The 288,358-nt window shown below is 42.1% G+C and overlaps 1 protein-coding gene across 2 annotated transcripts; it reads left to right on the top strand.

Annotated features, from left to right (window-relative positions):
• Positions 1-85,977: 85,977 nt before the first annotated feature.
• Positions 85,978-243,250, top strand: LOC126298887 (homeobox protein engrailed-like ceh-16). 2 transcript variants are annotated; one of them, XM_049990421.1, is made up of 5 exons: positions 85,978-86,039; positions 123,171-123,316; positions 191,719-191,918; positions 194,319-194,455; positions 243,015-243,250. In XM_049990421.1, exons 2-5 carry the CDS (start codon positions 123,184-123,186, stop codon positions 243,184-243,186), a joined length of 642 nt encoding a protein of 213 aa, XP_049846378.1. In that variant the 5' UTR covers positions 85,978-86,039; positions 123,171-123,183; the 3' UTR covers positions 243,187-243,250. The 2 variants fall into 2 exon arrangements, with proteins under 2 accessions (XP_049846378.1, XP_049846377.1); XM_049990420.1 differs by having other exon boundaries at positions 191,716-191,918.
• The last annotated feature ends 45,108 nt before the right edge of the window (positions 243,251-288,358 follow it).

Genomic DNA, 288,358 nt, shown 5'->3' with positions numbered 1-288,358 from the left:
ATTCGTTTAAAGATTGGCTCACCATTCATATTGGTAACTTTGATTTGAAGCTCTATATCATTCACAATGGAATATTGGAGTAACAGCATAATTCTTCATAAATAATTAAGAATCAAAATGTGCTTATAAAATATAAATAATGAAGCAGGAATTTGTATTTGTTGAACATGAATTGTACTTAAAATACTGTGGCATAAACCCAGAAAACTAATTAGGCCTCTGTTGATGCAAAACACACGCTAATATTAAATATTCCAGCATTTAAATTGTTCTCAAGCAACATTTTAGGAAGGACAAAGATAATGCATTGTCATACTCACTAGAAAGAATATGAACGATGCTACTGGTTGCCAGTTATTGCTATTATTGTAAAAAGCATGCCTACTGGAGGTTATGTACAATAACAGCAGTTTGCATCCAGACCTGTGGTGGTAAAGCACAACATATGATCGATGACAGTGAACCCATGATTCGGATTGTTGAAGGTGTTGCAGCCATCGTGGGTGGTACGGGTTGTCGTGCTGTAGGAGAAGGTGCTCCATGTGGAGGAATTCTGCGAATTCTGAATTCGATTACAGAAGGCTGTTCCTCGTGCACCGACGTACGTAACGCCACAATTCGGAGGCCTCTAGCTGCAGAAGACTGAAAATATGTCGACATTAAGTATACTTGTACGATGAAAAATGTATATAAGGTTTATTTTTATATAAAAAGCTCGAAGATTTAAAAAATTGGAGGCACTCCCTCGTATTTAAAAGCCACAGCTAAGAAAACAGTAGTTTGAATACCACAGTTTCTTATTAGACATTGTTCTACTAGAGGCTGGTGAGTCATTTTTGTCTCTATAACTACAAACCAGCTAACATAACTTTGTTTTGATTTTTAGTTTATTTATGTATGAATTTACATCAACTTCTTATCCGGTAATGTAAAAGTGCTACTGAAGTATTACTGTTACTACCACCAATACTACCATTACTAATACTGATGTTGATGATAAAATAATGCTATCCTCTTAGATTTATTACTAAGTTGAATGTGTAGTGATGACATTTTTGACATTCATTCAATAGTGAGGCACTGGACTATTCAGGACAGTGGTGAAATAACTGTTCGTCCATCCATATTTTGATTGCCAGTGGGTTCCTTAACTGGCTATCGGCATGCAGTGCCGATACCTTTCCCTATTTTTACCCATACCGAGCTAGTGTTCCGTATCTAATGACCTCGTTGTGGACAGTAGGTCAAAAATAATCTTCCTTCTTTCCTTCCTCGGATTCGACGAGGAGGTAAACGTATCATGGCAACGGCAAAGAACTAGCTTCAGTTTGGTGACAGTCAAGGAAAAACTAAGGGGTTATTCCTTCTGTGTTGAGTGATCAGAAAAGTGTGCAGTCTTAGAGAAAGAGCTGCAGCGGTGTTTGAAATGTTGTGCTTACGAGTAAAAGTACAGCGGTGTGCCTTTACTCCACGTCTCCCGATTATTGAAAGAGTACTACTTAAATAGATAGTTAGTTAGATAGCTAGGGCAATATCCGATAGTTCATTCCTTCTATACACGTTATGATGTCGAATGTGTCGACTGAAAAATAGATTCCAGGGATAATTTTAAAATAAGTCTGTTTGTCTGGTTCCGTGATTTTCTTTTACAGGTTTGTTACCGATTTTCCATTTCTATATAAGAATTCCTCTAATGTATAGGAGGAGAAGTTAAGTAGAAACAGCGTTAATCTCCATTTTGAAACGTTTCTGCTGTATATGAAAAATTTTATTTACATGGGCAGATTATCGAATAATTTTGTAGCTGTGTGTTTCACTCCTTTCTGTGCCAAAGTGAGATTCACTACAGGAAAAGTGCATGTCCTTTTCCCTTCCAGTACTTCATTTCTAAATCTCTCTAATACTCCCAAACTGTGGTGGGTTGACGACAAACAATTTCCTCGATGTATAAATGTACCGAAATATATTAATACCTGTTTAAACACATACATGCAACAAGTGCGTGTATTAACCTCGCACGTAATTCAAATTACTTTGTTTTCTAAAATGAATACTTTCTGCTTAAGTGAGGAGTTATCTCGGAATGTTATTCAGTAGTACATTAGTGAATAAAAACATGGAAAACATGTTGACTTATTGGTTTTTATGTGTCTAAAGTTGGCAATTACTTTATGATAAAGGTAACTTTATGATAAAGGTAAGTAAGCCTAATTTGATGCAACTCTCTAGGCTAGTCTATTGTGTGCAACTCTTTTCATCTTTACGTTATCATCACCTCATTATCATTCGAGACGTGGTGAGATTGGAAATGGAAAGATTGGGTACTTGTACAGGCGCTGATAACTTCGATGTCGAGCGTCCCAGAAACCAAAATCATCATCCTCATCTTTACGTTATTGCTCCAAACTTCACTTCAAACTGATTACTGTAGTGAAGCTAACGCTTCTCTCAAACAGTGATCATGTGCAGTGCCAACAGTGAAGTACGCAGCTTCAAAATGGCTCTGGGCACTATGGGACTTACAGCTGAGGTCATCAGTCCCCTAGAACTTAGAACTACTGAAACCTAACTAACCTAAGGACATCACAAACATCCATGCCAGAGGCAGGATTCGAATCTGCGACCGTAGCGGAAGTACGGAGGATGTGGGGTTAACGTATGAGGGTGTTTTTCGTGGTTACTATATGATGCCTATGTTGCGCTTTAGAAAACGCTAACTACGGAAGGATATGAACACATTTTACGAGGTTGTGTACTGCGTACATTAGAGGAACCCATCGGAGACTATGATTGTATCATCTTGATCGGGTTGGAAGATCCAGTTGATGTTCTTTTCCGTGTTTTTTTTTTTTTTTAACTCCACCTAATGCAAAATATAATGAACTTTTTTATTTAACCAAATATCTTTCGATAACTGTGTTTCATCTGCTGTGGCTCTCGATTTATTTCTGTAAAGTATCTTAAAAAGTTCATGGCTGTTTTTCTACACTCCTGGAAATGGAAAAAAGAACACATTGACACCGGTGAGTCAGACCCACCATACTTGCTCCGGACACTGCGAGAGGGCTGTACAAGCAATGATCACACGAACGGCACAGCGGACACACCAGGAACCGCGGTGTTGGCCGTCGAATGGCGCTAGCTGCGCAGCATTTGTGCACCTCCGCCGTCAGTGTCAGCCAGTTTGCCGTGGCATACGGAGCTCCATCGCAGTCTTTAACACTGGTAGCATGCCGCGACAGCGTGGACGTGAACCGTATGTGCAGTTGACGGACTTTGAGCGAGGGCGTATAGTGGGCATGCGGGAGGCCGGGTGGACGTACCGCCGAATTGCTCAACACGTGGGGCGTGAGGTCTCCACAGTACATCGATGTTGTCGCCAGTGGTCGGCGGAAGGTGCACGTGCCCGTCGACCTGGGACCGGGCCGCAGCGACGCACGGATGCACGCCAAGACCGTAGAATCCTACACAGTGCCGTAGGGGACCACACCGCCACTTCCCAGCAAATTAGGGACACTGTTGCTCCTGGGGTATCGGCGAGGACCATTCGCAACCGTCTACATGAAGCTGGGTTACGGTCCCGCACACCGTTAGGCCGTCTTCCGCTCACGCCCCAACATCGTGCAGCCCGCCTCCAGTGGTGTCGCGACAGGCGTGAATGGAGGGACGAATGGAGACGTGTCGTCTTCAGCGATGAGAGTCGCTTCTGCCTTGGTGCCAATGATGGTCGTATGCGTGTTTGTCGCCGTGCAGGTGAGCGCCACAATCAGGACTGCATACGACCGAGGCACACAGGGCCAACACCCGGCATCATGGTGTGGGGAGCGATCTCCTACACTGGCCGTACACCTCTGGTGATCGTCGAGGGGACACTGAATAGTGCACGGTACATCCAAACCGTCATCGAACCCATCGTTCTATCATTCCTAGACCGGCAAGGGAACTTGCTGTTCCAACAGGACAATGCACGTCCGCATGTATCCCGTGCCACCCAACGTGCTCTAGAAGGTGTAAGTCAACTAGCCTGGCCAGCAAGATCTCCGGATCTGTCCCCCATTGAGCATGTTTGGGACTGGATGAAGCGTCGTCTCAAGCGGTCTGCACGTCCAGCACGAACGCTGGTCCAACTGAGGCGCCAGGTGGAAATGGCATGGCAAGCCGTTCCACAGGACTACATCCAGCATCTCTACGATCGTCTCCATGGGAGAATAGCAGCCTGCATTGCTGCGAAAGGTGGATATACACTGTACTAGTGCCGACATTGTGCATGCTCTGTTGCCTGTGTCTATGTGCCTGTGGTTCTGTCAGTGTGATCATGTGATGTATCTGACCCCAGAAATGTGTCAATAAAGTTTCCCCTTCCTGGGACAATGAATTCACGGTGTTCTTATTTCAGTTTCCAGGAGTGTATTTTAGGCATCAGAACTACAGCGTGTGCATTTTGTTTAGATTTTTGCGATTGCCCACCATGAATTCCATTGATTGTGAAAATGTATTTCTACAGCTCGGCTTGATTTATGCCTTTTGGCAGCACGTCATCTACAAAGTAGTCATAAAGAAATTTGGTATTTTTGAAACACTTTTTCTTGAGTAGTGGTTATGCAGGTCACTGTAATTACAATTCCCGTCCAGTTGCGCATCTCTTCTTCCTACTTCTATCGTATACGCTGTTTTCCACCCTGTTCTTATATTTCAGTCTTACCTTTTTTTTCACACGTATTTTACACATAACTGGATTTGAGCAAACACTTACGTAGGCATAGTCATAGAAAGAGACTATGTTATTGTGACCGCTCGTTTTGTTTTTGTTCAGTGTGGCGCTAATTTTAAATGTCTGATGAACACTATTGGTGCGTGTCTGCGGGGGTTGAACTTGTGTGTGTGTGTGTGTGTGTGTGTGTGGAGAGAGAGAGAGAGAGAGAGAGAGAGAGAGAGAGAGCGTTTTTATCTAACACCAGTTAATATTTCAACAAAACACCGTATCCCACTTTCTCTGTTGGTGCTTCTTTGCTCGGCTTGACAGTAATGCTTGCCCCGTGTAGCAGTCATCATTCGTTTGACAATTCACGCTCGAGGAGAAGAGCAGACAAAGCTGTGAACAATTGTAAAAGAGTGCGAGTTGCACGGGGGCTGGTCGTTTGGCACGTCACACGTGAGGCGCGGCGAGGCGAGACACCGGAGAAAGAAGCGGCGGGCCGTGGTTTTTGTGGCCGCATGATTTACGGCGGGGGGCTCGCTCTGCACTTCCGGCGGCGCCTCGTTAGCGCCATCCGGCACCTCGCGCCTTATTAAACCAAAATTACGGCTAAGCGCCGGGCCCTGTCAGCGTCCCTCACAACTCCTTTATTTGCCGGCTCCCGTTTCAGCCCGGTTAGCGTCCCATCAGGTGCTTGTTAAACTGTGTCTCCGGCCTCTTTCAGTATTCGTATTGCTGGATATTGTTCACAGCCATTAAGAAGGCCGAGTGACGTGTGGGAGGTCTCACGTAACAAGGAGGCGCCAGACCTTGCGTCCCACCGATTTCGACGAGCTTCCGTATACTGGTACGGACTCACTCAAATGTGACTCCTACGAAATGTTTCTTTTTTATTTATTTATTTATTTAGCCTTGACTTCACCAGGCAAGAAGAGGGCTTTAGACCCTCTGTTATATCTAAGTGAGTTATCTCACAACATGCATAGTGCGTTAGCACTACATAATAATAATGGTTCGGGCGCCTCACACCGTCGGAGGTTAGGGTGTGCGTGCGTGGGCGTCTTGTCCTTAAGTTAATTGAAGTTACATTACGTAGTGCGTAAGCTTAGGAACCGATGATCTCAGCAGTTTGGTCCCATAAGATCTTACCACAAATTTGTAAATAATAATAATAATAATAATAATAATAATAATAATAATAATCACATCTATATACATATTCTGGAAGACACCGTACGGTGCAGTGTGGAGGGTACAAAGTACCACTGATAGTCACTTCCTTTCCTACACAAGTCGCAAATGGAGCAAGGCGAAAACGACTATCTATATACCTCTGCAGATGCTCACAATTCTCTTGTCTTCGCGGTCCATATCCGAAATGTACGATGGCATCAGTAGAATCATTCTGCAGTTAGCCGCAAATGCTGGTTGCCTAAATCGTCTCAGTAGCGTTTCGCGAAAAGAACATCGTCTTCCCTCAAGGAATTTCAATTCGAGTTCAAAAAGCATCTCCATAACACAGGCGTATTGATCGAACCCACCGGCAACATATATAGTAGCACGACTCTGAATTGCTTTGACGTCTTCCTTAAACCCGATCTAGTGGGGATCCCGAACACTCGATCAGCACTAAAGATAGTGCGAACCTATCTTTCTATTCGCCGTCTCCTTTACAGACGACCTCTAGTTTCCTATAATTCTTCCAATATACCGAAGTCAATTATCCTACTCCCCTGCCAATCTTACGTGCTCCTTCAATTTCACATAGCTTTACAACGTTACGCCTAAATGTTTAATCGACGTGGCAAATGTGTTACAGCACATCACTAATATTGTTTTCGAACATTAGACGATTCTCTTTCGTACTCATCAGCATTAACTTACATTTATCTACATTTAGAGCAAGCTGTCATTCATCAGACCAAATAGAAATGATGACTTAGTCATCCTATAGCCTTACACAGTCACTCAACGACGGCACTTTCCCGTATACTGCAGCGGCATCAGCAGACTGTCGCAGAATGCTGCTCGCGCTATCCGCCAGCTCATTTATTTACTGGGTTTGGAACCGTAATAGTGGCATCTATTTTCATTACAATGTACAAAAAAGATACATGATTCAGAGTTTTACTGTCCTTCAGAGCAGTCACCAGCATTGTGTATAGCCCGTTGTCAGCTGGTTTCAGGCTGTGTTTAACAAATTAACAACTTTAAGAATCAAACAGCGATACTTTGTACAGGACCCGCTCATAAGTTTGGAGGACAAAGCTCGGGCGCATGTGACATCTTGATTCCTAACCCGAAGGAAGCACTTCATGGTATTCGCTTCAGAACTGTTTCAGAGATTCCTCGGGCAATAGACAAGTCCACTGGAACTATCAACACAAACGGCGCTGATATGAGTAGGCTACGACTTCCATGTCGCTGGCAACGGGATATACACAATGCCGGTGACTATTACGAAAGACAGTAAACCATTGAAAACATGTATCAAATCAAAACACTGTCCAATCACATGAGTGTGACCAACTGTTAGAAGCCTGAATAACCACCTTCTGTAGCGCGGACTGCTGCGAGACACGCAGGAAGTGAGCCAGTGAGGTTCAGGAGCCAGTGCCGTGACCGGCTGCGCTAAGTTTCTCGGCTGAGGACCCACGGCGCGAACAGCTTGATCACGGTGGTCCCACAGTTCCTCGATTGGGTTTTAATTTGGGGAGTTTGGTGGCCAGCCGAGTACGGCGAACTCTTCCTGATACTCTTCGAGCCGCGCACGTACACTGTGAGCTGTGTGACACGTTGCATGGCCCTGCTGGTAGATGCCATCGTGCCAAGTAATAACGAACTGCACGTAAGGATGGACATGGTCCCCGTGGGTAGGTGAGCTTTCCAAAATGACGAGATCACGCAGGGAATACCACAAAAACGTTCCCCAGACCACAACGCTCCCTCCTCCAGCCTGGACCCTTCTGACAATTGTTACAGTGCGTGTGCTTTCAGACGTTTCACGCCTACGCACCATCTTCACGACGAGGCATATGGCGTGATTCATCTGGAAAAAGCTACCTGTCGCAACGCGGTGGACGTCCAGTTGCGGCAGTCGCCTGAAAATTTCAGCCTTCTCCGCCGATGGACAGCAGTTAGCATGCGTGCACGAAACAGGCACCTGTTGCGGAGGCCCATACGCAGCAACGTTCGCTGAACGGTCGTTGAGAAGACACTGTTGGTAGCCCCTCGGTTCATCTGGACGACCAGTTTCTCAATAGTTGCACGTCTATTCGTCCGTACATATCGCCGCAGCCGTTGTTCAGCCCTAGCATCTGTGACACTTGGCGCACCACAGCTGGCTGGCTCCGCGACGTTTTTGGATAGCGTCATTTAGCCAAGCACGGTATTCTTTAACCACAGCGATACGTAGCCATTTCAGAAATATTTCCACCCTTGGCCCGAAAGCCAATGCTGAAGCTGTTCTGAGCATCAGATCAATAGCTCCGTTTACGCATTACGACGACCGCACTGTTTTCTGCGTCCGTCAAACACGCTTCTTATACCCTCCACTACTAGTGCTGTCACCTGCAGTCTGTGAGTGATAATTGCACGTTGATTTCGAATGTAGGCGGTGGTCACGTTAATGTGACTGGACTGTGTATTTACCACTATACGACAGAGAACATGGCCTTTTCTACAACACTTCATGGGGCACTCCTGACAGCACACTTGCGTCTGATGAACACTAGCCGTCTAGGACAACGCAGTGGGTTCTATTACTTGAGAACTCATCTTGAGGCACTGAAGTGGTTTCTATGTACCAGTCGGTTATATGGAATCAGTATAGTAAGATGGGTCGACTTGCATATGGCCAGAATGGCAGAAATGAACTATCGTGTTAGGACGTGCCCGTGACTACACCCGTAATGAAGTTGCCTGATTTGTTGGCGTATAAACGCGGACTATCCAGTTTGCCTACGAAGTGTGGCGGACCACTCACAACGGCGTAGCACATCGTACGAACAGTGGACGCAAAAATATCCTAACCGAGAGGGATCAGAGACGACTGTCATGCCCTGTCAGTGTAATACAGCCTCAAACGCGACAGGAGTTGCACATGACAGTGAATGCTGACCATTCTCTGAGTGAACATTGTGAAAGGAACTGTAAGTAGTGGACATTTGGTATGTCACAAAAGGTCGTTGCACATAGCGGCACACGAAGCTGCACGTCTTCAGTGCCCCAAACAGAAAAACTGGATAGTATTAGACTGGAGGCAGGTACTGCGATCAGACAAGTCGCCATTTTGCCACTTTCCAAATTAAACAAAACGTCGAAGGCTCCTACGGAATATGGAGCTTTTAACCCGCAGTGTGTGGAGAGTGCAGTGGAGGCTAGCGATGGTTCTGTGATGTTTCTCATACCATGGCTGGGGCCAACACATTCCGAGTACTGTGAACGTGAAGAATGTTTATTTTATCATTCTTGGTAACGAAGTGTTGCTCTCTATTCTACATCTTCATAATGAGTATGCTGTGGATACCACGTCTTCCATGACATAAGCCGTGTTCACAGGCTGCAGGCATATGTTACTCGGGGGCCTTGATTGGCACATCAATCACATTATCTAATCGAACAGAAAATGTCTGAGACTGTATGGAACAACAGGTGAAATTTAGTAGTCAACATCTACGCAGTTTGGCAGCTTTATGGGATATGATCATCAGTGATCGGCTTCAGCTAGGTAAGGCATGCCTAAAGACTCTCTTCCTACCGAGTTAGCACAGTTATGCAAGCTAGAGGCGGTGTTACATGGTGTTAGCGTGATGCCTCCTGGGGGTGATATAGTTTTCGTCTAGTGTGCTTACGCGGTACTAGCTGAGTACCTGGCGTTGCCCACACATTCATTGCAATCCTATTAGTCCATCCCCTCCTTCCCCCTCTCTCTGCCCATGTCCTCCTCCCCCTCTCTGTCCAACTCTTTTTTCCAAATAACATTAATGTAGAGGATAGATGAGCTGGAAGATGAGCTTACATATATTGTGCACAAGAAAATGTACAAACAAATGCGACATACTCCTTCACAATTTCTCCCAACGGAAGTACATCACATCACACATACACAAGAGGAACACAAACCAGAATCATCATCACATAGAAAACCCTACGATACACGTAAATGTGAACAGTACATCAAACCAGTCAAATTTGTCTCGGGAGGCACTCTTCACCCCAGGAACAAGGAATAAACAGGTACGTAGACCCTAAATCAATACACATAGAAACAATGAGGCCACAGACCAATACAAAACTTAGAACTACCGGACCCGTAGTAGACAAATTAGATGAGGACAAATCTGAGGGAGACACATGTGACATCTGCAACGATGTCAACGTGCGTCTAGAAACAACCTCCACTACAAACATCAACAAATACAACATAACACATACAGTCAGTCCCACACAGATCACCACCATCGCCGATACCATGCTAACAAGTACCACCAACAGCAGTGAAAAACGTGTGAAGGCAAAAAAGCATTGAAGAAGCGTGTGACAAAACGAAATGTAACCGTGTGACATCCCAAAGTGGTCTTGAAATGTCTCTCAATCAGCGGCCAACACCAAGCCACAATCAGTCTAGTACCACCTCAGAGACCGCAACAGAAACCAGCACCAACAGCAAGCCAGCTACACCTAATTATGATAATTTAGAATTTAACTTGTTTTAAGTAGGCTAGAGAAAGAAGATACTGCAGAGAGCGCAGCTAAGGACAGGAAATATTCCTACATCAGCAGAGCCGCTGCTGGACCTCCTGCTCCAGGTCTGCCTACGCAGGTCAGAATCATTTGATATGGACCAAATATATATAGATCATGTAAGAGCACACGGACGAGCATATTTCGGTCACCCACAGACTGGCAGTAAATGTTTTGTAAACATAGAACACCCAGAACACATAGACAAAAAAGGAATATCTTACAACATAATAAAATATAACGGTACTTCAGTCAGCGCGGAAATCCCTTAAATAGCACAAGACTTGCAGGCAGGCAGACATGTGCTTACAAGAACCTTATTATAGAAATGGGTAACTGATATGTCTAAGAAAACATACTACCACAATAACAGGCAGCAGTGACTGTAAGGGTGAAATAGTAATTCTAAATAGAACTTATAACATAATTAAGGTAACACAGTTATGCAATAAACACTTGGTTACCATAGAGATAACTAATAGGAACATCACATGGGTTATTGCATCCATGTACGCCCAATACAGCCATTGATTGGCGATCCTTTACAGATGCTCGAAATTTATCGCGGAGTTCAATGCGAGATGCCTATAGCAGTTTCCACAAAGAAACTTTGTCTCGAAACCTGGCTGAAAATCCAAAGAGATTCTGGTCGTACGTGAAGTATGTTAGCGGCAAGAAACAATCAATGCCTTCTCAGCGCGATAACGTTGGAGATACTATCGAAGACAGTGTTGCCAAAGCAGATTTACAAAACACAGCCTTCCGAAATGCCTTCACAAAAGAAGACGAAGTAAATATTCCAGAATTCGAATCGAGAATAGCTGCCAACATAAGTAACGTAGAAGTAAATATCCTCGGAGTAGTGAAGCGACTCAAATCACTTAATAAAAGCAAGTCTTCTAGTCCAGACTGTATACCAATTAGGTTCCTTTCGGAGTATGCTGATGCATTAGCTCCATACTTAACAATCATATACAACCGTTCGCTCGACGAAAGATCCGTACCCAAAAACTGGAAAGTTGCACAGGTCACACTAATATTCAGGAAAGGTACTAGGAGTAATCCACTAAATTACAGGCCCATATCGTTAACGTCCATATGCAGCAGGATTTTAGAACATACATTGAGTTAGAACATTATGAATTATTTCGAAGGAAACGGTCTATTACACACAATCAACATGGGTTTAGAAAACATCGTTCCTGTGAAACACAACTAGCTCTTCATTCACATGAAGTGCTGTGTGCTATTGATAAGGGATTTCAGATCGATTTCGTATTCATGGATTTCCGGAAGGATTTTGACACTGTATCATACAAGTGGTTAGTAATGAAGTTGCGTGCTTATGGAATATCGTCTCGGTTATGTGATTAGATTTGCGATTTCCTGTCAGAGACGTCACACTTCGTAGTAATTGACGGAAAGTCATTGAGTAAAACAGAAGTGATTTCAGGCGTTCCCCAAGGTAGTGTTATTATTATAGGCCCTTTGCTGTTCCTTATCTATATAAACGATTTGGGAGACAATCTGAGCAGCCGTCTTCGGTTGTTTGCAGATGACACTGTCGTTTATCGACTAATAAAGTCATCAGAAGATCAAAACAAACTGCAAAACGATTTAGAAAAAATATCTGAATGGTGCGAAAAGTAGCATTTGACCCAAAATACCGAAAAGTGTGAGGTCATGCAAATGAGTGCTAAAAGGAACTTGTTTATCTTCGGTTACACGATAAATCAGTCTAATCTAAAAGTCGTAAATTCAATTAAATACCTAGGTATTACAATTACGAACAACTTAAATTGTGAAGAACACATAGAAAACGTTGTGGGGAAGGGTAACCAAAGGCTGCGTTTTATTGGCAGGACACTTAGAAAACGTAACAGACCTACTAAAGGAGACTGACTACACTACGCTTGTCCGTATTGTTTTAGAATACTGCTGCGCGGTGTGGGATCCTTACCAGATAGGACTGACGGAGTACATCGAAGAAGTTCAAAGAAAGGCAGCACGTTTTGTACTATCGCGAAATATGGGAGAGAGCGTCACAGAAATGATACAGGAATTGGGCTGGAACTTATTAAAAGAAAGACGTTTCTCGTTGCGACGGAATCTTCTCATGAAATTGCAATCACCAGTTTTCTCCTCTGCTAGGCACTTAAATGTGAGTTGCAGAGTATCCATGTAGATGTAGATAGATCAGATATAGCCGTACGCAGACTACCTCAGAGACCTAGTAATGTATGCCAGAGGCAAAAATTTGTGATAAGTGCTGACATTAATTCCAGATCGATCCTCTGGAACTCAAACAGAACAGATGACAGAGGATGCATAATCACCGACCTAATACAAGAAACACAATTACATGTAATGAATACGGAAGGACCTATACCAACATATGTAGGGTTCGATGGTACGAGCAGTAATATCGACTTTACGCTAGCAAATAATGTAACAATGGCATGCGTAACAAACTGGACTGTACACGACAACATAACCAGTAGTGATCACAATGTCATAACATAACACTAACTCACACTCAGAACACAATGACCAAATCACACACCGAACACTTGCTGCACAAAGCAGACTGGAACAAATTAACTGAAATTATCCAACAACACGATCTACAAAACATCAGTGGAAGTATTGATTATAGGTTACACAAGTTAACACAGGTAATACAACATTCACAAAACACTTCAATACCGACAGGAAAGAACAGAAAATGCTCATCATGGACCAACGAACTCACGAGACTCAAATAAGATGCAAGACGCAAACGAAAATTATATCAAAAGGCGATAGCAGATAGGACAGACGAATAAGACTTGAAGCACATAGGCATGCACAAGACTTATATAGACAGACCCTATACAACACGCGTAGACAACAATGGGAGCTATTTGTAACAACACAAACAGAGCAAAATATGTGGGGGAACCATACAAAATACTGACAGGAGATAAAAACTCCACTAGTTCTGGGAACGCTAAGGCAGGATGAAGGCAAATGACGAGAGGATGGAGGAATACAGCGGAGTTTCTGCTGTATAAACTGCTCCCTGACGACGTTACCGATACAGACACACAATATCATGCAACACTGAGAGAAAACCTACACACACCATACAACACTACAACTGTCATCTGTCCTTTTGCGCAAGAAGAGGTTGCGCTAGCAATCTCAGAGCTCAAAAACAAGGAAGCACCTGGACCAGATGGTATTCACTCGGAAAAACTGAAAAAACTAAGCACCGCAGCTCACCCCGTTCCTAACAACGTTACTGAACGATGCCTTACGGCTGGGCAGGGTACCTACAGTATGGAAAATCTCCAGAGCAGTCATTATTAAGAAATCGGCGGACCGGAATCCTTCAGATACAAAGACTTACAGGCCAATATGCCTAATAAACACCATAGCAAAGATTCAGGAAAAGCTACTATGTAAGTGCCTGCAAACACAGAGAGCTCTCAGGGGTATGAGCAAACACCAATTCGGCTTCAGAACTGGCAGATCAATAGATGATGCCATCAACCAGGCCCTGCACATAGTTAACACCGCAAAACAGAAATACACCATGGCAATAGTGATTGACATGGCCGGAGCATTTGATAATCTCTGGTGGCCCGCGCTGTTTCAGAGGCTAAGACATCTGGAGGTACCGCAGTCATTGTACAACAGTTTTCTAGACTAATGTAAAGACTGAGTAGTCGAATGGCAGATGGACAGCCGGAAAGTAATTAAAAGAGTTACCAAAGGCTTTCCTCAAGGGTCGATCTGCTGCCCCATCTTCTGGGACATAACACTCGAACCCATCCTACAACTTCTGGATGTGGATGGCAGGTCAGACGGAATTGTCGCCTACGCAGATGACCTATTAGTTGTAGTCACTGTAAACAACAGAGCCCAATTAGAAGAGAACGCCAGTGGAATACTACGAACAATTACTCAGTGGTGTCACAACAACCAACTCAGGATAGCCGAAAACAAAACATCATACACTTTACTGAAGGGATCACTCCAAAGGAATCCTTCGGTTAAAATTGAGGACACAAACATAAAACGAGCACACGTTACGAGCTATGTTGGGGCACACATAGATGAAAAATTGAATTTCGACGAACACAAAAAGCTAGCAAAAACAAAAACAAAAAATCCTACACAAACTGGTGAGGCTAAATTCAAAACAGTACAGGCTACCTCTACCAGTCATACGGACATACTACTGTGCGCTCTTCGAATCAATACTCAGCTTCGCAGCTAGCACGTGGGCACATTGACTGATCGTGCTCACCAACAAAGCATCCGTCAGACGAGGCCAGAGAAGTGTCCTACTTAGGCTATTTGGAGCCTTCGGTGCCACCCCAGTGGATGCACTGTGTGTGGTGCTCGAAATATGTCCCATAGATATAACGATCAAATACAGAGCTGCACCGTGGTGGCCCAGCGGTTCTAGGCGCTTCGGTCCAGCACCGCGGTACGGTACATTTCTTAACGGGACACGGACCTGATCCCACGCACTTAAACTGCGTGAGTCTGAGGCAGACACCTACATGCACATGCGGGGAAGAAGGCTCCCCAGAACACACCGTCTTTTTCTGTGGGCAATACGAGAACAATAGACATACCCTACACTTAGACTACACAGACACAAATATAGATATATACACAGCAATAAGAGACGAAGAAAAATGGGCACAATTAAACGCTCTAACAAACAGTATTTAAAAAACAACGCATGAAGAGTACATGCGTTCACGACATTACCGACATTCCTATGTGCAACGTAACAACAATCTCCAGAGGGTGGACAGCGATACCCACAGTGACAGCGAAAATAGTGACAATGAGGAGGAACAGGAGGAGGAAGCTGAGGCGTGACAGTAAATAAACAGAAGTGCTGGCGATCTAGCCAAGAAATCACCAAATGCACGTGGTGTAGTTTAATACATAGGATTAGTAATAAATAGGATAAGCAATATTATTTCTCAACTAATAACCATTTGTGTGTGTGTGTGTGTGTGTGTGTGTGTGTGTGTGTGTGTGTGTGTGTGTGTGTGTATGTGTGTGCGTGTGTGTGTGTGTGTGCATGTGCGTGCGTGTGTCCATGTGCGAGCGCATGCGCGCGCGCTTCTCTCTCTCTCTCTCTCTCTCTGTGTGTGTGTGTGTGTGTGTGTGTGTGTGTGTGTGTGTGTGTGTGTGACTGGCGGTCAACAGCTCGAAGAAACCATTCCGAGATATTCATCGTCAGGCACATTCGGTAATGCTACTAACAAATCTGTCCTCTATCCTATCATTTCATCTTTTTATATTCTTACAAGACAACAAAATTTTATTTATACAGAGTGTTACAAAAAGCTACGGCCAAACTTTCAGGAACCATTCCTCACACACAAATAAAGAAAAGTTGTTATGTGGACATGTGTCCGGAAACGCTTAATTTCCATGTTAGAGCTAATTTTAGTTTCGTCAGTATGTACTGTACTTCCTCGATTCGCCGCCAGTTGGCCCAATTGAAGGAAGGTAATGTTTACTTCGGTGCTTGTGTTGACATGCGACTCATTGCTCTACACTACTAGTATCAAGCACATCAGTTCGTAGGATCAACAGGTTAGTGTTCATCACGAACGTGGTTTCGCAGTCAGTGCAGTGTTTACAAATGCGGAGTTGGCAGATGCCCATTTGATGTATGGATTGGCACGGGGCAATAGCCGTGGCGCGGTACGTTTGTATCGAGTCAGATTTCCAGAACGAAGGTGTCCCGACAGTAAGGCGTTCGAAGCAATTGATCGCCGTCTTAGGAAGCACGGAATATTCCAGCCTATGACTCGCGACTGGGGAGGACCTAGAACGACGAGGACACCTGCAATGGACGAGGCAATTCTTCGTGCAGTTGACGAAAACCCTAATGTCAGCGTCAGAGAAGTTACTGCTGTACGAGGTAACGTTGACCACGTCACTGTATGGAGAGTGCTACGGGAGAACCAGTTGTTTCCGTACCATGTACAGCGTGTGCAGGCACTATCAGCAGCTGATTGGACTCCACAGGTACACTTCTGCGAATGGTTCATCCAACAATGTGTCAATCCTCATTTAAGTGCAAATGTTCTGTTTACGGATGAGGCTTCATTCCAACGTGATCAAATTGTAAATTTTCACAATCAACATGTGTGGGCTGACGAGAATCCGCACGCAATTGTGCAGATTTTCTGTGAACGTTTAGGCAGGCATTGTTGGTGATGTCTTGATTGGGTCCCATGTTCTTCCACCTACGCTCAATGGAGCACGTTATCATGATTTCATACGAGATACTCTACCTGTGCTGCTAGAACATGTGCCTTTACAAGTACGACACAACATGTGGTTCATGCGCGATGGAGCTCCTGCACATTTCAGTCGAAGTGTTCGTACGCTTCTCAACAACGGATTCGGTGACCGATGGATTGGTAGAGCCGGACCAATTCCATGGCCTCCACGCTCTCCTGACCTCAACCCCCCTGACTTTCATTTATGGGGGCATTTGAAAGCTCTTGTCTATGCAACGCCGGTACCAAATGTATAGACTCTTTGTGCTCATATTGTGGACGGCTGTGATACAATACGCCATTGTCCAGGGCTGCATCAGCCCATCAGGGATTCCATGCGACGGGGGTGGATGCATGTATCCTCCCTAACGGAGGCCATTTTGAACATTTCCTGTAACAAAGTGTTTGAAGTCACGCTGGTACGTTTTGTTGCTGTGTGTTTCCATTCCATGGTTAATGTGATTTGAAGAGAAGTAAGAAAATGAACTCTAACATGGAAAGTAAGAGTTTCCGGACACATGTCCACATAACATATTTTCTTTCTTTGTGTGTGAGGAATGTTTCCTGAAAGTTTGGCCGTACCTTTTTGTAACACCCTGTATTTTAACCTTAAATTATTGTTATTTTGAAAAGTATCATTCTTTGTAAATGTTGCAGATAAAACAAAAGAAAAGAAAACTGTAAAAAGATGAAAAATGAAAATTGTAAGATGTACGACCTCTTTTAAACATCAGGTAACAGGTCTATAATTTGGCAATAGATAAAAATGTGCAACTCTTTCTCCACTATGTCCACTTCTTGCAGCCCGCCACCCTCTGTCCATCTCTTCCTGCTCACCTCTCTGTGTCTATCTGTTGCTCCCCATCTATCCACATCCTCGTCCCCCCTCTAAATCAATCTCTTCCTCCCTCCTCAGTCCATGTTCTCCTCTTCCCATTCTCTGTTCATTTGCCCCTCCACCTCTCTCTGCCTATCTCCTCTTCCCTATATCTGTATCCATCTTCTCTTTTCCCCTCTCTGTGTGCCCATCTCGTCCTCCCTTCTTCCTTCTCCACGTTATCACCGCCCACCCCAATAGGAGGTCATTGGTTCTTACCCCCACAGCATTTCTTTCCAAACAGTAAATGATGGGTGAACCAATTTTGGTTCTCCGTGGACAAATCCTCAAGGTCAGCTTTAAAACGCTCACTCTACCACCTACACGTGGCGGGCTTCTCCTCCTAGTGTGAAACATCGGTGTGTGCCGGTTCTTATCAACTGTATGCATAGACAGGGCTTTTGCCTTGTCCAGCGTTTAATTTAAATCTTGCGACCACAAAGTTAGAGTGCGCCGATCAACATTGGTGGCATCACAATGTCATACAGATATACCCGCCATTACCTTTTGGACTTCAGCTGCGTGCGCGCCAACCGAGGGGCCGAATGAACTCTTGATGGCAACTGCATGTCATCCCACTTTGTGCAAGGACCATGTGCTGAGCAGAGACACTATGGTGTAACATCCACAAACCCTCTTACTAAGGCACTTACACTCTCTAAGGTGTCTTCTCGTCAATGACATTATCTCGACGAATGACAAACTCCGTAAGATTCACCTCAATGCGATTGGAGCATGAGTTTTGTGAAAGAATTGAATCCCTGATACATAGTTACACCTGTGGTAGTTCGATGGGGATATGGACGCATCTTATGAAGAAGCTAACACTACTTGCCCCGTAGACAAGCAGTAATATAAACGCCTAACAAATTCTTCAACCAAACAAACTCCGATTTTCAACAGCAAAAAACAACACTGCCAAATGGATGTTTGGCGAGGACGTACGTCTCTTACACCTGGGGCATCTGTTTATGTTTTTACTTTGAATTAACCCATTAACTGCCAAATTTGTTTCTTCAATCTACTTCTATTTGTTTGTTGCGTGATTGACACAGAGACTAGGACAAGGTATGTAAAATAAGAAAATGAAGTAACCTTGAAATGAATGCTATATTTTAGTCGATCCTTACATGGCGATCATGGCACATGTCATTTTTATATATTATGTAGTTTTTTGTGCCAGAGAACAAAGCATTCAATACGGAGTCCCACTCTACACACAGAGTACTGCTTCCTTGCACTTTTATTGCAAATCTACATTTTCTTTCTTTCCGAAACGTCATGCCCCAGTCTGGTGTCCGATTTGAGAAGTTCCGAGACCTGGGATACGTGATGCGGAAGTCTTCAGGTATGACGGTCGTCCTTCCTTTTCGGACCACAAGCAGCGGATTATGGAGGACGATGTGTCATTGCCATCAAATGGTTCAAATGGCTCTGAGCAGTATGCGACTAAATTTCTAAGGTCATCAGTCGCCTAAAACTTAGAACTAATTAAACCGAACTAACATAAGGACATCACACACATCCATGCCCGAGGCAGGATTCGAACCTGCGACCGTAGCGGTCACTCGGTTCCAGGCTGTAGCACCTAGAACCTCACGGCAACTCCGGCCAGCTCATTGCCATCATCCTTCTGAATTCTAGCAGTGGAGTATTTTCATTCGAGAGGTAGTAGATGACGGGAACAGTACGTGACCCACTGTTTGAATCCGAGATCACTGGTTTCCCGCAAATGAATTGTTTCAGGTTGGTAATATCAAAACATTTGCTCATCAGTACTCAGGCTGTCATAAAAAAATTGAAATTTTATTAAATTCTTATTCCCAAAACCCATGGAGGGAAATTTTTTTATCCCTTTCGTCAGCTGAGATTCTGTTCAGATGCGTGTTATCATTGAAGTGAAGGTGGCACGTGATTTGCAGATATGAATTGGGCTTCACACACTGTTGTACGCACCTCTCGTCTTCATTCCAGTGTAACTGTTCCTGTGGGAGAGCACAGTATTCAGTGATGATCACTACACTTAAGAACATTTTTATGTACTCATTGGATCAAAGCTGTGATTATTGTTCTGTGTAGCACACTGGATACATTCACTCGCAGCCATGTTTAGTGCTTGTTCATTAAAAATTTCCTCAAAGCCAGCAACTGGTGACATTCGTTTTAGTGCTGCTATCAAATGGCGCTAGGGCTGTTTAATTTCTGCTAGATCAGAGTAGGTTTTACTGTGACTGTATCTTCAGTTGTTTAATTAGCAGTTATATTATCTTTCATTTTCTTCTTGCAAAGGCCTGAGTTTCCATCGTCCTTCCTTGCCTCATTAGAGTAAACTTCCAAGGTTTCTGGAACATCAGCTCTCGTGGATGCCATCAGTCAGACATGTCGTCTATGCAGTCTCAGTCACCTCACCCTCATCATCAGAGGAAGCCATCAAATTGGGGTCATTTACAGTGTCTTCAATTTCCCTTATAGAAAGTGCTTTATAGAGGCTCACTGTGCTAAGACAGGAAAGAAATATAAAATGTTGTTTTAGGCTGAACCTGCAATGGGCCCCAAATAGGGATCGAAATTCAGAGACCCTTAATGGGAAAATAAAATAAGCCTTGGAAATAAATAATCGATAAATATCTTCTGAAACCATTAAATAACACACCAGTACACAGGTGCTGGAAGTTATTTATAAAACATAACTTACGTTGTTTTCAAAATGTTCAGCTCTTGTAACTCTGAGAAAGTTTTTTTCTTCACACAAATAGTCCTGAACAGTTTACTCGTTTAATAACAACTGACTAACAAATAATTTACAAGCTTGAGAAAGGTCTAGACAACAATGCAAAATAATAATAACTGCAGCCAACATAATTACAATTATAAAATTTGTATTACAAAGACAAATCCTGAAACGGTACCGGCCGGTGCGGCCGAGCGGTTCTAGGCGCTACAGTCTGGAACCGAGCGACCGCTACGGTCGCAGGTTCGAATCCTGCCTCGGGTATGGATGTGTGTGATGTCCTTAGGTTAGTTCGGTTTAATTAGTTCTAAGTTCTAAGTGACTGATGACCTCAGAAGTTAAGTCCCATAGTGCTCAGAGCCATTCGAACCATTTTGAACCGGAAACGGTGGTCATGGCAGTTAATGGGTTATGAACATATCTTTGTGAATGAGGCTGTTGTCCAGCTTTCAACTGTAACTTGTTGTGGCTGTCATTCTCGACTGGGTGTAATTTTGCGTTTTTTAATTTGTTTAACGCAGTTATGTTTGTACTTCACTCTTATCATTGTTCTCTTGTGAAATTTACACTAATGCTAACTTGGCATTATTGTAACTACTAGTGGCTGTATGGCGTTCGTGTTTTATGTGTTTTTATTTTACATGAGAAATTACGTTTGTACATCGACTCTCACTATAGTTCTACTGTGGAAATTACATTAATGATAACAAGCTACTTTTGTAACTACTGTTGGCTGCCAAAAATAAAGAAAAATCTATTGAAAATGGTATGTCTCTTACCCACTCTTTGACGTTCTATTCTAGCCCAACCAAACTCGTTGCTTTCAATCTCTTTCCTCCGGAAGGCTGTCACTAAACTAGACCATTGAACAAGCAGTTACCTATGATGTGTTGTGAGGAACTAGTGCAAGGGACTGAGAGTGTCTCAGACAGAAAAATATCGGTTAACTTTGTTTGTACATGTGCCACACATCTACACTAAAGAAAAACATCCACATATGGTTATGTTTAAGGCTTCTGCTGCTGTTATCCATATTTTGATTTTCTATGGTATCTCTAAATCGCTTAAGGCAAGTTCTGGAACGGTTTTCTTGAAAAGGACACGAGCAATAACCTTCCCCATACTTGCTCGGTCTGAGCTTGTGCTCAGTCTCCAATCACCTCGTCGTCGACGAAGCGTGAACCCCTAATATCTTTCTTGTTTCATTAAACTGAGAGTGTCGGTACTCTGCTGTCGGAAGCCGAATTTGTCTCTTTCTGGTGTCGACATTACGCAAGATGTGTTGTAAGAAATAGTATATTTCGCGACTGATTTTAAAACATGATTCGGCTAATAATACTCAAGAATAGCCGAACAAGGTTTTTGTCAGCGATCGATTTCGTACGTGCGCTAACTTTCTCAGGATTCTAAGTCTGACGTCAGCCTTCCCCACGGATAAATTTACGTCATTCCATCTCATTAAAGTCGGAAGGAAACTCCTAAATCGCTTAGGGTTGTGACTGATTGATCGCCGATGACATAATCTTTCGTATATTTACGCCCATTGCATTACATTTATTTATGTTGAGGGCCAACCGCAACACTTTACACCAGGCACTGATCGTGGGCAACTCTCTCGGCATTTCGTAATAAGTTGGTAGTGATGTCACCTCTCTGTACTCAGTTGCGACGTTTGCGAACTGCCTCTTACGTATACAGACATTATCAGCTGACTGATTAATGGCAGCGAGCGAACAGCGGCGGTTCTGTCGCCATTATCTTGCGGTGGGCTAAACTCTTGTAAGAAGTCATCTCTCAGCCTGAAGCGGCGAGTGTTCGGATTTAAATGAGGTTTCTTTCGGGTATGACGTGAGAGACGGGCGCGCCTGTCCTGTCAGCGACACAAGGGACGGCGCCACTCTCAGCGTTCCTGGAGCGCAGTCAGCTACAGCCGCTCCGTTTGGGGCCCGGAGCTCATGCATTGCGTCTTCCTAAACAACTTTTTTATAGATGGTATGTAGCTCTTCCAATCTACTACTTGATAAGAGATGAAAACAAACATCATTCTTATACAGCTATGTATTTAATTGACGGAGTAAAAGGAACAGTTTGTCGTGAAGTAGCGTATATGTTCGAAGAATGTGAGAAGAAGAAGAAGAAGAAGAAGAAGAAGAAGAAGAAGAAGAAGTAGAAGAGATTCATCATATAATTCGGTTTTCAGAACATATAGAGAACCGAACAGAATAAATAAATTTCGTTTGTTAAAAACTTTAACACACAGTACCAGTTTTCCACAATATTTATTTTATATTTCTTTGTGAACAGACTTTCGTCTTTGTAGGCCATCTTAAGGGACAGCTTCTGCCTGTACAACGATTATTATAGCCAAAGACGTGTGATCATTTTAAGGCTATCTACACTGAAAACGCGAACTGCAATGCTTCAGTTATATCTGGATACAAAACAAGAAATATTCTGTAATGACGTACTGAATGTTTTAAAACCTAAGATAATAACCTTGTTTTAAATACTCGTAGTATATCTGTTCCTCATTCCCCCACAACGGGTTGACTCCTTTCTCCCATTTCACCTTCCTTGTTTTGTCTGTTCATCAATTCTAGCAGTAATTTTGTCCATATAACATACTCGTCTGTGCCACTACTCACTTGCTATACTGTTTTCGCCTTAGATTCTTATAGGCCTACTTTTAATGTTTGAATGGGGTATAAGTTATATTTGTTCATGCCTTCTTTGTGTTAACTTCAAAATACTTATCAATGTGCTTAATGACAGTTTCTGTAAAGCTGATAGACATTAGCCGATATCTATATACCTTGTTTAGTACGATATGTTTACGTCAGTCAGTAATGGGTTTAGGGATATATACTCACGTCTTTAGAGGTTAAAGCAGACAGTACATCATTGCAAAATAAAGGGTGGTTGTAATTAAGCTTTCGCGCCCATGAAAAACGAGTGATCGTAGAAAAATGAAACTTTGTGGAAAAATTTGTAAGGACATGCGGAGAGAAATAACAGACGGGCCATTGAAAGAAACATAATTTAATTTCCACGTAAGAGGGTGACATTTGTTAACTGCGCACCATGTTTCCGTTCCAGGTTACAAAAGTCGTTCAGTGTGACGACTGTTTGCGTCCACGACAACCTGGAAGTTCGTACAGCTACCATATCACAATTGTTCGTGGAACTTTTCAAACGGTGGACCACTCAATGTTCATCTCTCGTGACACAGCTCTTGCACTGCTTGTACATCGCAATCTGCGTCCACCATTCTCAACCATGACAATGTTAACTTCGACAATTTGCGGCGCAGTTGGACGTAAGTCTGCCTCAGGAGAAATTCCAAATCACCAGTTAATTCAAACTTCTGAATCACGTTCTTCAACGCCGGTGCAGAAAGAGGCTCTCTCTGTATTTCTCTAACGCGTCGATACTCCCGAACAGCAGCAGCACTATTGCTGTTATTTTGATAAAACAGCTTTGCGAGTGAAGCCCTGCACACTTCGGCGAGACTCACGTTGTTGGTCTGCAACTGCATTGCACACTGATGCTTCTATTTCAATCCTACGTCGCCGTACCAGCACCGGCGCGCAAGGCAAGTCATGACACTACACCACTAATAAACGCAAAGCCTGCAGCGCACAGACTGAACATGATTCCTATAAAGTTGGGTACTCGTACGGTAAATAGTTTTCCGTCTGCACTTTCTCAAATAGCGACAGTCTAATTGTAACCACAGCGAATTTCTTATTTTGTTCCCATAGGAAACTGAAGTACTTAAATTTCTGTTTTTCGTATATATAGTCGTAAATTGGTAAAAAAAACTTGGGGAATAACAGCTATTGTACTGATAGAAGCTGTCTCTGATGTCGTGGCGATAGTCTGTTCAGTCTTAATTTGAAGGGATTAATGGCCTGGAAAGCCGAAAGCCGGCTCTTGACAAAATATAAAATAAGTATTGTGGAGCACTAATACACTATATTTCAGGTGCCGACCGAGTATTCCACAAAAGTTTCATTTGTTTTATTACAGAGATACTATATGGATTTCAGTTGATTTTGTTGTGATATTCGTCGTTCAAAGTTGTAGCCACTTAGTTTCGAACATCTTCTCACGTTTCTGTGCAACGTATTGTCGGTGAATCGTTGTGTCTATTAAGTCTTTTCTTTGTAGTCAGGGAATACAAAATTCGTAGGTACTCCTGTACTTACATTTCGAATTACTAAAATATAATAGTTTTTACGCACATTTGAGTAATGCGAATGTTTTGTCAAAGGTTACAATAAGCAACCAACGGGAAGACATAATAGGCCCACATTCAACACATTTCACAAAAGTTTCATTTGTTTTATTACAGAGAGACTAAATGGATTTCAGTTTATTTTGTTGTGATATTCGCCTTTCAAAAGTTGTAGCCACTTAGTTTCGAAAATCTTCTCACGTTTCTGTGCAACGTATTGTCGGGCATTATGCCCATTGGAACACTGAGAAAGAACGTAACGTGATTTGATAAGACATTATTCATCAACTTAACATTAGTTATCCGTAAGCCAAAGCGTGTTATGCAGTAAATGAGAAAATATTTTTACGATGCGTGTACTGATAAGTTTGCTGTATGACATTAATATTGCCACAAAAATATGAAACATTTCGCAATACTATTAGTAACACTACAATCCTGACACGGTTTTGGCCAACAGATACTACATTGAGAAACTTCCTGGAAGATTAAAACTGTGTGCCGTACCGAGACTCGAATTCGTGACCTTTGCCTTTCGCGGGCAAGTGCTCTACCATCTGCGCTACCCAAGCACGACCCGTCCTCACAGCTTCACTTCCTCCAGTACCTCGTCTCCTACTTTCCAGACTTCACAGGAGCTCTCCTGCGAACCATGCAGAACTAGCACTCCTGTAAGAAAGGATATAGCGGAGACATGGCTTAGCGACAGCCTGGGGGATGTTTCCAGAATGAGATTTGCAGCGGAGTGTGCGCTGATATGAAACTTCCTAGCAGATTAAAACTGTGTACCGGACCGAGACTCGAACTCGGGACCTGGATGGACATTATTAATGCCACATCACAGGACGAAATACTTTCTCCGTTTGGAAAGAAATTAATTGCAAATTTCCACGTTGATGCATTACGATATATATCTTCCCAATTAACTCCCATCAACTGCTATCATTTGCTGTAAACACTAGCATCATGATACCTTCACTTCTATTTTTGCAGTCAACACTGGAAGAACATAGCATAGTTCAACGTTGTTCTTCGCAATTACGTAAGCCATGTTAGTTGTAACCAGTAAATAACCTTCAGTCAATATTTATCCTTAAAAAATCTAATTGGTAAACAGTCAGTACAACCAGACGTAGAGCATAAGCGTTTAGAGATGTTAAATTCCGTAAAATGAAATGACAACCAACATGTAGTAGTGCGACGAGACGTACCATATTTCCGTATACAAATAAGGTTAGGCTACGGACTCTGCATTAAAATCTTTAAAGCAATGTACACTGAAGAGCAAAAGAAAATGGTACACCTGCCTAATATCGTGTAGGGCAACCGCGAGCCCGCAAAGTGCCGCAGCGCTATGTGGCTAGGACTCGTCTAACGTCTGAAGTAGTGTTGGAGAGAACTGCCACCATGAATCCTGCAGGGCTGTCCATAAATCCGTAAGAGTACGAGGAAGTGAAGATCTCTTCTGAACAGCAAGTTACAAGGCATCCTAGACATGCTGAATAATGTTCATGTCTGGGGAGTCTGGTGGCCAGCGGAAGTGTTCGAACTCAGACGAGTGTTTCAGGAGCCACTCTGTAGCAGTTCTGGACGTGTAGGGTGTCGCATTGACCCACTGAAATTGCTCAAGTCCGTCGGAATACACAATGGACGTGAATGGATGCAGGTGATCAGACAGGATGTGTCTCCTGTCAGAGTCGTATCTAGACTATCAGGGGCCCCACATCACTCCAACTGCACACGCCCCATACACAATGGACGTGAATGGATGCAGGTGATCAGACAGGATGCATACGTAAGTGTCTCCTGTCAGAGTCGTATCTAGACTATCAGGGGCCCCACATCACTCCAACTGCACACGCCCCATACACAATGGACGTGAATGGATGCAGGTGATCAGACAGGATGAATACGTAAGTGTCTCCTGTCAGAGTCGTATCTAGACTATCAGGGGCCCCACATCACTCCAACTGCACACGCCCCATACCATTACAGAGCCTCCACCAGCTTGAACATTCCTCTGCTGACAGGCAGCGCCCATGGATTCAAGAGGTTGTCTCCATACCCGTACTCGTCCATCCGCTCGACACAATCTGAAACGAGACTCGTCTGACCAGGCAACTTGGTTCCAGTCATCAACAGTCCAATGTCGGTGTTGACAAACCCAGGCGAGGCGTAGAGCTTTGTGTCGTGCAGTCATCAAGCGTACACGAGTGAGCCTTCGGCTCCGAAAGCCATATCCATGATGTTTTGTTGAATGGTTCGCACGCTGACACGTGTTCATGGCCCAGCATTGAAATCTGCAGCAATTTGCGGAAGGATCGCGCTTCTGTCACGTTGAAAGATTCTCTTGTGTCGTCGTTGGGCCCGTTCTTGCAGAATCTTTTACCGACTGCAGCGATGTTGGCGATTTGATGTTTTACGGGATTCCTGGTATTCACGGTACACAACGAAATGATCGTACGGGAAAATCCCCCCTTCATCGCTACCTCGGAGAAGCTGTGTCCCATCGCTCGTACGCCGACTATAACACCACGTTCAAACTCACTTAAATCTTGATAGCCTGCCATTGTAGCAGCAGTAACCGATCTAACAACTGCGCCAGACACTTGTTGTCTTATATAGGCGTTGCCTACCGCAGCGCCGTATTCTATCTGTTTATATATCTCTGTATTTGAAAACGCATGCCTACACAAGTTTCTTTGGCACTTCAACGTACAGCGGTACCACATGCATTGGAATAACTGCAGTAAAGAAAATACTGATAAAACATATTGTCCTGGGTTTACTGCGGATCAGGAACAATATTATCACTGTTCACTTTTTGTATGTAGACTCACTAGGTCCCAATTCCACGTAAAGTGGGCTGAAGGGGAGATGTATTGTTAGCCATTAAAACGGCTGCACCAGAAAGAATAACCAAAATTGTACTTGTGCGTGTAAGCTATAGTATGATGAACACATGAGTATGTTTTTAGGTAGTTTTTTCTGTATACAGTGTGCGAAACGCAGTACACAGAGCTGCACAACGGCTCTGACAGGGCTTGGCATCGAGTAGAAGTACAGTTGGATGACACGGGCTATTACGTCGTCCCATGCTGTTTAAACTCTGTCTGACGTCATCAGTCTTAATGGTTGGATGCATTCAGTGAGTGAGGTTTCTGGGTAACATGCTGCCAGGACAAAAGTCGCACTTCTTCTGTGTCGAAACAGGTTAGGACAGCACGGGCAGCACTCAGTCTTGCGTTATCTCGTTAGGAGGAATCGTCGTGGACAGCTCGTAGGTTGGTCACAGCCAACGACCTTTTAACCAGTTAGTAATGTAATGGGCCTATATGACAATGACGAATGCCATCTGACTACGTTTGTTCTTCTCGGAGCGTCAAAACATGGACAAGTACATCGCGATTCTGTACGGAAAACCTCCAGTTGTCTGGATGAGGTGTGAAGCCACTGCTCTCCATTGCTTTTGTTGGATGCATCACAGTTAGCGCACTTCTCTCTACTGGTACGCCAAGGGAAGCTACAGCAATAGTCACCTTTATGTGACAATTGCCCACAGTTCTACATAGGCCAAACTGGAAGGAGTTTCACTATAAGATACCGTGAGCATATGGATGCCTTCCGGCTAAATAATTTTGATAAATCCACCTTTGCAATGCACCTAAAAGACCATGGTCACTCAGCCACAGCCATTACAGAAAACCTACAAATACTACACACTGCGAACAAAGGAAAGAAAATGAATCTGCTAGAAGAACTAGAAATTTATATCCACAGCTCTAACTCACCAAACCTTGTACTGAACGAACAAGTGGAACTTGCAAACAAATTCTATCTTCACATAGTTCATGAAATATACAAAAACAGAAAATAATTATCCTCTGGTATAATAAAAAAGTAATATTCTATGGAAATTCGATGTAGCAGTCATACAACAGTCCAAGGGTCATTATCATAATTTGTTATAGTCATATTGTAAACACAAGCTGTAACTGGCATTCTATAATGTGTAATAGCTTTCAAAAATTTCATATATCTAACATTATTGTACGTCGTAGATCTAAGTTCTCTGACAACAGTGTGGCTCAAAACAGTTCTATCTGTCATTTTTTTAATTTTTTTAATTTGTAGTACACTCCTGGAAATTGAAATAAGAACACCGTGAATTCATTGTCCCAGGAAGGGGAAACTTTATTGACACATTCCTGGTGTCAGATACATCACATGATCACACTGACAGAACCACAGGCACATAGCCACAGGCAACAGAGCATGCACAATGTCGGCACTAGTACAGTGTATATCCACCTTTCGCAGCAATGCAGGCTGCTATTCTCCCATGGAGACGATCGTAGAGATGCTGGATGTAGCCCTGTGGAACGGCTTGCCATGCCATTTCCACCTGGCGCCTCAGTTGGACCAGCGTTCGTGCTGGACGTGCAGACCGCCTGAGACGACGCTTCATCCAGTCCCAAACATGCTCAATGGGGGACAGATCCGGAGAACTTGCTGGCCAGGGTAGTTGACTTACACCTTCAAGAGCACGTTGGGTGGCACGGGATACATGCGGATGTGCATTGTCCTGTTGGAACAGCAAGTTCCCTTGCCGGTCTAGGAATGGTAGAACGATGGGTTCGATGACGGTTTGGATGTAGCGTGCACTATTCAGTGTCCCCTCGACGATCACCAGAGGTGTACGGCCAGTGTAGGAGATCGCTCCCCACACCATGATGCCGGGTGTTGGCCCTGTGTGCCTCGGTCGTATGCAGTCCTGATTATGGCGCTCACCTGCACGGCGACAAACACGCATACGACCATCATTGGCACCAAGGCAGAAGCGACTCTCATCGCTGAAGACGACACGTCTCCATTCGTCCCTCCATTCACGCCTGTCGCGACACCACCGGAGGTGGGCTGCACGATGTTGGGGCCTGAGCGGAAGACGGCCTAACGGTGTGCGGGACCGTAGCCCAGCTTCATGGAGACGGTTGCGAATGGTCCTCGCCGATACCCCAGGAGCAACAGTGTCCCTAATTTGCTGGGAAGTGGCGGTGCGGTCCCCTACGGCACTGCGCAGGATCCTACGGTCTTGGCGTGCATCCGTGCGTCGCTGCGGTCCGGTCCCAGGTCGACGGGCACGTGCACCTTCCGCCGACCAATGGCGACAACATCGATGTACTGTGGAGACCTCACGCCCCACGTGTTGAGCAATTCGGCGGTACGTCCACCCGACCTCCCGCATGCCCACTATACGCCCTCGCTCAAAGTCTGTCAACTGCACATACGGTTCACGTCCACGATGTCGAGGCATGCTACCAGTGTCAAATACGGCGATGGAGCTCCGTATGCCACGGCAAACTGGCTGACACTGACGGCGGCGGTGCACAAATGCTGCGCAGCTAGCGCCATTCGACGGCCAACACCGCGGTTCTTGGTGTGTCCGCTGTGCCGTGCGTGTGATCATTGCTTGTACAGCCCTCTCGCAGTGTCCGGAGTAAGTATGGTGGGTCTCACACACCGGTGTCAATGTGTTCTTTTTTCCATTTCCAGGAGTGTAGCTTTGAGTAATTTCATCTATAAACAACATTGTACTTCCTAGATCTAAGTTTTCCGTCAAAAATGTGAACCAAGAAATTTCATAATGTGTCTCAAGAAACGTCGCAGTCTATAATAGCTTTTTAAATTTCTATATATGCAACACCTTTGCACTTCCTGCAGCGAAGTTCTTTGACCAGAGCCTACTAGTTTCTGTGTGAGCAACATCTTTACATCTGCTACATCTAAGTTCTTTGACCACAGGCCACATGTTTGTATGTAAACATAGTGTATTTCACGAGTGCACATCATAGTAGTGTAATATGGAGCTATACCTGATATATGGACGTGAACATGACCATAAGTGTGTAACTAAGTGGCAAAACTATCATCACAGCGTAACTGTAATAATGGTGCTTCATCTTTTTGTAAGTACAGATATATTTTCGTCAAATGCTGCCTTACCACTTACAATTGTGCCACTTGTGTTTGTGTAGCCACCAGCAAATATTTTTTTTGTATTTATACAGTGATCTCCAACAGTACAAACATGTAAATGAATGTATAAACACATGAAGATGGGCGCAATCCCGAAACCGGTCGTGTGACGAATAAACAACCTTTTATTGTGACTGGTAGCGGATATTTTTCTACAACCCCATAAAGGAACAGTCACGGAGTTCGGCAGCATCCACTATGGATAAAATTCATTTTCAAAAAATGTTTGCATGATGTAGCCAGACAGCGTTTTATATCCGCTCTGTGTCGGTCATCACCAGCTTTTTGCTGCTCAAAAAGAGGAAAACTCATCTACTACTTTTCAATGTAAGTCATTTGGTATTGAAGCATGTAGTACAGTTTAAGGCATTTTGAGTTCGTTGAAGGCCGTCTTTATGATGTTTTCAGTTTTAATGGTCAGTAGTGCTGAACAGGGGAGGGAGTTGTACGTGCGGTATCGACAGCGTCTCCGTCGATCGTACCCGGCGCTAGGAGCGCCATCCACACCTGTGCGAGAGACGCGCAAGACGAGGGCGCCAGTCCGTCGCTCGCTAGCTCTGATGAGCGGCGCCACGCATACACGCTACCAGAGTATGTTAAACCCAAATGATCTCACTGTATTTAACAGTGTGTGTACTACATTACTACTCTGCTACACACCAATAATTACGAAGTGAAATCAGATTAAGAAGAAATATGGTCAAAAACTTGTTATGAATTAAAACCGTTTGAAATGGAAGCTACTGTCGATTAATACGTATTTCCGTTTTGAAGTCAGGGGAAATTGTTAAGACATTTGCAAATATGACGTATTCCACGGCAGAGCGTCTTCTGCAGTTTCCAGGTACTAAATAGGGAACGACTGATGAAGTTTGGCTTAACCGCCCATGTTTTATGTAACTAGTTGTAAAAATATTTACAATTTTAATCATGATAAAACACTGTATGAGAATCATTAACAAGATCTTCCAAATAGCTTTAAAGTGTTATACAACACCTAACTATGTAGGCGTCTTAATATTTACAAACGCTGCACGGAACACAACTTCATGTCTCCACACAACCAGCAGAAAATGTCGGAAACTTATTAAGGCTATTTCTGGTGCCCATTCCTTCATATGACTCTAGAATCGGTCATTAGATTGAAACACAGACCAGGAAGCGTCATGTCTTCCTAGGTGTCATATCGTCTAGGTGTAATACTTTCTCCTAGATACTGAAGTAGCCTAATTTTTTGTGTTAAAGAATTTCCTTTGATTGCAGGTATTCTCGCAACACCATTAACTAACACTTAGGACGTCCTAGCAGTAAGCAGCACTTACGAGGAGAGTGTACATGGTGGAAGTAAGAGAATGTCAGTAAGAAATACTGCATTTTTGTTCTGCGGATAATTGAGTGAAAAGCCTGAAAGTTTAAACAGTTTCTGGAAGTTAACAAAATCAAGAAATCATTCATTAGCCCTTCTGGGTGAAGGAGGAAAGTCGTGGTTAATCTAGGCTGGTGGGGTTGTTCAGTACTGTTGCTGATTTCTGGTGACCGAACTTTGTGACCCACGTTATTCTCCATCTTGTAAATCGTAACACTAAAGTGGTAAACTCTTTATCAGATACACATGGGTGAATTTCCACACAGCTCAAAATTGTAATCGCTACACTGTAAGTAATCAAATTGTTGCAAATTTAATAATGCTTTCATTAATTTAAAACACATACCATGGTTCATATATAATATATGAACTCAATATTACAGGATGATGTAAAAGTTAATCACGTGTAAATAATAACAAAAATCTCAAAAAGTAGCTGTTCACTTGCTGAAATGTAAATGCCAATCACAGTAATTTATGACCTGCTATTATTTTCGAAAATAACTTCCCTATAGTCAACAGAGATGAAATTCTTATAGACACTGCACTTCACTGTATACTGCCCGTCACTCTTTTTGCCGAGTTTCCGTTGTCCCGATCTTGGACCTGGTGCGGATGATTTATTGTCATTCTTCGATGAGTTAACCTGCAACGAAATACTTCGCTCCAGTACAGATTCTATCTTCACCCGCAGATCACTTGGAAGATTCCTGATGGTCAGCCTGTGTGGCATAAATTTTATTGCTGTATCAGGTCCAAGAGTCTGCAGAACATCTACATCTACATTTATACTCCGCAAGCCACCCAACGGTGTGTGGCGGACGGCACTTTACGTGCCACTGTCATTGCCTTCTTTTCCTGTTCCAGTCGTGTATGGTTCGCGGGAAGGTCGACTGCCGGAAAGCCTCCGTGCATGCTCGAATCTCTCTAATTTTACATTCGTGATCTCCTCGGGAGGTATAAGTAGGAGGAAGCAATATATTCGATACCTCATCAAGAAATGCACCCTCTCGAAACCTGGACAGCAAGCTACTCCGCGATGCAGAGCGCCTCTCCTGCAGAGTCTGCCACTTGAGTTTGCTTAACAACTTCCCAACGCTATCACGCTTACCAAATAACCCTGTGGCAAAACTCGCCGCTCTTCTTTGGATCTTCTCTATCTCCTCTGTCAACCCGACCTGGTACGGATCCCACACTGACGAGCAATACTCAAGTATAGGTCGAACGAGTGTTTTGTTAGCCACCTCCTTTGTTGATGTACTACATTTTCTAAGGACTCTCCCAATGAATCTCAACCTGGCACCCGCCTTACCAACAATTAATTTTATATGATCAGTCCACTTCAAATCGTTCCGTACGCATACTCCCAGATATTTTACAGAAGTAACTGCTACCAGTGTTTGTTCCGTTATCATATAATCATACAATAAAGGATCCTTCTTTCTATGTATTCGCAATACATTACATTTGTCTATGTTAAGGGTCAGTTTCCACTCCCGGCACCAAGTGCCTATCCGCTGCAGATCTTCCTGCATTTCGCTGCAATTTTCCAATGCTGCAACTTCTCTGTATACTACAGAATCCGCGAAAAGCCGCATGGAACTTCCGACACTATCTACTAGGTCATTTATATATATTGTGAAAGCAATGGTCCCATAACACTCCCCTGGGGCACGCCAGATGTCACTTTAAGGTCTGTAGACGTCTCTCCATTGAGAACAACATGCTGTGTTCTGTTTGCTAAAAACTCTTCAATCCAGACACACAGCTGGTCTGATATTCCGTAGGCTTTTACTTTGTTTATCAGGCGACAGTGCGCAACTGTATCGAAGGCCTTCCGGAAGTCAAGGAAGTTGCAGTCTTTTGGGTAATTTCATTCCTCGACATAGTGCCATATCACATATGTAGTAATTCCACTTGCATTCACTAACCCATAAAATACAGCCACAGGTCAGCAGCGTGTGCGTCTGCAGCACAAATAATTTGTGCACATTTTCAAAATGGCTTGTGGTTCTTTTGTAATTTTGGAAATAGTTGACATATAATGAATGCTTTCAGCTATTAAGATAATTTTTCTCTTTTTTGGTGAAAAGTATACCAGTTGTTTATTTGTATTAGAGTCAAAAAGTAACATTGGAAACATTGCTGTAGATACAGGTCGTAGTTTAGTCTAAAGAGATTCTTTGGAAATCTTTTATTTATTCCTTCGTAATGTTCCAACGATATTTATACTATGACCCAACATCTCCGACAGAAGAGGAAACTATGCAAACCAATTATATACGGCTATGTTTGACTTGGAGCGGTAAATTGGCCGCAGGTTCAGACCCACTGAATGTTTCTTTCACTACGTGCGGTATTCCTGTGATCAAAAATTGAGAGTAGTAGTCACATATGAAGACACGTTTTAGGTAGTACTTTTCTGGTTTATTGGGAATATGCATTCGGAATTTACATCGTCCTCTGAATCCTAAAAACTGCTCATCAATGGTGTATTCACTAAAGGTTGTGTAGCACTCTTTGCCTTGTGCGAAAAAACTATTGCATAAATCTCGGACATTTGTAAAACTATCCTTGCCTTTTCTGTCTGTCCTAGACTGCTTCTCATCGAACGTTAAAAAAAAAAGTGGTTCAAATGGCTCTGAGCACTATGGAACTTAATTTCTGAGGTCATCAGTCCCAGAGAACTTAGAACTACTTAAACCTAACTAACCTAAGGACATCACACACACACCCATGCCCGAGACAGGATTCGAACCTGCGACCGTAGCGGTCACGCAGTTCCAGACTGTAGCGCCTAGAACCGCTCGGCCACTCCGGCCGGTGAACCTCAAACAATTTGTAATAAATCTGAGTCCCATCAGTGACATAACTGATGTATAAACAGGACTTCCAAGGCATTACATAGAAAATCACCACTCATTTTCTAACATCAGTGACAAAAATAGGCCGATGTATGCTTCCAGCTCTGGTGGAGAGAAGTCATCCGTAAATATTAGTTCGGAAGAATACCTCTACTTTGTATAGCAATTTCTTTGTTGGTGTAACAAACAATATCACTCAGCATATTTTCGTTAAAGAAGAGACGCCAACGTTCTTCAGAACTTTGATCTTTGCGAGCATCAACCTTTGGATCTGACATAGCTGTTCTACTCATATTCTTTGAAGGAGTCTTTTTCCTCTCGGGATGATTTGATGATTAACCATTTTTTCTCTTTAAAATAGTCTTGTTCGGAATAGTGACGTTCTCTCCCTTGACTTCAACCAAGGAATTTTCAATTCTACGGTATTTTGGATTTTACGTTTCCTCAATTTCATTCTCACTCTCATCGCTGTTATTTTCAGGCGAAAATCGCTATCATTGTCATCTCCAGCAATAACATCAGCTTCAGCATCATTCTAATCACAGATGCTTTCCTGTGCAATACCCTCTTCATCCTACGACCCATCTTCTTTAATAACATCATAAATAAGTTTTCGTAACTCATCATCTATGATTACTGTTCATCAACGATAGTGTACTCCGTATTCACAAAACTAAAACTGAAATAATATCGCATTCACATGAAGAAGATACTCAGAAATAGAAATACAAATTCACACTAATGGTAAAATGACACAGAAATACTGAAGTAACTGATAGACATGTTTCAACAGTGGATAAACTTATACTACCAAAAACATACTATCAGGACTGTCAACACTATAAGCAAGGTTTGTCATTTCACAAGAAAGACACTGAATTTCCCTAGGGCGAACTTTCACCCACAGTAACATTCAAGAGTAGAATTCTTCAGTGCGTCTTCCTCAGTCGGGCGTTCTGTTTAATCATTTCGCGATTCCGTAAGAGCGGGTGTTTCAGCTTAATGCCTGAGCCTATGATGAGTAAGGGGATGTATTAAAATAATCTTGACGTCATTAACTAGTTGGAAGTGTAATGGAGATGAATTGCATTTGCTCCCTGGAAACTCGAAGTGTGGCGTTTTTGTGAGACTTTTGACGTTGAGTTGTTATTGGCTGGGCCAGCCGTGCTGTGTCGTGCAGCGTGCGCAAGCCGCCGTCAGCCCAACACTCGGCTTTACACGGTCCTTCTCGAAAGTACCCGGAATAGCGAGGCATTTCCTTTAGCACTGTGGTCCACACATCTCTCCGAGTTCAGCAAAATCGTGCTGTCAGCGCTGTTTAACCTTCGCTCTTTGTTCGTGGTATGAAAGACGTTCACAGGTCCAGTGGCTATTTCCACAAAAAAAGGCATATAGCGATATGTCGTCGCAATCCTTTAGAAGATGAATGGGAATGGCAAAAGAGAGCGACGAGAATTCAGGTACTACTTACTGGCTATGAATTGACATTAGAGTACCGAGGAATATAAAGATTTAGTTGACAAAGAAAGAGCGAAACGATCGACAGACGGGGTTCATTGTTCTGAACTTCAAGACATTACAGCACCAAGGAATATAAAGATTTAGTTGACAAAGAAAGAGCGAAAACGATCGACAGACGGGGTTCATTGTTCTGAACTTCAAGACATTACAGTAGCGAGGAATATAAAGATTTAGTTGACAAAGAAAGAACTAAAACGATCGACAGTCGGGGTTCATTGTTCTGAACTTCAAGACATTACAGTACCAAGGAATACAAAGATTTAGTTGACAATGAAAGGGCGAAAACGATCGACAGACGGGGTTCATTGTTCTGAACTTCAAGACATTACAGTAACGAGAAATATAAAGATTTAGTTGACAAAGAAAGAGCGAAAACGATCGACAGACGGGGTTCATTGTTCTGAACTTCAAGACATTACAGTAGCGAGGAATATAAAGATTTAGTTGACAAAGAAAGAGCGAAAACGATCGACAGACGGGGTTCATTGTTCTGAACTTCAAGACATTACAGCACCAAGGAATATAAAGATTTAGTTGACAAAGAAAGAGCGAAAACGATCGACAGACGGGGTTCATTGTTCTGAACTTCAAGACATTACAGTAGCGAGGAATATAAAGATTTAGTTGACAAAGAAAGAGCGAAAACGATCGACAGACGGGGTTCATTGTTCTGAACTTCAAGACATTACAGTACCAAGGAATATAAAGATTTAGTTGACAAAGAAAGAGCGAAAACGATCGACAGATGGGGTTCATTGTTCTGAACTTCAAGACATTACAGTACCGAGGAATATAAAGATTTAGTTGACAAAGAAAGAGCGAAAACGATCGACAGACGGGGTTCATTGTTCTGAACTTCAAGACATTACAGTACCAAGGAATATAAAGATTTAGTTGACAAAGAAAGAGCGAAAACGATCGACAGACGGGGTTCATTGTTCTGAACTTCAAGACATTACAGTACCGAGGAATATAAAGATTTAGTTGACAATAAAAGGGCGAAAACGATCGACAGACGGGGTTCATTGTTCTGAACTTCAAGACATTACAGTACCAAGGAATATAAAGATTTAGTTGACAATGAAAGGGCGAAAACGATCGACAGACAGGGTTCATTGTTCTGAACTTCAAGACATTACAGTACCAAGGAATATAAAGATTTAGTTGACAAAGAAAGAGCGAAAACGATCGACAGAGCGGGTTCATTGTTCTGAACTTCAAGACATTACAGTACCAAGGAATATAAAGATTTAGCTGACAATGAAAGGGCGAAAACGATCGACAGAGGGGGTTCATTGTTCTGAACTTCAAGACATTACAGTACCGAGGAATATAAAGATTTAGTTGACAATGAAAGGGCGAAAACGATCGACAGACGGGGTTCATTGTTCTGAACTTCAAGACATTACAGCACCAAGGAATATAAAGATTTAGTTGACAAAGAAAGAGCGAAAACGATCGACAGACGGGGTTCATTGTTCTGAACTTCAAGACATTACAGTAGCGAGGAATATAAAGATTTAGTTGACAAAGAAAGAACTAAAACGATCGACAGTCGGGGTTCATTGTTCTGAACTTCAAGACATTACAGTACCAAGGAATACAAAGATTTAGTTGACAATGAAAGGGCGAAAACGATCGACAGACGGGGTTCATTGTTCTGAACTTCAAGACATTACAGTACCAAGGAATATAAAGATTTAGTTGACAAAGAAAGAGCGAAAACGATCGACAGAGCGGGTTCATTGTTCTGAACTTCAAGACATTACAGTACCAAGGAATATAAAGATTTAGTTGACAATGAAAGGGCGTAAACGATCGACAGAGGGGGTTCATTGTTCTGAACTTCAAGACATTACAGTACCAAGGAATATAAAGATTTAGTTGACAATGAAAGGGCGAAAACGATCGACAGACGGCGTTCATTGTTCTGAACTTCAAGACATTACAGTACCGAGGAATATAAAGATTTAGTTGACAATGAAAGGGCGAAAACGATCGACAGACGGGGTTCATTGTTCTGAACTTCAAGACATTACAGTACCAAGGAATATAAAGATTTAGTTGACAAAGAAAGAGCGAAAACGATCGACAGAGGGGGTTCATTGTTCTGAACTTCAAGACATTACAGTACCGAGGAATATAAAGATTTAGTTGACAATGAAAGGGCGAAAACGATCGACAGACGGGGTTCATTGTTCTGAACTTCAAGACATTACAGTACTGAGGAATATAAAGATTTAGTTGACAAAGAAAGAGCGAAAACGATCGACAGACGGGGTTCATTGTTCTGAACTTCAAGACATTACAGTACCGAGGAATATAAAGATTTAGTTGACAATAAAAGGGCGAAAACGATCGACAGACGGGGTTCATTGTTCTGAACTTCAAGACATTACAGTACCAAGGAATATAAAGATTTAGTTCACAATGAAAGGGCGAAAACGATCGACAGACGGGGTTCATTGTTCTGAACTTCAAGACATTACAGTACCAAGGAATATAAAGATTTAGTTGACAAAGAAAGAGCGAAAACGATCGACAGAGCGGGTTCATTGTTCTGAACTTCAAGACATTACAGTACCAAGGAATATAAAGATTTAGTTGACAATGAAAGGGCGTAAACGATCGACAGAGGGGGTTCATTGTTCTGAACTTCAAGACATTACAGTACCAAGGAATATAAAGATTTAGTTGACAATGAAAGGGCGAAAACGATCGACAGACGGCGTTCATTGTTCTGAACTTCAAGACATTACAGTACCGAGGAATATAAAGATTTAGTTGACAATGAAAGGGCGAAAACGATCGACAGACGGGGTTCATTGTTCTGAACTTCAAGACATTACAGTACCGAGGAATATAAAGATTTAGTTGACAAAGAAAGAGCGAAAACGATCGACAGAGGGGGTTCATTGTTCTGAACTTCAAGACATTACAGTACCAAGGAATATAAAGATTTAGTTGACAATGAAAGGGCGAAAACGATCGACAGAGGGGGTTCATTGTTCTGAACTTCAAGACATTACAGTACCAAGGAATATAAAGATTTAGTTGACAATGAAAGGGCGAAAACGATCGACAGACGGCGTTCATTGTTCTGAACTTCAAGACATTACAGTACCGAGGAATATAAAGATTTAGTTGACAAAGAAAGTGCGAAAACGATCGACAGACGGGGTTCATTGTTCTGAACTTCAAGAAGCACTTAGCGCTGAATTTTCAGGCATGTGAAGAAACTGATGGCACGAATAGTGAAATTTCTGAAGTCGCGTGCATTTTTCCATTGTCAGTTGCAATAGTTTTCAGTGGAACTGGACGAAGAATATGAAGACTTCATATATAACTGCGAAGTACGTTGGCTAAGTCAATGGGTATGCCTGGAGCGATTTTCCGATTTATTGTTGTATTTATGAAGGAAAAAGTAATGCTGGAACGAAAATTGGAACATCTGGAATGGATTACAGCTTTCGCATTTTAACTAGATTTGAATGCACACTACTCACAGTAAGACACGGCTAGTTAGCTTCTCTATGAATTAATGGGGATGCATTTAAAAAGAAAATAACGTTGTAGAAGGGGCACATTCTGACAAAGACTATCCAGTTCCCTAAGCTCACTGGTGAGGTCTGAAGAATTTATTGTGGCTTCATAAGGATGGTTTTATAAAGATTTTGAGGACACTATCTTACATCTGTTTCTGAGACACATTGCCGTTTCAGCTCAAAGTATCCTGTGCATGTGCATATGTAATTGATGTACCTTCGAGGTAATTCCAGTTTCAATGACAAAAGTGTTGTGTTGGCAGAAGAGCCAACACCGTGTTACTAGTGGAGGCCGAAATGCACGCGTTTGAACTCACGCTGGCTGGCGTGATTAGGGAAGAACTATACTGACGTGAGGTCTGGAACATGACAAGGAATTAGAATTCAGAAAGCGGACGTTATTAGTTTGATACTTAACTTCAATCCATTAATGATGAACGACGCTCTTGACAGTACATGATTCACAATATTATCTGTTCAGAATACATTCATAGTAACTGAATATGGCGCCTTGCTAGGTCGTAGCAAGTGACGTAGCTGAAGGCTATGCTAAACTGTCGTAATGAGAGCGTATGTAGGCAGTGAACCATCGCTAGCAAAGTCGGCTGTCCAAGTGGGGCGAGTGCTAGGGAGCCTCTCTAGACTAGACCCGCCGTGTGGCGGCGCTCGGTCTGCAATCACTGATAGTGGCGACACGCGGGTCCGACGTATACTAACGGACCGCGGCCGATTTAAAGGCTACCACCTAGCAAGTGTGGTGTCCGGCGGTGACACCACAAAACGCTTTTACGTTAATACTGTCCAAGACGTCAACACTGCTTTCTTCAGGTAGAATTCCAAGTCTCCGTTATGAGGTTGCAAAAGTGCTAGGATATTTCGATCGACATGTTTTGTGCGAAAGACCTTATCTTCGATTATGGAACTAAATAAGCCACAATTACGTGGCAACTTGAGTGCGAAACGCTGTGAAATTGTCTGCATCTGTCCATAAGCCGGCAGTTGGTAACAAATAAAATTACATTACGTCTTCAGTGCGCAAAAAATAATCAAATAGTACTGAATTTTTTTTTTGTGAGCTATATTGTTGAGAAATACGTACTATAGAACCAAGTAGTATGCAGTGTGATTGTACTCCCACTTAAAGGCAGCGAGTCGGCAGTTTTCCCGTCTTCCTGTTCCTCGTGCTCAGACAGCGTGGCTCGGCGGTGGGGGACATGTGAAGCGAGGCTGAGCACTTTGGGAGCGGTGCCTAGGCGTGGTCTGCGAGCCCAAATCTTGGTCGCTCCTCGTTTTTGCCTTTCCGAGATTTCTGCAGAAGTTGCAAATAATTAGTTGAAAGAACTGTATGGAGTAAGTGTAGATTTTACTTTCCATCTCGGAACCTTTCTGAATTCGGTTAGATCGATAAAGGTTATTTACCTTTAGATTAGATTTACTTTCATTCCAATTGAACCGTAGTGAGGAGGTCCTCCAGGATGTGGAACATGTCAGGAAAACAACAATACATGACAAATATTTACAACAAAAACAAATAAGCTAATGTACCATTCCACAGGTCCCAAGTGGAATGATCGTCATTTTTAATGAACACTATATGAAAGTCATTTTACAAATACTAATGCACTGAATTTAAAATAAAAAAGTTTTTATTTATTTGTAAGGTAATAAACATGTAATACAACTACTATAATACTTATTTACAACGAACACATTGCTGCACTGAAATGGTGCAGAAGTTAGATTGTACTTACACACACACACACACACACACACACACACACACACACACACATTCACAATGAACACATTAGAAATAATTGCGCAGAAGTTATATATATATATATATATATATATATATATATATATATATATATATATATATATATATATATATATCAGTTGGTTTTACTGAGAAATTCATAAATTCATCAATGGAGTAGAAGGAGTTGGCCACCAATAAATCCTTTAGGCGTCTCTTAAACTGAATTTCATTGGTTGTTAAGCTTTTTATGGCTGCTGGCAAGTTAATCAAAATGTGTTCCTGAATAATGCACACCTTTTTGTACAAGACTAAGTGACTTTAAATCCTTGTGAAGATTATTCTTATTTCTAGTACTGATTCCATGAATTGAGCTGTTAGCTTGGCTTGATTAATTACCCCAAAAAATAATCCCAAATGACATTATGGAATGAAAGTAAGCATAGTATGCCAGCTTTTTCATTTTTATATCCCCTATGTCTGACAAAATTCGCATTGCAAACAGAGATTTGTTGAGACGCTTCAGCAGTTCTGTGGTGTGCTCCTCCCAGTTGAATTTATTATCAAGCTGTAGTCCCAAGAATTTAACACTGTCCACTTCTTCTAAGAAGAATTGGCTAGGAACCAGTGATTAATGTCTACAAATATTTTATTAGCTGATCTTTCTAAGACTACGCTTCATTTGTTATTTATTGCAATGTTTGTATCATCGGCAAACAAAACGAACTTGGCATCTGGTAATGTTACTGACGAAAGGTCATTGATATACACAAGAAAAAGTAAGGGCCCCAAAATGGAACCTTGTGGGACCCCACATGTAACTAGTTCCCAGTTGTATGATGCCTGACAGCTTGATACATGTCTCTTTCCTAATAACACCCTTTGTTTCCTGCCAGAGATATAAGATTTGAACCATTCTGCAGCATTTCCTGTTACACTATAATACTCTAATTTACTTAAAAGGATATTGTGATTTACTCAGTCAAGTGACTATTTCCTCTGAGCCTGGTGGTTCAAAGAGGAGGATGGCGACCCTTATTATAGCAGTTTCTTTTTTTAAATATAGCAGTGAGGGTTACTGCTCCGGGTCGACAGATGAAAGTTTCCTTATGAATAAAAGGTGCCACAAGTAGCGTAATTAGTAACGCGTGCCGCATTTGGTTGGGAGTGTGTTGCCGTAGCTGCGACCGCGGCAGCAAATGAGATTTCACGCAGTGGCACGGCATCTCTGAGTATGACAGGAAGGAAAGTACCACAGTTCCTCCACTTCTTACCATGACTTCGCGTTGAGAGAGACGTACATAGTTCTGTTCGCTGAGAAGTATTCCAGCCAATCTTATATCCGTTCGTATATTCTGCACGGATTTGTTTACTAGCTTGTGGTGCAAAATACTTTGTGCATATAATTTACACGACTGTACCGGTGGCAAGGTAGAGTCGGAAATAGGCTGGTTCGAATCTTAGGGGTGGATGAAACTTTCACAAATATAGCACTATGCTATACACACATCTATTACATTCACCGACACACTACAAAAATGCGACACAACTTACACATATCCGCAAGGAACGAGGCGAGCGTGCGCGGAGAAAGAACATCCTTTCCGACAGGTGTCTGAACCCATCACGTGGGATGTACCAACCAACAGAGCCGCACAACACTTACATTTTTATGTATTTACCTGCAGTTTATGTGACTATATAACCTTATAAATTCGTCCAGTTGTGAAATTTTAATTCTAGCACGCAACACGTTTGTTGGCTCGTATCAGGAGGTATGCACCGGGAATTTTCAGACGAAGGCTCTCTGTGATACACAAATTCTTTTGCAACGTCGTGTGAAGTTTGTTGACAATTTCTTTGACACTCTGGAGGTGAATAAATATCGAATCGGCTCTGCCCGCAGCTCGTGGTCGTGCGGTAGCGTTTTCGTTTGCTATGCCCGGCTTCCCGGGTTCGATTCCCGGCGGGGTCAGGGATTTTCTCTGCCTCGTGATGGCTGGGTGTTGTGTGATGTCCTTAGGTTAGTTAGGTTTAAGTAGTTCTAAGTTCCAGGGGACTAATGACCATAGATGTTAATCTACATACATACTAGGCAAGCCACTGTACAGTGCATGGCGCAGGATACCACATACCAATATTACTCATCTCATTTCCTATTCCTCAGAGCGAGGCAAAAACAACTATCTGCAAGCCTTCATACCAGCCCTAATTTCTCTCATCTTAGCTACGTAGTCCATACGCAAAATGTACGTTGGCGGCAGCAAAATGGATCTGCAGTCGCCCTGGCACACCGGTTCTCTAAATATCCGTAATAGTGCGTCGTCTTCCCTCCCACACTCGCGCGCTGAACGAACCTACCGGTAACAAATCTAGCAGCACGTCTGAATTTCTTCGATGTCTTCCTTTACTCCGACCTGGTGGGGGTCCCAAATACTCGATCAGTATTTAAAAAAGGGTGGCACTAGCATTCTATACGCCGTCTCCTTTATGGGTGTTCTCCTCCGTTGTTGAGTCGCCAGAGCGGCAGACCATTCAAGGGGCTCGGTTGAAACGCACCCATACAAAAGCTTAATTCCATTCTAAAATCTCATGCTTAATCAATCTATCACTCTCAGCGTGAAGTGACAGGTTTCAATTTACCCTCAATATGTCTTTCCCCATATTCCCTTCATTCAGGTCTCATATATTACAGTCTCCCTATCAAAATCCTAATATTGTTAAAATTGTACCCCATAATATAAACATAAAGTGTTTTTATTTCCACTGTCCCTACGATAAATGTCTGTGCCACCTTTTTCACATAAAATAAGGACCTCCTATCTACGAAGCGACGTTCTTGAAAAATAAAAATATACTACAGATTCCACTGCAAACTAGCAACAGTGTAAACAGTCAACCTACTCTCATACATTTGTATCCTATAAAAAATTGTATATTAGTAACAGGAAGTTATTTATTTGTTGAAATTAATCGTCAAACAAAACACATACACAGCGAGGAAGGAAGTCAACAAACCTAACTCGGAAACTTCACAAAAAACATAAAGCATTCCAAAGAAGGGCGTGAGTAAAAATATCCTAACACCAAAACCAAACCGAACTGTAGACACCGAAAAGACATTCAAATTAAATGCAATAAAAGATGAAAGTTTTAAAAGGAAAATCATCATTTCATCGTTATCGACGAGCAGGTTGTCGCCAAAGTGGCGTCAAATAAAAAGACTTGCACTAAGCGACTGAGCAACCGCAGATGGTGTCCCGCGGCCAATAATGCCACACGATAATTTCATTTTCCCTTATAGATTAGCTGCTCTTTCCCAAATTTCTCCCCATAAAACGAACTCGAGCACCCGCCTTACATTTAGAGTGAGCTGCGTTCATCACACCAACTATAAATTGCGTCTAAGTCATCTTGTACCCCCCTATAGTCACTCAAGGACGACAGGTTCCCGTACACCACAGCGTCGCCAGCAAACATCTATAAATTGCTGTTCACCCCGTCCTTCACATCATTTATGTACATAGAGAACAACAGCTGTGTTATTACAGTTCCCTTTGGCACTCCTGATGACTCACTAGTCCTGAAGAACGTTCGCCGTCGAGGACAACGTGCTGGTTTCTATTATTTAAAAAGTCTTCCCTCCCCCAGGAACCATGGACCTTGCCGTTGGTGGGGAGGCTTGCGTGCCTCAGCGATACAGATAGCCGTACCGTAGGTGCAACCACAACGGAGGGGTATCTGTTGAGAGGCCAGACAAACGTGTGGTTCTTGAAGAGGGGCAGCAGCCTTTTCAGTAGTTGCAGGGGCAACAGTCTGGGTGATTGACTGATCTGGCATTGTAACGCTAACCAAAACGGCCTTGCTGTGCTGGTACTGCGAACGGTTGAAAGCAAGGGGAAACTACAGCCGTCATTTTTCCCGAGGGCATGTAGCTTTACTATATGGTTAAATGATGATGGAGACCTCTTGGGTAAAATATTCCGCAGGTAAAATAGTCCCCCATTCGGATCTCCGGGTGGGGACTACGCAGGGGGACGGTGTTATTAGGAGAAAGAAAACTGGCATTTCACGGGTCGGAGCGTGGAATGTCAGATCACTTAATCAGGCAGGTAGGTTAGAAAATTTAAAAAGAAAAAGGATAGGTTAAAGTCAGACATAGTGCGAATTAGTGACGTTCGGTGGCAGGAGGAACACGATTTCTGGTCAGGTGAATACAGGGTTATAAATACAAAATCAGATAGGGGTAATGATGGAGTAGGATTAATAATGAATAAAAAATAGGACTGCGGGTAAGCTACTACAAACAGCATAGTGAACGCATTTTCGTGGCCAAGGTAGATACGAAGCCCACGCCTACCACAGTAGTAAAAGTATACAGGGTGTTACAAAAAGGTACGGCCAAACTTTCAGGAAACATTCCTCACACACAAATAAGGTGTGTCAGACCCACCATACTTACTCCGGACACTGCGAGAGGGCTGTACAAGCAATGATCACACGCACGGCACAGCGGACACACCAGGAACCGCGGTGTTGGCCGTCGAATGGCGCTAGCTGCGCAGCATTTGTGCACCGCCGCCGTCAGTGTCAGTCAGTTTGCCATAGCATACGGAGCTCCATCGCAGTCTTTAACACTGGTAGCATGCCGCGACAGCGTGGACGTGAACCGTATGTGCAGTTGATGGACTTTGAGCGAGGGCGTATAGTGGGCATGCGGGAGGCCGGGTGGACGTACCGCCGATTTGCTCAACACGTGGGGCGTGAGGTCTCCACAGTACATCGATGTTGTCGCCAGTGGTCGGCGGAAGGTGCACGTGCCCGTCGACCTGGGACCGGACCGCAGCGACGCCCGGATGCACGCCAAGACCGTAGGATCCTACGCAGTGCCGTAGGGGACCTTACCGCCACTTCCCAGCAAATTAGGGACACTGTTGCTCCTGGGATATCGGCGAGGACCATTCGCAACCGTCTCCATGAAGCTGGGCTACGGTCCCGCACACCGTTAGGCCGTCTTCCGCTCACACCCCAACATCGTGCAGGCCGCCTCCAGTGGTGTCGTGACAGGCGTGAATGGAGGGACGAATGGAGACGTGTCGTCTTCAGCGATGAGAGTCGCTTCTGCCTTGGTGCCAATGATGGTCGTATGCGTGTTTGGCGCCGTGCAGGTGAGCGCCGCAATCAGGATTGCATACGACCGAGGCACACAGGGCCAACACCCGGCATCATGGTGTGGGGAGCGATCTCCTACACTGGCTGTACACCTCTGGTGATCGTCGAGGGGACACTGAATAGTGCACGGTACATCCAAACCGTCATCGAACCCATCGTTCTACCATTCCTAGACCGGCAAGGGAACTTGCTGTTCCAACAGGACAATGCACGTCCGCATGTATCCCGTGCCACCCAACGTGCTCTAGAAGTGTAAGTCAACTACCCTGGCCAGCAAGATCTCCGGATCTGTCCCCCATTGAGCATTTTTGGGACTGGATGAAGCGTCGTCTCACGCGGTCTGCACGTCCAGCACGAACGCTGGTCCAACTGAGGCGCCAGGTGGAAATGGCATGGCAAGCCGTTCCACAGGACTACACCCAGCATCTCTACGATCGTCTTCATGGAAGAATAGTAGCCTGCATTGCTGTGAAAGGTGGATATACACTGTACTAGTGCCGACATTGTGCATGCTCTGTTGCCTGTGTCTATGTGCCTGTGGTTCTGTCAGTGTGATGATGTGATGTATTCTTTATTTTGTCGTCCGAGCGCAGCACTATTCAGATACTGTCTTACTTGTATTGCTATTTCATTTGACTGCCGCCAGGTGGAAGCACCTGTCCTTTTGTTTGTGCAACTGTCCAACAGATGGCATGAGTGTTCACTTATTCAACTGCTGTGCCTTGGCTATGCTTCATTGTGGCATTACATGTGCCCCCTCTATTTCATCCCGGGTTGTTTATATAAGGTCGGGATGAAATACTATCCTGCCTCCTGTCATGTTTACTATTGTTTGTAGCCATTACTTAAATGTGCTAAATTACTTTGAATTCCTCTCAGAAAGACAGACATGTTACAGGAGACATTTAATAATACTATGGTTATAATGGTGATTAAGAACTAATAAACAACATGATAATTTTCAGTTCAATTTGCCTATTCTAATTTAAATCACACAGTAACATGTTAATTCTGTCATTAAATACAGTCTTATATTAGACATGTATTTTTTAGTTTCTGCCATCAAAACCTGCCCTATTATTATAGTCATTACAAAATTTTACTAATACCTACCACGATTATATACAATAGTGGTTTCCTCTACTTTTAGAGTCTCTTTCTTTATTTCTAACTTTTTACTCTTGTATGCTCTTTCTACACAGCTTTAAGTCCTCTATGTTCCGTACACCATAGTTTTTCTTTGACTTAGGAAAGATTAAATAGTATGCCTTTATATGAAGTATGTCAGCCACCTCAAAAGGACCTTTGTATACCTGAAAAAACTTTGAAATTTCTGAAGTAATTGCTTTGGATTTCTCATTGGATTTGACCAACACGAGGTCTCCTACTTCTCCTTTGGTTAACTTTCCCTTCCAATCATGTCTTTTCTTCCTGTGTAACCTATGTTTTTCCATATGTTCTTTAACTAGCCCTTTCTTTTCTTCTAAAGTCATCTCCTATCTTGAAGGGAAGTTAATATTCTCTTCAACTATGTTAGCCTCTTTTATTCCCATCATTATTTCATTTGGGGTAACTCCTGTACTTTCATGCCCCAGCTTATTTAAAACATTTTCAATGTCAGGTACGTACTTTCCCCAACTACTGTTTGTCATGGCAGAATGTCCTACAGAGCCTACCTATCTCTTTCATATAGCATTCGGCCAGATCGCCTGCTGCATGGTGTGCTGCTATATATCTTAATTCTACTCCTTGCTCTTGCATACACGTTTTCCATTTCTGTGAAATGAATTGAGACCCATTATCTGACAGTATAACATTTGGTTTACCTACCTCCTTAATCATTTTGTCACACGCTGCTTTTCCTGTAGCTTTTCTCAGAGGATATAATTTTACAAATATTGAAAATACATCCACTGCTACTAAAATATAAGAAAACCTCTTATAGTCATAGGTAATGGACCATAGAAATTCAAAGCCGCAATTTCTAAGGTATCTTTGGGCAAAATGGATTGCAGCAGACCCCTACTCTTCTGATTTGTTACCTTCACCTTCTGGCGGAGGTCACACGTCCCATATTGTTAAAATATACTGATTCTGTCAATTTCTCCAAACATTTCTTTGTTCCACAATGTCCATAACTTAAATGTATGCTATCAATTAATGCTACTACATGTTCCTCCGGCCAGCATACTCTCCACACATCTGACGTTTCCTCTCTCCTTCTGAAAAACAGTCCGTCAAATATGCAATAATATTTTTGCATCTTATCATTACCCCTCTTTCTAAGTTCAGTTTTCACTAATACTAAAAACGGATCCTTATTCTGTTTCCTTCTTAAATTCTTACATATACTCTTGATTTCTTTCTGATTTTCATCCGTTTTATGTAGTGGATTCTTTTGTAACCCTCTTCTCCTAACACTCCTTCTTCTGGTCTCATTCCTATAGGTAGCCTGGACAAAGCATCTGATACTGCGTTCTGTTCACCTTTTATATACTTTATTTCAGTGTCAAACTGCTGTAAATACAACACCCACTGTGTCAATCTGGTATGTACTAGCTTACATTTATTAAGAAATGTCAATGCCTGATGATCAGTATACACTATTACTTTATGTCCCCACAAAAAGTTCAAAGATTTTTTTAAATGCCCAAACTATTGCTAGAGCTTCTTTTTCTGAAATGATATATTTACATTCACATTTACTCTATGTCCTGCTTGCAAATGCTATAGATTTTCTTTCCTCATGCCCCTCCAACCCGACTAATTGGAATAAGTGTGCACCTAATCCATATGCAATGCTGTCCGTTTCTAAGCAAAAGGGCAGTCCTAAGTCTGGATGACTTAAAATACTGTCATCACTAAGTTTCTCTTTCAGATGTTCAAACGCCTCCTGACACTCTTTTGCCGAAACAAAAACTTTACTTTTCTTTAGTAACTCATTGTGTGGTGGACTATTAAATGCCTGGACTGACACATATTTTCTGTAGAAACCACACTATCCTAGAAAAGCTTTCAAATGTCTCCTACACTTGGGCACAGGGATTCCTTTATCGCTTTAATCTTCTCTGGATCTTTCTTAATTCCTTGACTACTAATTATGTAACCTACAAACATCATCTCACTTTTCACAAATTCAGATTTCTTCAATCGTAATGTCATTCCTCCTTAATGCAATGCATGAAACACCTCTCTCAATATAGTACAATGTTCCTTCCAACTTTTGGTAGCTATGAGTATATCGTCCACATACACTGTAATTTTGATACTCAACTCCTTTCCTAATGCTTTGTCTAGAGCCCATATAAATATGGATACTGAAATATTCAGACCAAATGGTACGCAATATTGGTAACATTTTCCTCCAAATAAGGAAGCCGTATATTTTCCATGCTCCTTTGCCAGGCCTATTTGCCAATATCCCGCTGTTAAGTCGAGACTACTTAAGTATTTAATCCCATTAAAATTTTGTATTATATCATCTAAACTGTCTGGTTTGTCACACTCTCTTTCCATTGTTGAATTTAGCTTCCTGGCATCCAGTACTACTTTAATTCCACCATTCTTTTTCTGAACACACATAATCGGATTATTATAATTCCTATTACTTCTTTCTATTACTCCCAGTCTTTCCATCCTGTTCAATTCAGCGGCTACGGCCTTCCTCTTTTCTATAGCTATATCAAAGGGTCTTCTATAAAATGATTCACAAGCTTAAATATTTAACCAACATTCAAAATCGATTACTCTTCCTGGTTCGTCAGAAAACACCTGTTCGTTTTTTCTACTAACAGATTATACTGCTCCTCCTTCTGTTGTTCATCAATACCGCCCACTTCACTCACCTTCTGATGGAACAACCTATTCTTGTCTAACCATAGATTCTCGCTTTCACCAACATTTCCTTCCTCCCACTCTTCACAACATTCCACTACTGACCCTTTCACTATTTTGATACAACCTAATGGTTGCTTCTCATCTACCATGGGTCCTGCAAAATTCACTGTATATTCTGTGCCCAAATATTTAAACAGCATCAGCCCTTGGTCACAATTAATTATTACTTGATTTTCCATCATCCAATCTGAGACTATAATCATATTTATACATAAATTAGGAATAACTAAATCACACTTTCTATCTTACAATTGTCCATTTTGAGAGACAAATACACTTTTTTATTCACAGGTTTACTTAACTTCCCTGTGGCACCTACTATCTTGAGTCCAGACACAGACATTTCTGGAATCTCATATTTACTACTAATACGTTTCCACAAGAACTCAGAAATACTAGTTATCTCATTACCTGTATCTAATAATGCACATTCACTTACATCATACAACCGTACACTTATTATGAGTTGGCCTAACCTAATTGATGACTCATCTTCCTCTTCTCTTAGCAAATCCTGTTCAATTGCCTCATTAGTCCAATCTGCTAACATTCCTTGCACTAACTTATCACTATACTTATCAGGTGGTTCCTTTTCCCTCTCTGTGACAAACTCTCTCTGTGGTACTTTCCTGTTTGTCTCTCCTACTGTGTTTCGACTCATTTCTATTGAGGAATTTTCATTATCACCTATCACACTTTCATTCTCTTGTCTCATATCCCTACAATTGCCTCTTTTGACAAGGTAAACTTGTGTTTCCCTTGCAGCATGGGTGGGATACTCTCTTTCACTTAGTTCTGTTCCTTGGGTACCATATTACCTCTCATGTTCTTGACTAGGTTCACCTACTATCATCATATCACATTTACCATTAAATACTTGCCCCTCTACACTATGATTTTATTACCCATGTCTACCAAGCTGTTTTTCTTCCTGGCCACTCTTTGAATTATTTCCTTTGAAACACTCTCCTTGCAAATTATGCTCTATCTGTCTACTCACACTACACAGTTCAATATTATCAGTAGTAGCACCCCTCTCCATTACCTCCTCATCACTCTCGTCACTACTAGTTTCCTCATCACTGTGATCACTGGTACTACTTATTGATTCCTCCTTCCTTTCACTACATATTTCGGGAATATCTTCAATATTCTCCTCTATTTCAATTCTACCCCTTCCTTCAACTTTCTCGTATCTACTAGGAGTATCCTCTCCTAGCTCCCTCTCATACACTATTAATCCTGTACCTAACTCATATAAGTCATTTACCCAGTGATCATATTCTTCCTCACCACTAGCATTGTTGGGAGACTTACTCTCAATAACTACACTTCCTACTTCTTTTCCGGTACTACCATTGATAATCTTTCCTATATTTATGTAAGTACCAAACTTTTCCCTTTTGGGTATCCCTTCTTTAACATTAGTTATGCTATTACGTTCATTTGCTGGCAAGGTATCATCTATGTCTACTTGGTAGGCTTTCCTTAGCTTGTAATACGTATGTAGTTCCTTCTTTCTACAAAATCCAGGTAAACCTTGTACCCATTTTAATTTAGAGTCACATTCTTTCTTCCCCCATTGCTTCATATCTTTCTCACACTGCAACAATTTACTTTCTATCTATTATATCGCCTATTATTATTGTAATTCTTATTTTGGTGATAATGTTGGTTCCTATTATACTGTTGTTGAGGCCTAATCCCATATTCCGCTCCAGTTCGGCCCTCTGCTGTGGCGGTTCCTCTTTCTCCAAGTGGTGCTGAGGTCTACCATTGTAGTTACCTCTACCACCAAAACCTCTTCCACCTCTTCTTCCTCTATTAGTCCTCATTGCTCTCACTCCATATTCCTGCTTCTGTTCATTCCTGTTATTATTACCATTATTATGGTAATCACTATAATTGTGTCTGTTCTGGTTATTATAGTTGGACTTGTTTTCATTGCTCCTATTCCACACATCCACTTCACCTATCCTTCGCAAGAAATCTTTCCTGTTACTACTTGCCAAGCTAATGTACCCTTGTACATTCCAAGGTAACTTCCTATGCAACACATGTAGCAAGTGCTTCTCTGTTAAAAAAAACCCATACATTATCTACTTTTTGACACAAGTCCTCACAATATTCTCCCATCGTCTTGTTGCCACCTACTTTAAGTGGTGCAGCATCCAAGAATTCCTGTACACTTCACTCTGTTTACTTTTGGACCAAAATTCCTCTCCGCTGCAGAGTGAAAATCTCTTTTTGGAAACATCCCCCAGGCTGTGGCTAAGCCATGTCTCCGCAATATCCTTTCTTCCAGGAATGATAAATCTGCAAAGGTTCGCAGGAGAGCTTCTGTGAAGTTTGGAAGGCAGGAGACTAGGTATTGGCAGAATTGAATCTGTGAGGACGGGTCGTGAGTCGTGCTTGGGTAGCTCATGTGGTAGAGCACTTGCCCGATAAAGGCAAAGGTTCCGAGTTTGACTCTCGGTCCGGCACACAGTTTTTTATTCTGCCTGGACGTTTCAGTGACATGATGACTACTTCCCACAGTCGTGTCTATTATAAATATCTTCACGTAACGCAATAAAGCGATAGGAAATGAAACTAGTACGTAAGGTCGGTAGTAGGGAAGGCTAATGATTGACTTTAGTTTACTGATAGAACTCTAGGTATTGTAAGTAGGCTGCTTAGGTTTTTATGTTGGTAACGCCACATAGCGCTCTGTAAGAAAATCACTGACTGTGCTGTGTGCAGACAGTGGCTGGTTTGCATTGTTGGAATATTTGCTATTTTTGTGTTGGGCAGTTGGATGTGACCAGCGCGTAGAGCTGTGCAGTTGGAGGTGAGCCGCCTGCAGTGGTGGATGTGGGGAGAGAGATGGTAGAGTCTTGAGAGCGGACGATCTGGACGGGTGTCCGTCAGAAAAAGGAAATTTGTAAGACTGGATGTCATGAACTGATACATATATTATGACTTTTGAACACTATTAAGGTAAATACATTGTTTGTTCTCTATCAAAATGTTCCATTTGCTTACTATGCCTATTAGTAGTTAGTGCCTTCAGTAGTTAGAATCTTTTATTTATCTGGCAGTATTGGCGCTCGCTGTATTGCAGTAGTTTGAGTAACGAAGATTTTTGTAAAGTAAGTGATTCCTGAAAGGTATAGGTTATTGTTAGTCAGGGCCATTCTTTTGTAGGGATTATTGAGAGTCGGATTACGTTGAGCTAAAAAATAGTATTGTGTGTCAGTTTAGTGTTGATCAGAATAAGAAATTTATAAATTTTCTTAAGGGGATGTTTCATATGTTGACCCTTAGCCGAGGACACCTCACTGGAATCTTCTGATTTTTTCTTGTCCGTTTTGTAATTACTGTAGCTATTGTTTATTGCTAGCGCGTAATTGTAGAGAGAATCTTCTTTCTACTTGTAGTTTTTCATTGTTGTACTGTAAAGCAGTTGTGGCATGCATGTATATTTGCACCAAAAAATTCCCAGCTGTACTTGCAATTAATTAGATATTATTTCTAATGCAACATTAATGTGTTTTCTTGTTTTTGCTCTTCAAATTGTACTTTTATTGTTATCGTGTGAAATACGTGATAATTATGGCGTGTGAAAAACGTAACACTAGGCTCCAAAGTAAATTGAGAAATGATAGTGACGACGAGCGTAGCTTATCAGCACCACCGTGTAATGAATTAACAGACATTCAAGTAATTTGGTAACTCTGCGTAGGGAAATGGACCAGGCGGCAAATAATGGTGTAGAAAGTGAAGCAATCAGTGAACAGGGAAGGATTATCGATCGATCGGTCGGCAACAGATGGCCTCAGGAATACGAAATGATAGGACACAATCTTGCAAAATACTGTAGATTCAGGTTTTGCATCCCACCATTTTCTCAAATAAGTCAACACACATTTTCTGCTTTTCAAAATGTGAATATTACCGGTGCAAATGCACTGCCGAAGAGCATAGAGGAACAGATTCCAGACACTAATACAATATTATTGCAATTAATGCAACGAATGAAAGAAAATCAGAGACAAACACAGCAACAGCTTCAAAAGTTAGACTCAATGGAACAAACCCTTGAACAAACACGTGAAGATTTAACTGCAGAGTTACTTAAAACCGAATACAAATGTCAAAAAGTCTGTAATGGCGTAAAAACACCAATTTGTGAACATTTTCAATCTTTTTTTTTTCGCGTCATGAAAATGCATTACAGAATCATGAAGCAGCCATACAAGAACTGCTAAAATTGAGCTAAAATTGACTCAGTTGCATCTACCGATTCGGTTACGCAACTTGTAAAAACACAGAAAAACTTAAAGGACACAACACAAATGGGCACTCTGAAACTTGGTTCAGAAAAACACACTGAGGTAATCAGTTCACTATCGGTGAAAGTAGCCGAACACTCGGATCAGTTCACTAGCTAACCTACAAAGGTAGATGATGATCTGAATGACACCAGACCTGTAGCCTTCACTGACACAGAAGAGTATGAACAAATTAGAAAATTCAAACAAAATCAGAATCAAATTAATACGCAACACAAAAGGGAAATCCGGGAAGTACGAGATCAGTTGGCACAAGTAATACAAGAACTACGTATTTCAGAGGACACTCGTGCTCCAATACGGGAAGAGGGACTTAGAAATACGGAAAAGCCACAAAATAATAACACAGGGCATTTAGGAAATTATGAAAGAAATTGGCAAGGTGCACCGAATTTTGAGATGGAACCGCCGAAACGACGTAACAATGACCGATATGCGACTCGCCGAAATGATGATTTTGACTATAAGCTGCTTATTACTACACATAAATTCAAAACATTTAAGAAGTCCGGCAACGACATTCATCCTCAAACATGGCTTCATCAATTCTCTCATTGCTTTCCTCCCAACTGGTCATTGGAGCACAGATTAGAATTTATGTGTGACTACTTAGAGAATGAACAAGCTGTAAGAATGCGATCGGTCATTCGCGATTGTCACAGTGAAGGAGAATTTTATCATGCCTTCCTCTCACATATTGGTCTCAAGCTACTCAAGATCGCGTAAAATATAGGATCATAATGATGAAACATTTCGAACAATCAGAATTTTCCAGTCTCGTCAAATATTTTGAAGACATGTTGCATAAGAATCAGTATCTGTCAAACCCATACAGCCCCTCAGAACTTATTCGCATTTGCTTAATAAAATTGCTTGAACATTTACGACATATTATTTTGGCAGGACATTGCAAAGACCACATCGAAGCTTTTCAGGGACTGTTACAAGAATTGGAAATTGACACTGACAATCGCGGAACGCGAAAACAGGAACACAACAATTACAGGTCACATTCGTTGAATTTTCGCGATGACTGAAATAATAACTGGACACAACAAGGCTATTATTACAACGCAAATCGTGACCGAAACAGACAGCACCCGAATGATAACCGTTGACAGAGCCGTAATAATTACAGGGAAAGATCATCTCTCCGCATTAATGACTATGACAGAGACAATCACAGAAACAGGCAATATGGGAACCAGAACTGTTATTATCAAGGGAGACAGAACAATTTCGTACGTAACAGCCCAGCGCGCAGTTATGACTCAGGGAGAAGTTCTCCACCACGTGACAGAAAAGAAAGAAATTACAGAAACTACCGACATGACGACAGACGATATAATCTTAACAACAGACCAGAATTTAATTAGAACTGGCGGGATTCAAACAGGGCAGCGCCCTCTCAACAAGTTGAAGTTGTAGAGGTTACATCTCCAAATCCCAATAACAACGCGCGGCAGCAAATAGACAGTAGACAATGACTCACACCGCTGGCAGCCATAAAACGTACTTGTGAAACTGACGACGCAGCTGCCGTGGCTATTAATTACGTAAAAATGGAAGACATTAGGGACATATTACTCCAGGAACACGACGTAAAACAGAACAACATTGCATATCCCGTAATTCATATTGCAGTAAATCATGTAACATTTACGGCAGTACTTGACTCTGGCAGTCCCATTTCAGTAATCAGTAAAACAGCCTTTGGCAAATGCAACAAATCGAACGATTGCCCCACATTCCGTTACGTAAGATTAAATAACAAGGTGCAATCTTTAGAAAAAGTGTAGATGTACGCCAACAAACCAACTTAGAATTCTTTTGTCAAAACCACAGTTTCTCTATGAACTTTCTTATCGTTCCATTATTGACAACAGAAATTATATTGGGAGTAGACTTTTTGAATGAATACAAAGCAATCTTAAACTTTCACGATGGTGAAATAAGTTTAGAGAAAGAAGGTAAGTCAATAGCTTTGAAATTTGAAAATTGGCTCTCGAACCATGACGAGGAAATGAATCGGCTTTACCTCCTTTTAGACAACAGTTCGGAATTTTCGACGGAACTTGACACAAGCAAATCACTCTGCAAGTATTGACAGGGATGATATAGCCGGCGTATTTGATACTAATGAGTTAATTCAGGATAAAATTCGAACAATTGAGAATTGTAATGACACTGATAGGCAGGACATTTTTGAGATTTTACAAGCACATTCCACAGTTTTTACTCACAAAACAGAAACAATCAAAGGATTTCAATACCAACTTAGTGTTCGTGAGCATGCTAAATTTTGTGTTAGACCATACGTAATTCTGGCACATTATAGGGACCGTGTTAGAACAGAAACACAATCTATGCTTGACGAGGGCATTATTGAGCGTGCAATTAGTTCATACAACAATCCATTACATGTTGTTGAGAAGAAAAATGGATCGATTAGGCTTGTCTTAGATTCGAGACAAATCAATACTATCATAATTCCTGAAACAGACAGGCCGCAAACGTTGGAACAACTTCTTCAAAATTTTATTGGTGTAAAAGTGTTGTCTTATATTGATCTCAGATCCAGCTTTTATCAGATCGAACTTCATCCAGAATGTAGAAAATACACAGCTTTTCTTTGTTTCGGCGTTTGTTATCAATTTCGGAAACTTCCTTTTGGTTTGAACATTTCTTCGGCAGCGTTCATTCGAGGGCTAAATTCCATATTACCTGATTTCTTAAAACGTCACATCACCTTATATGTGGATGATATTCTAATAGCAGAAGCCTTATGGGAACATCATAATCGCATCCTCAACAGTTTGTTACGTATTTTTGCAGAATCTGGAAGTACAGTTAACTTGGAAAAGTCTGAATTCGGTAGGTCAAAGGTTAAATTTTTGGGACATTTTTTCTTCTGTAGGCATTCAGCCGGATCCTGAGAAGTTAGAAGCAATCAGAGCCATTCCAGTTCCATCCACAAAGAAACAAGTCCGCAGTTTTCTAGGTCTCGCAAATTTTTACCGTCGTTTTCTGAATATGCAAATTCTAGTTACACCAAAACTTTGTTCTCCCACTGGAAAAAGTACTATTTGTAATTGGGACGAAGAGGCACAGTTGGAATTCAGTTCTTTGCTTAACACGCCAATACTAGTTCATCCAGATCTGTCACAAGATTTCTGCCATAGCACGGATTCTTCTAAAGTCGGTCTTGGTGACCATTTATTTCAAGAAGCCATAGAAGATGACACTACTGTTCAGAAAACCATTGCTTTTGCTAGCAGAGTGCTAACAAAATCTGAAAAAAATTATTCCGTTACTTAATTAGAAGCTTTAGCTATCGTTTGGGCATTTAAAAAATTCCGTTTCTTTCTCTCTGGTAAGCACGTAAACGTATACAGTGATCATCGTGCATTACAATTTCTTATGTCTCCAAAATTAAATCATGACAGGTTAAAACGTTGGGCACTTTCTGCAAGAATTCCACTTCACAATAGTCTACACCACCGGCAAGGAGGACATTGCTGCGGACGCTCTATCACGTGCACCGGCTGGGCTTGAGAAAAGTAACAAAGAAGGCAACCTCGAAAAAAATTTCAGTATTCTTTACAGTCAGAAAGTCACCTTTGAAAACTTCATCACATCTTTAAAGCACATTGCTCGTGAACAAGATAAGGATCCAATATGGAAAGACATCAAAAGTAAATGGCAAGAAAGGACTAACACGCAGATTCGGCATTGTTATCTGGTTAAAAACAACATACTCTTCAAACGCTGCACTGTTGATGACAAGCTATGGGCACTTTGTATTCCTGACAATTTTATTAATAAGCTCATTTGGTACACTCACTTCAGCTACACACATTTTGGTCCACGAAAATGTCATCATATTCTTCGGACGACTTGTTATTTTAATAATATGAAAAAGAGAATTCGAAGAGTCTTGTCTATTTGTAAACTTTGTGAAAAGGCTAAACCATCTACTATCTCACATCGTGCTCCGTTGTTTCCTATCATTCCTTCTAATTTAAAAGCATTTGCTGCTGTTGATCTCTTGGGACCCCTTGTCAGAACTTCGAATGAATTTTCGTACGTTCTAGTCGCTGCTGAACTTACTTCAAAATTTGTTTCTTTCACATCGTTACGTAAAGCCACTGGACGGTCTGTATCCAACGCCTTTGTCAAAAATTTCTTACGTGAAATTAGACACGTTAGTAAAGTCATTTCAGATAACGGACCGCAATTCAGATCTGCTGTTTGGTCACGCATACTTCGGAATCGTGAAATCAAACCTGTTTTTATTTCATTGTACTCACCACACTGTAACCCGTCTGAACGGATTATGAAAGAAATCAATAAGCTTTTGCAGACTTTATTGCCATGGAAAGCATCAGTATTAGGGCAGATATTTACACTTATTTCAAAATGTGCTGGATGAAATGCCTCGTGACTCCACTGCTTTACCACCTATTCTTGTACTGAAGAATGGAGAACCACCGAACAGAATCAGAGAGCTTGTACCTTTTCTGAATACATCTAAACTTCGACACAAAGACATAACTGATTTAGCTATTCAAATATAAATTCTGCTGCAGACAAAAGGAGAGAACTACACGGTAAAGCAAATACAAAGAAAACATATATTGGTCAGATAGTTCTCGAACTTTTGTGGTATAGCTACAATGAGACAGCCTTTTCTGTAGAACAACAATACATTACAGTATAGTACTTTCTTGATCATGTACGTAATAACTACGATATCTATACACACAGCATTTCACTTTTGTTTATTACGAGGTAAGCACATTAACTTCTACAGAACTTTACTTGAGGACAACGATAAGTACGACACTTGGCACATTTTCACCCTTAAGTAATGACAGAGATTATCTTACAACAAGATGCACAGTTTAGCGCTACAGTACCCGTATTTGAGTTTTTAATTTTGTATTTAAAACATTTATTTTTAAAGATTTTTGAATTACAAAGATACAAAGAAGGTTTTCGGTGATACATTTCAGCTAATATGGTATTTGTTTATACAACATTACACTTCGGTACCATATTTCTGTAACACTGAATTATACAGCTATCTGATCATTTAACTGAGAAATACAAACATTTCTTTTACTACATCAGTGACACATGTTTGCACAATTACACTGTTAGACAACTTCACACTTATGAAATTGTATTTTGTCTGTACTCTGTGAACTCTTCATATTTTTTCGGAACCATTGTGATACTATGAGAGCTTTGAATGATGTATTTGGTATGGGATCATGATTTTTAAAGTATGTTTGAGGTAGATGACACTACTGAAATGAGCAGAGAATTTTTTTTAGGTTTTGAAATTATTGAAAGAAGCTGCAATGATGATGTTATTACGACGACGATGTGTATTACGCTGTTGAGGTATGTTTATGATCAATAAGCTGATGCTATATGAGGAATTTGATTATGCTATGTATTTATTATGATGAAATTTAGAAGAAGTGTTGATGTATATGTGTAGTAAGGTAAGGAATAATGAGTAGTGGTTAGGGACTCTGATTGGTGAAAAAGGCCAGCCAAAGTGGCCAAGCAGTTCTAGGCGCTACAGTCTGGAACCGCGCTGCTACTACGGTTGCAGGTTCGAATCCTGCCTTGGGCATGGATGTGTGTGATGTCCTTAGGTTAGTTAGGTTTAAGTAGTTCTAAGTTCCAGCGGACTGATGACCTCAGTAGTTAAGTCCCATAGTGCTCAGAGCCATTTGAACCATTTTTGATGAAAAAGGATGCTGGAAACCAAGAATCGTACTTTAAGTGTTATGAAATTTGTGTACATGTGTGAATGTGAGTATCACAACACTGCTATTCATGAGATTTCGTCGCTACACATTTTGCTGTATTTGTATCAAACTCTCACTGCAGCTGAAACTGCTGTTGTAACTATGTCGGTAAGGAAGGTAAGTGACCTTGACGTAATGCGCTATTGGCGCCCAGCTGTGAGACAGTCCGCTGAAAAAGAAAAACCCTTTAGTGCGTACCTTTCAGAAGGACAGGTGGAGAAAAACGAGGCTATTAACCTCACTATTGACATTTATTTGTAGAAAGCATCGCAAATACGACACGCTCATACTTGAAGACATACACTTTGGAGCTCATAATGTCTGATATTTACTGAAATGCCTAATGAAATGATGAGAAACATTTTACATCTATTGTCTTTCTAGCTGAGAGATTTTTTACTGCCTTATGAGACGCCATATGGCTAGTGAATGAGGTTTCATGCTTTGCATTGGTTAAAATAAAATTTAATAGATGTACTAATATAACTATTGCCTGTCTACAGATGCATTAAATAATAATTTTATGATATACTTTCTTAAAAAGGGGAGCACAATTAGACATTTCCCTTCACAGGAATTGCATACATAATTTTTTCAATGATTTGGTAATTTTTTTGGCAGAGTAAGTTTTTGTGATGCATTACTCTAGTGTTAAGATCTGACATAGGTATTAGACATTACTTGTCTTCACTGTAATATTCTTTCTGCTTGAACTTTATCATGTTTCGGTATAACTTATTGCATTTGGTGCTAGTGTTTGCCAGGCATAGTTCTACTGAATTTTACATTGTATTAAGCTAATTTTACTACTGATTTATTTTTCTTGTTGCTGCACATTGGCTCATATTAGTTGTAATGTTGCATTTGCTTTGCTAATTTAGATGTACTGTTGCTTGCTCTGCCAATTTGCATTTTTTTGTCATTGCTGTTTGTGTTAATTGTTTTGTGCTGCTGCATTGCCTCATCCCTTACTATGTATATCTGAGCTCAGTAGATTTAAGTTAGTGTAAGAGGGAGTAGGCTATATAAGTGAATGAGTTGTGATAAATTAGAAGAAATGCATCAAGAATCTATAAAAAAAGTTTGGCAAAAACGTAGTGTACAATGAAGAATAATTATTTTTAAAGAGGATATGAACAAAACGGTAGTGTTTAGGGACAACAAGTTTAGATAGGTTTTTTTTTTTTTTTTTTTTTTTTTTTTTTTTTTTTTTTTTTTTGCGGGAGCAAATGTTGAAATAAGATGAAAGATCTATGGAATGAAGTTTTGGGTTTGATTGCAGTACCAAATGTCTCACTGGAAACAAACCCTGTCCTTTCCTTTTGTGTTATTGCGCTATGTGTTTGTCTATTCTTGTGTATTTGTGTTCTTCCTGTCTTTATGTGTTTATCTGATAAGAGTTATATTGTAGAATTTTTCTAATACTATGTTATTTGCTTTGTAAAGATGTTTAGACATTATTTATTCTGTTCTGCTTTAATGCTCATGTGTGAAGTTAATGTTTCGAAAGCTCTTCTCATGTTTTTATTTATTTACTTATGTCATAATTCCTGTAACACAGATGTATATATTTATTTCTATTCTTTTGAAAAGCCTGTATTACTGCAAATGATATTTGTAATATTATATTCCTTAATGATGTTTTCTGTACCTTTGTAGTTATATTCTCATGTCGTAAATTTGTAATTGTGTATACACCAGTTCTTTGATTAAAGTCTCATTTCACTAAACGAATTTCTTTTTGTCATAGTATATACACAGTATGTGAGAAGTTAAAAAAATAAGTAAATAAAAAAGGGACTGTTAGTGCTCGCATATGTGTTGATAATTCAGCAAGGGACTGGTAAACAGCATTGCTGGTTTTAAGAACTTTTCACAAATTTTTTTGTGACTGCACAAGTGGTGGTTTATGGACTTGCTATATTATCTGCAAAACTCTTCAATGGTGATTGTGCCCCCCTCACAGCCGCAAAGGATAGCTGCTAGCTATCTCTACAAGGACTACAGTGGGTCTACACCTTTGATGGCCCACCAATACCATTATCTCTACAAGGACTACAGTGGGTCTACACCTTTGATGGCCCACCAATACCATAATCTCTACCAAGACTGCAGTGGGTCTGCTCTGTGACGATATACCTACCAATATTCTTCAAAACTTCTAGTGACTCTGCTGTGGGTTTGCTGTGTTGTGGCCCATTACCTGTCTGCATGTCAAGTGTGGTGTCACCGCCAGACACCACACTTGCTAGGTGGTAACCTTTAAATCGGCCGCGGTCCGGTAGTATACATCGGACCCGCGTGTCGCCACTATCAGTGATTGCAGACCGAACGCCGCCACAAGGCTGGTCTAGAGAGACTTCCTAGCACTCGCCCCAGTTGTACAGCCGACTTTGCTAGCGATGGTTCACTGCCTACCAACGTTCTCATTTGCCGAGACGATAGTTTAGCATTGCCTTCAGCTACGTCATTTGCTACGACCTAGCAAGGCGCCATTTGCAGTTACTATTGATATTGTGAATCATGTACCGTCAAAACCGACGTTCATCATTAATGGATTAAAGTTAAGTATCCACCAGCTACGTCCGTGTTTCTAAATTCTAATTTCCTTGTCCTGTTCCAGACCTCACGCCAGCCTGTGTGAGCTAAAACGCGTGCCTTTCGGTCTCTCCTGCCAACCACAACATCAAGAGTCAGCATTGTCTTTCTTTACAGTGTAATTACTACTGTGATGAATGGTCAGAACTGTCTTTATGAGAACAATTTTTGCTTTTGACCAACAGCGTATCAATAAGTGCGTGCATTTGATATCTTTGTTATTGTAATTATGAAAAATTTTTCAAATCTGTATTGGGCACTTCCCAGAACAATTTGTAAATTTTTTTGGAGGAGCATAGGGCAATGTAAGTAGGTTTTTATGTTGGTAACGCCATGTAGCGCTCTGTATGAAAATCACTGACTGTGCTGTGTGCAGACAGTGGCTGGTTTGCATTGTTGGAATATTTACTATTGTTGTGTTGGGCAGTTGGCTGTGAACAGCGCGTAGCGTTGCGCAGTTGGAGGTGAGCCACCAGATGATGTGCGGAGAGAGATGGTAAATACATTGTTTGTTTTCTATCAAAATCTTTCATTTTATAACTGTGCCTATCAGTTACAATCTATTTAGCTGGTAGTATTGGCGCTCGCTCTATTGCAGTAGTTTGAGTAACGAAGATTTTTGTGAGGTAAGTGATTCATGAAAGGTATAGGTTATTGTTAGTCAGAGCCCTTCTTTTGTAGGGATTATTGAAAGTCAGATTGCGTTGCGCTAAAAAAAAGTATTGTGTATTAGTTTAGTGTTGATCAGAATAAGTAAAGAGAGAAATGTCTGAGTACGTTCAGTTTTGCTCAGCTGTTTGAAAATCAAATAACGAAGAGGTTTTCCAGCACTGTCATATATAAATTTTTCTAAGAGGACGTTTAAGAATCTGTAGCTCTTCTGTAAAGATGACTGCATGTAAAACACCATTGCGACCCATTATTGTGTGCTGCTTTGAGTGCTTTGGATCCCCAACATGTCAGTTTAAAGGGAGACGTCACAGCGCTGTCAGATGTGGTATCAGTGTGCTTGATCAACACACGATTAATACGTAAATACTCCTGAACTCAGAAGAGTAATCCTGGTGCGAGGATAATGTTCTTTTCGCGAAACACTATTGAGAAGATCTGCCGCTGAATACAGGACGAATCCACTGCCGTCACACCGAGCGAGGTGGCGCAGGGGCTAGCACACTGGATTCACATTCGGGAGGACGACGGTTCAATCCCGCGTCCCGCCATCTTGATTTAGGTTTTCCGTGATTTCCCTAAATCGCTCCAAGCAAATACCGGGATGGTTCCTTTGAAAGGGCACGGCCGACTTCCTTCCCCGTCCTTCCCTAATCTGATGAGACCGATGACCTCGCTGTCTGGTCTGCTCCCCAAAACAACCCAACCCATTGCCGCCAGCGTACATTTCGTGTAAGAACCATGAAGACAGGTCATGGCTGTCAAGTTCTGTTAATGTAAGTGGTATCATTGCTGTAACATTTTATTAATAGAAGACGTGCTTTGGCTATGAAATTTTATGAATTTAAGAAGTGGCATAGCTGCGAGGCAAGAAGAGAAATTTTGTGAAGAGTAAGATTAGGAGGACCAGAAAGTAATGTCATTTCCGCGCATGTCAATATTCCTACGTCATTTACTAGCCTATTGTGTGCTTCAGAGCCGTACCAACGACATTTTTAGGTTATAGTGACTTACACTACTGCCCATTAAAATATCTACACCACGAAGATGACGTGCTACAGACGCGAAATTTAACCGACAGGAAGAAGACTCTGTGATTAATTAGCTTTTCAGAGCGTTCACACAAGGTTGGCGCCGGTCGCGCCACCTACAACTTGCTGACATGAGGAAAGTTTCCAACCGATTTCTCATACACAAACAGCAGTTGACCGGCGTTGCCTGGTGAAACGTTGTTGTGATGCCTCGTGTAAGGAGGAGAAATGCGTGCCATCACGTTTCCAACTTTGATAAAGATCGGATTGTAGCCTATCGCAATTGCGGTTTATCGTATCACGACATTGCTGCTCGCGTTGGTCGAGATGTAATGACTGTTAGCAGAATATGGAATCGGTGGGTTCAGGAGGCTAATACGGAACACCGTGCTGGATCCCAACGGCCTTTCACCACTAGCAGTCGAGGGAATGTTACCCGCATGGCTGTAACGGATCGTGCAGCCACGTCTCGATCCCTGAGTCAACAGATGGGGACGTTTCCAAGACAACAACCATCTGCACGAACAATTCGACGACGTTTGCAGCAGCATGGACTATCAGCTCGGAGACCACGGCTGCGGTTACCCTTGACGTTGCATCACAGACAGGAGCTCCTGTGATGGTGTACTCAACAACGGACCTGGGTGTACGAATGGCAAAACGTCATTTTTTCGGATGAATCCAGGTTCTGTTTACAGCATCATGATGGTCGCATCCGTGTTTGGCGACATCTCGGTGAACGCACATTGGAAGCGTATATTCGTCATCGCCATACTTGCTTTTCACCCGGCGTGATGGTATGGGGTGCCATTGGTTATACGTCTCGGTCACCTCTTGTTTGCATTGACGGCACTTTGAACAGTGGACGTTACATTTCAGATGTGTTACGATCCGTGGCCCTACCCTTCATTCGATCCCTGCAAAACCCTACATTTCAGCAGGATAATGCACGACCGCATTTTGCAGGTCATGCACGGGCCTTTCTGGATACAGATAATGCTCGACTGCTGCCCTGGCCAGCACATTCTCCAGATCTCTCACCAATTGAAAACGTCTGGTCAATTGTGGCCGAGAAACTGGCTCGTCACAATGCGCCAGTCACTACTCTTGATGAACTGTGGTATCGTGTTGAGCCGGCGTCGGTGGTCGTGCGGTTCTATGCGCTCCAGTCCGGAGCCACGCTGCTGCTACGGTCGCAGGTTCGAATCCTGCCTCGGGCATGGGTGGGTGTGCTGTCCTTAGGTTAGTTAGGTTTAAGTAGTTCTAAGTTCTAGGGGACTGATGCCCACAGCAGTTGAGTCCCATAGTGCTCAGAGCCATTTGAACCATATCGCGTTGAAGTTGCATGGGCAACTGTACCTGTACACGCCATCCAAGCTCTGTTTGACTCAATGGCCAGGCGTATCAAGGTCGTTATTACGGCCAGAGTTGGTTGTTCTGGGTACCGATTTCTCAGGAACTATGCACCCAAATTGCGCGAAAATGTAATCACATGTCAGTTCTAGTATAATATATTTGTCCAAAGAATACCCGTTTATCATCTGCATTTCTTCTTGGTGTAGTAAATTTTAATGGCCAGTAGTGTATTTACTCGTAAATAATTAAATCGTTTTCGCAATTTATGGTGAAATGACCATCCAATTACCAGAATAGATGCATGTTCGACATCGTATGCTTCTAGAGCTCCGAAAGGGTAATAACGCAACCGGTGCTACCGAAAACAGTTGCGGAGTTTATCCAAGTGCATTAGGTGTTCGTAAATGCGTCTACAATGCATGTATCGGCAGACAAAATTTAGTAGAAATCGTGCGTCTATAAAAAGATCCGTGCTCGAAGTACAGAACAAATTCCACCGACATACGTTACCGAAAGATCTTGCCGAGAAAATTTTGGTCGTACGTAAAATCACTAAGCGGAGCGATGGCTTCCATTGAGCCACTCGTCAGCCAGTCTGGTGTGACAATAGAAGACAGCAAAAGGAAAACTGAAGTTTTAAATTCCGTGTTTAAAAACATCATTCACACAGGAGGATCGTACAGACATATTGTCGTTCGACCGTCGAACAGTCTCCCTCATGCAGGACACAGAAGTAGGTTCACATCCGATAATTTTGATTTTTGCGACTTATATCGATCAATAACAAGAACTTTACACAATGACATGTTAAATGCGAAGAGGAAGCAAATCCGGTCACAGAATCGAGGAACTGACAGACATTCTTAATCAGCCTTGGTCAACCATCCAAGAACATTTGCAGCAGATTGGTAAAGACAAACGAAGCTGACTGATCCACCAGATGTAACTTACTGCTTCAGCGGCACAATACAGAAGCGTTTTTTTAGCGCTTGATCACTGGAGATGAAAACCGGCTCGTCTGCGATAATCCAAAACGCAAAAGGCAGTGGCTCCGCCTGAACGAATCGCCATGAAGTGCAGCTAAGCCAGGTTTACACCTCAAAAAGGTGCTTTTGTGCCTTTGGTGGAGTAGTTGTGGGATTGTTCATTTTGAAGTGCTGAAATCTCAAAAAAAAATAAAAATAAAAAAACTGTGAATACAGACGTCTACTGTGAACAACTGAAACGACTAAAACAATCTTTAATTGGTAAGTAGCTAGAAATTGTCAAAAAAAGGCACTATTCTGCAGCACGACACTGAAAGACCATTCTGCGCAAGACGAACCCTGGAAAAAATTTATGAGTCGGGGTGGGAGGTATTGTCTCCTCCACCATACTAGCCCGATATTGAGCCATCGGATTTCCACTTATTCCGATCGCTACAACATTTTCTAAGTGGCAAAAAAGTTGGAAATGTGGATGATGTCCGAAATACCATCTCTAGATAATTTGCTCAAAAACTAACTGATTTTATTTTTTATTTTTTTTTTTACACGTCTAGTTCCGTAGGACCAAATTGAGGAGCAAATCTGCAAGCTCATGGAACGTGTCAGTACACGAAACTACATTATAAAAGTAATAACAGATAAAATAAAGCGTTTACAAATGCAAAAAAAGACAGGCCATAAGTTAATGTAAATTCCATCAACAATTTAACACAGGAATCAGCTTAATTTTTCAAGATAGAACAGAAGGAGTGACCCATGAGGAAACTCTTCAGCTTCGATTTGAAAGTACGTGGATTACTGCTAAGACTTTTGACTTCTTGTGGTATCCTATTGGGAATGGATGCAGCAGTATACCGCACACCTTTCCACAAACGAATTAAGGAAGTGCGATCCAAATGCAGATTGGATTTCTACCTAGTATTAACTGAGTGAAGGCTGCTAATTCTTGGAAATAAGCTTATATTGTTAACAAGAAATGACAGTAAGGAATATATATATTGAGAGGCCAATGTCAGAATACCCAGACTAGAAAACGGGGGTCGACAACAGCTTCGTGAGCTTAAACCATTTATTGACCGAACCTCCCGTTTCTGAGCTAAAAATGTCCTTTGAGAATGGGAAGAGTTACCTCAAAATATAATACCATACGTCATAAGAGAACGAAAATACGCAAAGTAGACTATTTTTTGTGTCGAATTCTCGCCTATTCCATATACTGTTCGAATAGTAAAAATGCCAGCATTAAGTCTTTGAACAAGATCCTGGGCGTGGGCTTTCCACGACAGTTACTATCTATCTGAACACCTAGAAATTTGAACTGTACAGTTTTACTAATCCTATGGCCATTCTGTGAAATTAAAACGTCGTGTTTTGTTGATCCGGCATTCAAAATTTTCATACTAGATGGCAAAAGGATGGTGATAATGAGGGTGATTACATTATTGATTATAAATAAGAGCTTGTTAACAATTTATCTGTTGGAATTTTAACGTAAAAATGACAAAACTTTGCCGCCTCCCTAAAATGAAGACAATGCAATAGCGTGTTGGAATTTTAACGTAAAAATGACAAAACTTTGCCGCCTCCCTAAAATGAAGACAATGCAATAGCGTGGTGCTGGGAAGACCAGGTGCGTGTAGCATATGGTCGGCGGAAAGTAAAGTGAACGTGTCAACATCGTGAAATGTGATGTCTCATAGTTACTGCCTGGGCGACATGGTTGGTTGGCTGATGTAGGGGAGGGGACCAAACAGCGGAGTTATTGGTCCCAACGGATTATGGAAGGATGGGGAGGGAAATTCGGCGCGTCCTTTCAAAGGAACCATGCCGCCAGTTGCCTGAAGCGATTTAGGGGAATCACGGGAAACTTAAATGAGGATGGCCGGACACAGGTTGAATTGTCGTCCTACCGACTGCGAGTCCACTGTGCTAAGCACTGCGCCACCTCTCTCGGTGGCGACCTGCCTGTATCAAATGTAACGTGATGTCTGCGCGGATGTCAAAAAGTAAAGGGAGTTTTGCAGTTTCTCGCCGTAGGGCTTGGTAATACTGCTAGTAACCAGACTGAAGGATTGTTGCCTGCAACAATTCTATACAACGTGTCACTCTATTCCCTCGTTAGTCGTTGTACTGTAGCAGACCGTGAAAAACAGCCGCTCCATTGCTCCACCAAGGAGGAAGTGAGGGCACTGGTTCGCTTTTTGTTTGCGGAAGGTGTTAAACCTGCGGAAATCGTTCGTCGAATGCAGCAAGCCCACTCTGCGGACAGCTGTTTATCGCGAAGCAGTATCTTCGAATGGATAGAACGCTTCAAACAGGGAAGAACTTCTCTATGTGATGAAAAAAGATCGGGCAGGCCGCCGACGTCAACAACTGAGGACAATTTGGAAGTCGTTGGCGGAAGACACACGAATCATAGTGGGCGAAGCTGTCAATTTTCGGAAAGTGTGTGCAAGGTGGGTACTGAAAGAATTGTTAGCGCAACATAAAGCACAAAGGATGGGAATCCCTTGTAAACATCTGGACCGTTACCATCGCGAGGGAGATGGATTTTCCTAGCAAAAAAGAAAGGAAGAAGGGGGGAAGATTAGGTTTAACGTCCCGACGATTATTAAAGAAAATCATCCCTTGTAAACATCTGGACCGTTACCATCGCGAGGGACATGGATTTTCATAGCAAAAAAGGAAGGAAGAAGGGAGGTAGATTGGGTTTAACGTCCCGTCGATTATTAAAGAAAATCGTTACTGTAGACGAAGCGAGGGTGCATCATCACGAACCGGAATGTAAGGCTGCGAACATGGTTTGGAAACACCCATTTTCACCAGAAGTTAAGAAAGTTGAACGTCAGTTATCAGCTGGTAAGGTTATGCTAACACTATTCTGCGACAGGGAAGGTGTGATAGCTGTTCATTTTACTCCAAGAGGCGAAACCGTGAACAATGAGAACTATTGTGACGTGTTGCGAACTAAACTGAAACCTGCAATAGGATTCAAACGTCGCAGAAAACTGTGAAAAGATATCAACAGTGCAGCAAGATAACGCTCGGCCACATTCTGCCAAACAGACGACCGAAACAAGAAAGGAGTTGGGATTCGAGTTGCTGGAACACTCGCCATACCTGGCTCCAAGCGATTTCCATATATCTGGACCACTGAAGCAAGCGCTCAGGGGAAGATGATTTGTAGCCGATGCAGAAGTCATGGATGCGGGCAAAACTGGTTACAGGGGCAACCAAAAAACTTTTTTCTGACTGAAACGTTGGACAAAGTGCGCTGAAGTACGAGGAGATTGTGTAGAAAAATAATGTACGTTTCAGTTTTCTATCATTAGAATAAATACTGCTTTTCTCAAAACACCCTTTACTTTTCGACTTCCGCTCGTAAAAGGAGTAATCACGACCAGACGGTCAAGATAAAACAGAGAAGCTCTGGCTAGGCTGCCGTGCTTGAGAACCATTCCCACAAAGGTTGGAAGTTTCCGGTTTGTTCGAAAGTTTTCTAGGGTGTACTGGAAGATTTCAGTCATTAGGAAAACCTTCGGTAGCATGAGGAGAAATTGACACTGCTAGAGAAACCCATTCAGAAGACCATGAAAAATCAGTATATAAACGACGAGCGCACAGGACTAAGTTAGTTGCAGTCGCATTTGGAAATGGTGTCACAGTCATTGCCACGGAGCAACCTAGTGGTCGGGAGAGGTACTACAGCCGAGGCTCGGAGTCATTATGAAGAGACATTACGATGATGTTGCAGTAAACTACGACAAGACTGTTACACATTAAAGAGAGGTCAACTGAGTTTCAGTTAAGTATCCAGCAACAGATGTTACCTTGAGTTTTCTGCCTGTTGGTAGAGAACAAGCTCTGTAGAGTGTGTTTATAGTAGCAACGAGTAATAGCTGATATTTTGTGTGTATCAGAATACACAGAGGAGCAAGTGCCGCCTTACACTTGTCTCCTAGCCTCTTCAGTCCCGAGCACATATTAAATGTAAAATTATTGTGTTAACTGCATAGTGGTTCAAATGGTTCAAATGGCTCTGAGCACTATGGGTCTTAACATCTGAGGTCATCAGTCCCCTAGAACTTGGAACTACTGAAACCTAACTAACCTAAGGACATCACACACAGCCTAGAACCGCTCGACAACACCGGCCGGCTAACTGCATTGTGTTAACGCTAGTTAACAATGAATCACCCTGCAAGGATGCTACTCCAGGCGGGTATTAAATGACTGTGCGCAACGGAAAATAATAAACGCTAAAATGAAGATTTCGCCCTGTCTGATTACTCCATGAAACCGATCTTAGGATCTCTTGATGCTCTTTAACATATAAATTCCAACCTAAACAGAAATGAGTGATTAAGGGAACTAATTATACTAAATGATAAACGTTGTTGCTGCTTATACCTTTACTGTATATTAAAAACAATCTTTGTTATAAATGTTTATATTTCCTAACTAAAATTACTGATCCATTGAACAACTCTGCCCTTTTATTATGACTCCGCGATCTAATATAAATAACGCGAAATGACTGATATCATCTGTGTACCAAACACAAGAAGACACTACTTTTAAGGATGATCTAAAATGGAGTGCAACGACAATAAAGTGCATGTCTGCACACACGAACATACACAAATGAATGATTTGGTGGGCCTCTTCTTCATTTCGTGCTTCGGCTTGTTTCCTGTAGACAATCATAAATTACACAGCAAGTTTAGTATAAATTACTGCAAGCTTCTTAAGTCATATTTTCATGTACCTTTTCTGGCGATGTCCCCCTTTTTCGGATTTGCTGCTGTTACCTTTCTCTGGTGGTCTCTTCTTTTCATCTTAATAAACTTACATTTTATTTTACTAGTGGTACCTGGAAATATAAAGATTTTAGTAAATAGTATAAAATCACTGCTCATCAAGACGACTGCCATATCTTTATGCATTACCCTCTGTGTCATGTGCTTTGAACGTACAGCTTCGTACTTTTACTTTATTACATTTTACGTGTCTACATCCCCTTATTACACTTCCATTTCATGTCCCTCTAACACTCAAATAATATTTCGGTGCACTCATACGGAATTCCGCAGAACTGCCCACCATGTACCCAATTATTCCGTTTCTTTGAACAGCATAAGTACAACATTCCCATACAAATAACGGTGCGCTCTCGCGTAGCGACATGGAGCTGGCCACCTAGTAAATTCTCGTTTCTCTGAATGGAGACAAATCATAGTTGGACGACACACATGCGTGTCACCGCAAACCCTATCAGCAAGTCACTCATTTATCATCCCATTGCTAAACATGTAAAATAGACACTCATTTATAAAAATTTTTTACTGACGTTCTCTTCTAATACGTTCCACCTCAATTGGTTAACAATTTTTTATCTATTCACACATCTTTACAACATTTTTGCAGTACCATACGTCTCTCAATTTCACTTTATTCCTTCATGGACAGATAGCACATCTTAAACTCTAAACACCTTCTAAAATTGTACGCTCAGCTTGCTCTGCACATAGTTATAACCTACCAAGAAATATACCCTAATATTCTTACCCACGACATCCTGCCATTTTATGTACTGTAGTACCTCTTTCAACATGATAAAATTATAGAAAATTTGATAAATCTACAGATCCATTCAGTGTAATACTTAATTGCTAACTATATACAATACTAAACTTTTGCCATACAAGCTCCCTTCAATCCTCCCTACTTATTTTATAAACGGCTTGAGATAACTCACATGATGGAGTCCCAAAGATTTTCTTGTTTTTACAGATTCAATTTCAACCGCATTTGCGTGCGCTAGTCTTTTTATACGTACAGGGCCGCTGAATCTCTTGAAGTACTTTTGACACAGCATCATTTGTTTGTTGGACAATCTATAAGACTTAACTAAGACCTTTTGTCCAACTGCAAATTCCCTTACATGCGCCTTTTGGTCTGCGCGCACCTTGCGATCCTCACCGGTGACCCAAATATCGCGCAACCCCTCGTCCACTATGACTTTCTGGAAAATAGATCAGCCCTCGAATTTTATCTGGAGGGCCCCTATTCTTTAGAACCATCATAGGTGGCATCAGTGTAGTACTGTGGAAAAGCTCGTTTATCACATCCTGAAAATCTTTAAGAAAGACATCCCAGCTAGCATGATTCTTTCCACAGTATAATTTACATAAATTGTCCAAATCTTTCATCGGTCTTTCTGCGCGGTTCGAACTCGGGTGAAACGTACTAATAATTATGAGCTTTATCTTATACCTCCTTAGTGTTCTTTTCCATACTTCAGATTTATATTGAGGTCCATTATCTGAGATAATACAGTCTACAGTTCCCACTTGGTTTATGAAGTATATGCACAAGGCTCTATTTACAAATGCCCCGGTCGCTCTTTTTAGTGGTGTCAACGTAACAAATTTGGATGTCAGCTCCAATACTACCGATATATATATTGATGGCCCCTCGGTGTCTTGGGTAATGGTCCCATTAAATCCGTCTCTGCCATGTGCCTTAGCTTCTCAGGAATAACTCGGTGTAAAGGAGCCTTGGATTCCTCCTACAGTTATGGATTTGCCTTTTGGCAGGTTTTACAGCTGGCTAATACTTTCCGAATGCGTTTCTCTATGTTTTTAAAGTAGCAGACACTACTCATTTTCATAAAACATTTTCGTGGACCGAAAGTGCGTAACTTAGGTGTGTGTACCATATAAGCTTATTTATTAACTTATTTGGTATGCACACCACCTACAGCGAATCATTAACGTTTGCCCTATAGAACAGAATCCCTTTTCTCCAAAGGTAGTGCTGTCTTATGCGGGCCTGCGTCCGATCCTTCCATTTTTCTTTTATTTTGCCTAAATCTGGGTCCTTCTCCTGCACATTCTGGATATTTCGCATCGTTCCAGTAACGAAGTTTTCTAATGCCACGCCTTTGAGGTAGAAGAACGAAAAGTACTCTAGCTCTAATGCTTCAGCCGTCTCTTCTGTTATACCAATAGGTGAGCGGGACAGGGTGTGAGCGATGACGTTTGTTGGACCAGGTACATAGGCCGTTGAAAACTGGCATTCCTGAAGCACATCTACCCATCTCGCTAGTCTTCCATGCGGAAGTGTGGTAGTTATGAGAAACTCTAGGGCCCTATGGTCCGTATAGACTTTTGTTTTTCTACCGAACAGAAAGTGCTTGAACTTTTTAAATTCCCATACTATTGTTAAGGGTTTCAAGTTCGGTAACAGAGTAATTTCTTTCACTTTCGGATAGTACCCTGCTGCCAAAGGCGATTGTTCTGAGTACTAATTTGCCATCTTGTTCAAGCTCCTGAAACACCATGACTCCCAGACCGGCTTTCGCGCTGTCAGTGGCCATACAAAAATCCTGTGATAAGTCAGGACGTGATAAAATAGGAGCACTGCTGCCTTCAAATTATTGAATTCTCGGTCTGCACACTCATCCCACACCCAGGGTGTTCCCTTTCCTGTCAATTGGCAGAGTCGTGGACTTGTTAATGTTTCCACATACATAAACTTCTTATAAAAATTTATTATTCCTAGAATCACTCTCATTTGTTTTCTGGTTATAGGAGTGGTAAAGTTTGCAATTGCCGCCATCCTCTCTGAGTCGGGACTAATCCCTTCTCCTCCTATCACGTGTCCCAGAAAGCTAACCCTACTGCTCCCAAAACGAGACTTCTCAATGTTTGCGGTCACCCCATATCTTTTCAAATTGCTTAACACTTCCTCTAAGAGTTTCTTTTGTCCCTCCCAGGTCTTTGCTGCTATCAGTATAACGTCTACATAACACGTGAGCTTCTCTTTTAACTCTTCACTCAGTATTTTACTAAAACCCATAATAAATGCAGCTGAAGATATATTCAATCCAAAACGGAGCCTTTTGAGTTTAAACCCCCTTCCGAAGGCAATAAAGGCCGTGTATTTTCGGCATTCAGAATCGAGATCTATCTGCCAAAAGCTCGAGCGCAAATCAAGTGAGGAAAATACCGAAATCTTTGAAGCAGCTCTTCAAGCCTATCACGGCGATCCGTCTCTGGCACAATAATGGTATTTATTTGCCGTGAGTCTAACACCAGTCGAATTCCACCGTCCTTTTTGTCTACTATGCGTAGTGGACTATTGTACTCAGATCTCGCGGCCTCAATTACACCTTCGTCCTCCATTCTTCGTAGTTCACTTAGAACCCTTTCCCGGTATGACCATGGGATGGAGTAAGGAGGTACCCGAAATGGTCTATGTTTCTTTACCTCAAATTTATATTGATACCCCTTAATGCATAGGGTTTTTGGTACGAAGATCTCTGCGTTATTTTTGAGTGCAAGCTCCAAACTCTTTCTGTCCTTATTATCTATGTTATCCAGTTTCTCAAGTTTCGAATCAATCCTACTGTTAATTTCATTACTATGTTCACGTTATGATTTGAACTCTGCTGTATCTTCATTATCTTTTTTACACTCTTCCCTCCGAACTGCATGTTCGCCCGTAACTTGTAGTTTTAAACAGCTCGCCGGAATTTGAGCTTTTATTGCCTTGTCATCAAATCTGATTTTTATTTTATTCTTTTTCCCTAACGTTAACTCCCCTTTTCCTAGATCGATGATAGCTTTCTGCGCTGAAAGAAAATCTACATCGATTATTATATCAGCTGTTAGTTTCGGTATAACGAACAGATTTGCAGTCATCGGGTGTCCTTGGCAATCAAAGTTTAGAGGTGTTTGTTGCGATACTCCATACCCTTTCCAACTAACACACCTCGTACCTTTGTTTTTGTACTGTGAGAACCGGTCGATCGACTGAATCTTTGCATTTAGCAAACAGCCTGTCTGAAATAGCTGAGAGTTTACTTCCACTATCTATTACCGCAGTACCCCTAATACCTTCAATTTGTATTTTTACCCCCGGATAGATGTCCTGTTTAGGTAATGTTTCCTTTTCTTCAAGTAATATCTCAGTCATGTCCTCATATTCTATAATATTTATATTATTACTTCTGAGACGGTTTACGGGCGCATTTTCTCTAGTGCCCGTCGTCTGACCTAGTCATTGTTCATTTTCCATGTTATCATGGCGTACTCTCCGAGGGTTAGGTGGTCTAATTTCAATCGATTGTTCCCGATTCCTGTTGTTGTCCATTCCACCCCATCCTCGGTCAGACGGTTGACGAGTTGCTCTATTGTCGCCCCATGATGCGCCATTATTTTGTGGCTCCCATCTCCGGTCATTTTGTTGCCTATATTCTCTGCCATAGTTCCTCCATTGTCCATTATTCCCACTACGATCTCTGTGGTCTATGTATTGGTGAGGCGGACGATTTGCATTGTTTTGTCAAGTATGGTCTCTATTATTCCCTCCGTTGTTCACCCTTCTTTCACCTTGCACGTCTCTGTGCCTACGTTTTTCTCTCGCCCGCTACTCGTTGAAAGCGAACTCTTAACTCCCTTAGGATACCCTTTAATCCTTCTACATCACTTCCACGTCGGCCGAAGAGAGTTTGCTGGTACAAAATTGGCAACTTCACGTAAGACAATCTTATGATCTCAGCCGGTGTGCATGGGTCGTTCAAATACTGATTCTTCTTGATCAAGTTTTCGTAAATTTCACCGGACTAAGGAACCCTGAACTCTCCAGGTCTCTACTCACAATTATTTCCTGTTTGATCCTGTCCTGTGTCCACTTGGACTAGTATTTGTTTAAAAATTCGTCACCAAACCCTTCGTATGACGTGCAAGTATTGGCAAAGTTCCGCATGCATCCGACCGTTGTTCCCTCGATATGTGAACATATGATGCCCAGTTTGTACATCAGAGGCCAGTGAGTATGGAATGATAAATCAAACTGACCAATAAAGATTTTCGGGTGTAAAACATTTCCCTCGCCTTTCTAATGCTGAAATTTTCGTACAGAGATAAAATGTTTAAAATCGAAAATTTCATTAGGATTTCTTCCCGCTCGGCCTATCACATTCTCACTTGGCGCTAACGTTCCCTGTCTACCGTTACCTTGGGCATCCCCTCTTCTATTCCCTGTCACGTTTTCCTCACTGGAAAAATGTTACGTGCTGCGCATTATCGCATAACAATTATGCATATGAAATATTTCATTGCTGTCGATCGTATTCGCAATTTGCGATCCAGTAGTGCCCTGTGTAGAGGCGGGGACCATATCTCTAGCGATATTTCGTTACACTTTCATTCTGTAGTTGACGAGCAACTCTTACATTCGAGCACATTCTAATACCGTCTGGGCTTGGACATGATCGTGAAGAGTTTGAACTGGCTCTCTCGGTATCTGTTGTTTCCAAATCGCCTACTATTTCTTTTCTGAGAGGTGATTTTTACCTTGGTTGCGACCTGACTTCCTGAGATAATTGTTTAATTTTGCTTTCTATGTGCTGTTTAAACTGCGAGAGCTCCGCGGTCAGTGCCTTATTTGGTGTAGTTTCTGTCTTTTGCAGCTGCGTAATTTCTACTAGTTTCACGCGCCTCTGCAACTTCGTTAATGCACGTCTACCTATCTTTGTCGTGTTTTTTGTCTTCTCTAAGGTTTCAACAGCAATCTGCTTTGCACCCCTCGCTAAAAAGTCGCGCCTCGTTCGCGGTTCTTCTGACCTCTGCAATCTCTCGTTCTAGTTTTGCTCGGAGTCACTACCTCATTCTTCACTTCCCTCGTTTCATGTTTTATCGACTGAATTTCGGTACTAATGTTTTGAATTTTACTTCCCAGTTCTGAGCTGACCTTCTGAATTTCAGCACTAACGTTTTGAATTTTATTTCCCATGTAAGGATGTCCAACGTACCTGTGTCATCTAACTCTTGTCTCCTGTTGTGACTTTCCGTAACTCAACACTTAGGCGATCTTCTCCCCTTTTCCCTTTCCATTTTTTGGTATTCAAAAAAGTCACCAACGCGCGCCCCTGCTATGCTGCCCCGTGAAGATGCCACAGACGGCGATCTACCACAATTCTTAGTTGTGCGGTGTTCACTAGGACTCCCTACATCATATTCCCGTATCTTTACGATTGCCTCAGCGTGTCGCTGTTCCTCATCTTCGCTATCAGATTGCCCACCACGGGCTTGACTGTGTCTATCATCTTCAAAAAATTCCCTTGGATCAGTATTCTCCTCACCAGTGCCTTGTGCTGCTAACATAGCTAACTCTTTCTCATCCTATAGGCTTTCTTGACAACCCTGTGTAGCTGCCATTTCTATGTTGTTACAACCAGTGCTCTGTTGTGCTACTAAGCGCGCTTTCACACTAATTAACATGGACTGATCCCTGATACCAGCTCTCTCTTAAAGGTACACAATCTACGCTACCCACATTTATTACGTATCGGGCATGTAACATAATATATCTACAACAAAGAAGCTAAACTAATCGCAATGTCGTGAACGAGCAGTCTCTTTACAAAACCAGCAAAATGCAATGATAAAAAATTAAAAAATCAATAAATTGCAGCCTGCGTGCTGAAGCGGAAAGCCTTTGAAAAGAAATACAACAAAATACAGAAATATGATTAGTTTTTTTAATTTTGCAGCGTGACTTTACCACTGCAACAACTGTACACACAAGCTAGTGATCACGATCAATAACATCTAAACATTAAATGGGAGAAATTTTTTTTGAAAATTTCCAATGTTTCAAAGCACTTTAAGCCTACTATCAGAACAGTCTAAGTAAGGTTCTGGCAGGGTAAGCCATATCCAAGCATGCTACTCCAGGCGGGTATTAAATGACTGTGCGTAACGGAAAATAAAAAAAAACGCTAAAGTGAAGATTTCGCCCTGTGAGATTACCGCCTGAAACCGATCTTAGGATCTCTTAATGCTCTTTAACATATAAATTCCAACCTAAACAGAAATGAATGATTAAGGGAACTAATTATACTAAATGATAAACGTTGTTGCTGCTTATACCTTTACTGTATATTAAAAACAATCTTTATTACAAATGCTTATATTTCCTAACTAAAATTTCTGATCCATTGAACAACTCTGTCCTTTTATTATGACTGCGCGATCTAATATAAATAACGCGAAATGAATGATATCATCTATGTACCAAAGTGGAGTGCAACGTCAGTGGAAATAAATCCTACGTGGTCACAGCTGTTTACCCTTATAGCCCCTAATAAACCAAAGCAATTAGCAATATCACCGTACGTACTGCGTCCGGTGCGTCGGAGTGATGGTTCTCGTACACGTCTGCGACGATGGAAGAACTCCAGCCACAAAATAAACTCTTTCAAAGAGTAGGCATGCCGAAGGCGGTCCTCTGACTACTATACTATAATACTGTCTTCTCCTCTCTGTGCTCTACAGACGAGAAACGCCAACACCCAGCCACAACGACGGAGTTCAGATGAAGTCTCAACGTAAGTATAAGCACAAGAAGTGCTCCCAATCACTGAACGCTGCGTACTCAACGAGGACTTCCAACCTGCAGGCGAAGTCCAGAATCGTATAAGTTTATAACAGTACAGCGCCTAACCGTTCTAACTATTAAATCTCGTGAGAGCCAAGACAGCAAGTCCTTCCGTGCCAACAAGAAGCTGATACTGAGCGACCGTCACACACGGGAGCTCACAACGGAAGACCACATCTCTCCAGCGCAGCATTCGCAGCAAGGCTTGGCTCTCCACCCTCGTAATTCCGAAAACGAATCATATTCCCGAAACCACGGAAAATTCTCCTTCTCTACACATTCTTCCGAACGCCGACCAACCATGTTTTAGTCTTTTGTCGTCCAGCGCGGAAAGTTTGCGAGGAGAAACCTATACTCGTACAATGGTACGCTTCTGAGTAAAAATCCTTGAAAATAACCCAGCCTGCGTGGTTTCCGAGGTACCGCTTCTTCATTCCTCTCACCTGCGTCCAAGATTTTCAGCGTTACCGAAGTATAATCTTTCCGGTTCGGATACAACACCGGCTGGTCGCTATTCTATTTTGCTCCAGCGCTTAGGTACTACAACGTCCGTTTTGCTATTTCCTGTGTTTAAGCAGGACCAACGCACCTGTGTGGGCCTTCCACCCAGGGCTTCAGTTCCGCGAACCGTTTCATTTCCACTGGCGTTCCAACCTCTATAAGTATAGGCAATCATTCATTACGCCGTTTTTATAATAAAGACACTCCGTCACCTTTCATGCAATAAGCGTTAACAATTATTTACAAGATGTACGTGACAATGTCAGTCTCCTTTATACATTCATATATACTATGAACAACCTATCAGATGATACCTAATTACGTTTGTAGATCACGGCAAAGTATGTGGATGAGAGCTTGTAAGCAGTGAAATTATAGCCACTTTAGAACCCTTAAAAAGTTCTTTGAAAGTATAGCGAATTTTTTTATAGATGGTATCAGTTTGATACTTGAGAACTAAATCAGGACAAATATACACACAATTTCGCAGCTTCTTATTGCTTTATTACAAAAAAGTCATTTAAATTACACATATTCCTCATATTTGCTGTAGATTTCAAGATAGGTCAAAACACACACTTGATGTCAAAAGTTTCAATAATTGTAAGTAATCACTTCGAAATACTTAAACAAAATTACCATAGCAAAATTTGTAAAAGCTTTTTTGCTATTCCTGAATTACCACATGAATCGGTATTAACCTTACTTCACCTAATTTAATTCTATTTTTTTCTGGAATCTGTAAAGTAATACCTGGCTATTGTGAAACAAAGAAAGACTTTACACTGCCCACACCGTACAAAGGTGCGGCTTTCTCCCCGGAATTTTGACTGTTTTGCTGAACATGCATGTCAAGCCCGGTAAGATGGCTAAGAGGAAAGTACAACCTCGCTTCTACTGACAAAGTTGGCACTGTGTCCCAAGGTATCATACATCGTACCCAAAAGGCTCGGCACTGAGCACTATACGACTTAACTTCTGAGGTCATCAGTCGTCTAGAACTTAGAACTAATTAAACCTAACTAACCTAAGGACATCACACACATCCATGCCCGAGGCAGCATTCGAACCTGCGACCGTAGCGGTCGCTCGGTTCCAGACTGTAGCGCCCAGAACCGTACCCAAAAGTTTAAAATTTATAAATCAATTACAACATTAATTTATAGTTAGCTATTAACTGAGTAATGTCTGAATAGCTGTAATAAGTTATTAAAGCATGTGAAAAGACTAGTAATTAGATAAAAGATATGCCTTTACTTTTATTTCGTCGAAACATGCTGCGCAATTGCAGAATCTGAAGTTTGCAATCAATACTGACATCTCCTGGTGCTCGGCAGAAGGATGAACAACTGAGCTATGCATGTGTGATGTGTATCGTGCATGATATCACAGGCCAAAAAAGGTTCTGGTCCATACGCATCCGAAAACAAAAGTAAAAAAAATGGTTCAAATAGCTCTGAGCAATATGGGACTTAACTTCTGTGGTCATCAGTCCCCTAGAACTTGGAACTACTTAAACCTAACTAACCTAAGGACATCACACACATCCATACCCGAGGCAGGATTCGAACCTGCGACCGTAGCGGTCGCTCGGTAAAATAAAGTAAAACCTGGAGGTATCACATGTGATAACTCGGGACTGAAGAGGTTAATGTGAATAAGCTGTCTAATTGCGTGCGTCACAACGAGTGATAATTAGTATTTTATGTGTGTCAGAATACAGGAATAAATGAATGCTGTCTCGCACTTGTCCCCTATTGCGGTTAGAGTATTGCATGTGTATTGTCGGAACGAGTTACAAGCAGAGCAGTAATCTCTGATAGTGAACGGTTGAACTCGGGAACCGTGAGTTGCTGGAAGGGACAACCACATGCCATGGTAGGATATAATTCTTGCTGTGTAAGGGTATATAGCCACTATGACACCATTCCGAGTAAGGCTGGACTATTATGAAAGAAAGTGTTCTTAAATTTAATCCTTAAGCGTTTGCAAAAAATGGCTCAAATGGCTGTGAGCTCTATGAGACTTAACTTCTAAGGTCATCAATCCCCTAGAACTTAGAACTACTTAAACCTAAATAACCTAAGGACATCACACACATCCGTGCCCGAGGCAGGATTCGAACCTGCGACCGTAGCGGTCGAGCGGTTCCAGACTGAAGCGCCTAGAACCGCCGGCAAGCGTTTGCACTTCTTACAAAGCCATGAGCTTCTCGTCTCCGTTCCAAAATCATCTGCGCCAAGCAGCCTAGGAGGCTTTCTTCCATTCGTTCTGTTAGAGATAACTTAGCAGACAACAGTATCGTCGACGCCCTGGTTGCGCAATGGCCTGCGGCAGCATGTAGACAGTGAGTCCCCGTCGCTCCATTTGCGAGTGGAGCAGGAAACAGAATGACCTGTAGTGGTACTAGTATACCCTTCTGTGCGCCGTGTGGTAGCTTGTGGTTACAATCAAAGCGCAACTACCCAAAGGAATTCTGTGTGGGCCGTAATTATCTTGACAGCGAAACTTGGTAGGTGTGCTGATGCATTAATGGGAAACCGACTTCCGTTGGAAAGAATTAGTTCCAATTTGTCGACGAGAAGCTGCATCCGTAATCAGGTGATTCTGCAGGCCATGCATCTAGAAAATCTCTGGAGATAACACGTTCGTGGAAGGATGCATTAAGCAGATCTTTCGCTGGGCGAGCGACATGATATGTTGCCTTATCTTGCATGGAAACAGTGGGTTTCCACAGAGCTGCGCTATTTCAAAGCAGAAATCTCATTCTGTACAACGAGGTCTCGATAATGTGCAGACGTCACGGTACACCTGACAGGCCCTCTTGAAACAAGGACGATCGAGAACAAAGATGCTTGCGAATCCACACCACACAGTCACATGCGGCGAATGTAATGACTCATCCTGCACAACACACGGTTTGACAGTACCTCGTATTCAGCAGTTCTGTGTATTAGCTGCATCCGTAGAGTAAAATGTGCTCGTCACTCCACAGAATATTGTCCGCCCATATGTCATCAACTTCAGTCCGTGCCAGAAACCGAAGAGCAAATACGGAAGTTTGCTGTTGATCACGAAGTCTCAGTTGCTGCATCTGTATTTTGTACGTGTATCAGTGTAATGTAGACCTCAAAACTTTCCGTTCTGTGACCATGAGATGGAGCGCTGGCAGTGCTGGGGACACGTGTTGAATAGCCAGTTACAGCAACACCTACGGCCAGTAATCTTGTCGATAACTTCCACCAGGATAGGACGCCGTCGTCTTCCAGGTGTCTCGCGAAGAACACCCGTGTTATACAATTTCATTATCATTTTTTTTAAACGGTAGAATGACATCAAACATGTCTTCAGACCCTTCAGTCGGCGATATTCTCTCAACGCAACTCTTTAATTACTGCTGTGCACATAAAACAATTTTACTAACGGCGTACGGTCTCCCTTCTCGATAGCCCTACTGTTCACTTGCGTATTGGCTTCTCAAATGACATCTCTTACCGTCATACAAACAGTGTACACAGCCAGACTTGCACCTGCTCGGAAGTCATTTGTTTTCCAGAATAAACCGGTTCCGCATTAACGCATCAGCATATCTACCAAGTTCCGCTGCAGTACGATAATTACAGCCCACAATGTACCTCCGCGAGTAGTTGCACTTTAATGATAACCATCCGCTGATCGGTGATTCATGCGTGCGTCTCTCGAAACTGACATTCTTGCATTAGTCCTCTGAATACAAGGAAGGGCGGGAGGGGATAAAAATTTCTGGTTGTGGCCTCTTGCAAATGGGATTAAAAATGAGTTTGGTATAAAGTGTAAGCTTGATGTCGCGTTGTGTAACTGTGCAAAAACCACATGTTGCCTGTAAGTTAGTAAGTATTTTTATTTTCAGCTACAACATGAGACAGAGGGCAAGCAAGTTACACGAACTTCGATTAACTGGGCGTCACGAAGGTATTTTTGTTTTCCTGGGATGGTCTGCAAAGTACATACCCACTCATATGTCACAAACACTAAAGGAGAAGTGTGTTGTCACAAACTTAGCGTCTCGTTTCAACACTGAGTCTTTCTCCATTGAAGGTGAATACAGCAATGGACAGCCCATAACGACAGACTCGGCAACAAACGATGCTCTGCATAAACTCCTTCTTAAACATCTGCAAATATCCGACAAAAGTGAGAGAGAGATACTGGACATCTAACGGAAGCGTGATGGTTTAATTATTAATAATGTCATACACAGGAGGAAACTTTCATCAAAGTGGGTGTTGACATTTTTAAACAGTGAACAGAAAAAGGAGCACGTTCTTAGATCTACAGCTGTTTTGGTACATTTTTATGCTCCAAACTAAATTTTGGCTGTGTTAGAGACTGATGAAAGAACTTGAATCCACATTTATGACCCCGAAATCGAGCCACAGCAGGCTCCCGCGACCGAAGATGTTCCACTCCAGGAATTGACCAAAACGTTGTGACGCCTGTTTCCTGTGAAAAAGGAGGTACTGTTTTGCTGGACAACCTACCTCAAATCTGTAGTATAACCGGAGAGTATTATTCCAGTCTTCTCCAGCAGCTGACAGGTAATTAAGACGAAACGCCGTGGAAAGTTGACCAAAGCATGCCTTAAAGCTACAGAACAATGCACCTTCAAACATACCCACATTTGTTCCTGCCAAATTGAAGATCCTACGATTCTATCCTCCTTCTCATCTGCCCTGCCGCTTTCGGACTACCAGCTTTTTCCTAACATGAAAAGTCATCATTTTGGTGATGCGGGGAAGATAAACATGCCGCTGACAGCAGATTTGACCATCCATTTCTATTTCAATGGAGTTGGAAAATTTTAACGAGAATATGTATCCAAAAGATCGGGGAGGAGGAGGGGGGGGGGGAGCGGGGGCTGAATAAATAAGTACTGTCAAAGCAGGGGCTGTTCTCCCCATAAAAAGCTGGAAGCTTTTCAACACCCCCTCGTTCGGTATCTAACGAAGTTTCTATTTTTGATCATTTTTGGAACGGAATAACATACAACGAAAGTGTGTTGTGGTTGAGCAGTTAGAGTAGTTAATAGCATCTGGTGCCGAATTTCGGAGAAGACTAGCTTGAGTGGCGGGGGAGGGGGGGGGGGGACTATGGGCTACATAGCCGACGAAGGTGTCAAGGAAATCCGGCGTCACATGTTTGTCACTTATTTTGCCGACTCCCGTTTCTGAGAAACGATGCGCTCATTGACCCCTCACCATCTCCCGCTTTAAATTCCGCCGGAAGCGGTTGATGGCGGCTTCGAAGAAGAAGAGATCTGGTGGAAATTGTACTGTGACAGCGGCGCCCGAGCCTCGTGGGGATACCATGTGTTGCCCCCACCCTACCACCGGCTGACGCGCAGTGGGTGGTGACAAAGTGCTAGGCCACGCCCACCGCAAGCGCCATTGGATGACACGCCCTGCTTCTGCTCCTCCCGCTAGGCGCAAGGCGCCACGCCGTGCGGCTTCACGCGCCAGTTCGCTGCTGTTCGTCGCCACCTCATGCGCTCAGTACCACGTACGTAGCTTTCGCAGTTCTACTTTACTAACCGTCTCCTCCAATGGAAAGCGACTAGTCAGCTCGTTATATGTCACGATACGCAGGAATGTGTCACGTAAATGTACCGGTATATCCCGTATACGTCAGCGTAAATGCATTTGTAAGTGCGCTACCCGTTAATATCGTTAGATTCCGTTGCTGCACCAACTAGCACAGTCTAAGCTCAAACATCATGACGTTCCATGACTAAACAATGCTGGCCTCAAAGAATCAACACAGATTCAGGAAAAACTATTCGTGTGAAACATATGATAACTTACAGAACGTAGAAGCAGGTGCGCAGTTAGATTCCGTCTTCCGAGATTTACGAAGGCCATTCGGCACACATCCTATATCGTCTGCGAACACCCAGGATACGATCATACGGAATATCTTCGTTACTACGTGATTCGCTCCATGAATATTTTACTACTAGAACCCTGTTGTTGTACGGGACGGTGAATGATAAACTGAAACGAAAGTAACAACGTGTGTGCCTTAAGCAGCTATTATTATCTCAATATACGAGTACATAACCCATTTATCAGGTAGGATCAGCAGCACTATAAAATTGTTCGTTGGCAGTGCTATAGTGTGAGAGAAAGTGTCGTAAGGAAATGTAAAATGATAACAACAATAACAAAGAGAAAAGACACGCTGTTTGATTCCTTGGGGTTTGGCTGATACTTGTAGATGCCAAAGTTATATTGTAATATGTGTCGTTATAATTATGATGAGTCTACATGACTACCTGTAACGCACGGATCATAGGTGCATCGTTAGCTGCAATCTAACTGTGCAATAAAACACAGATAATATTGCCACTAGTGTTGACCTTCCTGTCCTGAAACAGAGAGAACCCAGTACTGTCTGACTAAAAGATTAGTGGTGAACAACTTGAGAACATCACATTGTACAAGTATCAATATTAAATGTGAAAATCACGTAAAATGAGTATTGGTAACGCGAATGAATAGCTTAAATGTGTTATAGAGGATCTGGCAAAATGCAGTGCGTCTGTAAATGAAATAACGTAAAAGACGCTAGTGTAACCAGTTCTAGAGCACCAATAAAGTTAGAATTGCTTAAAGAATAGAACATTCAAGTATAAAACTGCTTCGAACGTCAGTTTACTTTACAAAAAAAATTAATTCAAATGGCTCTGAACACTATGGGACTTAACATCTGAGGTCATCGGTCCCCTAGAACTTAGAACTACTTAAACCTAACTAACCTAAGGACAGCACAAACATCCATGCCCGAGGATTTACTTTACAAATAAGTTAATGTATTAAACATTTTACGTTAAGTAAGTAAGCGATAAAAGTTTAGAAAAGGCTTGAAATTATGTTTAAAGTTTGTTGGATATCACTAAGTGCTCTCGTTAACAAATAGTGGATGAGTATGGTCTGAGTAATTTGCGCTTAGTTTTAAGCAAAAGTTAGTTTTTACGCAGTCTACATGACATCGTATCGCCTGAATTGCGTGTCGCACAACAATATAGTTTTTCAGTTGCATTCAGTGGTATACGTAGATATTGTCTGCAAAATGTGTTGCGAATAGTCAGTAATAAAGAAGTACCAACTTAAAATGTCACCCCTGATGCAGAAGTTTTACTGCAGAACAGGGAAAATAGAGTGAGGAATATATATATATATATATTATTTGTTTATTTTACGCTGCCCCCAAACGTTTACACAGTTTCTAACAGTAATACGTCTCTTACCATACTGAACTTTTAAGGTGAAGTTCTACATGTTAACGTGTGGATTATGAGATTATTTTAAATTTTTAAATTCGGTCAATAATTATCCTATAGGAAATATAGAAAATTAAATTTTTGTTTCCCCTGAAAGCCGTTAATAGGCAACCTGCAATTGAGATTGCATCATTGCCTGGAGCCCGTCAAGAGGCATGACAACAGACTAGGAAGCAATTGATTGGCGTGTTGCTAGGATCGCAGCAGAAATGCTCGGGGACCTTAAAAGGGAATACCTGGAAAAACGACGAGTTCTCACTAAACCGTGTTGGATAGGCCTACATTTAGAAAACACTACGGAGAAGACTGTGTGAACGTTCTGCTGCCTCTATGGTATATCTCGCGTAGGGAAGATGAGAATAAGACGAGAGATTAGGGTGCGTACAGAGAGAGAGTCGTTTTTCCCTCGCTCAACAGGTGAATCGACTGAGAGTGAAAATCAGTAATATTGGCAAGATGTATCTTCCGCCATGTACTATACATTGTTCTCTGCCTCGTGATGACTGGGTATTGTGTGCTGTCATTAGGTTAGTTCGGTTTAAGTAGTTCTAAGTTCTAGGGGACTGATGACCATAGATGTTAAGTCCCACAGTGCTCAGAGCCATTTGAACCATTTTTGAACTGTACATAGGCTTGCGTAGATGTAAGTTCTGGCCTAGAACTACAAACTGCTACACGTCATTTTTTCCGTTTCGTAGTACACTTGCAGATAATAGTGTGAATGCAAAGAACTTACTGAGACACTTCAATAGAGAAAATTAAAAAAAACGTTAGAAGCAATTCGTACGCAAACGTAACTTGCGCTTAGTGTGTTTAACGATCGCCGTCCGCCTTACGTTAGTCCGACAAAAATCTGCAAAAAATTAAGCTGTAATCTTCCAAAACAGATGGGCGTCTACTCTGTGTATCACATAGCCATTACATAAACCTCTGTTCCCAGATATTATAAGGAACGATCAGAAAGCTTCCGATCGAAGGCCGTACACTCCACAATCGATATAAGAATCAGGCAAAATCGCCGTGAGCAGTCATGCCGCCGACGCACCCTGCTGCACATCCACTCATCGAGGCCTTTAAGGGACCGAAGGCGTGATAATCGCATGGCGGTACATCAGGACTATAGGGCGGGCGCTGGAGTCTCTCTTATTTGAGTTGGCGCAACTTCGGCATTACGATATTTGCGAGACGGTGACGTCCAACAGCACCCCCTTGTCGCAGTTTCTGACGACATTTGAACAGGTCTGCTGCCCTATAAACATTCTTCATTCTCCGATGGATGTCTACCGGTGTCTGTACTTCGGCTGCCGAGAAAAGAATAACAGCACGTTGGTTCTGTTTGTACGCGATAGGTAATAACGTGCCATAGTTCAGGTTTCTGCATCTACCGTACGTACGCACCTCGAAAAGACACGAATGACACACTAATCCCTTGCTTACATGATGGCGCTTAAATACCCGCAACTGGAAACTTTTTGATTGCCGATTACAATAGCTACGCCAACAAAGTGGGAACAAGATTCTTTGAGTGCCAACGTGGCTTTTTTTTTTATGGAAACAGAAGTTAGGAGCATAGAAATCCGTAGGCTTCCTTCATCTTTTGCAGGTCATGAATTATTCTCGGAAAAGTTATCACCTACGGTCACATAATGGGCAAATGACTTTGCACGTTTCATGGTAACCGTAGTAGATTAGTACCTAATCTTGGAAAAACAGAGACTGTGCAATAAAGGAAAACCCTATAATAAAATCCGTCTGCCTTTTCAATAGCGTTCTTACTGTGGCATTGGATAAGGACGTGATGGAAAGTAATGTCTCTGACATGCATGAATGTCTCCGACATGAATTCGCAAGATGGGCAAGACGACGATCGTAATAATAACGTTGAACATGTTGTTGTCTCACTCTCGTTATTTCGTGCGCGCATTAGGGGATGTAGACAACGTGTCATATGGAAGTTTGACTCGGTCTCGGGAGCGTGCACGGATAGCCGAAGCTGGATCGAGTCCCGGTCCGGCACGTGTCGCTAAAACAGCTAATGTCAAACTATTCGCAATCAGCGAATATTTTTTTCAATAAAATTCTTAAAGATTTTTAAGTAAAACAAACGTTTTTGACATTCCACATACTCTAGATGTCCACATATTTATTTCTCAGCATAGTCGCACTGGTGACGAACACATTTCTCCCAGCGAGAGATTAGTTTTTTGATACCGTCCCGGTAGAATGTTTGACCTGTTGACGGAGCTCGTTTTTTATTATCGTGAAATAGGGGGAAGAATGTCGCGGATATGATACGTGAGTATGGGCGACAAGACGTCTTTCGTTGCTGCGCGATCTTTTCACGATATTCCACTGACAAACTTTCTCCTCCGAATCCGAAAATATCTTGTTGAACCTACCTTCACAAGGAGAAATGATCATCGCAACAAAATAAGAGAGATCAGAGCTCGCACGCAAACATTTAAGCGTTCGATTTTTCCGTGCGCTGTTCGAGAGTGGTACTGTAGAGAAATAGTTTGATGGTAGTTCGATGAACCTTCTTTCCAGCACGTAAGTGTGGATTACAGCTTAGTCATATAGATGTATACCCTGGATCACGACTTTACTTCACAAACAAATGGAGTTTTGGGTGTGTCTCAAGATGCATGCCAATGCATCACGATTTGTCTTTGCAAACATTATCAAAAATTTCAAGAAACTGTAAGAGAGAGGAATAAAATATACCACCTGCAAAGAATGACAAGAGATGAGACTAGCACAATTGACATTTGAACAGTGGTAACACACAATGAAAATGCCACTACGAGGCAACCTGAATGTCCGAGTGAGATCAACCAAAGTTATTATTATTATTGTTATTTTAATGTTCTGCACTTATTGTCATTCGTCTTCTTGCTTCCCACCACAATGTTGATAAATATGCATTACAATCTCTTAATTGTATATACTCTTTTAAATGTAGTTGGTCATGATCGAAGCAATCTTGTGACACATAACACGTTCTGGGGACTGCAGAACGGATATCTTATGCTGATGGGCGGCCAGACAGTCATGTCAAGCGGAATATGGCTACTGCTTGCCTTCTTGGTCCATCAGACACTGCAGTCTTCCATGAGCTTTTTACAAGTCTTTTCATCACATGAAATATTATTGAAGTGTTTAATTCTTCTTTAAATGTGTTGTTAATAATGCGTTTCGTTTCAAAATAAGGTATGTTAATTTTTTCAATATGTTTAATTTTTGTGTTTTTTTTGGTTAGAAAATCTTCTTTTTCATTCTTTTTCATTATCGTCTAAGCCACAGTGAGATGTTATCTACTGAATTTCAGTTTTCTTGTTGCTCTGTCGTAGACATTTAATTACTTCTTGGATTTCTTCAACTGAACGCCGGCCGCGGTGACCGAGCGGCTCTAGGCCCTTCCGTCCGGAACCGAGCGACTACGGTCGCAGGTTCGAATCCTGCCTCGGGCATGGATGTGTGTGATGTCCTTAGGTTAGTTAGGTTTAAGTAGTTCTAAGTTCTAGGGGACTGATGACCTCAGATGTTTAGCCCCATAGTGCTCAATCACATTTGAACCATTTTTTTAACTGAACGATTTTTGGATCTTGCGTGTTGACAACTGCCCCTATTGCTGCTCTAGGCTAGCAGAATGTGGCTGCTTTGTCGTACGTGTGTAAACAGTTGTTTAGCTGACTTGTTGCAGTTAACTTCACCTTGAAAATTTGAGTGGTATGCTCCTAAAGTATAGGAGAAAGGGAAAATTTTACTGTACATTCCTACGCCGATTCCTTCTTCTTCCATTAATGAACCGTCTATGTAGATGTGGAGTCACTAATCTTCAGGGTATCTCTGGTTTATTGTTTGCAATGCTGTAGCTTTCATTTTTAATTTATCTGTTTGACTTCTTTTATAATTACTCATTACCTCTAGCTGGTTTGCACTTGAGGAAGCAGAATTGGAAAGAGTCAGCAAAAGCAGTATCGTGTGAATTTGCAGTGCTCCAAGTGGTGACTACTAAATCTGTAAAGTGGTGCTGCCTTTCGAAGCAAGATTTTTCTTACGGCTGAAGCATCGTTTAGAAAACATGTCGATCTACACAACAAGCACAAGTCAGTCGCAAATCCACGCTGGCTAAGAGAAGTGGATGAGAAACGATCTCGGTCTGTCAGCCTGTGGTGCGGGCTTTACAAGAATCGTATGACTAGTCTTTATTACACTGGTGGGGCTCTAAACAGCCACAAGTATCTACAGTACCTAACAGATATACTGCCGCAATTATTGGAAGAGATCTCGCTAGACATAAGGCAATTCACGTGGTGCCAGCAGGTCGGACGTCCCTCCCATTCCGCACAGATAATAACAAACCGGGACAGAACATTTGGAGATGATTGGATCAGTCGTCCGGGAAACACAAATCGCCCTGCACTCTCATCAGCCTTAAATACCTCTGGGGTTCTGTCTGTGAGCAAAGTTAAAAGAACACCGACGACATCCAAAGATGTGAAACACCGTTTAAGATAGTCCTGTGCTGCGACAAGTCGAAATGAAATTCGACATGCAGTACCGTCTGAGTATCATCTATCTGGAGTGGATTTGTAGCATGCATCAGTGGTCAAGATCAATATTCTGAGAGCTTGATATGACAATTACAAAAAATTATCGTACCTTACTTAGGTGTTAGCATACATTTAGTACAGCAAACAGACCTCTTCTCCCGAAAGCAGGTCATTGGTTTACACTTCAGAGTGCTGTTATTTTGTTATTAGTTAGATGTCGCAGAAGCCCTCTTTGAAGGTTCTTTCCTGCATCATGGAAAAAGTAAAAACAATTCTGTTTGAAAAAGAAAAGTCAGTGTCATATTTCGGTAGCTATTAGGGTTAAAAATTATTTGAGTACGTCAAAATTCGCCGGATTATCCATTATAGCTTAGAGAAAACCTCACCGTGATATAATTACTCGTTCTGAATATATACACTCCTGGAAATTGAAATAAGAACACCGTGAATTCATTGTCCCAGGAAGGGGAAACTTTATTGACACATTCCTGGGGTCAGATACATCACATGATCACACTCACAGAACCACAGGCACATAGACACAGGCAACAGAGCATGCGCAATGTCGGCACTAGTACAGTGTATATCCACCTTTCGCAGCAATGCAGGCTGCTATTCTCGCTTTGGAGACGATCGTAGAGATGCTGGATGTAGTCCTGTGGAACGGCTTGCCATGCCATTTCCACCTGACGCCTCAGTTGGACCAGCGTTCGTGCTGGACGTGCAGACCGCGTGAGACGACGCTTCATCCAGTCCCAAACATGCTCAATGGGGGACAGATCCGGAGATCTTGCTGGCCAGGGTAGTTGACTTACACCTTCTAGAGCACGTTGGGTGGCACGGGATACATGCGGACGTGCATTGTCCTGTTGGAACAGCAAGTTCCCTTGCCGGTCTAGGAATGGTAGAACGATGGGTTCGATGACGGTTTGGATGTACCGTGCACTATTCAGTGTCCCCTCGACGATCACCAGAGGTGTACGGCCAGTGTAGGAGATCGCTCCCCACACCATGATGCAGGGTGTTGGCCCTGTGTGCCTCGGTCGTATGCAGTCCTGATTGTGGCGCTCACCTGCACGGCGCCAAACACGCATACGACCATCATTGGCACCAAGGCAGAAGCGACTCTCATCGCTGAAGACGACACGTCTCCATTCGTCCCTCCATTCACGCCTGTCGCGACACCACTGGAGGCGGGCTGCACGATGTTGGGGCGTGAGCGGAAGACGGCCTAACGGTGTGCGGGACCGTAGCCCAGCTTCATGGAGACAGTTGCGAATGGTCCTCGCCGATACCCCAGGAGCAACAGTGTCCCTAATTTGCTGGGAAGTGGCGGTGCGGTCCCCTACGGCACTGCGTAGGATCCTACGGTCTTGGCGTGCATCCGTGCGTCGCTGCGGTCCGGTCCCAGGTCGACGGGCACGTGCACCTTCCACCGACTACTGGCGACAACATCGATGTACTGTGGAGACCTCACGTCCCACGTGTTGAGCAAATCGGCGGTACGTCCACCCGGCCTCCCGCATGCCCGCTATACGCCCTCGCTCAAAGTCCGTCAACTGCACATACGGTTCACGTCCACGCTGTCGCGGCATGCTACCAATGCTACCAGTGTTAAAGACTGCGATGGAGCTCCGTATGCCACGGCAAACTGGCTGACACTGACGGCGGCGGTGCACAAATGCTGCCCAGCTAGCGCCATTCGACGGCCAACACCGCGGTTCCTGGTGTGTCCGCTGTGCCGTGCGTGTGATCATTGCTTGTACAGCCCTCTCGCAGTGTCCGGAGCAAGTATGGTGGGTCTGACACACCGGTGTCAATTTGTTCTTTTTTCCATTTCCAGGAGTGTATTTTGATTCTCTGTCTTCACTGCCTCAGCCGGCGTATATGCACAGACCGTCCAAAAAGTTCAGAGACTGCTGTTATTCCTGGCGAATGCGCGACGTCATCGCAGAAACTACAGTGCCAGCTTGAGCTACCAACTGTAAGCAACAAAATACACACAGGTGACGACACTTAGTGTTATCAATACGAACCTACCACAAAACGACGAAGTGCAGAAATTCAGTTGTTGGGTCAACGCTTTGACGACACGATCAGCATTCAAGACAACGTGACGCCCGAGTTGAACAACATTCCAAAGAACAACTTTTCTGACCTTTTTACATGGTTGTATGAACATTATGTGGTTTTACTTTAGTGCGGGAGACCATGCAAAACACCTGAAGCTTTAATGTTTTAGTTTCTCTATCCTTTTTAACCAGTTTCGAATCTTTTTTGCACTGGGGGGCTAGAGCGTGTCTCGTGTTTCCGGTAGCGTTCGATTCGGAGGTGATCGATTCGAATGCTGGCCGTGGAAGATATTTTTACCACCAGTTTTTGGTTCAAAAGGGGAGGAAAGGTGTTGGAATAAAGAACCTGATGGGTTACCTTCTCATTGTCCTAGGTGAATCCCAAAGCTATCAGCGAACTGAGAGCCTGTGATAGTGTTGACGGTGATCTCTCCGACAGATGCGGATTTTGAGTCTGGTCATCTCTCCCTTGCCTCATCATCAAACAACGCAAACGACTCCTCACCATACTCACAATAATTAGAGTCACTTGCACTCAACAGATAAACTTACGACATGACTTTCTGACAAGGTGACTGAACAAACCCTCGGAGTTCTTCAGCTGACAATGCCATCCTTTCGTCTCCAAACGAGTTTTCCTTCAAAGTGGCACGTAATATTGTTTATTCTTAACTCTTCTAATAACAGATATATTGATGCAAGTATTTGTTTAACACAATTCTGCATCTTGAAGATTTCTTGGGTGTTGAGCCGGATGACGTCGTCTAACAGGTTCGATATTTCGGCACGCGTGTAGACTTCAGGAACGCCTGAAGATGGCAACAAGTCGGCTTGCCGAAATATCGTGCCTCTTGGGCGACGCCACGCGGCTCAATACCCGAGAAATTTTCAAAATTTCCGTGCGCCGGGGAAACCTCAGATCACACACAATTCTGTATATTTGCAACTCCATTAATTTTGTGTATCACACCATGAAATGTGGCTCCAGAAATCGGATATCGTGGGTAGTTTTCATTCCGATGTAGTCCAAACATCGAGGAACCAAGTCTGAACTCTACACCTGAAAAATACAACCAGCGAAAGAGCCGAAAAGTCTTGTACAAAAATGGCAACTCGGCTGCAAACCCAAAAACTTATAAATAATGTCGACGACTCTACCAGCTGTAAATGAATTGCACTATCGCACCAAAACTAAAATTTAATTTTTATTGCACTAATTCAACTGGAAATCAGAGGCGTGTTGCGCTTTCAGTCCAAAAAGATTGCAGAAGTTTCTCGAAACTAACATAGATTTAGTATTTCAAAATAATATTAGTTTGGAAAAGCCGCCATTACTTCGTGGCACACGATTTTTCTCCTGTCCAGTTTCGACAGCCGAAAAGTTAGTAAGCGTCCTACCGAACAACGAAAGAGTTATCACTTTCCATCTGACGCTGACACCCGGTTCCTCAAAAAATACCGTCCTTAGATTCGTTGTATACGAAATGGTAACTTTGCATTCTTGTAGTAACAAGATCATTTCTAGGCATATGTATTCATTAGTTACATTTTCATTTTTTTTTTGTTACATTTACGTCCACACGCTGCAACCCAACTTACCGTGATTAACGTACGGTAGGTCTGGCACCACAATCATAACTCTGCTGCCGGATATTCAACAAGCACAAATATTTCTCCATGCTGAGGATACAAATGTTATAATGAAGTCTAACGGAGGAACTACAAACAAACGGACTGCCACTGATCTTAGATACAATACAGTACATATAGTTCGTTATTTTTTTTAAATCGCTACACTGTGGGAAGTAAAGCACTAGAGAATATCAGTAAATGAAGCAATTTTATAAATTTTCAGGTGTTTATATCGATAACAGCCTGAACAAAAAATATCATGGTACAAGTCCAAAGCGTCTCATAAGCGCAAATTTCATGTTTCGGAGACCAGCAGACTTAGGAGATGAAAATGTCAAAAACTTGACTTACTTTTCTTGTTTTCATTCACTAATGGCTAATGGCGTCACTTTCCAGGGCAACTCTAGTTTGCACGTTGCAGTAAGGATATTATATCATGCCCACTCTCGAACTTCTGCTAGACAGTCTTTTAAACAGTTAGACCTACTAACAAGCTCACATACTTGTACTGCCTTATGTCAATTAACAAAAAATTGCAGTTCGAAAACAGAAACGTTCATAAATATAATACTGTGAGGAACAATGAGATACACTATCTTTCATTCAGTTGTAATGTGGTACGGAAAGATATTCAGCCATAAAAATCTTTGACCACTTACTCCGTGATGTGAAGAATCTAATAGATTATAAAGCTAATTTTGAACAAAAGCTGAAATAATATCTGTTTGACAGATCTTTCTGCTCTATTGCACAGTTTGTTATGAAGAATGCTTTAATGTGTGTGTGTGTGTGTGTGTGTGTGTGTGTGTGTGTGTGTGTGTGTGTGTAAGGGTGGGGGGATGAGAGAAAAAGAGATAATAAATCAATGTCCATAAAAAAAAATTAGCGCTATGTAAAGGTTTAAATTAAAGGACAGTGACACAAACGCTCAGCGTATTGCCATATTTTTCACTGAGAAAGCGCATTGCAATTCGAAACTGACTCATTCCACTTCAAAGCCAGACGCTGCAGTTTACATAAAAGACGCATAGATATAACTTAATAGCCAGTCACTGTCGGTTAATAATCTACAGTTGTGCGTTGCTTGGAAACAAAATACTAAAACTACTACTACAACTGAAATCAAGTTATTATTGTGGTCCACCTTGTGCAAAAATAAAGTGATACTAAGTTTTATGTAGCAACGAAAATGTTTTCCGTTTCTGCCGTGGCAGCAGTACCTTTTCTTACTTATTCTGAAAATATTTGTGAACATTAAGAAATACTGTAATGCTGCTTCTAATAGCTGGTTCGGTCTTCACTATCATTTTGATTCCTCTTTACTTCTGTTGTTTGTATTCGGTGGTCCAAATTTTTTAAGTTGCTTAACTCAGTTATACCTCTATAACACAATCTATAAAAGAGCATACGTTTTAGTGAACTCTGTTTGAATCTCTGCCACATAAAGCGCTCATACAAAACATTAAACTTACTTACTTAATTCTACCATTGAAGCAACTAGGTGAAATATGCAGGTTGCGCGCTCTGTTAAGACCATGAACAGGAAATTGCTGTTAGGAATTGGTTGGAACTGTAAAATTCTACATCAGTGGTTCTGGACATGTTCACCGGTTACGAGTTATTTAGCATTGAAGTTAGTCAATCAGGCCGTTGCTCGTGGAAATTCAAACGGTCCGCCAGAGACAGTGTCGCCAAATGTGTTCTTCGTTTCGTTTCCTAAAATTGGACAAGAGATCGATACAAAAATTGGATATGTGGCGGTAGTAAGAATCGAACCCGAGCTAAAGGTTGACCAGGTTCGTTCGCTATCACCTACGCTATGAGAACAACTGACGCTAACTATCGGGTGATCATTAAGTCAGTATAAATTTGAAAACTGAATAAATCACGGAATAATGTAGATAGATTGGTACAAATTGCCACACATGCTTGGAATGACATGGGGTTTTATTAGAACCAAAAAAATACAAAAGTTCAAAAAATGTCCGACAGATGGCGCTTCATCTGATCAGAAAAGCAATAATTAGATAACAAAGTAAGACAAAGCAAAGATGATGTCCTTTACAGGAAATGCTCAATATGTCCACCATCATTCCTCAACAATAGCTGTAGTCGAGGAATAATGTTGTGAACAGCACTGTAAAGCATGTCCAGAGTTATGGTGAGGCATTGGCGTCGGATGCTGTCTTTCAGCATCCCTAGAGATGTCGGTCGATCACGATATACTTGCAACTTCAGGTAACCCCAAAGCCAATAATGGCACGGACTGAGGTCTGGGGACCTGAGAGGCCAAGCATGACGAAAGTGGCGGCTGAGCACACGATCATTACCAAACGACGCGCGCAAGAGATCTTTCACGCGTCTAGCAATATGGGGGTGGAGCGCCATCCTGCATAAACATCGTACGTTCCTGCAGGTGTTTATCATGCAGGCTGGCGATGATGCGACTCTGTAACATATTGGCGTACCCCTCACCCGTCACGGTAGCAGTTTTGATGTCCAGCGCCATCTGTCGTACATTTCGTGAACTTTATTTATTTATTTATTTATTTTATTCTAATAAAACCCCATGTCATTCCGAGCTTGTGTGTCAATTTTTACCTCTCTATCTACATTATTCCGTGGTTTATTAAGTTTTCAAATTTATACTGACTTTTTGATCACCCGGTCTATCAGGTGGGCTGCTCGACTTCACGCGCAACGACCTGATTCACTAACTTCAATGCTAATTAACCCGGAAACGGCGTAACGTACCGAATTTTTTCTTAACAATTATTTCTCGGCACAACATACCCTGTAACACTCTTACAAGCTTTTCAGACTATTTCTGACCACCCTTTATACACAAGGTGCTTCAGATCCGCTTTTCACCTCAGATATTTCCCGAACGGTTTGAAATAAATGTCTGTTTTGTTCTAAACGAATTTTGAAAAAGTCCTCACTAAATGACAATCTCTTTTCATTTATTAATTAATTATAGAGATGACGGTATCAATTTCGCTTTTTAAATGTAACTAGCTATAGTAATTTCTGCTGCTACTGTCGCAGCTCTTTAAAATCCAGTTTGTAGTTTCAAAACATTACAATATTTAGAACTTAGGACTAACCTGTTTAAATATGAAACGCGGAAATTCGTGGTGACATACGGAACTGTCGCTACAGGCTGAAAACGCACCTAAGAGGATCTACATCCACAAGTGGAGCAGAGTTTAATTTAAAGCCGTTGCAAATCACCCTTGGATACACGTGCTTGGACCGGCACACCATCTGGAAGGCAAAGTGGCATCTCATGGCGAATCACTCGTAAACTACACTAACATTTCCGCTCTTGTTTCTGCAAGAGCTTTCAAAGAAAGGTACACGCCAAGAATTCAGTGGATTAGTAAAATAGGAAATTGAGGTATAAAAACCGTTAATAATCATTTCGCATCACTAGTTTAATGTTGAGATACATACTTACATAATTCCATTAGCGACAGCAACAAAAAGTAAATAGCAAAAGAATGTGGCCACAAATAAATCCGCAAAACTTGATAGGACTGAAAAATAACAGGCAACCTGTTGAAGAATTAAAGATTTATTAACGCTTTACAATGGCTTCGATAAATATGAATTTTTTCCCCTTCAGAAGGAAATGGGCCTATTGAAAAAATTATTTGGAGATAGTTACAAATGTCATAAGGAAGGAACCAAATTCAGTAAACAAAACTTTTTTTTTTATAGAAGAGCATACTCAGTCGTAGAATCACATACTGACAACAACATATGTTGGAGCAAAAAGGCTCTTGTCTAGTATACTGTGCATGTCAGTACAAATATCAACAGTTAAAAAGTATAATTGAAGGTAGTAGCCCAATACTATAGGGCTTTCTCGTAAAACGCTTAAAAGAAAACAACATGACTATGGATTCAACAGACATTCAGCATGGCACATAGAATGCTAGTGATAATCGCCGACTAACTAAAATATGCAGGCACTAGCAATACGTAAACTATGGCAGATGGCCTCACTGCGTGAAGGAGTATGCGCATAGCTGCACTGAAAACAAAAACTGATTCAGCAACTAAAATGGTTAACAGCTAGAATTAAAACAGAATAAGGCTAATAAAGTAGGGAAAAGGGCTAGAAAAGGGGGCAGGAGGGTGGAGGCACGGAGTCATTAAGATAATATGACATATAAAGAGTAAGCAGGCTCAGGAAAAAAAGAAATCCTAATTGTTTACAAGTACGCACATAAAGTAGCACGAGAAGAACTTGTAAATATATACGAGAACATGCCAAGTAACAGTGTCGAAAACAAATACACGTGGTAAAACGTGTTAACATAGTGTAAAAATGACCAATACGTGGAGCCGTATTAAGCAGCTCTCAACTAAAATGAAAGAAAAGATACTTATGAAAATAAACGAATGTAACGCATAAAAACACTAGCAAAAAAAGGTGCGGAGGGAGGTAAGGATTCTAATTATAACCCACGAGTTAACATACCAGGGAAAGTATCCGTGCACGATAAAGCATCCATTTTGAACAAATTAAAATTGGATGGAAGTACCAAGAGGGTACATTAAATATGAAACAATAAAACAAAGATAGTATCTACGAGCAACAAAGAATGCTATGTGAAATTACAAACTGAATGTAGGAATCGGAATTGCAAATAGAATTCTGAGGAAAAGAAACATCACTCGGAGGCCAACAACGAGCGGGAAACTTGGCTAACACGGCCAGAAGTAACGGCTTAAAGCCTTCAAGCAAATGTCTTCTTGCAGAGTAGAGCTGGTCGTTTAAAATATTGCCGTAAATCCTCGCTAAGTGTTTGAAAATTTCAAGTTCTTCCCACAAATCTAATCTTCTGCTTTTACTTCTTTGCCTTGAATTGTGGCACCCTCTAAATCTCCCGGAGAATGTTCAGCAGTAAGTAAATGTTCTGCGAAGGCGTAACTGTGTGCATTACCACCTTTGTTTCCCAATAGAAGTTTTTGTATCTCATTTCCATTGTCCTACCTCTATAACAAATGGGACAGTTACTCGAAATCATTTTGTAGCTGCCCGAATTACAGAACGGATCCTCGACAATATTGATATTGTGCACAAATTTTTCTTTAAACTGTTAGTAGCAAAACATGTTACATCACATTTATATCAGTTCCCCAAAAGGCGTTTTAATCTGTAGGACGCATTATCGAAAAGGGAACGGAAATAAATTTATTACTTTCGTGTTTATTGTAAGCGGATGTATACCCTGTAAAGCTGAAAATTTTTTAGTAGTTTTGTTACTGAGTACATGATCAACTATATCTTGGCAATATGCGTTGTTAATATGCATGGATTTTGACACACTAATTTCATTCTGTAGATTAAGAGGAGAAAAGGGTGTTGTTATACTATGATTACTAGAGAAATGGAAAGATAATAATTTGTGAGCTTGTGGATGACAGAATTCAGCACGGATAATTTTATCGGAATACGCTGGCTTACGGAACATGTTAACGCTAATATTGTTATTTGATAAGCGGTTGATATTTTGAGCTTGAGAAAGCTAAGTTCAGCATTTCCATTATGGATTTCTTTTGTGAAGTGAATTTTTAGTGAAAGATGTTAAACAATAGTTCTATTGCATGGTCATTCCCATCAGTAGCAATAATTATGTCGTCTACATAAGGAGCATAAAAATGTATCTTGCTTTGCTACCTTAGCTGGAGTCAAAGAAACCTTTTTCTAGAGAATTAACGAAAATGTCAGCTAGGATTCCAGCAAGACGGCACCCCGTTGCTAGGCCATATGATTGTACATAAAATTTACCATTAAACATGGATGAATTGTATTTAAGTACCACCTGTAATAAATTAATATGCTCGACAATTTGTACCTGCGTTACCTTTTCGTACTACATTAAATTCTGGTCAGTGATGTTGAGAGTCAAATCTGTTGGTATGTTCATATAGTAGCTTCCTATGTCGAACAAAATCAGCCTAGTCTTCGGTGTGCATTTTAATATTTTTATTGTGTTGATCAAGTCACCACTAGTTTTAACTGACAAGTTACGTTCGAACACGAAAAAGTCTTTGATTTTGTAATGGAGACGGCTAGATAATTTGTGGTGTGCACTCCCTATACGGTTAATTAACGGACGGATCGGTTGACTTTTAAGAACTATAGGCTTAGAGTTCACATTCACGACCCATTTTGACCCCACCATACGTTGTTGTCAATATGTGATCCTATGTGTGAGTATGCTTTTCTATAACAATTTTGTAGTTCTTGTTATCGAATTTGGTTCCTTCTTTGTATGACATTTGTAACTATTTTGTAACAATCTGTTCAATAAGTCCTTTTCCTTCTGAAGAAGAGAAAGATATGTTTGTCTAAATCGTGGTAAAAGTTTATTAAACCTTTAATTCTGCAACAGGTTGGCTGTTGTCACCCGATGCTATCAAGTGTCTACGTACACAGTTGCCGAAGTGCAGCCATGTTTGAAATTTTAAAACTTCCTTAAATCTCCATTTATGTCATCAAATGCACACTATCTATTGCAATAGACGTTTTCAGTCGCTGGTGCAACGACTTCTGGACACACTGAAGAGTTTCCTTCGATGTCACTGCAAATGCAGCAATAATACAGTGTTTTAAATCCTAATGGGTCGTCAGAACTTGTGCAAGGACTTCAAAATTAAGTTTATCCCAGAGACAAACACCCTATGGCGTCTACTCAGGAGAACGTAAAGTCCAACTTACGACGCTTTCACCTACTACGAGTATCACTAGCAGGAAAGAGCCGTTTGCGCGCCTTCCTAGCCACATGCGTGTTGTGAGCCGGGCACTCATCGTGCTCGTGCCATAAACAGCTGTGTAAAAACGGTTCAAATAGCTCTGAGCACTATGGGACTTAACTTCTGAGGTCATCAATCCCCTAGAGCTTAGAACTACTTAAACCTAACTAACCTAAGGACATCACACACATCCATGCCCGAGGCAGGATTCGAACCCGTGACGGCAGCAATCGCGCGTTTCCGGAATGAAGCGCCTAGAACCGCTAGACCACCGCGGCCGGCAAACATCTGTGTATTCCAAGTGGAAATTCCTCTGGGAAAACCGGTAGCAAATCGGTAATAAATTATCATTTACGTTTCTTCAATGATGCAACTAACAAACACTTAATGACCAGTAACTCTGCACCAAACGTTCACACTCTATGTCTTCTGATGTTCAGTCTACCCAAACCAGTGAGGAATAATAATGCATATTTCTTACGTTCAGCTGTCCATCATTTGTAAAGTTAACTTCATCAGTAAAGCCATTTCTTCGAGGAATTGTACTAAAATCGCATCAGAACAGAGCAACAGAATTCCATGCGTTATTTGCAGCTCCCCCGATAAATCTGCTACTGAAGTGATACACGTTACGGATGGAAGCTGTTTGAGCGCAAAATACGAACAAAGCTGCAATGACTTTTTTCTAGAGGCACTCGCAATTTCTCTGGAGCTACGTGTGGATTATGAGCAACATCTGTTAGAACATCTATTTCTTTCTCTCCGCTTGTTGTAGGCTTACTCCTTAGTATTCCAGTGGTCTTCCTATAACAACTTTTTTCACATTTACGGAATTGTCAGTCTTGCTGGACCTGGTCTGTAGGGATACCTTTGTGTGTACAACTCAACTGTTCTTTTCACGTCCCTTCTGTATTTTCTGACAGAAGTCGCATGTGTGACTGATAGACCAAAAGAAACAAGATGGTTTACTCTCTGGTTCAGATTAAATTACATGACATTAGTATCATACTAGACGTCGTGGAGAGTGGTCTGTGGTTATGCAAAGCAGTCAGATGGATGATGATGATGATGATGATGATGATTTTAGGTTTAAAGAGACTAAACATCTATGGCAATAGTCTCTTATTCATCTGCGAGGACGGAATCTGTGTAACCTATCCGTCTGCGTCTATGCGCAAATGTGACAGTTTTCTGAATGTTTGCGTAACCTGTATTTAAAACGGGACTTTGATACCAGCCCGATATTTACTAAGTAGGGTGTGAGAAACGTCCGAAAAACCCCATCCATGCTGGCCGGATCATCGACCTTCGTAGTTAAACCGCGAGACAGATTGGACCCGTGTCATATTCGCCTCCCCATTTCATGCAAGTGACGCATTAACGCCTTCAGATACCCGGTTGGGTATCAGTGACGCATATTTTATTTTAGTGCAATACAATACAATGAAATGATTTTACATTTTGAAATCTTATTGTTTTACAGTGCTAATATTGTTTATAAACTTACCTAAAACATAATTTTTAAGGGGTTGTGGGAATATAATCTTCAGTAGAACAAAAAATGATTCCTTAACTCGTTAGATAAGGTAAATATACAGCATAAACTAGGTTCATAATTCTGAAATCACCTATAGTGACAACCTTGCGTACTGGTAATGTAGCTGAACTAAGGCGCTTCATTAATTATATGGTGTGGGCTTTCCAGTTAATATTGTGATTTATCCGTCGTAAGGAACACTTAAAAACACTTTCTGTTACTTGTATTTCGTTATCTGAATAGATCCGATTTGTAGTTTTTGATTTTCTATGAGAACTACTGAATTGTATGTACTGATTCTTCTCAAACCTTTTTGATAATGTATTAGCTTTTTACCATCTGTGGATGTTTTCAGTTATTTCGTTAGCTGCCTTTTCAGCTATCTTCTTCCTATGCTTGAATAATCTGAGAAAAGACAACATTTGCTCCTCTGACAATGTAAGTGGGAGACCTTTTATGTGTATCAGATGGCCCAAAATAGAACCTAGCGGTACACAATGACTGATTGCTTCAGATCCTAAGTGACTACTGCTATATTATCAACACAGAACTGATACCCAGTACTTTGTATCACACACACAATACAGAAATCACTATTCCATAATGTTTAAACTTTTGTATAAGGAAATCAAGGTTCACACAATCAAAAGCCTTAACCAAGTCACAAAATATGCCCAATGGTAATAATTTTTGACGGCAATCATCCGTTCAACAGCCTGAAATATTACTATTAGGCCTTTTATTTTGGGACAAGTCTCACTAAGGATGTATATGGTATTCTGAAAAAACTGACATCTCGTCCTGATTTTAAACAAAATAACATCCGTAATTAAAATGAATTTAAGAGCAGATATACCTCTTGGTCATCAAGTTAATGCTGTGTTGTATTGTTGTTTCGTCCATAAGATTTCTGCATGCTGGTTAGCCTCGGTATATCGCGCACAATATAACGTTTCACTCGATAGGACAAGTTCATTCTGAAGCTGTACGACTAACTTGATGATGAGGTGTTGCTGTGCACGCCCACGTCCATCGCACGCTTTTCTACAAACAACTGTAATGTGGCGGCACGGCTGGCCGGTCCCCAGTTTTTGTCGCGCAGCATTGCCTATTTTCTTGATCGCTGAAGAAAGCAGACAGTACGAAAGTCGAGCAATTTGCTGTCCCGCGCCTGCAGCCCTTAATCACAGAATTATTAAAAGCATTTCTGGCATACCTCCAGAACAAAAGCGACGGCAGTGGCTATGGCTATCAATGTTGCGCACATGATGTAAGCAACCGCAAAGCTTCAAAACACTCACCTGTTATTCATAGCAAAACAGGCACAGTTGCGAGCTTGTCTTTACCAAGCATATACCTACATGCTCCAAACGCTTACTGCCACAATAAAAAGGTGAGCTGGGCCTATATCAGAGTTACACTTCTCTGGGGGTGTAATTCACGCTTTATTACGCAGAAGTAAACTGAATTTTTCGCTGGAAACCTCCGTAGGATAGATTTACCACCTGATATGAATAGCTGGTTTTTTCACCCTTAGCGCCTTTTAATGTAGTATGTTTTATTTTAAATGTAATTTTTTCAGTTATCTGATATATTTTTAATAATTAATTAATTATTGTATTTATTTATTTTCACTTATGTATTTATTTTTATTACTGGTCCACAACGTATGTAACTAATATGGACGTATGTTCTTTTAACAATATTTTAAGCACATTGTATGAAATTCGTAAATATTGTAGCTACTCTATCTTAAAATAACCTTCATATTGTGATGTCTTTTCCTCAAAACTATCTTCCACGTAATATTACAAAATGAAAATATCTAATGATAATAATACAGAAACTAATGACAATCAAGTGTGAGATGGAGAGAGAAAATTGCAAAAGTAATAGAAAAAGAACAAGTAAGACGTTTCTCACTATTCCTAAAGTATGTTGAAGAAGCGATAGTTATTATTACAATTTTTAATTAACCTTAAGTAATGTCAATGACTAGGTTACATTACGTTCAGGTTCCTTCGTAATACGAACTTGAGAAACCTCTTGCACTCGAAACCAAACCGAAGGAGTATTGAAATTTGACTATAACACCACCTGTGTAATGGGTAACCTGCTGGAAATGAGTCTCCCTTTAAGAATCGGCTTTGGATGAGTGGAATTAGACTACTAGCGGTTTCCAATATCACTTCTGCCCCATGCACGCATTACTTGGTCAGCACACCATCTTTCATGTGTCATGAGAAAAGCAAAACTTCGCCCCTTCATGGAATGCCTACAAGATAGAAGTGCTCAGAAGCTATTGGCTCATTTTTACCTTCAAGGATTCACAAATTTGACATTCTGGTAGGATTCTGTTCTTCCATAATCGTAGCTAGGGGCTAGCTGTGAGGAGTATATGCGGACTGTGGTACAATGTTTGTGACGACGAGAGATACAGAGAAAGAGAGACAGACTAAAATATGGCGCCGGCACACCACCTACTACTCTCAAGAAACAGAGGTACGCTAAGCTTAACGCTCCTTTTCGACTGACGAATCACCATCAGCTCTAGAGCTCAACGGGAATTTCTCAAGAGATATAGAATTTGATCCTGGACAGTAATGTTACCAAATGCCCTCCCTTGTCCAAACGCCATACTACCGGTGAAAGATTGCTTTAGTGATATCGTCTACAGTTGATCCTGAAATGCCGATTTTTGTCTTTCGAAGGAAGACTGCATTTATTGGAGTACATAAACCAGAGCCGTGCCGAGGTGATCCCTCTCCCCTGGAAGAACTGCCGAACTTCCCCTCACTTCCCCTTCTTCCCATAAAACTACCCTTCTATACTGTCTTCAAACACAAATTCTGCAAATTTTATAATTTTGTAAGTAAATTCAATAAAAATGAAGCGTTATTGAAAATTTTGTCAAAATTAATTGTATTGATGTAAAATGTTGCACGCAACAAATTAAAAAAGTTATACTAAATAAACCACGAGTTGCATAAACTTTGAAAGCAAAAACAATTTTATATCTCATTGTTTATGTAGCCACTCTACATTGATTTTAGTATGATATATAGTACAGAACATATTTTAATTGTTCCTCATAAATTACTTTTAGTGCATAATTAATAATCAGAGATAATGAAAAAGGGTCATAAATAAAAGCTGAGAAAATACTTGTTTCCAAGAATTGTGTTTTTATTATAACTTTCGTTCTTTTTTCATCTTTCCTGGGTTTACAGCGCAGTCAGTGGCATTGTCATAAATATCTTGCAAGCTATTTCGATGTCTGAGTATGCCATACTTTGAAAAAAGAAATCGAGGTATACAACCGAGAAGCAGTGCCACTCCTATTCAGAAGCTCAATCAGTCATCTAGAGCAGCAAAGCAAGTAATTCGTAAAATAGCTCCGCTGCATTAATATCTCTGCCACATCTGCACATTTTTCAAAATAAGATAAAATGTGTTTATCGTTTCACTTTCTAGTGTATCAGATACGTTGAAGTTCTCTAGCTCAAACAGCCGTCAGCTGGCAGAAATCGCAAGGTTTCGGAAGTAACACATTCAGTTCAACATCTGCTCGCTGACCTCACAGTGCCGCAAAGAAGCTTCTAACTTGCTATTCTGCAAAAGAATAAAAATTTCACTTAGAAATGTTTAGCAAACTTCGCTGGTGATCAGTGGTGTGGTCTGCACGATTAATTCTAAATACCTTGAGAACACAAAAGAGTAGTAAATTAAAGTTATGTGGCCTAATAATTCTCAAAACTTGTAAAAATTGTTTACTACTGATCTTTGTCTCTTCTTTGTAGTTTTCTCGATGTTTCTCAATGGCACAATATATCTAGAAGTACGTTTCCTGTTTATGGAGAGGAGAAATTCAGGATCGTGGTTGTGGATATGAATTGACTTTAGAACTGATACGTTGCGAAATTTCTTCTCATAATTAGTTCTGTCTTTAATGATTCGTTCGGTAAAACACGTCATAAAACACAAAATCTTGAATTACTGTCTTCATGTCTACACGTTTGCAGCCCTCTGCCGCTGGAGGGCTCCGAATTGTAGCGGTGTGTAACATAACTATGTGGGTGTGTGAGAAACTGCGTGCTATAATAGAGTTTCGAGTTGGTCCACACATGGAGCACTCTCTCCTTCAGCATGACAATGCCAGACCGGACATTAGCAACAATCCAACGCCTTCGGTTCACTGTCTTCAATCATCCTTCATACTCGGCCCCATTCAATTTTTACCTGTTTCAAAAACTTAAAGAACATCTTTGAGGAATTCAATTCCATATTGATGAGCCATAGAAGGCAGAGGTGATGTCATGGCTTCGTCAACAAAGTCAAACTTTCTACAGTGACAGCATCAACAAACGGGTCTCTCGTTGGGAGAAATGAGTTCGTTGCTATGGTGACTATGTTGAGAAATAAATGAGTAGACATGAAATAATTCTTCAATATTTATTAACCACGACGGTTTCTAATCGCCTAGCGATTCATTATCGATGCAATAAACGTCTACCATCTGATGATGAATCACTAGGCGACTCTAAATCGGTCAAGGGAAATAAAAATTGAAGAATTACAGAAGGCGACTGGTTGCAGTAATTTCTGGAAACCATTATTCATCGCAGCCACAGTGTTCCATATCCGTAATGGATAAGTTTTATAGAAGCTTTAAGAGTTTTCACACAAAATATACGGAGGCATTACTCTCCAGCAAGTGCTCGTATACAAGCAAAATCAAGTTTACGTGTGATTTGCGATTTGGTAATAGACGTAATGAACATTCTAAGTTATCACAATAGTGTATAAGTAATAATAATAATAATAATAATAATAATAATAATAATAATAATTATTATTATTATTATTATTGTTGTTGTTGTTATTGTTACTATTATGATCATTATGTATGGTTCTCAAAATTATGAAACATGTTTGAAAAAACCTCTCTCGGTTAATTCTTAAACCGTATCCTTTCCTCTCTTTTTTCTAATCGGTTTTTGCGTCTGCTCTGTGCTTGCCCTTGGCGGGGGTCTACCTCGCCACCCCTTCTGTACGACCCAGACTATATATCACGTTGGACTTTTGAAAATCAGCATCAGATACATCAAAGTATGTGCACGATGAGAAAACAGAGGTATGATGTGCAATTAGTTCGACATGAATTATTGGCCCAATCTTTCACCATTAAATTTTGACTTCTAATAGGTATGTGAAAACATGTAGGAAGAGCACGTACTACTGATGCAGAAATATCCCCAAAGGCATCAAGCTTTCCATCGTGCACAGACTACAATGGTCTGTTGCAGTGATGACATCGACTAACACTATCTGATTTGGACGGTCGGTTATTTTGTAAGGATTCTGTTTGGTATACGTTGGTATGCATTCATGACAAGTGTTAACTGACAACTATTTTCACGATAGTCAACATCTACAAAAGGAAAAATTTTCAGGAAACACGTTTTATTGAATTACCTGATAATATAGATCACTGATGTCTTATAAAATTACGTTTCACAAACAAACTCTAAATACAAAATACAACAATGAAAAAACGTTTCAATGAGCTTTCACACGCAGATAAAAAGATATGTAAAGATTATGAACTTTTTCCAAAACTCAACACCTACAGAACAACTATTTTATAGCTGTGATGATCTACACTACTGGCCATTAAAATTGCTACACCACGAAGATGACGTGCTACAGATGCGAAATTTAACCGGCAGGTAGAAGATGCTGTGATATGCAAATGATTAGCTTTTCAGAGCATTCACACAAGGTTGGCGCCGGTGGCGACACCTACAACTTGCTGACATGAGGAAAGTTTCCAACCGATTTCTCATACACAAACAGCAGTTGACCGGCGTTGCCTGGTGAAACGTTGTTGTGATGACTCGTGTAAGGAGGAGAAATGCGTGCCATCACGTTTCCGACTTTGATAAAGGTCGGATTGTAGCCTATCGCGATTGCGGTTTATCGTATCGCGACGTTGCTGCTCGCGTTGTTCGAGATGCAATGACTGTTAGCAGAATATGGAAACGGTGGGTTCAGGAGGCTAATACGGAACACCGTGCTGGATCCCAACGGCCTTTCACCACTAGCAGTCGAGATGACAGGCATCTCACCCGCATGGCTGTAACGGATCGTGCAGCCACGTCTCGATCCCTGAGTCAACAGATGGGGACGTTTCCAAGACAACAACCATCTGCACGAACAGTTCGACGACGTTTGCAGCAGCATGGACTATTAGCTCGGAGACCACGGCTGCGGTTACTCTTGACGTTGCATCACAGACAGGAGCTCCTGTGATGGTGTACTCAACGACGAACCTGGGTGCACGAATGGCAAAACGCCATTTTTTTCGGATGAATCCAGGTTCTGTTTACAGCATCATGATGGTCGCATCCGTGTTTGGCGACATCTCGGTGAACGCACATTGGAAGCGTGTATCCGTCATCGCCATACTGGCTTATCACCCGGCGTGATGGTATGGGATGCCATTGGTTGCACGTCTCGATCACCTGTTGTTCACGTTGACGGCACTTTGAACAGTGGACGTTACATTTCAGACGTGTTACGACCCGTGGTTCTACTCTTCATTCGATCCCTGCGAAAACCTACAATTCTGCAGGATAATGCACGACCGCATGTTGAAGGACCTCTACGGTCCTTTCAGGATACAGAAAATGTTCGACTGCTGCCCTGGCCAGCACATTCTCCAGATCTTTCACTAATTGAAAACGTCTGGTCAATGGTGGCCGAGCAACTGGCTCGTCACAATGCGCCAGTCACTACTCTTGATGAACTGTGGTATCGTGCTGAAGCAGCATGGGGAGCTGTACCTGTACACACCATCCAGGCTCTGTTTGACTCAATGCCCAGGCGTATCAAGACCGTTATTACGGCCAGAGGTGGTTGTTCTGGGTACTGATTTCTCAGGATCTATGCATCCAAATTGTGTGAAAATGTTATCACATGTCAGCTGGTGTAATATATTTGTCCAATGAATACCCGTTTATCGTGTGCATTTCTTCTTGGTGTAGCAATTTTATTGGCCATTAGTGTAGTTTATTTCAACCTACTGAACAAATAATAATTTAATAAACTGGTTCATTAAGGTACTGTGTTTCATTGTGTTCATTGCCATTCTCAATCGGAAAACTCCAAGACCCTCCCATATAATTCTCCTGCTTCTTCTAATGGTGTATCAAAGGACCTCGTTAGCTTATTTACATGGTTAGCGTCTTTGACACTCGCACGGTTTCTACGTTTTATTGCACCTGTCTAATCAATGTGCTTGAAACTATCTGTTTCAGTTTCCTTCACTTCAACAATGCTCAGAAAGGAAAAGCATTTTGCTTCGACTTTCCAGATGGCACTACCTTTGTTTGCTTTTTATAAATAAGAAATTGGGCGTCAGACGTTTTCAATAGTAGTTTCTCTTTTATTTATCTGTCGTCATGATATTGTACACATGTCAGTCCTTACCCAGAACCATACAGGTACTGTGATGGCTCAGAACCTCTTGAAAGTGTGATGGTAAGGTTGTTTCAAGTTTACCCAATTATTTTTATTGGTATCAAATACCCTATCATAGGGCATGTAACTGTGGCCTCTGACCGGGAAGTAGGGATCCACTTTGTCAAAAACTAACATCATAAGTCTACCAAAGGGAGTAGATTTTCATATTTGGCAAAAAATAATTTTTTATAGAAGTCGAGCTAGAAAAATTTCGGTTTTGTGTGCAAGATTAAACAAACAAATAATAAGTTTCCATAAAACCCGTGTACTGCGGTGGATTCGTCTCATTTAGAGGTACACCAATACATATACAACTCATTTTTGCAAATTTTGTACCTGTTGAGTTTTGTGGAAAAGATCCTCTACTTGAATAAAAACTTTTGTTTATTAAGCAGTCTACTAAAAACAGCTAAAATTCCGACGTTTAGACGATCTTTGCAGCGGTCCTCTTCGTATCGTATAACAGGTGGTCTCTGGTGATTGTCATTCCCTATATACTGTCTTATTTCGTTTGTCAGGTGAGTACCAAAGTCACATTATGGGCTGCCACTGGACAATTCTAAGTAAAGTTTGCAATGGAGTGGTGGCGGTACGCACCACTCTGACATGTTATTATTAGGCAGCTTGTACTCAGGGTAGTGTTTTCCTGTAACGAAACGTTGATTCCGCACGAAAGTTCTACTGCGGCCCCTTGTTAATAGAGTCATGCGGATCTGCTGATTGACTTGCTGGAGTGGTATCGCTGGCAGCCAGGACCTCGGTAACTGGTAGCCATCCTCCCTGTTCGTGGTATACGGCGTTCAGTGGTTTTGACAGCCTCACTTACTCCGGCATCATCGTCTCGCTGTAGCAAACCAGTATCCCAGGGTACAAGCAGTCATCTATCGGAGTCTACCGACCCACCTCCTCTCCACGGTAACCTGTACTTCGAATCGTCCAGTGAATTCCCAGCAAGCGACGTCGGTAGCCACCTGACAACCGAAATAAGACAATGTGTAGGAGACAGATCACCAGCGGATGTTCACTACTAACTTTGCAATAAAATACTATCGGGCTCTTACTCTTCGCTGTAAACATTATCTTACAAGTATCCACATTTAAAGAGAGCTGGAATTTGTTACCTGAAGTGGAAATTTTGTGCAAGTTTTTCTGCATTTCAGCCGGTTCTGTTAGTTGCTCTAACGCCGCTACTACAAGACTGTCGCCAACGTTTGCTATCCGGCAGGCCCGTAAACTTTGAGCTGAGATTTCCCGTACACGATTAACTGTTGGATGTATGTATGCTTCCCCTGTTAGATATAAAATAGGACTACCGCAGCGTTCCGCGTTATTCCAACAGTGACAATATGAAGATTTTGTAGTCTGATTAGAATAACTGTCTGACACTAAGTTGTCTCTGAACATAGTACCACAGGTTCAAGTCGCTATAGTTGTTGTATAATTGACAAAGTAATTGAAAAGTAGTTGAAGTATACTTGTAACTAGCATGGCAGATGATGAAAAGACTGAGAAAATATATGAAGAGATGGAAGAAATTACACAGCACCTTAAGTGAGATTAGAACTTAATTTTGATGGAGAGCTACTTCAGTTTGATACTAGAAAAAGGAAGAGAAGGAAAAACAGTAGGAAAACATGGACTTGGAGACAGGAATGAAAGGAAAAGCCACCTTGTATAATTTAATACACAACACATTTCAGTCATAATTAAGAACATTGAGGGAAGATTGTACATGCGAACTAGAATTGGAGGCACCAGAAAAATTTAAATATGTTATGTAATAGTGCTACAGCGATTTAGAAACTACGAGGGCTTTTCGGAAAGTAAGGTCCGATGGGGTGCGAAACGGAAACAACAGTGAAAATCCGATGAAGCTTTTGCACAGATGTGTTGGGAATTGTCTCTAGTATACCCGTCGATCGCGTCACATCGATCTTTCCAGCTCTGAGCGCACAAGGAGCACATAAAGATACTTAGAACAATAGTGTCTCCTGCCAAGTATGAGGGCCTGGTGTGAGATTTCGCCTTATGTCACGCAGCCCACATAACGTAACTGTCATACGTTTCCTTCTGCATGGCAATTCTAGGCCGCACTCTGAAGGGGCAATGAAGATGCTCCTGCAGCGTTTTCGATGGGAAGTGTTTGATCAACCACAATAGAGCCCGTAATTTACTCTCCCTGAGTTGCATCTCTGCTCACATGAACTGCTGGCTATGAAGACAGCGTTTTGGCACAGACAACGCGCTGCAGATCAGCTCAGAGAACTGGCGGAAAGCACAGGCGGCTGGCTTCTATGACAAAGGTATTGAAAACTTTTACAATACTACGACAAATGTCTAAATCGGAGCGGCGACGATGTAGAGAAGTAGTTGGAAGGTGTAGCTAACTGTTGGAAATAGAACATTTCTTATTTTCGTGGTGGTTTCCATTTTGCGACAGATCGAACCTTACTTTCCGAGTAGGCCTCGTAGATTTTAAAGTGCAAATGATTTCTAGGAAGAAATGTATACAGGGACCATAATTTATTATTTAAGGAATGCAGACAAATGTGAAGACATGGCATAAAAGTAGTAAATTAAGAAGAGGGGACGTGGATGAGTTGAAATAACCAGATGTTGCTCAGAGTTTCAGAGCCTGCATGAGGCAAGCATTAGCTTAAGTAAAGAACAGAAATACACCAGAAGGTGAGTGGATAGCCTTGACAGATGAAATAGTGGAAGCAGCAGGGGATCAAATAGGCAAAAGACAAGGCTCAGTAGAAATCCTTGGTTAACACATGAGACATTGAATATAATTGACAAAACAAGAAAATATAAAATACAGCAAATGAAACAAGCAAAATGAAATGCAGATGTCTAAAAATGAGAGCGACAGACAAAGAAAATTAAAGAAATTGCTGGGAAAAAGAGAAGCAGCTGTATGAACCTCGAGAGCTCAGAATCAGTGCTACGCGAAGAAAAGAAGGCTAGAATTTGAAAAGAGTAAATGAAAGGGCTATATAAAAGAAAGAAACTTTGGGAATACTGTGAAAGAAGATGAGATAAGGGATGCGGTACTTCAGTAAGAATATGAACATCTAAAAGACCTAAGTCGAAACAAGGCTCCCGAAGTAGATAACAGTCCATCTTAATTATGAAGATCCTTGGAAAAACTAAGGATGACGTAAATGATGAATTTAGTATACAGTATATATAGGACAGACTAAATACCCTCAGACGTAAAGAAAAATGTAATTACACCAATACCAAACAGAGTATGGGCAGAAAGGCGTATTACCAGACCATCCGTTTAATATGCCGCAGTTGCAAAATAGTAACACAAGTTATTAACAGAAGAATGGAAAGATGTCAATCCAGGGTGAGAGCAGTTTGGAATCCGGTGAAATGCAAAAGCATCCAAGTCAATACCTACTCTAGAAAGACATATTCTATGTGATCAAAAGTACGCAGACAACACCAAAAACATACTTTTTTCATATAACGTGCATTGTGCTGCCACCTACTGCCATGTACTCCATATCAGCGACTTCAGTAGTAATTAAAGATCGTGAGAGAGCAGAATGGGGCGTTCCGCGGAGCTCACCGGACTTCGAAAATGGTCAGGTGATTGGGTGTCACTTGTGTCATACGTCTGTACGCGAGATTTCCACACCCCTAAACATCCCTAGGTCCATTGTGGATGTGTATGATGTCTTTAAGTTAGTTAGGTTTAAGTAGTTCTAAGTTCTAGGGGACTGATGACCTCAGAAGTTAAGTCCCATAGCGTTCAGAGCCATTTGGACCATTTTGTAATTCATTTTCTGCCAGGTGTCCGGATACTTTTGATCACATAGTGTATGTTACTGCCGTATTTGTGGATACTGAAGGGGCGTAAGATATGTTATTATTCCTTTATCATCGCAAACAATAACATAGACTGAACTGCGCTGTAACTTCGTTCATAAAATAAGCAAATTTTTCGTTCGAAAGACAGTCTTTCGTCTAAAAATAAAAGTCTGGAAACAAAGATATGCTACTGCTGAGTTTTCATAGCAATCGATATTGATCCCGCAACTGTTTGTTGTTTACACGGCAAACGCAGGAGGAAGGCTTCCAAACGATATTCAAGGACTGCAATATGTCGACGATATTTTTGTATACAGGTGAACCAGAACTTTACCGACAAACTTCAAGAGGTGGTAGGATGGACCAAAACATGAAAAAAAGTCTAGTAAACATGGACGCTAACTTCAGAGCTATGAGCATTAGTTAATCTTCGATGCTGTGAAACATATCTCTTCTGCTGCACACTCTTTGATTTCCGTGTTTTTGGAGGAGGTAGCATAGTTCAAAACGAGGAAAAATGTCCAATAAATAGAGGCTCTAAAATACATTTCTTAGGAGTGATGAGCACTTTTTCAGCAGAAGATGTGTGTTTCACAGCAGTGAAGAACAGCATGTCCGCATCACTCCTAAGGTATGCTTTTTAGAGCCTAAATTTACTACGCATTTCTTTCTCGTTTGGGTCCATACTACCAACTCTGATAGTTTTTCTGTGAAATTCTAGTTCACCCTGAATACTTCCACAAGGAAGGAACGAGAGTAGTAATAAGTTAGCGACATCTAAAGGCAATACAACTTTCAATTCTTATGAAGACAATTGCTAACTTTGGTAGGTGTTGACTTCCGCAGGGACTAGAACAGTTGAAGTCCAACGATCCGCAGTTTCCTGTGAAGAGCAAAACTGAATTAGAAGGAATGATTTTGGACTCACCCAATCATTGACTGGGCATATTGCATGTTTCGTTGTTGAGACACAGCCTTGTATCAACGTAATACGCTAGGTTACGAGAGGACGGTGGGAATCAGATCATATTATTCTGCTGTTAGTATATACGAAGATAATAAGATCCAGACTCGACTGTGCTTGTATGTTATTCAGTAGAGGGAACAGGGAAGCTATTTTCAAGCAAGAAAAATCCAGTTTAGTTTTATCAGGACTTGCCTAGGAACTACGCATCCTATGCTAACAAATACATTATTAGGTAAATCTGCTGAAATGCCCAATGGAAATTCAGATACATATTCCTCTTAACAAATATGCAAACCACAATTCAGGAATTCGAAAGGCAGTCTCATAGGAAACTGAATAAACAGAGAATTTACACTGCTCAGTTCAACAAATTTAAAGGAGTTTTGCATAATCTCCGAAGAACGCGATCATATCCAAATTCCTACTACCAAAGTAAACAAATAACTAAAACAGCCTATCCAACTAAAATATTTGCCAGAGCACAGCATTGAGCAAAAAATGGCAGTCCTGATAAACTACGCTGAGTATTTTGAGATATATACACGGACGAGTCCAAAACCACACGTCATGACTAAGTGGACTGTGCATTCTTTCAATATCTAGTTAAAAAGACTTGTTTTAGCTTCCCAATGAGAGTTCTTGTGTTTCTACATTGTATAAAAGAGCAATAAGCCAATGGGTAAACAAATGTTAATCATCCAAAGGCATCAAAGAGATAAATTGTACAGAAATACAGCCGTAGAATATAATACTTGCTTCTAAGCAGTTAAAACGAACGAAAAGTTCATAAGTTCCATAATCTGCTTATCATTTTATCACAGATGATCCTCCAGCCATCTGTATCATATATATGTTCGAAATAACCTTTGCTGCTGATTTGACACAATAACAGTAGGCGATAAAAGCTAAATTTTCTTAGCCTGTAAGTTGTACGCAAATCAACTAAGTGATTTCTTACAAAAGTCAATCAGATATCATCTACCATCACCCGTTAATATGGCAATTCTTCTTTATCAAAACGATATGCTAATTTTAAAATTAATTACGAAACTTTGAATACATTTTGTCGTTTTCTGTAAAGGCCTAAGAAATTCCTAAAACACTGTGAGATGGGTGTATTGCTTACAAGCTGAAAGCAAAACAAATTAAAAATATTGGCCCTACGACTTATCTTGGGAAGAAAATAGAAGAAATGCAAACTCACATTTATAACCTTTCGTAGGTTCATAACATACTTTTGACAATACAAACTGGAATGCACTCTTTGAAAACCTGAATTTTAAAATACAGGGAACTTAACGCTATGTACATCTTGTACAGAGACCAGACTGCATTTTGAAGAACCGGTTTTTTGAAAGGGAGACAGTTACTGAGAAGGAAGTGAAAAAGGGTAGCAGCCTATCACTGATAATACAGTAGCGGGGTAACCATCAGAGGAAAGACTCACTGTGGAGACAGAACCAACAGAAATCACTAGATCGCCGGACGAGATAGATCTAGAGAATTACAATAAATCGCGACTGTGATAATTTGTCTCTTTATTAGTGGCTGTGTTTACATATGACCTGCCCTCTATAAGATGCTGCAATATCTGTTTCACCGTTATTTTCATGATTAAACTCCATAATATATTAATAACGCTGATACTCGTCATGAAGGTAGTGACGCTACGTCGTGCGACGATTGAAAGCTGGATAGATTTCTCGATTTGTTACGTCAACTGCTCAGGCGCAGCACTAGACAGCAGTACCAAACCAGTCTCCGGACTAAAGACCACAACGTGAACAACTGACAAGTCAAATTATTACGAAATGTAGCCCAATGAATATCAGAATTAATATCTTCCTATATGCTTAGGATACTACTTCGCACTCGCCACTAATAAACAACAATGCACTTCAAATTAATAACACAGCGTTTGCAAAGAGCAGTGTATTTAATAATCATAGGATCCTGCGAATCTCTTAGTGGCCCATAAAAGAAGAAATCGATTAACGAGTCAAAAGGCTAACACTTGCTAATGTGGCCTTAAGAGAGTTCTCAAAAATTTTCTAGCAAAACTAAAGTCTACATTAGCAAATCTTCAGCTGCACCAGTTTTAACCTCCTTTTTTTTAAAAAAAATAGAGATAGATAGATAGAGAGAGAGAGAGAGAGAGAGAGGGGAGAGAGAGAGAGAGAGAGAGAGAGAGAGAGAGAGAGAGAGAGAGAGAGAGAGAGAGAGAGAACCCATTAGGAATATTTAACCGCAGAATCTTAATGAAAATATTTGCCTCCATAAAATACCCCAGTAACAATTTTTGGAGAATGCTTCATAACTTTATAACGTATATAAAGAACCGAATATAGTAGGAGCAAGTAATGTCAAAGGATTGCAGTGTCTACGGCATGTCATAATAGCACCAACAAACAGGACCATCAAGTGAGTGACAGAAGTAATTCTCACTCAAAGATGACATCTTTGATCCAAACATAAAAGACACTTTGACACTATTCGGAGTGATTTAGTAACATGCAGACAGAGGAGAGCCTGGGAAATGATTTCTGAAAAGGCGGCAAAAGGTTTGTCTCGATCATTCTGCCGCAACGAGCGTCTAAGACTAGTAAAGCCTAATAACAATATAAAAAAATTATTATTATTATTATTATTATTAATGTTACTATAACTATTATTATCTTAATAATAGTAATAATAATTAATTATTAAGCAAATGATCCTTCCAGTTCTATTATTAATATGTTATTATTATTATTTGTTATGCTACAGTTGTTGTTTTCAGTAGGAAGACTGCTTGGATGCATATCTCCACACGAGTCTATTTGAATCTTCTTATTGGCTGTAGTCACGTATTATCTGCTTCTGTAACCCCCCCCCCCCTCCCCCACCAACACTACCCCCTCTCACAGAAGCCCTTCCATTTCCAGGACTTAACTACTGCTTAATGGAGTGTGTAGCCTTAATTTATTTTCTCCCCGATTCGGATGAGTATCTCTTCATTAGCTATTATTCTCTTCTTGTAAGCAAATGTTTATCGTCCGCATTTGACTTCCATCTAAGAATACATTTCAAAGAAATATTTTCAGGAAAGACTTTCTGCTACTTAAATTTATATTAGCTGTTACATACATCTCTGTTTCAGAAACGTGTTTCTGGCTATTGTCAGTCTACATTTTATATCGTTTTTGTTCTACCATCGTTTGCTATTTTACTTCCCAAAGTACAAAACTTGCCTACTGCTTTCAGTGTCTCAAATCTTAATGTACTTCACTCAGCACTGTCTGGTTTAATTCTAGCACAGTTAATTACCATTTTTTATTTTTATTTATATTCATCTTATAAACTCTTATTTAAATATTATCCTTTCTGCTCAGATGATCTTCCTCGTCCTTAGCTGTGTCTGCCAGTCTCATCGGCGAACCCTAAAGTTACATTCATGGATTAGGTTCGAGGTACCTGCTCCGGCTTCAACTTCTCAGCTAAATCGTTTCCTGGGCCGACCTACGTCCCCTACCCCTTCGGGTACATGTTGACTTTTTTAGGATATTTGCCTTCCATCCTGTTCAACTGCTCCTTCCTTTCTTGCTTATTTATGTACATTTTTTCTGTTACTTTAAATACTTGAACGTCCTTCCTAAAATCTTCGCTTGTCATTTTATCTTCTAATTTGAATCCTTTAATTGATGTGAGATATTTCCTTTCAAGCGGAACTAATTGGTTTGTCTTCTTTGTTATGTATACAAACCTTAGATCCGTAAAGCAATACTTGAACAGCTAGTGTTTTATGGAATTTGTTGCGTTGCTGAATTGTCTTTTTGTTCAGTGTTATTTTCATTGTCCCACAGTCACCCTAAAAATATTCAGTTTTATTCTTTGTATTTTTATCATGATCAAAAGAAATGTCTCAGCCCATGTAGTTAAAATTATTTACTTGCTCGGTTATTTTGTTGTTTACCTCAAATTTGGATAGTACCTGTTTTTTTCCTAGATACACCACCACTTTTGTCTTCTCTATAGGTGTTTCGAAATTATGGTTTTGACTAATTCGGATTAATTTAATAATATTTCTTTCTTATTATTCTTGTGAAGTGGCTGTTATAATCTGGTCGTCAGCGTACATTAATGTCTTTGTATAATGATTTTTTGTTTTCTCATTTCACTTTTTAGTCATGTTATTTATAAAATATAAACTGAATGAAACCGAGGAAAGATTGCAACCCTGTGTCGCAACCGGTATGGGTCAGAACATACTTTCTCAGAAGCTCACGCTCAGGTCAGAAATGACACGGTATTAGATCTTCCGTTTCATGGCACGCGAGTGACTGCGTATATGAGTGAGAAGGCGTTGGGGTCAAGTTGAGGTTTTCTAGGTCTCTGTGGTTGGAGACAGTATAGAAAGACTCCGATGTTAGGCTAAGAAGGTAGATATGCTGATAATAGGGAAATGGGAATCTGGATTGACTTACTGGTTAGCTTTTTATTGCTTCTTCACATGTTTGCAACAAACATGCAGGAGACCACAGACACTCGTTTATAACTTTAGTAACTGTAAAACATAGGTGAGGCTTACTAAATTCTCCACTTAGTTACCAGAACAAATGGACACCCTGGCCTACAACTTTATAGAGATTCGCGTATAAACAGTAACGTAAGGTATTGCAGAGCACGAACTGTGGAAGTGCTAGATTCTACTGCTCTAATCAATCCCTTAGATTCGAGTATGTCACAATGAAAGTGACATACAAACATAGGTACATGCAGCCAAATGTAGGATGGAAAACAATCGCCCTACTCCAGAGACCAATACAGGAAATCTTTGCAAGTACTTCTTGGTGTATAAGCTTAACAGAATACAATGCTCCGTCACATAGTACTCGCTGCAGGCCGTTGGTAAGCCAAGGCTTTCAGCTGAAACTCTCCTCGGCCTGTAACTCTGCGTTGCTTAACGTTTCAGCGTCTCTACATTCGGCATTTGGGGCTGTCAGTTTACTGATGGCATGTGACTGTCTCTTCTTATCTCCAGTTCATAGTCACTGCGCGTGAAATCAGCGTTTTCTAAATGTTTATTGCCTCTTATAGACTGACGAAAGTGGCTTGCACTGCATGTCTTCGTAAGTTACATGTTGATGTTCGTTGTTGGAGGACTTTTCTTTTTTTTCTGGCAGTCCTTCATGATTCGGCCTTGTTTAAGGCGTTGGTTAGCTATAACGATGACGCTGTCGTTTATCGACTAATAAAGTCATCAGAAGATCAAAACAAACTGAAAAACGATTTAGAAGAAATATCGAAATCGTGCGAAATGTGGCAGTTGACCTTAAATAACGAAAATTGTGAGGTCATCCACATGAGTGCTAAAAGGAACTCGTTAAACTTCGGTTACACGATAAATCAATCTAATCTAAAAGCCGCCAATTCAACTAAATACCTAGGAATTAGAGTTACGAACAACTTAAACTGGAACACGTAGAAAATGTTGTGGGGAGGGCTAACCAAAGACAGAGTTTCATTGGCAGGACACTTAGAAAATGTTACAGACCTACTAAGGAGACTGCCTACACTACGCTTGTCCGTCCTCTTTTACAATACTTCTGCGCGGTGTTGGAACTTTACCAGACAGGACTGACTGAGTACATCGAAAAAGTTCAAAGAAAGGCAGCACGTTTTGTATTATCACGAAATATGGGAGAGAGAGTCACAGAAATGATACAGGATTTGGAATGGATATCATCAAAAGAAAGGCGTTTTTCGTTGCGACGGAATTTTCTCACGAAATTCCAATCACCAACTTTCTCCTCCGAATGCGAAAATATTTTGTTGACACCGACTTACATAGGGAGGAACGATCATCACGATAAAATAAGGGAAATCAGAGCTCGTATGGAAAGATAGAGGTATTCATTCTTCCCGCGCACTGTACGAGATTGGAATAATAGAGAATTGTAAAGGTGGTTCGATGAAGCGTCTGCCAGGCACTTAAATGTGTTTTGCAGAGTATTCATGTAGATGTAGATGTATAATGTCATTCTTACTTGTTTTCTTCCCTATTTTTAATCCACATTTAATTTCATTAGGTAAGATTTTTGTAGTCCATATTAAGTTTAGCGGAATTCCATTTTCTTGTAAAATTGACCCGATTTTTGGCCTATTTAATCTGTCAAATACCTTTTCGTAGTCCATGAAAGCTATGTGTGTCTCGTTATTAAATTCTCTTCTTTTATTTATCAATATCTTCGAAGTGAATACATTACCCATTGTTGTTTGTCCAAATCTAAATCCACCCTCGTCTTCAGTTACTTTAGAGTTAAAATTTTTCATATACTATATACTCAGCTGTTAAAACACTTATTTCATTATAACTGTTACAGTGCTTTCAGTCACCTGTTTTAAACAACTGGTGTTGACCAGATTTCCGGTATTATAGGAAATGTAAAAGGCGTAACGGATGTTAGAATGAGAGTGGTGCTGTGCAGATGGTGCAGAGGGATGGCGGTGCAGGACGAGAAGCTGGTGGCGGCGCCGGCCTTCTCCATTGAGCGGCTGCTGTCTGCGCCCCCGCCCGCCCCCGCACCCACCCGCCACGCCAACACGCCGTCGCCTCACGCCCACGCCGCCACAGGTTAGCCAGTTCCAGAGCTCAGCTCCGGTCAGTTGCCGTTCAAGTACAAACTCCAAAACTCTGCATTTTATTACTCGTATAACCTTTGGAACTTCCCAGTAAGTGATCTTCCCCTTCCTCCAGTGTGATCAATATGTGTCGTCGTCATAAGGCCGTAATGTCTTTCTTCGAGTTATCAATCATTTCCTGTTGTTATTTTATTTTAAAAAAGCGACTTTGTCTAGTAAGCGTGAAAGGAAATCCATCTTCGTCAGCAACGAATCACAATTTTTAATTGTCTGCCACATATCACAGACTTAGAGACTAGCATAACAATATCAGACAACTGGCGGAAACCCACCTGGGGGAAGACCCAAGTTCCGTAGAAATTTTGGGACACACTAGCGACTCGTCCCGACTCCGCACAAGTTGCATTAACTGTCTACAGGCGGACGACTTGTCTGGCGTAGTGGTTATAAATTATATACGCTGTCAAACCGAAAATTTCCGTGATAGAATCACAAAAAATAGAGAAACATGGTGGTTTAATGCTACAGTACAACACAGAGAATGTTCAAACAGCAACGTAAAACTGTCAGAAAAGTCGGTGTTGGGGACTTCACATTCGCAACTAAATCTGTATCTACATTTATATGATTACTCTGCAATTGAGAATTCGGTGCTTGGCGAAGGGTTCATCGAACCACCTTCAAGCTGTTTCTCTGCCGTTCCACACTCGAACAGTGCGCGTGAGAAACGAAGACTTACATCTTTCCGTGGGAACTCTGATTTCTCTTGTTTCGTAATGATGATCCTTTCTCCCTATGCAGGTGGGCACCAAGAAAAATATTTGTGCAATCGGAGGAGAAAGCTAGTGATTGAAATTTCATGAGGAGATCCTGTGGTATGGAAGACCGCCTGTGTTGCAATGATTACCACCCAAATTTTCGTATCATATCCGTGGCACTCTCCTCCATATTTCGTGATAATACAAAAGAAGCTGCCTTTCTTTGATCTTTTTCGACGTCAATTCTAACTGTAGCGAATTTCGCAGCAATACTACGGAAGAGGACGGACAAGCGTAATGTAGATAGGCTCTTTAGTAGACCTACTGCATTTTCTAAGTGTTGTGCTAACAAATCACCATCCTTGTTTCGCTTTCCCCACCACATTATCTATGTGATCGTTCCAATTTATGTTATTCTTCGGTCTTGGCAAACCACCAGAAGAGACTCCTTATGCACTTTGTCGTTTTGTGGTAGAGTCATAGTGATAACACCAAGTCCTTTTATTATGTCCAGAACGGAACTGTCCACTTTTTTTTTTCATTTCAACCAAGTCGCAGCAGGCGTCCACACGTTGTTGTTTTTATTCGTAGTCAAGATGTGCAGAAGAAACCATACAAACACTATTATCTTCTTCAAAAGATTCTGGAGAATGTGTTTAACAGCTGACGTAGTGATGTTTCTCCAATACGATTTTTAGCACAACAAAGTTGAAAATCTACGACCCCACGCCCACTACTTAATATTGTCAGCAAACAGCTGACTGGCCGAATACCCATGTTTCGTTTACAACTGTTCGACCTGCCACCTTAACTGCCCTGATGACGCTAGTGCACCCGGAACAAAACCAATCTCGGACCTTTTTGGACGGGCTATGTAAACAAGCCTTCCTCGTGAATCAGTCTATCTATTAGTCAAAACCGTATCAAGATCGCTACGATAGGTCCTGAGAGAAGCTTTCACATACAGACAGAAAAGCACGTCGGAGGACTTTAATTTAGTAATATGTATATATGTCGCGAAAGTGTCCTAGGATATAATAATTTTGCCAAACAGAAAACTACTTGGCAAATAAGTGGAATGGAATGAATAGTGTCTGTAAAACGGTTGTAAAATGATATTCATTAAAAAGAAAACTGCATCTATGGCATTTGTACGTTAAGAAAAGACCTTTGAAAATGTTGACTGTAATACAATTTTTTGAAATTCTTCTGTTATCAGTAAAATAAAATAGACGTTGCGAAATGTTATAAATAACTTGCACATGCACGATTTTGCAATTCTAAGAGTCGAATGACCCTAAGGGCAAGTAGTAATTTCAAAAGGGAGAGAGAAAGGGTTGTACCCTCTCCCTCATGTTATTCAGTGTGTACACTGAGCAAACAGTAAAACAAACAAAGGAGGAATGAGGAAAATGAGTTTGTATTCAGGGAGAAGAGACAATAAATTTCATGTGTGGCAATGATAAAGTAATTCTGTCAGACAGAAAACTACTTGGAAAATAAACTGACTAGAATGGACAGTATATGGAAAAACGGTTATGAAAGGATAGCGTACAGAAAAAACTCTGCCAGTTTGTGGCACTTTTGGCACTTTTATAACCTAAACTTATACAAAATGGACTGATATATTTAATTTCCACACACACACACACACACGCACACACACACACACACACACACACACACATATATATATATATATATATATATATATATATATATATATATATATAATTTTTAACCGTTATCTTTAATTCTGATAGCAATAAAGTTTTTATGTTCAATAAGGTATTCGGGATATGGAGTGTTAATCGTCACAAAGCGGATAATATCGCAACATCTAGTCAAAGACTGGAAAAGCGGAGTTAAATTCATCTATCACAAGGACTTGCTAACGAAGTCTTTCTTTATGAGACATACTACATCTTTGTTACAAATTTGCCCAGTTTGATTAGTTTTGTTTTATTAATACAAAGAAAAATTTGCCACAAAGTTTGCCAGTTTGGTGAGATTTACTTCCTAGTTTCTTTTAATCTAAATAATTATAAGTTTATCCTCATTGAAACAAAATAAGAACGAAGAAAAATCTAAACTGCATTAACCAAGGTAATTAAATAAAACTATTGCACACTTATTTACGCATTTGTTCAGTGGAGCCGTGTGGGAAAAAAACAGGACAGCAGTTAAATTTAATACAGTCTCCTCTAAGCAAGGTATTAGTTCAAACTGTTAGAAACTTAAAATTTCAATAGTATGACAAAAAACAGTCATGAAACATTTCATACAATATTCTGAGCAATGTATGTTATAATGCGAAATACAATTTTGCCTCTTTTTACTAAGCCTATCACAAATGTCCCTAATTCTACTACTTGTTTCTTATAATTTCAGTTGTTTCACTTGTCTATGTAGGTATGTGTACTGTCACAAATGTATCCCTATAATGTATGGAAATAAATTTTTCGCTTTCCAAATCCCATCATCACTGCACAGTAGCTCTCCAAAAGAGGGACAAAACAAAATAGTGCAACCCATTGATAGAGTAGATTATCGTTCGGTAATCCGTTTGCTGCATTTAAAGGGCAACAATGCGTAATCGTATGACGCTGTGCTTCGTTGGCGCAGACGTTTCCAGCATGGTCAAACAAATCCGAATCAGGAACAGTGAAGTGGCAGACCATCACTCTGTACAAATATGAGTTTTGTAAAATTTAACTATTTATATAGAATGGTCTGCAAGTCTAACTTATTATCGAACCTTGCACTGCTTCACAGTTGCTAACTATGTATGGGAATTGCATATACGACCTATCTCCTTCTCCTACCTCTCTCAGTCTATCTCCTCTTCCTCCTCTCTTTGTCCATTGCGTCCTCTTTCCTCTTTATTTGTCTGTTTCCTTCTCCTCTCTGCTCTCACTGTCAATCTCCTCCTCAATCTCCTGCTTCCCTTCTCTCTGTAGATTTTTCTCGCTCTCCCTCTCTGTCCATCTCCTTTTCCCCCCTCTCTCTGACCTTGAGCATTGTTTAATGATGCTGCAAAAGGAAACCTCGACTGGAAAATGAAGTCACTTAAAATGAATGGGTAAATAAGTTAGAATTATTAATATAAGGAGTACTGGAGAGGTCTCACCAGCTGGTGGGTCTGTGAGGATAGTGGCTTTATTAACAATACTTCCCAAAGTCAGTGGCGGATTTACATGTACCCCACTAGCCACGTGCCTAGGGGCGGCACTTTAAGAGAAGGGCATTTTTTGCTCTGTACTCATTTTAACCTTTTACGTTTTAAAATAACTGCGCTTGCAAACAAGAATTTTTTTAAAAATATTGTTAAACAACTTGTTAGTTTAAATATGCCTTAAGAACGAATTTCGACAATACAAGCCTGAAAATATACGTAGTTTACTTGGTGACTGAATGGAAATTTAACATTGGATTTCTGTCTGGTATCATCTTCATGATTGTTCAAAATGTTGTGAAGTAAGCTGTCAGGACGGCAATCTACAACCCAATGTTTGAAACGTTATTATTCTGGGAATGTTGCCGGCTTCTACTTAACCCTATAATATATTCCCCATGAAAATACCGAAACCCCTGAAAATCGGTGATAAATTAATCAGTAGTTTCTTAAAAACTGTAACATGTGTGGGCCTCACTACATAAAACCCGATTCTACTTAAATTTCTTGTAGAAATTACGGGGAAGTATCAAGTCAACCATCCATTGCTGTAATTACTATGAAAGCCCTGTGGTCTTCAAAATCTGAGCTTTGATTTAATGTCAGCCATTTAATAAAACATGTGAATACTGGGAATAATATACACGAAAAGAACATAAGCAGAATATCTAATAATGTGTGAAATACACTTCATAACAATTTAAAAATTTTATTTATTTATTTACTTAGTTACTTCTTTGGCGAAAAAAGAAGGAACTAATTTTCGATTGTCTCATTTATTGTGCTGCAGCCTGCACGATATCAAAGTTCCCACTCTGTGCAATTGAATAGTACGTGGCATTGAAAATTTTATATAAATTACTTAACTAAGCTTTTATTCTTCAAGGAAAGGTTATTTTTATTTTATGTTGGAACAAAAGGTGCATTTGCGTGTAGACATAACAGCAGTGTTCACACAAATGACAACACACTACATCAACTGCTAACAAGACTACTTAAACTTTGTAGTCTGCCTTCTCTGCCCACAGAAACCGCTAAGATATTATAAGACTAAGTGGGATAAGAGTCGATCCAGCATACCTCACTGCAAGAAGCTGCAAAAATTATTTGCTTTTTGAATTAGGAAGACAGTGTCAAAAATAGTCAGAACATATTTGCGCCCCAGTTAAAATTTCGTCGACGCGGGAAACACAAGCCAAAAAAGGGACTGTCCCGTTTCCTTTACGAGACGAATTCCAGCCGGCTGGTGTGTTTCTACTGTTCACTGACAACAGAGAAACAGGCAACAATGAAATTAAATTATGCTACATTGTTGTTCTTTCATAGCACAGTTACGTTGAGTAATCCGAGTTGGTCAGTTCATCGCTTCGTGTTTAAAGGAAAAATCTTTGTGCTCCTGTGCCGTGTTTAAAGTAAAAAGCTTTGTGCTCATGTGCGGTGTAGTACGATTGAAACTGGATACAGTATTTCTTTCCTTTTACAATTTTTTTTCTTTTTCGTTCTGACTGTTGGTTGACAATTTTATATGAATCACAGTGAAAAAAGCAAACGCACAAAATTAGATGGGACGGCATTTCGGAAATCATCGAAGGAAAAGCGAGAAAGAAAATCCAGTGTTCTAAAAAAGCTTGGCAGAGTAGATAAATTATTCGCAAAAAATGTTGCTAGTTCGACTTCGAATTAACGCAGTACGGATGACATTTCTAGCACCGCAGCTGTTGTAAAAGAAGTAAATACAGACGAAACAAAAGTTAAAAATGAAGAAAAACAAATTGTCCCTGATTTCGAGTTTCACGAAAAACAAAGTGTCGAGTCACACACTATAACAAGTAATCACCTCGTCAGTGGTGATTCTGCAAAATGGTGTGTCAATGAATCAACAGTCGACATTCTCTTACAACGTGGCATTAATCAAAACTGTAACGGTGATTTTTCTAATTCAAGAAGATCAATAGGCGATAAAACCAGATATTTGAACAAAAACGTATTTTATTGTAAACTTTTAAAAGGAGAATTAATTTTGTGTGATTTTCTAGTATACCTCTGTAGCACCGGTACTGTTTCTTGTGCACCACGGCTCGGAGCACTTCAGGACTTAACTTCTGAGGTCATCAGTCCCCTAGAACTTAGAACTACTTAAACCTTACTAACCTAAGGACATCACACACATCCATTCCCGAGGCAGGATTCGAACCTGCGAACGTAGCGGTCGCGCGGTTCCAGACTAGAACCGCTCGGTCATACCGGCCGGCTGTGTACCATGTAAATAGAGTGACCATACGTCACGGGATTGTCCCGTTGTTCGAGACTTAAAAATTTTTCCCGACTTTTTTTTTAAATAAACAAGCAATTTGTCCCGATTTTCATGGATTATTTTCAGACATTTACAAAGTGCTTAAAATATTTTCTGAGTGTCTATTTTGAAACTGACATTCCGTACGTTGGTACCCGCTGATAATGTAAGCTTAAGCACTATAATTGTTGCGCACTCATATTTTCTTTGCTTTTGCTTGCCATTGTTGTCAGCACTCAGTATCAGTTTCGTGAAGTGCTAGCACGTCGTGGCGATGCCGAAACGAAAATCAAAGTTTTCGGAAGAGCTTCAGAGGAAATTTCTTTGCTTCACTGCTACAGACAATAACTGTACAGCAAAATGTAACATATGTAACTGTGCTGTATTCGTGTCTCATGGTGGTGCTGCAAATCTGAAGCATCATATGGAATCACAGAAACACAGAAAGAATCTTCGATCGGCAGGTTGCTCGCAAAAAATGACGAGATATTTTGTAACTTCAAAAACACAGGAACAGAAAAACGTAGCTGCAGCAGAAGGAACTCTGTCATTCCATGTTGTTAAATACCACCAAAGCTATCGCTCTAGTGACTGCAGTGTTCAACTAAACAAAAAAAAATTCCTGGTTCTAAGATTGCAGAAAATGTTCCGTGTGGAAGAACGAAGAGTGAAGCAAGTATCAACAATGTTATAGCTCCGCATTCCCAGAAACAGGTAATAGCCAAACAGTGCAAAATACTTTTCAATATCTAGTGATGCTAGCAACCATGGGCATGAGAAATTTTTTTCCGTGATATTTCAGTATTTTTCTGTAAGTGAGGGTGGACTGCAGACGAAATTGATTGATCTTGATGAATTGCAGAACTAAAAGTCCGAAACAATTTCCAATTATCTTTCTCATGTTATACAGTCATTCAGTATCATCTCAAAGTATGTTGCATTTGGTGCAGACAGTACTAAATGTAATTTTGGCGGGTTAATGAAGGTTTTCACACATCTGAAAGAAAAATTAAAAAATTCTAACATTGTTGGAATAGGTTGTACAGCACATGTTGTTCATAACACACTTCAAAGTGCTTGTGATGTTTTAACTGTTGACATTGACTGCATTGTCATGAAGTTGTACAACCATTTTCATATGTTTTCTATTCGTTTTGCAGAACTCACTGGATTCTGTGAAATTGTTGGTGTCACAAAAATTTACTTTCCGTTTCCAAAACAAGGTGGCTTTCATTGTTGCCAGCCATAGAAAGGATCTTGAAAATGTATGAACCTTTGAAATCTTGCTCTTTGTGACAGTCTAACTCAAAGTGCTCTGCAATCTTAAAGAGTTTTTTCAGTGATCCTATAAATGAATTTATTTACTTGCTGTACATTCACAAACGAGTGTTTTCCAACAATCCATTCTGAGCATTGACAAACAGAATAATTCCATGTGTGAAGTATTAGCAGTCTTAAATAAAGCTTTGAAAAGTCTAAATTCAAGGAAACATGAACATTTTGTACCACTAACTGTAAAAAAAACTGTTGAATAACTGTGATAACCAGTCTGTTAAGAAATTTGACATAGCAGTGTCAACGTTTTATGATGCTTCGATAGACTATTTATCCTTATGGTTACAGGGAATATCTGAGTTTCCTGTATTCTCATGGATGATGCTCACAGAACCACCAGAAGGGTCAGTAGTTGAAAATACTTTAATGTGGCTAAATGAAAAGGGCATTCTAGTAAATGACGGCCTCTTATTTGATGAAACAGTTCATATACAGTCATTTGTAAAACAACAAGTGGAAACAGACAGCGAACAATGGAATCAGTTGATGGCACATGAAAAATGGTGTACGTTTTTCAGATCTTGCCAGTGTAAGGAACAGTTTAGAGAATCGCTTAATATAGCACAGTACTTCTTTTCAGTCCCTGCCCACAATGCCAATGTTGAAAGAGTTTTCAGCTTACTGTCGTCACAGTGGACAGATGAAAGGAATAGATTTACGGCAAGGAGCGTTAAGTGTATTTTACTGACATGTTTAAACTTCAGTAAATACAGTTGCACTGACTCCTATTCATACCTATTAGGCAAACCTGAGTTGCTGAATGAAATTTCATCTTCGAAGAAATATGATTACAGTGTGCAGTCCACAAAACCATAAATTCCTCGTGTTCACTAAGAACGTTTTTTGTAGTGATTGTTACTGTCTTTCTACATTCTGTGTTATAAATGTTACATTTCTTAATAAGTAAATTTCTGAAAACTTGAAATGCACCTCTTTCCAGTCTTCCCATTCTTTGTTTGGTTTTGAACACACACACACACACACAAATATCAGTGAAGGCTCTATTTGCAGAGAAAGAAGAAATGTTAGCATTAAAAGTGATATTTAACGAGACATAAAAATTGTCCCACTTTTTGGCCAAGAAAATGTATGAAAGTCTCACTTTTGTCCGAAGAAAATATGGTCACCCTACATGTAAATTGTTCGAGGTAGGGCCACGATTGCTACTATTGCTATTGCAGATTGGGAAAATATTTCTAATATCTTATCTCATCATGAGAATTCACTTGAACGCAAAACTTCGGAGTTATCGCTCTTAAAAAGAAAAGAGTCACTTGGAACAATAGATAATCATTTCGAGTCATATGCTGAGACAGAAAAAAATAAACAGGAATAGTGGGTCGAAAAGTTATCTTTCTTCAACAATCTGTGATGAAACAAAAGATCTTATTTCTGAACGAATAAAAAGAATTATCATAAGTGAAATAAAACAGGCCAAATATTTCTGTGTAATAGTACTGCTACTGCGGAAATTTCACATGTTGATCAATTATCTTTCATATTAAGATATGTGAACGAGAACGGTGAACCTGTTGAACGTTTCCTTCTGTTTTTACCAAACCCGGGACACAAGTCTGAAAACTTAGCTGAGGCTGCACTAAAAGTCCTGTGCACAAATTCCATTGATATTACTGACTGTAGAGGCCAATCAAATGACAACTCAAGCAATATGTCAGGAACCTACATTGGTTTGCATTAGAGAACGAAATCCGATAGCGCATTGTGCAGCACGTTCTTTGAATTTAGTCGGCACTAATGCTGCAAACTGTTGTCGGGAAGCATGTTCATTTTTCAATGTAGTGCAAAACCTATATAATTTTTTTCTCTGCTTATACATAGCGCTGGGATAAACTTATTTCTTTCATGAAACCAGAAAGCAAAACGGTAAAAAACTGATCAAAAACACTTTTGTCAGCAAGAGAGAAAGCGTGTGTAAGTCTATATGAAAACGGGGAGGGCGTTATCAATCCTCTCACACATATTGCCAATAATAAGTTTGAAAAACCACTTGTGCGAAATGAGGCTTCAGCTTTATTCAATCAACTCAGCAGACTAGAAACAGTATTCATGATGGCAGTTTGGAAGGACATACTCCAATATTTAATAGTGTAAATCTGAAATTCCAAAGTGTAAATATTGATACTAAAAGTTTTTCTGACTGGAAGGGAAAAATTTAGAGTCGAGACATTTCTCCCAGCACTCGACAACTTGTACACCGAATTAGTGAAGTGGAAGGAAAGCTATAGAATTCTGTTGGACTCCTTCACAGTTTTCAGTAACCTTCAGAACAGTTCACCTGACGATATCGCTGAACGTGAAGCAAAGCTACAAGCATCAAGTGACAAAGATTTAGAGCCTTCCTTCCCTAGTGAATGTGCACATTTCGCGAAACTTTTGAAATCTTCTGAGATCAGTGATATACCAGTCGAAATGAGTAAATTTTTACGAAAAGAGAGGTTACAGTCCGTGTTTCCGAATGTTGACATTGCTCTTAAAACATTTCTATGTATGGCACTTACAAATTGTTCAGCAGAAGGCTGGTTTTCGGCTCTTAAAAGACTGAAATTGTACGTACGTTTTACGTTGTCTCAGGAAAGATTGAACACCTTGTCCATTCTTCACATCAAAGCCGACCTCCTAACTGATAACCGTCTGAACTATGAAGTTATCATCAACGAGTTCTCTGCCGTCACACCCAGACACAAACTTTCTTGACTGGTGAGTTTATTTATTGACATTAGTTTTAAAAATTTAAGATTATAACGTGATTTTTATTATAACTTAGAGCACAGACATTATATTTACAGACTACATATTATCAGTTTATTTTACAACTGCCGATGCCTGAACGCAGAATTAAACCACGTTTAAGTGTAGAGGTGACCGAACGCGCCCGACAATGCTAAATAATACCCGAATGATCCAGGCCGCTCGGCGCTGTATTGTCAAGTCATACTGATACTGCAGTATATTACAACTGATGCGTATTCTTGGCGTCTGCTGAAATGTGGAAATATGCGTTATCTGAGAGTACTCTCAGATGAAAAAGTGTTAATAACTAAAGTAGTTCATTTCTGTCGATAAATATGTAAAAGCTTTGCTAATACCATTAGAAAGGGCTATGGTGAGAGCAGTAGCCGCAGTACAAAACTGTTCAGCTCTAACATGTATTAAACGTATTGTTTACACTTATTATGTAGCATGTAGCTACACAGACCCTAATGCTGTACACATCAACTATTAGATTGTAAAACATATTTGATTTTTCCACACTAGTCTGTAACATTATGTAATAACAAATCCAGTTATGTGTTTGTTCGACTGTATTTATTTGTTACTTCGTGCACCGAAATCTCTTTCATTTTCATATATTACGCTTTCTTATAGATTCACGTATTAATCGAACGTGTTCTTTTATCTGCTACACATTCAAGTTGCTAGATCATTAATAGACAGTTTAATTTCAATTCTGAACGCATCCCTGTAAAAGTGCGTATTAATTTCTAATTTATGTCAAGTTCGCTTCGATTTTTATGTCGTGACACAACGTTTTTAATTTCTTTTTCAATGGTTTCATGTAAAAGAACATATTAAAAGTGAATGTATAAAAAAATCCGTTGTCTCCTACACTCTTTGCTGAATTTTTCGGCCATAAAAGGAAAGTTATTTTCCTTCTACATCTACATCTACATTTATACTCCGCAAGCCACCCAACGGTGTGTGGCATAGGGCACCTTGCGTGCCACGGTCATTACCTCTCTTCTCTGTTCCAGTCGCGTATGGTTCGCGGGAAGAACGACTGTCTGAAAGCCTCCGTGCGCACTCGAATCTCTCTAACTTTACATTCGTGATCTCCTCGGGAGGTATAAGTAGGGGGAAGCAATATATTCGATACCTCATCCAGAAACGCACCCTCTCGAAACCTGGCGAGCAAGCTACACCGCGATGCAGAGCGCCTCTCTTGCAGAGTCTGCCACTTGAGTTTGCTAAACAATCACCGTAACGCTATCACGGTTACCAAATAACCCTGTGACGAAACGCGCCGCTCTTCTTTGGATCTTCTCTGTCTCCTCTGTGAACCCGACCTGGTACGGATCCCACACTGATGAGCAATACTCAAGTATAGGTCGAACCTCAAGAATAGGTCGTTTATGTTGTCTTTCGACAGAAGAATGTGTTAACAATACAGTTTTAAGTTTGTTTTATCCACTGCCGTACACCAAGTACAGTTCAGGAACCATATTACATTCTGATTGATAGCGACTAGACTGCTGACGCGTCCTTCATAACAACGAATAGCACAGTACCAAACAGCTCACAGCGCTCCCACTCAAAAAGGCAATTGTGAAGTGATAGGGTAATAGTTATTATTTGAAACATGTTTTTTTTTGGGGGGGGGGGGGGGGGGATGGATAGAACATGGTGTGCCTAGGGGCCCAAAGTTTTTAAATCCGCCACTGCTCATAGGCGTTATCTATAAACGGGCGAGATTGCAAAGTTTCAAATTATATGTGAAGAGAAAGAAAGGGTTTAATTTTTCTGATATCTAAGTTAGAATTAACGACGAGAAAGCAAACGAAACTGTGCATTTTCACAGTACAACATTTTCTTTCTCGCAGTCGATTTTAACAGAAATCTGCACATTGTTGTTCAAAATAATATATGGTCTACGTCGGTCAGAGTGTCAATAGAGTATCGTGTAACACCTTGACGTAAAACGGTCAAGAACTTTTCGAGATTTTTGCTAATAAAGTTTCCCCTCTGCATATTAAATATATATTTATATATTACATACATTTAAAATATATACAGCCAGTTCTGAACAGAATAGAGGAAGACAGTCAGTTATTGCGCATTTTTATGAAAATAAAAGGAAGGATGAAAGATTGAGGTTTTACTTCCCATTGATGACGACGCCATTAGAGATGGAGCAATATCTCAGTTTGGGGAAGGATAGAGAAGAAAATCGGCCGTGTTCTTTCAAGTGAACCATCCTGGCAATCACCTTAAGCAATTTAGGGATGTTACGGAAGACCTAAGTCTGAAAAGCCGTCCTTCCGGATACGGATCCAGTGTCTTATTGCTGAGGCGCCTCGCTTGTTTGAGCAAAAGGAGAAATAGAATGGTAGGACACGCCCTGAGACATTATGTCAAGAATCAGTAGTTAATTTGGTAATACAGGGAAGTCTGGGAAGCAAACATTGTAGAAGGAGACCGAGGTTTTAATGCAGTAAGCAAGTTAAAATGGGTGTTGATGGCAGCATTTGCGCAGAGATTAAGAGACTTGCAGAGAGTAAACTGCGTTGGAGAATTGCATCCAACAAGTCTTCAGACTGAAAACCACAACAGCAACAACAGCATGACGTATCAAACTTACAAAAGCAAAAAATTCTTATTTAATCACAAATACTCTTTCTCTGATGCTGTTTATGAACTTGCAACAAAAATGTGTTTGCCAGTCTTCCGCATGTCTATAGCGTGATTTTCATGTGCTTTCTAATCACTTCCTTCGGTAAAAACGAAAGTAATAAAGACGTTGTACGTATCCATTTCAAATTTAAAGTAACAGCAACGTGGAGGACTGCACAACTGAAAGATTAATGCGTGACGGTGCGAGCAACACACGAGTGTATGCACCAGGCTGCCACTCGGGAAATGAAACATAAAATTCCGTATGTGGGAGACTAAAATGCTGTAACTTAAGAAGAACTGTATATGAACCTCAGACTGAGAAGATAAAGTTTTTCGCACTAAACAATGTCAAAATTGCAGGAAGTTTTATAATTACATTTTCTATTAAGAAATTTCATACAGACGCATGCTCCCTTTAGAAATAAAACGTTTATCATCATTTTGAATGATGTTATGTTGTTATGTGTAATTGTATTCACTTTTTATTGGTTTGGTCTACGAAGGACTTCTTTTCTCCTTTCTTTCTGTTGACTAGTTTTTAATTCTTCCCCTATGTTTTTCTCTTCTTTCTTCTGTCCGTATTGCACCTGTCTTTTTGTTTTCTGCTGGGAGCCCTTGAAACTTTTTACTTTCGCTCTAAACATTTCTCTTTCTGCTATTTCTTCCTCCATGATTTCCATTTCCCTTCGGTCAGATTTAGCTTCTTTAATCCAAGTCATTGATGGTTTTGGACTTCTGTCAAAAAGACTAAAAATTCTTTTTGTTATTCTTTTTTCATCTAGCCTTTTTAGGTGTTTTATGAAATACAGTTCCTCTCTTCATCATTGTGCCTCATATTCGTACTATTTTATAAACTTTGTTATTACATCTTAATTTCCATTTTCCCTTGTCATATATTGGTCCCAAGATTTAGCTGACTATTTTCCTTTCTTCGTTTTTTGTTTCACCTAATTGTTTAGCTGTATTTAACGAAAGTCACTCTGAAGCATAAAGGCAATCTGGCCTTATGACAGTGTTGTAATGCCGGAGGTTTATATTCATAGAAATAGGGTCCTTGTTATGCAGGTTTTTTGTTAACTGAAAATCCATTTCTATATTCCTTTCTCCAGTGAACGTGGTTGTATTGCTTCGTACGTCATAATTTTTTAAATATCAAAGTCCTGATTCAGCAGTTCATAACAAAGGGTGTTTCACAATGTTTTGACGATTTAAGATTTTAATAGCACGCAAATTAGTCACGAAACGAAATTGAATATTTTACACAAGGTACAACATTTATTCACGTTTACGTATGAAATACTACATCGGACGATGACCGTTCGTGGCTACAAAATACTCGAGGTCTTACGACCTGATTTTTGGATCCATCTTTTGTAACTGCTGGAGTAGTTCAATCAATTTTTAACAGTTCACAATACCTTGAAAAGTCTACCATCAACTTGAAATCACTTCTCTAACCTCTGGAATTGATGTAAAGTTGCTTATAAGAGGGCATCTCAATTCAACCCGCACATCTTCCACTCTATTCTGCGGTTCGATCTTAATCGCATACCGTCAGTAGAAATATAGCAGTCTTATTTATGGAGACCTACCCATATAGTGGTAGTTCTCCGATCAATATGGCAAATATGTTGAGATGCTGTCTCACACGTACCATGCTAGGGACTATGTGAAGTGGTTCTCCCACACTGGAAGTACAATGAATTCTGGATGCCGAACAAAACATTATTTATTTGGTCAAAGAACGTTGTAGTAGTAGTAGTAGTAGTAGTAGTAGTTGTTGTTGTTGTGTTGTTATATTTACTTAGGAAACTTTTTGGTGCACCTCTGCTATATGCAGCGCAAATATTTTTTTTATACCTACATCACTACTGAAAGCCACATCCATTTGAACCTGTTCACTATATTCAAGACCTGGCCTCCCTCTACAATTTTTATACATCACACGTCCTCCTCTGCCAATTCAACTATTCCCTGAACCCTCAGGGTGTATCCTCTCAAGAGATACCTTCTTTCAGCCAAGTTGTGCCATAAAGATTTTTTTTCTGCGTTCGTTACAATGACTATCCATGTAACATTCAGAATTCTTCTGTGAGACCGTATTTCAAACGTTTCCATACTTAATACTTGTTCTGTTTACTGCCCATGTTCCCAACCCATATGAGGCTACAATCCAAACATATGTTTTCAGAAAACACCTGATAACACTTAAAGTTGTGTTAGATGTTAACATATTACTCTTTCGGCTATGTGAGCTTCCTCGGCGAATGTCATTGATGAAATCTTCACATCAGCCGAGTGGCAGAGGCCTCTTGTGACAATATTTAATCGAGTTTCCTAATCTTCATTTCATACGAAAGTGAGCCGTTGCTTAAAGACAATGCTGTCACTTTGCTGGTATCACAAGTAGATGTCATCAATATTTCTGTTTTTCTTGCTATTGCTAGTCTACGTGTTATCATACTCTCCTTACGTCTGCTGTTGACATCTATTTAGATGCCCAAACGCCAAAATACGTCTACAGGTGCAATCCCCTCAACATCCCCTGCACTCCTTCATTATTAATCTACTTTCATTTATGTCCCTCTTATAAGCATTCTTCAAGATACTATCCATTTCGTTCAGATGAGCTTCCATGTTGCTTGCTGTCTCCCGCAAAATACAATGTCATTGGCAAACATAATAGTTTTTACGTTTTTTTTTCTTCCCTAAGTTTTAATTTCCTACTAAATTTATGCTCTTTTTCTTTCTTTTTACTTTAATGTACACTGAATGACAGGGAGGATGGACTACAATGACGACCTATCGCCCCTGTATTTTGCATTTTATCCCCATGTAAAAAATCTTATTGCATTCTGTCATGCTTTCCTCCACAACTAAACAGTGAGATGAAACTTCCTGGAAGTTTCATATCAGCGCATACTCCGCTGCAGAGTGAAAATCTCATTCGGGAAACAGTGAGATAATTCCCGTCCTGAAGTGTTTCTACAACCTGTAGACGTCACACTCATACTTGTAGAAAATGGAGACTTCCAGCTGAAGACCTATGATGCACGATGTGCAACGAGTTGCCTTTCCTGCATGTTGAGTTGAAATCTTAGGTCAGCTGCAACGTGAACGCTGAGCAGGTTACCTTTCTGACGCAGTATACTGGACGGCTATTGAAGGCGTTCTTTTAACGTCTGTATGCTCAAATGACTCCCCCCATGAACCATGGACCTTGCCGTTGGTGGGGAGGCTTGCGTGCCTCAGCGATACAGATGGCCGTACAGTAGGTGCAACCACAACGGAGGGGTATCTGTTGAGAGGCCAGACAAACGTGTGGTTCCTGAAGAGGGGCAGCAGCCTTTTCAGTAGTTGCAAGGGCAACAGTCTGGATGATTGACTGATCTGGCCTTGTAACACTAACCAAAACAGCCTTGCTGTGCTGGCACTGCGAACGGCTGAAAGCAAGGGCAAACTACGGCCGTAATTTTTCCCGAGGGCATGCAGCTTTACTGTATGGTTATACTTAGAGAAAGCTTTTGACAATGTTGACTGGAATACTCTCTTTCAAATTCTGAAGGTGGCAGGGGTAAAATACACGGAGCGAAATGCTATTTACAATTTGTACAGATACCAGATGGCAGTTATAAGAGTTGAGGGGTATGAAAGCAGTGGTTGGGAAGGGAGTGAGACAGGGTTGTAGCCTATCCCCGATGCTATTCAATTTGTATATTGAGCAAGCAGTAAAGGAAACAAAAGAAAAATTTGGAGTAGGTATTAAAATCCATAGAGAAGAAATAAAAACTTTGAGGTTCGCCGACGACATTGTAATTCTGTCAGAGACAGGACTTGCCAGAGCAGTTGACAGTGTCTTGAAAGGAGGATATAAGATGAACATCAACAAAAGCAAAACGAGGATAATGGAATGTAGTAGAATTAAGTCAGGTATTGCTGAGAGAATTAGATTAGGATATGAGACACTTAAAGTAGTAAAGGGGTTTTGTTATTTGGAGGGCAAAATAACTGATGATGGTCGAAGTAGAGAGGATATAAAATGTAGACTGGCAATGGCAAGGAAAGCGTTTCTGAAGAAGAGAAATTTGTTAACATCGAGTATAGATTTAAGTGTCAGGAAGTCGTTTCTGAAAGTATTTGTATGGAGTGTAGCCATATATAGAAGTGAAACATGGACGATAAATAGTTTGGACAAGAAGAGAATAGAAGCTTTCGAAATGTGGTGCTACAGAAGAATGCTGAAGATTAGATGGGTAGATCACATAAGTAATGAGGAAGTATTGAATAGAATTGGAGAGAAAAGGAGTTTGTGGTAGAACTAGACAAGAAGAAGGGACCGGTTGGTAGGACATGTTCTGAGGCATCAAGTGATCACAAATTTAGCATTGGAGGGCAGCGTGGAGGGTAAAAATCGTAGAGGGCGACCAAGAGATGAATACACTAAACAAATTCAGAAGGATGTAGGTTGCAGTAAGTACTGGGAGATGAAGAAGCTCCCACAGGATAGAGTAGCATGGAGAGCTGCATCGAACCAGTCTCTGGACTGAAGACCACAAGAACAACAACAACAACAATGCTCAAATGGTACATTGTATACTTTGACATTTTGTTTTAGTTTCATTAATATTATTACTTTTATGTCTGTATGACAGAATAACACTGGTTTTGCACCACCCATGTACTCTGAATCTGCTGCATCCACTTTGTACTTCTGTGTATATTTCACATAAGATCTCTCCAACAAATGTTCAGTAGTGACGTTGTCTCATCTTAACTGATCCAACACTGCCAGTTTTATGGCAGGCCGCTGTGGTCGGACAGTTCTAGGCGCTTCACTCCGGAACCGCGCTGCTGCTGCGGTCCCAGGTTCAAATCCTGCCTCGGGCATGGATGTGTGTGATGTCCTTAGGTTGGTTAGGTTTAAGTAGTTCTAAGTCTAGGGGACTGATGACCTCAGATTTTAAGTCCCATAGTGCTTGGAGCCATTTGAACCAATTCTATGACAGTTACATATAGTCACAAGCACAGCAACACTTAACTCTAATTAAACACACACAGGAGCAATTACCTGTATGGCATAATGTACCGCTGACAATATTCTGTGGAGTAAGTCGTAATTTTTAAAACATATCTTGAGATCTGACATGTTATGTGTTTAATTCGTAACTGATGCTAATATATTGTATAAACGATACTTCTATTTTATATGCCTGATAATGTTCCAGAACCGTAATTGTACAATCATACAACAAATACATAAAAATAACACTTGAAATTCTTTGAACAATATCTTTACATCCTTGAAGAATTTCAAATAATTTTTCTACTAACTAATTCATCTAAACATTTTTCGCGCATTGAATGAAGAAGGAACGAAGCTAGGCTAGCTTAACATCCCGTCGACGGCGAGATCATATGAGAAGGAGCACTAGCTCGGATTACGAAAGGGTGGGGAAGGAAAGCGGCCGTGTCATTCTGAAAGGGACCCTCCCAACGTTTGCCTCGAATTAGGGAAATCACGGAAAACCTAAATCAAGTTGGCTTGGCACCGATTTGAACAATCGTCCTCGCGAATGCGAGTCCAGGGTGCTGAACACTGCGCCACCTCACTCGGTACTGAATAAAAAATAAAGTTTGTCTTCGTCGTTGTCATTAGAGATGCACAATAAGTAGAAATTATAAAGGATGGCAAGGAAACTTCCCGTTTCTTTGTTTGGGGCTCATAATGGTAAGTGTAAATGAGGAAGGTTACTATTGGAAACTGAGCCCTCCTGCTACATAATATAAATGCTGCACTTCACGTGTCAGTGTCCATCAACGAGAAGGCCTGAAGGCGAGACTTCTGACATAGAGCAACGGCGCGCTTGGAATATAAGACTTTCTGATTTCAAAAGTAGAATGTATAAGATGTATTCGGACAGTGATATGTTTAGAATACAGCGAAGTACTTGAACAGCTTGGCACGAGAAAATTCCGAAGAGGGAGGAACTGAGCAAGAAAGCCACACCGTGCCAGAGTTATTTAGAAGCTTTGACGAGCTAATTAGCCCTCATCCTTCGCACTCGAGTGCACAAAAACAGATGCCCGGGGCAGTACTAAAGCATTTGGACTCCAGCGCGTAGTTTTTATAAATATCGTTTAATTGCTGCATTAGCAGCGCGGCAATAATTCTAACTGACTGGACAGGCAGAACAAACACGTACGGTGCCAAATACTGCGCGCCGTTGCGTTTTAGACCCGGCTTCTCTCCCTTTGTGGCAGCGGCTGGTCTGCATTGTACTCAACACAACAGCCTTCCTATTCCGTCACACTTTACAGTCGCGAAATACCGCCTGTGTCTACTGTCCAGCATTTCCTTGTCATTGCACGAAACAAGCAATTGCCGTATTTTCCGGCTGTGCGAATACCGTAATATTTTGGAACTTCACGCAACTCGTCGTGAAATACAGTCATTAATTTTCTTTAACTGCTCTGATACGTTACTATTATCTCTCTGCTCGCTTTTCGGTTAAAGATGTTGTCCTTCTTTTAGATCGAACATAATGGCGCAATGATAGAGGCAGTGAACTTGCATTCGGTAGGAGTGCGGTTCGTAAAGCAGTCCTACCATTTTGATTTAGCTTTTCCGCCGTTTTCCCATATCTCATAAGGCAAGTGCCGGGACGGTCCTTTCATAAGGATATGACTGTTTCGTTTAACCGTCCGTCCTCACAGAACTAGTCTCGTGTGTAATTACTGCCCTGAACATGAAACGTTGAAATCTGACCTTCGCAGTAATTTAGCAGTACATGAATCACGACCACCGAGCAACTCTGAGACGCAGAGGGAAACGGAAGATCTATGTTGAAGTGCAGTGACTCAAATGAGCTAAATTCATCTTATTTATGGAAGTGATAATATGAAGCAGACAGGTCAGTGCCAGTATTACATAATTGTATTATGCAGTACAACAAACACAAATTTTAGTAGATTTCACTAAACTATTCAGATGGTACCAATTTTTATAGCCATTTAAGTCTGTTTCGATACGCGTCCCTTTAATTGCTGGACAGATCGCAAGACGATAGTGTCTCCATAGCATACGATACATGCTCCACAAGTCACTATAACATTCATGGCAGAGGGTATCAGGTACCATAGCTGATCATTCCCTTTCCTGTTCCACTCCAGATGGAGAGAAGGAAAAATAATCGCGTGCATGAGCCTTTAAAGGTACCATATGATCCTTGCCGTCCTCATGCGAGACGTACATTCTTACAAAGAGAATTCTTTTGCATTAGTTGTTGATAATGTTTCCCTAAATTACCTCTGTAAGTTAGTATTTCGCAAAAAGAATTCCCTCCAAGTGACCAATCAACTGAGTCTTTTCCTGGCCATTTCCTGGTAGGGAGGGTTGGTGAGGAGGAGGTTTAATAGAGGGGAGGAAATTAATTCATTGATTAATTTAATTAAGCAGTCAATCAAACTCACGAGAGTGAGAGAAGCTATTTCAGTAACACAGACCTGAAAGTGTACCTGTAGCAGCGACGAGGAGGGGGTGGCTGGTTGTGTCATGAGAGAGGGGGGATGGCGAGGGGGCGGGGGAGCAATAGGTTAAGGACCTGTCAATCAAAAGGAAGGATTCTATTACCAACAGAATAGGTCAAGGACCTGTCAATCAGAGGAGAACAATTGGTTAATGACCTGTCAATCAAAGGAGAACAATAGGTTTAACCCTGTGTGCATACCTGCTCTTGATGTAGGCAGCCCACACTAACAAACTGCACTAAAGCGAACTTTGTCCTACTGCTGTTGTAATCATTTGTTTGTCTGTAATGTGCATCACATCTACCGATCGTCATCCCAATCGGATAATTATCTTCATGATGCACCGTTTTTGTTTTTCTTTTGTTTTGTTTTTGTGCTAGAGTGTATTATCCTACAGGGATTGCCATTTAGTAGTTTTCACAAGGGCCCACCCTTTCATTCCCAGGAGGGAATGAAATATGATTACAAAAAAAAAGTACAATAACGAACGGTAAGGGACGAACCGCCATTCGATAAATGACGGGCCGCATGCGACCCTGGAGCTGTGGTCTGTGGATCTCTGCCCTGATGGTTCCCATCTAAGCTCACGGAGTATTTTCTTAATACTCCCATACTGGTCGAACCGACATGTAACAAATCTACCAGCAAGTTTGTGACCATCTTCGGTATCATCCTATAATCCGCCCTAGAGGGGATCGCAAGCACCCAAATAGTTTGCTACACTGGGTCACTTAAGTGGTCCATATCTTTTGAAGTGTCTCACGAATCTTGGTTTCAGTTGCAGCTATTAATCGTCGATTTCGTTGGCTGATATCTGTAAGAGCTTTACTTTCGTGTAAACATTAATGTATTCTGAGAAGAAGAATCAAACGGTTGTCATTGTTTGGATGTAGGATAGTCAACGTTGAAGTTATTAGGGGCCATGCAAATTCATTATTGGATGAATCAGGTTATAACTGGTAAAAACTGAAACAGTGATGAGACGAAACACTTTCAGTCTATTATGCACTAAAATATTAATAATTCTTTGTAATCTTTGGATGCTTGCCTGATATATATATATATATATATATATATATATATATATATATATATATATATATATATATATATATATATACTCCTGGAAATGGAAAAAAGAACACATTGACACCGGTGTGTCAGACCCACCATACTTGCTCCGGACACTGCGGCGAGAGGGCTGTACAAGCAATGATCACACGCACGGCACAGCGGGCACACCAGGAACCGCGGTGTTGGCCGTCGAATGGCGCTAGCTGCGCAGCATTTGTGCACCGCCGCCGTCAGTGTTAGCCAGTTTGCCGTGGCATACGGAGCTCCATCGTAGTCTTTAACACTGGTAGCATGCCGCGACAGCGTGGACGTGAACCGTATGTGCAGTTGACGGACTTTGAGCGAGGGCGTATAGTGGGCATGCGGGAGGCCGGGTGGACGTACGGCCGAATTGCTCAACATGTGGGGCGTGAGGTCTCCATAGTATATCGATGTTGTCGCCAGTGGTCGGCGGAAGGTGCACGTGCCCGTCGACCTGGGACAGGACCGCAGCGACGCACGGATGCACGCCAAGACCGTAGGATCCTGCGCAGTGCCGTAGGGGACCGCACCGCCACTTCCCAGCAAATTAGGGACACTGTTGCTCCTGGGGTATCGGCGAGGACCATTCGCAACCGTCTCCATGAAGCTGGGCTACGGTGCCGCACACCGTTAGGCCGTCTTCCGCTCACGCCCCAACATCGTGCAGCCCGCCTCCAGTGGTGTCGCGACAGGCGTGAATGGAGGGACGAATGGAGACGTGTCGTCTTCAGCGATGAGAGTCGCTTCTGCCTTGGTGCCAATGATGGTCGTATGCGTGTTTGGCGCCGTGCAGGTGAGCGCCACAATCAGGACTGCATACGACCGAGGCACACAGGGCCAACACCCGGCATCATGGTGTGGGGAGCGATCTCCTACACTGGCCGTACACCTCTGGTGATCGTCGAGGGGACACTGAATAGTGCACGGTACATCCAAACCGTCATCGAACCCATCGTTCTATCATTCCTAGACCGGCAAGGGAACTTGCTGTTCCAACAGGACAATGCACGTCCGCATGTATCCCGTGCCACCCAACGTGCTCTAGAAGGTGTAAGTCAACTAGCCTGGCCAGCAAGATCTCCGGATCTGTCCCCCATTGAGCATGTTTGGGACTGGATGAAGCGTCGTCTCTCGCGGTCTGCACGTCCAGCACGAACGCTGGTCCAACTGAGGCGCCAGGTGGAAATGGCATGGCAAGCCGTTCCACAGGACTACATCCAGCATCTCTACGATCGTCTCCATGGGAGAATAGCAGCCTGCATTGCTGCGAAAGGTGGATATACACTGTCCTTGTGCTGACCTTGTGCATGCTCTGTTGCCTGTGTCTATGTGCCTGTGGTTCTGTCAGTGTGATCATGTGATGTATCTGACCCCAGGAATGTGTCAATAAAGTTTCCCCTTCCTGGGACAATGAATTCACGTTGTTCTTATTTCAATTTCCAGGAGTGTATATATATATATATATATATATATATATATATATATATATATATATATATATTATCAAACATGATCTAAAATCTGAAGATTTAGAAACTACAGAATATTCCAGATACAGGTATAGAGTAAAATGAAATATGCATACACTATGTGATCAAAAGTGTCCGGACATATGGCTGAAAATGACTTACAAGTTCGCGGGTCCCTCTGTCGGTAATGCTGGAATTTATTATTGTGTTGTTTTGATGACAGCTTCCACTCTCACAGGAATACGTTCGATCGGGTGCTGGAAGGTTTCTTGGGAAATGACAGCTCATTCTTCACAGAATACTGCACTGAGGAGAGGTATCGATGTCGGTCGGTGAGGCCTGGCACGAAGTCGGCGTTCCGAAACATTCCAAAGGTCTTCTGTAGGATTCAGATCAGGACTCTGTGCAGGCCAGTCCATTACAGGGATGTTATTGCCTTGTACCCACTCCGCCACAGGCCGTGCATTACGAATAGGAGCTCGATCGTGTTGAAAGTTGCAATCGCCATCACCGAATTGCTCTTCAACAGTGGGAAGCAAACGGGTGCTTAATACGTCATTGTAGGCCTGTGCTGTGATAGTGCCACGCAAAACAACAACGGGTCCAAGCCCCCTCCATGAAAAACACGACCACACCATAACACCACCGCTTCCGAATTTTACTGTTGGCACTACACACGCCGGCAGATGACATTCACCGGGCATTCACCAAACGCACACCCTGCCATCTGATCGCTACATTGTGTACCGTGATTCTTCACTCCACACGACGTTTTCCCGCTGTTCAATCGTCCAATGTTTACGCTCCTTACACCAAGCGAGGCGTCGTTTGGCATTTACCGGCCTGACGTATGGCTTATGAGCAGCCGCTCGACCATGAAATCCAAGTTTTCTCACCCCGCCTAACTGTCATAGTACTTGCAGTGGATCCTAATACATTTTGGAATTCATGTGTGACGACCTGGATAGGTGTCTGCCTATCACACGTTGCGACACTCTTCAACTGTCTGTCAGCCAACAGACGGGGTCGACCATTACGCTTTTGTGCTGTATGTGTCCCTTCACGTTTCCATTCTTCTGTCTGCGTACGAATTACAGTCGCTTAAAATATATTTCTATGTGAAGTGTTTGCAACAAATCTTGTAAATATGCGTGTCTTCGTGCTGGTGCAGGACGCCATGTCTGAGCGTGGCGAATTTCGGAGCATATAAGGACATTGTCTCTTTTTTGCAGGTGGCTGGAGGTAGACAATGGCTTTGTTGTGGGATTCACGTGTAGTAGTTTATTGTCACTCACTGCGACTCAAGTTTTTTTTGGGTTGGCACATCAATTAACAGCCCAAAAGTGCGGTAACCGTGTGCAGTGGGGCCTCACACTGTGCTAAATTCGACTCCCCCCCCTCCCAGCCCTCCTTTATCAGCTATTTTTTTAGTCTGGATTCCGAGATCGTCTCGTACCCCTTAGTGCTCCAACTGGTAAACGCTGTACTGGAATGTTTGGATAGCTTTGTCTGTTAGGATCGACAGTGCAGCAACAGGGAACTGGAGCAGGTGGGCGTTTCCCGCCTCGGTGAAGTCCACCGAGCGAGCTGGCGTAGTAATGACACTGGATTTGCATTTGGAGGATGACGTTTCGGAGAGACGGTTAGCCATCCATTTTAGGTTGTCGTTTGTTTTCCTAAATCTCTTAACGTAAATAATGTTTAAAGACACAGTCGGTTTCCTTCCCTATTTTTTCCCAATCCAAGCTTTTTCTCGGTGTCTAATGACCTCTTCGTCGACGGGACGCTAAACCCTGATCTTCCTTCCCTTCTTTTCGATTACGTCTCAAACGTTCCACTACCTCCATAAATACATGACGTTCAGCGTCAAAGGTCGCTCTGGAGACAAATCCTGAAAGCTCGATCAGGGAACACGACTTCAGATTTGTCAGTAAAGAGCTCAATTATGGAAGTTTGTATGTGCAATGGTGTGTACGGCGAAAACTACAAACTTTGTCTGTTGGACGAAAACTATGAAAATAAGTACTCCAAACCGATATTTCACGTGAGTCACATCTTAATGCAAATCTGTAATTCAATCACCTTTGTGACGTGCTTATAATTATGTATTATTTATATTTTAGGACAACTAATCAGTAAAAAACGCAGCACATGTTGTAATGAAAGCATGAAAACCGTCTGACGATGAATCGTAATTATTCGAAAACGATAACGGTACCCTCTGAATAAAGTAACTTAAAATAAATTCGTGGTTGGTTGCGGTGTCAACACCATCAACACTTGTCATCAAAGTATCTATATGCCTTCGTACGAGACCTAGTTTCTGTTATGTTATCTTATATTCGTGGTCCTTATAAGAAATGTATGTTGGCTGCAGTGGAATCGTTCTGCAGTCACCTTCAAATATCGGTTCTCTAAATCTTCTCAATAGTGCTTCGCGCAAGGAAAGCTGTCTTCCCTCCACGGATTCCCATTTGAGTTCACGAAGCATATCCGTAAAACGTAAGTGTTGTTCGAACCTACGGGTAACAAATCCAGCAGCACAGCTCTGAATTGCTACAATGTCTTCCTGTAACCCGACCTGACGGGGATCCCAAACACTCGAACAGTATACAAGAATTGGTCACACTAGTTTTCTATACGCGTTCTCCTCTATATGTGATAAACACTTAGTCCATTTCACATCGCTCAGCAACGTTACGCCTAGATATTTAATCGACGTGACTGTATCAAGTGACACACTATGAACGCTGTATTCGAGCATTACGGGATTGTTTTTCCTAATCATCTGCATTAGCTTACATTTTCCTACATTTTCAGCAAGCTAACATTCATCACACGAAGTAGAAATTTTGTCTAAGTCTCAACGACGACATCTTTCTGTACACCACAGCGCCATCAGCAAACAGCAGTAGATTTGTTGCTCACCGTGTTTGTCAGATATTTATGTATATAGAGAACAAGACGTTGCTAACGCACTTCCCTCGGACACTCTTGATGATACCCTCGTCTCAGATGAAAGCTTGCCGTAGAAGGCAACGCGCTGGGCTCAATTATGTAAGAGTCTTCGAGCCACTCGCGTATCTGGAAACCTAATCCGTACGCTCGTACCTTCGTTAACAGTCCGCCTTGGAGAACAGTGTCAGACGCTTCCCGGAAATCTAGGAATATGAAATCTGCCTCTTATCATTCACCAGCGAGTCGCAGTATATCATGTGAGAAAAGGGCAAGCTAAGTTTCACACGATCAATGCTTTCTAAATCCGTGCTGATTTGTGGACAGAAGTTTTTACAGCTCATGGAAATTTATTATTTTCGAACTCAGAATGTGCCCCAGGGTTCTGCAACAAACTCATTTACGGATATTTAACTGCAATTTTGTCGGTCCATTCTGTTAGAAAGTCTTCAGCGTGGTCTCGTTATTCAACAGCCAACTCTTTCAGCCTCTCTAACAGATCTGTTCTTTCTAATTTTCGTCGTTTGCAGATATGAACGAGCAATACGACAGTGAAGAAAAGGAGGAATTAGGGTAGAACCACAGCTGGTCATGTTCACTTTCTTATTCTTTGCACCTAACGGAAAAGGACATTCGTATTTACCAAGCACTTCTTTTTATCATTTCCTCTCAATATCTGCTCATACGCTGCATACTTTTGTTTTGAGATCTGCTACCAGTTATCATAGTTTCCGATATATTAAGTTCTCCTGTTTAACTACCGTATTAGAATGCCGTAGTTCTGTCTTCTGTGACAAGACTGTTTTTGTTATATCTGTTCCGTTTGTAATTTCGCAACTCTTGATTCGTTAGCTTCCATATTTAGCCTAGTAGTTCAGTAATCTCACATAAATACTGAAATTGGTCCAGATGAGAGATTTCTCCAAATCTAGTTATTAAACGTTGACTGATGAATCCCAGTCTGGTTCTATCCACTGTATCTACTGTATGAAATTCTGAGTTTAGTTTTTACCCCTATTTCATTTAGTTTCTTTAAAGGCTGGATTACGTCTTGCCTATTATTGGAGAGGACTGCAACATCATCAACATATTCTAGGTAATTTAGACGTAGGTTGTTACTAATTGAGGTGACGCAATGTTAAGACACTGACTCGTATTCGGGAGGTCTGCGATTAAAATTCTTGCCTAGCCATCCAATTTAGGTTTCCTTTGATGTCCCTAAAGCGTTTAAATAGAGTGCTGGGATGGTTCCTTTGGCACGGCGTGGCCGATTTCCTTCTCTAGTCCGAGCCTGTGGCCTATCTCCAATGACTTTGACCTGGACGGAGTTTACAACACTAATATCTGCCAACATTTATGCTCTTACATTCGTTTTGGTACTTTCTAACAGCTTACTACAGAACTAAATTTAACAGCAGTGGGGATACATCGTGTCACTGTCTGACCTCTGTCTCGATCTCGAATAGGGTAAAAATTGCGCCCAAAGGATGAACTTGTGGTGATGTGGTTGCGAAGCCTTTTTTTTATCAGTTCCCTTGTTTCTTATGAACTAGTAATTTCTGTAGTACGTTGAACTATGTCCTTCAGTCTATATGGAATCATACGTGAAATTACAAGTACGATACAGTTTTGTGCTTTTGCGAATTTGAAGAAGGGTTTTAAAGTTCAGGATTAATTCCGAATATGATCCGTGCAGTGCAGTTCTCTGGCGATCGTGTAAAGTGAGCATGTTTTGTCGCGGTTAACCCCAACCTTCTGTTCTCGTGAGCACAGCATGTAATGCAAGAAGACGCACCCGGCAGAATGGAAGCTAATTCAGTGTGAGTCGGGTGGTAGCAGTGAACGGGTCGATAGCGGTTGACGTGAGAGCGCGTGCAAACTACTATACAAAATAATGTTTCATATAAAAGGTTGAGGACTCGAGTATTGCAAGACAAATAATTATAGAAGTCCATAAGTGATGGCAAGATTCGACAAAGTGTCTAACATAATTAATCAAACTTGTGCAATCGGTAGTACTTTTCTATATCAATAGTTGATGACGAAAAAGCAAAGTGAACACTGAAACTTCCTGACAGATTAAAACTGTGTGCCGGGTCGAGACTCGAACTCGTGACCTTTGCCATTTACGAGCAAGTGCTCTACCATCATAGATATCCAAGCTCGACTCAGGACACCTCCTCACAGCTTCTATTCCGCCAGTAGCTCAGATGGTAAAGCGCTTGCTCGCCAAAGGCAAAGGTCCCGAATTTCAGTCTCGATCGGCACACAGTTTTAATTTGCCAGGTAAGTTTCATATCAGCGCACACTCCAATGCAGAGTGAAAATTTCATTCTGGAAAGTGAAAACTATTAATTTACAGCTGAGTACGACTAACAGTGGGTTTCTTCTATAATTTAGCCGTCTTAGCGCAAAGCAGCATAAGCACAATGCTCATGAATAAATATTGAATACTGCAGATTCTCTCATTAACTTTTTCTTTTGCAGTCGGAGTAGCTAATACAAAAATAAAACTGTTGCACAAGTAAAAAGGAAAGAAAAGGGAATTTACAGAGCAAAAACGTTACTGGACAGTTCTTATACCACAGAGTAAACATTCAAAAGAGCTGCACTTAATTACAGTACAGAACAGCAGTAACAATTCCATATTGCACAATTGCAGTCGTAGTATACACTTTCTTGAAGGGTCAGTTGATTACCATACTTTTTCAACATGTCAGCAGCTACTCTGTCTTCTGCTAGTGCCTATTGTTTCTCAAATTTCATATTATTTATTGAACTTGTTATATATATATATATATATATATATATATATATATATATATATATATATATATATATATATTACATTCTTTCCTTCCGCAGACAGTCCTCTGTGCGTTTACCGCCAGGAAAAAGTGAAGACGTGTAACTGTGGCAGTAACTCGCATGCACGCGCATCTAAAAACACCAAGAAAACATGCACCATTTAACTCCTAGAATTAAGGATATAAGAAAGGCAGTAACCTTGTTAAAGTGCAGTCAAGAATAAAACAATGGGAAAATAATAGCTGGATACTGGAGCAGTCAGCATTTCAGTATTTTATTTTTTTTTACTTAGTATTTAGCCTAAAAGCCCTACAACTATTTTTCAGTGTTTTAAAGATTATCTTGAACTTCGCAGACTAAGCTTTCATTTTTTTAAATCTTTACTTTCTCATAATAATATATTATTTTGACGAAGGAAAATTCCCATATTACTTTATAGTGACTGATATTTGACTAACTGTTGCAAGAATCTCGTTCCCTGGTGTATGTAATGTACATCCACCATGGGAGCAAATGTTATTTATATCTCTCATTGTTACCCTACCACATGAACGATAAGAATTATTTGGTACGTACGACTGGCAGAGATGACTGGGGAATCATCCATGGTTGAATCTAATCGAATTATGAAAATTTAAGTTTATCATTCACTTTAACTGTCCGAAGTCAGACATTCGAAGAAAGGGTCAACTGTGTTTGTTCATATCTCCCTTTACTGTTTTTAACTATTTTATATGTCTTCCCATTTGCATCTTTTTATTGTACACCATGTTGTCTGATAAGGATTTCGTACGCACTTTTGAACGACCGTCTTCACAAAGTAATTGAACATTTAATTGTGTTCAGTGTTGACGCACCCACTGCTCCAATATGTTTTACCTTCTCCCCAGATTTTTGCATTCCGTTGTGCCTTGTATAATGTGTATTATAAACGGATTAGATTGCTTGATACACTTAGAGGCGCTTACAGAGACAAAAATCAAAAGTAAAATTTATGGGTAAGCTCAGCAAAGAAATTAAAATAGATACAGGAGTACAAGCGGATTTCCAATTACTATTCAATTATGCCTTTGACAAAAATTTTAAGATAGTGCAGAAGAGGAGTTACATCAACAGACTAGCTACGACCTCAACTTAAAGATGTAGAATTAGAATGCCTAGCATTTGTGGATGACGTAGTACTAATTGCCAAAGACACCACTGATTCAAAAAGACAATATGAAATATTTCAGAAACAACTAGAGATAATTGGACTAGTAATTCCATCTGAAGAAACAACATTCATGACTGATACAAACGGCGCTGGGATGAGATAAAAAGACGTATTCTTTGTTGAAGAATCTAAGTATTTAGGTAAACAAATCACTGAAAATTTTTTCGAAAATAAAGGCTCAGAAATCACTTTTCTATTAAAAACAATATATTTATAACAAGAATTGCCTTTTCTGGAATTGTAAAATCAGACTTCACATAAGAGCGTTTGAAACAGAAGTAATCTACACAACATAAAACAATGAAATAACAATCAAAAGTAATGGAAAATAAAATTATGACAAAAATTTGAGAAACAAGAATGAAAGCTGAAACACGGGACCTAAAACCCAATGCAGAAGTTTGCAGGCAAACCCTGAAGAATCACGATTTCAATGCATATGCGAAGAAGACAATTCACTGAACACATAGAAAGAACTGACGCAAAAGGCTAACCGATCAGATTCAAGATTATTAAAGAATAAGATTACTGGTACAGACAAACCGAAAAAGGTCTTCATGAAACGGACCACCAAATCCAGAGAAAATCACACAAACATAGGGTTTCAAGGAAGAAGAGAGATAAATCAAACAATAGACATGGACGAAGTAACGGTTACACACTCAGCCAAAATGCATGTAAAAGTACTGGACTAAAAGGCAGGCCAACAAGTGATTATTCCGCGTGGATCTAAGCGACCTATTGATGGAAGAAGAAGAAACAGCGATTCATTTTACGAATGAATTAACTTAGTTTGCACGCAAAGCAGTCAAAATTTCTAAATGCTATGTTACCTTCAGCTGCGTTTCTTGTTTTACTTGCAATAAAAGCAGTCACAGCCCACTCTGGGCAAACACTTGTGAACCCTGTACCGCACATGTGTGTACTGTCGCACAGTCGTTGCCCTTGTTTAAGCTATGACACATTTAGAGACAAAACCTCTTTCGAAATAAAACAGACCGTGCAAAAACAGCTTCGTACATTAACATTCACTTTGATAAGAATATCTGCCGCTGTTGTTAAGAAATTGTACATAAATAAATGGTCATTGAACTAAACGCCGCAGTGCCGAAAGTGGTCAACACATCATCAGATGAACTGATACAGTAGTGTAACATGACTGTCACGCTTTCTGTCATGAGTTTTATTTCAGCTCTGTTACCATTATCTGTACTTAATTGGGTGAGAGCTTTGTACCTTTTCTGGGAGTGTAAAGTTATTTGATTTCTCGCAGGAAGGGAATGTGTATGGTACATGGCAGTGTACCATTTGGTCAGCAGCAAAAGGCTTTCACTGTATCTCAAAAGCAGGGTACGGCAGTCTCTTGGGAAGCGCCCAGTTTTCGTAGAAAGTTCCCATTTCCAGAAATATTGTGCTCAGCTCCGTCTATTGCCGCCTATTGACACTACCCTGGCTGCGTGATAAACTTCAATCCCTTACGAGCTGTCCAGTCCTAAGTTTCACTTTGTGCAATTGCTGGGAATTTAAAAAACAAATCGGGCCAGTTAGTTAATAAATTAAATTTTTTACGAAATTACGTCTTTGCTTCTCTAGATGTTCTGGGAAACTACTGCAGATACACGGCTGGAATATGTTTTATTAGATTCGCCAGATCAATAACAACAAAATAAGCGGAAATCGTGCTTTACTGTAACCTCGTACAGTTTTGCGATGGCTTCATATTAGCGAAGATGTTAAATTTTAGGCAAAATCTTTTATTAGCCGTAACTCCGTAACTAAAAATTTGCGGACTTATGTTTATATGAACTATTTTCTTTAGTTTTACTTGTAGAATAACTTTAAAATATTTGCATATCTTCGTGAATCACCCTGTGTATGATAAATGCAGAGGTGGTAATGATTGAACAGTGCTTACAGTAGGATTAATTTGTACAGTAGCTACAGAACCTTTTCTCGACGTCTTCCAGGTCTGTTATTCTGTCATTATTCATGTTAATGGTGCCATGCGATCAATGATGGAACTTCTGCGTAGTTTCTCTTTCATTTCCACAAGTCCTTCATCATGAATAATTATCTGTTTTGTTTCATTGGTGATAACTAACTACACTTCATAACTTGTGAGCAGTTTCTTATTGCAAAGCCCTTTCCAGAGAGTAACCAGTTAATTTTCATGGCACTCTTTTGATGGGATAAATCTCGAAAAAAACCATATAATTTTCTAGACTTACGTCAGTATGGAGAATGTGTGTACCTGACCTTAAAATATGAGTAGATCCTGTGAAGGTCACGGTGCTGAAGATGACAAAAGCAATAAATCCTATACCCGGAGCAAAATAATCCTGACGACAAGTTTTGGGAACCATTTAAAATATTTATTCATTCCCTTTTCATGAAACAGTTCTACCATTATGATTTAATTGCCTGTAGCTCGTTTGCTACGAAAGATTTTCTGACGCAGAAAGTAGAAAAATTGAATTTATTTATTCGAGGAAATAGTTGTGTCGCTGGCAAGTGGAGCCAAGATGAGAGAGGAGCCAGAGGCGCCAGTAATGCAGAAGCTATACGTAGAGTGTGCGAGTTAACGAGCACTGAGCTCTCATTTAAATATATGGCCGGAAGAGTCAGCCTACAGGAATTGTGAAACGAACCCTGTCGTCCAGGACCGCTTACCACAAAGGGCGCAGATTCACCAAGAGATGGGGAAATTCACAGGAGTCTATTGTCTATTGCGCCTAAGTGCTGTAGTGTGCGACTGAGACAGACGAGAACTTAAGTCATAGAGAAACTCAGTAGAAGCCGTTTTTGTCCGGGGAGACGTAGCAATGTTAAATATGGCTGCCTTAAGATCGGCCATAAAGGGAAACATTTATGAAAACTACGAGTATTTAAATCTGTAGTAATGCAGAGAATCAAATCACAGTAATTTCAATCTGCCGTCCTCCATAAATTGTCATAGTGATCCCAATAAAACTTGAAAATTGATCATATCTATAATAGTTTAGGATTTAGTGTTAAAGTGAAATTAACAATTTTTGTAAAAAAAAGACCTGAATACTAAAATCTGAACGCTTTGGTCGATCTTAACGATCGACATTCCACATAGAAGCGCATCATTAACATGACAAACGTTGAAAATATCAGCTCTGTAACTTTATTTGTTTAAAAGACACAGTAAATTTAAATTATCAGTATTTTTTAGGTAAGCATCTGATCATCATTTCCTCCACACACACAAAAAAAGGTTCAGATGGCTCTGAGCACTATGGGACTTAACATCTGAGGTCATCAGTCCCCTAGAACTTAGGACTACTTATACCTAACTAACCTAAGGACACCATACACATCCATGCCCGAGGCAGGATTCGAACCTGCGATCGTAGCGGTCGCGCGGTTCCAGACTGAAGCACCTAGAACCGCTCGGCCACACGGGCCGGCTCCACACAAAACACATTGAACGCTGACAGCATGACACCTTATTGAATCATTAGGTAATAAAAATTGTTGTAAAGTTTAGTGCATAATAGTTACTTTTGTTATTTATTTATTTATCAGAAAACACATTGATGCGAGGCTACTGGCCGTGACATTCAAAGTTAAGAAGGAAATTGTATTGGTTTTATGTAAAAAAATTTAACATTTATTATGTAATAGATATTGTTGTTACTTTATTTATAACGTGAAAGAGCTCAAGCTTTGATTATTTAAAAATGTTAAAGTGTAAAGTAATGTAGAATAAGCTGTAGCCAATCAGATGGACGGCTTCAGGAAAGGGAATTGCGCTAGTCAGTTGAGCGAGGATTCGGCGCGCTCGGAAACGGACAGTTCGGCTGGAGACACCGAAGGGTAGAGTACGGGTGCAGACGCGGAAGCGGACAGTCGGTCTTAAGGCATCTAGGAAGCGAAATGCCTTAGAAAATGTCGCATTGTGTGGTATCGCGGGACTTAGTCTCTGAGCGGTGAGCAGTCGCGCGCCTGGTGTGAACTCGCAACTTTTCGTGTCACTGACGAGGTGGAGTATCGGACTTGCGTTTCACGATGAGATTGTGAATGATAAAACTGTGTCAAACAGATATGCGCTCGAGTATAACAGTAACTCTAAATACGACCACTTTGGCTGTTACTTTGCTTTCTGAATAAACATTATCCTAACCAAATAGCGACTGTGTGGCCTACATCATTTATGGGTCGTTGATTTAGTGCCCGATATTATTATTACTGTCATTATATGTTTTATTAACTTCGTATTTCGGAAACTTGCCATCAGCCAGACAATTTAGCCAAAGGGTCACAAGTGTCTAATTTAGGGCGTGTAATGCGACATGTGTGGTTCAACCCCTAGACAAGTTTGAGCCAAGACATTTCGCCTAAGAGGAACCGCATGTGAGCCCGAACATCTTTGGGATGTTAGCTCGCAGGTGTACCATAATTAGCAGCGAAAACCAGTAATTTTCAGATTTACATTTATTTTTAAAGGTCTTGTCAAAAGTCCATGGAAAGGTAAACAATGTATAAAAAGTGAGAGGGTGGGGTATCAAATTATACCTCTTGTATGGAAAGATGTTCTTGATCCGGCTCTGGCTGTCTGTTATCAGCTGCAGTAAATTGTGTGATCTATTGCAATATTCTCTTCTGTAGCGTGTATGAGTGTGTGATAACTGTCTTTATATAAGTTCCCCTGACAATACAACATCGATTTATACTTCATTCTAATACTTAGTCGGCAACATTGTGACACATATATCTGTTTCCGGACGTGATAAGTAAAAGACGACACATTGATTGGTACTTAGTCTCTCGGCGTCCTTATCAGCTTTGTCTGGTTTAAAACATTGTCTTGACCATTTTTCGTATATTTTACTGCATATACCAGCCACAACAATGACACAGCAAAAATATTCGTTTGAAAAAAATGTTTCAAATGGCTCTGAGCACTATGGGACTTAACATCTATGGTCATCAGTCCCCTAGAACTTAGAACTACTTAATCCTAACTGACCTAAGGATAGCACACAACACCCAGTCATCACGAGGCAGAGAAAACGTTTCAAATACTTCAGAAATATCATTAGTACTGTTTCCTAAAAGTAACATTACATTTGGATTAGCCCAGTAGACTACCAACTGTGCTATTTTCAGAATAGAATACTGCACTTAGATGTTACAGAAAATTTACCTTAATTTTACGTATTTCGTAAAATGTCGGTAGTAAATATACTAATCACACAAAACGTAAATAATATAGTCACATTCAATCTCATAATCTTCAGTTTTTTTATGCTAAGTGCCGATTTTCAGATTTGTGCATTATTCTATGCGTCCAACAGCACTTGGTGCATTTAAAAATTCTCTTTCAGAAATGTGATATGTTTTACTCTTATCTTTAACTAACAAATATTGCGTTTCCTAACGGAACTGAATAAAGGTCCATTTTTAACAACAGTACACACAGCCGTAATCTCATCGAATACATTATATAATATACGTTGACTCTTACACAGAAGATTACAACAACCAGCCACTTTTTACAATGCTATTTATTTATTTAAACAGCGCCTTTCCGTTTTCGAACCGATAGGTTCTTCTTCAGACAACTAGTTCACGTTTTACATTGCATTTCGTGGTTTGTTTCCACGCCTGACAGAACTTCCTTGGGGTGGTGATGCCCTACAACCGAAACAAGATGTGAGACAACGCCTTCTTAATTGTAATTGTGCCTCACGACGAATTTAAGTGATGTAAACAAATTATTATTATTAAATGGTAGATGTTTCGGTTACTTACAATGAAGATCCTCGCCATTACGTTCGAGGGCAGGTAATGGGGAGGATTCTTCGTTGTAAGTAACCGAAACATCTCCCATTAAATAACAATAATTTATTTAAATCATTTAAAATCGTCTTGAGGCACAATTACAATTAAAAAGGCTTTTCTCACATCGTGTTTCGGTTGTAGGGCATCACCACCCCAAGCAAGTTTCGTCAGGTGGGGAAACAAACCACGTAATGTAGAACGTGAACTAGCCGTCTGAAGATGAACCTATCGGTTCGAACCCCGGTAACAGCGCTGTTTAAATAAATAAATAGCATTGTAAAAAGTGACTGGTTGCTGTAATCTTCTGTGTAAGAGTCAGCCTATGTTCTGTACACAGCCTCGGGCTCAATATGTCAGTTTTTGTCAAAATAGCATACATCATATACTTGAAGACAGACGATCAGGTTTTTGTCGATATTTGCATACATGTAATTGCGCTCACTGACAGTTCGAACAAATCACAATTAAACTTTTTCAGCTGGAAACTTAAAAATACAGTTATCCTGTAAATCATAAGACTGTTCTAGTTTGAGGATGTAAAAACCCTGTAATGCCACCGGGGAGCAAAGTGTGAATTCTGGTAATGACTAATGCTGCCGTTAAAGCTTCTAAACTAAACCACATCCCTTATGGTCAAACTAGATTATTTTTAAAAAGTGAAAAAGGATGAAAAAAGGCATCGTTTTCGATCATTCCGTTCATTGAGAGCTAACGCTTTGGCAAATTTCCTATTCATAACGGGAGATTTTTAATTGGGAACATCTGAGCTGTGAAACGCCTAAAAAAGCTCCCATTAATTTTCCATTGCGATTACGTAGCACTGTGCATACCACGATCCACTTTTCCTGACGTGTAGCGAGATGCTACAGACAGGCAGTATTGCTTCATTAGTTTCTTTGTTTATTGGAGGTTGCGTTGGGAGCAATGACAGCATCTAGCTAACACGAATTAGCGTTTGGCGCAGAGCTCCGCCGGTCCTTAAAATACATCGGGCGCTCCACTAAATCACCGCAAATTAGTCACACACTTCCCCATCCACGCAGCTGCCGTAACTCTCCCTGGTAACTATCTGTCCCTAGTGTCTGTGAATAGTTACTGCTACAGACCGTTTGGAAGCAGTTATGCTGAAACTCCACACATTTTCGTCATTCTTCAGTCAGCGCTTCATCAAAACCGGCTACATTGAGCAGATGGCGCTCTCATTCTACAGCGGGTACAGAAACAAATGTTCAACTTCCAGTGATATCGCTGCTCAAAAACATGCTAGGGAGATGCAGCTACAAATAGCCTTAAGATGACAGTCACACGGCAGCTCTTCCCTTTTACAGTGAAATGAAAGTAATGACTGGAACAGTACATGTTCACAGTAACAGAGTTAAAAGACAATGAAATGATCGAACAGACCAAACAGGTTGTTCATAAAGCAATTTATCTGCAGAATACAGCTATCTGCAAGCTGATTGTGGTATACTTCATTGCAGTTGTAACTGCAGTTCTTCCATAGTATTTTATTATTACTGTAATAAGCAAAGGTCATACGAAAGTTATGCTGAGTGTAGTCCATAAATGACATATTGCGTCTCTAAATAACCATTATTAAAGGATTGACAAGTTTCCTCTGGATGAAGTTTTGCCGTCTTAGAGTGCACCCAGCTCGTCGCAGTATCTTTAAGTCCTTCGTTGGAGTCAAACCGTTGAGATACAAGCCATTCTTCATGGGTATGAATCTCGGCTGTGGTCCGGATATTCGGAAACGACCCATGAGGTGACACAACAGTTCTTGCGTTTTCCGGATGGTGTGTGGCCCAGAATGCGGGAGGCCATGGTAATGAAAATCACAAAGCAGCTATAAAGGAAACCACACCGTTTGTTTTGAAGGGTTCTTCGCTGTTTTCTTAATGTTTTACAGTAGACTTCAAAACTGATTGTCCTTCTATGTTCCACAAAACCCAAAACGAGATTCCTCTAGTGTCCCAAGCAATGGTTACTACAAACTTGATGGCTCACAGAGTTTGGCTAGTTAATGTTTTTCCTGTCACTCTTTTCTTATCTTTGTTTGTGGAGATGTTATGACTGATGCTTTGTCTCCCTGTTACCACAGGAAGTCCAGGCCTCGTCAGTTGTCACGATTCTCTTCATATCTTTCCCATCCGCGTCGTAACGAAAACGGAATTCTAGAGAAACAATTGCTACTATTTCCAGTTCCTACGTTTTTCGGTGTACTATGCAATCTCCTCCAGACATGCATGCTTGTCTGAAGGAACAGACACTGCTGCGATCTGCAGCTATATGAAGTAGAAGAAATGTATTCACAATTACACGCATGCATGTCTGAAGGACATTACATAGTACAGTAAAACACAGACACTACAAAATGTGTTTAACTGTGCGTGGACTCTCAGTGACATTTGGAGATTTGGGCGGCTCTGGAGGCGTGCTCGGATAGTCGAAGTTGTGAATGCGAGCACCCGCGTAAAGCAGCAAACCTGGTTCATCTGTCACTAATACACTGTGTAGCAGAAATCTATCGTATTCACAATTCAGAATACACTTCCTCCAAAAAATCGCCTGTTGAGTTTTGTGGTTCTGAGAAAGCATTTTGGAATCCAACGGTCTTCGAGGCTCAGTTACAGGCCATGCAAACTTAGGCAAATTGGGTCAAATTAATGTATTAAATGTCGCCTTAAGTCAGCAATAAAATGAAACAGTGTCTCACCATGCAACTACGCAGCTCCCGAACGATGGACCATGGGTGAAATTTCAGCCCAACTAGATGAAGTTTGCATTTCAAATAAGTTGCAGTGCCGGCTTATAATCACACATCAGAATAATCTCGTAATGACTCGTTCGCAGACTCATGTTCACTGGAAAGTTTTTTTTTGTATTATCAAATATTTCACCTATTCCAGTTTTCTCCTTAATTATGATACATCTGGTATGGATAAAGTGTACAGAGTGAGCTTTTCGTAAAAAGCTCTGCTTGTATATTATTTGAGGTGATCGAGCACTTTGTTTGGTACGATTAATTTGAAACTAAGAAAGGATGAGACCTATACTGTAATTACGACGAACCTAAAAGAGAAGGTAATTTGCCCTTGTGTGCATACTGATTATACCAACTGATTGAAGTAAGATGGCTTAATGTCATAAAATACTGGAAGTTATCATGCTATTACTTTTCCCTATATTCGAAATAAGTAATGTGTGATAGTAAGATCTGATACTGTAACCTGCGAAATGCTGCACAGCAGTGTTTTCGATGCAGATAAATGAAAACATGTTTCTTCAAAGACATACATGGAAAGAGTAACATTGCCTCTAGTGGTAGGTACCCTACAACAACTTGTATATACCATCTACATAGTAAATGAGTTGAATACACCACAAAATAATCTCATTTATCTCTTTATATGAACAAAATTTGAGTGTGGTGGCTAAAGGTGTGATTTTACAGCCAACGTTAGTACCTTGAAGTCATTGTAATGAACCAAAGGTTTCTACCAACAACCCACGTGACTGGTATTGTTGACCGTTTGCTTCAAATGGTTCAAATGGCTCTGAGCACTATGCGACTTAACTTCTGAGGTCATCATTCGCCTAGAACTTAGAACTAATTAAACCTAACTAACCTAAGGACATCACACACATCCATGCCCGAGGCAGGATTCGAACCTGCGACCGTAGCGGTCGCTCGGTTCCACACTGTAGCGCCTAGAATCGCACAGCCACTCCGGCCAGCGTTTGCTTCATTTACTTACTTATTTACTATTAGATATTTCTAGAAACTGTCGTCAAATAGGTAATAATCCAGTACTAGCTTTGTCCATCGTGTATTAAGGTACAAAATTATACGTGACACACGATTACTGTTATAAGTGAGAATTACGGGCATTAAATATGATACAACGTTCGTACTGAACAGTATACAGTGTGTCTCAGGTAGAATCATTAATATTAGGGGATATGACAGAAACGATCATTTGAAGGAAAACCTTGGGCATATGCCTAGTCAGAATTATTTTCGAGAAAGAACGCATTTAATGCACACTGTTATGTATTTCCTGTACTATTCAATACATTGTTAGGTTTACACATGTACAACAGTTAGCAGACATTACAACATGCGCTTTACGAACTATCAATTGAAAAAATTAATATTTTTGAGACATTCGGCTCTAAGAATTATCGTAAACGTCACATTACAGATGATGTACACTTGACAGTAAATATTCGAATATACCTTCGTCAGCTTCAATGCATTTGTGCTCTCTTGGGAGATCATGTTGAGTTGCTTGTCTGAGTGATTCTGCGCGTTCGCTAATGAGTGTAGCAGCGCCTTTTATATGACCAAGTAGTTCATTCGCATATTCACCCTTCGTTTGTACGCCTCAGACTTCATCCAACCTCATAAATAGTGTAAGATCAGACGATCTTGGTAGCCAGTCATTTGTACTACCATGACCAATACACCGATTAGGGAAAGTGCGGTTGAGGTATTCCCTCAAACGTCTGATAAAATGTGGAGAGACTCCGTCATGCTAGAAGTACATTACAGGCCGCGTGACTAGAGCAACGTCCTCATGGTGTTCAATAAACGGCTTCTCCAAAAAAATTCAGTTAATTATGTCCTGTCATTCCCTCTTCTAAACTGTCAGGATTTATCAACTGGCCGAAAAACAAATGTATACATGGCGATCGATAAGTTTCCGTTCGAAGGCTGTACATTCCAGAATTGGTTTGCCAATCAGGTAAAAGCACCTTGTTCACTGAGGCAATCTTTCCACCGACGCACCAGGTTGAAGATACCCGTTCGGTAAGACACCGTGTCCTGCTACGTGAAGAAGTCCGTAACTGCCAGCTGCACATCGTCGTCCGACAGGAATCGTCGATCGCCGACGCTACAGGGGCTTTTTTAAGGGACCGAAGGCGTCATGATCACATGGAGACAGTTCACGATTAAAGGGCGGGTTCTGGGGTGTCTCCCACGTAACTTCTGCGTTAGGACATTTGCGATGTGAGTATGAAGCAGCAGCATCCCTTGTCGCAGTCTTTGCGGACGTGCTGCCCCATACACATTCTCGATTCTTCGATGGTGTTTGTTCTTCGGCAGCCAAGAAAAGAACAACTCGTTGACTCTGTTTGGACAGATTTGGTAATAATGTCACTATAGTTCACGTTTACGCATTTACCGCACGCACATCGGAAAGACACATTGCCTACAGCTCGGTGCTTCTGTACCAGCATCGGAGTGGCGCTACGTAGCATATAAGCTGCAGTAAGACCCTCAAACGGAAACTTTTTTAGCGCTTCTTATAGATTCAAAGTGCTCTGTCTCAGATACCATTCGGAATGGGGAGTACGAAGTTTTTTACTTTAAAGGAGCGTTCTCGTCGTATCCCTGACTATTGACCATTCCTCCTGGGATATCCTGTAGAGTCCAAGATGAGGTATTCATAAAACCAAGTTACCACTGATTGTCGCCGGTATCCAGATACAAGACACACTTGTAAGAAAGGTTAATGCTGTCTTCGTCATATTGAAAATCAGCAAAAAAACTTTTCTGAAATCTTGTGCTAAATATAAGAAGAAAGCAATACTAGAGCTTAAGCCACTGTCCACATCAATGTCATGCGTGGTGGAACGCAAGGCAAAAACTACGGCTAATCGAAATGGGAGCGCCGGATGGTGGTTTCAACGGCACAGCAATACGAGCAGTGCGCAGTGCCACATAAAAGTATCCACCCATATAGACAGCGGGTAGCTAAGTACTATGGCACTCAATGAGGTATTTTAACTTGTCACCGCCCACAACTCACCAAAGTCATAAGAAAATCAAATAATTTTTTGAGAGGGAAGGAAATATTTTGATATTAGTCATTAAGGAAGTAGAGTATAATGTTAACTATTTTGTAAGGAATTCCGTATGTCAAACCCGATAAAATCAATTTTTTGTACATAAGATTAACTGATTATTAATAAATAAGTACAAATAACCAAAAACCTTCTTAGTGGTGGAGGAAGTTAACACGTAGCTTAGAATTTCTTCCTTCCAAATCTTTTCTGTGCCAAATTTTGAAATTGCATCATCAAAATCCATACCTTCAGCTACAGCATTTTCGACTGACAAAATGGCAAAGGTAGAGAGTCACGCTTGTTCATAGTTAACGTACATTTTGAAAAACTCCTTTCACGTACAGTAACGAAACACACAAAGTTAAGAAAAATTTTGATACCAAAATTGTGGTTGGGAAATGGTTCACGAAATTTATATTCAGTCACTCCCTGTAAGAATCTTAAAGATGTCCAACCAAGGAACTTGTTAAAGATGTCTAAATGAGGAACTTCTTAAAGATTTCCAGCTAAAAACTTGCCAAAGATGTACAACGAAGGAACCTGTTAAAGGTGTCCAACTAAGGAAACTTCTGGAACTTTGGCAGCTTGTAGAAATCTTCTTAGATGTGGAATGTGTGAGAGGATATAACCTTGAGAAATCACATCGTGTTCAGTTTCTGACGTTTTAATCAGACTGCTGGGCTCTAAAACATGAAAACGATCTAACACTCTAACACATGTTCCATGGTTTTGCAACTTGTATCAGTTTCGTGTATAAATCTATCGTTGCACTTAACCCTGAAGTTGTCAGTTCTTGGAGCGAAGTCACGAAAGAAATGACGGAAAAAAATATTTTTACATCTCGTGTCACAGAATCTAGAAAGTTTTGTCACCCCTGAGCTGTTACCTGTGGAAGAACACATCTGCTGCGCCTCCTGTAGCTACAACTCTGCATACTGGAGCACGTTCCACTATCATTTATCTTTTATGATGAAAATATCGCATTATATGTGTACCAATCGCGTAGGAAGTTCTGCGTGTTCGGGTTTAATTTCCCGTATACCAGATGGAGTACCTGCGTAGTTAATTCCATTTTATGGACAATTTTTCGAAGACCGAGGCACTCGATTTCTTCAGGTGCTGCAGGCTGTGTTGTCATGCGTCTGGTTGGAGTCCATTCCTCGATTAGGCATACCGACATAGCTTGCAGCACATGAAGAAGACTGTTGGGTCGGTCGTCTAAATGTTGTGCATGAAATGAAATCAGCAACTCGGCTGTCCTTCTAAAAACACACTATTAATCACACCGAGAAAACCGGTTTCTAGGTTAGGCTGTGAACATACTGTAGAACCGACAGCGTTATTTCTACAGCAAGAATACACAAGCGCCGAGACCTTTAGGAGGGTTGCAGTCGTGTCGTAAGGTCAGATGGATTTGGATATTGTGGAACTGCTAACACAGAAAGTATGTACAATAGCTTGCTACGTAAAAGTCTTTATATGAATACATATGCGGTAAGTATCTAATACATTAAACATGAACTTTAATTCGAATTCCGTATACATACATTCAGTTGTGTTGCGATCGCTTACGAGAGGCTTGATAATGAAATACGCTTTCAGTGGTCAATAATTATTCAGATAGGTGCAACAACATTCTTCTAATGACATGTGTGTCCGGTAGACGTAGAATATCTGGAGATTCAGAGTGACGGTTCGTAAATTGTGAACCGTGCAGACAAAACCGTATAGTTAGTTTTCAGAACATGAGCATCATATGCCAGAAAGTTGTGACGGTTATTTGTAATAGTGACCTCCCATCCCGCTTGGAGTAGTCAATCATAAATGCAAGAAACGAAGAGCAGTAGCCAGGGAACAACTCTCTGCTTACACATACGTGGCATACACGGGCACCTACTACGAATCACACACTTTTGTAAGGTGATACGACGGGACAACAGAAATTGTGGTTAAATTATGGTTCCGTATTCAGGACTGTCGTGGACAGAAGTGTTCATGTTGCATGTTACTCATCCGTCAGACGATATTAATAGTGGTTCAGACTTCTTGCAGATCTCACAATTATCTCTTTAGAAGCACTGTCTGAAAAAAATGGACACAAATATCTAGTGAGATGGTGAGAAGATTTCAAAGAGATGGCACTTGCTTTAAATGTTCAAAAAGTGCTCTTTGCAGAATGCAAAAACAGTATTATGAGATGTTTTTGATTTTGAGAACGATACCCTCAACACTTTCATAGATGCATAGCGGGCGTGCGCTCTTTCTTTGTCCTACACGAAATAACCGTAGATCTTTTCGTTAGTTATTCTCTGTCTCTCCGCTCGTACGCGGTAAGCTGTTTTCATTATTTGGCAAGTGCATTTTATTTTAACTTGGTCGCCGGATGCCCTTAACTGTCACTAGAGCGTTAGGTAACCCAGGGGAAGGAAGGCGTGTTCATCTATTCGCACGTGTAGTTACATCTACGTACTTTGATAAAGCAAAACATTATGACCACATGCTTAATAGACTGTTGATCCACACTTGGAACGCAATACAACAGCGATTTTGTGTCACATTAATTCGACAAGTCGTTTATAGGCTTACGGAGGTATGTGGCACCAGATTTGTTCGCACAGGTCGAACAACATCTGTAAGTTGTGGGCCTGTGGCTTGTGGGCGCAGAGGCGGTGCCCGGGGACGTCCAGAAGTTTACCATTAGGTTTACATGAGGCGAATGTGGTGGTCAAGACATCGACGTTGTTGTCTTCCTTTGTAAAAGATGGTTCAAATGGCTCTGAGCACTATAGGACTTAACTTATGAGGTCATTTGTCCCCTAGAACTTAGAACTACTTAAACCTAACTAACCTAACGACATCACACACATCCATGCCCGAGGCAGGATTCGAATCTGCAACCGTAGCTTCCTTTGCATCCTGTGTGGTTCTTTAGTGTATACAGGAGCAAGTAGCAAAAATAACCCATAACTTTGTTGAAGTAGCAGCTTCAGTTGCCAACAGTACATTTGAATGTAGAAATATATACAGTTACAAAAGATTTATAAATCTGTCACTCTTCAGTACAATGTCTATTCAGAAGATGTCGATCACTGGCCACTATGAAAGTCTGTAAATGTCATTCATCTGGGAAATACATAAAACCGGATCAGTGAATGAATGTTGGAACTTAAATATATCCACCTCTGGAGCTCCGAAGAGAGGATACTTGCATCTCAACAAAGTGAGCTGAGAGGTGTGGTCCGAAACATTTGAGCCTGCACTAGCACAGCTCGACGCCTATTCTGCCCGACATCCACGCTTTGGAATGAGGCTTAGACGTCGGACACCTTTTTTCTGTTCAGAATTAGTGTTTCTGATCCATAGAGGCTTCTGGTTTAATTAATGTATGGTAATGTCTTAGTTTTGTGGGCTTTGAGATATGTTTCTTCGTGTTGATACTTTGGATAAGTCGTTAAGCAGTTTCCATGTTTTGGCTTCTAATTTCGTTTGATCTTTCTTTCCGAATCCATTTTTCTGAAAGCTTTCGCCGAGATATTTAAGTTATGGAGCTCGTTTAATTTTACCACATCTCGTCTTCATGAATTTAGGTGCTTGTGTGTCAAAGATCACATATTTTCTCTTTTCAAAAGAGATCTGGAGCCCGATTTCTTCTGCCATCTCTTTCAAGCGCTGAGTCTTGTTTTGGGCTGATGAAATGTCGCGAGGTGAGATTGGTAAATCGTTTGCAGATGCTAAGCGAGCTATAGATAACTTTCTTCTGTCTAAAGTTCATGATTGGTCTACTTTGAGGATTGATTTCTCTTTGCAACATTCTCGTACCGCTTTCTCAAGACTGCAACTGAAAAGTAATGAAGACAGTCCAGCTCTTTTCGTACTCCCCTTTTGATTTCGAAAAATTTGAGATTTTTGAAATCAACAAATGCGCAGACTGAATTTTTTTCTAAAAATTCTCTGCTATTATTATTAAAATACAAGGCATATGTTGCACTTTAGAAGTGGAGATGAGTAGATGAAGGCAAATTATATTGAGTTTGCCGGGGGGGGGGGGGGGGGGGTTGGGGAGAAAATAAAGCCGCTGGAACCCATAGCTGTATCTACACCTGTTTCATTGTGTAAGCAGGCCTTAAGAGGCCCTCACACTTTCAATAATATTGTCAAACCGTCAATATATCGACCTTCTGAGGGCGCGTATTGATGTATTGTCAGTACTAGAAATACTGGCAAGCAGTATTGATTGTCCTCAAAATATTCTCGGCTACGTCAATACACACGTGTGAGATCAAGTATTAACAGTTTAACACTCTCTACTCAGATGTTGACAGAGTTTGATGAACCAGACACACGGTGTTAATGTACACAGTCTATGTTTTCAATTCGCCTTTGGGCATATCGCACCTCACATTAATTTTTCAGGTAGTCTTTTAACACAACACAATTTTAAGAGACCCATGTGATGATAATACTGTATTTACGGCTTTAGGATGGTCAATAGAGGAGTATGTATGATACCGCTTACTTCGTTAATTCTAAAGTATGGTATAGGTTGCTGAATTACACAGCAGTTTAGAAAAACGTTTCCTCTTCGAAAAATGCCTCATATACCTGTAATTACTGGTAAGAGGTCTGCGATATGCGTTTTAGTTTCAACAAATTACTACAACATGTAAAAAACGTGTTTTACATTAGTTGCCTGAACATCTCCTTGCCAGGCACATATAATTGCTTCATAGGTTTACATAGAGTTTTACTGTGTTTTGTAACTTAACTTCGGGCATTCGGATGACCTGCCTGTCGCCAGAAAACTCAAAGTTAATACTAATCTCGCGGCTACCGCGATTTCCTCTCTCATTAACTTATTTTGTTTCCCTGTTTTATCTCGTATGTGGATCAGTAACTCGTGCGCTGCAGGACTCCTCGAAAAATAATTAATGAAATCTTTCGGATCCTTGGTTTTGATTTGTCAGTAAATTAACATGTGACCAGTCGCTCTTTTTTTTCCTCTTTCCCGCTCTTTTATGTTGCTTGCAGTGTATAGCTAATAGAATAACATCACACACTTTCTTTCAGTTGTTCGACACGTTAACCAGGTGAAACCACGTTGTCGACTAACAATTTTTGTCAATACTATAGGTGGTGTGAGGTCACTTCAGTACACTGAACGGCCGATAAGCTAGTATTGTCAGTAAGTACTGACCTTGTGCAGGCCCTTTTACGTACCTGGCCTTACTGACATCTCAGAGTTAAACCGAGCGAAACCTGACGTGGCCACGCCGGTATCCCAGCGACGTGAACCGGGGACGAGAGTTAATGGTGGCGGCGGAGCACATCCGCGGAACGGCGTGAGCGATCGTGCGGGATATTCTGGGTCGCCACGCCCCACCGCCGCAGCCGCCGCAGGGCTGTCCAGCCCCCATCTGCGTCTTGTCGCAGACTTCCGCGCTAGTCTGGTCTCTCAGAGTCTCTGCAACTGTTCATAACTACTGCAGCCTACATACACCTCAATCGGTTTACGTGGTCTCCCTATAGGGCCGGATTAAGGGCAAGCGTAGGCCGAAATGCATACTGACATTTAAACTTTTGTAACTCCTAAAATACAACAGTTAAAATGTTACAACTCGAGACTGTGGCGTAGAACATAGTGCACGATATTCTGCATAGATTTTGTTCGATAATGTTCATGGACACTCATTTTTTAAGCTTTCGGATTTTCAATTATCATCATATACACCGGGTGATCAAAAAGTCAGTATAAATTTGAAAACTTAATAAACCACGGAATATTGTAGATAGAGAGGTAAAAATTGAAACACATACTTGGAATGACATGGGGTTTAATTAGAACCAAAAAGTACAAAGTATTGCTAGACGCGTGAAAGATCTCTTGGTGATAATCGTGTCCTCAGCCGCCACTTTCGTCATGCTTGGCCTCCCAGGTCCCCAGACCTCAGTCCGTATGGTTATTGGCTTTGAGGTTACCTGGAGGTGCAGTTATTGGCTTTGGGGTTACCTGAAGTTGCAAGTGTATCGTGATCGACCGACATCTCTAGGAATGCTGAAAGACAACATCCGACGCCAATGCCTCACCATAAGTCCGGACATGCTTTACACTGCTGTTCACAACATTATTCCTCGACTACAGCTATTGTTGAGGTGATGGTGGACATATTGGGCATTTCCTGTAAAGAACATCATCTTTGCTTTGCCTTACTTTATGCTAATTATTGCTATTCTGATCAGATGAAGCGCCATCTGTCGGAAATTTTTTGAACGTTTGTATTTTTTTGGTTCTAATAAAACTCCTTGCCATTCCAAGCATGTGTGTCAATTTGTACCTCTCTACCTACATTATTCCGTGATTTATTCAGTTTTCAAATTTATACTGACTTTTTTATCACCCGGTATATAAGGAGGAGTGGCCACGTGAGATTTCATAGGTTTAAATCTGAGCTATCAGGAAGGGTTGGTCACAGCACATATATGTAAAGTGGCTTGCACACGTTCAGTATTTATTGAAAATACTACTTTGTCGATCCTTCAATAAATTGAATTGACTTCACACCATAAATAATATTGAAAAAAAAGTTAGTTTTTAACTCTGTCTTACAAGGTTGAGATCTCGAACACCCAAAAGAATGCGTGTGCTGTTATTTTATTTGCCATACCTTCCATGCAACATAAAAGAGGGAAGAAAGGAAATGTTTACGAGAATGGTTACAAAACTAATCAAGTATAAAGCTGAAACTTTACAGCTTACATCTGCATAAAATGCTATCAAAAAGAATTCAACAGATTTTTGTTTAAGCTCATTGTTACTTTCAAGTTAACATTTTAAGTTTTATAACAACCGAGACTGCTCCATTTCCTCATAAAGGAGAACTTTTCTCAGACGCACGATGAAGAAAAAAATGCCGCACAGCATTAATCAGTAAGTTAATTTTAAAAATTGTGCTAAATTTCAGGATGACAGCATTTATAATTCCTGAGAAAAGGCACATTATATTTTTTAAAAAAGTGACGAATCTCATTTAATTTTTTCATTTCAGTTTTTAACAATATTGCCACGCCTGTAATCACTAACGCTGTCCATATCCATAATCTTCATTCTCTTCCTTGTCTTCCTGGAGTATTCTCTTTCCCTGTCTCCTTTGCGGAGCCAACTTTTGCATATCTTCTTCTACTACCTGGTCTTTGTCAAGTAATGCTTCATCGATGCTCCTGAGTATCTTCAGTGAGAATAGGCCTGGATGAAAGCCTAGTCTCTGAAGGTACTTAATCCTACTTACATTTCCACTACCGGATATTAGACAGGCGTCACAGGCAGATGTCTTCACAAGATTTAAGGACTTAAATACTGTTTTCGGACGAAATATCCATGTAAGGTGGCTGTAGCTTTCATCAGTATTTTGTGTTTTCCCATGTAAACATTTTTTCAGCAGTTCAGGACTGGCCAGGTATCTGAAAGTTGGCTTTGTAACATTCAAATAATGTGTCAGACAATGCCTATGGCTACATGTCTTTTCTCTGGCTTCTGCCTAAACACATTTGCTCCACGATATGTCACAGAGGAAGTGCTGAGGTTTCTCATCTGTGGAATGTTTGTGGAAGAATATTGCCCACTCTGCTTACTGCACTTTTTTCACACAGTGTACGCTGTCCGCGTGGCGTTCCCATAATATGTATGTAATGTGTGAATTTATTTGTCTATCAGTTTGTTAACACCCACCAGTGACTTTCCATCTTCTTGTTTCTTACCCTACATTTCATTCACAGCGTTCTAGAAACATCTGCAATTTGTTTCGATTGTGTGACCGAAAAATGTACACAAAAAGTCTTGCAAAGATGAGGATTGGGTCACAACATAGAAAAAGAGGGCCTGGCAGACGCAAATGGCTAAGGAAATTTTTTTAAAAACTTACACTGGTCAGCCAGAACGTTATGACCACCTACCTACTATCGATATAAACCCGCCCAGTCGATAGTAGCGTTACCTGGCGAGGAATGACTGCTGGTCACACACAGGCACGGCGCGTGTAGTATCAGTGAGGGTGGGCTGTCCGTGTACAGAATGCGGAAGGCCCGCGATCTTTCAGAGTTTGACCGAGGGCAGCTTGTGATGCCCCGAGGCTCAGCACGAGCGTTTTGGAAGCTGTAGGACTTGTAAGGTGTTCTAGGAGTGCTATGTTGTGTCGTCAACATGTGGCTAAACCAAGGAGAAAGCACGTCCAGAGGTCGTGAGGTTCGGGGAACACCCCTCATTACAGAAGTCTGACTTCGTACGCCGGGCAGGCTGGTAAAACAGGACAGCCGGCGAACTGTGGCTCAACTAACATCAGACTTTAATGTTGGTCAGAGTGCAAGTGTGTCTGAACAAACAGCGCACCGAACACTCGTAACGATGGGCCTCCGCAGACGACGACCCATGCATGTGCTAAAGTTAACACCACGATATCGGCAGCTACGACTGAAATGGACACGTGACCATCGACACTGAAAGTTGAAGCAGTAGCAGAGCGTTGTATGGCCTTGTGAATTCCGATACCTTCTTCTTCATGCCGGTTTTCCAGAGGAACAGCTCCTTCACACATGTACGGCGGGATGGAGACGTGCTGGTGGCGGCTCCATTGTGCTCTGGAGGCATTAAAGTGGGTATCCAGCATGGCATCATGACGGCGAAGATGTATCGTACACTGGTTGCAAACCGCGTACACTCATGAAGATCATGTTTCCTGACGGCAGTGGCATTTTCCAAGAAGATAACGCGCCATGTTGCAAGACCAGGGGTGTGATGGAGTGGTTCGACGAGTTCCAGTTGATGTGTTGGCCCCATCTCGCCAGATCTGAACGAGATCGAACACATCTAGGATATGACTTACTGTGACGTCAGAGATCATCACCCCCTCCCCGGAATTCAGGGGAATTATTTGACTTGTGTATGCACATGTCCTGCCATCTCCCTCCCGAGACATACCAAGGCCTCACTGCTTCCTTGCCACGACACGTCACCGGTGTTATCTATGCCAAAGGTATCATGCCGGCTATTACGTACGTGGTCATAATAATCTGGTTGATCAGTGTATTTCCAGGAAGATTTCAATCATGAAACAATTTTTTAACTAATTTGCCCTATATCTGCTCGTTAGATCACGCAGAGCCCTCAGCACTGATCAACTGCGCGGCCTCTATGCAGAAATATATACTCATATTTTTCTTCCACGTAATCTGTGAATGTTGTTGTTGTTGTTGTTGTGGTCTTCAGTCCTGAGACTGGTTTCTACATCCTACATCTACATCCGTACTCCGCAAGCCACCTGACGGTGTGTGGCGGAGGGTACCCTGAGTACCTCTATCGGTTCTCCCTTCTATTCCAGTCTCGTATTGTACGTGGAAAGAAGGATTGTCGGTATGCTTCTGTGTGGGCTCTAATCTCTCTGATTTTATCCTCATGGTCTCTTCGCGAGATATACGTAGGAGGGAGCAATATACTGCAGCTCTCCATGCTACTCTATCCTGTGCAAGTTTCTTCATCTCCCAGTACCTACTGCAACTTATATCCTTCTGAATCTCCTTAGTGAATTCATCTCTTGGTCTTCCTCTACGATTTTTACCCTCCACGCTGCCCTCCAATGCTAAATTGGTGATCCCTTGATGCCTCAGAACATGTCCTACCGAACGATCCCTTCTTCTGGTCAAGTTGTGCCACAAACTTCTCTTCTCCCCAATCCTCTTCAATACTTCCTCATTAGTTATGTGATCTACCCATCTAATCTTCAGCATTCTTCTGTAGCACCACATTTCGAAAGCTTCTATTCTCTTCTTGTCCAAACTATTTATCGTCCATATTTCACTTCCATACAAGGCTACACTCCATACAAATACTTTCAAAAATGACTTCCTGACACTTAAATCTATACTCGATGTCAACAAATTTCTCTTCTTCAGAAACGCTTTCTTTGCCATTGCCAGTCTACATTTTATATCCTCTCTACTTCGACCATCATCAGTTATTTTGCTCCCCAAATAGCAAAACTCCTTTACTACTTTAAGTGTCTCATTCCCTAATCTAATACTCTCAGCATGACCCGACTTAATTCGACTACATTCCATTATCCTCGTTTTGCTTTTGTTGATGTTCATCTTATATCCTCCTTTCAAGACACTATCCATTCCGTTCAGCTGCTCTTCCAAGTCCTTTGCTGTCTCTGACAGAATTACGATGTTATCGGCGAACCTCAAAGTTTTTATTTCTTCTCCATGGATTTTAATACCTACTCCGAATTTTTCTTTTGTTTCCTTCACTGCTTGCTCAATATACAGACTGAATAACATCGGGGAGAGACTACAACCCTGTCTTACTCCCTTCCCAACCACTGCCTCCCTTTCATACCCCTCGACTCTAACAACTGCCATCTGGTTTCTATACAAATTGTAAATAGCTTTTCGCTCCCTGTATTTTACCCCTGCCGCCTTCAGAATTTGAAAGAGAGTATTCCAGTCAACATTATCAAAAGCTTTCTCTAAGTCTACAAATGCTAGAAACGTAAGTTTGCCCTTCCTTAATCTAGCTTCTAAGATAAGTCGTAGGGTCAGTATTGCCTCACGTGTTCCAACATTTCTACGGAATCCAAACTGATCTTCCCCGAGGTCGGCTTCTACTAGTTTTTCCATTCGTCTGTAAAGAATTCGCGTTAGTATTTTGCACCTGTGACTCATTAAACTGATAGTTCGGTAATTTTCACACCTGTCAACACCTGCTTTCTTTGGGATTGGAATTATTATATTCTTCTTGAAGTCTGACGGTATTTCGCCTGTTTCATATATCTTGCTCACCAGATGGTAGAGTTTTGTCAGGACTGGCTCTCCCAAGGCCGTAAGTAGTTCTAATGGAATGTTGTCTACTCCGGGGGCCTTGTTTCGACTCAGGTCTTTCAGTGCTCTGTCAAACTCTTCACGCAGTATCGTATCTCCCATTTCATCTTCATCTACATCCTCTTCCATTTCCATAATATTGTCCTCAAGTACATCGCCCTTGTATAGACCCTCTATATATAATATAAAATAAACAAATAAATGAATAAATAAAATATTAATTATTAATTATGTATGATAGTGATTGGTTGTAATTAATATTTGCTTATCTGGAACGTGGACGTTTAATCATTTGGTATCAGTCGCTTGGCAATGGCTTTTTCGTAAATGCAATGTTATTCGTAGTTGACCGTGAAATGAGATTCAAATAATAGTACTTCGCATTTAAATCGTTTCCAAAGACTGCTGCGGTAGGTGCGGTCTCAAAATCTCAATATTAGAATAATTTGCCAGCCATGTCAATACATCGTACAGAGGTGACTGTCTACTAAACATAAAAAAAGTTCACACAGTTAGTTAAATCAGATATATTCAACGAATAAGCCTACAGTTAAATAATTCATCTTACTTTCATAAATATAGAATGTCTACATGGTCGAGTGCCTAGTGAGATTGCAACTCGCAGTGTTCTTATGTAACATCAAATATGGCGGTGTGCCAGTTAATAAAATATACGTGCTTCCCATCACCAGCTATTCTACTCGACCTACTTCTTCTTAATGAAACATAAGAGTGTCCTAATTGTATTTTGTTTTATCAGCGGCATAGCGCTGCAGTTCTGTGCCATAGGCTTTATTTATTTGTCAGAGATTAATTATTTAATTAAGATTTTGCGTTTCCGAGGAAAGTCACGCACGGCATGCAAATGTGCCTTTATATTGCCCCCTGAATATATATGTGAATATTATGTCTAATAGTATTTAATTTCACTAATTTGAGCACTAATAAATTTCACGTACTTTGATCGTGAACCCATTGTTTGACTGTAATAATAAACAATAATGATCATCATCACACTGTGTCACTGTTGCGTTTTATAAGCTGCATTTAGTCAGCAAAGAAAATCCAGTGTTTACGAATCATAAGTCTCTCCGTAACCTACAGGGTATCCCAGACGAATGGTCAATGTTCAGGCACATGACAAGAACGGTCATTCAAAGCAAAAATGTGTATTTAACGGGGGCCCTAAACGCATACTTGAGCTATGAGCACTTTTCAGAAGACGAGGTACGTTTCACAGAGCGAACAAATGTACATCACTCTTTTGGTATACATTTTAGAGGCGATGTTTACTAGACTCTTTTGCTTCGACTGATCTTTCCTGTCATATCCCTGAATACTGACAATTCCTCTTGGGACACACTACATACTATCTATACATATTATAAACTAAAGTCCGCCAGCGCATTTTTCTGTTAATATGCAAAGGGTCATCTCAGGAACTACTGCTGAGAATTTGATACGATTGCAGTAATGGTGAGGGTGTAACATATGTATCGTTATCTGTATCATGTTTCTCGTATTTATGCCGGCGTATTACGAAAATACACAATTTCAGTGACTCACTGCAGTAGATATCTCTCCAAAATGCGTTGTTTTAAATAGGGTTGTTCATTTGTGCATGAGGAAGTAAGTATTATGGAGTGATTACTGAAAAGTTATTTGTAGTTGCACATTCTACAAATGGTGAAAATTAATTCAGTGTTGGTGGTAGATTCAGATTCTGGTACTGGCATCTCCAGTGCTCTTAAACAAAACACACGCCCAGTGGTTTTCTGGCAGGAAGTAACAAGGTTTCTGGTAGCAGTATAATTACAGATTGAGTATGTCCCGTAATAAATGAAATCGGCTACATTACAGTGTCTTTTAGTGTATTTGCACGAAACGTAACTCCAATATCTGTAATTGGTTAACTTTAATATTAAATGTCTCACACAACTTCACATGTTTATCTACCACGCCGTATTGCCAATACTCGCGTGTATTGGTACACAGCTTACGATGATACGAAACTCTTCCAACGAATGGAACGGTATTACTTGTTTTACGTGACAATTTAACTAAAACTTCCGAAGACAGAGTGTGTATGCGAGGTTACTGCATTATTAATAGACGAACAGAGACATTTAAAACATATAAATCCGATGTTTGATAAAGAAACAAGAATAATGTTTATGTTTATTTGTCTTTGGATGATCTTCGACGATATCAGACATGACAGCTTGAAACAAGCAATAAAATCAGTTTTATGTTACAGGACTGATTAGAACAGTACAGATTTTCTTATACACATTATCAACATTATTTTCCCAGGTCAGTCACGACACTCAAATACTTACAGCTACTTGTCTCTTGTAGGTCTGTGTTCCTCTATTTAATGCCGATATTTGCAGTGTGAATATTTCTACTGGTTTGGAACAGCAGGTAAGTTGTTACTGTACCATTTATGAACAAACTGCTACTACTGAAATCCTTTTTTGCATTTTCTATGTTCAGAGTAAGTCTTTTTCCAGTTCATTTTAAGTGCTACCACTAGCTACAAGAGATGTAACACTAACACATGCGATGACATTTGCGCCCTTTAGTGTAATCACATCACTTGCACAGAGAACGAAAAGCAGTTTGAGTTCGAGTCACGGCTTGGCACACAGTTTTAATCTGCCAGGAAGTTTCATATTAGCGCACACTCCGATGTAGAGTGAAAATCTCATTCCGAAAAGCAGTTGTCCAAATACTGTGTTGGCTTTGAGGGGCTCAGGGATTCTTCCATACACTTGTTTATTAGAAATGTCGGTGACTTTACTGGAAACTGTGAGCAGTTATTAACTTCTCTTGTGGATATATCATCTAATTTTATTTTTCTTTTCATTTTGATGATTATTTTTCCCATTTCCATATTTTTTCTGTGAAAAAGGAGCAAACATTCTGTTAAATTTACATTACTTTAAAAATATATTATTGTTTTCGTTTTGTGGGGTTTTGTCCTAAGATTGTGTCTACTACAGTTATGATAGCGTCCATAGGAAATGGAAGTGACTTCATCTGGATACAAAAATTCTTTTCCTTCTTTTTTAAGTATATGTGTTTATTGTTTTTTCTATTTACTTCTTTTCTGTCTGGGCTAATAAAAGTCCAGACATTCTTTGCCATATTATGTGAACTTTCAATTGCTTTCTTGAAGTACATCGTCTTCATTTCTTTTAGCAATCCGCAGTAATCTCTCTCTTTGTATTACTGTAGTCTTCAACACTGCTTTGGTTTTTAATTTTTAGCGCCTCTCACATGAATGTTTCAGTTCCCGTCTCGCTCATTTAATGACTGGTATGATCCGTTTCTTTCTCTTTATATTTTTGCTTTTCTCAGAATAAAATATTTAGACAATAGCTTAGAGATGAACAGAAAATTTCCAAACATTTATCCATGTACTTTGGTATAACTGGATTACTCCATTTTTCTGAGCTAAATATAACATTTAGTTTCTTTTACTCTGTCTTACATCCATAAATGTAACTTCATTGTGTTTTGAGTCGTCCATTATTTCTACAAGAGCTCAAAATGGTCTGAAATTAATATTTAATATAACTTTCTGCATAGACTGAGGAACGTTTGTGATGACTTGATCTATCAGAGCTCATTAAAGAGGAAGAGCATTTTGCATAGTGTTTTTTCTTTTTACTTCTAAATTTAGGTTGTGGATTCTGATTAGATAATATAACTCTCTTGAGTGAAAACTGTCTTCCACAGTTCTTATATCATCACCTACAACTATTATGTATGTGAATTCGCTGGTATCCTTTTCTAGCAGTACACGTAATTACTTGAGAAAACGTCTTACCTGGCAACATGGAGATCTATAAAGTTCTAGAATTAAGCTCATCTTCCTTTCTCTGTATACCTGTTGCTTCAAAGACAATTTCTCTATGTTTCTGTCTGTCCATGAAATGGTGTCCTTTACCTCTTTGTTTAAATAGATAGCAACTCCATCTCTATTATGTCCCTGTCCACTAAAACGTGCAAGTATCCAAAAATGTGGTATGAATATTTACGTTGTTTTGTGTAGTATAAAAGCTATGTCTTGGTTCGACTCGATTTCTGACATCAATGCCATCTGGCGCCAATTTAATATGATATGGTCTTCGAGTCTGCTAAGTTCAGTCAGGCATGCGAAGTCTCCAAAGAACATCTTTCGCAAATACCACCTAACGGCAATTTCATATGAGACGGTACGTCTTTCTTGTATTGTTACTTTCGCCTCGTAATTATCTTGTATTAGCTTTTCTAATTTGTCTTTTGTGTAAATTTTACCACAGTTATTTGATGATGACGACTCGAAACGAGTCATAAATAAAGTTTTTAGCGAGCAAGACATTTCCATGGAATTAATACATATCAAGTCTGGATGGTTCACATCTTAAAAACGGAAGACTTTACCAGTCAAATGGAAGAACGCTATACATCTTGATTACATTTTCTTCTAGTCCATGTTCTCACGTTATTTTCTCTGGTGCACTCAAGAAACTCCGGGTAAACAAGAGCATTGTGGTATTGCCAGCAGACAAAGGGAACTCCACTGTCATCTTGCAGCAGGTGGATTATGATGAGAAAGTGCGCCAACTTCTGAAGGACCTTGCATACAGAATTCTGGAGTGTGACCCCACGGACAAGGTGGCCAAGAAGACTAGTGCTCTCTTGAAGGAAACAGGTATGCCCGATAAGATCATCAGAAAACTACGGGAAAAAGCGCCAGCGCCAACTAGACTGTATGGTCTGCACAAAATACACAAGGAGGGCGTGCCCCTACGTCCAATTGTCAGTAATATTGGGGCACCTACGTACAAAACAGCCAAGTACTTGAAAGGTCTCCTGTCTCCGTATGTGGGGAAATGTATTCACCACATCCGCAACTCAGAAGATTTCCTGCAACGCCACAAGCAACTGCACATCACAGATTCGGACATCATGGTTAGTTTTGATGTGGTATCGCTGTTCACCAGGGTCCCACTGAAGGACTCACTAGAACTGATTGCAGATAAATTTGACGGTGCTCTGTTGCACCTGTTCAGTCATACACTGACATCCACGTATTTCCTGTACAGAAACCAATATTATGAGCAAACTGAAGGTGTAGCTATGGGCAGCCCACTGTCCCCTGTGGTTGCCAAAATCTTTATGGAGAGCTTTGAGGAGAGGGCATTGGAGACAGCCACATTTAAACCCACATGCTTCTTTAGGTATATGGATGACACCTTCGTGATCTGACCACATGGGATGGACAGGCTCAATGAGTTTCTTGAACATCTTAACTCATGCCACCCTAATATCAAGTTCACCATGGAACTGGAGAAGAATGGCCAGCTGCCATTTCTGGATGTACTAGTCCAGAGGAAAGCAGATGGATCAATTGGCCACAGTGTGTACCGAAAACCAACACACACTGATTAATATCTGCAGGCCAGCAGCTGTCACCAACCAGCACAGAAGAATGGGGTTCTGAAGACTTTGGTCCACAGAGCACATGCCCTGTCAGACCCAAAACAGTTTTCTCCAAGAATGGATACATGGACAGACAAATTGAGAGGGCACTCCAACCAGCCACTATACCACAGGTTCCTGAAGAAGACCAAGATGGAGCAAAGAAGGTGGCATATCTGCCCTATGCTGGCTCTATTTCTGCCAAAATCAGTAGGATCCTCCGTAAACACAATATCAAGTGTGTTTTCTGTCCATCCAACAAGATCGGGGGACTGCTGGGGAGTGTCAAAGACGACCTGGGGTTACGAAAACCAGGGATCTACAATATACCTTGTCAATGTGGCATGTCCTACATTGGCCAGACGACAAGAACTGTGGAGATCAGGTGCAAAGAACATCAGAGGCACACTAGATTAAGACAGGTGACTAAGTCAGCCATTGCTGAACACTGTCTAGAACTAGATCATGCCATGAAATATGAGGATACCAAGATTCAAGCACAAAGACCCAGATTTTGGGACAGTGTTATAAGAGAATCGATAGAAATAAAAAGGGCTGACGATCTTATGAACCGTGACACAGGGTACCAGCTAAGCAGAGCCTGGGATCCGGCTCTGGAATTGTTAAAGGAGCAACGGGGCCAGCTGCAATACTACACAAACAGAAGAACCAGAGACATGGAGATGGAAAACGAGCCCCTGACGGACCGCCAGGCGCACCAGACCGAAGATGGATCACCCAGAAGTGGGACTGGTGGGCGCGGACCGCAGAGGGAACATCCAGAGCCGCAGCGGACGAAAAACGGAGCGGCAACGCTCCAACAGGTCGTGGTGAGCGGGCGCGGAGCGCAGGGGGAACGCTTGGTACCCCAGACCGTAGATGAAACCCCCCGGAGCGGGTTTGGTGTGCGCGGACCGCAGAGGGAACACCTAGAACCGCAGCGGACGGAAAACGGAGCAGCAACACTCCAGCAGGTCGCAGGGAATGGGCGCGGACCACAGAGGAAGCGCCTTCAGCCGTTGGTTATACTGGACCAGGCCCACTCGAGGAGCAGTCTCAGGTCGCACCTGATGAAGGTAACGAGCTACGTGACCGAAATATCGTGCAAGTACGACGCTGATATCCGGCAGAACACCCGTCAACCCAAGATGTCATTAGATCGCCGGGAAAGCCTGAAGAGTTACATGTTTATTGATATTTGTGAGTTCTTCATGATATTAAATGAAATACATTAAAGTAACATTCCCGAGTGACTTCTGTTTTCTCTCATCCGGTGTAAACTAGTGTTTCTCTCCTGTTCATCAAGCAACTGTCATTTGGCCCACAATGTTGTCTGAAAACAAAAATATGGTGCCCCAAACTAAAAAAAAACATATCTTCTCCATTACTAGCAAAACATAAAATTTACCGCAGTGGGGCTATGTAGGATTAAGGAAAACAATCTGCGTTACTTTAAGTCGTGGAATCAGATTTAGAAATGATGAACAATTGGACTAACAACTTTATATGGAAGCAGTAAAAATCTTACAAAAATTGATAAGCACATTTCAAGTATTCATAGTTCCTTAGTTGATGATTATGTGGCCATAAGTTCATAAGTTGTAAAACTAAAATTAGAAATCCGCCGTTGTGAGGCGGATAAATATTTAGTGAAATAAGAATGTACGCAACTGTACTGTATTGTTGGCAAGTTCTTTAGAATTTGTTGTAAGGAATATACCTGCAGATCATATTTTTTGCCTTTCTTTAAGTTAGGAAAGGTATTACAGTCCATACCGTTGGACGCACCTCCCCAAAATGCATAACCGATACCCATCAAGTTTTACTGTACAATCCGTGCTCCTACCTCTAATGATCGTTCAGAGAAACTACTATGCACAGAAGAAAGTTTATTGCGACAAAAATCTGCATTCTGAAGAGTCTATGAGTTAAATTGAAGTCGACAAAGAGGTGACTGAAAATCGCTCGCCGCATGACCCACTGAACCTTGGATATACACTACCCAGATACGTATTAGGGGGCACTCTTGGTCTGTATGACGGCTAGAACTCTGCTGGTGACACTTTCAAAGAGAAATCTGATTGTCTGTGGAGGAATTACAGCCCGTTCTTCCCCAAGAGTCGAAACAATAGAAGGTAGTGACATTGGACTCTGGGGTATGGAGGCAAGCAGATGTTCTAACTCATACCAAAGTTTTTCCATTCGCTTCTGGTCGAAACTCTGGCCAGACCGGTCCATTACAGGAATATTATTGTCCACGAAGCATTGCCTCATATATGCTGCTTTATGACAGTCTGCGCTGACATGCTAACACACAGTCATCACATCCCAATTGTTCCACAGCTGTTCACAGTACACAGTGCTGCCAAATGTGTTCACATCCTTCTGTATTTACAACTTTCTTATGCGCAGTAAGAGCTCCACATGCTAACCACGAAATTGTCGCCATAGCGTAACACCATCTCTCCATTGTATTGTACCCCATTCTTTTTAACACCCTACGCGCAGTCAGTGTGACAGCACTGGGAGCACCATAGACTATGCTCGACGATTCTTTTGAGTCTGTGCATGAGGTCTGCCTGGTCTTTGTTTAGCTGTGGTTGTTCCACTTCACAGTCACCTCACCAACAGTCGATTTGGGCAGTTTTAGAAGGGTTGGAATATCCCTGATGGATATATTACTCAGGTGATAGCCAATGACTAGCCCGATTTCAAAGTCACTGAGCTCTCCTGAGCGACCCATTCTACTGTCAATGCTTCTCAATTGACAGCACAGTACTCTACTCCTCCTTTAACACTGGCGGGTCGACCTGTCTTGACACCAAGTGTTCAACTTCGCGTTACACAGGGTTGTGCGGATACTTTTGATTAGCTAGTGAACACACGCTGATCAGCCAGAACATTGTGACCACTGCCCACCGCGACGCTGGATGCCTCCTGGTGGAGCTGCAATTACAAAAAAGTATGTAAGCGGAGCAGACACGGACGGAGGATTACCTTCGCGAAGATGTGGGCTGCAAATGGGGAAACCTATTGAGATAGCGACTTGGACAAAGAGCAGATTATGATTAAGCAGAGCCTGTGATCGGGTATCTCGGAGACAGCGAACCTGGTCGAATGTTCACGTGCTACTGTCGCAATTATTTACGGAAAGAGGTAGACAGACATTGAAACTACCACTAGGCACTCAATGGTTGACGTCCGCGACTCATCACAGACTGTCGAGTTCGGAGGCTTGTCTGCTCTGTAAAATAGAATAGATGGTGATCTGTGGCATCTCTGCCGAAACAACACAATGATGGTGCACGCACAAGTGTTTCGGAGCACATCGGTCATCGTAAATTGTTAACATGGAACTCCGCATCAGACCACACCTACACTATGCGATTAAAAGTATACGGACACATGGCTGAAATTGACTTACAAGTTCGTGGCGCCCTCCATCAGTAACGCTGGAATTCAGTATGGTGTTGGTCCATCCTAAGCCTCGACGACAGCTTCCACTCTCGCAGGTATACTTTCAATCAGGTTCTGGAAGGTTTCTTGGTGAATGGCAGCCCATTCTTCACGGAGTGTCACTGTGGAGAGGTAGCGATGTCGGTCAGTGAGGCTTGGCACGAAGTCGGCGTTCCAAAACGTCCCAAAGGTGTTCTATAGGATTCATATCACGACTCTGAGCAGGCCAGTCCATTACAGGGACGTTATTGTCGTGTAACCACTCCGCCACAGGCCGTGTATTATGAACAGGTGCTCGATCGTGTTGAAAGATGCAGTCGCCATCCCCGAATTGGTCTTCAACAGTGCGAAGCACGAAGGTGCTTATAACGTCATTGTAGGCCTGTGCTGTGATAGTGCCACGCAAAAGAACAAGGGGTGCAAGCCCCTTCCATGAAAAACACGACCACACCAAAACACCACCGCCTCCCGAGTTTTACTGTTGGCACTACACACGCTGGCAGATGACGTTCACCGGGCATTCGCCATACCCACACCCTGCCATCGGATCGCCATACTCTGTACCGTGATTCGTCACTCGACACAACGTTTTTCCACTGTTCAATCGTTTGATGATTACGCTCCTTACACCAGGCAAGGCGTCGTTTGGCATTTACTGGTGTGATGTGTGGCTTATGAGCAGCCGCTCGACCATGAAATCAAAGTTTTATCACCTCCCGCCTAACTGTCATATTACTTACAGTGGATCCTGATGCAGTTTGTAATTCCTGTGTGATGGTCTGGATAGATGTCTGCCTATTACACATCACGACCCTCTTCAACAGTCGGCAGTCTCTCTGTCAACAGATGAGGTCGGACTGTACGATTTTGTGCTGTACGTGTTCCTTCACGTTTACACTTCACTATCACATCGGAAATAATGGACCTAGGGATGTTTGGGAGTGTGGAAATCTCGCGTACAGATGTATGGCACAAGTGACACCCAATCACCTGACCACGTCCGAAGTCCGTGAGTTCCGCGGAGCGCCCCATTCTACTCTCTCACGATATCGAATGACTACTGAGGTCGCTGATATGGAATACCTAGCAGTAGGTGGCACCACACTGCACCTAATATCAAAAACGTATCCGAACGGATGCTTTTGATCACACAGTATACGTGTTCACATATCGGCCCAACGATATCGTCGGTTAAGATTGCAGTGGGCGCGGAACCGTCGTAATTTGACCGTCGATCAATGGAAACTTTTCAGCTTTTCGGGTGAATCACATTTTTGCTCTGACTAGGCCAATGGTCGTCTGCAAAAACATGGTCATCGAGAACAGCGGCTCGAAACGTGTAGCGCACCAAGGACGGAGGCTGGCGGGAACAGTGTTGTGCCATGAGAGGCATTCTTCTGCCACTGCATGAGACCTGTAGTAGTAATCGATGACACGCTGACAGCTGCGAACCACCTACATCCCTTCATGTTTTACGTCATTCCCGACGGCGAGGTCTTCTTTTGCCGGTATAATTGACCGTGTCTCGGAACCACAACTGTGCTGCTGCACTGGTTTGAGGTGCGTTATAGTGAACTCACGTTGATGTCTCGCCGACTAAATTCGCGTGATGTAAATCCTACGGAACCCATCAGGGTCACCGGGCGCCATCTCCGCGTACAAAAACCAGCAGCTCGTTATTTCCGCGAATTACATGACCTGTGCATAGACATCTAACACCACATTCCTCCACAAGTCTAGCAACGAACTGTCGGATCCTTATACGTAGAGACAGTGACGTATCTCGTTCGAAAGACGGACAAAAAAGCTATTACGTAGGTGGTCGTAATGTTTTGGATCATCAGTGTAACTGCGCACGTTACTTAGCTGGACGATAGGTAGGTTCACAAGAAGATACATGGGTAAGAGTATAAAAATCTAAGCACGTTCCTCTTTTGTATACGCTCGATTTAAATGTGTAAACTGGTGAGCGCTTAACTGTTCCCTTGTAAGAAATTGCAGTAAGCACTAATAAGAAAATGAAGAAAAAGTCAGCGCTGAGGCACATATGTGCGCATAAACAGAGGTGATAAATAAGCGAGCTGCAAACAGAAAACGAAAGCGAGGCGCGCGTCGGCCGTTGTCCCGCGCTGGGCAGCCCTGCCTCCCGAGAGATGAAGAGCTTCCAGAAGTGAGCCGCCCGAGCGTCCGCTTTAATTAGACGTACGAAGACAAACTGCGCGCTAAATGTTGCCTAATTACGAGGAAACACCTTCCGTCAGCGCTGCGCACACAAATAGAGCCCTCGCTGCCAATCGCGGGGCGCGGGCCGCGGAGTTGTGAGTAGTACGCCATCACTTTGTCGGTCGGTAATTGTATCCACAACGGCGTTTTAACCGGCGCACAATTCTCCGCTCTAAACGAGGCACTTGTTTTTTCACGATAGACTCACCTACTGCAGAGTGAAACACCGCAGATGGTAGCAATTCTGAAGAAAAATATATGTCTGTTATATCTGTTCCACACAGCGCCACGTTACAGCTTTCAGCTCTTAGGGTAAGAAGTAGCCGAGGTCTTTCTTCCTTTTTTCGTTTAGTGTTTCTTTGTTCCGTAGACGTTGTGCCCATTGGAGGGGCGTAGTAGCTCAGCTTTGAGATTGGCACACAGAAGGAATCAGCTTTAGTTTGGTGAAAAAAACTCATCTTAATGAGTCTCTCGTGAGACCATTAAATCGTATTATTTTTTTAAAAAAATAATTCCATCTTCGCGTGGTGGTACTGCAGTCTTCTATTGCTACTATTTAAAAAAATAGTCGAAGGTTACAGAATGTTCTTTACTTACTTAAGAATGACGCGTTTCGCCTGAATAGGGAATCATCTGGTTATGTTAAAGAGGCAGACATCGAGGATGTATGATACAGCGTAAAACACACTTAAGGCAACCTCATGGAAGCGATTACAGGCATAGCAGCGCAGCACAGGACTGTAAACAGCCTACGCTACAACAGCCCCAGAGGCCCTCCGCATTCACATAACGCATACGTAAGAATGAGAGGAGCTCATACGAAGTGTCGGGCTAGTAGTAATGAAAGTCGGCGTGTGGCGCTGCCGTCGGGTGAACAATGACATAACGGCAAGAAATTCCAATTGTACTGGAAAAAGAAACAAACAAAACGTAATAGAGCATATGGAAATAACCTGTGAATATCAAGCTTCTTATACTGGCCAGAAGGGAAGGGCTTTTATAATTAGGTTTCAGGAAAATGTTCAAATGTGTGTGAATTCCTATGGGACCAAACTGCTGAGGTCATCGGTCCCAAGACTTACACACTACTTAAACTAACGAATGCTAAGAACAACACACACACCCATGCCCGAGAGAGGACTCGAACCTCCGGCGGAAGGGGCCTCGCAATCCGTGACATGGCGCCTCTAACCGCTCCACCACTCCGCGTGGCTAGGTTAAGCATAATTCCGCCTTCGCTGAGCACCTTAAAACCAGTGACCGCCAACTACATACGCTCGGAAACTTAAAGGTTTTGATTGCACCACGCTACCAAAGGTAAGAGGCTGATTCTGCTTGAAGAGATCGAAATTGTTTAACATCCACACGCTAAGAAGTTACTTCATAATCAGTTGTCCAGTAGAATCAGGTTCTCTAAGATTGCATGTTCCCCACTTTTGCACAGTTAACTAGTTTCTAGTTTTTATTACCAGGCTCTTGGTCGCTTGTGTTGTGTATACAGTTGTATTTTATCTTTTTGTCGTTGTTGCCTTTTAGCCATTTATTTGTAGTCGGCTCTTTATTTTCTCACTCTATGCATTTTGTTCCATTATTCTTTTACATTGCTTTTGTGTATTAGGGTTTTCTATGTGTCTGTGCATAGCTTTCGCCTTGGCATGTCCTGCATAATGTATATTCCAATGTGGTCTCCTATGTTTTTACACTTCTTAATTCATACATTACTGTTTGAATTTTATGCCGTTATCATATTGTATACCCGACGGCAGCGACGTATGACGCCTGCCATTACTACTGGCCCAATAATTTGCATGCACTACGTCAATACGGACGGGCCGCTGGGGCCGTTGTAGTGCACGGCTGTTTACAGTTTGCGCGCGAGGTCTTGTTCTACGCTGCTATGCCTGTCGTCGTCTTCACGAGGTTGCCTGCACTATGCGTATTACGTAGTTTTAATAGCACGGAATGTGCAAGATCCGGTTCAGATGGCAAGAATGTTAATAGAAGAGTCAATGAGAACAGTCTTGAAGATGAATATGGATAAGATCAAATGCCTGATAGTGAGCATAGAGAACGATGACAGATTCTTAGATGAAGGCGCTGAAATTTTTGAAAGGATAAAACCGTTCAAATATCTTGTGGCATTACTCTGTGAAAGGCATTAGATGCACCAGAAAATAATGGGAAGAATTGAAGCAGGAAACAGTTTTGCACTCCGAAAGCTGCTCAAGTCCGCTTCTACCAAGATCCACGAAGATTACTGTCTAAAAGTTTGTAATGCAACCCGAAATTGTATAGGGAGCAGGGAGCTGGACTCTGACCCAAGAAAATAGAAAGAAAACTCCTAACACTTGAGAATGCTGTTCTGACGCCGATTTTTGGACCAGAGATGGATGAAAGGAAGGAAGAAAGATTGAGTTTATCGTCCCCTAGACATCGAGGTCATTAGAGACGGAGCACAAGCTCGGATCGTGCCAAGGATGGGGAAGAAAACAGGCACTGCTCTTTCAAAGGAAACGTCCCGGCATTTGCGAGGAGCGATTTAGGGAAATCACAGAAAACCTAAATCTGGATGGTCGGACGAAGGTTTGAACCGTCGTCCTCCCGAACTCGAGTCCAGTGTGCTAACCACTGAGCTACCTCTCTCGCTGTGAAGGTTTGAGACGAATGGAGAAAAAGGAAAAACTACCAATTGCATGAGCTGTACAAATCGCTTGATGTTACGGAAGTGATTAAAGAGAGGGGACTGAAGTAGTATGGATACGTAATGCTTAAAGAAAGCCAGATCACTAGGAAGAAATTAGCAGTAACGGACCAAGGAGAAGAACACGGCTGCGATGGATCGACGGAATCACAGAGGATATGAGGACGATAGCACTAACTGGAGAAGTGTACATGGAGCGAAGAAGGTGGACGAGGCTGACTGGTGAGGCCAAAGACCGACAGCGGTTTGTGTGGTCGACCTAGGAGTAACAGGTAAAACTCATAGCGAAAGGACAAAGCGCGAAGCCTTCAACAACTGAGGTACCGGACTCTCCTCGAAATCCCTTACATAAAAAAAAGAAACGTTTATCTACTTTGGGCTGGCTTTACCAGATATGACGTGTTAATTGTCTAAGAACTTTTAGCACTGTACTCGATAATGGCGTGAAAGTAGAAATCTAGATAGTAAAAAAGAAAAATACAGTGATATACAGCCAACTGGCGTTTTATTACTTTAAAGAATTTCTGATAGTATGTTAAGGCTTTCAGTGGCACCAAAGTTAGTATCGAGATACTTAAGAAAGACACAGGAACAGAAAGGTGACAGAAGCAAGGTTGAACACAGCGTTTCAAATGTTCCTTTGAAAAGGCAGATCTAGTAGCACAGTTCAGTTTAATTCTCGCATCTCTGCAAAGGCATTAATATAAGTGGAATTGAAAAAAAGCTAAAACTGCTAAAAGTGAACAATTTCCAAGTACCCGAAGGAATTCCTATCGGATTCTACAGTTAGCCTTAAACACCATATAACGTATAACCCCCCCCCCCCCCCCCACGCTCAAAAAAAGAAAAAGAACTGTGCACAGTGATTGGGAGAAAGCAGAGATCGCACCCTCTTCTACATAAAGGATAAAAGAAGTGACCTACAAAACTGCCGTACAATATCATTGATAACAGTTTCTTACATAATGTTAGGGACTTGGCATTTTTGAAAAATTTTGCATGCTTTTCTTGTTGCTTATGCAAGTGTTCTGAACTACTAGTCGTACCACGGGGGTCATTTAATTTATTTGGTATAAGTCTCTCACTTCCTGTCCATACTATTTCTTCGAATTCAAGCCACATCTGGTCTGTCCTTAAATACTCAGTTCAGAAGGAATGGAGTCTGTCTCATAGGAAAGCGTCAAGCGAATTTTTATCTGCTTTTTTAAACAGATATACTTTAGGTTTATTTACATTTTGTGTACGATGGTTACAATTTAAGCTGTTCGTAAATGTAATGTCTAGGTATTTAGTTGAATTGACAACCTTTAAATTTGTATTATTTATTGTGTAACCAAAATTTAATGGATCCTTTATGCTACTCATGTGAAGGAACTCACTTTTGTTGTTCAGGGTCAAAAGCCACTTTCAACACTGTACAGATATCTTGTCTAAATCATTTTGTAATTTGATGATTCTATACTAGACGGTAAACGACTGCACCATGTTCACACAGTCTAAGAAAGCTGTTTACATTCTCTCCCAAATCATATATAAAGATTAGGAACAGCAGTGGGAGTACATCACTTTCTTGGGGTACGTCAGGTAGCACTCCTGTTCCTTTCAATGATTTCCATTCATTTACTACAAGCTGTGTCCTTTCTCACTGGAAATTACGAATCCAGTCGCAAAACTGAGACGATACTCCATACGTACGAAATTTGATTAGCAGTCGCTTGTGAGGAGCTGTATCAAAAACCTTCTGGAAATCTAGAAATACGGAATCAACTTGAGATTCCCTGTCGATGGCTCCCATTACTCTGTGTGAATAAAGGGTCAGTTGTGTTTCACAAGAACGATGTTTTCTGAATCTGTGCTGTGTGTAAATAGATCCAAAGCGACCAGTGTGCTCGTTTAAGGGGGAGAGGAATATTAGTGTGGTGAGCTTATCTCGGTACGGTTGTTTACGTGGGGCATTGCTGTGCTGCAGCAGTGGGCGGCAGTGGCGATGGTGGAGGAGCTGGCAACAACAGCAGCGGCGGCAGCAGCAGTCGCGAGCGGAAGAAGCGGCCCCGCACGGCGTTCTCGGCGCAGCAGATCAAGGCGCTGGAGGCGGAGTTCGAGGCGAACAAGTACCTCTCCACCGCCAAGAGGCAGGCGCTCAGCAGGGACCTCGGCCTCACCGAGACGCAAGTTCGTTAATGCTCTACCCTGCCGTTAACTTTAATGTAACCTTGTTGAAAACTGACATTTTGGGAACAGTGGCTGTAGTTCTATAAGGTTTATGATTTAAAGAGCGACCAGCCATAAGTGTGGTTTAAAAAGGTTTATTTGAATCAAACCATGACCGGTTCCGAAGTTCTTACAATCTATCTTCGGATGACACATACGTCTTCTGGTAATGGTATCGCGTCATATTGTATAAAGCAAAGTTTTGGCTACGGTTGCAGCGGCCTCCTACTGGGCCTTACCTAATATGACTAGTAGACACAGAAAAAGGCAGCTGCAACCGTGGCCGAAATGTTGGTTTCCTCCAGCGGGAGTTTATACAATATGACGCGGTACCATATCCAGAAAACTTTTATGTCGACTGACTCTGGCAGGAGAAGCCTACGCATTCACATCTTCAGATGATTGTTACAAGTTTCTTTACTTTCTTGCTGGAGCCTCATTTTGCATTCGTTATCGGTTTGATAATAACAACACAGCAGCAAACAGACGACGAACACAAAAGGAGGCCCCAGCAAGCAAGGAAGGACACCTATAACAACGATCTGAAGATGGATTTATAATACATTCGAAACTGGTCATGGTATGATTCAAAACCTTTATAAACATACTTGTGATTGGTTGCTGTTAACATTATAAACATTCTTACCTTGTATTACCAATTAAAATGTTTGTCAATTTTTTTATAAGTTAAGCTAATACTGTCGCATACTCAGCAACGGAAAAACACATTGACGGAAATGAAAAGTGCCATATCATAAAGCACCATGCTTAATTAAGTTTGCTGAGACGTTCAGCGCAAAGCGGGTATTAAATGATTAAACTTATATTCTACTCGGAAATCATCATCAACATCAGTGTGAGATGCAAGTCGCACGGCCGGCCGGTGTGGCCGAGCGATTCTAGGCGCTTCGGTCTGGAACCGCGCGACCACTTCGGTCGCAGGTTCGAATCCTGCCTCGGGCATGGTTGTGTGTGATGTCCTTAGGTTAGTTAGGTTTAAGTGGCTCTAAGTTCTAGGGGACTGATGACCTCAGATGTTAAGTCCCAAAGTGCTCAGAGCCATTTTTGCAACTCGCACGTGGAGGAATACACTCTTGTATTCGTTGGGTAATGAGAGAAAAATATCATCTACACGAATTTCCTGTTATGCCTGATGGGTCAGTTTGTGATTTCTAGCTTGAGATTGGTCTAAAAGTATACCTCTTCCAGTCGCGTCCCAAACATGCTTTATTTGTGACAAATCACTACCAGGCAGACCAGCAAGAGCCATACATTCCTCAAGGCGCTTGCGGTGTGAAGTGCAGTACGTGATTTGCATTATCCTGCTGTAATATGCATTTGGTACCCTAGGAACGAGTTATAAAAACAGTCTTTGCCGTTCTTGCCACTTATTCGCGAGCATTCAGCTTTTCTCCAACTGTTACCAAATCATTCCTGATGTCGCATCTCACAGTTACCCACACCATGATTCGAGGAGTTATACAGTTGCGTGTCTCGAGTATCTCTACTTTCTGTAACCTTTCATCAAGTCTTCTGCGGGTATCTTGGTTTCGATTTGTCCACTACAAACGGAAGGGTGAATTACCGTTCATCACTAGAGAACGCACTCAATGTCCCAGCTGATTCTGGCTCTACATCACGCAAGCCTCTGTTGCCCGCGGTAAGGTGTCAACGGTAAAATACACATGACACCGCGAGATAACCTAGTTTCCAGCGACCTATTCCCGATGATTCGAGATGACGTCCTGCCTGTAGCGACTTCTATGGTTTCAGTTGCTAACATCCATCTATTCGTCGCGGACAGTCCAACAATCATCGACCTTGTCGTACTGTATAACTTTCTGAAGGAATAGGTGCCTAATACTCCAGCCACACTGTTCCGAGTCATCACTGGTTCTCCAGTTATTGCTCTACTGTGTGTTCTGTCGGTATAAGGCTCCCATGACACACATGCCAATGATTTCGATCTGTCACTAAGCCCGGAAGAGTCTTTGTGTTGCGAACAACACCTGAAAAGTTTGAGTTATGCTAGACGCACCCAATCGTCATCTACTCACATACTTTTTTATGTACTGAAAATACTGAAAACAATTTCTTTTAACGACGAAATTTTATTCAACGTGTCTCACAGGCATGAAAATACTGGAGTATCAATTTGAAAACTGTTTGTGGCGTAACACTTTTCATCTCCGCCAGTGTATTATTCATAAGCATTTTATCATCAGAGGAGCTTACAACACGTTAAAGATTATTTGCTTCGATTTACTGTAAAAATCTGGCTTCGGAACACTAGACGATAAACAACAGACAGTTGCTCTTGGCAGACTTTCCATCAGAAGTGATGGGTATTTGATGTTTCAGATAAAAATCTGGTTCCAGAACCGGAGGACCAAGTGGAAGAGGAAATACACAAACGAGCTGGAGCTGGTGGCTCAACAGTATTACAGCTCGCTTGGCATCATGGCACCCAGGCCTATCTTCGTGGGAGATCGTCTCTGGTACGCTGAACAAAATATTTCAATATTAGTGTTCTATTATTTACCATACTGGTTTCATTACAATTTTGGGGCTATTTACTACACTGCTGGTAGTTATATTTGTGTCACCATGAAGACGGTGAGCAAAAGCTTCATATTGGCACAATGTGTACTTCATGCCTGGAAATGCAAATGATTACCATTTCTGGTAAATCGCACCGAGTCGAACATACATTCCGTGTATAAGGAAATACTACGCAACGGGTTTCTCATTGAGAAATTGCGCCTGAATGTTGTTGTTTTTAAGCAGATTAGCAGATTGTGTTATGACTCGAGTAAGAAAGAGAGTGGTTACAAACACGTTTCGGAATTCGACAGCGGCTGCGTTGTGGGCTTTCGAGACTGCAGGTTTTCGTTGCGATACTGCTGCTCACGTTGTTCAGGATTCCACGACTATCTTGCGAATGTGGAATTGATGATTCAAAAGGCGATACTCTACGCCACTCAGGACCTTAATGACCCTGCGCAGTTAGCATGTCCGTGTGGGACCTTGCAGCCTCATCACATATAAGGGACGAACAAAAGTAAAGAAACTATAGAAACACAACAAACAGAACACACTACCACGCCTAATAACAATCTCGTTGGCATTGAAAACTGCTTCCAGCTTCCTAGGAATAGATAAATACAGGCCCTGCATGGTTTTCAGCTATGTCTTACACCATTCCTTCTACAAAATAATTGCAAGTTGAGGTAACGATGATGGAGCTGGATAGTGATCACGTGCCCTTATCTCCAAACTAGACCACAGACTCAATAATGCTAAGATCTGGTGACGGTGGTGGCTAGCGGAGAGGCGACAATTCATCCTCTTGCTCACGCGATCAGTCCTGGACGATGTCGTCTTAGAAAACAAACATTGTACCATGGGAAACATCTGATCCGCAAAAATGTTAACATATTCCTTCGCAGTAATGCGACGCTGCAGAGCAACCGTGAAGCCTATGGGATACCATATCTGCCCAAAATAGTCACCAAACACCCGCGCGGTTCCGGACTGAGCGCCTAGAACCGCTAGACCGCCGCGGCCGGCTCACTATTGGGACGTTGGAGGTTGGGAACAGTGTGAAACAAGACTCATCCGACTAAATGACTTTCTTCCATTGCTTCACAGTCCACGTTCAATGGCTTCGGCACCAAAAGTTTCCTGATAGGGGCATTTGTATCGTGTAATACGCCGAGTAATATCTGCATATTGGGGTTCTGTTTGGTTGAGCGTCCCACACGCACTGAGGTGGGCAGAATTGGTGCCACCAGGTGGCTAATGACTGAGCAGTGGCTGGGTGGCGCTGCCCAGCGCCTCGCTTCTGGCAGGGGCAGCGTGGCTCCACATGGGTCGTGACATCAGCAGCTGGTAGCCGTTAAAGCTTTCAACTTACGTCGATATTATTCGTGCATGTGCAGCGCGAACCGTTATGAACACATTGAAGTACGGGGTGTCAAAAGAAAGATAAGTTGATTATGAATCCAATAATATAAATATATAATCTGGAAATGACATATGAGATGAGATACAGAGACAAACAGACTTGAATATAACTAATGCAGTGAATAGCTTATAACTTTTAAAATATTCATTCCACCGAAGAGATCGAGCAGTCAGTTTGCGGGGTTTGCATACGGCACATCGACAGAACTACTAACATTATCAGTAACTTCAATGATTAAGCTGTGCGAATATTTTAATTGGAAGATTAATTGAAATCAGCATACCTTACGAATGAAGTCAGGTACAGTGCGAACATCGCAGTATGTGTTGGCATCTATTGCTATTTACCACACGCACCATGTAGATGTTAAGATTTATTATTTTTTGTCTATTTTTATTGTTTTACGCTATAATTGTATAGTTTTGCCTAAAATTTAAGTCTCATTAAATAAACGTGAAATGTAATTACAGCAACGGAAAGAGTAGCAAAACACCAAAAATCTGGTTTACTGTACATATTTATAGCGTAATAGTAAAGGTACCACGAGAATAATGAATTCTCACCATTACAAGCACAAATTGTAAATATTTACAACTTTGATTTGAGGGCAAACCACGGTATCTAGAAATTATTGTTATGCAGGGTGTATCAAAAAGAATCATCCGATTTTAAAAAATCATATGTTATTTGAGATATGTGCGTGAACAACGTACTGTTGGAAAGAATGAACTCTCGAGTTTTACATGGTTTCCGCCAGGTAGCAGCAGTGTGCGCCCACTTCGGTTCTAATAAAAATGGTGTCGAGACAACAGGAAGCGTTTTGTGTTGTACGTTTTGCGTAGTGCGGGTCAGTAATAACAGCTCAGCGTGACTTTCGTACTCGGTATGGTACGGATCCTCCTACAGCACAGAGCATTAGACGATGGCATGAACAATTCCGAGAAACAGGTTTTTCGTGTAAAGGCAAATCGCCGGGCCGTCCCCGAGTGTCGGGATAGACGTCGAACGCATCCACCATTCTTTCACAAGGAGTCCGCAGGAATCCGTTCTTCGTGCAGCTCGACAGCTCAACATGTCCCCGATGACCGTCTGGTGTGAGTTGCGTAGACGTTTACATATGAAACTATACAAAATTCAGCTACTGCAAGCTCTTCGTGAAGGTGACAAACAACTACGTGTGGAATTCTGTAATTTCGTTCTTGGCTAGATGGAGGATGATAGTTTTTCTTACACTCTTAGTATTTAGTGACGAGGCAACATTCTATTTAAATGGAAAGGAGAACTGTCATAATTTGAGAATAAGGGATATGGAACAACCGTATGAAGCTGTACAGCATGAGAGGGACTCTCCAAAATTTAATGTGTTTTTGCAGTTTCACGGAAAAAGTTTTATGGTCCATTTTTCTTTGCTGAGAACACTGTTACGGGAAGCACATATCTCGATTTGCTTGAGAACTTTCTTTTCCCACAGTTGGAGACTGATTCCAACGACTTCATTTACCAACAGGACGGGACACCGCCAGACTGGCATCTGGAAGTGTGGAAATTTTTAAATCAAGGGATTATTCAACGATGGATCGGTCGCACTGGACCAAATGATTCAGCCTTACATTACTGGCCTCCAAGGTCACCGGACGTGACTGTATGAAATTATATCGCATAACAGCAGCTGTGGAAGCTGTAACTCAAGGCATGCTGGCTGCAGTGTGGAAACAGTTTGAATACCGCATTAACATATGGAGTGCATCTCAAGGGGGGCATATTGAACACCTATGAAAAGTATGAAAAAAACTTTTTGGCTTTGCCGTTCATCCAAAAACAAAATTCATTGTATATGTTTACTAGTTTCAGAAATACTGACGTACCAAATCAAATGTATATTTTTGCTACACGCTGCATACTGTATGTTTACAGTGCGAAATTTTAGAGAACAGCTAATGGTGCAAACAGAATTTTGATCAAAGTAGTGTATAGAAAGTTGTATAAAGGAACTGGTGATTCCATCATGCCCTTATTTGACGTAAAGGGGCGTGCGTTTGGCGGATGGAGGCGCCGAGGGTTGGAAAGGGCGACAGTTTTCTGGAAGAGATGACAGAGTCTTTATGGGATCGGGTCCAAGTTCCCCAGGGTCTTTTGTCTGCAGCCGGGCAGTCGGTCTGTCTTCAGTTGGTGATTCGGTATGATGAGAGTTAGAAAGGGTTGTGTGAGCGGTGGTCCAGCTGCACTCGTTAGGTGTTTGAAATATTTCGCGCTCTGTGGGCTTAGAAATATTCTGGCATTATTTGGACTCTGATTACTTTGTACAGTGTATCACAGATAGCTGTGGGTACTTCAGTTAAATTTCTTAATTGATTGGTGTTTAGGACAGTAAATTGGTGTCGGTTAATCAGTTTATTGGTGTGGGTATGTAAGCGAAGTTTGGCTGTGAACGCGTCCGCTGTTTTCCAGCTAATTTATTAAATTTATTGTGCGATGTTATCCACCATTGGAGGTACAAGTCATTTTATTAATTCAGCATAATAAATTGTGAAGATCATCTGTCAGCAGTTAAGTGAATGATTAATTAGAGAATAAACTATATGTTAAAACTTTAACTATCTGTAGTTGGGGACGTGATGTATAGAAGATGCCTAGTCGTCATTAACAATTTTACACTTTTATTTAAACTGAAAGCTTTGCAGTTCGGAGGTCTGACTGTAGGTTAACACAAAGCGAGAGTCACTGTTGCTACAGTCATTTTCGTTTTTTGTAGTAAATTGCCCTGCTGTCACTGAAAACTGGCTAAAGCCAGAGATTAAGCTCAGCTGAAATTTTTGCGAAGAACCTAACGGTGTTTCGAAAGGATAGGCTAAACACGGTTGGCGGTGGTGTATTTGTTGCTGTTAGAAGTAGTTTATCTTGTCACGAAATTGAAGTAGATAGCTCCTGTAAGTTAGTATGGGCAGAGGTCATTGTTATCAACCGGAATAAAATAATAATTGGATCCTTTTACCGACCTCCCAATTCAGATGATACAGTTGCTGAAAAGTTCAAAGAAAACTCGAGTTTTATTTCAAACACATACCTGACTCATACGATTATAGTTGGTGGCTACTTTAATTTACCCTCCATATGTTGGCGAAAATACACGTTTAATTCCGAAGGTAGGCATGAAACATCATCCGAAATTGTGCTAAATGCATTCTCTGAAAATTATTTCTAGCAGTTTTTTCATGAGCCCACGCGAATAGTAAACGGTTGTGAAAACACACTTGACCTCTTAGCAACAAGTAATCTTGAGTTAATAATGAGCATCAAAACCGATACAGGGATTAGTGAACACAGGGTTTTCATAGCGAGATTGAATATTGTAACCCTGTGAGGTAACGGACGAGTTGGAGCGCCCTGAAAATATTCTAAGTTCGGAGTTGGCGTGGCCGTCCAGCCGCGTGGCTGGTAATTTCATAGTGACGCTGTGCAGATGAAGGAGACATGCCAGGAGTGCCAAAGATGACGGACTTTGTGAAACATTAATGGCAGGCATTTCACAGTTCGTATAGAAATTATTTGTAACCAGATGAATCATGAAACCTCAAAAAGGAACATGTACATTACCATTATTCGCACAACGATTCTGATGGTGTAATCAGATTTTCAATATCTTTATTGGTTTAAAGTTCATGATATATTATACAAGTAACTCCCAGCAACGAATTTTCAAAATCTAAACGGCTCATCCGATTTTGACGATCAACATGTCTTCAGAAAGCTATTAGTGTAAACCTAAATTTGTATAAATTAGTCATGTAACTTGAATAATAAATGAGTTATTGTAGGTCGAAGTGGCCGACTACTATCGATCGCGTCAGGCCGTAGGTACTCCACAGTTACACGAAAAAACGGTAGCAGCGTGCTTATAAATATATTTATTCATCCATGTCTTTGTTACATCCGATATATGCTATTCATGAAGAAACTGGTCAATTATTTACTGTGTTTTAGAAACCACAAAGACATTAGGCTATTGGCTTACTTTTCTTGCTATTCCTTTGTTATATGTCTACATAATTTGTTTATGAATTTAACAATGTGTGTTAGAGCGTGTTTCTGATCCAGTCGTAGGAATATTTAATTAATTTCAAGTTATTTAAATGTGAATCCAGCATTTAGAATGTGTTTCATTATGATTGTGAGTGTTCGTTAGCTTGAAGACAGGCCGGGAGTGCTCTAGCCAATCACAGCGCCCGTGAATCAGGAGACTGGATAGAAGTGGGAGAACAGTACGAGAGAGGAGAGAGAGTTCTGGACAGTACGGGACAGGACATGGGGAGGCTGGGACAGTACGGTGCGAGGGATGCACGGTCGCGAGAGAGACTTGGAGTGTGAGCAGTTTGCGCAAGATCGCAAGAGATAGAAACACTTCGGAGAGCGGGCTTGTGAGCTTCTGAGATTTCCGAGGTTACTACAGCGAAAACGTAGTATGCGATTAGAAGTGAATATCTCGTGAGCTATGTTGTCGTTCATAACTAATCACGTGCGATACGAATCTATTGTTTACCTTTTACTCAACTTATATTTTATTTAATTGCCTGACCATCGACAGCAATAAGTGTTTTGCAGGAATATACCACATTCTCAAAACTACTTCTACTATCGTACCCATCATTTAAAATCGTTAAGATAATACCTGCAGATTTTATTTATTGCACTCTTTTATTTATAAATTTCTACGTTACATTCGCGATTGCCGACTAATAGGAACCTTCGACAATTTGATTCATGTGTATATTCATATTGTATACTGTAGACTCAGCAGTATTTGGCTTGTAATGCAGCAACTACGTATCCCAACCCCTAGAAAACGACACCAGCGAAAACTTATAATATTTCAGCACTTTGAGTCAGAGGGTACGTAGTTGAGGGCCATCATCTCATTTCATTCATTTTTATTTGAACGCCCACAACCACAAATCCTCCAAAAATGAACGAAAAATATACCTATTCAAAAAAGCAGATAAAAATTCATTTGACGCCTTCTTGAGAGACAATCTCATCTCTTTCCAAATTAATGACTTGAATTCAGAGAAATAGTACCGGCAGCAACTGAGAGATTTATACAAAATAAATTAACAAACGACGGAGCTGATCTTCCTTGGTACATAAAACGGGTTAGAACACTGTTGCAGAAACAACGAAAGAAACATGCCAAATTTAAAAAGACAAAAAATTAATGAGATTGGCGATCTTTTACAGAAGCTCGAAATTTAGCGCGGACTTCAATGCGAGATCCTTATAACAGTTTCCACAACGAAACTTTGCTCGAAACCTGGCAGAAAATCCAAAGTGATTCTAGTCGTATGTGAAGTATGTTAGCGGCAAGAAACAATCAATGCCTTCTCTGTGCGATAGCAGTGGTGATACTATCGAAGACAGTGCTGCCAAAGCAAAGTTACTAAACACAGCCTTCCGAAATGCCTTCACAAAAGAAGACGAAGTAAATATTCCAAAATTCGAATCAAAAACAGCTGCCAACATGAGTAACGTAGAAGTAAATATCCTCGAAGTAGTGAAGCAACTTAAATCACTTAATAAAAGCAAGGCTTTGGGTTCAGACTGTATAACAATTAGGTTCCTTTCAGAGTGTTCTGATGCATTAGCTCCATACTTGACAATCATATACAACCATTCGCTCGACGGAAGATCCGTACCCAAAGACTGGAAAGTTGCACAGGTCACACCAATATTCAAGAAAGTAGTAGGAATAATCCACTTAATTACAGGCCCGTATTATTAACGTCGATATGCAGCAGGATTCTGGAACATATCGATTCCATATTTCTGCCTTTCCGGAAGGCTTTTGACACTGTACCACATAAGCGACTCGTAGTGCAAATGCGTGCTTATGGAATATAGTCTCAGTTATGTGACTGGATTTGCGATTTCCTGTCAGAGGTGTCACAGTTCGTAGTAATTGACGGAAAGTCATCGAGTAAAACAGCAGTGATTTCTGGCGATCCCCAAGGTAGTGTTACATCTACATCTACATTTATACTCCGCAAGCCACCCAACGGTGTGTGTCGTGTCGGAGGGCACTTTACGTGCCACTGTCATTACCTCCCTTTCCTGTTCCATTTTATGTATTCACAATACATTACATTTGTCTATGTTAAGGGTAAGTTGCCAGCCCCTGCACCAAGTGCCTATCCGCTGCAGATCTTCCTGCATTTCGCTACAATTTTCTAATGGTGTAACTTCTCTGTATACCACACCATCATCCGCGAAAAGCCGCATGAAACTTCCGACACTATCTACTAGGTAATTTACATGTATTGTGAAAAGCAATGGTCCCATAACATTCCCCTGTGGCACGCCAGAGATTACGTTAACGTATGTAGACGTCTCACCATTGAGAACAACATGTGTTCTGTTTACTAAAAACTCTTCAATCCAGCCACACAGCTGGTCTGATATTCCGTAGGCTCTTACTTTGTTTATCAGGCGACAGTGCGGAACTGTATCGAACGCCTTCCGGAAGTCAAGGAAAATGGCATCTACCTGAGAGCCTGTATCTAATATTTTCTAGGTCTCATAAACAAATAAAGCGAGTTGGGTCTCACACGATCGCTGTTTCCGGAATCCATGTTGATTCCTACAGAGTAGATTCTGGGTGTTCAGAAATGACACGATACACGAGCAAAAAATATGTTCTAAAATTCTACAACAGATCGATGTCAGAGATATAGGCCTATAGTTTTGGGCATCTGCTCGACGACCCTTCTTGAGAACTGGAACTACCTGTGCTCTTTTCCAATCATTTGGAACCTTCCGTTCCTCTAGAGACTTGCGGTACACGGCTGTTAGAAGCGGAGGGAGGGGGGGGGGGGGGCAGTGAGTTATTTCGCGTATTCTGTGTAGAATCGAATTGGTATCGCGTCAGGTCCAGTGGACTTTGCTCTGTTGAGTGATTTCAGTTGCTTTTCTATTCCCTGGACACTTAATTCGATGTCAGCCATTTTTTCGTTCGTGCGAGGATTTATAGGCCCTTTTCTGTTCCTTATCTATATAGACAATTTTGGAGACAATCTGAGCAGCCGTCTTCGGTTGTTTGCAGATGACGCTGTCGTTTATCGAAAGTCATCAGAAGACCAAAACACACTGCAAAACGATTTAGAAAAGATATCTGAACGGTGCGAAAAGTGGCAGTTGACCCTAAATAACGAAAAGTGTGAGTTCATCCACATGAGTGCTAAAAGGAACTCGTTAAACTTCGGTTACACGATAAATCAGTCTAATCTAAAAATCGTAAATTCAACTAAATACCTAGGTATTACAATAACGAACACCTTAAATTGGAAGGAACACACAGAAAATGTTGTGGGTAAGGCTAACCAAAGACAGCGTTTTATTGGCAGGACACTTATAAAATGTAACAGACCTACTAAGGAGACTGCCTACACTACGTTTATCCGTCCTCTTTTAGAATACTGCTGCGCGGTGTGGGATCCTTACCACATAGGACTGACGGAGTACACCGAAAAAGTTCAAAGAAAGGCAGCAAGTTTTGTATTATCGCGAAATATGGGAGAGTGTCACAGAAATGATACAGGATTTGGGCTGGACATCATTGAAACAAAGACGTTTATCGTTGCGACGGAAGTTTCTCATGAAATTCCAAGCACCAACTTTCTCCTCTGAATGGGAAAACATTTTGTTGACACCGACCTACATAGGGAAGAACGATGACCAAGATAAAATAAGGGAATTCAGAGCTCATACAGAAAGATTCAGGTGTTCATTCTTTCCGTGCTCTATACGAGATTGGAATAATAGAGAATTGTGAAGGATGTTCGATGAACCCTCTGTTAGGCACTTAAATGTGATTTGCAGAGTATCCATGTAGATGTAGACGTAGATTGTGTTTGAACAGTATGAATTACCTCGAAGAAAACGGGCTACTGACACACAGTCAACATGGATTTAGAAAACATCGTTCTTGTGAAACACAACTAGCTCTTTATTCACATGAAGTGCTGAGTGCTATTGGCAAGAGATTTCAGATCGATTCCGTATTTATGGATTCCCAGAAGGTTTTTGACAATGCACCACACAAGCGGCTTATAGTAAAATTGCGTGCTTATGGAATATCGTCTCAGTTATGTGACTAGATTCGTGACTTCCTGTCAGAGAGGTCACAGTTCGTAGTAATTGCGGAAATCATCGAGTAAAACAGAAGTGATTTCTGGCGTTCACCGAGGTAGTGTTATAGGCCGTTTGCTGTTCCTTATCTATACAAAGAATTTGGGAGAAAATCTGAGCAGCTGTCTTAGGTTGTTTGCAGATGACGCTGTCGTTTATCGACTAGTAAAGTCATCAGAAGATCAAAACAAACTGCAAAACGACTTAGAAAAGATATCTGAATGGTGCGAAAATTTGCAAATGACCCTCAATAACGAAAAGTGTGAGGTCATCCACCTGAGTTCTAAAAGGAATCCGTTAAACTTCGATTACACGATAAATCAGTCAAGTATAAAGGTCGTAATTTCAAATAAATATCTAGGAATTACAATTACGAATACCTTAAATTGGAAGGAACACACAGAAAATATTGTGGGAGACGCTAAACAAAAACTGCCTTTTATTGGGAGGACACTTAGAAAACTAAGGAGACTGCCTACATTACGCTTGTCCGTCCTCTTTTGGAATACTGCTGCGCCGTTTGGGATCCTTACCAGATAGCACTGACGGAGTATATCGAAAAAGTTCTAAGGAGGGCAGCACTTTTCTATAATCGCGAAATATGGGAGAGAGTGTCACTGAAATAATACAGGATTTGGGCCGGACGTCATTAAAAGAAAGGCGTTTTTTGTTGCGACGGTATCTTCTTACGAAATTCCAATCACCAACTTTCTCCTCTGAATTCGAAAATATTTTGTTGACACCGACCTACATAGGGAGAATCGATCACCACGATAAAATAAGGGAAATCAGAGCTCGTACGCTATACGAGGTTGGAATAATAGAGAATTGTGAAGGTGGTTGGGTGAACCCTCTGCCAGACACTTAAATGTGATTTTCAGAGTATCCATGTAGAGGAATGGCTTTGGAATTCCAGCTGGCCCTACAGTTCCCAGCTTATGGAGTTCTCTATGTGCTGTTTTGGTGCTGGCAGGGTTCGTTAGTAGAACATTCACTTCTGCAGAGAAATTTGTTGGCGTCCTCCGATTTTTCATCACAGTCTTGTTTAATGATGATTTGTTACGCTTTTCGGTTTTTCACTTTCCCTGTATCTTGGATATGATGCCTCTTGAAACACCAAACACGTGAGCTACCATAGTTATCGTAACGCCCACCTCACGTGCAACAATGATTTGCCCACGTTCGAATTCACTTAGCCCTGACATTATGAACACACAACTGCACAGAACACCGTTATGACCATTATTGATACATTCAACGCTTTGAGGACATTGCGCAGGTGCTATTCGTTGTCAAATACAACAACACTATCTGCGGTCTTGGTTAGCGTCTACACTTATGTTGAAGCATGCAGTTCTCACGGTCTTTCCACATTCTTGTCAAACCCCTATATCTTTAGTCGTAAAACTAGTTTGTTTGCAGCAAAACTAGTAGCCACACGCCATTTTTTTTTTTTTTTGCTTGCTTTAGATCTACTTTCTCTCTATAACAGGTCGTGTATATAACACTTTGGTAGATGTCACATATTTTCATTGATTACGTAACATAGTAGAAGTAGAAATAATAGTAGTAACAATAACAATATTAGTAATGACAATAATGGTTAAGTAAAGATAAACGAAGAAATGTGTATGTATTCGTAAATTTATTATGAATCATTAACAATATTAGTTGAGAGACTATATGCACATGTATAGACTAGAAGTACAGAAAATGAAAATTTAAATAGAAAAATGAATTCTAGTCAGACAGTATCTGATAGTAAAAACCATTTACACCAGGTTCTAAGTAGGACTTCTACGGACAGAGAGAAACAGGGTGACTACTATCACTGCATGATGATACGAGTGTATTTGTTTATAAACGTGTATATGTTGTAAAATGGCGTCAGAGAACGTCGCCGTTCTATCTCCGCCGTATTAATCACTTTATTTTACTTTATTTTATTTATTTATCGTATTTGAAAAACTGACTCCGAAAGACATCGTGACTGTTTACGGCTGTGTGTTACACTTGATGTGGTGTACACGTCTCTCTGCCGGCCGTTGTGGCTCAGCGGTTCTAGGCGCTTCATTCTGGAACCGCACGACTGCTGCGGTCACAGGTTCGAATCCTGCCTGGGGCATGGCTGAGTGTGATGTCCTTAGGTTAGTTAGGTTTAAGTAGTTCTAAGTTCTAGAAGACTGATGACCTCACATGGTAAGTCCAATAGTGCTCAGAGCCATTTTTAAACATGTCCCTCCGATGCGCATTTCCTCGTCAACGTCGCCGTGGTGGAACTGGATGCTGCGCCGTCGTGGGGCGGATGTGGTACTGCGGCGCTGTGATCCTGGTTGCACATGCTCATTCTGTAACGCAACACTCACATTCACATCTTCCGAGCAATAAATGCACTGGCTAGCACTTCCTTGAGCACATTCACACTTCTGTGGTGACGTTGTGCGGAATGGGAGGGATTTTGTGATTGCTATATCCTGAATGGGCGTCACAGTTAAAGGTAGGGAGTTCCCATATGAGCACGCTGACGCATGTCGGCGTCTTTCCTATTGAAGCTGTATAGGTAAACTGGATATGGGCCGTGTCCCGTCAGGTAATGTACCATTCCCGGACTCTGCTTAACATTATCAACGGCCAGGCGTTCTCGGAAGCATGGAAAAGTTGGACCCTTCACTGCTGTCCATTTGTCCTACCTTGTACCCAATTTCCAGTTCAGGAGTTGGGCCTTAATCGTTATCCTCTGGTCTACGATTTGTTGCATTTTTGTCGAATCCGCGTCATGTAACCAGTAGTAGGCTGCACGATATCTTTCCGCAATGTCTGGTGGGTAGTTTCCGACGATCGCCAGCAAAGCATCGGTAGGCGGTGATGCCAAAGCCCCACGCGAGTCTGCGGAGCACACCTCTCTGTGAACGTCGAATTATTTGTCCCACTGGCACTGAAGTCTGTACATCCAGACACTTGCTTTGAAGGCTCCAGTGGACGTGGATATAGCATCGCGCTGGGTCCTCACCGCATGTAGCGGTAACTTGTTAGCTGTGAAGGCGCGGGCAACTATGTGCATAATGTTGCTTGCTTCGTATGCGATTTTCTGAGTGTGTTGTGTAAAGTTACGCTTTCGTGCAATTGAACTTCAAGGTATCGTGTGCCTGTGATGGAGATTTTTTTTCCAATTTAACTGCTAGATTTATGCCTGATGAAAATTGATCTTTAAGGAATATGGATGTGGTTTTCTATGAGTCTAAGATTAATCTGTTGTCTACATACCATCCCTGCGTCAGAGGCAGGACCATTCCCTCCAGCTAACACTAGAGTTCTCCGACTTCACAGCCAAGAGATCACCAGCATACGCATCCACCCCTTAGACTTGGTCAACTTCTTCTAGTTAGCTCGATTGCCAAAGCCGAGAATACTGGCCCGCAAATCGACCCCTGTGAGAATCGTTTAGTAGTTCTTTTTATATGCTGTCTGACCATTCCACAACTCTACCTCTACAGTAACTGGTGAAATTCTTGTACAGACACTGGGGTACATGTATTTAATGCATCCTTGCAAATCACGTGAGCCATCAAAAATTATCAAATGTTCTCGCGTTGTCAACTAATATTGCAGTTGCACGTTTTTTGTTATATATGGCTGTCGTTCCGATCTCCTTGTTAAATGCATTTTCAATGAATTTTCCTCACCTAAGACCAAACTGGCACTGATTAAATCCTTGAAGCTCCCTGTGTGAGTGTAATGAGTCACAGAGGAGCCTTACCTGAATTTTTGCAAGTGTGTTAATCAAAAAGATTGATAGCTTTTGGGATTAGCCGGATTTTTGTCTTCGGATTTGTTTTATTATTACAGCTTTTGCTAATTTCCAGGTAGCAGGCTCTTGGAAAAATGTGTACTTCTTTCGGCAAGAATATTATCTGGTCCTGAAACTCTTTCGTTTTTTTTTAAATTTCTTTATACCTAGGACTACTATCTCTTCAGCGAACGATGTTGTTAACAAAGTACTGGTGTATTTCTTGTGTAGCGCATAGGTTGGTTGGTTGATTCGGGGGACGGGATCAAACAGTGAGGTCATCGATGCCACTGGCAAATATCTAAGTTGCCTGTGAAGTTGGTTATCATTTTCATCGGGGAGGAGTTTGCCAAGCAGGTATCCATCTGACTGTCTTCATTCACGGGGCATCGATCCATCTTCAGCTTTAATTGTGATTAGAGTTGCACTGTTTACCCCAAACTTCGGTCTTTAGATGGTTTCTCAGGTACCCTTCCCACTGCGTCTGTTTGTACTAATCAAGTAATTCTCCATGTTGGGGCTTAAGATTTTTGTTGGTACAGTTGGGCTGCTTTGATGAAGGCAGTGGGGACCTTCTGATAGTTCCTTTAGCTCGACTATTACGCTTTGTAATGTCAGCCCAGGTGGAGACGGCATGTTCCTTAGCGATGTGATGACTGTTTTGCAAATACATTCGAGCTGTACATTTTGTATTATATCTTGTAATGCTTGCGCCCTTAGATCTACGCTGCCAGATATTTTGTTGACATGGATATTCAGGTAGTTTGTTCTAGTTTGCTTTCTTAAATTTAAATCTTTTTGCAGTAATTGGGCTTCTGTTGGTATAATTTCTATTCTCAGTTGTGAATGTAACCATGTTGTGATCACTGTTGATCATCCAGAGCGGACTGTCCACTCTGAAATTTTGTTACAGCACTTCTGTTTGGTACTATGATGTCTGTGAAGGTAGCTGTTCTCGCTATGTTGTGGCATTCCTCGGACTGTTCCGGGCGCTTCGCATTTAAACAGGTCGGTGTCTAAATCCTTCTTGCCTCTATCATCTGTGTGTCTGCTAAAGCACAGTTCGCGTTTCGCATATACGTCTGCTGTTGTCAACAAGTGTTTCCCGTGAGTGTAGTTGTCAGCTCCCCTATATTTTTGCAACATATGGTTTGTCTAAGTGGTCAGAGTGTTTTGCGTATATGTTTGGGAGACTCCAGTCGCTGTTTTGCTGTCGCAATGCAATGAAATCCGAAAGTTCACTAAGCATTTCCAAGATTTTGTGATCGTCGTACCTCTGTTTATATCTACAATAAATACTCTGGCATTTGCTGATCCAAAGATGTAACTAAAGTCTGCGGGAAAAGGCGTGACTTTTCGATGTTTCAGCTATGGTTCTATTGTACACAAGAGATCAGCTCCCGTTTGCTCTACCCTTTTTCTACGTTCAGTTATTCCAAAGAAACTTCTCACTGAATTACCCTGTAGACCTGTTAAGGCCATTACGGGAAGTGTGTTCGAATGTAACACTGGGAGGTGGGAGTCTGGACTCGACTTCAATTCGTCCATGGGCTCTTACAAGGTTTTCTGTACATGTTGTGTAGATCCAGAGTTTCGATCTTCTGTTTTGTGTTGGCTTTACGTAGCTGGCCACATAATTCTTCAAACTCTATGGGCACATAATCTTCATTTATCATAAATCTATCTTCTGCTTCTGTTTTGGCAGGTTATGAACGCCACTTGTCATCCCCTAAAAGAAAAGAAAACAAGTGTTGAAAAACATGAATTAAATCTTAATTGCCAGCAGCTTAACGTGTCCTGAAGCTGAGACGAATATGGAGAGGAAATCTGTTTAAAACATGAGATACTCTATCGATACCTCAGGGATCATCAGCCGGAATTCTCCCATTTATAATTCCCACACTGACAGGTCTTTCACCTTCTGGATCACAGCGCGGAAGGAGCAGCAAGCACTGCTCAAACCATGAAAAATGCAAAAAGCGCCTAAGAACGGCTTCATGAGGTGAAAGAACACTACAGAACGATGGAATCTGTGGTTATTGGGAAAGGAATAAATTTAAAACCGTATCGACATAGTCTGGGATTGTTCATTAGTAAACAAAACAAAAAGGTCCTTAACGATACAACCCAGTGGGCTGGTTACAAATTCTGAACTCCTTAAATTCATCTAAAACTTCTGCATTCCAAGACTTTGTGAAATTTTTATGAGAAACATGTAGCCAAGCACCATGGAATTGTAAACTGAGATGTTTTGAAAGGATATGGAACTAACTCCAAAGTGACGTGTACTGCTTACATCCAATTGGAGGTCTACGTCCTCCTGCAGAATTATGTTAGTACTTTACCATGAGTTCTAAAATTTTCAAAGCTATCAAAAATCCAGTACAAGAATGTGCAGACATTCGTCTCATGTTCCTTCTGACAGTCCCAAAGATGATTTATATATGAAAAACGATCATTACATCTCCATTCACCAGGTGACTTTTAATGAGATTTTGTACACTCTGGCTCAACATGCAAAACAAATTTCCATCAACAGTTTGAAGAAGTGGAAATTGGAGTGAAACAATAATTACTTTGAGCACCCAAAACAGAATTTATAATATCACAACTTCTTCCCAAAATCACTAGGTTCGAAGCCCGCCGGCCGCGGTGGTCTAGCGGTTCTAGGCGCTCAGTCCGGAACCGCGCGACTGCTACGGTCGCAGGTTCGAATCCTGCCTCGGGCATGGATGCGTGTGATGTCCTTAGGTTAGTTAGGTTTAAGTAGTTCTACGTTCTAGGGGACTAATGACCACAGATGTTAAGTCCCATAGTGCTTAAGCCATTTGAACCATTTGAACGTTCGAAGCCTAAAAATAATATCACGGAGTATAACGGCCCCAGTGGACTATGATGAATGAGTTACTCAACAAGAACATTTCTCACACAGTTCTTTTGCTTCATTAAAGTTTAACAACAATGATGAAATTACGATTCTCATTCAGCATCAACATACTTCAATAATTCCAAGAAACAGTTTGCTACATGTGGAAGGAAAATTTCTGAAAATTGAGAGAAGCCATTCAAGAACATCCCACCTTACATACACTGAAGAGCCGAAGAAACTGGCACACCTGCTTAATATCGTGTAGGGCCCCCACGAGCACGCGGAAGTGCCGCAACACGACGTGGCATGGACTCGACTAATGTCTGAAGTAGTGCTGGAGGGAACTGACACCATGAATCCTGCAGGGCTGTCCGTAAATCCCTAAGAGTACAAGGAGGTGGACATCTCTTCTGAATAGCACGTTGCAAGGCATCCCAGATATGCTCAACAATGTTCATGTCTGGGGAGTCTGATGGCCAGCGGAAGTGTTTAAACTCAGAAGAGTGTTCCTGGAGCCACTCTGCAGCAATTCTGAACGTGTGGGGTGTCGCATTTCCCTCTTGTAATTGCCCAAGTCCGTCGGAATGCACAGTGGATATGAATCGATAGAGGTGATCAGACAACATGCTTACGTACGTGTCACCTGTCAGAGTCGTATCTAATCGTATCAGGGGTCCCATATCACTCCAACTGCACACGCCCCACACCATTACACAGCCTCCACCTGCTTGAACAGTACCCTGCTGACATGCATGGTCCACGGATTCATGAGGTTGTCTCCATACCCGCACACGTCCATTCGCTCGATACAATTTGAAACGAGACTCGTCCGACCAGGCAACATGTTTCCAGTCATCAACAGTCCAATGTCGATGTTGACAGGCCCAGGCGAGGAGTAAAGCTTTGTGCCGTGCAGTCATCAAGGGTACACGAGGGGACCTTCGGCTCCGAAATCCCATGTCGATGATGTTTCGTTGAATGGTTCGCACGCTGACACTTGTTGGTGGCCCAGCATTAAAATCTGCAGCAGGTTGCGGAAGGGTTGCACTCTTGTCACGTTGAACGATTCTCTTCAGTCGTCGTTGGTTCCGTTCTTGCAGGATATTTTTCCCGCCGCAACGATGTTGGAAGTCGCTACGTCGGAGCTGCTGTGTCCCATCGCTCGTGCACCCACTGTAACACCACGTTTAAACGCACTTAAATTTTAATAGCCTGCCACTGAAGCAACAGTAACAGATCTAACAACTGCGCCAGACACTTGTAGTCTTAAATTGGCGTTGGCGACCGCAGCGCCGTTTGCTGCCTGTCTACATATCTCTGTATTTGAATACGCGTGTCAATACCAGTTTCTTTGGCGCTTTAGTGTATAATGCCTTCGCATTCCTGTTTCAAGAAATAAGGTATGAACTGAATGATGTTAAAAATGACTGTACCAAAGTATAACTTCATTCCTTAAAATGTATATTTCTACATCGAAATTGGACCTGAATTGTTTAGGAAATGCGGTATGAAATATCTAAAAAAGAAGTCCAACGTTGGCAAATCAGTACAAATACCTTAGTGCACATATACCACTGAAACTGCTAATGGGATATTTAGAAGCCATAAAATGTATTCTCATCAGTGTAAAACAGGAACTCATTTTAAATTAAAATTCCTCGATTCATCATACTTGCACTATAAACCAACAAGAAGACGAACTTAAAACATGATTGAAGCGAATTTGACAGTCGTAAACCAGATAATCCCAAAGTTTAACCTAACCCTAAGTTCTACCCAAATGATAATTTACAATATGATTCGAAAAATAACTTTTGCAGCGTGCTGTTTGATATGTATGCAAGATTTCATTCTTCTTGCTATGAGAGCATTAAAGACGAAGAATTCGAATGCGTACTCGGGCCACAGGAATTTCAATACGTAGTTAATACCCACTGCCATTACAGATTGCTCAAAACAGAATTAATCTGTAAAATCATTTCCCATCAATATTTGTGTGGAATTCGGAGCTTCAGAAAATTTCCCATAAAAACAGCAGTGGGTTAAATTACACACCACTCACAGGAATTGTACAAAGATCCTTATAAATGTGTAGGTGTAGTAGCACATCCAATACATTTCACGATGGTATCTCAAAGCTCAACCATTACAATCATCACTCACGGTTTGTACAATGAATATGACAATTTATATTTAAGGTTATATTGTTTATTGAATTCGCAAGTGATGAATGAATTATTACAAACAATATTCTCCACAGACGTTGCGTCATAGAAACCATTCAGAGATGTAAATGCAGCAAGATGTGAAAAGCTGCACTATGATTGACATGTAATTATCACAGAGTACATTTGGAATGATCCAGGAGTGACCTATGTGGATATCATAATAACATTCTGGACCTTCAACCGCACAGATACAATTGTATACGTAAATGGTTGTAAGAAGCTTCATTGACATGCGATATTTACAAACATGCCACAATATGGAACTTGGAGGACTATGGATGTCCTTCCCGTCATTTTCTAAGAATGATAGTGAGAACTTCACGTGTGCTATGGATAATATAAAACTACTATGACGCTGGATAATGAATAAATGATTATAAACAGTGTCTTGTATTACACACCGAAGCATGCATGCAACCACCCTCAAAGAGTTTACTGTGAGAGCTGAGCCCTACACTGCCACCACATCACCTTGTACCCACCGCCATACTCTAGCAGTTGGGTGTATTTGAAGCAAGGCTCTCACAGCCTGTTTATCATTTTCACAGAGAAGCATATTAGTTGCTGCAACAGTACTGAAGAGGTCAGCTGCAGCAGCAGTCAGCACGTGTGGCATTATTACTCATGATTGGCTCTGAGCACTATGGGACTTAAAATCTGTGGTCATTAGTCCCCTAGAACTTAGAACTACTTAAACCTAACTAACCTAAGGACATCACACATATCCATGCCCGAGGCAGGATTCGAACCTGCGACCGTAGCAGTCGCGCGGTTCCGGACTGAGCGCCTAGAACCGCGAGACCACGGCGGCCGGCATTATTCATGATCTAAGGATTCTTTCCATATGTTACAGATGATAATAATGTCAATAAGCTATCCCCCTCCTAGATGAGGCTTCTGAGGCCTAATTTATGGAACAGATAGCTGCTGTAGGAGCAGAAGGGTGAACAGGGCTGTAGACCCACCGTCCACTGTTTCCGCATAGAGCCAAGAGGCGGTAGCTGACTGCAGAAGAGTCCTTCCATAAGTAACAGTTTACTATAACACTTTTCAACGGATAAGAAAACTTTTAAAACAAAAATAGTTTGACTTTATTTGTCTGTAATGTACTAAAGCATGGACGTGTTAAAATTTTCTTTACATCCTTCAGCAAAACTACTAAAACAACTTTTCTTTAACTATTGCTCAAGAAGAAAATATTTATGAACTCTTTAACTTTATGATGCCAAATTAGATTCACTCTATTCAAGTTACACTATTCCACTACTGAGACGTAATTTCATTACTACAGGATTTAGTCCCTCACACATATATCTCATTATTTACACAAAAATAATTTAAATGATGCCTCTTTATATTAACTTGGCACTTCATAAGTCTGTAAAGCGGTATGCTCCGATTTATCAAACACCAGGAAGGAACCCTATATAGATGTATGATTATGATGAAATAACAGGGTGAACCAGTTTCTTGTAAGTTCAAGAATGATTATTCACTAATAAAACACAGTGTAAATTAATGCTTCACGATGTACAAAAAGGAAATACCAAAAAAATCCTATCTGGTGGCTGTAGGCTTCGGTGTGGCGAACAATTATGACAACTAAACTACCCACAGTAGGGCCTGCAAGTATCTTGCCGTACGCGCTCAATTTCTCTTCTTGACGTCGTTCAGTTTTACATACAGTAGCCCAACAACTGCAGCCGTTTGCAGTCTTCATCCGCGGCTTTTTTGCGCAAATTTGCAGACAAAGCTCATCCTGCCCCACAAGGGTGTCGCCTCAATTACTGCTGCCAACAGTCTCTGTGACTGACTTACTTCCCGCGCTTGCTGTATGTAGCGCTGCAATTTGCCCTTGCCACCTTATCTACTCCCCAGAGACACTTTCGTTTCAAACAAAAGACACTGGCTTTTACGTAACACCTATTTCTGATATTGTTCCTAAGCGTGACCATTTCTTACAACTGTCAAATTTGCATCAACACGAACAATTTATACACACAAATATTTTTAAATACAAAATGACATCACAAAATTATTTAACGCAGTAAACAATTTACATAGTATTTTACATACATTACTCACATACAATGCAAAGAACTTCAGCCTCCAGTATAGCACACTTTACTTTACATTTACAGAAAATATAGTACCAATATGCGAAAATTGTAAAGCACAAAATTATAAAAAAATTAGATGACCCATAATCAAATAGTGTTATAACCAGACCTGGTAGGGTATGTAAGGGGAGTAAACAGAGTGAGACATTGAGTGATCACTGTGGAGGATATGAAGGTGCAGTATTACTGTATGAGGCAGCGTTACTAGCACGTGAATTGGTTTGAAAGGGGCCTCATTATGGGTTTCCATTTAGTTGGTAGATAGGTCGAATACTGTAATAAACAGATTGATGGTGCATTCAGATGTGATAGTGGCGGCCCCATAGTGACCTGCATGGGAACGTGACGGCAAGTATACTCGTCGTCAAGTTTCCAGTCGATCACATCCGTCCCATACAGATAATTCCTTGGTAGAGAGTCTTTATTTTATTTTATTTTTGTTTTTTGTTTAAGAGTCTACAAGAGAAGTGAACTTGAAGACAACGTTATACAACAGGAACAGAAAATTAATGAAGTTGAGATTAGAGATATGGTATTTTGAAGGGAATTTGACAAAGTACTGAACTACCTAAATCGAGAAATGCGTTTGGAGTAGTCGGTATTCCCTTAAAATAAATGAGATCCATGATAAAACTATTCCATCTGGTATGCAAGATATATGATATAGACGAAATACCCTCAGATTTCAAGAAGAGCGTAACTGTTCCAATTCCAAATGTGGCAGTTACTGACATATGAGAAAATTATCGAGATGTAGATATAATAAGCTATGGTCGTAGCATACTGACAGTAATTATTTACAGAATTGTGGAAACACTAATAGAAGCTGAGCTCATGGAAGATCAGTTTGGATTCTGGAGAAATGTATGAAGATGCAAGGCAACACCGAACCTATTCGAGAATATAGGGTGAAGAAAGGCAAACTTGTGTTTATGTAAGAAAGCATTTGACAATGCTGACTGCAATACACTCTGAAATACTAAAGGTAGCACGGATTAAATACAGGGAGCAAAAGGTTATTAACAACTTGTATAAAAATGAGACTGTAGTCGAAGGGCATGAGGGGGAAAACAATAGTTGGGAATGGAATGAGTGAGTGTCGTCCCCTATTCCCGATGTTATTCAGCCTGCGCACTGAGAGTGCATTAACGGATTCCAAGAAGAAGTTTTGAAAGAAAATTAAAGTTCAGAGAGAAGAAATTAAAACTTTGAGTTGCACTCTAGGTTGACACGCCCATTCATTAGACGCGTTTTGCTTTTATCGACAAAGCAATATCAGCGGTTATACTCTAATCGTTACGAGTATATTATACTTGTCGCCATTTCGGCTGTTGTAGACTGAATGGAAAAGATTCAAATGCTTCTGAGCACTATGGGACTTAACATCTGAGGTCATCAGTCCCCTACAACTTAGAACTACGTAAACCTAACTAACCTAAGGACATCACACACATACATGCCAGAGGCAGGATTCGAACCTGCGACCGTAACGGTCGCGCGGACCCAGATTGAAGCGCCTAGAACCGCTGGGCCACTGCGGCCGGCTACTGAATGGAAGCTTCGCATAATAAAGACATGTTGCTACATGCATTACCTTGCTGAAACTTTTCTTTATAAATTTTATAAAGGAATGTTACTTTCTTACTTTATAAATCATCATTTCTGTGGAAACTATAGTCGGTTAGAAAATTTTAATAATATCAGAGATACGGAGTGAGCGGTAAGTACTTAACGGTTGATTACCCCTTCGCTACCATGAAACCACGTGCAACTTATTTCAGAGCAAGCATCACCATCTGCGAGGAACTGCATGGAAACTCCACCCCCCACTCAGCTTGGTGGATAACTTACTGATATTTTCATTTTTCTATATCTGAAGAATAGTGCAAGTTGACACGCCACTCTTCGGATGTATTTCACTTTTATTGACAAACAAGTATTAGTGTTTGTATCGGAATCATTGCTAGTAGATAACACTTCCCATTGATTTGGTAATTGCATACTGAATGGAAGTGATGAAGACATATTCTGGATAAAACCGGCAGCGTTCATTCCTCCGTTTTACCCCTGCTGATGACAAACGCTTCTCCCTTCACGTTATGAGAGGCTGGTATTGCTCATACTCACTGGATTCAGTTCTTCTCGAGGTTTTGAACTCACTTATTTTCCTGATTTCAAAATTTTTTATACATAGCTTTCAGACTAGCGTCAATGAAATTATCCTTAAAAGAAAATGTTTTTAAGTTTGCAATGATCTCTTCTCTGTGAGAAGATATACGAGACACTCAAGTTACAGCCTAGCTCTGGAGACGTATTGTTGCTGCCACAAGCTTGACATTTACAAAATCCCACAAAAATTTTGGCAACTTTGCGGCCGTCGACTTACTTCCTAGGGCAGCTGAGAATTATCCTGCTTTATTCTATTGATATTTTCTTTCATTTCTATTAAATATTCTGAACGATTCTCAGTTAAGGAATGACACAAAGTTAAGGGAAGACTTCAAGAAGTAAGTTATACATTATGGTGACAGACTAAGTAACTTCTGTTGTATGCTGCACTACATTTATAAGTGACACAGATACATGACACTACTTTTCCACATAGTGACCAACTCTCTGTAAACAATGGTGAGAATTTACTACCGATCGCTCATTTCCTCGATAATAGAAATCTGCTGCTTGGTCGCAGCACTCGGTGACCAGCATTAACAATGGAACATCTTCTCCCCCCCCCCATGTGTTCTTTGAGCTTGCACTGAAAAGGTGGAAAGTGCATGGTGCTAGATGTGGATTTCCAGATCAGCATCACGGCCTTGGTCAAATTGTTCTTACTGTGAATCTGTGTGCAATTTAGACGTTTTGTCCGTAAGAATCGTCTGTTACGTACTTCAGCTTTGGAGTATGTTCCCAGTTGCTGCGGTACTGCAGTAGCACATTATGCTGTATCTGTTACCCTTACTGCAGCACAACTATCTGTGCAAGGAAACCGGAATATATAATCCCTTCTGACAACGCGCCACTGTTGTTGTACCTTGGTCTTATCGTGAAATGACGTATGTACCGTATTTTCTGAAGTCCCTACGTAATAAATTGCTTCTGTGGAAGGAGGGTGTAAACACTGCAGATAATGAGAATGTGACTGTGTGTGGTGAGTGTGCACCCTAACGAAAAGTGCTCCTGCAGCATGACAACGCTCGTCCCCATATGAGCTGGAAGACCAGGGTTGCCATCGCTAAATTATGGTTCCACGTATTGCACACCCACCGTATTGACCAGACGTGACCCTTTTAACATCTGTAGACCCTCCTCTAACCACGTTTCTCTAATCTGTCGCACCCACTGCAGAACAACTGCTCGTAGTTCCTGGAAGTTTGGAAAACAATGCGCACACAGAAGTCCGTTCAAGTAATTACAGCAGCTGGGAAATCGGATTTTGCTGTGCAGGGGTTACACTTTCAGTAACTGCCCTGCTACCTACGGTTACACCAAAGTACTACATGCTGGCTACTGTAAGGATGAGTCAATTGGCGCACCGTGAATGATGGGAAAAATAAATGTTCGTGTTCGATAGGTCAGCTCGGTGAGACAGCTCATAATGTTCAAGAAACACCACCTATTGATTTGAATTACAGCACGCAGTACCACTACACCATTCTTTACGAGTACAGTCGTTCAGATAATTATGTGGCTATCCTGATTTAGATTTACCATGATTTCCCTAAGCTGCCTGAGGACAAGGCTTCCTAGTCTCCCTCCCCCCAACCGACCCTTTCAGTCATATCGTCGTCAATAGCATATTGATTAGAAAACACTAGTCATTAACTTCAAATGTCCAACATTCATTATGTTACCGCAAGAAGAATAATAGAACTTCAAATAAAAACTGTCAATAGATAAATAAACCTATAGCACCCTGTGTGACAATATGACAAGCAAACAGGCATAGGTCCGTATGCACCGACGCTTTTTTCTTGTTTTTTAGGTAAAGTTTGTCGGCAGTGATAGATTACATAGTTCTATATTACTTATATCATACGCTGCCATAAAGGCGGTCACATAACTGTTGTTACTGCGCGGTATTCCACAGGTTATAGAAGATTCTTGGCGCGGAAAATCAAACGATAATAATAAATAATTTCATACTTGGAATATGAGTGCTGCGACGTTCCAGTAGATCACAAGCGCAAGGCGCGAGGTGTTGCAGTCACCTGGGAGAATACTGGGTAGCGTGTTGGATCATGGCCGTCGTCTACTGCATCGACAGGAATCTCTTGACCAGTAGTTGTTCTGATCACCAAAGGCAGCCCCGAGCTCTTACGCAGAACTATTTTTGAAAGGTGTTGATATTACTGACGGAGTAGAAAGGCAAGTATACTGCCTTTGTTGTTTCATTTAACTGATACTTTTAGCAACCAAAATATAGTAAAAAAATTGCGGGCTCGAACTCCTGACTTATTACAATAAGAGGCAATAGTCGACAAATCTGTTTCTCGATATCATTTTCGTGGGTTCTGATGGTCTGATGGTCTCGTGGACTACTTCTTGCACAGTATTCCCAAAGTCTCCCAACACGCACCACGAGATGTCCTGCACCTCTTGCTAAATCAATTGAAGAACGCCAGATTCAACCGTTCTTCGGAATCCCATCTAAATATGGTGTATCCAGCTACAGCTGAGGTGAATTTGGATTAAATTAGACCACGACAGAAGCGAATGTCGTAGCAAGTGAGAACTCTTACACACGAACTTACTTCTTGTGTCATTATTGAAAAATAAGAAAAAATAACATTATTGCTGTACCAGGAGATGTGTACGAGAAATTCGTTTTGTACTACACTGTTTTCTGTTTCGTTTCTTACAATCCAGATTTTTTGAAGGTTATGAATCAAGAATGCGAATGGGTTGGGTTGTTTGGGGATAGAGACCCCTTTCAAAGGATCCATCCCGGCATTTGCCTGGAGCGATTTAGGGAAATCACGGAAAACCTAAATCAGGATGGCCGGACGCGGGACTGAACCGTCGTCCTCCCGAATGCGAGTCCAGTGTGCTAACCACTGCACCACCTCGCTCGGTAAGAATGTGCATGAACACAATAATTTCTTCGTAGTGTTTGCAGCCCTTCATTATTATTAAGAGTACAGACGTGTTTTCTATGTGATGGAAAAAAACATAGTGATTAGTAAAGAGAAATGCAACAAGAGTAACTGTAGTTTTTATTTGCTGACCAACGTTATGTCAGCTGATCAGAGTTAAGAAGTTGGTTTATCTTTCTAGTCAAACTTGGTGCTGTGAGTTATCATTTCAAATAATCTTAGGAATTATTATTAGGTACGAATTTACTGTCAATAATTTTTCAATAAAATCCCAATCTTGGGTCAATTAGGTGCTGCTGTAAAAATTCACTGTCGATAGTCAACATTTTTATTTGCGGGTATGGGTATGGCAAGGTAATTATAAAGGAGTGGCCGCGAATCAGCAATTGTATAAATCTCAAGAAGTTGAAAAAATCAGTCAACCAGTTGCAAAACAAATGTTTATTAGCCTTTGACCTAGGTTTCGATATTTCTAAATATATCTTCTTCATAAGGAGTGGGTCTTATTGCATCACATGGTGGTAAATTACATAAGTTGAAGCCGTCGTGCTCTTGTCATATATAAAATTAATATAAAACCAGAAACAGCACATGCCATGGCTTACGACAGCAGCCAGATTACATTCAGCGTACGTCAGAATAAATGCATAAATGTATTCGCCCACTGGTAAAGGCTCGTATCGGCATAAAATTATAATAGGAGGCAAAGGATAAAATATTTGCATAACTTAAGTATACGCCATGCCAGAGACAATGGCCAACTCAGTTGTTGGCACCACTAAAGAGACTACAAAAAAATTGATCGGGTAAATTTATTAGCAGTTATTTCATTTGAGAAAGACCGTTGTGAACCCAAAACAACTGAAATAGTAAGATTCTCGCGAAAGATCTAACAGAAAATTCTGAGAAGTTCTACTCGTACATAACGTCAATGAACGGGTCCAAACCCTCCATTTAGTCTCTTGTGGATCCATCTCGAGTTCAAACTTAAGAAAGGAGGCAGAAATAGAAATACGAGTGTTAAATACCTCTTTTAAAGATATATTTCCACAAAGGGATAATAAAGTACCACTGTTTGCCCCCACACAGACTTATAAATGAGAGATATTGATTTCAGCACCATCTGTCTTTACAGACAATTAAGAGTGTTTAAGGCGAAAAAGTCACCAGGCGCTGGCGGGGTTCTAACCAGATTTTATCTTGCATGCTTTGAATCATCTGTTTCCCTAGTGCATATTTACTGAGACACTCTTGCGAAGCAAATAGTGCCGTGTGACTGAAAGACAGCACAGGTTTTTCTAGTTCATAAAAAGGCTAAAAGATCGCATGCACGGAATTACAGACCTGTATCGCTAATGTTAGTCACCTACAGCATATTATAAGCTCAAACATTATGACCTTCCTGGTAGAAATCAATCCGCTTCTCAAAAAACGCGACAAGCGCACGTAGAGCCGCACTCTGAGCGATCCGTGCAAACATAATTACGTATATGGATAGCTCATCTATATGTTTTGCTGAGTGAGATTGACGGTATCAAAATATGAGACATAAATGGTCGTATCTTTTGATTTTATTGACTTACAAGCTTAACTTTTTTTCAGCCAATTACGGATCGTAGACTTTAGTATTTCACATAAATTTCAATTTGATAAATCTGCTCGTTCTTAAGAAAAAGTGGTCTTCTACAGATTGACAGATAGACAGACAGACAACAAAGTGATCCTATAACGATTACATTTTTAACGATTGAGTTACCCTAAAAAATCTCAGTGTTCTTCTTTTGCTTTTTTTTTAATTTTTTAAAACAAGGCAAGCAATAGATGCAGGTGAACAAGAACAAGTATATTCCGTCAGCCAATGTTTACGAAATTCGTTAGACACTTAGCACATTGCTGACTACTAAGTTTAAGTAGTTCTAAGTTCTAGGGGACTGATGACCACAGATGTTAAGTCCCTTAGTGCTCTGAGCCATTTGAAACATTTTTTTTGGGGGGGGGGGGGGCGGCAATGTTCCACAGAAACGAAAGTAATATTGGGTGTGTTCCAAGAAAACGTAATAGAAGCTGCACTGTTCTCAAAATAGGTAAGCGATTGATCAAATAGTATGAGCAGTGATATGAGAGTGTTCGCTGACGATGCTGCTATCCACGAAAAAGACGACCGTAAGGAACTGCAGAAAGATTTGGACAACATTTCCACCTGGTGTAATGAATGGCAGCTTTCTTTAAATGTACATAAATACAAGATAGTACCAGTAACAAAGAGAAAAAAACAATAGTATCCGATTACAAGGTTAGTCGTGAATTCTAGAACACGTCACGTCATATAAGAATTTAGGGGTATTTGGGACGAGCACGTGAAATCATTACTGAGGAAGGGACCAGTTCTTGGGTGTTACTCCGGTATTTGGAGTTCTTATCAAATAGGCTTGACAAAAGACGTAGAATGAATTCAAAGGCCCGTTACTCGCGTATTTACAGGTCGATAAAGTCGATACATTGTGTAACACAGATACTTGGACAACTTAAATGGAAATCCCTGGAAATAGACGGCGTAGTTCTCGCGAAAACCTTTTAGATAAATCTTAAGTACGTGTATTCGGAGAAGGCATTCAACTAATAAGCCACCAAATTCGTACACCCGGTGTCGGGATCTTCAGAATAAAAGTAATTAGGGAGCATACGGAGGCATTCGCACTAACTATCGATCGTTCAATTCACGAATGGGATTGTACAGTAAATCGATAACACTGATGAAAATAACCATTGTGTAGGTAAATCTGTATTATACAGTACTAACGCTCACGGTCCCATCATACCATTACATGAAATACCTAAAGTAACTGCAAGTGGGGTTTTCAGTGTGTCATGGTCCATAATGAGGAAAAGTGGCAGTTGCTTGGCTTGTTGAGCTATCGAAAAATATGCAATCAATATGTGCGCCTGCTGCACCGAATGGAGCGCACCCCGCAGTACGGTGCCAAGAGAACAGCCGAAAGCGGAGGAAGTAGCCAGCGTCAGCTAATAACAGACGGTCCGACACGCGCCACCTCTCCGCTGCTCCTGCTACCCTGGGGGGCAACGTAGCAGGTGACGTAACACGTCACTCCCAGCGGTCCAGAGGGATGGGGACAGATTGTTTACAGTGATGACTAGAGATAGGCTTTATTGTGAAATTGAAGTACCGACATATGAATGTCAACAGCACTTTTTCACCTGCTACTTTTCAAAGGCTGTAAAATGTACACAGGTTTATGTCTATGAGTATGATTTGTACATACGTAGCCTGTAATACAGTTTTGCGCACAATATATTTCTGTTCACACAATTAGATTGCTGAATAAATGTTTAAGTGCTAGATTCAGGTGGTTTTTAATTGATGGACACCATCACACCTTTTCATACAAACAGTCGCTATGATCTGGCAATGTTCCATTTTCCCGGAGGGAACTTTTGTACTCAGCTTTGTATCCCTAACGACAAATCAGCGTCATGAGTTACATGTTAACTGCATCTGTAGCAACTTAATCAACAGATACATATCAATCAATTTTAAATGATGAAAAGAGGAAATGGCCTCTTCAGAACATAATTAAGTGTATATGTACAACACTTATTTCAAATTTCACGTATTCACATAAGTAGTCTGTAGAAAGCTAAGTAGGTGGTAAGGTAATAATCCATTACCTGAACAGCCGGCCGCTGTGGCCGAGCGGTTCTAGGCGCTTCAGTCCGGAACCGTGCTGCTGCTACGGTCGCAGGTTCGAATCCTGCCTCGGGCACGGATGTGTGTGATGTCCTTAGGTTAGTTAGGTTTAAGTAGTTCTAAGTCTAGGGGACTGATGACCTCAGATGTTAAGTCCCATAGTGCTTACAGCCATTTGAACCATTAACTGAATACAAAATGACGTGTTTCGGTGTATGCCATCATCAGATATTCTGTCAAAAATAGAACATCACATATAACTATCCATGAAATAACAACAGTTACAAAACCAGTATGCGGTGTTCTTCTAAACGTGTTGACACACGGCACATAAAATGGCACTAAAGGCTACAAGTGATCCTGCTACTTACATGGCGTTAACGTAACCAACATGAGCCGACTGAACCAGAATCCTGAGGTGTGTGCAGAGCAAATAAACTTTGACATCACATGGCGTTGTGTGAATGGTTACGGGATATTACGGAGCGATCAAGCTTGGTGAAGACTTTATTCATAACAACAATGATTCAGGACAATATTTCAAATTCATAGCATAAAGCGACAACAATAATAAGAGCAAAAGGTTTTTTTAAGAAAGGAACAAGTTCTTTACAAGATGCTATGTTATTTTCGGTAGTACAGAAATAGAATATACACACATAAAAAAAGTTTTTCTTCACCCCAGTCCCCAGAACTCCTGAAGATAGATGTTGACTATGGATATTGTATCACAGACACAGCCCCTTCGACTATTCAGAGATGTCACTAAATCCACCCAAAGATGTAAACGACCAAGCATGAGCCCCGCCTATTAGACGGAGGGGGGCCCGACACCCGATCAGTTCCAGTCATTCCACCACGAAGGAGGAACACAGCTCGTGCTGTCTGTAATTCAACCACGCCTAGACAGTCAATACCGCGGTTCGATCGCGTCCGCATTGTTACTTTGTGACAGGAAGGGCTCTCAACAAGGGAAGTGTCCAGGCGTCTTGAAATGAACCAAAGCGATGTTGTTCAGACATGGAGGAGATACAGAAAGACAGGAACTGTCGATGACATGCCTCGCTCAAGCCGCCTAAGGGCTACTGCTGCAGTGGATGACCGCTACCGAGGATTACGGCTCCTGCAGCCAGTGCTGAGACCGGAATTACGGCCCGTTGTCCGAGATACCCGTTTGACCGGCCCGACCTCTCGTACGAAATCGTTTGCAAATGCCGCCTTCCCCGTTGCTTTCCTCAGCGGAGTAAAGCAGACGAGAACATACGCGTAGCCAGACTTCATCCGAGTTATTGGCCCAAGCAACTCCACCGCAGAGACTTCTGTTTGGAATTATCGGGTACATCGGAGCGGCGTGTCCTTTGACACGGCTTACAGACTCTGATCACCCGCTGTATTCATTTTAGCATTTGTTAAAATAGCACGCGTTGCGTAGCTTCTGAAAGCTCTTCCGTGTCCATATCTTAAGTGGGTGTACCACACTAGTTTATTGATCATTTCCTCAGGTATTACCACTAGCCATCGCGGGTATTCTGTGCTCCGTTTCCGGAGAAGAATCCCGTTTTATATCCTGTAATACTGCCGAATGGCTGCTTGATTTCTGTCCCTCCACTTTTCCTTCACTTCTTTGAGTATGGGGTCCTCGTCTTGTCCGCAGCCGACGTTCTTTAGTGACATTGTCACAGTTTTCGAAAGTGGCATTTTTCAGGTACAAAACGCTGAAATTGTTTTCGCCCGAGTCACCCTCTACTCGATGTCTTAGGCTTATCGAAACCCGAGAGAGAGCGTCTGCAATCAGGTTCTTTTCCCCTGGTATATTCTCGATTGTAAAGTTGTATTCTTGTAGATAAAGCGCCCAGCGAGATAACATGCCGTGGGCCAACTTCGTCGACATCAGGAATTGTAGTGCCCGATGGTCGGTAAATACCTTCGTGTTCCTTCCGTATAAGAAGTGGCTCTGAGCACTATGGGACTCAACTGCTATGCTCATCAGTCCCCTAGAACTTAGAACTACTTAAACCTAACTAACCTAAGGACAACACACACATCCATGGCCGAAGCAGGATCGAACCTGCGACCGTAGCAGGCGCACGGTTCCGGACTGCGCGCCTAGAACCGCGAGCCCGGTATAAGAAGTATCTAAATTTGCTGAACGCGAAGACAACTACCAGCCCCTCGAGGTCCGTGACCGAGTACTTTCCTTCTGCTCGCAACAGCACTGCTCGCGGAAGGAACGGCTTTCGCGGTCGACGAACCGTTAATTTCTTCTCCTGGAAACAGAGCCGCACCAGTGCCGTTCGCCGAACTGTCCGTCATGAGGTAGAAATCGCGACTCTAGTCTGGATGTGCGAGAACAGGTGCATTTATTAACGCCTCCTTCAACCTGTCGAATTCGTCCTGTGCTTGAGTGTCCCAATACCAAATCATATTCTTTCCTGGTAGCACGCAGAGACGTGGCGTGGCCAGCACACTTAAGTTCACAAATTTTTAAAAAAAAATTTGCGACTCCTAAGAATCCTCTTAGTTGCCTCTTCGTTGTTGGCCTTGGAAATTCAGCAATCGCTTTAATTCTCTCAGGTTCGGGTTGTATACCGGAACTATGTAACCTAGAAACTTCATTGTCTTACGCCCAAATTGACATTTATCTAGATTCACTGTTATACTGGATCGTTCAAAAGCGTCCAATAAACGGTTCAATACTTCATTGTGTTCTTCCCAGGATTTTTCTGCTATTAGCCCGACGTCAATGTATAATTGTAATTCTCCCACGTAGGTCCTCAGGAAGGCTACTGATCAGGCCTCGTATGAACGCTGCCGCCGAAACATTCAGTCGAACGGAAGCCGTTTAAAATAATAGCAGTTCCCATAACACAAAAATACGGTATACTACCTACACTATGGATGCAACACGATTTGCCAGTAACTGTTCTCAGAGCAATGGACCTTCACTCCGTGGAAACGTTGCAATAATTCTTCCATGCTCTCTGGTCTGTCTGTTTCTGCTTTACAAATTGTGTTGATCTGCCAAGAATCCAGCACAAATCTCACCGATTCGTCCTTTTTCGGTGCTACTAAAAGTGGTGAGTTGTACAATCTCACGACGCGTTCGACTACGTCCTGGTCGAGAATCTTCGCGACCTCTGCCTTCACTTTTTCTTTCCGTGCTAACGGAATGGGGTACGACTTAACGAAAAACTTTTTTGAGTTCCCGTACTTGGAACTTGTATTCAAAGCCTTTTATCGCACCTAGTGCGTCCGAAAATATTCTTTCGTGATTCCTTAAAACCTGTAGCAATTTTAAACGGGCGTCCTCTGGCATGTCTCGTACACTGTGCGTGCTTTCTTCGATTATTTTTCTGAGAACCCCATCCCTTCAGTGCGCTCACTCCGCTAATACAGTTTGCGAGGGTCTCCGGTTCCTGGTGCAATCCCGGGTAAGTGACAATTTGTAGGCAGTTGGCTTCAGACTCGTCCCTTTTGACCCAATTATCGAACTTCAATTCAACGGGGTTCCCCTCTCTGTTTAGAAACATGATACCTCCACCCAAGTCTTCAATTGCCTGGTGAGCGATCACGAAGTCTACCCCTAAAATTACTTCAGTGTTCATTAAGGGCACATTGAAGAAGTTTTCCTCGAACTCCTCGCCCTAGCATTTGAACATGATCCTAGTCTGCCACTTGACTTCTACACTTTTACCGTGTATTGCCCCTTTCACCTTCGACCCTCGCAACAGTAATGAAGCCCAAGCTTCCGCCTCCCCGCATTATCGGAATGCAGCCTCACTAACAATCGAGACTGGACTCCCCGCGTCGATTACGCAGTCCAGTGATATCGCTTTCACTGAGATGGCAATCACCGGACTAACGGCTGAAATCCTGTTATCCGTTTGTTCCTGAAGTAATGTTTCCCTGATATCTTCCTGGCCTATGTAACGTGCTTTGCAACTTTCCGTTATCGGGTGTGGACTAATACCGTCTCCCTCGATCTGCACTGGTCAGAACTGTTGTTTTCTCTCTATTTCTGGCGGGTTTTTTCGTCTGATTTCCACATCACCGGGAATAGTTTCCCCTTTCTTATTCGCCGGGGCCTGCCCGTATTTTCCACTGCTATTTCGTGGTGAGCTCGGCCGGTTACCGTGATCGTATTTTGCTCTGTTCCGGTTATCGCGCTTCGTGATTGCCATTACGCCATTCGTTTGTATATTTATCATACCTGTTCCCGTTGCCCCAGCTACCTTTATACGGTTGATAATTATTGTCTGAGTACTCGCCTACTCGTCAGCCCCGACGCCTCCGCGTTTTACTGCGGCCGCGACTCGTCTTTCGGTTTTGTCCTACATCGTCTCTTTCTGCGAACTGTACCTTTTCATGTTCCCAATCGCCGATGTCGTACTCTAACTCCTGTAAGAGTAGTTTAAACTATTCTATACCGTCCTTATATCGTCCGGCTAGTACGATATGGCGCAGATGAGTTGGAAGTTTCATTATACACAGCCTTATCAGTTCGCCCGGACTGTAAAGCCGTCGGCACACGGACCGTGCTGTCGAACGTGAACGTTGAGCGTGCCGAGTTCAACGTGCTGCTGAACGCTCAGGAACGATGCGACTTGTGCACGCGGTACGTGAGCCCCAACGTGGTATACGCGATCGCGACGCTCTCCAGCGGCAGTTGTTGGATGTTTCTGTTCGTAAATCACACTGTTTACTCAACGGGCGTGCGTAAAATTCCCACGTTAGCTCTATTAAAACGCACGTTTCCTCCATTTTGCATATCCTAGTTACGTTGTTTTATATGGAATATACAAAAAAACTTCATTATCGATGTACGTGTTTTAAGACAAAAAGGAAAGTACCATGTCCAGTCAATAAGAACGCAGGCTTATAAAAGTTCCATTGCAAACAGTGTGACACAAATTTGCAATAGTTCTCCACATAAGATAAACGTTATTTTATCTTTCCCACATTTTGATAAAACCCTTAGGTCATTCTTACTTGATCTCTGTTCCTACCCAGCAGTAGAATCTTTAAAAGACGTGAATTACGAAACTCAAAAGAAAAAGGAACAAAATATCTTTATACAAGTAGCGCAAGCTGTACTGTAGATTAAGCCAATCGAAGAAACTCACTCCTCAAAAGAAGGCGAACTTATATTTACGTAACATCAAATATGTAGTACATACTTACATTAAACTAATAATAAATGATCAAAACCTATTAAATACGCGAATGTTAAGGAAAAAATATTTGAGCTTCGCAAGACACGCACCCTCGTTCTACCATCCATCTGGTGAGAGATCGCTGACGCTACTCCCTACGCTAACGTAGCTACAACTCAGCTTTGGACAATTATCATATGTTACCACATGCTAAATGCTTTACTCGTAGCTATGTTACTACGTGAAATTTAATTATAACAAATTGTACCAAGAACAATGGATTTTTTGTGGATCCTCAGTGTGTCGCTACCTTCAAATGACATACTCACATAATACGCAAGTTACAATAATTCCTTTGCCACGAATATGACGTTTCTCATTATTTTATTGCAACGAAACACACAGTTAATCAAGGGGTTTTCGAGTGATTCTCAATTTACTGTGGCTCAGAAACGGCATCTATACGTATAGGCTTGAACTGAATTCCAATATGGCACCTCTCAACTCTGTACTGAAAGGAGATGGCGTGCATGTGACGTAGATGGCGTTGTGCCATGTGATTGGTCAACGCTCAGAAGCACGCTGAGAATATCTGACATGCTAGATATTGCTGTGCATGTGCTGAAAGACTCCACGCTATGACGTCAGAAACTCGGCACCCTCAACGCTCAACGTTCGGATGCACGGTCCGTGTGCCAACGGCTTAAGGGTTGTGGTTGTTCTGCATCATGTGATCGAACAGTCGAGCTGGACTCGCAAAACCAGATTGGTTTAAATTTGGTAACATCATTATCTAATGCTTTACCCGGTCTTGCGCCGCCTCGGACCAATAGGCGGAGAGAAACTGGCGCTGAAACTCGCGCACCGCCACGTCGTTCACGTGCGCGCCACAGCTGGTTCGGCCTCGAGATGCCCACACATAAATTCCGTTTTTATTCATCCGGCCAATTGGGTGGTAGGCAGAACTGGTATTGTTCAAGCCAAGCACGTGGGTGTACTCCGTTGGCCGAGTTGCGGAAGACTTCGAATTTTCGCACAGAGTGAAAGTGTTTGTAGTCAAACCCTTCCGCTTCCCTCCTGTAGGAACCTACGCACGGGCATCAGTGTCCTTCCCGACATTTCGCTAAATCCCTACGCTCGCTAGTGTCTTCGTAGTCCTCCTCATGTCCGAAATCTCATCCCTCGCTACTGTGTTGTGCGCCTTTGCGCACGTGGTCTCCCTTTTCAGTTCCGCACGCGAGAAAATTCTCCACGTGAGCCACGCGTTCGCATACCTCGTTTGTAGCATCGCGTTGTCGCCTGTTGACCTCTCATTGGCCTTCGTGAAACCTTCTTAATAATGTGATTTCTTCATTATCTATTGCATTCAGCAAAGGAGCATTCTCGCTTCTCTCCGATATTGTAATATCTGCAACCTTTTCCGCGAATTTTTCTAACTCTTCCTTCACCTTCTTTATTTCCTCCCTATTCTGCATTCTTACCGCATCTACTTTTCCCTCAAGTTCCACGATTGCCCTAGTGCTTGTATCTACTCTTTCCTGAGTTGCACCGACGGATTTTATACGTTTGATCGCCGGCCGGAGTTGCCGTGCGGTTCTAGGCGCTACAGTCTGGAGCCGAGCAACCGCTACGGTCGCAGGTTCGAATCCTGCCTCGGGCATGGTTGTGTGTGATGTCCTTAGGGTTAGTTAGGTTTAATTAGTTCTAAGTTCTAGGCGGCTGATGACCTCAGAAGTTAAGTCGCATAGTACTCAGAGCCATTTGCACCATTTTTTTTATACGTTTGATCACCTTTTTCTTTTCACTGTTACATCTTTCTGTTAATGTTTGGAGTCCCTTTTCTAATATTTCTCCACTTGTTCTCATTTCGACTGAACCCTTTTCTATTTTTTCTCGACAGCGCTTAATCTACTACCTACTACTTCAAATTTTTCGGTGACCTCGTCTACAACGTCCTTTCGAACCTCTTCAAGTAGCGCCTTATTCTCTTCAAATCTCGCACTTACTCCAGTCATGATGTCCTCAAATTTTGAGTTTAATTCCGTGTCTACTCCTCCCATAAAGTCCTCTAGTTTTGAGTATACTTTCTTCCTGTTTCGCCATACTTTCTTACATCACTCTCACCAATACGTCCACCCACACGTTATTCGAATCTGTGTTAGCCGACGTGCTTTGTCTGCTCGCTATTATCTCGGTTTCGTCCGCGCTCGCGCTTGGGTCCGAAATCCCGCTATCAGTCGGGGAGGTAGCCTGCACATTTTTTGAGTTCAGCATTGCCGCAGCGCAACTGAAATCTGGGATATTGCCGTTGATTGTCTCCTCTCTCTCCGCGGCTACCTACTTCCTCTGCACCTGACCTATTCACCCTCACACCGCTCCTCGAGCGACCACGTGTCTCCACTTTTGGATACTGGGATCACACTTTCGCACGAAGTACGTAATTAATACGGCTTCGGTGACGGAAAAGCAAATTTCCTACCTTTACTACGCGAATCCCGACGGATTATTTTTCGCAGCCTAACGCAAGCTGTGATTACACGCAACCTAGCACAGTCGTCACACGCGGCCTCGCACATTTAATGTCTGTCACACTCAATGTACTTTAACATTCCCCAAAATACATGAGTATAACACACAAAGAAAATGGCCCCCAAAATCACACAAATAAAGCCACAAGGCGAGGCGGTATATGCAACGTAGTATTTGCAAAGCTGATTATTCACAAACTGGAATTGTAACACCTGTGGAAGTTTAATCATTTATTAGCACATCCTAGCAATCTCACAGCATCACAAAAGGGTTCCTAATATGAACGAGATCCTAGGCTAAAGGTTTACCATTATGTATGTTACTTGCTTTCCGTAAAGCCTTGGCAGGCATCCTCAATTTGAAAATGGCACCTCTGGAAATTTAATGAAAGACGCCTACGACCATTTGCAAGAGAAAACATTACTACACAACATTTCTGATTATCGGTTAACTTTAAGTTGTAAGTTTGAATAACTTAATTGGAATGGTAACGGGAATATGGCGTTGCTGTGAGATACCAAGTTAAGAATTTTATATACCAACAACATTTATTTAATAAAAATCAGGAAAAATACTCCTTGATCACTCACTTTACTTAATAGTACGGTTACATGAAATGCTGGCCCGCCATCAGTGATACCAAAACAAAAATAGCAATTTTACGTAACCTGACTATATGTCCTAAGATGACTATAAGAGGATTATAGGACCTTGTGCATGACATCGGAAGTTCACTGAGGCTTTTTGCGGATGATGCTGTGGTATATCGAGAGGTTGTAACAATGGAAAATTGTACTGAAATACAGGACGATCTGCAGCGAATTGACTCATGGTGCAGGGAATGGCAATTGAATCTCAATGTAGACAAGTGTAATGTGCTGCGAATACATAGAAAGAAAGATCCCATATCATTTAGCTACAATATAGCAGGTTAGCAACTGGAAGCAGTTAATTCCATAAACTATCTGGGAGTAGGCATTAGGACTGATTTAAAATGGAATGATCATATAAAGTCGACCGTCGGTAAAGCAGATGCCAGACTGAGATTCATTGGAAGAATCCTATGGAAATACAATCCGAAAACAAAGAAAGTAGGTTAAAGTACGCTTGTTCGCCCACTGGTTGAATACTGCTCAGCAGTGTGGGATCCGTACCAGATAGGGTTGATAGAAGAGATAGAGAAGATTCAACGGAGAGCAGTGCGCTTCGTTACAGGATCATTTAGTAACCGCGAAAGTGTTACGGAGATGATAGATAAACTGCAGTGGAAGACTCTGCAGGAGAGATGCTCAGTAGCTCGGTACGTACTTTTGTTGAAGTTTCGAGAACATACCTTCACCGAGGAGGCAAGCAGTATATTGCTCCCTCCTACATATATCTCGCGAAGAGACCATGAGGATAAAATCAGAGAGATAGAGCCCACTCAGAGGCATACCAACAATCCTTCTTTCCACGAACAATACGAGACTGGAATAGAAGGGAGAACCGATAGAGGTACTCAAAGTACCCTCCGCCACACACCGTCAGGTGGCTTGCGGAGTATGGATGTACATGTAGATGTAGAGGAGCCATCACGCAGAGCGTCTGTACTCACCAGAGTTTCAGCAGGGAATGCCTAACCGGCTCCCCCCGTCCGGGGTCCACACACGGTGGCCGGAAGGGCTCAGAGTCTGCACAGCGGCTATTTGCCAACCTAACGGGGCCTGATAGCGCGCGGGGAAGCTATGTCTCTCTGGTCCAGTGCAGTCGCATTCTACTTAATACAATGGTTGGCTAAACTGCATCCCCACATTCACAGAACCCACAGCAGATAACCACGCATACGTCAGCAGACCACCCTCATTTACACTTGCAGACTATACTAAGAGTGATAATGAAACATAATTTCGAATAATATATCTCATACTGTTGTTGCCTGAGTGTCGGAAGGGCACCCAGGTATGTTCTGAGTGTAAAATTATTGTGTCAAGCCATGTAGCGGAGCCGTTACACATTGTGCCCAGGTGGCGCAGTGGTTAATGCAGCTGCCTACGTGCACACACTGCCGAAGGCTGCGTGCAATTCCAAACGTACCCCGTTCTTAACAGTGTACGACAGATCACCATCGATCTCCGTTGCCACATGCCGTCTTATCTACATATCGACGGGTGCCGCGCTGTCGTTATATACGACGGCGAACTCGAGATCCGTCCCGAGTGCGGCAAAGAATGCCATCTAAGGTCACGGTGTCTTTTGCGGTGCTTCACCCAATTACCGGCCCCTACCGTGACGCCTCCGACTCTGACGACGATTTTATCGACCACCTACGCATCGGCGGTCTCTTCTCCTCCCATCGTCAGTCGCCAGCAGGGCCACACACCAGTGTCCCTTCGAGCTGCCACTGATAACGCAGGGGTCGAACGTCACGCTCACAACCTGATGCGACTCCGGCGCCACTACCAGCAGCGACGAATACCGATCCCCTCCCGGCCGATGATATGGATGTCACGTCGCTTATCTCCCCGCGACGGCGTTCCTCCCGGATCGTCCTACGACGCAGAGGGACGGATACACGAACAACGCTCGAAGGTTCAAGAGGAGGCATCGTACGACACAACTCACCTTCCTCCAGAGGCTCCACAGGCCGTCCGACCTGAAGAGGCCGCGGAGATTGACGACTCGGCGCCGCATCCAACTGCGCTGGTACCTACTCTGCTGGCTCAACCAGGTGCACCTGAACCGATGGACTCCACCGTTACGACTGGTGCCGATACGTCTCCCACTGCTACGGACGTGGTGGATCAGACGAAAGCCACAATAAGAGCACCCTCGATGGCGTGGAGTGACTGCGTCGACTGTGATTCGAACCACTCGATGGTGACGCAGTCGAACACCTAGTTACGTCGACTGTGATCCGAACCACTCGATGGTGACGCAGTCGAACACCTAGTTACGTCGACTGTGATCCGAACCACTCGATGGTGATGCAGTCGAACACCTAGTTACGTCGACTGTGATCCGAACCACTCGATGGTGATGCAGTCGAACACCTAGTTACGTCGACTGTGATCCGAACCACTCGATGGTGACGCAGTCGAACACCTAGTTACGTCGACTGTGATCTTAACCACTCGATGGTGACGCAGTCGAACACCTAGTTACGTCGACTGTGATCCGAACCACTCGATGGTGATGCAGTCGAACACCTAGTTACGTCGACTGTGATCCGAACCACTCAATGGTGATGCAGTCGAACACCTAGTTACGTCGACTGTGATCCGAACCACTCGATGGTGACGCAGTCGAACACCTAGTTACGTCGACTGTGATCCGAACCACTCGATGGTGACGCAGTCGAACACCTAGTTACGTCGACTGTGATCTTAACCACTCGATGGTGACGCAGTCGAACACCTAGTTACGTCGACTGTGATCCGAACCACTCGATGGTGATGCAGTCGAACACCTAGTTACGTCGACTGTGATCCGAACCACTCAATGGTGATGCAGTCGAACACCTAGTTACGTCGACTGTGATCCGAACCACTCGATGGTGACGCAGTCGAACACCTAGTTACGTCGACTGTGATCCGAACCACTCGATGGTGACGCAGTCGAACACCTAGTTACGTCGACTGTGATCCGAACCACTCGATGGTGACGCAGTCGAACACCTAGTTACGTCGACTGTGATCCGAACCACTCGATGGTGACGCAGTCGAACACCTTGTTACGTCGACTGTGATCCGAACCACTCGATGGTGACGCAGTCGAACACCTAGTTACGTCGACTGTGATCCGAACCACTCGATGGTGACGCAGTCGAGCACCTAGTTACGCCGACGGCAGCGCCGTCAGGTGACGTACCGCACCGCTCGCCGGTGCCTCGCCCCTCTCTGACCGAGTCCCCGTACCGAATAACAGCGATCAGCATTCCGGTAGCTGATGTCACATACCTTCCGTCCGCCAGAGGCATCGCAATCACCGTCATGGGGACGGCTCCACCTGCAGACACGACAGAACACATTCCTACTCAGAAATTCGTGGAAGCTATGAGCATTACTCGTTGAGGTGTGATGTTAATTGGATCAAATGCCCCATTACAACATCTTTCAAGAACTGTGCCTTGTCGTCCGTGATCTGTTGCTCCGTGGCACTGCGGCACGGCGACGCACCTGGAAACGGGTCCCTCCCACAGTATTTATGTCTCTGGGGAACTAATATGTGCACTCCAAGATGTAGAACTTTGGCCCTTGGCCTTGTCGCACTACTGTGCCTACATCTGCAATATTCTCCTCCCACAACAAGTGGTCTGGCGCAGTCCTGCACCGTGGAAGTTTGTCTCCCAACTCTGCGATCCCGAATGTCTTCAACGCGTTACCGAGACACGAGCCACCTGTGAACGTCGCTTGCCTAAGTGGTGCACAACCTTAACTTGGTGGCTACACTGTGCCAAAACTGCAACTGACATACCTCGATTTAGTACGACATAGAAATAGCTGTCTGGCGCCGATACACTACCGACTAGTTTCCACGCCGTTCTACGCGACCTGGACGCCCAGCCGCCAACCCCTGAAACCCAGAGGTAACGCAGCAGAATTAAGGCACAAGTCGTGACTTTGACAAGCCGTAGGCTGCAGGGGACGGTGGTGAGGACCAGACGTCAAGATACAGCCGAACGGGAACGCCCCATCATGCATCACACAGCGTCCGATGGGAAACGACGACGGCAACTCATCACCGAGGTCCATACCTGTCGCGCCCAGGGCGTAATTGTCAGGTCGAAACCGTCCATGCCTAGTAGACTACTGCCGCCGCACAATGTACCAGAGGGAGCCTACCAACAACCGTGCTGAGTAGGTTGTATTACCATACGCCACACTCGCCCTCGCCAGCGACGAGACAGGCAAGCTGACGGAGCAGATTACTGTGACGAGGTCAACGATGCAAACATCAAAGGTGCTTTCTGTAAATCACCTGACGTTAACGAATTGCCGACAGAACTTTATCGCGCCTTCCTTGCGCTGATTGCGTCGCGGTGGACGACAATGTTTCACGAACTGTTGACGACGGACAACGCCGTACCACTAGCATTTGTCTCGGGAATTGTTGTATCAATCCACAAACCGACATCAGGACCGACAACAGCACATTACCGTCCCCTAACTCTGCTTAACGCGGACTATAAAATTTTTACAAGGCTCGTGGCTTCGCCTTGTCGCAAGATCCCCAGAGCAGACCAACTCCGGGTGGCTCAGTTAATACAAAAACGGCCACAGTGGAATGTCGCGATTTAATTGCGCTGGCAGCGGCGTGCAGACTCCGCCCCCAGGTGGCTGCCATTGATTTTGATAGCGCATTAGACAAGGTGTGGCACCGTTTCCTATTCCCTGCAATGGGCCAAATGGATTTTCTGCCCCCCCCCCACTTTTATTGCTATCATCCGGCACCTGTAAGCACCGACGAATCCCTGATTCAGGTCAATAGCTGTGTGGCGGGACCAGTCAACATACGTAGATCCAGATCCGCTCGAGATTGTACTCGATTTGATATCAACTTTCAGTTTTTTACCGTTGCTCCCTCACTTTTTTAATAAGTGCTTTTGCACGCTTGTTCGAGTGTAGTGTCTAATGTTGGTTCCGCCGGAAGGGCGACTTTTACGGTGCATTTATGATTGTACAAATGAAGATATTTTGTTTTATACTGCTTCATATCAAACCGCCGATCCCTGTTCGATTCTTGGTACAGGTTTCTTTTTATTCGATATTTTCTTTAGTTGCCACACTATTCTATACTATCTCCATGGAGCCACTCCTCGGGAGCCTGACGACACACCTTTCTGGTCTCACTATGTGAGAGCACACTTTTCTTTGTCATGCGTATGCAAACGACCTCCTCCTCTTAGTCTACTCGCGGACCAAAACACAGATTGTACTCGAGTTAATATCAACTTTCAGTTTTTTACCGTTGCTCCTTCACTTTTTTAATAAAGACTATTGCACGCTTGTTCGAGTGTAGTGTCTAATGTTGGTCCCGCCGGAAAAGTTAACTTTTATGGTGCATTTATGATTGTACGAATGAAAATTTTTGTTTATACTGCTTGCTATCAAACCGGCGATCCGTGTTCGATTCTTGGTAGAGGTTTCTTTTTATTCGATATTTTCTTTAGTGTACCTCATAATACTCTGATAATGCGAATAAAGTTTGTTCCTTTTTTTTTAAGTGAAACATTGGAAGCTGTGATTAATAAAGAAATCAGGAGATCCTGCCTTCCAGTCCCGGTCGGCACACGGTTTCACACTTCGCCGCTGATTCCGCAAAAACTTCCGATGCAGCTTATATGAGTAGGTTCTTTCCTTCCCTTTCTTCCTCCTTCCCCCAACCCCCTCCCCTCCACCATTCATTTACATAAAGAGGCAATATTGTGCTAAAAGAGGTACCCGTACTTATTTAATATAAAAATGGCACTGCTAGTATTACTCGAGACGCCTCTGGCAGTAATCCGGAATGCAACGAGGTGTGGGCTGTGGTGACAGATTACAACTGCGAGGTGGATAGGCCTCTAACGCTGATTGTTTCCCCCGCAAAAGGATCTTTCAATTGAGGTATCCAAGCATAGTGCACAGCTTCTATCAAGAAGAACCTCTTTGCTACACAGAACTTTGATCTGCTGCGATGTATCACAACGATGTTCACTTCCTGTTATAATTAAATATGTATTCTCGGTGCTACTTTCATGTTGCGGCTAAAAAATTGTCTGTTGCAACCTGTCTCGAATGGAAAACAGTGTAGTAGGTTATGCAGGAGAGACTCATTGTGTTTTATAAGGCATGAAATTGAGAGACTGACATTATATTGCGTCTATCGGACCTGACGATGCTTTCAAATAGTAAGGTGTTGGCACACTCGAAAAAGTTGATAAGTTCATGTGAGATGTAAGGTGGAGTAATGGTGTCATATTAAATGTTCAGATGTGTGTGAATTCCTAAGGGACCAAACTGCTGAGGTCATCGGTCCCTAGACTTACACACTACTTAAACTAACTTACGCTAAGAATAACACACACATGCACACACAAGCTGGAGGGAGGAATCGAACCTCCGGTGGGAGGGGCCGCGCAATCCGTGACACGGTGCCTCCAACCGTGCGGCAATGTTGCCACAGTTTTGCCCAGCGCCACCGCGGACGTGTCACACGATTAGAAGATCGTCTCACCCCCTCTCACCCACATTTCACTCCTTTTCTTGACGCCTCTGCGATGAATGTCAGAACAGCGACGCCCAGCGTTGAAATCACGCATTTCCGTTATGGGCGCCCGAGGGCAAATTTTCAGAGAGGCCGCCGCTCAGAATCGACAACAAATGGACTCGGAAGGTGGCATAAAATGCGTCAACGGAGCTACCCCTTGTAAGGTCGCAGCTATTTGCATTGCCGCAGAGTTTTGCAGTAAGTTTTATTCCGTTAGGTCAAGCTGTATTGGACGCCTCCAGCCCCGGCCGTTGTGTAGTCGACTGCTGGCGTCATAATGCCATCTGCAGCGGTGTGCGGACCGTGAGAACTGCTCTGTGTGGAGCGCACTAAGACCACTTATTCATCTCACCCAAGAAACTAAATAACTATGATAAATATGATCTGTTTGTTTTCAAATTTGGTAAAGGAACTTTTATAATTTAGAAGAACAATGTGTAAAATTTTCATGCGGATAACTTTAATAGCTTTGAAAAAATAAAAAACCTATTAAACCAGTTCTTAACCGACACTTAGTAAAGTAAATTCAGATAGGAATCATGACAGTTTAAGTTTCTTTGTCATTTGAAAATACTAACAGTACTCTCAGTGCGCCCAAGTTATTTTTAAAGTATTTTAATTCTAAGCTTTTAATAATTTTGCTTTCGTAAGGAAAATAATAGTTTAAAAGTTGATATTTATATTGTGTGCTAGGGTGGGAGTACATGAGTGTGAGTGTGTATGTGAGGACATACGTCAAATTTCAATTTTATAATGTATAAAATCATCCGTAACTAGCAAGTTTTACGTAACCAGGATGATCTGAAAACGATGAATCCCCCTAACTGGTAGATGACGTATGTCTAGGAGCGTTTGCTTTTTTAATAAGGCAGCCAGAAAGACAGTAAGAGGATACTTAGTTCTAAAGTATATTTCAAGCATAATTTTCTTATGATTTTCGTTTCGTTTGGTTTTGCGGAACATTTTGTGAAATTTTGCAATAAGAAATGACGTAGATGCATCTGCGAATGCTGATTGGAGTAAAGCGGTTTGCGCACGAAATTGATCATGAAAGGTTAATCTGACTGAATGATTATTTGATCAACCAATGAGAGACAAGTCTTTCCCGCGTAACTGAATGAGTTATATGCTCTGAGAGCGACGGCATTGAGTCAGTCGTGGAGTCACTGTCGGACAAGAAGGAAATGTTAAATGCGTCCGAAAAAATATCTGTAAGACGAAGAAATGCCGGTTAAATCGCGCTCTGTTTATATAGCCGTGCTTGCAGATGCAATTACGGCCATTTCGGTGAAGTTTTGTGAGGTTTTGGAACGTCAGTTGCAGAATAAACAGCCTGTGAAACTATCGCCCTTTGTGAATAATTTTGCGTGGCGTGTTACCTATGCATGTACCGAACATTTTGGCGAGCATCTTTAGAAGAATCCACAGAAAGGACCGAATGTGAAGTCGTTTTGTAACAGAGTATTGCCTGTGTGAATCTCGTAATATTTAGGGTTGGACTTAGCACATTTCTGGCTATTTTACGTGTGATATAAGCTGCACGAGCTAGTAGTAGATGTACTACCAACGTAAATGTGGGTTTGGTGATACTATAAATGCAAAGAGCCGTAATAAAAAATCAGTATCTACAAACAAAGATTTTCAAGTAAGGGAGGAAGCTCCCACTTTCCCCGTTGCTAATAGACATTTACAGGTTTATCTTGTTACTTGAGTTACGCGGACTTTGTAATCGTAAGTATGGGCGGTGGTTTTCTTCAACGCTGCTTTTCTCATCCTCTACATAGTACATACGAATGCAAAGCAACGGGGGGTGAATGGACGCTATACTGAGGTAGGTGGCCATCTAGAATTAAATCGCAACGCAGCGCGCCAACCACGCCCTGCCGCACCCTTCCCTGTCTAACACGACATTTCGCATTGCGATGACCAACATGGTGAAGTTTTTGACAGCTTTTCACACTACCAACATCCCTCTACCCCCCCCCCGGACAATTTAACCTTCTCTAAGGACATTGTGCGCCTGCAACCTCACTGAACGTTATCACACCCCTTTGGAGTGCAGTGTGACCGCAATTTTTGCTCTTGTATACAGAGTGGAGCCAGCAGGACCGTTCAAAAGCATTCGACGAAATCTGAACGGGACCCAAAGTAGCAAACGGTGTTTACGTCTTTCAGTCTTGCTTTTCCGTTCTGTGGCGGAATTACGGAGAGGAGAGGAGGTGGGGGGGGGGGGGGGGGGCGCCGACATTGACACATAAAACAGTAGAGAGAGCCCTCTAAGACCTCCCAGTTCGGCAACACCCACGGTGCCTTCGATTCACCATTGTTGGGCATTTTAGAAATGTCCCTGTCCAGTGACAGCCATTCCTTGAATCTTAGGCACCCGCGTGACAGGCATCGCATACTACAGTCCTTAGACATCGCGAACGGTCAACAGACACTAGTTCAGCTACGTAGTTCCACTCAGCTGAGGTGTGTCGAAATGGTTGTCCATCACACAGCCGCCTGGAAATCAGTAAATGGCTGTCTCTGTACTTTTTTAAAGTGCCAAAAACAATCCGCATGTGACATTAAGGATGTTGGCGAACTTGGGGTCTTAGAGGTGCCCTTTGCCGTTTTAGTCACTCGTGTGCCAGTGTTACACCCCTCCGTGATCACGCCACTGGAGGGTACAAAAGAGGATGGCTGAAAAAGCGTAAACAATCTTTGCTGCTTCGGATCACGTTCAGATTTCGTCGAATGGTTTTCAATGATCCCTACTGATTCTACCCTGTATACGGGAGGAGGAGAGGGGAGAAAGAGCATGGTCAAAGGTTGAAAAATGTCGTCATATTGCGAAATGTGTGGGAATCAGTGCCGAAAGGAAAGAGGTAGTTTCACTGACGCGCTTTATAGCACACTCCGAGGTCTGCCTTGAGAGGGCAACCCATGTAATGGCAAAACGAAGTTCATTTATCCTACATGTTTAAATATTTTAACGCTTTTTAATTGACAATAGCTGTTAAATAAACTAAGTTTAGTGTGTGTTATTTTTCTTTCTTGACAATGTTCTTTTAACTAAGAAATTTTACATTGTTATTCGATCTATAATCCATTGGTTAGTAATGACATCATTCTGTCAGAAGTGGGCGGAGCCTCCATTATATATAGTAAGACGTGCACTGGTTTAATCCAGTAGTGATTCTCCAGCAGAAGGAGGTTCTTACTCATTGATAATTCATCGTTTTATAGCTTTATAACTTTAGGTATTTTCTTTAATGTATGTAGCTCTCTAATTAAAGCTTTGTATACGACTTGTAGGTCTGAAGATGACCACAGTAGTGGTAGAAACCTGTCACCGCAATAAATAAATTGTGATCAAGACTGTTTTTGATAGTAAATATTTGTCACACATCGATCACTGCTCACTGCCATAATGTATTCAAAACCAAATCTAATCCCTCTAATCTCAGATAATTTTATTTCCCCATTATCAAAGTATTAATTTTAGAAAAAATTCTGTACAGATGTATACCAGAAGATACAATTTAAAAGTTGCGAAATCAGTTGTGGAAGTCTCTAATAAACTTTAAAAAATACATCAGTTGCGACCTATTGGACTTCTCATTCCGTTTTCTGTTTTAAATGTTTTAACATATGTATGTAAACACCTTGTGATACTGTATGGATTGACTAACAATTATGTATAATTGCTTTAGCTGTGGCTGACATATTCACATTTTCCCGTTGGTACTCTAATGTTCTACACTGTAGTGCTCTTCCCAGTGTGTAGAATTTGGGACAAGATTTTCGTTTCATCAAACATTATTCTGCGTTTATTTGTAAGTAGTAGTTCACAAATGGTTGGCTTTTCAAGTTCTCGATTCGAGGTATCCTAGCGTCGAGACTCTCCTTAACCGATCGCAGGAGCTCCTTTATCTTCTTCGGTGGTCGCAAAATAGGTGTTATGTCTCTCCTTCCGGGAGCAATTCCTATTTTTCTAGATATATCAACGCTGACATGAAGAAGCAGAATGGGTGGGTCATCGCGTGATTGCTCAACATTATCGAGTTTTAGTGTTTTGGAGATCACTAACTTTACAATCTCGAACTGCACAGCCAATCATTCCTGCATACAGTTCACAATGAAAGAGAAGTAGGGCCTACATGAAGACCTTAAGCCAAGTAACCTGGACTCTGTAGGACCGTTTTGTTGTGATTGCAGGCTTTTCAACTGGTGTGGGGGTGCGCCAGTGCCCACGCCTGCGACGCTGCCACCACCGCCGCCGCCGCCACCACCACCGCCACCCCCACCGCCCACGCATGGCTTTCCGCCGCTTCTGCACCCGGCACACTTCGGCGCCGCGCAACACGGCTCAGCGCAGATCACCTTCTAGCAGCCTCTTCACACTCTTTTTTACCTATCACTGTAGAATTAGAAATAAATTCGTGTACCAGCGAGAGACAGTTTTTGTAAATAATTACCCACTCCTTGTCTGTGGCAGATGATTCTTCTTCAGTAGTAGTGAAACCTTAACGGACTTTCGCAACTGCTGCTTCCCATGCAGCAGGATTAAAATGAATGAGTCAAATTTACTGAGAAAATTAGTGTTTTTATGAACAATGTAAGGTACTTGAGGTCTATACTAACAGAAAACTGAGACTACATTTCTGGTCGAAATCGTTGATTACAGTAATGCAGTGTTTGTTAATTATATTTACTGGTTTCATTCAAATCCCGTTTGAAAAGATATTGTTTTATAATGGGGGCTCAAAAAGTTCCCGTTCGAAGGCTGTACAGTCCAGAATAGATATGTCAAGTAGACAAAATCCCCGTGAACAATGACACAATCATCCCACGCACCAGGTTGAAGATACCCGGTTGATAAAACACCGTCCTTGCTGCGTGAAGAAGTCTGTAAATGCCTGCTGCACGCCCCCGTCCGACAGGAATCGTCCAGCCTTCAAGGCAAGACTGTAGGGCCTGTGTTTGAGTATCTCCCACTTCAGTTGCCGTAATTTCTGCGTTACGACATTTGCGATATCGGGACGTACGTTATGATGAAGCAGCAGCACCCCATTCGCCGTTTTCCCAGACATTTCGCCTCAAATGCACGTCGTAATTTCTCCAGTGTTACACAGTAACGTCCCCAAGTGATGGAGACACCAGGTACATTGAAATCAATAATGGGTAAAACAGGGTCCCAAATCGACCGGCTTCTTGTGTAGAATTGCGACCTGCACGGAACTTGGAGCACCACTCTTCAACGGTGATTTTCAGCAGACATGTTGGCCCGTATACAGTCTTCATTTTCCGATAGATGCTTACCTTGGTTTGTTCTTCGGCAGCCGAGAAAAGAATAACAGCACGTTGGTCCTGTTTGGATGCATTTGGTAATAACGTCACCATAGTTCACGTTTCCGCATTTACCGCACGCGCTTAGGAAAGACACTAATGCCAAAATAATCCCTTGTCTACATGTCGGTGCTTACATGCAATCACTGTAGTCGCGCTACGTTGGATATACGTTGCACCAACGCCCTCAAAAAGAAACTTTTTGATCGCCCCTTGTAAACTGCATCCTGAAATTGTTTGAATTCCAATATAGATATTGCGTACAGGTATATGAAATACTGAGGCTTACAGGGGACATTCATCGCACTTCATAAGGAGACTATAAGGCAGAGTTTATGACATAAGACCTAACAATATCAGTATGAGTGGACAGTTACGGGGGTTGGATAAAAATATGGAAACAAAGAAGCACAGTACAGTGCCTAATACCGTGTAGGAAACCCGTTGGTGCTCAAAACATCTTCAATTTGTCTACTTTATTTACGAAACATATGGAGAACGATACCCTATTTTGGAATTCATTTCCGTATAGCTGTTGGTGTAGGTGCAGCTTAAATGGGTGCCATTTTTTCCTCCAGAATCCTTTGTATCGAAGATCTTGATATCCCCAGGTCCGCTGCGGCTCTTCTTTGCCCTAACTATGATGAGAAATTGGTATTGCTCGGCGAGATCTAATGACTTTAATAATAATTATAATAATAACAATAATAATAATAGTAATAATAATAATGTTGGCCATAACAGTATTATTATTATTATTATTATTATTATTATTATTATTATTATTACAGGTATAAACAATACCGCAAAATAAATGCATTAGCACGATAACACTTTCATTTATACTAGATTGTAAGAAGGCGTTATTTTCATTTAAGCTACGCTCCCGTGCGTGGGATGTTCTCAAAATACTCAATAACGCTTCGGGCAACATCGTGTGGGTCGCGGATTTGTCTTTCCACGACACGTTGTACCCAGAAAGCTCCGACGGTTCTTAAATGCATCCCTGGACGTCTAAAACATGCGCAGACGGTAGACGTCATGTTGGAAAACGTTATGAATACAGCCTCCTGGCCCCAGCTGCATTGTGGTGCGTCTCGGCATAGATAAGTAAAATGTGGGTGTCGTCTTTGCTGGACCACGTTGCAGTTGTTACCTGTTTGACTGTAAGACCTGACTCGAACTACAAACAGGCAGCCACGCGACCTTATGAGAGCGGAACCAGGAGGAAAACTCAGCAGATTGCGGCTCAGCTTGGTGAAGGTTCGCTTGAACGTGCACTTCCCCTTTGGACAGCGGACAGCATTGACGAGGCAACACTTCTTACACTAACCAACGTATGCGGGAAACATAAGACTACAAAGGATGGCATGCGTGGCCCACCTGCTATCTGATCACTCAAATCGCTAGTATACACTTGAAACAGTTAATACACTAAAACAAAGAAATCCGCTTCTTTGTAAGACACATAAGAAAATATCTGCAGGGACTGTAACCATCCTTCGTTTTGGATGTTCAACAGTACTCGTGGATTCAAAAATTATAAGAATTATTTCCGCGCAAAAAATAAATTCTTCTAAAATTACTCGTTCGAATAAATTTCAGTATATATATCTGTCATCAACTTCAAGACTTTATTTTCATTATGCAACTAAAACTGTTAAATAATAACAGTAATGTTTGAAAATGAGAGCTACACATTTTGTCTTGATCACTAAGTTACTGGGTTGTAGAACAATTACTCAATTTGGTTGTGTAATGTGTCATCTTCAATAATGTGCTACTTTTCAGAAGCCGTAGAAACGTTCGAAACTCATTTCATCCGTGTGAGTTGTTGGAAACTCTATGTAAGTACATTTTTATTTTTATTTTTTTACATTGATGAGCCAAAAGATTATGACAGCCTGCTTAATAGCCTGTTTTCTCGTCTCCGGAACGGAATACAGCACTGATTGTGCGAATCGGGGATCCGACAGTTTGTCGGTAGGTATGTGGCGACATATGGCATTAGATGTCTAGGCACACGCCATGCCAGTCGCGAAAATAACGCACCGCTGATTTGCGTGCGCGGTGATGGCACCCGATAGCGACCCAGCTGGGTTCCGTACGATCTACATAGCCGAATTTGGTCGCCGAGAATCAACGTGAATTCAGTACAATGCTCCTGAACCACTGTAGCACGGTTCTGCCTCCGAGGCACGGGCAATTATACTGCTGAAAGATGACATCGCAGCCGGGGGAGACATCAAGTATGTCGGAATGCAAGTGGTTCGCAGCTGTCACCGTGTCTTCGATTACTACCACAGGTCCCACGCAAGCGCAGGAGAATGTCTCCCGTAGCATAATACTACTCCCAACAGCCTGCGTTCGTGGCGCTCAGTACGTTTCGAGACGCCGTTCGCCTCGGTGGCGGCGTTTGTGGAGACGACCATCGACCTAGTGTAGCAAAAATGTCATTCCCTTGAAAATCCTACACATTTACATTGATCGACGATCGAAGCCCGATGATCCCGTGCCCATTGCAATCGTAACTGACGATGTCGATCGGTGAACCTGTGGGCACGTAGGAGAGGTCTGCTGCGGAGCCCCATGTACTCTGAACGGTGTGCTACGAAGCACTTGTACGTGCACCAGCATTGTTCTCTTTTGGTACAAGATACCACAGACCACCATTTATCCTACTTTACAGAGCAGAAAAGCCTGCGAACCCCACGCTCCGTGAACAGTCGTGGATGTCCAACCATTTAGCGCTTAATGGCAGTTTGTGTCCTATTTGTTTCCGTAGATGCTCACGACAGTAGCACGTGAACATTCTACCAGCTTCGCCGTTTTCGAGATTCTCGTTCACAGGCTCTTTGTAATAATTATCTTCCCTTTGTCAAAGTCGCTTATCTCAATGGATTCCGCATTTGCAGCTAACATCTTCGCTAGGGTGATCCCCTGTCCACGCCTTCTCTGCTTGCATACTTTTGTTACAGCGTAACGTGCCCTCAAGGCCACCAAAAAATGGCTCTGAGCACTATGGGACTTAACTTCTGAGGTCATCAGTCCCCTACAGCTTAGAACTAGTTAAACCTAACTAACCTACGGACATCACACACATCCATGCCCGAGGCAGGATTCGAACCTGCGACCGTAGCGGTCGCGCGGTTCCAGACTGTAGCTACTAGAACCGCCCGGGTACTCCGTCCGACTCAACGCCACCAGGCGGTATCCAGCGTCACAGTGGGCAGTGGTCATAATGGTTTGGCTTATCGGTTTATATTATTCTACTCTTGCACAGTTCGGTACAACAACAAGAATAGATGGAGTGAATCCTGCCAGAAGATTAAATCTACGGATTGCAAACTTTCATAATATTAGGCAAATATTGTGTCTGCTTCCCTCTACGTCAACTAAATAAACGCTTATGCTTCAAGGCTTACGTCTTCTCTCATTTAATACAAAACATCCAAGTATTTGAGCATCACAATTTGAAAGACGATTAGTTACAGGATTTGTACTACTGTTGTGTAATGTGTATGTGTCCGTCTATAAAATCTTACCACTGTCAGTCCTAGTTCCCCTAGAGCTGGGTCCCAACTGTACAAAGAAAACCGCATTAAGTGTGAATCCACTTAACTATGTTCAATAAATTTTAAATTTAAGTCCACATTTAGTTGTGCCTCACTCTGATTAGAAGTTCAATGGCTTAACAAAGAATCCATCTATTCCATGGATTACTCGAAATTCCTATATCCATCCCTGTATATTATCACCTTTACTATTAACTTAGCATCAGTTTATGTTTGTGTATCATAAGCTTTGAGATACTGATAAGTAAGAACTGTATAAGTGATTTCACATTTATTTGTATTTTTTACCAATGTAAGTGGGAACGCCTCCTTTCTCTACTATCTGATGTATAGTTATTTGATGCTAACTGTATCCCACCACATTCAAAATATCTGTTACATTAGTTACACACATTCAGTAAAGATATCAATGTCTGCATGACTGGTATCCTTAATTTGGTCTAAATAAACATAATTATTTATTTTCTCTGACAACATCAGCATCATTAGGTCCTCTCGTACATACATGCGGCGAACCAAAGGTTCCTAAATTTTATTTTAGACCATCTTATATTAAGACACAGAATATTTTTCGATACACTTATTTTTGTTTCCATGAGTTCGAGGCTCGAAATGTTTAGTCATACCTTTTTTAATACCTGTGGTCTGAGTTTACCTAAACAAAGATCTGTCCTCACATCAGTGACCATAAGGTTACTCTGATGCATGGTATTTTTCGCCTTAAACATATTACAAGCAAGCTATTAATTTCTCCTTTCTTTCCTTTCGAGTTATAGGCCACCTGGCAATAGTTATTTGTTATTTCCCTTCGTCCTTCTACATCTAAATCTACACACATACTTCGCAAGCCTGGCAGAGGGTACTATGCACCGCTCCTAGCTTTTCTTTACTTGTTCTACTCGCGAATAAAGCTAGGTAAAAACGATTATCTACATGCTTCCATATGAGCCCTAATTTCTCGTATCTCATCTTCGTGCCTCATAAATAACGTTGGCAGCAGTAGAATCGTTCTGCCATCAGCTTCTAATTACGGTTCTTTAAACTTTCTCAGTAGTGTTTTCGAAAAGAACGTTGCTTTCCCTCCAGGGATTCCCATTTAAGTTTCCGAACCATCTCCGCAACATTTGCAAGTTGGTATAAGCAGCCGGTAACATATCTAGCAGGCCGCTTATGAACAGCTTCGGTACTTCCTTACTCCGTCCTGGTGCGGATCCCAGTCGCTTGAGCAGTACTCAAGAACAGGTCGCACCAGCATGATATATACGTTCTCCTTTACAGATGAACTACACTTCCCCAAAATTCTCCCAATACGCCGAAGACAACCATTCGCCTTCCCTAGCACATTCGCCACATGCTCGTTCCATTTAATATCGCTTTGCAACGTTATACCTAGATATTTAAACGACGTGACTGTGTCAAGCAGGGCAATATTAACACTGTATTCGAACGTTACGGATTTTTTTTCCTACCTATCTGCATTTACCTACTTCTTTCCTACATTTAGGGTCAGCTGTCATTCATCACATCAACTAGAAATGTTGTCTCAGCCATATTGTATCTTGCCGCAGTCACTCAACCAGTACACCCCAACATCAGCAGCAAACAACCGCAGATTACTGCCACCCAGTCCGCCATATCAGTTGTGTATATAGAAAACAATAACGGTCCTAATACACTTCCCTGGGTTACTCTTGACGATGCACTTGTCTCTCGCCGCCGAGGACAACATATTGAGTTCTATTACGCAAAAAGTTCCTTAAGTTCAATTATTTCTCCATTTTAGACGTAGGCTCTAAAATAACGTGTAGGAGACTCAGTAAAATCGCAGTCTCCTACACTAATATATTCTTCCAAGTGAAACAATCTACCGTTATAGCTACACAGATCTCTAAACCTAACATTCCTATGGCAACCCAAACACTCATTAGTCATGCATGCAAATGTGCAACCAATGTGAACACAGCGTCCTACGCTAGATGTAAGTTTTTGTATATTTAAGGTCGTAAAAAGCTCTTAAATTAAGTACCTTGTACATAACATTCATAAAATACAAGACAAAAATGCTGTTGCACATAAATTTATGAATATTTCACACACAAAGATCGAGGTGTAGACAGAGATTATATGACTTAATAATATTTCTAAAAAATAGAACTCGGTAAAAGATCTTCAATTTTTCTATTAGTCAAAACAATAAAATATGACAATACAACTACAAAAAATGTTTAATACTTCCGAAAAATGACTTCCTTGCACAAATGAAAATGTAGTACACCCAGAGGTCTTTGTGTTGTTGTAATGGTAAAAACTCTGCTTTAACTAGAAATAAAATGTACAAAATAATTCTTCTTTTATAACTACTTTTAATTAAATCATAATCATTCTTGTGTCATGACTGAACAGATTCCATCAATCACACACACTAAGAAATATATTCAAAGATATACATATGAAGGTCTTATTTCAATAGTGGTACAATTCCATTACCTCCACATTTCTGTCTATAATGCTTCTGAAATTAATGATCCAGACAAACAGAAAGAAAGGTTCATGTCTAGAAAGAAGCCATATGCTTCAATATTTCTGGTATCTCACCTGCAGATTTCTCAGAGCTCATTTAACTTTAGGACTCTGTACCTCACAATTAACAAAAATGGACTTGAACCACTACTGAAATAAGCCCTTCACATACACATACAATATAATCGGAATACTGTAACAATGGCATCTGAGGTTGTATAATCGGAGAAATGAACACTTAATTGTTTACTCAACCGAAAGTGGTAGCTACTCAAATTATGAATAACTACAATAGTTATAACTTAAAAAACCTCTGAACTTTTGCAGTGGTAATATTTCAAATTCTACAGGTAACTCCTTAATATTTTAAGTGGCTTAAGCTTTCTATATAATTATTGTCTATGTGTGTAAATACTAAATATTTTGTTTTCCAAAACTTTATTCTCACATAACGTGTACTTTAGACATCGTATTCAGTTGCTGAGCAAACCTGTCTGTTTTTTTTTTAATCTAATTTTGTTCGCTTGTGTTCGTTGCATCTGCTCGGGGCGGACGTCGTAAGACATCCATTTATGTTCGTTGTTGATCGATTGACTCAGATTTTTTATTGCAGAGGGCGCGTAACCATCTGACCGAACACGCTGAGCTACCGTGCCGGCTAGACTGTTGGTTTTCTCTGTGGTGCAAATGTGAACAGTGTCGTGAATCGAAACTTTAAACTTCATGAAAAGCAAAATCTGAAATAAAGAAAATGAATCTCATTAAATGCCAAAAGAAACTAATTGTGTGCCCAATAAGAACTGTATAACAAAAACGTAGTGCCGAAGCACATTATTAGTGGTGCCTAACATGAGGTGCAATGTTTGACTTACAATAGCCACAAAAAAATAAGTTACTGCTCTACTCGGAATAAAATAACTGTTTTAAATAACCAATACTGAAAAACTAATCTACTTCCTAGCAAGACGCCTGTCAACCCTGGCGTCACACTGTTTGCTCAAGAACAGAAGGTTACATCTGCCCTGAAATAAAAGTGACTTACTTCTTGCTCAGCATTCTGTTTTGTGTCTTATGTGCCGACGTTCTCGAAAGGAAATAGAAATTAGCAGCTGCAGGAGCTACAGGATCTAATTTTTTTGATGTGTCAGAAACAAATCGTTCTTGAGGAATTAAACTCTGACTATTGACAAAAACCTGCAGAATATAAGAGGACTCTGGGAAAAAATTCTCCCATTACAAAATTCAGCCAATTGAGTTATTTGTGACATAATTAAAAACAGAGATCAAAATAACTCTAATCATGAAAGTTATTAATTATCTGAGGGACAAAAAGTTCCTTCGATTAATAGTGCTGACAAACAAAACATGTATTATAAATGTGTTTTCCTCTCCATAATAGAGAATTCCATATACCTTCTCCAAGAATAAAAAAAAACATATCTCACCGTTTGAAAAAACTCATATGTTCGCTACAGAGCCTCAAATAAGAATGACCCAGCGCTGCTTCAATTGGCTGTCTAACAAGTCAGCCACAGAATTAAGGATTTTATTCACTGCTCATGCAGTGCGCTTATTCATCTTTGTCCCAGAATAGTAAAGATGATATATTTACAATAGCAGATAACATATGAGAACCTTACATTATTCTTGACACCATAAAAAAAAATTTCGTAGGGATTGTCGTAGGTGTGGTAAGGCAAGGACAATGAAATTTTTAAGAAAATTACTAAGAAGTGAACACAGTAAGTTACAACTATAAATATTACTGCAAGTGCTATGATTTAGGTTACAAAAAGTACAATATAATGCCTGGGCGGTGTTTTACATATGAAGGTTGTCTTTGCACAGGGAGGAAGAGCACATACAATTTGTCGAGTACTGTAAATTGTAAGGAAATATTGCATCATTAATAACCATCGAAGTTGTTGTTGTTGTTATGGTCTTCAGTCCTGAGACTGGTTTGATGCAGCTCTCCATGCTACTCTATCTTTTGCAAGCTTCTTCATCTCCCAATACCTACTGCAACCTACATCCTTCTGAATCTGCTTAGTGTAGTCATCTCTTGGTCTCCCTCTACGATTTTTACCCTTTAATTTCCCGTATCATTAATTCTGAGGCTAGTATGTAAATGAAATTAAAGGCAAAATGTTGCATGACTTAGCACCACCGAAGATACTGTTAATGTCTCTTGTCGTAAATCCTATGGCTAGGAAATAGAATGCAACTAGCGCAATATTGACACATTTCTTGAAACACTGATAAAGTTGTGTCAGAGGCAGACTCTGTAAGGCAACTGATTGCCCATCACTGGTATCCTTAATTTGGTTTGAGCATTGGTGGTAAATGTAGAATCAAATATGAGCAAACTCAGTGAATTAGCTTCCCACAGACAACTATTACGTCAAGTTGAAGCCTCATAGATATCTTCGCGCGCAGTAGCACTATTTCCTTGAAGAGAGTGCAAAAATCAATCAAATCCCTGGCAACTTCATTGAATTAGTGATTTTTACAATACGTTAAAAAATATGAACAACATTTGTAATAGTGTCTCTCAAAGAAATGAACTTTTTCCTAGCAAATATGTGAAATAGTACAAGAGCGTTGCATGAAAATGTTAGATGAAGCTTATGTACAAACCATTAATATTTGTACAATGCAGTAATCAACATGACCTGAAAACACATACATACACAACGAATTGTGCAAAATACAAAGGTCAACTAATAAAAGATCATTATCTTTCAGTAGTGATAAGTGGCCATGATAATATAAAAGAAAATGTAGTGGGCACAAGATAATACATCTTATGTTACCTAATCACTTAGAAAACGTCTAGTTACACAGAAATAACAACTAACACGCAAAACATAGAAACAGTAGTCATAAAAACGCATACATGAAAAACATACACCTAACGTAAGCGGAAGATGTATAGACCAGGAGCAAGAGACAAACAGACAAATGTAACATGATTCATGTAAAGGAAAAGGAAATAAGTATTAAGCACATTTCAGAGTTAAAGTCCCAGTCTGTTTGTGCGATGTTTTATCCCAGTGTTATGTACTACTCTATTGTATTGATCGAACGTCTAACTTTTGCACTGTATGCAAACTATATGTACACTGAAAGCTCATACTTTTCTCCTAATATCTTTTATCTTAGTTTACCTGTCAAAAACAGGATATTCCCATAATAATACTCCTCATGTAAATTCACCTGCAAAAAGGTAATTTGTCTGAATTTCATTATCCATTATCACATCATAATAACCACAACATATAGTCATTATTAAACTATCCTGCACTCATTTTCTACATTACAGTCAATATTTTTCTTCAGTCACAGTTTATATGCAATTTTATTTGATCTGCCTACTAACACATTTTACTACTCTCATTTCTTAGTACTCATTGATTTCATATTTCTAGGCACACCTACTATATTTTCAGCTAACTGTCTTCCTACACCCATATTCATAGTTCTGTTATTTGTCATGACATTTACCTTGTCTATAACCACTTATAGTAAATGCTTCTCCTAAGTGAGTTATCACGAAACGATAGGTGCTGCGATACACATATATTAATGAAACAGTTTCATCAGAAGAGTAATGGAACCAAATTGATTATTATAAACATGTGAATATGTCAAATATTTCATCAGAAAGACAATGCACCGAAGTATCTTATCCTATGCATATGCTGCAAAAAAAAAATCGTTATGGTAAACCAGTAAAAAAATGAAGTACACACAAAAGTTTCAGCTTAAATGCAATGCAGTAACTAAAGCAAAGTATGTCATCACAAAATGCAAGATACTAGTGTCACAAAAAAATTCAATCGGAAATCAGTGACAAAAGTTTGTTGATGTGCCAGTAATTGTGTAATGGATGATTTCACGTAATGCAGTAGTTATGTTAAGCACCAGTAATATTATACGACAACATTCTATACATTTCACAACACTAATCTAAGCCATGGGAAGAAAATTAATTAATAAATACCAAAATGCAAAAAGGAAAAAAACAGTATGGACCAGTAGCAAATTAAACACTAAAATACTCATTTTAGCACCAAATTTACCCATATATTGGTTAATGGTCTTCTCATTCATGTTTTCCATCTTTGTCCAGTGTCATAATAAAAACTTATCATTCAATGATGCAGCCTATGTGCAACTGTGTCTCATAAATCTCGGATATATGCATAGTTGCCAAATTCGTTTTAATATATTATCTGACCTGAAAACAAAAAGGTGTGTAGTTAGTTACAAAAGAAAAAAGTACGTACTTCAATAATGCCCTCGTATGTCATATGCTGCAGATCAAAAAACAAATGATCACAAAACATCATAAAGAACATAACGTGTCGGAGATGGGCGACATACAGTTCAGGGTAGTTTTTAAGGCTATGGTCTCTGGGCAAAATTTAAAAAATAACTATTCCACAAATGGTTTGATATAAGACAAGTGCTGGAATTATTTGCTTCTTTTAGGACATACAGTTTCCACTTCTACTGCGTTGTCATGTGCTATTCGATGACTTTTGTAAGATCCATTGTTGTTGTAGTTGTTGTTATGGTCTTAAGTCCTGAGACTGGTTTGATGCAGCTCTACATGCTACTCTATCCTGTGCAAGCTTCTTCATTTCCCAGTACTTACTGCAACCTCCAGCCTTCTGAATCTGCTTAGTGTATTCATCTCTTGGTCTCTCTCTACAATTTTTACCCTCCACGCTGCCCTCCAAAACTAAATTTGTTATCCCTTGATGCCTCAGAACATGTCCTACCAACCGGTCACTTCTACTTGTCAAGTAGTGCCACAAACTCCTCTTCTCCCCAATTCTATTCAATACCTCCTCATTAGTTATGTGAGCTACCCATCCAATCTTCAGCATTCTTCTGTAGCACAACATTTCGATAGCTTCTATTCTCTTCTTGTTCAAACTATTTATCGTTCACGTTTCAATTCCGTACATGGCCACACTCCATACAAATACTTTCAGAAACGACTTCCTGACACTTAAATCTCCATTGTACATCAAGAAAAAATTATGACACAGGTGCTTATTTTTATGAGAGAGTTCCACAAGCACTTTCTCACCAGTGCAAAGCTTTTTGACGTTTACTTTAGCATGTTGCGAATTCTTTCTTCGCTCTGCAGCTTTCTTGACGTTGCTTATTGTTGGGCCTATTACCTCTTTGTGGCTTAATTTTTACGAGTTAGGAAATGGTACAAGCTCTCTGGTTCGGTCTGGCTCCCGCTCGTCCTTAAATACAAAAGAGAGGCAAATAAGCAAACTCAAGTGGTAATTCGTTTACTTGTACAGTATGTGATCAAAAGTATCCGGACACCCTCAAAAACACACATTTTTCATATTAGGTGCACTGTGCTGCCACCTACTGCCAGGTGCTCGACATCAGCGACCTCAGTAGTCATTACACATCTTGAGAGAGCACACTTGGGCGCTCCGCGGAACTCACGAACTTCGAATGTAGTCAGGTGTTCGGTGTCACTCGTGCCATACGTCTGTATGTGAGATTTCCACACTCCTGAACATCCCTAGGTCCACTGTTTCCGATGTGATAGTGAAGTGGAAACGTGAAGGGACAGGTACAGCACAAAAGCGTAACGGCCGACCTCGTCTGTTGACTGACAGAGACCGCCGACATTTGAAGAGGTCGTAATGTGTAATAGGCAGACATCTACATAGACCATCACACAGGAATTCCAAACTGCATTAGATTCACTGCAAGTACTATGACAGTTAGGTGGGAGATGATAAAACGTGGATTTCATAGTAAAGCGGCTGCTAATATGCCACACATCACGCCGGTAAATGCCAAACGACGCCTCGCTTGGTGTAAGGAGCGTAAACATTGAACGATTGAACAGCGGAAAAACGTCGTGTTGAGTGACGAATCACGGTACACTATATGGCGATCCGATGGCAGGGTGTGGGTTTGGCGAATGTCCGGTGAACGTCTTCTGTCAGCGTGTGTAGTGCCAACAGCAAAATTCGGAGGCGGTGGTGTTCTGGTGTGGTCGTGTTTTTCATGGAGTGGGCTTGCTTCCCTTGTTGTTTTTCGTGGCACTATCACAGAACAGGCCTACATTGATGTTTTAAGCACCTTCTTGCTTCGCACTGTTGAAGATTGTTCAAATGGCTCTAAGCACTACGGGACTTAACAGCTGAGGTCATCAGGCCCTTGACTTAGAACTACTTAAACCTAACTAACCTAAGGACATCACATACATCCATGCCCGAGGCAGGATTCGAACCTGCGACCGTAGCAGCAGCACACTGTTGAAGGGCAATTCGGGGATGGCGGTTGTATCTTTCAGCACGAGCGAGCACCTGCTCATAATGCACACCCTGTGCCAGAGTGGTTACACGACAGTAACATCCCTGTAATGTACTGGCCTGCATAGGGCCCTCACCTGAATCCTATAGAACACCATTGGGATGTTTTGGAACGCCAACTTCGTGCCAGGCCGCACTGACCGACATCGATACTTCTCCCCAGTGCAGCACTCCGTGAAGAATGGCCTGTCGTTCACCAAGAAACCTTCCAGCACCTGACTCAACGTATGCCTGCGAGAGTGGAATCTGCCATTATGGTTAAGGGTGGGCGTCCACCGTACTGAATTGCAACATTACCTATGGCTGTTGGGAAATGAAAGTTATTTTGTGCATTCACTCACGAACAAAACTGGACAAAAAGGGGTATGTCAGTTTACGAGACCGGAGCCGCTATTTCTCAGTCAAGCAGCTCCTCAGTTTGCCTCACAAGGGCTGAGTGCACCCCGCTTGCCAAAAGCGGTCGGCAGACCGGGTGGTCACCCATCCAGGTATGAGCCCAGCCCGACGGCGCTTAATTTCGGTGATCTGACGGGAACCGGCGTTACCACTGCGACAAAAACATCTAGTCTCTACATTAAGCCGTTAATGTTATAGAAAAACACATACATTAACTGTAAAAAACCATTAATTATTGAAGTCCACTATCACGTGTGGATCAATTGCAAATTCAATAGATGCGTGGAAGTGTATACGTTTGTCATTCATGCGAGACAGACACGCCATGAACAAACGGAAAGATACAATCAGTAATTGTATACGTCACACAATGAATCCGAAAACAGATTAAAAACATAGAATCTCTTAATTCTGGTCTGGATAGGTACAAAATTATCCATAATCACTCTCATTTTGTCAATATCATTAATGCAATTACGAGGGGTATTCGGAAAGTAATGTCGGATTGGGCACGAAATGGAAACCACTGCGAAAATCATATGGAACTTTTTACAGATGTGGTGGGCAATGTCTTAAGTGTGTGTATCGTTCGCTTCACGTCGCTCTTTTCAGTTCAGGGCGCAAAGTGATCACGTAGAAAAGCCTAAAGCGACAGTGCCTCCCGCCAAGTATGTGGGTCTGGGGAGAGATTTCGCCTGAAGCTATGCAGTCCACATAACATAAATGTCATGCATTTCTTTCTTTAAGACCACTTTCAGTCGCATTCTGCAGGGGCAATGAGTACGATCCTGCAGTGTTTTCGATGGGAAGCCTTTTGATCACCCACAAGACAGCCCTTAATTGCCTCCTACCACTGTTCATCTCTGCTCACATGAACAGCGGCTACGAAGACAACATTCTGGCACAAAAAACGAAAGCCAGACCAGCGTAGGGAATTGGCGGAGGGCACAGGCCGCTGCTTTCTATGACGGGGGTATTGGAAAGTTTGTGCAACGCCACAACAAATGTCTAAGTCGGGGCAGCGAGGTAGCTGGAAGGTGTGGCTAACTGTTACTAATAAAAAAAATTGTTTTTTCCTGTGGTTTTCATTTCACGACCGATCGGACCTTATTTCCGAACAGCCCTCGTGATTTGTAATTTGGTCATGGCAAGACACATGCATCCGCTCATCAGTTTATTCTGTTGGAGTGAACTTTGTCATAATACTCTTGTAGAATTCGTGAGAGCCTGTAACACTACCGGATACTATTAAAATAGTAATATGCCGATAATATTATCTCTGGAAAAGGTTTTTATTTTGCGACCGTGACTGAGCGTTATAGAAAGGTGACCGACTAAATTTAATTCCCTATAGGTTTCTATTGAAAGCAATCAGAAGCAAGGTAAACGGAAATCAAACCAAGGCTCTATTAGTAATCAAGTAAACCGTAATTACGTAAAAAGAAACGGTTGCCAGAGTAATCAGGCAAAGTTGCACCACAGTACTAGCATAATTCATAAAAAAAGTTAACTATGTGGTTTGACTTTACTTGATACTAAACTTCTGTTTTGCTGATCAGACACAAGACAGTAGCACAATTTAGCAAGTAATGTAACAGTGAGAGGATCTGAACTACACAGGAGATGTAATAATGTGTTCAGGCAACAACTGGTTCAGAAACACTTGCCATCTGTACATTACAATTGTAAGTAGGCTGTTTAGGTTTTCTTATTGGTAACGCCGCTTAGCGCTCGGTATGAAAAATCACTGGCTGTGCTGTGCGCAGTGTGTGTTTAGTTTGCATTGTTGTCTGCCATTGTAGTGTTGAGCAGAGGCAGCTGGATGCTAACAGCGCGTAGCGTTGCGCAGTTGGAGGTGAGCCGCCAGCAGTGGTGGACGTGGGGAGAGAGATGGCGGAGTTTTGAAATTTGTAAGAATTGGTGTCACGAACTGATATACACTCCTGGAAATGGAAAAAAGAACACATTGACACCGGTGTGTCAGACCCACCATACTTGCTCCGGACACTGCGAGAGGGCTGTACAAGCAATGATCACACGCACGGCACAGCGGACACACCAGGAACCGCGGTGTTGGCCGTCGAATGGCGCTAGCTGCGCAGCATTTGTGCACCGCCGCCGTCAGTGTCAGCCAGTTTGCCGTGGCATACGGAGCTCCATCGCAGTCTTTAACACTGGTAGCATGCGGCGACAGCGTGGACGTGAACCGTATGTGCAGTTGACGGACTTTGAGCGAGGGCGTATAGTGGTCATGCGGGAGGCCGGGTGGACGTACCGCCAAATTGCTCAACACGTGCGGCGTGAGGTCTCCACAGTACATCGATGTTGTCGCCAGTGGTCGGCGGAAGGTGCACGTGCCCGTCGACCTGGGACCGGACCGCAGCGACGCACGGATGCACGCCAAGACCGTAGGATCCTACGCAGTGCCGTAGGGGACCGCACCGCCACTTCCCAGCAAATTAGGGACACTGTTGCTCCTGGGGTATCGGCGAGGACCATTCGCAACCGACTCCATGAAGCTGGGCTACGGTCCCGCACACCGTTAGGCCGTCTTCCGCTCACGCCCCAACATCGTGCAGCCCGCCTCCAGTGGTGTCGCGACAGGCGTGAATGGAGGGAGGAATGGAGACGTGTCGTCTTCAGCGATGAGAGTCGCTTCTGCCTTGGTGCCAATGATGGTCGTATGCGTGTTTGGCGCCGTGCAGGTGAGCGCCACAATCAGGACTGCATACGACCGAGGCACACAGGGCCAACACCCGGCAGCATGGTGGTGGGAGCGATCTCCTACACTGGCCGTACACCTCTGGTGATCGTCGAGGGGACACTGAATAGTGCACGGTACATCCAAACCGTCATCAAACCCATCGTTCTATCATTCCTAGACCGGCAAGGGAACTTGCTGTTCCAACAGGACAATGCACGTCCGCATGTATCCCGTGCCACCCAACGTGCTCTAGAAGGTGTAAGTCAACTACCCTGGCCAGCAAGATCTCCAGATCTGTCCCCCATTGAGCATGTTCGGGACTGGATGAAGCGTCGTCTCACGCGGTCTGCACATCCAGCACGAATGCTGGTCCAACTGAGGCGCCAGGTGGAAATGGTATGGCAAGCCGTTCCACAGGACTACATCCAGCATCTCTACGATCGTCTCCATGGGAGAATAGCAGCCCGCATTGCTGCGAAAGGTGGATATACACTATACTAGAGCCGACATTGTGCATGCTCTGTTGCCTGTGTCTATGTGCCTGTGGTTCTGTCAGTGTGATCATGTGATGTATCTGACCCCAGGAATGTGTCAATAAAGTTTCCCCTTCCTGGGACAATGAATTCACGGTGTTCTTATTTCAATTTCCAGGAGTGTATATATTATGACTATTAAGGTAAATACATTGTTTGTACTCTATTAAAATCTTTCATTCGCTAACTAACAGTAGTTAGTGCCTTCAGTAGTTTGAATCTTTTATTTAGCTGGCAGTAGTGGTGCTCGCTGTATTGCAGTAGTTCGAGTAACGAAGATTTTTTGTGAGGTAAGTGATTTGTGAAACATATAGGTTAATGTTAGTCAGGGCCATTCTTTTGTAGGGATTACTGAAAGTCAGATTGCGTTGCGCTAAAAACTATTGTGTGTCAGCTTAAGCACAGTCGTGTACAATTTTTCTAAGGGGACGTTTCACAATAGGAAGATAATGATAATATTTGATAAATGATTACTACTAGTGGAGCACTGCTGACATGGATGGATAAGAGGTACTGCTATCAGTTCAATTATAGGAAATTACTGTGGTTGAAATAGTTATGCAGTAATTGTATCTTTTATACTGATTATTATTTGCATTCTGAAGGAATACTCACTACCTTATATTATTTAGCTTAAACGGAATATGACACCTGGATCTAGTATAGTTCGAATAGCTGTAGACAATCACTTATTCTTGATTGCTGAGTTGTAATGTGACATTTAAATTTGGCTCAACAATTAGCATGGCGACCCAGAAATTAACTTTTCGGTAGATTCAGGTCGTGGCTGAATACATTATTGATAAAAAAATATGGGAAACACTGTTAAATGCATAACAAATAAAATCTAAAATGTTGTTATTTCAATAAAAAAAATCTTTGAACTGAATACTTTAGCTGTCCATTTATGAAAACTACGTGGAATGTTAAAAACTTATGCTCAGTAAATAATTATGTGCTTTACAACTCTACAAATTTTAGTGGCTTTTGTTAAAGACGATAACTGCTTTTCATTTCAGTAAAACATCGTAGCACTTAGGATAGGACCCTGTCTAAGTAAATCACTAAGGATAAAATACGGTGGCTCAACACAAAGTTCACAGAACACAAAATTTTTATTGGAAACGAGACCACATGACTAGTCCATGCAGTGAGTTTGAGTTGAAGGTGATGGCAGCGGCGATCTCCTGTGCTATTCAAAAAAAAAGGGCAGCAAAGGTATCCATGGCTTTTCCTGTGTAACAAGCTCCGAAAACACTCTTCTTAGCGTCGGATTTTCGTAGTACACAGCTAACCAAAGGTATGCCATGAATAATAAGCCGAAGCTGTATTATATAATCTTGCAGTTCTTATCGCCTCTTTCAGCTGACAAGATGCGCACCCATTGCCTGCTTTCCACAGACTGACTCATGCCACGAAGGAGTTTTGCGGTTCGATCGTCAGATCCACCTTTTCTATTCCAGCCTAGCCACTTTCGTTGCGGAGGTACTTCCCTCCAAGTTTTACATGATTACAAACCTACTTTCCCTGTGTACGAACCAGCAAAATATAACCTTTTCATTCTTTTACAGCAGATTACTTTTGACATTACAACCATATATTAATAACAATTACCCAAATTATCATAAGTGATGAATAAAACATTTACATCGATGTTATACAAAAGAACGTAATTGTACAGAAATCACATAAAGAAAAAATGAGCACCGAAGCGGTGTTGTGCCTTGAAGCGCATTCAGATGCCCATGTCCCGTCTTTTGCAGATCGGTAATCATTACATTATACTGTTGGTAAACATGGAAAGCAATGAATGACAGTAGTATCACCTGCACCTGTTGAGATATGTCTGTAATGACTTCACTATTGTCGATCTGCTACACACTTCCCTCTTCGTTGTGTCCACCATCAAGTGCTGACAAGAATGGGACATGTTGCCGTCCATGTTCGTAACCTGGAAATATGACTGTCTCTCCTTCTCAGATGGCATCACTCTAAGCCGGTGTTCTTATATGTACGGATTAGGATGGTACATTTTTGAACTTCCAGTAATGGCAAAGTCACTTCCACAAGAACTGAAACTCCTCTGGAACAGAGAATTTCTTCAGTGACTTGAAATACGGGCACTGTTGGCATTGCAGTAGTATATAGGATCGCTCCAATAACATTTTTATATTTCAACTTTGATCCCCACAGGAACCAATGAGAAGTGTGACGTGTGCTACTGTTGGTATTCTCGTCGTCAGAAGTTGTAATAAACATACTGGACGAAAAACCCCAGGGGACATCACACTGATACCATTTAATAGCACATCTAGCATTGATAATGGCCTAAAGAGGCGAGGAAGAGATTTGTGGATTTCCCCAAGTATGTCATATCTAGCTAAAGTCACTTATTGATGATAACATCCTGTGGAGACACCAAATTCTGGATCTATGTATTAATACGTAACATGTACTGTACAAAATACTTCCAGGCATTTTCTTTGCGGATAAGATAGGGTGAGTAGGAAAGTCGGCCGAAATGCGATAGAATATTTGAGTGATCGTTCTTGTCCAGACCACAAAATTTCGCTGAAGACTCTCTGCCGGAGCCCCAAGGCCTTTTCGACAGCAGAACAGCTTCGCAGTGTACTGGCCACCTGAAAGGCGCCATGCTAATGTAGACCTCATTGTGCCAGACGCAACGCTTGCTCGAACCCCAGCGAGGCCGCTATTGCTTTTAGAATGTGTGACCCGACCGATGTCTTTCCAGTATCTAGCTGCAGGGTTGTAAATGCTTTCCTCTCTGGTGAGGCAAAATACTTCTGTTCGCCCCACTCCGGAAGCGCGCGACTGCTACGGTCGTCGGTTCGAATCCTGCTTCGGGCATGGATGTGTGTGATGTCCTTAGGTTAGTTAGGTTTAAGTAGTTCTACGTTCTAGGGGACTGATGACCACAGATGTTAAGTCCCATAGTGCTCAGAGCCATTTGAACCATTTGTTCGCCCCACGGCTCTTCACAGCAAGCGATATTACACCGAGCAACATGCCTTCATCCACCAACTAAATCCAGAAATCAACCATTATCATTAACCTTTAACATATACACCTAATTGTGCAGTACAATTAATTTCCGAATTAACTGGTCCCATAACAGCGTCTGATAACCCGATAATGATATTTAAGTGTAACGAAATCAAGTCTAAGTGAAGTGTTATGTTTCACAATCTTTCATCTGCGATAAATTATTACGCTGGGAATATTGCACATAGTTCAGGAAGTGTGACATGTGTAAGTAATAATTTCTATGAGTCATCTGTCTCACCACTGAGCAACTGAATCGTATGGAAGGGTAAGGAGTAACGTTGCCAACAATTAAGGAGAAACTGATGTAATTAAACTACTTTCATGCAACAAGCGCTCAGGGAAACACACATACTCAACAGGCTCACTCATACACATCTTCCCAGGAATACTGGAAGCATATAAAAGAAATTATGGTGGGTGCTGTTCAAACAACAGTCGCGCCTTATGGTCTACAAACAGTTCAGATCCGCCGGCCGGAATGGCCGTGCGGTTCTAGGCGCTACAGTCTGGAACACAGCGACCGCTACGGTCGCACGTTCGAACGAATCCTGCCTCGGGCATGGATGTGTGTGATGTCCTTAGGGTAGTTAGGCTTAATTAGTTCTAAGTTCTAGGCGACTGATGACCTCAGAAGCTAAGTCGCATAGTGCTCAGAGCCATTTGAACCAATTTGGTTTAGATCTAATAGAAAACAGGTACTGAGTTAAATGCAACCATTTTGTATTCACATTCAAGTGACTCTTGAGCACCGATTACATGTACTTCTGTACTTTGCAAATTTGTTTGGCTCCCTGAACTCACGTTTTCACAAAATAACAAATAAATGAACTCATTCAGTTCCCTAACTTTATAAGTGACAACGATTTGAAACTGCCCACATTCACCAGCATTCATACTCAGCACAACATTTAATGAACATTTAACGAAAGATATTATGACACATGACATCGTATGCAGTGTTTCAAAATATTTATGTGATTACTTTTACTGTGGCGAGGACGACAAGTGTGACACAATTGCATTCCAATAAATCATCTGCCTATTTTTATCAACACGAGAAACGAATGTCAGAGTGAACTATGTTGCTTGTGTCTGTGTATGCGTTGTGCCAAGAATTACTTAGACTAACTAATTCATCAAAACATTTATGATGAGCACCACAACGTGATACCAAAATGACATGATTTTAAAATTTACTACTGTTCACAGAAAAAATTGACAGATTCATTACAACAATGAAATTACATAAAACTTTATGCTATTCTCGAAGGAGAATCCAGTCTGGTTACCTCTCAGGCATTCCTACCCATTGCACTATTTACCTTTTTCTGATAAAAATTGCGCCTCTTCCTCTACATTCGACAGATAATCGTCCTCAGCTGATACACTCCCTTTTTGATCATACCTATTAGGTTAGTAGTGTAAAACCAAAAAAATGGACGACTCGGAAATAAATGCCACAAATGCTGCCCGTTATCGCGATGTGATTGACATGTGTAATCACACTTCCATACTTATCAGGAGGTCCGAAACGAATAATACGGTGTGCTGCATGGGGTTCACGCCTGAGCCTCAGGACGTGCGCTAGCAGCGCATGTCGGGTGTTTCAAGCGTCAACTTCGCGTCTTAATGTCTCGAGATGTAATGGGAATATTGCGATGCAATCAACGCCATTGTGTATGTGCTTTCTCATGCTATGGATTGCTGAAGAAAACATATAGGAGGTCCATTTAAAAAAACATAAGTTTGTGTTAAAAAACATAGATGCTTTCGTTTTACAATGTTTCCAAATATGTACATTCATGGGCCCCAGCCCTACATTGATACCGGTGGAAGTCGTTTTCCAATAGTTGTTATTGTTCCAGAGATATTTTGGGTGGAAAAGATAGCTGGGACACCCTGTATAATATGAGAGATCTGTTTAACTGATATGAATCTAAAGGCAGAATAAGAAACACAATTTTTGAAATCAGTTAGTGATGATTATTTCATAATAACAAAAATTGTAGTTAAGGGTATAAATATGAAAAGGGGAGATAAATAGGTAGTTACACAGATTTCACAGACGTCGAAGTTTGACTGACGCTGAGCCACTCGGCTCCTCATAGTCTGTAAATTCAATTTGGAGTCCGTCGCCCCATCACTTTCCCCCTCAAAGTTCGTAATTTTGTTCACCCCATACATGCATCTCAAGCCTTCGTAACACCTGATTCGTCAGTTTCATCTGGTTGATGGGAGTGCAGGAGCACCTCTTGCAGTTGGCACATATCAAATGACTACTTAATCCTGGCCTTCCGACACCTAAAACCACCCGCATATCGCTTGTTGCATTTGCAGAAAATTGTGGAGAGAAGGGACTGTGGAGCTGGTTCGTTGGAGGTAGGAACGGGCTCAAGACCAAGACCCGCCATCCCCAGAAGAGTTGATCCATCTGGTGTCCTGACCATATTTGTACTTGTAGGTAAATTGTCAAGCAATATTGATGGGCTGCTTTACATGTTGGTGGTAAGAATACCAGGTTGAATTTGGATTTCACGATGGCTTTGGAAAACAGATCGAATCGCAATTTATTTAAAGTGTCTCCTGTCCTAACTCCATAGAGGGTTGTTAAAAACCGTAGGTCAGCTTCGAAAATAGCTTCAGCCTGACTGTCATGCTCGAAGAAATGTTTGATTTTTTTCTACGAGACATATATTTCCAACCAACACCTTGACCTTCTTCTTCTTCTTGCCCTGCTTGGAGAGTGCTGAAGTTGTGTCACATCCACTGAGGCGTGAAGAAATATGAGTGGCCTTTTGATGTTGCCTGCCAACCTGAAGCCGTTGGGACCAAATATTTTTCATTGAGTCGTTCCTCTCCCAGGTTTTGAGAAATACACGTTTGCTGTTGGTGGGGCTAGGGCATTACGCAGGATCAGAAGGTCCGTATCCTCATTAACTACCACAGCCTTCTCATGCTCCTCTGATACCTCAATGGCCTGGCAATAATCAGATGGTCTGTATCTTCATTAGCTTACTTTGCTGAGAAGCCTCCACCTTCAAGCCTCACAGTAAGCAAGCTAACGATTCTCGCTTTATTTCTGTCGCTGGAAAGGAATTGCTCCTCAGTCATGGTCATCACTATTAACTCGTTAAAGATGCCTTCAGGAGTAGTGTGTCGTTTGCTTCGGCAGAGGTGCTCAGCATATTTGATGCTCTTGGTGGGTAGGTCTTCTGGACTTGCTGCACTTGCTGCACTTCGGTTGTAGTCCCTCTTTAGGTAATCAACGTATTTGGTTAGGATTAACTGGAATTTTTCTCCATTCTTCCACACAACCTGGAGGAGAAGAAACCCATCATTGACTACAAAAGTTGTTCCTTCCAGGTTTATCTCATTCAGTGGTATGAATAAGTAATATGACACTGACCTGGTAGTCTTCTTCATTCCACATGCATCGAACATAGAGAGGAGAAAAGGTGCCAAGTCATAATGGAAGAATTCATCAGATTTCTTGAGGAGTACTATCCGGTAGAATATGGTTTCAGGGTTCTCTGGTACATCCTCCCATCAGTGGTCACCCTAGATTTGAATCGTTGTATAATCATTAGTCTCTTTTTCCGGACAAACTTGATGCTGTCAAAGGTTTGAACAACCAAGCCGAACACTGAGGGATTTACAGTTGCAGGGATTTACAGTTTCAAGAGTGGGCTTTAAATGATGAATCTAGGAATATACTACATTTCCCTACATATCGCTCACATAAAGATCGTGAGGACAATATTACATTAATTGCAGCACACACAGAGGCATTTAAACACTCATTCTTCCCGCACTCCATAACAGGAAGAAACCCTAATAACTGGTACAACTGAGCGTACCCTCTGCCATGCACTTCACAGTGGTTTACAGAGTATAGATGTAGATGTACCAATTATTATGGCTTCATCCCGTTCCATTCGAACCATGGCGGTAATGCTTACGTAAACGCCTCTGTGCGCGTGGTAACTAAACTGATCTTGTCCTTCTGATCCCTACCGGAGCAATACGTAGGTGGTCGTTGTATATTCCTAAGTCCTTGAAACTTTTTGAACAGCTTTCTCGGGATAGTCTGCATCTTTTTTCAAGCATATTTCACTCTAGATTCGTCAACGTCTCCGTGACACTCTTCCAAGGGAAAACAAAAAATCTGTAACCAATAGCCCCTGTTAGTCCTCTTTGGTACAGGAACCACATTTGAGCAATATTCTATGATGGTTCACACTTGTTTGTGTAAACAATTTCCTTTGAAGACTGATTGCATTTCCTTAGTGTTCTACAAATGAAACGAACTGTGACACGTATTTTATCTGTAACTGAGCCTATGTGATCCTTGCCTATCATATTCCTAAAGATTGTTATACCCAAATATTTGTAGTCTTAGGATAGACGATTTTATAATTTTGTGAAGTGAAAATTTTGCGTTTCTCGACATTTAAAGCACGTTGCCAATGTTTGCACCACTCTCCTATCTTCTCAACATCTGAATACATATGCATCTTTTTTTCAGACCGTACTTTATTGTAGATAAATGCATCATTCACAAAAATCGTATGTTACAACTACTTGATAACCCAAGTGGTTATACTTTCTATAATAAGCGTAGATGTGGTGCTGACCTTAAGGAAATGGTCGAACACGACTTGTCGAAACCCGGACTGAAATTTTTTTGTACAGGAAGAATACACCGAAAGAAACACGATGTCAAAACTTTTGCTGCTAAGACCCAATACAAGCTTTTTTTTGGTAGTTTGTCTATCACAACTGTTAACAGTTACTACTGATTAGAATTAACAACTCATTTAATATCCATAATAATTAGCAGTTCTCTTTGCAGTACCACTAAGTGTTAACAGTGAAGATGAAACTGAATCAGATTTCTTCGTATATGCATGCTAATAGAATCAATCTGTACAGTAATGTGGAATCCAGTTACGTTTTAAACCTTGCAGGGATGAAATATGAAGACTGCAGTATCCAATCGAAATCACCTAAAAGGCGAATATATTTGTGATTTAGCAGTTAATTTCTTGGAAACTCATTCGAAAGATGTCGACATTTCGTTGGAAATTCTGTGAACATTGCAAGAAACAGGGAATAACTCTAACGATTTCATGAATCGTGATCTGAACGAGGATTGTTGCGCTAATTAAATTGCAGAACAAAAGTACAATACTTTCGAAGCCCAAGAAAATCACATAGAGTAATAGCTTGTAGTGATGAAGAATATGCTCTAATATATTTGGTTAAAAAAAGCAGAGAGATAGTGTGTACAGCAGGTTTCTTTTCGTAAAATCTGATGGTAAATTGATAAATAGAAGAAAGATATTCATGAAGTACGAAATATGCGCCAAAATGAAACTCGCAGAAGGGTGAAATAAAAACAGTTCGAAAGATTGAGAACGGCGCATGATAATCTATCCACCATCACCGGGGAAGATCTACAAACTGTGTCCTCTGGTTATACAGATTCAGGAAATTATACACAAAAGGAAGTCGCGAAATTACGAAGGTTACTTAAAGTAAATGTGTAGAGATGTCATTAATAGGTAACTCGTTATCGCTTAAAATGCTTTTTATAAAGGCGATCAGTCAGTTTTCGTGCAATATCTACGTGCAAATCACATTTTATGACCTCGAGCGAACAAAAGACAGAGTCGCTTGTGCAGTCAATGAACGCCTTGATTATCAGTGAATTTATACTTCTACAACTTTATATCTGTCTTCATGAAACTCGAGGAAAATTAGGGCCAAAATTTAGAAAGCACTGTTTAGCTGCAAAAATCTAATAATCAACGTAGCAAAATTTGAAAAAATGGGAGAGAATCACTTTCAGTATTACAGCCCAAACGTTTTCTTACCAGTTGCAGAGATTAATTAATTCCTTTTGTTGGACTTTTGGCCTGGGCATAACTATATCTCTGTCTTCAGGTGGGCAACGAAAAGACTTTTAGTATAACTCGGATTCCATTCGGACTAATTGTGTGATTCTGCCTCTCGATAAAGAAATTTTTCCACAGTATGAGCATTTTTAGAGAATTGTCGGACACATATAATTTCTAATAGTACGGTTAAACGTCAGTCACTTGTGCATTCTCAGTTTGCATCATCACAGTTTATAAATTTGATCAAATGTGGCTGGTACGCAGCATTCTGTGGAGAATGGCTATGACCTTTACTTACTGCTTCCCATTTCGGTCAAAATAAAACCAATAATTACAGTGACGTGCCTGAACGCATTAATTTTTACTTTGTCAGGTGTGCCTGATGCAAGGATAATGTTTGTTTTTGTCATTCAGCAGGCACTTCGCATTTTTGTGACGATTGTAGGGAACAAACAAGGAACTGTTTCACTGTTAGTAAAATATATTTCATTCAAAAATTGTCATAAGAACTGCGCTACAGATATTGTTATGAAATATTTCATGTCAATAAATTAAAGTCCCAACTGTTGGAAGTCGTCTGTAATGTGACATCACACACTGCCTTAATTTGCTAGTCACTTGTGTAACACATTTGAAACAGTTTAGCTGCCGATATGAATAGGAAGCTATTCCAAAAATTAAACATCTGTGACTTTTTTTTTGTTCAAGTGCTTAAAATTCGCATGTCAGCACTCTGGACTTCGCACTGCACGGCACTGCATTATCGTATCACGGATTCACCAGCTTATTCGCTGATTCGCGTCCTAGGCAGGAAGGGCTGTACAAACCATCTACATCTACATCTATACTCCGCAAGCCACCTGACGGTGTGTGGCGGATATAAGCGGTTCTTCTTGCGGCAGAAAGGAATACCTTCAACACTTGCAGTGCGCCTTAGCAAAATTTTGGCTCTGCATTTCTTTCGGTTTACTCTTCCTATGAGAAAAATTTCACAGTAGGTTTCGACATGTGACATTGTACCATTACAATCTGAGTCAAATGCTATCCAGAAATCGAATAATGCAGGATCTACTAGTCTGCCTTGGCTTTCAGATTGTTATGTCAGAATAGTGCAAGTTGGGTTTCACATGATCGATGTTTCCGGAATACATTATGTTCGGGAAGTAGGTGGTCGTTTTATTCTAGTTATCTCATTACGATAAATCTCAGAATATGTCTAAGACTGTACATGAAATAGATGTATAAATCAGATGTCTTCTCGCTACACAGGGCCGATTCGAGAGCAGTTTTGCACCCAAACTCCTTCACCCGTCTCTCAAGTATTACTTGCCTTTCCTTGGCCTCTTGGTAAGACTTCTCAAAATAAATCTAGTGAGCATAAACTGGTTGTTTTATTCTTTCAAAATAACTTCTACACAGACATTCCTCTGTAATATACATAAATTTCTAAATTTTATTCCCATTCCCAATATTAAAACAAGAAGCATTTCATTTCCATGTGGGATAATTCCTGCGACCTTTAGAAGGTTTTAGTGAAAGCAAAAAGAAGCAGATGTCTTGTATATCAGTTACATGAAACTACGAAGAATGAATGAAAATATAAGATGTATACCACTTTTTTAGTTTTTTTTTCTAGTTCTATACTTTACAAACTATTTCACTTTCCATCAGAAAAGTGGGACAAAAATTTAAAAATATCATGCATCTACTGACGTGTTAAACGTATGACAGTGTTTAACTGCATGTGTTGAATCTTAAATGTGAAAAAACTTCACCAATGCGTAGTTAATTCTTAGGAAATTTGTCATAAAAAGGTAAAATTAATAGTCATATTTTTATGTATGGATAGTCACATTTTTATGTATGCGCTGAAAACACGTATTTTTGTGTGACACAAAAGGGAAATAGTCCATTAACTAAGTCAAGTTTCATTCCTCAGTTGCTTAGTATACCCACTGACAACTTTTCCCTAGAATAAAATTTTATACTGAAATTTTTCTAGGAATGAACTTCGTAAAATCCTTCAAAATACTGTAGAATCTGACTCTATTGACTTCAAGATATAGCTTTCAATGGCTAAAGTTGACAGTGCAGCCAATCACGTTTGAGAAAGAGTTGATATAAGATATAGCTTTATCAATTTGAGTTTTGAAAAACACGGTTCATCACATACAATCTGTTAAAGTAGTATCGTATTTCTTGTTAGATAGGCCTTGGATGAAATTTAAGTACCATTTGATGTCGACTTACTTGAAAAGCAACATTTCAGTTACATTTATACAAACTATGACGATATTTCATACTGAAGTTAGTGATGGCTCACAACCACAAATTCCTAATTATCTACCAGAAACCTCTTTAGTGGACTGACATTTACTGGAACGGTTATGCTTGTATTATCGTGAATTTCCAACTGTGTAAGGTTTTGCTACTAATTGCGATACAACAAGTACACAGAAGATTTACCACTTGAACACCTCTTACCACTATCAGGTTGGCGCCTCAAGCAGCAGCGTGTACAGCATGGGTCTTAAACTGACCCTGAAACAATAACTCATTTGGCGAGTTACTAAGAACGTAATCGAAACCATCTGATGATGAATTTATAAGCGGTCGGAACCTGTAATGAAACGTGTGTGGTCTGAGCTTGTAAAATAAAATTTCACTAGACGAACACCTTAATAACACAATTGTTATCCATACAATGCACAGTGAAAAGCTAGATCCCGCTGTCATAAAGAATGAAACAAAAAAAATGAACTACACCAAAAATGCAGTGGAGGAATGCTTCACACAGTCAGCTACAACCCAAGATGACTGTGTGCATCAGATAATATAATATGCAAAGACCGCAGTTACCTGCACATGCTTGTCGGCAATGCACTGCAAGATGTGGGTCAATAGGTTAAGAATGAAATTAAAATACTGCTGCATCATACAGTGTTGTGAGGAATACGAAATGATAAAATGTTCCTGAGCTTTGGGAATTTTAGAAAAATCAGTCTTACCGACAAATGGCATTCAGTCTAAGTCCTCGAATTTGGGGATGGGCATTGAAAAGCCTGTTTTGTACCACGGAGGATGGAAACCAAAGTCGTCAGAATAGAAGGAGCGAGCCATGAGGAAACTCTTCAGTTTAGACTTAAAAGTGTTTGGGCTACTGCTAAGATTTTTGAGTTCTTGTGGTAGCTTATTGAAAATGAATACAGCAGAATACTGCACTCCTTTCTGCACAAGAGTCAAGGAAGTGCATTCCAAATGCAGATTTGATTTCTGTCTAGTATTAATTGAGTGAAAGCTGCTAACTCTTGGGAAGAAGCTAATATTGCTAACAACAAACGACATTAAAGAAAATATATACTGTGAGGGCAATGTCAAAATTCCCAGACTATTGAATAGGGATCGACAAGGGGTTTTCGAACTTACATCACACATAGCTCGAACAGCCCGTTTTTGAGCCAAAAATACCCTTTTTGAATCAGAAGAATTACCCCCCAAAAAAATACCATATGACATAAGCGTATGAAAATATGCGAAGTAGACTACTTTTCGTGTTGAAATGTCACTTATGTCAGATACTGTTCTAATGGTAAATAAAGCGGCATTTAGTTTCTGAACAAGATCCTGAACATGGGCTTTCCACAGCAGCTTACTACCTATCCGAACGCCTAGGAACTGGAACTGTTCCGTCTCGCTTACAATATGCCCATTCTGTCTGATTAAAATATCAGTTCTTATTGAATTGTGAGTTAGAAACTGTAAAAACTGAGTCTTACTGTGATTTAGCATCAAATTATTTTCCACAAGCCACGAATTTATTTCATGAACTACATTATTTGATAATGTTTCAATATTACACACAAGATCCTTCACTACCAAGCTGGTGTCATCAGCAAACAGAAATATTTTTGAATCACCTGTAATACTAGAAGGCATATCATTTATATAAATAAGAAACAGTAGCGGCCCCAGCACCGACCCTTGGGCAACGCCCCACTTAACAGTGCCCCATTGGGACTGAACATCACTACCACTCTCATTATCGCGGAGAATTACCTTCTGCTTTCTGTTCTTAAAGTAAGAGGCGAACCAATTGTAAGCTACTCCCCTTACTCCATAATGGTCCAACTTCTGCAGTAATATTTTGCGCTCAACACAGTCAAAAGCCTTCGTTAAATCAAAGAAAACACCTAACGTTCGCAACATTTTATTTAATCCAAAACCTCACAGAGAAAAGAGACTATAGCATTTTCAGTTGTTAAGCCATTTCTAAAACGAAACTGTACATTTGACAGCAAATTATGTGAATTTAAATGCTCCAGTAACCTTGTATAATCAACCCTCTAGATAACTTTAGCGAACACCGATGGCATAGAAATAGGTCTATAATTGTCAACATTATCCCTGTCTCCCTTTTTATAAAGTGGCTTCACTACCGAGTACTTTAATGGGTCAGGAAACCGACCACTCCTAAAGGAAAAGTTACAGATATGGCTAAGTTCTGGGAACAATACTTCAGTATTTTGCTAGATACCCCGTCATATCCATGAGAGTTCTTGGTCTTTAGTGATTTAATTATTAACTCAATCTCCCTCTTGTCAGTATCATGGAAGAGCATTTCAGGTAACAGTCTCGGAACACTTTTTTCTACGAGCGCTATATGATTCCCTGTTGGAACTAGGTTTCTATTTAGTTCACCTGCTATATTCAGAAAGTGATTATTAAATACTGTACATTTATGCGACTTATCAGTGACACGGACATTCCCACTACGCACTGATTCTATATCCTCGACCTGTCTCTGCAGACCAGCCACTTCCTTTGCGACTGACCATATGGTTTTAATTTTACCCTTAGACTTAGCTATTCTATCTGCATACCACATACTTTTTGCCTTCCTAATAACTTTTTAAGCACCTTACAATACTGTTTGTAATGGGCTGCTGCATTTAGATTGTGACTGTTTCTAACGTTTTGATATAATTGCCACTTTGTTCTACAAGATATTCTTATCCCTTTAGTACCACCCAGGCTGCCTGTTTGTACTAGTACCCTGTTTTGAACGTTCTAACGGAAAGAAACTTTCAAAAAGCACGAGAAAAGTCTTGAGGAAAGCATTATACTCGTCTACTGTATCAGCACTATAAACATCTTGCCACTCTTGTTCCTTGATAAGGTTTAAAAAAGTCTCTACAGCAACTGGATCAGCTTTCCTAAAAAGTTGGTAACTATATTTAACATATGTTTTAGCACAAAAATCTTTTAGACTTAAAATTTGTGCATCATAATCTGAAAGGCCATTCACCTTTTTGCTAACAGAATGCCCTTCTAGTAATGAGGAATGAACAAAAATATTGTCTATGGTTGTTCTACTGTTCCCTTGCACTCTCGTTGGAAAGAATACGGTTTGCATAAGATTATATGAATTAAGGAGGTCTACTAGCATCCTTTTCCTTGCACAATCACTTATACAATTAATATTGAAGTCACCACATATAACTAAATTTTTGTATTTCCTATAAAGTGAACCAAGAACCTCCTCTAGCTTTAGCAAAAATGTTGTGAAATCGGAGTCTGGGGATCTATAAATAACAACAGTAAGAAGTTTAGCTCCACTAAATTTAACCACACCTGCACAACATTCAAACACCTTTTCAATGCAGTACTCTGAAAAATTAATTGATTCAAATGGGATACCGTTTTTCACATACATGGCTACTCCCCCACACCGCAAAGAGCTCCTAGAAAAGCTGCCAGCCAACCTGTATCCTGGTAAAGGAAGCCTCTGAATTATCTTTTTTTTTTAAGAAGTGTTCAGATGTACAAATAATTTCAGAGTCAACATCTGTAAACAGTTCACTGACTTTATCTCTAATACCCTGTATATTTTGATGAAATATACTAATTCCCTCATTAATCGGATACCTAAGCTTTGTCGAAAGTGGTTTCTTTGTTAGAGAGACTTCCCTTAAGCAGGAATACCTATCAGCTGACTTCAATCTAAAAAAAAGGGGAGCTCTAACACCCCAATACTACCGGGATTTTAGCAAGAGTGATCCCACCACCCCCACCTATGCTGTCACCTATAAGCTTTGCCAACCTCCCCTTTCCATACCTGTTGAGGTGCAGGCCATGTGTAGTGAAACTCGTCCTGCCGATAGAGTCCACCGACACCACTGAAATGTGACTCATGCCTTCTGTCATCAGCGCACCCCCAAGTCTCATGTTATTACGCCTGACGGCTGTATTAAGATGAGGCCGATACATTCGTGTTAAACATCCATGCACTTCAAATATGTTTGGTTTTTCATCTCAACGGGTGCCCACTGCTTTCCCTTCCTCGCCAATCCTGACACGTTAACATATGGTGTCAGAAGAGGGACAGATCACTGTTAGGCCCGTCTCACTGCCGTACTTCGCGCTCAGCGTGCCAGATGTGATGCGCAATAACACGCGCACACATCGCGGTTCGCCACGCAGCCTCCCACCGTTTCGACGTTCTTTCCAAACAGCTGACGCACCGAACGCCAGGTCGCTTGCTTCGCCGCGCCATACAGCCAGCCGCGCCGCGCCGCTGCCGCTTCCAGGCTGTCTGGAGGTACACCACGCTGCGGGGTGCCGTCCTCCACGCCGCCCTGCTGTAGCACGGTGCATGTTCCAGCCGCGCGCCGCCCTACAGGAAACAGCCGAGTAGCTGAGGCACATCGCACAACCGTCGATACCGCCGCCATCATCTTTGCCGCCGTTTCCTGCCGCCGGCGTCCAACGGGATACAGCCGTCGACGACCTACCACTGCTGCAACTACGGCTCCTGTAAGTTCTTCGCTCAGTTTTTCTTCGCCGCCGCCTCCTTGCTGTCGAGTGCAGGCCCTTTTTTGTGCTCTCACTGTAAAGCTTTCGGGGAGCACTAGGTGCCCTACAGGTGGTTTCACACTGGGCGCGCCGCGCCAGCTCCGCCGCACTGATGCATCCCGGGCACAGCTGTAACAGAGGAGAGAGCGCCGTCCGCGCCCCGCCGCACTGATGCATCCCGGGCACAGCTGTAACAGAGAGGAGAGCGCCGTCCGCACTCCGCCGCACTGATGCATCCCGGGCACAGCTGTAACAGAGAGGAGTGCGCCACCTGCGCCCCGCCGCACTGATGCATCCCGGGCACAGCTGTAAAGAGAGGAGTGCGCCGTCAGCGCCCCACCGCACTGATGCATCCCGGGCACAGCTGTAACAGAGAGGAGTGCGCCGTCCGCACTCCGCCACACTGATGCATCCCGGGCACAGCTGTAACAGAGAGGAGTGCGCCGTCCACACTCCGCCGCACTGATGCATCCCGAGCACAGCTGTAACAGAGAGGAGTGCGCCGTCCGCGCCTCGCCGCACTGATGCATCCCGGGCACAGCTGTAACAGAGAGGAGTGCGCCGTCCGCACTCCGCCACACTGATGCATCCCGGGCACAGCTGTAACAGATGGGAGTGCGCCGTCCGCGCCCCGCCGCACTGATGCATGCCGGGCACAGCTGTAACAGAGAGGAGAGCGCCGTCCGCGCCCCGCCGCACTGATGCATCCCGGGCACAGCTGTAACAGAGAGGAGTGCGCCGTCCGCGCCCCGCCGCACTGATGCATCCCGGGCACAACTGTAACAGAGAGGAGTGCGCCGTCCACACTCCACCGCACTGATGTATCCCGGGCACAGCTGTAACAGAGAGGAGTGCGCCGTCCGCGCCCCGCCGTACTGATGCATCCCGGGCACAGCTGTAACAGAGAGGAGAGCGCCGTCCGCGCCCCGCCGCACTGATGCATCACAGGCACAGCTGTAACAGAGAGGAGTGCGCCGTCCGCGCCCCGCCGCACTGATGCATCCCGGGCACAGCTGTAACAGATGGGAGTGCACCGTCCGCGCCCCGCCGCACTGATGCATCACAGGCACAGCTGTAACAGAGAGGAGTGCGCCGTCCGCACTCCGCCGCACTGATGCATCCCGGGCACAGCTGTAACAGATGGGAGTGCGCCGTCCGCGCCCCGCCGCACTGATGCATGCCGGGCACAGCTGTAACAGAGAGGAGAGCGCCGTCTGCGCCCCGACGCTCTGATGCATCCCGGGCACAGCTGTAACAGAGAGGAGTGCGCCGTCCGCGCCCCGCCGCACTGATGCATCCCGGGCACAACTGTAACAGAGAGGAGTGCGCCGTCCGCACTCCACCGCACTGATGTATCCCGGGCACAGCTGTAACAGAGAGGAGTGCGCCGTCCGCACTCCGCCGCACTGATGCATCCCGGGCACAGCTGTAACAGATGGGAGTGCGCCGTCCGCGCCCCGCCGCACTGATGCATGCCGGACACAGCTGTAACAGAGAGGAGAGCGCCGTCCGCGCCCCGCCGCACTTATGCATCCCGGGCACAGCTGTAACAGAGAGGAGTGCGCCGTCCGTGCCCAGCCGCACTGATGCATCCCGGGCACAACTGTAACAGAGAGGAGTGCGCCGTCCGCACTCTACCGCACTGATGTATCCCGGGCACAGCTGTAACAGAGAGGAGTGCGCCGTCCGCGCCCCACCGCACTGATGCATCCCGGGCACAGCTGTAACAGAGAGGAGAGCGCCGTCCGCGCCCCGCCGCACTGATGCATCACAGGCACAGCTGTAACAGAGAGGAGTGCGCCGTCCGCGCCCCGCCGCACTGATGCATCCCGGGCACAGCTGTAACAGAGAGGAGTGCGCCGTCCGCACTCCGCCGCACTGATGCATCCCGGGCACAGCTGTAACAGATGGGAGTGCGCCGTCCGCGCCCCGCCGCACTGATGCATGCCGGGCACAGCTGTAACAGAGAGGAGAGCGCCGTCCGCATCCCCGCCGCACTGATGCATCCCGGGCACAACTGTAACAGAGAGGAGTGCGCCGTCCGCACTCCACGGCACTGATGTATCCCGGGCACAGCTGTAACAGAGAGGAGTGCGCCGTCCGCGCCTCGCCGCACTGATGCATCCCGGGCACAGCTGTAACAGAGAGGAGAGCGCCGTCCGCGCCCCGCCGCACTGATGCATCACAGGCACAGCTGTAACAGAGAGGAGAGCGCCGTCCGCGCCTCGCCGCACTGATGCATCCGGGCACAGCTGTAACAGAGAGGAGAGCGCCGTCCGCGCCCCGCCGCACTGATGCATCCCGGGCAGAGCTGTAACAGAAAGGAGAGCGCCGTCCGCGCCCCGCCGCACTGATGCATCCTGGGCACAGCTGTAACAGAGAGGAGAGCGCCGTCCGCGCCCCGCCGCACTGACGCATCCCGGGCACAGCTGTAACAGAGAGGAGTGTGCCGTCCGCGCCCCGCCGCACTGATGCATCCCGGGCACAGCTGTAACAGAGAGGAGAGCGCCGTCCGCGCCCCACCGCACTGATGCATCCCGGGCACAGCTGTAACAAAGAGCAGTGCGCCATCCGCGCCCCGCCGCACTGATGCATCCCGCGCACAGCTGTAACAGAGAGGAGTGCGCCGTCCGCGCCCCGCTGCGCCGCTCAGAGGCGCGCACTGTGTTCCAGTTGGAGCGCGCGCACAGTCTGAAGATGGAGCGAGCCTAGCCACGTCTAAACTGAGCGCGCGACTTCCTTTGATGTACCGACAACAGTCGGAAAACTGCGCGGCGCAGCGCGGTTCGCCGTCCACACTGGGCGCGCACAGCCATTTTGCGCAGTGCGGCGCGCTCAGTGTGGACCCGCCTTAAAATTGTATCCAATGCCTCAAACCCATAGCACCACCCACAGAAAAAACAGACCTAGTATCCACCCTTCAATCAGAAATAGACAAGTTATTATTACGAGAAAAAAAAACTGACAGAAGAATGCAAAAAATTGGCTCCAACCCAGTCTGCCAATCCAAGTGCCTCAGAAACACGCCCTGTTGCGCCGCAAATGACGACTGCGAGCACCTCCAGTAGCACAGTACCCCAGGCATACATTGCAACTTTGGCTAACAGTTTCCCTCCAGTCAACTTTATCCCGACATTTTCCCGGAAACCCAATAAGCAAATAAATTCCTTCCTACAAACTGTCCAAGATGTAGGCCGCGCTTGCGCTTGGCCAGACGGTTTCCTATTAACTGTACTCCGCCTTAAATTGTCAGATGACGCCCGTACCTATATCGAATCAGTTCACACCATTAGGGACACCACCTCTTTTGCCATGTTAGAAGCTGGGTTGAAAGATATTCGGTCAGATGTGACGCCCGCTATTACAGGGACAAATTGTCCACCCTCCAACAGAGCAAAAGGGAGGATGTAGAGGCATTTGCTGACAGAATCCGCGCTATGGCTTGCCGCATTTACACGATGGGTTCGGACCCCATCCGTAAAGAGGTGTTAATTGAACAGGCGGAAGCCCGATCGATTGACGTATTTATATGTGGAATTGACCCGTATGTTGGAGGAGAGGTAAAGATAGCATCATCCACCTCATTGCATAATAATAATGAAGGTATGGCATTGGTGGCTGGGAGACCCCTCGCGGGGCGGTTCGGCCGTCGCTCCACAAGTTCTTTAACGCCACTTCGGCTACTTGCGAGTGAATGAGGATGAAATACACACAACACCCAGTCACCTCGAGGTAGAGAAAATCCCTAACCCCGCCGGGAATCTTGGTGTGGAACCATAGGTACTACGAGTAAAAACTTCCCACAGAACCTGGGAAATGGAGGCCCGTCGCACAATCAGTAGAGGGAACAATTCATCACCAATACATCATGACCCCAAAATCAGCCAGGAAGAGGTAGGGGGGCAAGTCACGCAGCTACACCACGCCCCCTGTGAAATTCATGCACCCAGTCCACCATGGTGTCGTAAATGAGGCAGCGAATATCGTCCTCAATGGCAAAGTTCGTGGAAAGAATGTAAGAGTGCTTGTCGACACAGGAACGCAAACCAGAGTATTATTCATAGGATATGGGGATGGACGAGTGTTAAAACCATCCCATCACCACATTAATAGTCTGACCGACGAGATAATCATACCTGCTAGATATTGCCAAGTTCAATTGAAAATCGAAGCTAACCACTACCATTTTGACATAAACGTAAGTCGAAAACGAAGGCGAGATTTTGACGTCATCCTGGGGAGTGATTTCCTCTATCAGAGTGCAGTAGATTACATAACGCAAACTGTCCATCTCGGTGAGGAAACCCACGGTTTCCGCGGCCGCCACGTCGTTCCATCGCAAGTTACTTGTGAAACATGGCCGCTTCCACAGGTTCCTTCGACGCAAACGAGAGCGTTACATACAACTGCCTCTGTTAGAATCAGCGGTGACACGGGATGCGTTCTCTGACTTGGGATCAAATCCAGGGAACTGCCGAGAACAACCATATTGGTGGATCCAATCCGTCAAAACGATGTCCTCGGCAGATTACAGGTCCATGTTAAACGTGCCTTAACGATGGCGGAAGTGCAGGGGAAGAAATTTTATGTTCCTGTCTGGTTCAAATGGCTCTGAGCACTATTGGACTTAACATCTATGGCCATCAGCCCCTTGAACGTAGAACTACTTAAACCTAACTAACGTAAGGACATTACACAACACCCAGCCATCATGAGGCAGAGAAAATCCCTGACCCCGCCGGGAATCGAACCCGGGAACCCGGGCGTGGGAAGCGAGAACGCTACCGCACGACCACGAGATGCGGGCGTTCCTGTCTGTTTGGACAATTTTGGAACGAAAGAGGTAGAGATTCCTAGTGGCATCATTATAGCTAGTGGCCATGAGATTGAAGAAAACCACCCTGTACAAGAGAAATCAAAACCTACACGGAAACAATGGCTTCTGGAACGCAGCAAATGTCATACTGCTCCTGTACTCAGAGACAAATTCATAAGATAAGTTAGCTCATCTGCCTGCGGCTGACCAAAACAAATTGTACTCTGTCTTGGAAGAACGCTCCTAGTTATTCGAGGAAAGGCGTTATTTGCCAGCTACTGACCTTGTTTACCATGAAATCCCACTGGAGATGCAAGGCCCACTGCGCAGAAACCATATAGAATACCGTATCAACTCCAGCCTGTTGTGGAGGAAACTATCCAACAGCAGCTAGAGGCAGGGATAATACAACCGTCCGCCAGGCCCTTGTCGTCCCCCATCTCCGTGATCCCAAAGAAATCAGTCAATGGAGAGAGGACCTACCGTCTTTGCGTCTATATCAGATCAGTAAATAAGGTAACCACTCCTGATACTTACCCTCTCCCCCGTAGCGACGAAACACTGGACAGGTTAGGAAATTGCAAATACTTCACTACCCTTAATACGAAGAGTGGGTACCACCAAATGCCGATTGCACCACAGGACAGGTCGGAAACAGCGTTTGTAGTTCCCTCTGGTCTATATGAATGTCTGAAAATGCCATTTGGGCTGCGCAATGTGCCAACCACTTTCCAACGCTTTGCTCAACTACTGCTGTGAGGACTGAAACCCACAATGTGTTTAGTTTATCTATATGACGTCATTGTCTTTTCCAGAACCATAGATGAGCATGTCACTACGTTAAGAAATGTCTTGTCTAGACTACGAAGTGCTAATTTAAGTTTGAAAACAGAAAAATGTTTCCTTTGCTGAGAGCCAAGTACAGTATCTAGGGCATATTATTAGTGCTGATGGAGTAAAGCCAGACCCCCATTTAACTAAAGCTGTTAGAACATTCTCTTCCCTAAGAATGTAAAGGAATTGCAAAGCTTTCTGGGACTCAGCAACTATTATAGCCGTTTTTAAAAGGACTATGCCACAATAGCTAAACCTCTTACCCACCTGTTGAAACAAGATGCACCCTGTAATTCTTCATGCTTTCCCGGCTATGTGTTGACATCTTGGATATTCGGGAATCCAGCCGGATGTTCGCGTCATACTCGCACGATATTTCAAAAGCGTGCCTCGCTGTCTTCTTCAGGTGCTACCTGAGACTGGTCCTTGAGTCGATCGAGTCCAGTATTTATGCCTGGGAGGAGCTGGGCGTTACCTAATCGGTCCGCGCCGAGTCGAGTGTTCCATCTGTGGTCCGCACCCGCCAGACTCGGCTTCAACAGACCCCTCCAGTCGCGGATGTTCCGACTGCCGTCGGCGCCCGTTTTGGCCGTCCTAAACGGTTGTGGTTGTCATTTAGGGTGTGTCAGACCCGATCTGAGATGTTGTGTGCTCTATCTCATGACTGTTACTACGGTTTCCACTTCTGTTGCGTGCTGGGCGCTGACGCTGACGCTGTAAAGACGAGCCGATCCTTGGCTCGAGAATGGTGCAGTCTAGACAGATTTGTCATTCCTGCGGTTCCTGTGGAAGAGAAAAGAAAAATACATTAACACACTTGTCGAATTGTTCATGCTGGTGTGACCTGTAAGAGAAAAATAACACACTCTCTTGGGGGATTAGTAAAACTTAATCCCTCAGCAGGTCAGGCCAATGCGTGGTTAGCCTGTAGTGCGGTTGTTGGCCCAGTCCTCGGATGAGCCGGTTGCGGGAGTGGCCCGCCTTCTCGTAAAACTTCTTGGCGATGGCGCGGTACCTATCTCAGAGAGGCAGGATCCCGGTGTCCTCGTGGAGTTGGCGCGTCGAGTATCGCCTCGGAAGGTGCATGGCAGTCTTCAGAGCGCGATTCTGTATCCTCTGCAGTCACAATGTGAGCATCTGCGGCTTTCCCCCAGACCACCGCCGCATACTCTAATAGTGGGCGGACCACTGTTAGGTACAGCGTGATGCCGTGTTGCGGCGGCAATGACGACTGCGGGTTTAGCAGTGGATACAGGGCGCGGAGGCGTCCTATTGCTTTCCCTTTCACATCACGGATGTGATGCTTCCAGGTCAGCCTGCGATCTAGGGTGACCCCTAGGTATTTTGCCGTCCCACTCCACGGGATACGTTCTCCCAGGACTTCGACCGGCGTAAGCCCTCGCGGCAGAAGTCTTCGGGTGAAGACGACTGCCTGGCTCTTCGTGGCGTTGAATTTCAGCCGCCATTTGGTTGCCCACGACCCCAGGGCGTCGCACCCGCGTTGGAGGCGGTTTCTCAGCACTTGGGCGTTCATGCTGCGAGTGAACAGGGCTGTATCATCAGCGTACAGCGCCAGTTCAGCTCCTGCCACTTTCGGGGCGTCAGCAGTGTACAGGGAGTACAGCGGCACTCCCGCACGTATCTGCCGGTCTGTGGACGTACCGTCGTCGGCCCTCACGTGGAAGGTTCGTTCAGACAAGTACGACCGCAGTAGCGTCATGTGGGTCGTCGGTATCCCTTGTTCAAAGAGTTTGAACTCGAGACCGTCGTGCCACACCGAGTCAAACGCTCGGGAGACGTCGAGAAACACTGCCCCACGATATTCTCTTGTTTCCAGTGCCCTCATTGCCGGTTCTACCACCCGCAGGAGCTGGGGAGAAGTGGCATGTTCTTCTCGAAACCCGAACTGCTCGTCCGGGATTATGCCCTCCTGGGTGACGTGCCGCATCAGTCTTCTCGCGTACAGCCTCTCGAAAACCTTCGAGAGGGACGGCAGCAGGCTGATGGGGCGGTAGCTGGATGCCTGGCGTGGGTCCTTGCCGGATTTCAGGATAGCCACAACCTCCGCGTGTTTCCACGCAGTGGGGTAGACATCTGATCGGAGGATCTCGTTGAAAACATCGGCAAGTTGCCGGTGTAGTCCCGGCGGAAGGTTCTTCAGCAGGAGGTTTGTGACGCCATCGCTGCCTCCAGCCTTCTTGGGGTTCAGCGAGCGAAGCTGCACGTCAACTTCTTCCTCCGTTATCGGCTCGATAACGTCGCCTTCCTCCCTTGCGGCCCGGAAGGTTGGTAGTTGCTCGTGGACCCGCTGTATGTGCTCCACGTCGATGACGTCAGCCACCGGTGTGAAGTTCGCTGCGAACGCGTCAGCCAGAACGCTGGCTTTCGCGTCCGGGTCGCTGGCGAAGTCGTCCCCGACCTGTAAGGGCGGTATTCGCTGTCGCCGGCGTAGGAAGGATTTCACCGTCCTCCATGCACTACCGTCCTCAGGATTGAGCGTAGACACAAGGTCTGCCCATTCCTGGTTCCGGTGTTGCTCGACTGCTGCCTTGATCTCCCGTCTCATGCAGTTTAATCGGCGCCTCGTGTCTGGTTGGCGGGTGAGCTGCAATTCACGAAACAGTCGGTTCTTCTCGGTGATCGTGTCCCGAATATGGCGCGGTAGCTGTCGCGAGAAGTCTCGTGGTCCTTGGCGGTGTCTCGGCGTGGCTTCGTCGGCTGCTCGGAGTATTCTTCGGGTGAAGAATGCCAGGGCGGCGTCTGCCCCTACCTCTGTGGGGTTTGGCGCGTCCTCGAGCAGTTCGAGGGCTTTCGTACGAAAGCGCTCGGCGTCCAGCCTGCGATAGCTCGGACGACTACCTGAGAGAGGCTCCGACCACGTCGAGGCCAAAAATGACCGGCACGTGGTCGGGAGACAGAACGTTTCGCGTCTCAGCGGTCGCGAGTTGCCCGATGCCCTTGAGAAGAGCAATATCGAGCACGTCCGGTTGTCCCCGTACAGGGAAGATCGTAGGGTCAAACGGCTCCACAGTGATCGCGCCATTGCGGTGAACAGCGCGAGAGAGGCGGCGCCCGCTGCAGTTGACAGTTCGCGAGTTCCATTCGGTGTGTTTCGCGTTGAAATCCCCGTCAATGAAAACTCGCCTCTCCAAAGACAGCAGGGCGTCGAAGTCGGCTTCGTCTAGCTGTCTGCCAGGCTGCCGGTACACCGACACGAAAAGAATCTTTCCGGCCGTGGTGTTGACTGCTACTCCTGTAGCTTCTAGCGCATTAAACACCGGCAGTTGAACCCGGTGATGGCGCAGTGACTTCTTCACGTAGATGGCAGTACCGCCACCGTGGGTGGCTCTGTCGTCTCGGTAGCAGCAAAAATTTGCCGCTCGCACGTTCACCCCGGGTCTGAGGAAGGTCTCCTGCACAAGGCAGATGTCGACCGCTTCGTCCCGTAGGAACTGGCGAAATTCGCCCTGCTGGGGATGGAGGCCCCTAGCGTTGAACGTGCAAATGGTTAGCCCATAGATATGGACGTTATCCATTTTAAGGCTGGCTTCTCCCGGCGGTGGCCTGGAGGGCCGCCGTCACTGCTCCCACGAGCACCGGTAGCTGAGTCATCAGCTGGTTGAGCGACTGCAGAAGCGCGGCCAGCTCGGTGGTGTCATCCTTCACTGTTTCGGGAAGGTTCGACCCCATCGCGACGTTTCCCGTAGTCGGCAGCGGAGCGGCGTGCTGGGAAGGCCCTGCACGGGCGGCAACCATCCTAGCAGCCGCGGGCGCCGGCAAGCCGACACCCCCGACCGCAGGCGGCACCGCCGGCGAGGGCAGCTGCGACGGCTGCGGTGCCGGTGCCGCCTCCCCCGCTAGCGGCCCAGGCCGCTCGGAGGGGGCGGCCGGCTTCCCCTCAGCTACGTCCGCAAAGCTGCGACCCGGGTTTACGCGGCTGGCGCGCTTCCCTCGCTTGAAGGCGACGCACCCTCGGTAGCAGGCGACGTGGTCCCCGCCGCAATTGCAGCACGTCGGCCGGTCTTTTCGTTCTTCTCGCGGTAGTCCCGCGACTGGTGTTGCTCTCCGCATTTGCAGCAGCGCTCCGGCATCCTGCAAAATTTAGACACATGGTCCATGCGTTGGCAGTTGAAGCACTGGGCTCGCCTGCCTTTTGCACGGAGTGGTTCGACTTTTACGTCGAAGTCGGCAATGCTGTCAACCTGAAAAATTTTCCGGTTGTCAACGTTGTCAACCAGAACCACTAGGAACAAGGGCATGTCCCTGTGGGTCCTGGGTGACTTCATCAAGCCGATGTGGCGGGTTTGGAAGCCGATCTCTTCCAGCTGCCGCTGTAGGAACTCCGGTTCCATCTTCATTGGCAGATGGCGAATGACTACCTTCAGCTGCTTCAGCTGATCGGTGCTCTGCGTAAAGCAGTGCCACTTTTCGGATTCGCAGAGCTGCATGAGTTTCGCGTGGTCCTCTATGCAGTCTGGTCGAACCTTGTACGTGTCGTTGCCCGCGATCATCTTTCGCGGTTTTGCGACAGCGTACAGCTTGTCCCTCAGCTCGGTATAGCTCCCGCGAAACTGAATAGAGATATGCGGCGGGCGGCGGGGCGGTTTCGTCGCCGTGGTCGGCTGTGTCCCGTCCCCGTCGGTCTCGGCTGCTTCCGGCAGGCCTGCGAACCGGTTTGCAGCCTGGACCTCTTCTGACGTCACCAGTTCGAACGCCCTGGCTCTCGCTGTGTGGCGCCGGGGAGGCGCGATGAAGCCTTCTCCATCGGGTTGCCTCGGTGACGTGGTCGTCCTACGGCGCGCCCTCTTCTTCCGCCTGGCGCGACCGGAACTTGCCTGGGGGAGGGAGTGTCCTCTACGGCCGGGGCTGGGCGCTTCCGTGAGGTTTGCTCGACCTCTGCAGGCTTGTCCGGTACTCCCAGACTGCACGCTGGCGATGGCGTGGCGGCCTCTGTGGCCGGCGTGACTGCTGGCACGGCAGCTGTCGTGGCGGTTACGACATGTGCGTGCATGTCCACGGGCACCAAGGACCGGAGTCTCAACAGTACCTCCACCCTGACCTCTTCTGTCCCCGTGGCCAGCCGTCGCATGCAGCTGAAACTATCCTCTGCGGTCAGGCGCGCGATGGCGGCGGCAAATTCCTTCTTTGTTAGGGGAACCGGCGGCTCTGGCCGTCGTCGCCGTCCTGAGAGTGTGCGGGCGCGGCCCCGTGCGTTCGCGGAAATTTCCGCGCCATCACGGCGGCCACGTGCAGCACTCTTGCTCGGCGTCCTCGTCGGTGATGGCGGGTCAGATGCTGCCGCCGTTAGGGAAACCTCCCTTGGACGGCCATCCGCCGCGCCCTGCGTCTCGCCGGAGCGATCGTCTCGTTGCAGCTCCTCCTCCATGTCGCGACCCCAACACGACAACTTTGCTTCTTTAGAAGCGACGACAAATTTTTGCTTTTCAGATTGTGGGGTCACGCCACGTGGATTTTGCCACCTGAGTCCCTAGCAGGCTGATCCGAACCTAGAATGAAAAAGGAAACACCGGTGAACGAGAACACGCAAGGCGAGAAGCCAAATGCGTGAACCCGCGCAGCCGATTGCTACAAAACCGCAAACAAAGGAATAGCCTCGGCAGCGTCAGCTAAGAGCGTCCGCTCGCTTCGGCATCCACAGGTCCGGCATATGGCAAGTATGCCATCTTCTTTGCCTCTTCTGGTTCTTCTTCTGGATCCTTTTGCCGGTTGGCAGGTTGAAGTGCCTTCTGGATATCTCTAGAGGAGTACCCATTCCTGCTGAACACTGATTGTAAGTGTTCTATCTCTGCCAAGATCAGCAGGATTCTCCAGAAATATGACATCAAGAGCATATTTTGCCCACCCACCAAAATTGGGGCTATGCTGGGGAATGTAAAAGATGACCTGGGGCTACGCAAGCCAGGTATTTACAACATACCATGCCAGTGTCGGATGTCATACATTGGCCAGACCATCAGAACTGTGGACATCAGGTGTAAAGAACACCAGAGACATACTAGACTCAGGCAGGCAACTAAATCAGCCATAGCAGAGCATTGTCTGGAACTTAGTCATTCAATGGATTACAATGACACCAAGATTGTGACACAGACCTCAAGATTTTGGGACAGTGTCATTAAAGAAGCAATTGAGATTAAGGTCACCGACAATCTAATCAACCGTGACTCGGGATACCAAATCAGCACTGCCTGGAACCCAGCGCTTGAGCTTGTGAAAGCTCAACGCAGGACACTCTGGGATTCTCCAAGAAATATAAGTGTAGACCGAGAGAACAGCCGTGAGACAAGGTGTTGGACATTAGAGACCAGATCTGACACACCCCAGATCATGAACTCGACTTCAGAAGACGGCCAGGCCGGACGCGGACGGCGGAGGGAACACCAGCGACCAGAGAGGGACAATGTAGCCACGTCTGGCGGGCACCAATCCGCATCTTCTGAACTACTTTCTATGGTTGAGCAAAGGTAGTGTTTACCCTAAGGCATTTACTACTAGGTCTGTGTGCAAGAGAGAAGGAACTTCAGGTGTAGGAAATGGTCATCTTTATTTGCGGCTTGTAAGTCAAATGGATTTGGTCGTCTGTGGGTGTGACACTGCCAGGTGCATTACCTGTTGAGCAGTGCGACTGGTCTTT

The sequence above is a fragment of the Schistocerca gregaria genome, chromosome X (genome assembly GCF_023897955.1).
Source record: "Schistocerca gregaria isolate iqSchGreg1 chromosome X, iqSchGreg1.2, whole genome shotgun sequence".
In the NCBI taxonomy this organism is placed as follows: Eukaryota; Metazoa; Arthropoda; class Insecta; order Orthoptera; family Acrididae; genus Schistocerca; species Schistocerca gregaria.
Note: the sequence above shows the minus strand (reverse complement) of the source record. Positions and strands in the feature narration are given on the sequence as shown.

Bases quoted from the DNA above. Each gene is read 5' to 3' on its own strand.
- LOC126298887 (XM_049990420.1), top strand. From the start codon at position 123,184: ATGGCGGTGCAGGACGAGAAGCTGGTGGCGGCGCCGGCCTTCTCCATT. The intron at 123,317-191,715 runs GTTAGCCAGTTC...GCTGTGCTGCAG, and splicing joins TCACGCCCACGCCGCCACAG to CAGTGGGCGGCAGTGGCGAT. The intron at 191,919-194,318 runs GTTCGTTAATGC...TTGATGTTTCAG, and splicing joins TCGGCCTCACCGAGACGCAA to ATAAAAATCTGGTTCCAGAA.